At 42.2% G+C, this 249,183-nt stretch overlaps 2 protein-coding genes across 4 annotated transcripts in view; one reads left to right on the forward strand and one right to left on the reverse strand.

Annotated features, from left to right (window-relative positions):
• LOC127637999 (small VCP/p97-interacting protein-like) overlaps nucleotides 1-1,846 on the reverse strand; it is a 15,305-nt gene extending 13,459 nt beyond the window's left edge. For both annotated transcript variants that reach the window (XM_052119357.1, XM_052119358.1), the window contains exon 1: nucleotides 1,448-1,846. In XM_052119357.1, coding sequence (XP_051975317.1) covers nucleotides 1,448-1,510 — 63 coding nt within the window. In that variant the 5' untranslated portion in view covers nucleotides 1,511-1,846. The remainder of the gene's footprint in view (nucleotides 1-1,447) is intronic.
• Nucleotides 1,847-23,473: 21,627 nt separating this feature from the next.
• LOC127638653 (anoctamin-3-like) lies at nucleotides 23,474-232,275 on the forward strand. 2 transcript variants are annotated; one of them, XM_052120275.1, is made up of 26 exons: nucleotides 23,474-23,599; nucleotides 99,188-99,385; nucleotides 104,989-105,119; nucleotides 105,334-105,489; nucleotides 109,477-109,577; nucleotides 112,522-112,566; nucleotides 112,933-113,067; nucleotides 133,189-133,295; nucleotides 143,957-144,012; nucleotides 144,160-144,281; nucleotides 152,668-152,802; nucleotides 152,947-153,043; nucleotides 166,005-166,065; nucleotides 198,984-199,066; nucleotides 205,288-205,428; nucleotides 205,821-205,985; nucleotides 207,577-207,613; nucleotides 207,805-207,916; nucleotides 210,438-210,495; nucleotides 210,800-210,897; nucleotides 216,448-216,593; nucleotides 216,744-216,896; nucleotides 226,340-226,487; nucleotides 227,332-227,418; nucleotides 227,515-227,620; nucleotides 230,490-232,275. In XM_052120275.1, exons 1-26 carry the CDS (start codon nucleotides 23,503-23,505, stop codon nucleotides 230,670-230,672), a joined length of 2,958 nt encoding a protein of 985 aa, XP_051976235.1. In that variant the 5' UTR covers nucleotides 23,474-23,502; the 3' UTR covers nucleotides 230,673-232,275. The 2 variants fall into 2 exon arrangements, 1 of the variants encoding a protein (XP_051976235.1); XR_007969884.1 differs by lacking the exons at nucleotides 226,340-226,487; nucleotides 230,490-232,275 and having other exon boundaries at nucleotides 227,515-227,541.
• Nucleotides 232,276-249,183: the final 16,908 nt, after the last annotated feature.

A 249,183-nucleotide genomic window follows, 5' to 3' on the forward strand; every position in this document is an offset into this window, starting at 1 on the left:
AAATAAGTGGAACATTGGCAGGAGCACCAGTGCCTATTTGATGTTTCATCTGAACTGTACCACAACAGTACAGTACTAATGTTGGTGGAGAAAGAGAAGAGTTGGAGAGAAATTGCCAATTCTCTTGGACAGTCAGGTAAGCAAATAGATAGATTTTTCAGTAGGAGGAACAATAAAATATGTAATTAAAATCATACACATCATATTCTGAAATGCATCATGTATGATCATGCATTTGTTTTTGTATCTCATATCACTTCTCGCGTGTACTCTGTTGTGAAACGTAATTTGGAGTCATCTGGGATTCGTCAATAGTGAAATGTTTTGTTATGTGTTCACTCCTGTCGCGGATTTGTCGTGTAATTTGAAAAATGCTACAACTTCCATGACCAGACAGACAGTTGTGTAATATGAACGGTACCACGATCCGACATCTTTAAAAGTTGTGTAGTGTGTAGGAGGCATAAGAGAGCAATCAATTCACTTCTGGGGATGTTCAACATTTTCTCTATGCAAGTGTTTCTGTTACCGGATTTCTGTTCAAATTTTCAACCAGGAGTTCCTGTCTTTTTTTCGCTTTCTGCTGAAAACCGAAAATGGCATACAATGCTAAAACATTTTTTGCATTGTATGCCAATTTTGGTGCACTTAAAACTAATACTTTTTTTAATGAAAAGTTGTAAATGTTAACATTAGTTAATGCATTATGAACTAACCATGAACTGTATTTAGTGCTGTTGTTTATTCACATTAATTCAGTGTGATTAATTATATTTAAAAAATGGCACATTTAAAAAATAAAGCCAATTAATCATGTCACTGGACCATTATAAGCAGCCCCTGATACCATTATCAATGAAAACATATAAATGATTCTCGTTGCAAAACCCCCCAGCCAAATCTACGCCATTGATTATCAGGGATATTCCTTCCATCGGATCAATTCAAGCTTGAAGTACCAGCTATTTTTCACCAGAGGGCAGTAAGCGAAACTTCAGCTGTACAAAAAACAAGCCACAGTTTGCTTGACGCTAGTAACAACAGCATGAAATGAAGACACGTTTAAGTTGCTGATTTTGAGACGTTTTTTTCTGCGTTCTTCTGACACAGCGACGTAAAAACGCTGCGTTTATGACGCAATGCAACCAATGATGAGTGACATCATTATTGAGAGTGTCTGCCTCAGCCACTATGACATTATTAATGGAAATAATTCTTAAAATGTCTGTTCTATATAACCATTTTCTTCTATATACTCTAATATAAATGACAGTGTTATTAATAATTTTTGCCACAAGCGTCATGACACATAAACAAGCTCATTTGAGCTACTATGATGTCATAGTAACGATGGGACGCGTCATGTCGTGAGTTTTAACACTTAAGTGAAATAAGTAATATACTTTCATGTAAGATAAAGTCTTTTGAAATGTGATTAAATACTCACAGGGTCTGGAGTGACTACTACATCATCTTCAGCTCCACTCAAACAGGGCAAACACATCCCCATACTGATTTTCAGTGAAGCAAAGGCACAAATATAACTCTTTTCAGCCAAACCCGAGGGAAATAAGCACTTGTGAGGATTCCAGACTGTTTTAATGAGCACTAACCGACTTTATAGCGGCACTAGGAAAGCTATTGGAACTGAACTACCAATGTAAACAAAGATCTGCTGTGCTCATTTAAACAACTACCGCTACAGACCAATCACATTCACTACACTAACAGACCAATATAACCCTCAGCAAACCTCTTTCTCACGCCTCCAGGCATCTGGATTTTGATTTAGAGGAGTTGATTGAGTAGCTGTCAGAATGAGTGTATTACAGCAGCTCCGTTAGTCGAGAACTGCGAAGCTCTACAGCGCCACGCTGCGGTATGGAAGTCAAAACAACAATTATCACATGATACTCGGATTTACACTTAAATGATTACCACAACATATTAAACACACGCGACTACATGCCCTGTCCTGACATTTATGAACAATACTCTCTATTGTGTTCACTTGTTTACTCAACAGCCAAAACATGATATTGGGAGTTAGTTGAGGACAGAATTAAGAAATAAATATTCTAATTTAAGGGGTGTTTAAACATACAAAACCAGTGCTATGGAAACACTACATTTTTACAATAAAAAGTAAAAATGTAGTGTCAGTAAAAATATAAATGTTAGACTCCCAAACATTCCCATTGCAAATAAATAGAAAAGATTAGAATAGAAGAACCGAGAGCCCTGCAACAGATGTCATGGCCCCCATGACCCACCAACTGAACATCGTGTCAGTGTTTACATGAAATTGACACAGATAGAACTGTGGTGAATTCTCCACGAAGCTTGGAACATCCTATGTGCCAACAACCAAGAAAAACTGTGTCCAGGTGACCTAGGGGAATTGGGGCTGTTTTAAAGGCAAATGTGGTCACAATTAATATTGCTTTAGGTTTTTTTTTATGTTTACTGGACTTTACATGACATTAATTGTAACAAAACTATCTTTAAAATACAGTGTGCTGAAAAATGGACATTTCTTTTTTGCTGAGTTATATGTACAGGATTGGGAGGGTTACTTTTGAAATGTATTCCACTACAGATTACACAATACATGCTGTAAAATGTCATTTGTAATGTATTCTGTTAGATTAGGCTACATTAAATGAAATAAATGACAATAAAATGCAAAGTAATCTCTTCAGTAATCAAAATACTTTTTGAATGTAATTGTATTCTAATTACCAATGATTTAAATTGTAGTGGAATACAGTTACTAATATTTTGTATTTTAAATACGTAATCCCATTACATATATTCTGTTACTCCCCAACCCTGTTTTAATATATACACCAGTGATATTGACGCGTCCTTAGACAAGCTCTTATAATAAATCTCAGACTGATGAATTCAGTTGCAAAATGTATTGCTGTAAACTGTAGGCCAATTATATTTTTATGTTCAATAATATGTAAAAAAACCAATATGTTGTATTCTAAAGCAAATTATTGTATTGTCTTTTTTAATGATTTACTTGTGTACAAAAATACTGTAATGCATTTTAATTATCTGTATTATAATTTTTTTATAATACACGCACACACACACACACACACACACACACACACACACACACACACACACATATATATATATATATTTAAATGTAAATATTTGTAATTATTTAATCATTATATATTTTTACTTGAGGGGCTTTCGCAGCAAATATTTATGTATGGGATTAATAGCCCATAATGTATTGAATAATTAATTCGATAAAAAAATTTAATTGATTGACAGACCCGAAGCACCCTTAAAAACCACATATGAAAGCTATGACACACAAAGTGGGGTAACTTGGATCTCATAGCGCTCATAGCGCTTGGATCATCCTACCAGAGAAAGCATGAAAACGTCACAACCTGCAGATTGATCTTGAATGGTGAAGTGGAAGTGTTTTATTCTGAAGAGGTTCAGTCTCAAAAGCAGTTAAAAGACTTATCCTAAATAATCAATGAAGCAGGAAGTTGGAGTCAGAGACTATTGATCACACTAATGTAGGATCCAGTAGCTTCAATCTAAATGAGTCTTAAAGCTTTGAGTTCACAGTGAGCTGGTGTGGAAGGAAAAAGAAAAAAGAGAAAGAAATGGAATCGAACGGAAGGGAAAGAGAGCAGCAGTAGAAACATAGGGGCACATTTACTAAACAGTTGCAACACTTTTTCAAGATGTGCTTTATTTTAGCACACTTACCAGCCACCTTGTGGTTTATCAAGGCGCTAATGTGCTGAAATAGACTGGTGTATTTATTTTTATTTTTTAAGTGCAAAAACACCTCTTTAATTCAGTGTTTTTTGCATGGCACACTTAATGTTGTGCTAGCACACGTGGAAAGCAGCTGGTAAATGGAATTTTAGGGCATTTTTTAAGAACCCATGAAATCCAAATTTGAACATGTTTGTTAGATGAGGTAATCTAAATGCTAGTGTGCTCCTAAATGTAGACATAAACTCACTTTATTAGAACACCTGTACACCTTGTCCAGCAATTATCTAATTAGCCAATCATGTGGCAGATGCAGTGCATAAAATCATACAGATGTGGGTCAGGAGCTTCGGTTTATGTTCACATCAACCATCAGAATGGGGATGGTGGTGTCAGAATTTGGTGCCAACAGCATGAATCCATGGACCCAACCTGCCTTGTGTCAACACTCCAGCCTGGTGGCAGTGGTGAAATGGTGTGGGGAATGATTTCTTGGCACACTTTGGGTCTGTTAATACCAATCAATCATTGCTTGAATGCCACAGCCTATTTGAGTATTGTTGATGATTGTTAGGTATACCCTGTCTTGTCCCACTGTTGCCCTTTGTTTGTCATTTTTGTCACTTTTGTAGTTCCTTAGTTTTCACTTTTGTCACCCTTGTAGCTCCATAGTTTCCATGTTAGCTTTCGTTTTCTCTGTTCATTGTTTTCACCTGCCCTCATTAGTTTGCCATTGGTTTCTGTTTATTGCCCTGTTATCTTGTTTGAGTTCTGTTTGTTCATTTGCTCCCGTTTTCCCATGTCCATGTATTTTAACCCGGTTGTGTTCACTCCCCTCTGTCAATCGTCGAATGTTGTTAAGCCTGGTATGTGTTCCCTGCCCGAGTTCTCAGTGTTGTTTCATCGTGTTTAAGTTTCCTGTTTTCCCATTGTGGGTTTTTCCTTTGTGTTTATTTGTTTGTTTGTTTAAATAAAGTAAGCTGCATTTAGATCCACTCTCCTCATCTGCCTTCGCTGCCTCCATTCGTAACAGAACGATTGACCAACACACATGGATCTAGCAGCCCATTTGGCGAATTACTGGCTCCTTTGCCTCAAGCAGGGGGACCGCCCTTTGGAGGACCACGTCCGGGATTTCCTGGAGCTGGCACACATCTCTGACTTCCCCGACCACACCCTGGTGGCATTCTTCCGGGGTAACGTGGTTCGGTTTCGTGGAAGAGACCCTGCGGGTCAGCGGATCGCCGCTCACTGTGGGCGTTCTGGAGGATGACGCTCCTCCCACGAAGATACTTCCCCTGTCCGCCACGATTCGTCTCTCCACGCCCGTCCTGACCTACACGCTGCCAACCTCGTCCGCTTCAGAGCCGGTGTGCCCCGCATCTGCGATCCTCGAGCCAGCGTGCTCAACTTCGTCTGCTCGGAGGAGGAAGAGAAGACGGGCTTCCGCCTCCCGGCCCACGCCTGCCCCGGTCTGCGAGCCAGAGCCCATACCTGTCACTGTGAGCGAGCCAGCGCCCACGCCTGTCACTGTGAGCGAGCCAGCGCCCGCGCCTGTCACGGTGAGCGAGCCTGCGCCCGCGTTAGCCACGGTCAGCGAGCTTGAGCCCTCGTCAGCCACGGTCAATGAGCCTGAGCCCTCGTCAGCCCCGGTCAACCAGCCAGAGCCATTAGCCCCCGATGTCAGTGAGCCAGCGCTTGTCGCCTCAGCCGTCAGTGAGCCAGCGCCAGTCGCCACCACCACCACCAGTGAGCCAGCGCCTGTCGCCACCGCCAGCAGTGAGCCAGCGCCTGTCGTCACCGCCAGCAGTGAGCCAGCGCCTGTTGCCTCGACCATCCCCGAGCCAGCGCCTGTAGCCTCGACCGTCCCCGAGCCAGCGCCTGTAGCCTCGACCGTCCCTGAGCCAGCACCAGTGGTCTCGACTGTCCCAGTGCCAGTAGCCACGACCGTCCCCGAGCCAGCGCCTGTAGCCTCGACCGTCCCTGAGCCAGCACCAGTGGTCTCGACCGTCCCAGTGCCAGTAGCCATGACCGTCCAAGAGCCAGGGCCTGTAGCCTCGACCGTCCCTGAGCCAGCACCAGTGGTCTCGACCGTCCCAGTGCCAGTAGCCATGACCGTCCAAGAGCCAGCGCCTGTAGCCTTGACTGTCCCTGAGCCAGCACATGTGGTCTCGACCGTCCCAGTGCCAGTAGCCATGACCGTCCAAGAGCCAGCGCCTGTAGCCTCGACCGTCCCTGAGCCAGCACAAGTGGTCTTGACCGTCCCAGTGCCAGTAGCCATGACCGTCCAAGAGCCAGTGCCAGTAGCCATGACCGTCCAAGAGCCAGTGCCAGTAGCCTTGACCATCCAAGAGTCAGCACCTCTCGAGCCTCCCAGGGGCTCCTCCTCCCGAGCTTTCCAGAGCTCCGCCTTCCGAGCTTTCCAGAGCTCCGCCTTCCGAGCTTTCTAGAACTCTGCCTTCCGAGCTTCCTGAGCTTTCCAGAGCTCCGCCTCTCGAGCCTTCCAGGGCTCCGCCCCTCCAGCCTCTCGAGGTTTCCAGAGCTCTGCCTTCCGAGCTTTCCAGAGCTCCGCCTTCCGAGCTTTCCAGAGCTCCGCCTTCCGAGCTTCCTAGAACTCTGCCTTCCGAGCTTCCTGAGCTTTCCAGAGCTCCGCCTCCCGAGCCTTCCAGGGCTCCGCCTCTCAAGTCTCTCGAGCCTTCCAGGGCTCCGCCTCTCGAGCTTCCCGAGCCTCTCGAGCTTCCCGAGCCTCCCAGGGCTCCGCATCTCAAGTCTCTCGAGCCTTCCAGGGCTCCGCCCCTCAAGCCTCTCAAGCCTTCTAGGGCTCCGCCCCTCAAGCCTCTCGAGCCTTCCAGGGCTCCGCCTCCCGAGCCTCCCAGGGCTCCGCCTCTCAAGTCTCTCGAGCCTCCCAGGGCTCCGCCTCTCAAGCCTCTAGAGCCTTCCAGGGCTCCGCCCCTCAAGCCTCTCGAGCCTCCCAGGGCTCCGCCTCTCAAGCCTCTAGAGCCTTCCAGGGCTCCACCCCTCAAGCCTCTCGAGCCTTCCAGGGCTCCACCCCTCAAGCCTCTCGAGCCTTGTAGGGCTCCGCCTCTCAAGCCTCTCGAGCCTTCCAGGACTCCGCCTCTCAAGCCTCTCGAGCCTTCCAGGACTCCGCCCCTCAAGGCTCTCGAGCCTTCTAGGGCTCCGCCCCTCAAATCTCTCGAGCCTTCCTGGGCTCTGCCTCCCGAGCCTCCTACGGCTCTTCTCCCCGAGCCTCCTTTGGCTCCGCCTCGAGAGCCTCCTACGGCCCCACCTCCAGAGCCTCCTACGGCTCCACCTCCCGAGCCTCCTATGGCTCCGCCTCCAGAGCATCCTACGGCTCCGCCTCCAGAGCCTCCCGCAGCTCCGCCTCCTGAGCCTCCAGAGCTTCCCTCAGCTCCGCCTCCTGCGGCTTCTCCACCCCCCACGGCTCCAAGGCCTCCCCCGGCTACGCCTTCTATGGCTCCGTCCCCCGGACCGTTCCCTATCCTGCGGCCACCTCCCAGGTCCCCCAAGCCAACCCACATCCCGTGGTCAACTTCCTGGCCCCCAGGACTGGCCCCTGTTCTTCGACTACCTCCCAGGCCCCCCAAACCAGTCTTCGCCCATTGGCCTTCTCCCAGACCTCCTGAACTGGACCCTTTCCCTTGTCTGCCCCTCGTTGCCCCCTGGACTGCCTGTCTGCCCCTCGTTGCCCCCTGGACTGCCTGTCTGCCCTTCGTTGCCCCCCTTGGTCTGTCTGCCCACCACAAGCTCCCCCCCCCAGTCAATGGACATTGGTTCTTCTTGTTTTATGTGTTATTACTTTTGAGCGTCTGGAATCTGCTCCTTTAAGGGGGGCTCTGTTAGGTATACCTTGTCTTGTCCCACTGTTGCCCGTTGTTTGTCATTTTTGTCACTTCTGTAGTTCCTTAGTTTTCACTTTTGTCACCCTTGTAGCTCCATAGTTTCCTTGTTAGCTTTCGTGTTCTCTGTTCATTGTTTTCACCTGCCCTTGTTAGTTTGCCATTGGTTTCTGTTTATTGCCCTGTTATCTTGTTTGAGTTCTGTTTGTTCACTGGCTCCCGTTTTCCCATGTCCATGTATTTTAACCCGGTTGTGTTCACTCCCCTCTGTCAATCGTCGAATGTTGTTAAGCCTGGTATGTGTTCCCTGCCCGAGTTCTCAGTGTTGTTTCATCGTGTTTCCTGTTTTCCCATTGTGGGTTTTTCCTTTGTGTTTATTTGTTTGTTTGTTTAAATAAAGTAAGCTGCATTTAGATCCACTCTCCTCGTCTGCCTTCACTGCCTCCATTGGTAACAATGATCATGTGTATCCCTTCGTGGCCACAATTTACCCATCTTATAATGGCTACTCCCAGCATGCTAATGCACCATGTCACAAAGAAAAATTCGTCTCGAACTGGTTTCATGAAAATGTGTTCACTGTTTTTCAGACCACTTTCTAGTCACCAGATCTGAATTCAATAGAACACCTTTGGAATGTGGTAGAATGGGAGATTCGCAGCATGATGGACCAGAAACTCAAAGGAATATTTACAACATCTTGTGGAATCCTTGCCATGAAGACTTGAGGTGGTTTTGAGAACAAAGGGAGCCCCTACCCAGTTTTAGTGTTCCAAATAAAGTGCTAAGTGAGTGTATTTCACTTTTCACAGATATACAGATTTAAAATTACAGTAATTCTCTTCAGGGAAAACTTTCCAAACATATTGATGACTCATCTTGCACTACACAGATTTTTGTCCAAAGAAATACTTTCTAGAATGAGACTGTGCCTCCCCCCAACACCTGCAACCAATGGACAAGTAGAAAGTTATGTCTGCGTTCGGAATGGCATACTACCTTACTATTTCTGCATCTACAGTATAGACGGCAGAGTAGTATGAAGTTCATAGCTGTGATGTAACTACAGTCCATTGACCTTTTAAAAAAGAGAATGAACTTTGTTTCAAAGTGAGTGCCACATCTTCCCCTACAGCAGTATATCCATAGGCTATAGAAAGACAGAGAGAGAGCACTGAGCCCTGACTGATCACAGCACTGCATTCTGGGAATGATGAAGGATGCAGATGTGGGTATTTGTAGTTTGCTGTCCACTTGCAGTCCATTTCACAGGCATTGATGTGTCAGTCATCTAGTTTTAACGGTTCATCCTGCAGGGCATCATTATTATGGGGCAAAAGAGTGAAAGAAAATAATGTAATCCTTATTTTTCATCTATGCAATAAATATGGAGTGGTTGTAGTGTGCATGGAATGTGTGGCGAATTCTATCAGAAACTTATTGTCACATAAGTACTAAATTATGATGGATTAGACGAATTTGCCCATAGGACAAGTTGTGTGAATCATATTAGTATATTTATCACATCACATGGAAAGATGTATAGTTATTGCCAGGTTTGATTTATTTATTTATTTGTTTTTTACATTTAAAAATAACAATGATTTACTGAACAAATCTGTGTTTATATTCAAGTCTCCCTGCTCCCATTAAGATGCTTTATGTACTGTATTTGTACCCTTAGTTTACAAACAGTATACACTCACTGAGCACTTTATAAGCAACACCTGTGCACCTACTTAGTCCTGCAATTATCTAATCAGCCAATCGTGTGGCAGCAGTGAAATGCATAATATCATGCAGAAGTTGAATGAGCTACAACAGCAGAAGAACACATTGGGCACTTTTTTTAAGGACCATAGTGTTCCTAATACATTGCTCTGTGAGTGTATGTGGTCAAAATTGTGTTCTTATTATAAGTACTTACATATACTTTAAGAAGTGTTAAATATAATATTAATGTATATTTGTTAACATTTTACAGTAATGTTCCCTTGTTAAGGGGGTCATCAATGACTAATAATTCATTATCAAATGGACTATAAATCATTAAAATGCAGTTATAACAACATGCATAAAAAAAGATGACTTTCATGCAATACCTGTCAAATACTGAGCCATTTTACCTCACATGTTATAAATGCTTAATAACACTTATTCAATATTAATAACCGATTAACAGTACTGGGTAGATTACTCAGTTGTAATCCGGTACTGATTACAAATGACATGACTAAAACTGCAATCAGTAATGTAATCTATAGGACAATAATTTTGGGGTAATCTAATCTGATTACTTTTAGATCAATTTTGGAGTACCTCTGATCTTACTCTTGTTTATTTGATTGCACGTGCATATGAGTAGGATAATCTATATAATTTTGACATAATGTTGGTTAAATGCATTATAGAAAGCTTACTTAATGAATAAAAATGTGAAAATTAATATATGATTTTGTGTGATTCTCACTATCTGTGTTACTGAGTGAAATATGTGTCACGACATCCAAAAACACATTTTATTGATTTTTATTTTGAAAATTATTGTCTTCTAGGTTTATTTTTTATCCAGACTTCCAGAATCAATAATTAGCGAAGATCACTGGATATGATGTGTACATTGTATTTCATAGCTATACATTACAGTAAAGGCTACAGCCTATAATTCCTACCAACTGGCTATAAAAGATTAATTCTTGATCTATTTCATTATTCTGAGCTGATAAATGAGCACGCCAAAAGTATTCAAAACACATTACAATAATGGAAGCTGATCAATTAAATTAAACAAATGCCAATTCACCAAGATTTAACCTATCTAGAGGAGTTGGACAAGGCTGTCTATCTCCCCCTACTTATTCTTGCTCTCTGCTGTTGCTTTCATCCATCTTAAGTGAAAGCATTTGTAAAACAGTTAAAGGATGGGAAAGGAGGAGGCGAGAACCGGCTTGACGATATAAATCATAGTTTAATGGAAAACTTAAAAGACAACACAAACACACATGACGGACATGTCCGCTAACGATCTCTCTCTCCCGCACAGCCCTCTGCAGTTGACCTTTAAACCTCACGGAGGCATAATTAGCCTAATACGGGACCGGGTGTGTAGGATCACGACCCGGCCCCGCCCTCCGCCCTGCCACATTTTAATTCAGTGCATCTGTATAGAAGATAAATTACTTTTACTTTGATGGCACCACCTTATTTTTAAGAGATGCTTGCCAAATGCCTTTTGCTACTGACCATATGAAAATGTTTTCTAAAGCCTCAGGCCTTAATTTAAACATATATAAATGTGAACTTATGGCTATTAAAAATTGCACAACTCCTTTCATTAATAATATTCCAGTTAAATCTGAAGTTACATACTTAATCAATATAATAACTAAAAAAATCAAGATAATAGATGTACGTACACTTAATTTTAATCCTGTTATTGAGAAGGCCCAAAAAAGAGAGAGTCCTAACCTTGAGAGGTAGAACACTGCTCACTAAAGCAGAGTGCATTTCTAGATTTACTTAAGCTACTTTTTCTCTGCATGTAGACAATGCAGTGTGCAGATCAATTGATAAGATTCTCTTCAGTTTTACATAGAAAAACAAAACTCACTATGTCAAGAAGTCTGTAATAATGAATACCAATGAATAATACATAGGATAACATTTTCTCGATTTCTCGTCTTTAAATAACACTTTCAAGATCAATTGGATCAAGTAGTTCATGTGTAATCTTTTTATTAATGTGTAATTACAACATTGTTCAGCTGTGGGCCGTGCATTTGAAGTCTAGGCCTTCAGTGTGATTCATGTCATTAAGAAAACCGAGTTTCACAACGAATAAGACACCCTATGCCCATCATACATTACGTGGCAGTAAACAAATAATACCAATTGACATTTTAAAAACACGTCCACGCACGAAAGCCAGACCCAAGCAGATCTAATACCAAGAAAATGCTCTCTAATAATGTTTGTGATTTAAATTTTGCTTGCAATAAATTTAGTTTTTTTAGGATACATGATTACTTTTCAAATCTTGATCCGACACTGAATGCTCCAGCAGCCTAATTTACACTTAGAAACTCCTGATGTTGCTATAACGATGCAAAAATCACTTAACAATTTACTTGAAGTGAGTATCAGTCCTCCTTTCCTGTTTAATTAATGAATCACACGATCATGCAGAACATCTCGTGTTTTTAAATCCATAAGGATCTCTTTCTCAACGACAATACCAGCAGCGACAGCCTACTCTCCACTTTCAAATTACGTCACTAAAAGTGTGATTGCGACACTCAAGGTCAGCTAGAAGGCCTCGACTGGGATATATCCTAAAGACCACACCCACAAGAACAAATAAATCAATCTGATTGGCTGATGAATCTGATCTTTAGTTGCTCATTCATTTGCAGTGTTGAGGGATTTTGTGGAATTCTGAAGGCATCACGGGGTGCAGCTCAAACTCACGTGCTGCTTCGGCATGTGATTTGTGAAACAGTTGTCACACTTTGCTTGTAAGCATAGAGGAATAAATTCTGATTATATAATTTTTAGTTTTTTTGCTTTTCATTTAGATGAATTAGGAGTAGAAAGTAATTGAAAATACGTGAAAATAAGCAAAAAGGTGATTGAGAATGAAAGATATAAAAATATTAATTTATTTATTAGCCATGTTATGCCCCTGACATTGCCAAAGTCCCTAACAAATTATTTATATTTCATAAACAAGTTTTACTTGCATGGTCTTTAATTTTGAAACACAATTTCTCCCTTCACCAATATTTTATATGGAACATATAAAAACAACCAAAACATTTGATATAAAAATAATTATTTTTTTAACAATTGCTTTGAGAAGACTGTTTCCCAACTTCTTAATTCTGAAGGATTTATTTACAACTACTCTGAGTTTTAGTCTACATTCAATTTTCCAGTAACTCCCAAAGAATTTTCCATTGTTATGGATGCTATTTCTAGAGATGCTGTTATGCTAAATCACCAAAACCCTCACCTGTTCCTTTACATGGTTTGTAACTCTAGTTGGGAAACTATGCTTTTTGGCTGAGCAGTCGCGGGTCCAGAGGTGAGGAGCTGTGTCCGGGAGCCAGGACTGTAGAGTTTTGGGACCTTCGTAGCTCTGAGAGCGAGGTCGGTGGCAGAGCGCAGTTCCTGCAGCACGTCGGAGTCGGGACTACCCAGGTGCAGGTCTTTGAGTGCCTTGGCTTGGTCGACCTGCAGGAGAGCCATGGCATGCAGGGCGGAGGCAGCCTGTCCAGTGTCGCTGTAGGTTTTCGAGGTCAGTGATGACGTCATCCTACAGGCTCTGGAGGGGAGTACCGGGCGGGCCCGCCAGGCGGTGTTGTTCTCGGGACACATGTGGATCGCAACCGCTTTGTCCACCTGGGGTCCTCCGTGTACCCGTGGGCCACCCCACAATCCAGGGTAGTGAGAGTGGACGAGCGGAGGGGTCGGTTCCGTGCAGTAAAAGGTGCCCTCCACGACTGCGACAGCTCGTCATGCACTTCCGGGAAGAAACGCCTGCTGTGGACGTTCAACGCCTGCTGTGTATTCCTCTTTTATGAGTGAAAACTCAAACTCTTTTAGAGAAACAAACTCTTTTAGGAGGGGAAAACACTGAAAGTGCTGTCGAACACCCATGGGCGTGGACTGCACAGCGTGCAGAGAGAGAGAACGCCAGCTGGAAATGCACCGTAAGATCCAACAGCAGTGCTTCTTGCCAATAGAGGTGAGTGGAACAGTGGTGAACTCAGCTTGCTGTTGCACAACCGCTCAGCTCCGAAGAAAAGATCTGACTGACAGACGCACGCCTGCTTCTCTTTATACCTGTATGTCTGGGGGCGGGACATGCAAATTCTGTATGCCAATTTCACATTGGACTTTTCACAAGTTTAGAGGTACGCGAGGCTCCCAAGGAAGAGCCTTTGTGTCACTTCATCCGACACAACGTCGAGTGAGTGACAGAAGGGGAACAAGTATCACTGTAAACAGTTGCCATAATTTTTGTGTTCTAGGGTTTAAACAAGATATATTCACTTGAAGAAACATTGCCAAGAGGTATTACTCATGTTTTATTTATTTAGACAAATAATCATGAGAATCTTTTTTTTGATTATTTATTGATTAATTTAAATTTGAACTGAAATGTGTAAAAAAAATCGTTCTTTTTTGCCAATGTTTTACTTGTTTCATGCATAAACCTCATTTGCACAGATTTGTGGTGTTGTGGTAAAAGCCTTTGGATGTTCAACTGAGAGAATGTGCCAGTAAACAACAGACAAATTAAAATCAATACCATTATTTGTCTGAAATATTCTTCCACACATTCTCTGTATGAATTGATGATGTGATTAGCTCATAATGAACACACAGGCACTCTCAAAAGAGCTTTCTATCCACCTGATTAATATTTAATGAGTGAAAGAGATAGCTGCTTGAATGAGTGAAGGGTTTCCAACAGCTTTAAATTGAATGAAAGAGAGATTTGTTTTGGAAAGCACTGGTCACCTGTTTACCTGACATCTGAGCAACTTCAAAACTGGTGAGATATTAATTTTGTTCAATTCTAATCAAGTTTACTCTCAGTGTCTCAGATATGAACTGTAATGAAACAAGAGGGACATTTGTTGGGACACATCTGGAAGACTCAGAGAGTTAGAAGTTACACATTTCTTTTGGAATATGACAAGAGTAGTTGGACATTATTATTGCTAAATCAAAATCAACTCATACATTTCCATGTTTTATAGACTTTTTTTTTGCAATCGGTCCGGATTAACGCCACATCTGCACTAAATGTCATGAATTGTTGAGGTAGGACCCATACACAAGAGGCAAGTGAAAAAGGGCTTCATTTAAAATAATGGAGAGAAAAAAAATCTCACAAGGGAGAAAATATCACAAACAGGATAAATCAAGATAACGACAAGCACTGACCGAGGGGTACAAGAACCAGCTGAAAACATAGACTGACAAACTCATGAAAACACAAAACAATCAGGCAGAGACAGGAAAGAAGACACAATATATAGAAGGAACACACATCAGGAACAGGTGACACTAATTAACATAACAAGGACTTAAGGTGGGAGAATGATGAGGAAAGAGGAGACGGAGTCAGGGAAGCACATGGCAAGACAAACACAATGCCATGTGCAAACATATAAGACCAAACAGACAGGAGTGCACATGGCGATGAAGAATCAAACACAGCCATGCATGTAGTGAGTAATAGCATTTTAGTTTAAGTAAGTTGGAGAAAAAGGTAAGATATTATGCTTTGAATATAATGAATTAAAAGTAAAAGTTACCTAAAATGAATATACTCATATAAAGTAAGTAGAGGTACTTGAAAAATGTACCTATGAAGTAAAAATACTTTGTTACTGTCAACCAGTGGAAAACGATGAAGTTAGGAAACTAAAAACAGTTTTTTTTTTTTTTTTTACGAAAAATTATGTGGATGTGGTCTGAGATTATAAAACATTACTTTAATTTCACTCTATATGCTAATGGAAACACAAACAATCTGGCAAACCATACTCCTAATACAGAGCTGACATGAGTGCAGTTCCTTTTGTGATTCATGATCACATGTGAAAATTCATGATTTTTACTTTCACCAGTTGGTGGCAGCATAAACTTTTAGAAACTGACATGCGGCACACTGCAGCAAAGTCATTTGGCCAGCAGATCAAAAGATGGCCATAGCCATCAGCACAAACACAAATCGTGTGTGTGTGTGTGTGTGTGTGTGTGTGTGTGTGTGTGTGTGTGTGTGTGTGTGTGTGTGCGTGTTTTTGTGATTTACGAGGACAATTTTGTAAGTTACAAATTAGTAATTACAAGGGTATTATGCTATAAATTTGATTTATGAGGACATTTCTAGTGTCCCCATAATTCAAATCGCTTAAAAATCATACTAAACAATGTTTTATTGAAAATGTAAAAATGCAGAAGGTTTTCTGTGAGGGTTAGGTTTAGGGGTTGTGTTAGGTTTAGAGGATAGAATCTATAGTTTGTACAGTATAAAAGTCATTATGTCTATGGAAAGTCCTCATAATGATAGGTAGACCAACGTGTGTGTGTGTGTGTGTGTGTGTGTGTGTGTGTGTGTGTGTGTGTGTGTGTGTGTGTGTGTGTGTGTGTGTGTGTGTGTGTGTGAAAAGTGAAGTGAAAAATATAGAACCAGAATGAGGCAATGAACATGAGAAAATAACAAAACATATTTTGATATATGAATACATTTGACTGCATTAAACTGACAATGTCAATTAAACAAAAATGGTTTGTTGTGTCTCTCACATTAAGTATTGTCGCTTTTTCACATGCATGTCCAAGGGTATATTTATGTTTACGCATTATTGTTCACCTCTGTGAAGTTGAACAACCCACTACACACTCCTGTTTCCTTCATATCATAAATCACACACTGAAAAATACAGGCTGTATAAATGCAAGCAAATAATAAGCGAGACAAATGTCAGATGAGAAAATGGTCTCATTTTTAATTTTATTGCAATTGATTGCAGTTGTCTTTGCTTAATGAAACATGGAATTAATATAGTCCTCAATTAAATCTGTTTAATGTTTTCAGTTTCATATTTCAGTTTCATAACACCAACACGTGCTTCATCCTGATGTCATGAATAATCATTTACAGTAAAAAGGATTGGAAATGTAAAAAAATCAGGTCTTTAGCACCTGATTGAGCACTTTGACAGAATAGTTGCTGTATTTGTGTTTGCTGTCTCATTCAGGAATTGTTTGTCACTGTAATTCTTGACTTGCATTAATGGTGTCCTGCTACTTGCATGATAAGGGATTACGTGCTAAGACATCAAATAGTGATTTTTTTACATTTACTGAAGAAAAGTGGTTATTACATACAAAACGCTTAACCAAAGTTGTGGGTGATGCTAGAGTTTTGAAGGTGGTTGCCAGGACATTGCTATGTGGTTGCTAAAGTGTTCAGAGTGGTTATCATGTTACTATGTGGTTACTGTGTATTTTAATGTAAACAGTAGCTATGCAGTTTTAGGGTGATCTAGGTGATTGCTCTAAGGCGTTACAATATGGTTGCTATGGTGTTCAGATTGGTTGTTCGTTAGCATGGTGCCATTTGCCTTGGGCTGTTGCCATGAAGTGGCTAAGGAGTTCTGAGTGTTTTACATGTGTACAGTAGCTTTGCAGTTGGTAGGTTATTCAAAATGATTGCTAAGGGGTTCAGAGTGGTTGTTCGTTAGCATGTAGCCATGTGCTTTGGTATGTTGCCATGCTGTTGCTAAGGTGTTCTGAGTGTTTTTACATGTGTACAGTAGCTTTGCAGTTGGTAGCGTGTTAGTCAAGTCATTTTTATTTGTATAGCACCATTTACAGCATACAAAGCAGCTTTTTTCAAATCATGCATTAATAGAAAATGAAACTGTAATGTCTTAAGAGTCATCATTGTGTAGTTTGATAAAATACGATTGTGAATTGTTTAAAAATAATTAAATAGTAATTGTGTTTAGAAACGCAGTGAACAACCCAAAGGAGACTGTGGCAAGGAACACAAAACTCCATAAGATGTTGATTAATGAAGAAAAATAACCTTGGGAGAAACCAGACTCACTGTGGGGGCCAGTTCTCCTCTGACTAACATCATGAATATAATGCCAATATTACTGCTGTATAGTGCAAGTCATGGTTTAAAATGATTAAACTATGCAAGTGTTAAGGGCCGGTTTTATACAAAGATTTTGTATGAGTTGTAAGATTAATGACTAATGTCTTTGAAGTCTATCCTCGATTAACTGTAGAAGTTCACATTGATGCATTGTCCTTTATTAGTCTGCTGATGAAGGATTTTGTTGGAAATTAATTGATAGTCTATGCATTCCATTTCGAGAGTGTAGTCCATCATTTGACCGAGGTGATGCAGGCAGAGATCAGTGAGGTGCATCACAGTTCAACCGACCAGTAATTTTGGTGAAGTCTATCCTAAATCTAAGATTCAGTCAGTGGCATATGAAGTATCCCATGCCTTATGGTTGAAGTTGGCATCAGTTCATCCCCTGAAGTCCAACGTAATAGAGTGAAGTGATGTTTGGCTGACATGGCTGCATTTAGTCGTCATCAGAACACCAAGCAGGAATGGCACTGGATCCAGCTGGTTCTGGTGACCTCAGGATAGGAGTCCCAAGGCTGAGACAGGGAAGCAAGTATAATAATATTAGAGTAAATGCCATTCAATTTATTATAAATCATGATAACTTTTTCTGGTTCTGGCAGACCCAACTAAAGCAGCCTAATTGTGAGTTGATGATATATTAGGTGTATGCCTGGCAAAATAGATTAGTGTTTAGTCTAGACTTAAACTGAGTTGGTGTGTCTGAGTCCTGAACAGTGTTAGGGAGACTATTCCATAGTTTAGGAGCCATTAAAAAAGGATCTACTTCCTTTTGTGGATTTTGATATTCTAGGAACTATTAACAGGCCAGAATTTTGTGATCGTAATGAACGTGATGGAATATAGCATGACAGAAGTTCCCTTAAGTACTGCGGAGCTAGACCATTCAAAGCTTTGTATGTAGTTAACAGAATTTTAAAATTAATACGGAATTTAAAAGGTAGCCAATTTAACAATGATAAAATGGGGCTAATATGATCATATTTCTTGTGTTCTAGATGGTTGCTGTGGCATTGCAATAAGGTTGTGAAGGTGTTCAGAATGGTTGTTGGCATGTTGCTATGCAGCTGCTAAGATGCTCTAAGTAGCTCTAACAGTAGCTATACAGTTGGGAGGGTGTTCTAGACGGTTACTGTAAGGCGTTACAATAGGGTTGCTAAGGTGTTCAGTGTGGTTGTTAACAGGTAGCTGTTGCTATGCGGTTGCTAAGGTGTTCTGAGTGTTTTGTAATGTGTAGTATTTGTAGTGGCTGTCAGCATGTTGCCGTGTGGTGACCAGGGTGTTGCTATGCATTTGCTGCATGAGTTTTTATTTTTAGGTTACAAACTGGTAATTGCAAGGGTATTATGCTATAAAAGTGGTTTGAGGACATTTCAAGTGTCCCCATAATTCAAATCGCTTAAAATGAAAATGTATAAATGCAGAAAGTTTTTTTTTTTTTGTGAGAGTTACATTTTTGGGTAGGGTTACGGGATAGAATCTATAGTTCATACAGTATAAAAATCATTAACTCTATGGAGAGTCCTCGTGCGTGTGTGTGTGTGCAATTAAGGCTTTTTTGCTAATTTCAGCAGATGTCTCTGTCATTTGTCACTCATGGTTGAGGTGTCAGCACTAACCTGAGTGGATATTGATTTCTTATACTTTTTCCCAGAGCTATGTCAGTGTGGGAACCTGCATCAGGATATGTGACATTTAGTCAGAACTGTATGGATTGCATTCAAACTCAGCTGTCCAGCCATGACAAGAATTATTGATAGTAAAGTTAGTATCTCTAATGTGCCTGCCACTGCTGCCGATCATATACACTCACTGCCAGAACCAAACCAGGGTCTAAAATAACAGAACTTTTTCTGACTGGACCCATCACTGAATCAGACAATATATCTTGTATGGAAGTGTCAGACAGCAGTGTGGTTTGTGACAGCAGCAGTACGAAAAACTGAGTTTGTTTAATGACACCAGCTGTCCAGCACTGAAGTACAGCTTGGCTGATATTTAAACAAGTGTGTGAAGTCATTTGACGACAATCAGTGTAGCAAACTTATTAAAATGGATAGCTCTCGTCCTGGGTGCTAACTGGTCAATGCAGTGTTCGAGTCGTGCTAAAATATACAATATAGTAACAGCTATGACATGAAACACCTCATGCCCTCACAAAATAGTACCATCACAACCATAGTTTTCACTAAAATTACATAGGCTTGTAATAGACATTCTTATTGCAATGGGCTAACATAATATTAGCTATTACTATCATCAAAAAAGAAAGTAAACAAAGTGACAAAGATTTTGAAGCTTTTTAAACTTTCTGAAGTAGACCCCATTCATTTGTTATGATTTTACAGTCACAATGACTACAGTAGCTAACAGTTAGGTGGACATCATGGTAAATTAGCTGAGGGTGAATATCTAGCTAACTCACTTTTCAAACTGTTCGCCCCGGTTAAAATACATTGAACAAAATGAAACCATTTGTTAAAATTGAGGTAGGATTTATTTTTAAAAGAGGGCAAATGGTAAGGAATTAGTGATTTATTGCCTGGCACCAGATGGCAACAAAGTGTGGGCTAATCTGGCTTACTTTTTGCACTTCTGTTTTGGTTCTGGCATTGAAATTGGAACTGGTGTGAGTCCGATAAACGAAAAGAAACAAAGAAAAGACATTCACTTGGCTGAACATTGGCTTGAGTCTGGCACACCAAAATCGGCGGAGATCTGGGCTGATTCTGGTTTGCCAAATGAAGCAAATTTCATGCTGTCAGCTGCAATGTGGCATGAGTGCATATAAACACAAGACACGCTTTCTGCCTATTTCTGGCCGGCTTGAGTCTGTGTTTAGAAGAGACAAGATCAGCTGATCATCTGATTCAATGCCCCCAGTTGATTTCCAGCTACATGATGAAATTTATAACAAATATGCCTTTCAATAGAAATAGTGGTCCCACAATTCCTAACCCAGACATATTACTCTATCATACAGAGATGGTTCAAAAGACCCTGATTCTGGATGTACTGTGGCCGCTATTTTTATCCCACAGTTTAAAGTTAAAATCGCAAAATGGAAAGCTGATCAAAAATCAGTATTCACTTCAGAATTGCCATTTATTCTAGCACTTGAATAGGTAGAAATACAACACTGAGAACAATAATAGTACAGACTCTGCACTAAAAAGCATGCCAATCAAGACAAGGCAGGTATGAAGTACTATAGAGTCTGTTTAGAAATAGTCGTATTCTTTTTATGGGTGCCAGCTCATGTAGGAGTGGAGACAAATGAGGAGGTGGACCATATGAAACCGGCTAAACTGGGTCAGAGACATCAACAAATAGATTTTAAAGTATCCTTGAGTAAGTCAGAAGTGAAATGATTACTAAGGGTGGCTGTAATACATACATGGCAGCAGCTGAGAGGGTTAAATGTGGCAACAGAAGAAAGGACATTATTATACCTTGAATGCATTTTGGAAATACAGGCTTAAGAAATAATTTGTACATAATTGGAAAGCAAGAGTCTAGTGGTTGTCCAAAGACAGTAGAGCATGTACAATGTTGCATATGAAAGATTTCAACAAATTCAAGCACTAAGATCAATGTGAATCACTTTTCTGACTTTGACTTCCACTGTTCTATGCTGGTGAAAAGACCTTCTGAACTACCCCCCAAAAAGCTAATTCTCTTGCTATTTTCAAGAAACATCTGAAGATGCATATGTTTCATGAGCACTTGACTCAATCCTACTAATGCAAAAACTGTCTTGCTTTTACCTAAAGAAAGAAAAACAATGTCTCTCTCCTTCCACCCAACTTGTACTTCTCTGAGCAATTTGAAACTTTGTATTGCAGTACTTCTCATATTATTGCCTCCTTAGGACGAAACACTTTTGCTGTATTTCTCATTTGTTAGTCGCTTTGCATTTGGTCTCCTTGTTTACATTTATTCATTTAGCAGATGCTATTATACAATCGCTCTACAATAAACAGCATGTGATCATATATGGGGAAACTCTCAAATCAAAACAGTATTTTTGAACGTTAGCTTACAAACTTGTTAGGTTGCTTTTGTTTGTAACTGTTCAGTTTGTCATAATTATTATTTCCCCCAAATTTGATATATGATTTTTACATGTATTGCTTGTTTCAGTTTGATTGTCTTTTGCAGCTTGTTCACAACTTGTATGTTTATTGCTTTCTTTTGTAATATTAATGTATCCATTACATATTTTAATATTAATGTATCCATTACATATTTTGTTTTAGATATTGTTTTATTTCTTTAATGTTGAACAATTTTTCAATTATTGCTTTTTTTTTTATCCTTTACATATTTTAATACTTGTGTAAAGATTTGTGTTTTTTTTTTTTTGTTTTTTTGTGAAGATGTGTGTTTTTTTTTTCATGAGGGTTGCAACTGTGTTGGCAAATGTCTGACTTCTGAGTGTTTTAATTAACCAGTAAGAAATCTACACCTTTGCTTTTTTTGCCTATTATTTGATCAAATATTAAAATATGACATTACATTTGGGGCTTGGTAATACTCAGGCTGTTATCTGGCTGACATTTGAGAATTTTGGCATAACTTTGGTTCAGTTACAGCTGCTTTCTTTGGATGTAGTCTAAATTGTGGCCCAAGATTTGGTGTGGTAGCAGGGATGGGTAATATGTCAGGATGCCCTGGGCACGGATGCCTTAACGGGCCCACTCTGGAAATGAGTGGTACATCACAATGTGACCAATATCTCTTGATTTAACTCAACTGTGCTGCAGTGTTAATTCTATTGTAATCAGAGCGATCTTTATCACGTCGCATTCTTCGAGTGTAACGTACTGTTTACATGTATATCATTTGATAACAAGCATACGTGACGGGGGAACATGTACACATCACACCGTCATTTTAATGATTAGACAATATATCGGCAGCAGCTTATTTATTATCAGTATAGATTTAAAGTCTCACCAAATTGTGCAATTGTAAGACAATACCAGGGGCGTAGCACCAAATTTTGGGCCCTGGGTACAAACCATCTTGCTGGGCCCCCGTACCAAATATGTATGTATAGAAAACTGACTTCTAAGGGGCCCCCCCTGCCTCGGGACCTGGGTACTCGGTACCCTTTACCCCCCCAGTCCGACGCCCCTGGACAATACATCAAACATTAGCAACTGTGTGTCTGAGTTTTGGCCTCTTTCTGGGCTTACATTCAGTAAGTGGCTTTTGGGCTAATTTTGGACTGTAATTCCATGCAGTATGTGGGCCAAAGTTCCAGACGGAATGCAGCCAGATTCGGCGCGAAATAATTTTGCTATCTCGGTCTTTGCTCTCGTCACGCACGTATCCCGCGCGACCATGCGCGTTTTATTCCGATTCGCGTCTGAACGTGGCGTCCACACTACGTGTTTTGCGTTGAAAAAGAAGGAAAAGAACTGAGGGGACTCCAGCCGCGTTTTTGAAGTTAAACTATTTTTAAACTTGACGTAGTCTTAAAAACGAAACCCGCATGGCGCGATATGCAACGGTTTATGCCTGCAATAACAAAACAAGGCAGACGGATCGCGACGCGCAGGAACAGAACACACGCGTATCGACAGGCATTTTAAAGTTAAAGGGTAACTAAACCCTGGGGTCTGCCCACTTTTCCAGCATTTTCAAATATTTCTAGTGGGTGGAGTCAGACTCTGAGCAGGTGTTTAGTTACCCTTTAAACTAGTTTTTAACTTGACGCGATTTCTTTAAAAACGCTACTCTTGTGATGCGAGACGCGAAGCAACTGTCAAAGACGTGTGACGCATGTGTAGATCCATCCATCCATCCATCGTCAACCGCTTATCCTGTGCATGTGTAGATATTAAATAAAAATATAAAAACCATAAATAAATAAAAACAGACGGAGACCAACGTGGAGGAACCGAACGCATCCGTCTCGACACGCATTTAAAGTAAAAAAAAAATTTATTTCCACATAGCTTCTTAAAAACATTCGCGAGACGTCCGTGTGGCCCTACAATAAAAAAATAAAAGAGCACAGCCCCCGCGGCTCGTTCCATCTCCGATCCCCTGAAGTGTGTCCATCCATACATCCTCCCTCTTACAGAACGTAACCATGACAACAGTCCCGGATGTTGGAGCGCGAGGATAGACAGGTGCTGGTTTGCGCAGAGGAGAGACACCTACGCGATTGCTCCATACTTTCCCATGTATGCCTTCATCCTCTGCTGTAAACGCGGATCTCTATCGGGAGCCACCATGGTGCATCACTCTGGATCCATACAGTCCTTCAAGCAGCTGAAGGGTCAGTGAGCGCTGTTTTTGCTGATGTTTGTGCGTGATAACGAGTGTTTGGGGAGAAGTACGGCTCTGGGCAGCTGCAGTTCATGTCCCTGTTTGGAGATCATGTCTGTGATATGGTCAACTTTATGATAAATGTGTTTGGCGCATAACAGTTTTCTACTGGATGCCATTGGTTTATAATATCCTTTACCCGACTAGATCACGAGCGCTAAATCTATTCTATTCCATCGCATTTAGATTAGACGGACTGAAATGTTTATCATAGAAGTTTTGAAGGCTTTTAGAAAGCAACATCTATTATTTAATAATACCCACTGTCGAATTGTAAAATAATTCTAAAGGACTGATAATGGAATTTCTATCATAATATGGAACTAATCCTAATGGGATTAAATAAGAATACTTTTTATTTTATTTATTATACTTTTTATTTATCTTATTTAATTTAAGTAAAATAATATATAGCATATATGTTTTTTCCATAGTTGTAGTTTATGTTTTTATAATATTTTGTATATTTAAATTATTTCCAGGATTTGTATCTCTCTGACAACCACTTAAAAGGAGGGTGATTCCCATTCCAGAAAGAGACCGGTGTAGTGTTCTGATCTGTGATTTTCAATAATTTTAGGATACAATACCTCTTTGCCGATTTAAGGCATTTGAATCAGCTTTGTTTGTGCTGCAATGAATGTTCTTCTGTTTAACAGCTCAAGCTGATTTTCATGAATGTATTTTTGGTGTTCTCATTACATCATTGATACTGGCATCATGACTCCGGTTATGGGAAACACTTTCATTGATCCACCTCCATCTTGGTCCATGGGGTCGACACACTCTAAGTGGTCATTTTCTTCATTAAATTGCACTGTGTGGAAAATCGCTACTCTCAGGGTGATTCGAATAAAGTGATTATTTGATTACCGTGAGATGAAAAAGAAAAGGCAACTGTCCATGTTTTAGTAGAACACTTTGGGATGGAAGGGGAAGCTACCTTAGTGCACTGTTATATTAGTGGCATAAATTACACTTCTTTTTGATGAATGTGTTTGATTCTTATCTTGAGAAATTAAATCACAGCAACACAAACACTTATGATTACACTTCTTTTCAGGATGGGTTCAATGTAAACACAACTAGTTGAGGTCACAGAACATATATAAAAATGGAACTACTATTATAAGTAAGTAGTAGTAGTAATCAAAACAAGCAAGTATACCTCACCCCCCATTATTTATACCATGATCAATGGAAACACTGGTAAATGCTTCGGGCTGCAACTATAATAACAGTTCTTATGTGATTTGGTATGTACAGTATTCTTCTGACTTCCTTTCTTTCATGCTTACTAGTGATGGGATCTGATCATTTTACTGACTTGGATCTTTGAGTCTCGTTCAGTAAAATGAACAAATCTTTTTTCCATGTCATTTCATTCATCTTGTGACATAGGCTCTACAGGAAACAGAATTAGTTCACCTCCCGAGTCAGTCTTCGGAGTTTGAATCGGAGTCTCCAGGCTCAGCACTCATTCACAAGTAACAATTACTGGTCATTTTTCATTATGTTTTTTTTTACAGCTCACAGTCAGTGTGTTGCAGTTGTTTGTATCGTGATCAATACATGTCAGCATGGCAATAAATGATAAAATCATAAGAATTGTTATGATTAATTCTTTTCAGATATTTCATGCAGGAAGAGTTGACGTGATATTTTATCCCAAGTGTAAAATTAGTTAATAAACAATGTATGCCTGATTTGGAGCTATTCCCAACAAGAACATAAGAATAAATAAATGAATAATACAACAAGGAGATGCATCATGAAGAAAATATAAATGAGAGTTTATATTATATCCTCTCAGTTCGGTCTGCTGAGAGGATTATTGGTTGCCCCCTGCCACCCCTTCAAGAACTATACACTTCCAGAGTGAGGAAAAAGGCTGGTAAAATCACTCACCCTGCCCACTACCTTTTTGAACTGTTGCCTTCTGGCCGGCGCTTCAGAGCTCTGAACACCAGAACCGTCAGACACAGGAACAGTTTTTTCCCTCAGGCCATCCATCTAATGAACAATTAAATTGCCCCATTGAGCAATAATTATGTGCAATACACAATTTAATTTTAATTTTAATTTATATTATCCAACATATCCACTTCTGCCATTACTTACATTGCTCTGTACATAATATACAGGTTTTTGTTCTTTATATAACAGATTGTATTAGATTTGCACTACGTGTGTGTATGTGGGTATGTATGAAGGTGAGTGTATGTACGTATATGTATAATTATTTATTTTGTGTTCTTTTTTATTTTTAATTACCTATGTCTTGCTGCTGTTTTTGGTATTGTTTGTATTGTTGTTGATTGGAAGCTCCTGTCACCAAGACAAATTCCTTGTATGTGTAAGCATAGGCTACTTGGCAATAAAGCTGATTCTGATTCTGATTCTGATTTAAAATCAACTCGCTAAACGAGTAAATAATATGGGGTTTCCTTATAGCTCTATGATATTTTCTAACGAGAAGATAAATGTCATACAAAGTTTAAAACATTACTCTTTATTACCAGATTCAGTGGGATGGGAAAAAACATCATGACAGAAATATTCACAAAGTTATGAATTGCAAGAAATATAGAAGCTAAAATTAGTGACCAGAAACACTTTGTGTAACTGTAAGGGCAATAATAATGCACCTCAAACTGCGGTTGGGAGTAGTATTAAGAAGTATTAAGTAACTTAGGTGTTATGATCCCGTGTTGTCCGTCCCGTGTTCTCCGTTTTCACTTATCACGTTCTGTGTCACGATCCCTTGTTGTCTGTACCGTGTTTTCTGTTTCACCCATCACTAGTCACGTCCACGTCACACTCCCTTGTTGTCCACTCCGTGTTTTCACTGTCTCTGTGAAAAACTACACTTCCCTTCTTCCCGTCCTTTCCGGCCCGTCACAGCTTTATTGTCCGCACCTGTTCGTCATTTTGTTATCACCGTGTCTGTCCATTTAAACCCCGCTGTTTTCTCCTTCACCTGTCGATCGTTGATGTTCCATGTCTCCGCCCGTGTATGGTTCGACTCTCTTCGTGTTTCCTGCCTGCCTGCCTGCCTGCCTGCCTGTCTGTCAGCCCGCTCAAGGTTACCCTGTTGTCTGTCCGTTCGAGGTTACCCTCTCGTTCTCCGCCCTCCGTATCCCCTAGTATTTAGTTTGCCTTTTCCCATTGAGGACTTTCTTTTGTTCCTGTGTTCTGTTTATTCTGTTTTCTTATAATAAAGGCCGCACTTGGATCCACACCCCCGTCTGCATTCTCCTATTTCCACGCATCATCACATTAGGTTTACAATACAGAGACTGTGTGGCTGTCAGTGAACGACTTGTTCTACTAAAGATTTTACAAATCTTTCTCTGCGCATGCAGATCATTAAGGCACTATTTTACCTTCATAAAATTAAAAATACAAATAAAAGCTAAGAACGAGAAAAGAGAAGAAATCGAAAGGCAGTGGAGAGACTCTGAGATTTAGCAAAGATTCCTTTTGAAATCTCACATTGCCCGAAAGCACAAGGATGTCTCAAGTCAAGTCAATTTTATTTGTATAGCGCCTTTCACAACACACATAGTTTCAAAGCAGCTTTACAGAATATCAGCATTAACAGACGATAAGACTGTAATGTCTATAATGTCGATGAATCATCATTGTGTAATTGGAAAAAATATGATTGTTAATAGTGTTTAAAATAAGTAATTAAATAATAATTATATTAATAACCCCAGATGAAGGCTTTTGTTGGCAATTGTTAGTCTGTGCATTCCATTTCAAGATTGTAGTCCATCAATAGACCGAGGTGATGCAGGCAGAGATGTGAAACGCAGTTCAATCACGGTATTGTCCATCCTAAATCCAAGGTTCAGCCAATGGCATATGAAGTATCCCATGTCTTATGGTTGGAGTTGGCATCAGTTCATCCTCTGAAGTCCATCATAATAGACTGAAGTGATGTTTGGCTGGCACCGGCTGCATTTAGTCATCATCATCATTCAGCGACACGTAGCAGTGGAGTCCAATACGAAGCAGGAATGGTGCTGGATTCAGCCGGTTCTTTTGACCTCAGGATAGGAGTCCCGAGGTTGAGACAGGGAAACAAATAAAATAATATAAGCATAGATGCCATTCAATTTATTGCAGAGTTATAAATCATGATTAATGTTTCTGGTTCCGGCAGACTAAACTAAAGCAGCCTAATTGTGGGTTGGAGGATATATAAGGTGTATGCCTGGCTAAATAGATGAGTCTTTAGTCTAGACTTAAACTGAGGGAGTGTGTCTGCATCTCGAACAGTGTTTGGGAGACTATTCCATAGTTTAGGAGCCAAATATTAAAAGGATCTTCCTCCTTTTGTGGATTTTGATATTCTAGGAACTATTAACAGGACAGAATTTTGCGATCGTAATGAACGTGATGGAATATAGCGTGGTAGAAGGTCACTTAAGTACTGCGGAGCTAGACCATTCAAAGCTTAGTACGTAGTTAACAGAATTTTAAAATGAATACGGAATTTAACAGGTAGCCAATGTAACGATGATAAAGTTAGCACTCTGGCTGCTGCATTTTGAACCAACTGAAGTTTATTGATTGATTTAGCTGGACATCCTCCCAGTAATGCATTACAATAATCTAGTCTTGAGGTCATGAATGCATTAATTCGATTTTCGGCATCAGCAACAGAGAGCATGTGCCTTAATTTAGCAATATTTCTTAGGTGGAAGAATGCTGTTCTACAAACATTGGTAATTTGATTTTCAAAGGACAGATTGGTATCAAATATAACACCTAAGTTCTTCGCTGTTGATGATGATGTAAAAGTGCATCCATCCAGAGTCAAATTATATTGTAGTGTCTTATTTTTAGAGATTTTTGGTCCAATAATTATTACCTCTGTTTTGTAAGAATTGAGTAGAAGGACATTTCTGGCCATCCAATCATTTATTTCATTGATGCACTCTGCTAATTTAGAGAATTGTGAAATCTCATCAGGTTTTGAAGAAATATAAAGTTGTGTATCGTCGGCATAGCAGTGGAAACTCATTCCACGATTCCTGATAATATCTCCCAGGAGAAAATACATGGAGAAAAGAAGAGGCCCTAAATCTGATCCCTGTGGCACTCCATATTTTACTTTTTTTGGTTTCACAATTCCTCATTTACATAGACAAAGTGGTAGCGGTCTGCTAAATATGACCTAAACCATGCTAATGCAACTCCACAAATGCCAACATAATTCTCCAGCTTATTCAAGAGAATGTTTTGATCTATCGTGTCAAATGCAGCACTAAGATCTAAAAGCACTAGAAGAGAAATGCAGCTGCGATCAGATGATAAGAGCAAGTCATTTGTAACTCTGATAAGTGCAGTCTCTGTACTGTGATGAGGCCTAAATCCTGACTGAAATTCTTAGTGTATACTATTATCTGTAGAAATGAACATATTTGGGATGTTACTACCTTTTCTAGTATTTTTGACATAAACGGGAGATTTGAAATCTGTCTATAATAAGCCAGTTCTCCAGGATCAAGTTGTGGCTTCTTAATAAGCGGTTTGATAACTGCTATTTTAAAGTTTCCTGGGACATGTCCTAAGCATAGCGAGGAGTTAATAATATTAAGAAGAGGTCCTGAAATTACAGGAGATACCTCTTTTAAGAGCTTAGTTGGTATACGATCTAACAAACATGTTTTGACTGATGTTTCGATATTATATATACATGTTTTGTTAGCCCTTCATGACCTATGACAGAAGTATTGAAGTTGCTAGTGAGAAGTTATTAGACACTGTTTTCTGAGGTGCTATGACAGATGATTTGCATGATTCAAATTTTATTTATCTGATTATTTAAATCTATCTGTAAAGAAATTCATGAAGTCATTATTCTTGTGCTGCGACATAATATCTGGTTCTGTTGAGGCTTTATTCCTAACCAATTTAGCCACAGTACTGAATAAACATCTAGGATTGTTGTGGTTATTTTCTATGAGTTTACTAAAATATGCTGACCTGGCATCTTTTAGTGCCTGTCTGCATCTACAGACACTATCCTTCCATGCACCACAAAATACTTCTAATTTTGTATTTTTCCACATGCGCTCCATTTTCCGAGCTGCTCTCTTGAGAGCATGAGTGTGATCATTGAAACATGGTGCAGGGCTTATTTCTTTAATTTTCTTTAATCGAAGTGGGGCGACAATATCAATAGTGCTAGAGAAGACTGCATTTATATTTTTTGTTATTTCATCAAGTTCTTCTGGGCTTTGGGGTTTATAGAGTATATGAGATAGATCTGGAAGATTATTAGTGAAGCTATCTTTAGTGGTCGAAAGAATATTTCTACCTGAATGATAGCGTGGTGTAGATTGAGTAACATTAGCTGATTGCAGCATACAAGAGACGAGGTAATGATCTGAGATGTCATCGCTCTGCTGCAGATTTTCTGTATTATCAACATCAAATCCATATGACATAATTAAATCTAGCATATGATTATGACGATAAGATGGTCATGTTACCTTTTGTCTGACTCCAAGAGAGTTGAGAATATCGATAAATGCTAATCCCAATGTGAATGTTGAAGTCACCAACAATTAAAGCTACAAGGTCTGATAAAACATTTGTAAATTCACCAAGGAAATCAGAATAAGGCCCGGGTGATCTACACATTGTAGCAAGGAGAAAAGATGACAGAGATTTATTTATATCTGACGGTGTCACATTAAGCATTGTTAGTTCAAAAGACTTACATTTATATCCCTTTCCTCTGAGTAACAACAAAAACTTTACTGTAAATTGTAGCAACACCACCTCCTCGACCCTTCAGACGAGGCTCATGTTGGAGGAGTCAACCTGGGGGAGTAGATTCATTTAAACTAATATATTCATCTGGTTTAAGACAGGTTTCAGTCAAACAGATTGCATCCATTCTATGATCTGTAATCATTTCATTAACAATTAGTGCTTTGGTAGAAAGAGATCTAATGTTTAGTAGCCCTATTTTTATATGAGGTGTATTTTTAATTTGTTTGTTTTTTAAAGTTTGACCTTTTTAATCAAAACATTTTCTAAATGGTTTAGTGAGGGTATTGTGTTTGGTAGTTCGGGGAACAGACACGGTCACTGAGATATCTAGATGATACTGTCTCTATGTGCTGTAGTTTATGTGACCTGTGTGACGTCTCAAGGCAGCTAGCAGGCGTTCAGATTAACCAGTTTGTCTGCTTCCTGACCTGGGCCCCAGTTAGTCAAATACTATCATTATTAAGACTATGAGCCAAATTACTAGAGAGGAGAGCGGCACCTTCCCTGGAGGGATGGAGTCTGTCTCTCTTTAGCAGGTCTACCCCAAAAACTCGCACACACACAAAGTCGCACACCTCTTTAACATTATCTTTAGTGATCTCCGACTGGCGAAGCTGGACATCATTAGTGCCGACATGGATAACAATTTTAGAAAGTTTAGCATTAGCCAGCACTTGTAAATTTGATTTGATGTCAGATGATCTGGCCCCCGAAATGCAATTAAAAATAGTGGCTGGAGTCTCTATTTCCACGTTCCTTACAATAGAATCGCCAATAACAAGAGCTCTTTCAACATGATTCTCAGTGGGTGTATCACTGAGTGGGGAGAATCGATTGGAATCCCTAACAGGAACGGAAGAGCGGTGTCTCTTTGCTGAGTGAGTATGCAGCCGAGACGTCACCCAAATGCCCTGCTGCAGGGGCTCTACAGCCGGAACCAGAGTGTGTATGTTGCTCTCTGTACTACTCGCATCTGAAACAGTATCTATCGGCTTCTCTTTCTCACTGACCTCCACTGTTGTTGGTTGTTCCAGAGCGGTGAGGATTTGAGATTGATGTGAATCCCTCACAAAATTGTTTGTTGTTGTTGGTTGTTCTTGATAAGTGGTGCTTTGAGATCGATGCAATAATCTGAGTACTGCAGAGGAGAAAAAACGGGTGCGTGTTGAAAAAATGCACGCAGTTTAATGGCAATAGAAATAGAATGCGGATACAGGTGGAATATGCGCTCAGTTGAATCGTGATAAGAGAATAATACGAGGGGAACCCAATGCGTGCTTAAAAATGGCAGATGTTAAGGATTAAAGGCTGAAAACAGATATATAAGTGATGCTAAAAAAAAACTAGTAGGCTACAAACACAGACTCTAGCTAGGTGCCAGCAGCAACAGGTAAAATACACGCAGATGAAACAGTAGAAAAGCGGAAAAACCTCAAACGTGGTAAAATGACAAAGGATATAACGATGAATATAACGATGAATGTTTGAGAATAAAAAAAAAAGCAATGCTAAGCAGCCTAAGCAGGCTACAAACAAACTCTCTCGTGCAGCGTACCGTCATCAACAGGAAGTCCAGTCCAAATATGTATTTGTAAATAAATATGTAAATATATAAATTCATTTTACAATACCAGATTATTTTGTTTGTGCCGCTGCTGCAGCCTCCTTCATCTCCCTGAGTTCCTGGTTGTTGTACTCCGGTTCAAAAAAATTGGGCTGGGCCAAAAAATCAATCTCCTCTTCTCTTATATCGAAATCCTCAGACATTTATCTTTAAAAATCCTTGTTGTTGTCTTCTAATTCGTGACTGGCATTTGTTTTTACTCTATCCTTTGCGCTTCCACGTTCATCACTTCTCACTGGAGCCTACGCTATGCCTACGTCATACGCCGGACTGGTGTGGACCGCCGTTACCGGAGGCCAGTGATTAGAGTTTATAAAATTATAAATAATTATATTTTTCTTTACAAAAACGCATCGCTTCACTTCAGAAGGCCTTTATTAACCCCCTGGATCCGTATGGATTACTTTTATGATGGATGGATGCGGTTATGTGGGCTTCAAAATCTAAGGTACCATATACTCCCATTATAAAGCTTGGAAGAGCCAGGATATTTTTTTATATAACTCCAATTGTGTTTGGCTGAAAGAAGAAACTCATATACACCTAGGATGGCTTGAGGGTGAGTAAATTATGGGATATTTTTCACTTTTGGGTGAACTAACCCTTTAATCGTCATAACCAGAACTGTTTGTTTGACAATTAATCATCAGCCAAATTTCATAATCATGACAGCCATTCTGTACACAGTTAATCCAGCTATTATTAAACAAATTCCTGAAGTAAGTAATTTAATATGATTGCTTCTCTCTCAATATTTGCTGGCAGCAGAACAAGTGCTAATACTAAGGCTTGACAGTGTTAGCAACAGTAGCTGCTTAGTGGAGGGTCAGTTTCACACCACAGAGATATACCTTATCTCCAACAAGCTCTTCCTCATTTAATCTCTAAATGTACATTTTTTAATTTTATGGAGCTATATATATACAGTTGAAATCAGAAGTTTTCATACACCTTGGCCAAATATATTTAAACTCAGCCTTACACAATTCCTGACATTTAATCGTAGAAAACTTTCCCTGTCTTAGGTAAGTTAGGATCACTACTTTATTTTAAGAATGTGAAATAAAGTAGATGTCAGAATAATTGTAGATAGATCAATTTATTTCAGCTTTTATTTCTTTCATCACATTCCCAGTGGATCTGAAGTTTACATACACTTTGTTAGTATTTGGTATCATTGCCTTTAAATTGCTTAACTTAGATCAAACTTTTTGGGTAGCCTTCTACAAGCTTCCCACAATAACTTGCTGGAATTTTGGTCCATTCCTCCAGACACAACTGGTGTAAGTGAGTCAGGTTTGTAGAACTCCTTGCTCTCACATGCTTTTTCAGTACTGCCCACAAATTTTATATCGGATTGAGGTCAGGGCTTTGTAATGGCCACTCCAGTACCTTGACTTTATTTTCCTTAAGCCATTTTGCCACAACTTTGGAGGTATGCTTGGGGTCCATTTGAAAGACCCATTTGCGACCAAACTTTAACTTCCAGGCTGATGTCTTGAGATGTTGCTTCAATATATTCACATAATTTTCCTTCCTCGTGATGATCTATTTTGTGAAGTGCACCAGTCCCTCCTGCAGCAAAGCACCTCCACAGCATGATGCTGCCACCCCCATGGTTCATGGTTGTGATTGCGTTCTTTGGTTTGCAAGCCTCACCATTTTTCCTCCAAACATAACAATGGCCATTATGGCCAAACAGTTCAATGTTTGTTTCATCAGACCAGAGGACATTTCTCCAAAAAGTAAGATCTTTGTCCCCATGTGTACTTGCAAACTGTTGTCTGGCTTTTTATGGTGGTGTTGGAGCAGTGGCTTCTTCCTTTCTGTGTAGCCTATCAGGTTATGTCTATATAGGACTTGTTTTACTGTGGATATAAATACCTGTCTACCTGTATCCTCCAGCATCTTCACAAGGCTCTTTGCTATTGTTCTGGGATTGAACAATAGCAATCCCGGGCCTGAAAGCACGAGGGAGGAATGTGGCAGGGCGGAGGGCGGGGCCGGGTCGTGATTCCACACACCCGGCCCCTAATCAGGCTAATCAAGCCTCAGAGAGGGTTAAAGGCCGACTGGAAGCTGCAGTGCAAGAGAGAGAGATTTACGGACAGCTGTCCGACACCTTTGTGTGTTTGTCTTTTTGTTCTTTTTGGCCATCTAAATCCAAACACCCTTTTCATTTAAAATTGGGAGCAACAGTTTGTAGACAGTATAGGACTAATGTGTCAAGTGTATTGTCCGTGTTATGTACCAACAGCCCATATCTCACCTAGACCTCTCATGATTACTACTTTTGTTGGACGATATATTGTCCCAGAAATAATTGCGATAAACAAATCCTTTCAAAGAGCAATGAACTTAAAATTTTTAAGAATACTCAGACATTGGAATTGGATTGTGAAAAAAAATTATTATATTTCAGTTGGGAAGGCCCCTCTTCATCTCCAACTTCGGTTTTTGTTCCCAGCTCAGAAAACCAGATGGGATGGTTATGTTTCAGATGAGCATTTAGGTTAGTTGTATTGCCACTTTCCGTTGCCCCTGTTTTAAACAAAGTCGACATACCGGCTTGTTCACGTTAATGGACTCTCCTCTTTCATTTGGCTTAAAGCTTAAACGTTCCCACACAAAGTCCATTTGGACTTATTCTTCCAAACATTCTGGCTGGAATTATGCAGTCATCAGGAAAAACACCTATTAGCTTCGAGTAACATGTAATCTTCAGCTGTCGCTGTCCGCTCTGTGTGTGCGGAGGAGCTGCCTGAGACCCGCCTCAGACACAGAGAGCAGACAAGAGGACAGACACAGTATGACTGGTTAAAATGTTGGTGACATTCATTATTATGTAAACAAACACGCATGTAAACACAATGGTCAGCAAAAATTATCGATGTAATTTCCATATATTGTACGATAAGTCGATGACGTAATTATTGTGACAGGCCAAATTGCACCCAACTCATGCAAAAGGTGTGTGTTTTATATCTTCATCTGTGAAAATATATCAGCAGTTTGAGTGTGAGATTTTTCTTCGCTTAAATATGGAATGATTCTGTATTACGCGGGACAATTCTGTAAATAATGACAGCATTTCAATTTTTTGTGTGAACTAATGAACTGATCCCTTTAAACTGGACAGCAGTGTAAATGAAAACAGGATCTTGCCCAGACAGGTAAGGGAGAAAGTTTTGGCGAGAAGAAAACTTCACAGTTGGGAAGGTGAGATGTGATATGAATAGAGCGGGAGAGAGAAGGAAAACACACTCTTTGATGTTTAGGCCTCTACCAGATGACAGGATTTTAAATGCAGTTCAGATTATTTCCCCCAAAAATACAAATTCAATCATTATTTACTCACCCCTGTGTTGTTATAATCTTTTATGAATTTTTTCTTTATCTTAACACAAAGGGAGAAATTGTGAAAATGTTGTGCTCATTGATGTCCTACAATGGCAGTTTATGGTGAATACCTCTTTTTTGACTATAAACTCTTTAGACATGTTTAAGAAGTTCTGAGAAAGCGGGCTTTGTTGGCGACCCTCATCTCAACCAGATTCAGCCACAGGTATATTAATACAACATGGCGCCGCAGATGGCCGCCTCGGTGTGGAGCTCTTCAATTCTTTTGTTGTTTTTGTTAGTTTGTCCTGTGTTTAGCAATCTTTTACCAATCAGTTTTACCAGGGATGAACTGCTGAACATTCGGCAGCACATACATACCAGATCATCTTTTCCCGGTTTTTCAATATTCTGACGTTTTGCTGGACATTTTAGTTGGAGGCGCTGATGTGTTGTTTAGATGCGCTACGAGACGCAGGCGAGGGAGACGAGCTGGCGCGCTGGTTAAACTCCGTCAGCGCAGCGTTCGCACAGCGCTGCCGAGCATTCATCTCGCAAATCTCCGCTCTCTTCCCAACAAAACGGACGAACTACATCTCCTCACACATACTAATAAGGACTTTTCAAACTCTGCTGCACTGTGCTTCACTGAAACCTGGCTGAGTGAATCCATTCCGGACAGCGCATTACATCTGCCGGGCTTCCAGCTGTTCAGAGCGGATCACATCGCGGAGTTAACGGGGAAAACGAGAGGCGGTGGAACATGCTTTCACATCAACGAAAGTTGGTGTACAGATGAAACAACACTAAAGAGGATGTGCTGTCCTAATCTGGAAGCGCTCTTTATTAACTGTAAGCCGTTCTACTCGCCGCGGGAGTTTTCTTCGTTTATTCTGGTGAGTGTTTACATTCCTCCTAACGCGTCTGGGAACTTAGCACTGCAACAGCTGGCTGATCAAATCTCAGACACAGAACAACAATACCCGGACTCAGTAATTATTATTCTTGGGGACTTTAACAAAACAAATCTCACACGCAAACTGCCCAAATACAGACAGCACATTACATGCCCCACCAGAGACAGGAATATATTGGATCACTGCTATACAACATTAAAGGATGCATATCGCTCTGTCCCACGTGCAGCTTTGGGTCTCTCTGATCACTGTCTGGTTCATCTTCTCCCGACCTACAGGCAGAAATTAAAATCAACAAAGCCAGTTGTAAGGACTATAAGGAGATGGACTATTGAAGCAGAGCTGGAACTACAAGCCTGCTTTGACTGCACTGATTGGAGTGTTTTTGAAGCTGCAGCTACAGACCTGGACGAGCTCACAGATACTGTTACATCATACATCAGTTTCTGTGAGGATATGTGCATCCCTACTAGGACATTTTTGTCATTCAACAATGATAAACCATGGTTCACAGGGAAACTCAGACAGCTTCGTCATGCCAAAGAGGAGGCTTACATGGGTAGGGATAGAGTCTTGTATAATCAGGCCAGGAACACACTGAATAAGGAAATCAGAGTGGCTAAAAGAAGCTACTCTGAGAAGCTGAAAAGCAAGTTTTCAGCTAACGACCCTGCATCAGTGTGGAGTGGCCTGAAACAACTTACTAATTACAGGACTCCTACCCCCAACCCTGTGGCGGACCAACGACTGGCTGACGACCTGAATGTGTTTTACTGCAGATTTGAAAGGCCCAATTTCACACCCCACATGCACTCGGACCTTCATTTCACACAACCATTAACACCTCCTGCAACCCCCTCCTCCCCTCCTGCTACACTACCTGCACTCAAGATCTGTGAGGACGATGTGTGCCGTGTCTTTCGGAAGCAAAGGACAAGGAAGGCTCCAGGACCAGATGGCATCTCACCAGCTTGCCTTCGTTCCTGTGCTAACCAACTGGCCACCATCTTCACTCAGATCTTCAATAGATCACTGGAGCAGTGTGAAGTCCCATGCTGCTTCAAACGCTCAGTTATTATCCCCGTCCCTAAGAAACCTAAAATCACAGGACTTAATGACTACAGACCTGTCGCCCTGACATCTGTGGTCATGAAGTCATTTGAGAGACTGGTGTTGGCCCACCTGAAGGACATCACTGGACCCTTTCTGGACCCCCTTCATTTTGCTTATCGAGCAAACAGGTCTGTGGATGATGCAGTCAACATGGGTTTGCATCATATCCTGCAACATCTGGACAGACCGGGGACATATGTAAGGATCCTTTTTGTGGCCTTTAGCTCGGCTTTCAACACAATCATACCAGATATACTCCGGACTAAGTTAAACCAACTCCCTGTTCCCACCTCTACCTGTCAGTGGATTACCAGCTTTCTGACGGACAGGCAGCAGCTTGTGAGGCAGGGAAAATTCACTTCCACCACCTGTACCATCAGCACTGGTGCCCCCCAGGGATGTGTGCTCTCCCCACTTCTCTTCTCCCTGTACACCAATGACTGCACCACCAAGGACCCCTCTGTCAGGCTCCTGAAGTTTGCAGACGACACCACTGTCATCGGTCTCATCCGAGATGATGATGAGTCTGCATATAGAAAGGAGGTTGAATGGCTGGCTTTCTGGTGCAGTCAAAACAACCTGGAGCTGAACACGCTCAAAACAGTGGAGATGATTGTGGACTTTAGGAGGAACACCCCAACATTGTCCCCCCTCACCATTCTAAACAGCACTGTGGCAGCAGTGGAGTCATTCAGGTTCCTGGGCACTACCATCTCACAGGACCTGAAGTGGGAGATACACATCGACTCCATTGTGAAAAAGGCCCAGCAGAGGTTGTACTTCCTTCACCAGCTGAGGAAGTTCAACCTGCCACCAGTGCTGCTGAAACAGTTCTATTCAGCAGTCATTGAGTCTGTCCTCTGCACTTCAATAACTGTCTGGTTTGGTGCAGCTACGAAATCAGACATCAGAAGACTACAAAGGACAGTTCGGTCTGCTGAGAGGATTATTGGTTGCCCCCTGCCCCCTTCAAGAACTATACACTTCCAGAGTGAGGAAAAAGGCTGGTAAAATCACTCTGGACCCCACTCACCCTGCCCACTACCTTTTTGAACTGTTGCCTTCTGGCCGGCGCTTCAGAGCTCTGAACACCAGAACCGGTCAGACACAGGAACAGTTTTTTCCCTCAGGCCATCCATCTAATGAACAATTAAATTGCCCCATTGAGCAATAATTATGTGCAATACACAGTTTAATTTTAATTTTAATTTATATTATCCAACATATCCACTTCTGCCATTACTTACATTGCTCTGTACATAATATAATGTTTTTTGTTCTTTATATACAGATTGTATTAGATTTGCACTACGTGTGTGTATGTGGGTATGTATGAAGGTGAGTGTATGTGCGTATATGTATAATTATTTATTTTGTGTTCTTTTATTGTTTTTAATTACCTATGTCTTGCTGCTGTTTTTGCTATTGTTTGTATTGTTGTTGACTGGAAGCTCCTGTCACCTAGACAAATTCCTTGTATGTGTAAGCATACTTGGCAATAAAGCTGATTCTGATTCTGATTCTGAGGTGGTGCTCCTGGACCACCAAGGTGGACATTGCCTGCTGGAGTGCTCGCACTGTGACCTTCGTCACCAGGAGGGTGAGGTCGGTTGTTGAGCGCATCGGGATGCTGCAGCACGTCGGGATTAGGCCTCATAGAGCAAGGTAAGTGCTTTGAGGTTTCCCTCAGCCCCGAACAGGTGTGATCTTCCCTTAGTGCCCGGAGCTTAGACGCGTGGCTAACGTTTCCAACCTGTCGCAGTGGCTGGATAGAACCATCTGACACGCGATTCAGTTCGCCAGGCACCCGCCCCGGTTTGGTGCAGGGCACGAATGCCGTCACCCTGCGTGTGGAGATCACGACCCTTCTTCGCAAGGGCGCGTTAGAGCCGGTATCTCCAGCCAAGGTGGGGAAAGGGTTCTACAGCCCTTCAACGTGCCAAAGAAAGGCGGTGGGTTGAGGCTATCTTGAACCTGCGAGTTCTGAACCGGGCCTTACACAGCCTTTCAAGATGCTGGCGCAGCAAAAATAAAGATTTGACGTGCGTCCGGCATCAAGATTGCTTTGTGGCGATAGACCTGAAATGCACGTACTTTCACATCTTGGTTCTACCACGACACAAACTCTTCCTACAGTTTGCGACGGCCAGGCGTATCAGCACAAGGTCCTCCCTTTCGGCCTGTCCCCTCACGTCTTCATGAAAGTTGCAGAGGCAGCTCTTGTCCCGTTAAGGACAGTGGGTATCCACATACTTGACCACTTCGACGACTGGGTGATTCTAGCACACTGTCGAGAGTTGCTGTGTGTGCACAGGTATTTAGTCCTCAGGCACCTCAGCCGTCTAGGGCTTCAGAGCCTCACAAGTGAGCACGCGTAGTCTGTGCTGAACTGCCTGAAGTCATTCAGGCAGAGGACAACGGTTCCACTGAAACACTTTCAGAGGCTTCTACCCTTCAGGGATCATGTGGTGAGCCTGCAAGCGCTGCCCCAGGAGGAGGCAGACCAAGCCCTGTCATTGCTGTCCCCTGTGCATGCTTTGCGCACCAATTTGGATCGCATGCAGAGCTTTAGGCACTCTGAGCAGCTCTTTGTCTGCTTTGGCAGACAGCGGAAAGGGAGCGCTGTCTCCAAACAGAGGCTATCCCATTGGATCGTGGATGCCATTGCTCTCGCATACCAGTCTCAGGCCGTGCCCGCCCCTTTGGGAATATGAGCACACTCTACTAGGAGTGTGGAATCCTCGTGGGCACAGGCCAATGGCACCTTTCTAGCAGACATCTGCAGAGCAGCGGGCTGGGCTACACCCAACACATTTGCGAGATTTTACAATCTCAGAGTTGAGCCGGTTTCGTCCCGTGTTTTGTCAGGTACGAACAGGTAGAATTTGGTAATACGGAACAGCTGGCCGGGTGTATCGCTTCCCCTGCCCTGAGGTGCAAACGTGCACTTTTACTCCCAGTCAAGTTCACAAAGTCATAGACCCTGGATGTCTTTCCTCCCTAGCCCTATGGTTCGCGAACTCTGTGGAGGAGTTTGCCGCCAGCCCCACTGCGGGGTCTAATATGCCCTGTACTGTGCTCCACGGGTGCCAATTACTCCGGTAACCCCTGTGATGTATATTCCGCGGTACAGTCTCCCTGTCGGCGGACCCGCTTCTCCCTTGGGCAGAGCTCTCTCTGCCACAGTCGCTGTGTTTGTAGAGCCCCCGCCCCTTTCGTGGTGGGACCTAACACCATGCCTCTTTCATGTGCGACTGCTGAGCCTGTCATAGTGCCAAATGTTGACCTCCCTTTTTGGGCAGGATGTGGTCTCTGAGGTGTCTTTTCCCCATGAAAGAATAGGAAAGGAAAAGAACACATTCCCCGATTCATATGATAGCGTTAGATGGCCCCAGCAAATCTAATACTCAGTGGAGATAAAAATGTAGAGAGAAAAGGCCGCTGCCTGCTTCCATGCTAGTTACGTCGCCCAATCCACATATGCATATTATTAATTAGTTTTTAGTTAGAGTAATAATAATAATAATGCTTGACTTCCTCTAGCCTGGCACAGCTACATTGACTCAACCAGTAAAACAAGATTGGGGTGGGACCATCTGTTTTTGGTAATAGTGTTCTATTGGCATGCCAACTGAGGCTGAAACAAAGGACTGTCAAACTAAAATTGGGCTTCTGGAACCACCTAGAAATTGGACAGTCTGTAATTGGTGGAAAACTACTATTAACCAGTGTGAAAGCCTAAATGTAACAAATTAAGGAATGATGGATAAGCAGAAGACTTAGGTCAAACTAGAGGTTGACCAGAGGTCCAGATAAGCTATACAAGCTATGGCCTGCATCCCATATAGTTGGGATACAATTTGTCAAGATTATGAGCTCTTTGTTTTGAATTGGATCACTAGATACATCTGATCTAGTGATCCAATTCAAAACAAATTCATTTTCAAGGAAATATTTTCTTATATATTATTTCAGCTATTTTTAAACTATTCAATCTCCCATATGCAAGTGCTACAATGTAACTGCACCCTACCCACCAGAACACGCTTTTGATGTGTGTCAATTTTATATCACGTTCATCTAAGCCGTTGACTAGATGCCCAATACTCGGTGGAGCACTAAAACATTCCCAACCATTGCAATTAAAAAAAACAATAATGTGATATATGCCTCAGCAGTGGTACTTCAGATGCCTCACCACAGAAGGGAGGAAACAGAGGCAGGGCAGCAGTTAAAGAAAATAACCGCCCCATATGGCCGCCTGGCAGCATTTTGCCAAGTAATACATGTGCTTGGATTGGCATCCTTGTTTGTCCTGGAACAACATTCCCATCAAACAATCACATTTTACGGTTAGTTTTATGGCTGGGGTTGGGGCGTGAGCAACATTCGTATCAAATTACAGTATTATATCCCTCTGATTTTAGGGATTGTGAATAGTTGGGTTTAGAGTTGGGGTAAGGGATGGGGGTTAGGGATATGGTTAGGACTACGTTTGACAAGATTGTTGTTGTTGGTCTTACAAAAGATATTAATTAAGGAACACATCCTATTTGGCAACATCATTTGGTAACCTAGCAGCACAAACTCTTACTGTGGATCAGTGGTTCTCAACATGACATGGCTTTAGAAATTTACAGTAATAAAAATATTGTATTTAAAATGGAATTTGAATATAGCTGTCCATGCAAATGTTTGTACATTTATTTGTGTAATTTCTGTGTCATGAGGGCCATCAAATGGAATTGCAAAAATAAAGATGAATTTGATGAACAGTTCCCATCTGCTGTTGGTCAAACAAACAGATTAACACCATTGGTTGAGTCAACATTGCTGTATTGGGCTGGGATGCGTTTCCCTAAAGCAGCCAACCATGGTAGCAAGTTACATCATTACCAACATAGTTTAACGATTTGGTATTTCCCCAAACCATAGTTTCATTGAACATTCACAAACAGCAATGTTGTGTGCTTGCAACAAAATCTCTCCACCCAAGATTAAAAGCATAGTTTCTTGATAGTTTGCAGTGTTGATGTCAGTGACATTGCAGAAAGCGAATTACCAAATAAAACTGAACACCATTTTCCTTGTGCCTTTTAAGAGATTAAGAGAAAGCAGTTTAACACACCTACTGTAGGTTTCTGCAGGAGAACGCAGCCATGTATATGCCAATGAATATACTATGTTTTTATAGGGTTTTGAAGAGTGTGCACATGCATATGTGCTCAAGTATGCTTGGGGAAACAAGGTATCTAAGAGAAAAAAATACTATTGCAGCATAATGCTGCAAAAAAAAACACAATATAAAGTTAGGCTAGGAAAATACTGTGGAGTCGGGAGTATATTGAGCGCTGATCTGTGGAGAGTGAGGTCCGGGAAGGCTGAGCGGTTAAGGATTTACACCTGTGCTAACACCTGTTCCCCTTCTGTCTCTCACTCGACATTGTGTCGATTGTAGTGACAGAAGGGGTCTCTTCTGAGAGCCTCGCGTACCTCTGAACTTGAGAAAAGGCCAAAGTCAAGTTGGCAGACAGAATTTGCATGCCCCGCCCCCAGACATACAGGTATAAAGGGGAGCGAATGTCAGACAGATTTTTTTCTTCGGAGCCAAGCGGTTGTGCAACAGCAAAGCTGAGTTCACCACTGTTCCACTCACCTCTACTGGCGATAAGCACTGCTGTTGGATCTACGGCATTCCAGCGGCTTTCTCCTCTCTGCACGTTCATAGAAGAGCAATACACAGCAGGCATTGAAAGTACTTTTCAGGAAGCATCTTTTTCAAGATGCCCTTCCGCCTCTGTGTAGTTCCTGGATGCGGTCGATTTCTCTCCACTTCTGATGGTCATAAAAAGCTGCCTCCTGTGCCTGGGCTGCGAACACACGCAGACAGCATTTTATGAATGGTTCCTGTTCTCGGTGTGAGAACATAGCCATGGTAACATTGCGGTCGTGGCTTTCTTTTCTCACGAGAGAAAGCCACTTCAGCCGCCCCCCATGTTGTTCCTTCTTCCTACGGGATTGAGGACGACCCGGCTGGCGTTGAAGGCGTTTCGGGGATGACGATGGGCTCTGTTTTGCCCGGTAAAACCCCACGAACCACCCGCCTCCCGGCACGCTTGCTTGCTTCCATCCGAGCTCGGGATGAGTGCGGCTTGCCTCGCGGCCAGCCGGCATTCTCCTTCAAGCCCCCGGAACTGGATGATGATCTCGCCGCTGCATCGGAGAGCGTCACACCGGCGTCTGATGCTGATGACTTGTCTGGGCTGCCACCTTCAGGTCTGACGCACGGATGTCCGCTATGCTTTCCCGGGCCGCCGCGAGCGTGAGGTGGACCGAAAATCTCTGCCCCCCCTCACGGCTACTTGATCAGTTTCTTGGGCCAGGGCACCACTCATAGCCACGCCCCCACGGTACCTTTCTTCCCGGAAGTGCATGACGAGCCGACAAGGAGGTTCCAGAGCCTGTAGGACAACATTGTCACTAACTGCGAAGCCTACAGTGCCACTCGGGTGGGTGATGGCCACCCTCGTGGTCCAGGAATGCCATTGACAAGGTACACTTTCTCAATGCCCCGTCGACAACTTCGCGCAGCAGTTTTCAGCAGTGAAGAGGCAGACGGAAGCTATATATAACATCATTCCGCGCCATCACCTTAACGCAGCCCGTCTGCCCACCGAGGGCACCCCCCTGTAACTAATCCAGGCAGCTCCACTTCAAACGGGCCCAGTTCTCATCCCCAACGTCGTATGCCCCCATCTTCAGGACTCCCTCTAGGACCCATGAAGCTCCTAGATGCTTCCATGAGATGGAAGACCCGGGCAGTCAGATGTTCGCTCCGGAGCTGGTACCAAGACCTCCCCTTTATATCCCCTTTATGTATGTCCGGTGGCTGGGCATGCAAATTCTGTCTGCCAACTTTACATTGGCCTTTTCTCAAGTTCAGAGGTACGTGAGGTATGCAAGGCTCTCAGAAGAGACCCCTTGTGTCACTACAATCGACACAACGTCTCATTCCTTCCATCTGGGGAACGGAGGTTACAACAGTAACCATGACGTCTGTATTCCCAGTGAGCTGTGACATGGTGATAAAAGGGCGGTGGAGGGAAAGAGAGCTTCCAGCATGTGTGTGTGAACCAAAGAGCATTCTGCTGAAAAGAAAACCTTGAGTGTGTAGAAATACTGAAAAGTATCAAAATAAAGAGTATATTTGGAACAAGACTTCTCATCTCCCACTTCCTCATTCCAAGATCAGAAAGGGATTTTTTTATAGTGTTGCATAAACCTAAACGGAAAAAGATTGCCATCATGGAGTCCTCGCCACTGGTCGAGATCGTCCAAACCCTCACTGACATCCACCAGATGCAACAACAGGCCCTCCTGGAGCTGCAGGCGGAACAAGAACTATGGTTCCAGGCTATGATGCAAGCCCAGGCTGAGGACCGACAGGTGTTCCAGGGCTTACTGCAACAGGGTGTACTCCAACACAACCATGCCTGCTGTGCCTCAAATCAATTGGCAAAAATGGGACCACAGGACAACCCTGAAGCCTTTATGAAGCCTTTTATAACTGTTTGAACATGTCGCGGAGTGGTGGTCCCAACGTGCAGTATGCGTTCTGTCTGTTGCCATTGTTGTCGGGGGAGACTCGGCTTGCGGCACAACAGCTACCTGTCATGAGCCTGCTGGAGTACTCCGACCTGAAACAAGCCATCCTGCAACGGGTTGGTCGTAACCCCAAACAGCACCATCAGGAAAGTATAGAAACTAAAGAAAGTATTCTGGGCGGAATACTAAATACACTCTCTTAAATGTATTCAGTAATGTTTTCCGATACATCACAAAAAAGTAACCGATCCAGAATACTTTTAAAATACATATTTATTAAGGCAAGGCACAAGTGGAAGAATTTTGTGTGATATAACATTGGTGTCTTATTTGAACCACTACATCTCCACTATTAACATCTAAGTGAGACTAAATAACCAGCTAGCTATTTGTAATCAAATTTCATAAACTTATCACTACCTTGAGATGTTTCTTTTAAATTAGATGTGGAGTTGGACACTGATGTTTTTTTTAATGGAAGACAGAAGGCAGTTTGCGGTCAACTACAATATCTTGTCCACTTTCCAACAAGAAAAAATCTGCTTGTTTGTTTGTTAATATTCAGAACTTTATTTTTAATGTTCTTAACTATTTTTAGATTTTAATCTTCTTCTTAACCCATTTTTATTGGACTGATAAAGATTAATATATTTTGACACAAAAGTGGATACGAAATGCATTTAACTATATTTTCGAGATTATAAATGGATGTCACTTGCAGAAATTGCTTTCCTGTAATAATTATTTTTTGTAATAACTTCATAAAATCTAAAGTGTCACTGCTTAATTTCCCTATGCTTCTCCATCTATCTTTCTACTTGCATTGTAGAAATGTTGCAAGTTTAATGAATCTTTTTGCTATAATTATAACAGGATTGCATAATTAACATCTATAGGCCAATACCCTGTCAGCCTTCGACACATCCTTGTACTATATTAAGAGTCCCCAAGCATTTATGATCAAATGATTGTTTCATTACAACACATTACACTATGGTGGCCCAAATGTGCACAACACAACGATATTTACAAAGCAAACAAAAGTTTACAACTCAAAGAAATCAACCTATAACACAAACACATGCACAACACAACAAAATTAAGCCACAACACAACAAAACTAAACTGCAACACCAAAAAAATAAACTGCAACACAATGGAAATGCTCCCAGTGACTAGGGGGCAACGTCAACCTGGTAAATAATGTTTTGATTTTTTGTAATTGTATTGGCAGTATTGCATGCTCACATGAGGAGGATAGGGCACAATAAAACATTCCCACTAAAGTAGATTTAGGTTGTCATTATGTTATGATTTCAATTTAACTAAATACATTTTGGCAAAGACATTTGTGCATTGTGAAGCTGAGTATTGTAATTAACTCCATAATTTTGTTATGTTGCCTGGAGGTATATTGTTGCCTCCAGGCAACATAACAAAATTTGGCTTGCTGTATCAAAAAAAACTCCTGATTCATGAGTTATTTCTTAATGTATGTGTAGTAGCTTCATTCATTTGTGTTGTGACTCAATTTATTTGTGTTGTGAACTTTTGTTTGATTTGCATATTGATGTGGCTTGTGAACTTATGTTTGATTTGCATATTGATGTGGCTTGTGAACTTATGTTTGATTTTGAAACATTGCTGTATTGAGCACCTCTGAGCCACCGTATTACACATTGTATAATATTGGTTCAAATTAATGCACATATGAATAGAAATTCATATTCATAGAATGCTCTTAAATTATTGTAAAACGTGTATAAAATCAAACATTCTTCCCTTTCAGAAAATTACAATTCTTATCTGCTCATCTGAAATACCTGCCTGGCTCCTGTCCTCATCCTGTCCCTCACACTCTGTCCTATATACACATCCACACGCACACCTTCAACATCTGCACTAGCTCCACATACTATGTGACTCGTGATATATTCCATGCTTTCTAAATTCATACAGTAATTTTGTGTGAGGAACAGACTTGCAGACCGAAATTGCAAGTGTTGTCAGTCACTGACTGTCTTTTAAGACGCAGAGTTTGCTTCATTCTGGGACTGCTTGTCGGCTCAGAAAACGTATTATCAGTATTTAAATCTCAGAACATCTCATTGGAGACATTTTTAAACTGGATGGTAATTTTTAACAAAGAACTCGTAATTGCAATCACTGAATACTGAATTATTTTCAACTTTGATTAAAAATATATAAATGCATGACGCATGATTTGGGGGGGCCTTTTAATCTTCCAAAAATGGGCCCCATTGACTTCCACTAAAGTTCCTCACACTGTAATCAACATTATGAAATACCTATATATACCTATATAAAGTGCACGTGCAAACATGTGCAAAGTACGGGACAGTACAACAAATTACTGACAATGAACAGGACAATAGACACCAGTACTCGGTAGTGCAAAAAGATGACAGTTTCTAAAAACGTAAACATAACATACTATGAGATATTGTTCTATGCACATAGCAGTTATTGAGGTAGCAGACAGTTATAAAGTGACTGTAATTAAAGTGCAACTCAGGACACGTGTGTGTGTGTGTGTCAAACCAGTCTCTGAGTATTGAGGAGTCTGATGGCTTGGGGGAAGAAGCTGTTACACAGCTGTGGACCGTGAGGGCCCGAATGCTTCGGTACCTCTTGCCAGACGGCAGGAGGGTAAAGAGTTTGTGTGAGGGGTGTGTGGGGTCGTCCACAATGCTGGTTGCTTTGCGGATACAGTGTTTTTTGTAAATGTCTTTGATGGAGCTGTCCTCACTATCCTCTGCAGGGCTTTGCGGTCCGAAACGGTGCAAGTCCCAAACCAGGCAGTGATGCAGCTGCTCAGGATGCTCTCAATAGTCGCTCTATAGAATGTAATGAGGATGGGGGGTGGGAGATGTGCTTTCCTCAGCCTTCGAAGAAAGTAGAGATGCTGCTGGGCTTTCTTGGTGATAGAGCTGGTGTTGAGGGACCAGTTGAGGTTATCCACCAGGTGAACACCAAGGAATTTGGTGCTCTTGACGATCTCCACAGAGGAGCCGTTGATGTTCAGCGGAGTGTGTTCACCTTGTGCTCTCCTAAAGTCAACAACCATCTCTTTTGTTTTGTCGACATTCAGGGACAGGTTGTTGGCTCTACACCAGTTCGTCAGCCGCTGCACCTCCTCTCTGTATGCTGACTCGTCGTTCTTGCTGATGAGACCCACCACGGTCGTGTTATCGGCGAACTTGACGATGTGGTTCGAGCTGTGCATTGCCCCAGTGCTCAGTGTGGTGGTGGTGGAGATGCTGTTCCCGATCCGGACTGACTGAGGTCTCCTAGTCAGGAAGTCCAGGATCCAGTTGCAGAGGGAGGTGTCCAGGCCCAGCAGGTTCAGCTTTCCAATCAGGTGCTGGGGAATGATTGTGTTGAATGCTGAGCTGAAATCTATGAACAGCATTCGAACGTATGAGTCCTTATTGTCTAGATGGGTGAGGGCCAGATGGAGGGTTGTTGAACGGTTTGGACGATACGCAAACTGTAGTGGGTCTAGTGAGGGGGGCAGCTGGGTCTTAATGTGCCTCATGACGAGCCTCTCGAAGCACTTCATGATGATGGGTGTAAGTGCGACGGGACGGTAGTCGTTGAGGCAGGACACTGAAGACTTCTTTGGCATGGGGATGATGGTGGTGGCCTTGAAGCACGTTGGAATGATGGCGCTGCTCAGAGAGATGTTGAAGATGTCAGTAAGAACATCTGCTAGCTGGTCTGCACATCCTCTGAGCACTCTGCCAGGAATGTTGTCTGGTCCAGCAGCCTTCCGTGGGTTGACTCTACGTAGAGTTTTCCTCACATCTGCTGTGGTAAGACAGAGCACCTGGTCGTTGGGAGGAGGGGTGGTCTTCCTCGCCACCACGTTGTTCTGCACTTCAAACCGAGCGTAAAAGTCGTTCAGCGCATCTGAAAGGGAGGCATCTTTGTCACAGGCAACTGATGTTGTCCTGTAGTTGGTGATGGCCTGGATGCCCTGCCACATGCGCCGCGTGTCACCGCTGTCCTGGAAGTGACTGTGGATTCTCTGGGTGTGTGCGCGCTTTGCCTCTCTGATTGCCCGTGACAGTTTGGCCCTAGCTGTTCTTAGGGCTGCCTTATCGCCTGTTCTGAAGGCGGAGTCTCGGGACCTCAGCAGCGTGCGCACCTCCGCAGTCATCCACGGCTTCTGGTTGGAGCGTGTGGTGATGGTCTTGGAGAAAGTGACATCATCAATGCACTTGCTGATGTAGCTGGTCACTGATGCTGTGTATTCCTCCAAGTTGGTAGAATCGCCATATGTTGCAGCGTCCCTGAACATGTGCCAGTCAGTACACTGTCCTGAAGAGCAGAGATGGCTCCTGCTGGCCAGGTTTTCACCTGCTTCTGAAGCGGTTTTGTGCATCTGACGAGCGGTCTGTATTGTAAAAAGGCAGGCAAAACTGCTAAAAATACATAGATTTGCCCCTTGAAGGTCTCTGCGTTGTTCTGTCTTTTCTGAGCACTGAAGTAAAGCAATTATTGTTAATAATTTGCACTTTACAAATTCATCCCGTTATTAATTTTATCTGACTCCAATTTTATATTAATCTGACTCCAATTTTAAGTTGACCTCTGATTTAGATTAAAGCTCTAAATTCTTTCTGATTATTCTTTTATTTTAATCATTTAAGTTACTCTGAATCCTCTTCTGTTCATTTACCTTTTGATCAGTTTCTAATGAGATTCAAACTGATAGTCTTTAAGTGGCTTCCTCCTACATTAAAGCTTCAGTTATGATAGAAATGATACTTAAAATGGGATTCTCCTGCTCGGTTCCTCCAGAGCGGTTTCTCCTATTTTAAAGACCCAGTATTGATATAAATGATTTCAGAGGAATACAGAATAAATCAAAAAGTAACAATTTATTTGCCAGGTAGGATTTAAAACACAAGTTAAAGAAACAAGTCAAAGAACATACCTGGTAGTTGAGAAAAGTACATGTAATTGCAAAGCATGGGAAATCTGAATGAAGATTCCTATTATTACAGTTACACACATTGAGGTGTGGGATCATCTGACTACAGAGAACCTTGAGCTCTGGGCCAGCCTTCCTTAAATATCCAGACAGAATACACATTGTGTACCAAATGGTATTATCCTTTGTTCAATGAGAATTTGGGGGTGAAAGGGTTCTTGGCTTCCTGGTGTTAAACCTTCAAGGAGGGGGATAGGCCTCCAGAATTATTCAGTATATCATAGACCTTATAACTTTGTTGTCATTAAGTTTTATAAAGCTGGGGACAAAACACTATACCAGATGCACCGAGACATTTTAAATGATACCAAACATGTTACAAAAGTTACATTATTTGTATACATCAGATATGGTACATACAGATCTTAGGTGAGTTTGGGGTGATTCTGGGCTTAAAGGGAATGGATGAGGAGGAGGAGAGGGGAGAGGGGAGAGAATGGGACAGATGTGGAAGGGCGACAATGAGGTGTGATTTTTCAGTCTACGCTCAGTGGGGTGTGGTGCCTCAGGAAGCATTTGCTATTTGCCTTTGAATGCAAACACATTGGCACCCTGCCTTACAGTCCGCTCTCTGGCCAAGTGGGAAACTCAATAGTTTCTGCGTTGTCACTATTAGGCGTTCAAGGTGCCAAGTCCATTTTGTCGCTTTGTATGCATCTGCAGAACACCTAGTCCCACCAGATACATGTAGCAGGTGGATAATAGGGTTTGTCCCTGTGTGTCTGGTTGAGGTTAGCACATGTGTTCAGTTCATCGAATCCATCAAGGCTTTTTTTGGCTTGTTCAGTGGACATGTCATTCCATCATGGAGCTTCTGGTGGTACCTTCCCTTTGATGATGATCTGACTCTTAGAAGAACTCTGCCACCTCCATTGGTGGTCTTCTGGGCCAACCTCAATTAGGTGAAGGAGTTCTCACTGGTAATGCATAAGCACCTGAACAGCATCTTAAATGACCATATAAAGACTGTACATTTATGAGTTTAGTGTCATTAGGAGAAAAGTTTATAAGGTGTTACATGTACAAACAACATAATGGTGAGTTTCATGACTGCAAGTGCGACTGGTATATTGTTTCTCAGTACCCTTCAAGGTCATATACCCAATAATGTGATCCCATTTGATGATCTGATCATTCACTATTCCACCAATAGAGTGTACAGTAGTGGAATTTGGAAATACTTGGTCTGGATGGATTAAAGGAAAGGTGACAAAAAACCCAAGGCAACCAGTACATTCATCACCAATATTCATTATTGCCATGGATATTTGGTCTGAATAAATTACAGGAAACATACCACAGAGTCAGTATAACTAGTATCTTCTCCAGTGGTATGCGTCATTTTGCATATCGTAATAATAATTATTCTATGAGTGTAGAATCACAGGTATAGATATATAGAATAATCACAGTGCTAATTCAAAATTATCCAATGTGTTTGATTTGCTGGCTAAGTCAAAATCGATGATACATGTCTATATTCAAAGTGGGTTGTGGATTGATTGAAGTGTCTGCACAATTTCTTTATTTAATTTGATGCAGGCAGAAATGTAGAAATTTGGGTGGCAAGTTTGTTTGCAATTTGTAATTAAATCATCGATGTGTGACTGTAGCCATGCAAATGTCCCATGCATATTATAGTATTTCAAATAAGTTGTTGGGAAGTTGTAAATAGTGCCTGTTTTATGGAAACAGGTTTGTAATGTCCTATATGTGAGAGCTATGTGTATGTGAGAGGCAGGCCAGATCTTCAGTGGATTAGTACTTTCAGAATCTAGGCCATTATTTTGTTCCATGATGTGTGGTGATAAAAGTGTGTGTTCTATGTTTAGGAGATGGGTGGAGTCTGTTCTAGAACAATTTGGTGTTGCAAAATTGTGGTTCCGGGGCTAAACCGGGAGGCCATATAGCTATTTTTGTTTGTGTAGTGCTGTGAGGTGTGAAAGGCCTCTTTGAGTATTTCCACACCCATCTCCATCATGCCAAATTGTTGTCCTGTCTTGAAGCAGGGGATCAGAAACCTTTTTGCATCTGTCCCTCACGAGATTGTAACCTGAAATAGACAGAGAAAACAGTTAATGTTGAACCTTTAATTAATTTGCATTTAGACATGTGGTACTTTCTTTATTTTCCTCTGATGGTCAAAGCCAAACTGTTACGGACAGCTTTTAGTCTCATACTGCATGGTCTGTGTCATCAGGGGAAATAAGCATTTTGCTTTACAAAAACATATACCATTGTAATGTCTAATGCAAATTTAATTTCAGAGATCAAATTAGACTGAGCATCTTTGGTGATATTTTAGTGTAGTTTTGAAGTGTGTAGCACCTTAAGCTGCAGTTCATCTTTTTTGGTGATGTGTTTTCTGCTTAGCATTTTTTAAAGGATGCTATTCACAAGTTTGATCATCTATGATCTATAATCTCTGTGGTCTGTCAGGTTTGTAAGGGTTAGAATTTTGCACACACATTTTTCATTACTTGCCCAGTGAAATGGGTTCCTTGATCAGACTTCGATTTAGATGGAGCAACCCCAAGTGGAATGATTTGGTTGGCCATCACCCATGCCACAGTGTTTGCAGTGTTATTGCGGGTGATAATTGCTTCCAAACACTTAGAGAATATATCAATGATCACCAGGCAATAACGATATCCCCCTTTGGCACTGGGGATTGTACCAATGAAATCCAACTGTAAGGATTCCCAGGGTCCCTTGGATGGGTCTGACCTGCGTAGATTAGGGCTTCCGGGTTTACCCTGATTCACTGTTTCACAAACTATGCATGTACTACACCACCTGTCGACATCAGAAGTCATTCCTGACCACCAAAATGGTGTTTGTATCAATTGCTGTGTTTTAACAGCAGATATATGGGCATATTCATGGTACAGTTTGATTATGGGTTTTTTAAGAACTTTTGGAACCACATATTTCCCATCTCTGAGTATTATGTCTTCTGCGACAGTGACTAACTGATCCTGCTGTAAGTGCGGTGCAATCTCCCCCCAAGCTGACCACAAATCTTTCTGATATTGTTTCAGGTCGATGGGGGTGATTTGGGCCGCACTCACAGCAGGGGCAGGTAGTATGTCTGGTCGCCACTCATCTCCTTTCGTGGCTGTGATTTTGGCTAATTTATCAGCAGTGTTGTTGTTTTGCTCGCGTTCGTTGGGGTTCCTGTTTATGTGTGTGGCAATGATGTTGTCAACCACATAGTCAGCTACTCTGTCTGCACCCAGTAGGGGGCCGAGTGTATCTTCCACAGTTGTGTGGAAGATTGCAGGACTGTTGTGAGGGCCTTTTGGCATCCTTTCCCAAGTATACCAAGTTTGATTTACAGTAAAGGCTAATTTCCACTGGTTGTCACGCTTAACCTTGATAGACCAGAAGCCATTCTTGATGTCTAAGATTGTAAACCAAGAGGCTTTTGTTAAAATTTGTGATAATAGGGTAGAAGGATTTGCCACTATTGCAGTCGCTTTAGGCAGGACTTGATTCAGACGCTGATAGTCTATACAAAGTTGCCATTTTCCGTTTGATTTTGGTACTGGAAGACCCAGAGAGTTGGCAGATGAACTGCACTGTCGAACTACACCTCTTTTTTCAAGCTGTTGGACTCTCTCACGAACAGCAGCCTCCGGTATTGCTCTTGTGGGGGAGGTGGCTCCCCCTCAATGCATACTTCAAAATCAATGAGGCCACGGGCGTGTTCGTGATTGGCCCAAACATTGCTATATTTATCCATTAGCAGTTGCATGGGGTCCGTTCTGGAAATGGACATAATGCTTTCCTTGTCTCGTGAAAAAAATATTTTCATGGCTTTATTTGTTCGCAGTTCGATTTGTTTTTCAAGGCAGCGAACAAAAAAGCCATGTTTTTTCATGATGTCCATTCCCAACACGGTTCCCTCACTACTGTCTGGTAAATACCAAAAAGGCTCTTCTACAATTATCATGCCTAAGTCGAGTTGAACTGGTTGTTTTTTGGTCGCGATCATTAGTGTGTCGCCTATGCCTCTAATTTGTATGTTTTCATTTGTTAGAGGTAAAGGAATGTTTGTGTAGAGCATGCAGTGCCGGTATCGATAAGTATGTTGGCTAACTGGCCTCCAATGTTAGCCCTTAATTTGATACGGTTGCCGCTGTTGATAATACTCCCTATTTCATTGGAGGCCACGCATCCCTATTGTATGTTATATTTCGACAGTAATAATTCGAGTTCAGCTTGGAATTCGGTGTTTTGTTGTTTTTGTCCCTGTTGTTGTTCCTCCATTTGTCGGGGAGCACTTGTGTTGTTTTATGTACTCAAGGTATCTAAACGCTTGAGAATTTCAGTGTCGGTTTTGGAGGGTGCTCCTTTCTTTCGCACTCAGCTTTTAACTGATAACAGTCCCGTATGTTATGACCTTTTCTTCTGCAATAATCGCATCGATGTTGGGTGTAATTAAATGTTTTCGTTTTTTCAGCACCCTTGCCCTCTGTCACCCACTGGGTTGCTGCAACATGATGCGATTTAGACTGATTGTGTCTATTTTCGATTTTAGATGCCCAGTCTACCACTGCCCTGTACATGTTTTCAGCTGGGTCGGCACCACTCAAAAGAGCTTGTTGAACAGCGGGTCCTGCATTATTTTTTAGGAACTGAAGTAAAACTTCATGATCCCTATCTGCGGTTTCTAGGCCGGAGTATTCTTTGTGCGATTCCCACAAACGCTCTGCATAACTTTCGAATGGTTCTTTATTTGATTGTTTAATGTTATCAATTTTGCTCCATTCTGCATGGCTGGGTCCTCTCAGATCTAGCAGTGTTTGTTTTAGTCTTTCGTACACTTCTGTGTTGGTTTCACGATCGCGTCTATTTATAATGTGTCCCGATTTCATTTCCTCATTCAGTTTTGGTCTGAGTTCGTTCGGAATAGTTAAGAGAGCAATTTGCCATACGTCTCTGATCTCTAGATTGTAAACATTGGCCTGTAACATTAAGGTGTCCCAGTAAGGCTGGAATGGACCTCTTCTTGGCATCATGCCAATTATTTCTTTGTCTGAGCTGCATTCCTCACACGTTAAAGGACGACTGATAGTTGTGATGTCATCTTCCGCATTTGTTATTGTCTTAAGGACTGCGACTTGAACAGATTTTTTCGGAACATCGCTAGCTTTTTTCCGCGTCATAACCGGGCTGCGTTCTTTTGTCCACTGAGAGGGACTATCCCCATGGGCTCGGTTACGAGCCTCTCTTGTGTGTTTTGCGTAAGCTAATGTTACCGCATCATCGTCGTCACTATCCTGTTTTCTTTCCGCATTAAAAGGTGAATTTATGGCTGCTTCTTTTATAGCTGATATTGGGAAGCCTGCGTTATCACAACACTCTTCTAAGGCGGATGCATAATTTCGACCTGATCGAAGTTTTTGTTGGAGATCATTGATCTGTGCTTCCAACGCATCTACCCATCTTGCCCAACTTTGCTTTTTATACACAAATGTGTCGACTTGAGCTCTCAACTTTTTTAATTCTTCCGAACGCGATTTCTCTATATCTTTAATGTTTACTATAATTTGCTCCTTTTTCGCCATGGTGTCAAAGATAGACGGGAGAGCCGGTCGGCTAGGGTTTGTTTTTAGCCTAGCATGAACCCTTGCCCTCTTGCCGCGCTTCCGCTTTCTCGCACACCGCTTATGACGTCCTCTCCCCCGGCCACCGGCATCAGGCGACGCCGAGGACTGGAGGCCTGGTCTCCTCAGCAAGCCGAGTACGCGTAGCGCCTCCTGCAGGTCATCATGCAGCTTGGTTTTTGCATGAGTCTTATATTTTAGTAGTGTCTGGCGATGGTAGACATGAACACCGGTTGCTCCGATGTCCATGTGCTGCAAAAGTCGGGCTTTTTAAACAAAAATAGCACCATTGTGGATCCGGAGTGGCCGCTGCGTGCTACCGCGCCACCATCTTGGATCATTATCCATTATCCATAACTTGTTTTGAACCCGGAGTATTCCTTTAGGACTCTAATGCATAGCTCGCATTCTTATGGATACAGATCATTCTCAAGCTGGTGTTGCTATGTACCAGAATTATAGTGACAGAAAATTGAGGCAGTAAGTCAAGATGTTATTCTGTTTTCTTTCAGTATTTCTGCAGTCTAAATTCCTTAAAGTGGACCTTTTAAGGACGGTCTGCTCTTAATGAACTTTAAAGCCTTATCAAATATGTTACAAAAAACACGTGCATTTTTGTTTGTCTAATGGTACTAAAAACAGTTCAATGTCAAACAATTTGAATTTTCTAAATTCTTTCATATGTCGGGCTTTACAGAGTTAAAGTGTTTAAATTGGACTGCAAAATTAGCATATTAATTTTGACTGCTAAACAATTAAAATGTTTTATCAAATTAATTTACATAATATGCTATATAATTAATCACTATTGCATACGTCAGTATTTGCTGAAAAAGGTGACGAAATAAAGAATTCAATATAGAGCAATAAAATATTTTTATGTGATTTATAAGAAATCTATTTCAAAGACATTTAATTATTGTAGAAGATGGGTAAAGCATTGAATACAAAAAGTGGCTTTAGAAGTCAATATATTGATTGGTTCATCTTTTAAAAAATAACAATATGTTATTAAGGAGAAAGTGCAACAAAAATCCATCTTTCAAACCATGTATTTTCCCAAATACACTTTGATTAATCTATAATAATTATTTATATTTTAGAGCTGTCGGGACAGGACATCCCTGTCGCACCCCAAGGTGTACAGGGAATGGATCTGACTCCCAGCCACGTAGTTTACCCACTCACTATTATGAAGGTCCTTAATGATCATGAGCAGAGGATCAGGGACTCCGAAAGCATGAAGAACAACCCAGAGCCCAGGCCTACTGATGGTATCATAGGCCTTGAACAGGTCAATAAAGCAGAGATGTAGATATTTTTGGAATTCCCTACATCTCTGCTGTAGCAGACGGACAGAAAATATGGCATCCGTAAAGGACCGCCATTTCCTGAAAGCACATTGAGGCTCCGCAATCTTCTCCTCAGCGTGCCTAGCGAGGCGATATTGAATAATCTTTGCCAGGACCTTTCCTGGCACACTGAGGAGTGAGATGCCCCTGTAGTTGTTACAGTCTGTGCGGCCCCCCTTCTTAAAGAGGAGGACTACGAGGGCATCCTTCCAATCCTGCGGAACCCGTCCAATGGTCCAGACTGTTGTTATGATGTCATGTAAGGCAGTCTGTGTACAAACACCACCATCCCTTAGCAATTCGCCTGGGAGATCATCTCTGCCTGGTGCCTTTCCCGGTCTCAGACTCTAGATCACTTTCAGTAATCACAGTTGTGTAATCAAACACACACACGTTTGTACGCACAACTTACGTCATTACCAAACAATGTTATTCCACAAGACGCATGCAGTTCTATTTTTTTAAACCGCTGGAGGGCCAAAAGTTACATAGTTTAGCTTTAAATAACATGTCATGAGACCCCTGTATTCTGCTCTGTCCAGCTGTCAGTTTGTTGCCTGTAGAGCTGAAACTTGCACTAAGAAAGTGCACTAATACTCCTTTTTAAATGTTATACAGTATCTTCTAATTAGCTCACAGGTGGAATTTGGCCTGAAATATTTGAGAAACACTGTCCTAGATAATTTCTTATGACCACTTATTGGAAATCAGAGCAGTTAGTTAACATGGGATTCTGGCTGTGTGTTATGGTCACTCTGATTGGCCGGTCTACTGCAGTGTAGCTAAACAGATTGGGCAGACACAAGGACTTCCGGGCAACACAAGCAACTCTCCAACATTAGAAGTGGGTCAACAAAACCCTGATGGTTGAAACATCAGAGAAATGTAAGAGAATGTTTCAGTCCTGAAAGAGCAATTCAATCTTAAAATGAGTTTGCAACTCATTCTACTTCTGTAATGTAACATACTTCTCTGTGAAATGGTATATTCAACAAAAAATATGTAGGTCAGAAAAGAATTGTATCCATATGAAATTGATTGGACCATGAAATGCGGGGGAAATTTGGAGAGGGGTTGAAAAAGTCATCTGAAAAAAAACGATTTTGGAGCACAAAATGTTATATTTACAGGAACATGTATTAAAGGGATAGTTAACCCCAAAATTAACATTCAGTCATTGTTCATGATAGTGACATTGGACCGAAACAAGCAAAAACATCATTTTGTTTATCTAAAAACAGGTCCTCCACAGTGACACAACACAGTTTTAGCTTGAACACCCCAATTCCTTATGAACACACACAGGAGATCAATGGTCAGTGAACATTTCCTCTAAATAATACATTCGATTTCGGTTTGTTTCTCACTAAACCTTATCGTATGCTTTTATATCATGAGTTTCATACGATCGTATACTAGATTTCTGAATTATACTTTTGTGTTCTTTTGAAGATTAAGATTAACTAAGCTTTGTTCCAGTCTAGTCATATCCGTCATATTCATTCATTTTCACTGCAAAACAACAGTGAATTTATTTAGAAAACGGAAAGGCAACCAGCTTCCCTTCTCCCTCGTTTTCTATCAACTAGTTCCCCACGTGGAGTTTAATCCGCCATTTAGTTTCTTTGTTAAAGAATCTAGACACACACACACACACACACACACACACACACACACACATACATACATACATACATACACTAGCATATAGCTCCACTATTTAGTTAGGATTTCCATGTCATGTTTTTGTGTTATATTCATATAGTATTGCCGGTGTTCAGTGCTGTTTGATTATAATAAATCTTGTTATAGTATAATAAGAAGTACTCCTAGTTGTTTGTTTGAATATTATGTTGAAGCCAGCCTCTGCCACGTCAAGAACTCCCCTATTACTTCAGTATTGAAAATTGTTGTTGTTGGAAGCCAAATGTAACCAGATTACTGTTGGATTCGTAATTGCCAATAATTTGACTTTGATAATTTGATTATTAATCAAAATACTCAATCTTCAGAGTAGATTTATATGAGACTTGATCAGTCACTTACTATCATTTTTCTCTTGTCAAAGAGGTGTGCCCTGACGATAGAATTTGATAAATTAAATTCTATTATTTAATTTTAATTAATAATTATTAATAATTTCTGATAGTAAAATTGATCTAAACAACCAGTAGGACCCTACAGCTTGCACCTTGCGCCCTTTACCAAGCTGATCCAGTGAGCCTTCTCTCCCAGGTTAGCCAGTAAGTTCTCGCTTCCTGGATGCTCTTCCTCCCTAGCCCTCTGGCTGCAGATTCAGTGGAGAAATTCGCCGACAGACCCACCACGAATCGAGTGCTCCATGTTGGGCTTGGGCTCCACAGGCATAGTTACAGCTTCAGGCAACTCCTTGTGACGTATTTTCCACGGTACGCTCCCCCTGCTGGCAGGACCGCGTCTCCCTTGGGCAGTCCCGCTGCCCCCCGGTTGCCGTGTCTGTAGCAACTCCTAGAAGAAAAATTTTGATATTTAGATATCATATTTGATTATTCCTTTCCTATGGATTAGTTTTACTCAAATAAGTTAACTGTGATGTTCTTGAATAAGCTAGAGCTGCAAGTTACTGCAAAACACCAATAGAAGGTTGTAATGGTGTTCAATTAGGGTGACTTTGCAGAAATACAAAAATGAGAGGAGTGGGAATATGACATTGTTTGACAGACAGATATATAAAAAATGACTAATGCTGTAATCTCCTGTTATTATGTCATTAAGGGGCTTTTGCAATTTGCTGGTGAACTCCGTTAAGCTCAGGGCCTGTGCCATTTGTTACCAATGGCACACTAACTCATCCGGTTGCTTAAAGCCAGCACCACATTAGCAGACTTGGAATAACTCAATGTGGGTGAGGATGCCACACTTGGTGACTGTGGTTGCTGATCTTACCCTCCTCCTCAGTCGGTGGGCCAGTCACACTTTTCGCAGTGCTTCACTGTCATGCCCCATTTTCACAGCCAATCAACCTGAAGCTCATCGAAATAAGATATAAACATAAAATATAACCAAGAACAGAAATCAGTGTTTCGCGGCAGTGGTTGCAATTTGTGCATTAACATATGCTGTTGCACATGGAAAGAAGCAGAAGAAGTGCCGAAAGGGTCAGGTGAGACCACATTTGTGAGGTCATGGACAATATGGATTGGCATTTTGCCTCGGAAATTGGAGGTAAGGACGTGCTCATAATAGTTGATTAGTATCAAGTTTATAAATCAATATTAATTTACGATTAAGACAGACAAAATGTATAGTCAACTTGGACTGGATTATTTTGCGATAAAGACAGCTAACTAAACTTATTATACAACTACGTATAAAATAAATAGACATTAAATATTTTTGTAAAAATGTATTACAGATAAACTATTTTATACAACAATATTTGACCATAGAATTCCACGATTGACCAATCACAATCAATTAAAATTTTAAGTTCATAATAAGGACAACTATTATTATTAAGTAATTCTGATTATAATGCTATATATATTATTATAATATAAATTATCATTTTAAATGATATATATCAAATAATTATAATATAGAATATAATTAGTAATACAAACAGGCATGTTGTGCTTAGCAGGGATTCCCGATGGTCAAGGGATATGTAAATAAAGCTCTTATCTGAAAATCATCTGATAGAAGACAGAGTGTGATTGACAGCAGTTTCCAACCAGTGATCTTTCAGTTGTAGTGATGATAAAAACAATACTCAATTTAAATTTCAATACAATTTCAAATGAATATTCATGTTTTTGGCATTTGCTTTTTGATTAGAAAAATATTAGTTACCTAAATCCTGAATATTGTAATAATATAGAATTAGGGCTGTCAATCATTTACAACTTTTAATTACATGGTATGCTGATTAATTAATCAAATGAATTGCAATCAACTGCATATATAAATATTTGCAGAGAAAGCCCCTCAAATAACAATAGCTCAATATATAATGATGGAATAATTGTAAATAGTACAAAGGATGCATAAATGTACACCAGCTTCAGACAGACACTTTTAGAGTGTCTCTTTGGTTGCATTGCATCACAAACATACTGTTTTTACGCCGCTGTGTCAGGTTAAACGTACTTAGAAAAACACATCTTCAGATCCTTCGAATTTGTGCTCCCATCAAGCTGTGTTTTGAATACAAGAACACGGCCTCATGTTGTGATGTCTGCTGTCAGTGAGTGTGTTTTTTTTTTTTTTTTTGCTGTCTGTATAAGCTATGTGTTGCCTATTCAGCTGAAGTTTTGCTTACTGCCCCCTAGAGAAAAAAGGTGGTATTTCAAGCCTGAATTGCTCAGGAATCTTCCTTCTAATTGTGACGTAATGAAGCTAGGAAGCAAGTTGCAAGTTGACAATTAGTTTATTGACAGTCAAATTGAGAAGATAGGGGAAAAGTCCGGGGTGATGGTCTAGTGGCGCAGAGTCTCCAATGGTCAGATGATCGTGGTGAGAAGAGTGAAGAGAAGTGTTGAACAGACACGGCGTAATCCGGGTAACAGCAAACAGGACACGTAAACAGGGACAACGAGAGAACTGGACTGGAACTCTGAAGAGCTGAACAACACCGGACATCACAAACAACGATCTGACAAGGAGATGAGAGAGTGGTGAGAATTTAAAGGGAATGGGAATGAGTAACAGCTGGTGAGAGGAGTGATTAGTGCAGAGCGCTAATCATGGTACAAACAACACGCCCACACATTCACGCACCCACACAACACACACTAAGAACAAGGCACGAGACAAGGAAGAGACATAGGATTAAATACCGTGACAGTACCTCTTCCCCTAGGAACGCCTCCTGGCGTTCCCAGGCTCCCTTACCTGCCGATTGTAGTCATCGATAAGGGAGTGATCCAGAATGTCTCTGGCCGGTACCCAACCTCTCTCCTCCGGACCGTAACCTTCCCAGTCCACCAGGTACTGAAATCCGCGCCCCTCCGCCTTGAGTCCAGAATACGGTTGACCGAATAGTAGGTTCCCGCTCTACGAAGTCGCGGCGGGGGAACCGAACCGGCGGGTTAATGCGGGAATAAAAGACGGGTTTTATTTTGGATACATGAAATACGGGTGAATTCTCCTGTACGCTGGAGGAAGGTTGAGGCGGACTGCCACCGGACTAACGATCTTGGTGACAGCTGAACGGGCCAATAAATTTAGGTGCAAGTTTATTAGATACGGAACGTAGAGGAATGTTCTTAGTAGAAAGCCACACTTTTGACCAACGACGTATACGGGAGGCCTAGACCGGTGGCGATCAGCTTTGGCCTTGGTGCGTGACCCCACTTGGAGTAGAGTCTCCCGGCCCTAGTCCAAGTGCGGTGACACCTCTGGACTAAGGCGTGAGCGGAGGGACCGCGACTCGGATTCCAGACTAGGAAAAATAGGTGGCTGGTAACCTACACTACACTCAAACGGAGATAGGCCCGTGGATGATACTGGTAACGTGTTGTGGGCGTACTCAACAAAAGACAGTTGCTGACTCCATGAGGAAGGATTCTTGGATACCAAACATCGTAACGTTCTCTCCAGATCCTGGTTGGCTCGCTCAGATTGACCATTGCTCTGGGGATGAAACCCTGAGGACAGACTAACAGTCGCTCCCAGTAATTTACAAAATTCTCGCCAAAATTTGGACACAAATTGGGGTCCTCTGTCAGAGACCACATCTGTCGGGAGGCCATGTAGCCGAAAGACGTGGTCAATGACAATCACCGCTGTCTCCTTGGCAGAGGGTAATTTGGGCAAGGGAATGAAGTGGGCCGCTCGAGAACCGGTCCACCACGGTTAAAACTACCGTGTGTCCCTGTGAGGGTGGGAGGGCGGTGATAAAATCTAGAGCGATATGGGACCAGGGTCTCGATGGCACCGGCAGCGGTTGAAGTAACCCGCCTGGGGGTCGATTGGAACTCTTACCAGTGGCGCAGACTGAGCAAGCCAAAACAAAACTGTGAACGCCACGAACCATCAAAGGCCACCAGAATCGTTGCTTGACTAAAAACTTAGTTCGATTAACTCCTGGATGACAAGCCACATTAGAACAATGTCCCCACTGAATAACGCTGGACCGTGAATCCCTCCGGCACAAACAAACGGTTCGGTGGGCACCGAGCCGGGGCGCTACCCTTCTAAGGCCGCCTTGACCTTCGATTCGATCTCCCATGTGAGTGTAGAGATGAATAGAGTCTCTGGTAAAATGCACTCGGAGTAGACGGGCGCTCGGAGTGATCAAAAATACGTGATAAAGAATCGGGTTTGATGTTCTTGGAACCCGGGCGTACGAGAGAGTAAAATCAAAACGACCGAAAAAAGAGCCCACCGAGCCTGCCTGGAGTTTAATCTTTTAGCTGTGCGAATATATTCCAAATTCTTGTGATCGGTCCAGACGATAAAAGGTACCCCGAACCCTCCAACCAGTGGCGCCATTCCTCCAAAGCTAACTTGACTGCCAACAACTCTCTGTTACCAATGTCATAATTACGCTCGCCGAGGACAAGCGATGAGAAAAAACGCGCAAGGGTGTATCTTGTCGCCTGAAGGAGAACGCTGGGATAGCACTGCGCCTACCCCCACCTCTGACGATCGACCTCCACCACGTAACTGACGTGATGGATCAGGGGTTATCAGGATGGGGGCTGAAACAAAGCAACCTTTCAGTTTGGCAAACGCAGCTCAGCTGCGCTCTGACCACCTGAACGTTGTTCTGGGGAGGTCAGGGCGGTCAGAGGTGTGGCTAGTTGACTGAAATTGCGAATGAAACGCCGGTAGAAATTGGCTAACCCCAGGAATCTCAGTAGGGCCTTACGAGACTCTGGACTTGGCCAATCTACCACAGCCTTGATCTTCTCAGGATCCATGCGATTCCCTCAACCGACACGATGTACCCTAAGAAAGGAACAGACTGTGCATGAAAAGCGATTTCTCCGCTTTGACAAAAAGCCCATTCTCTAGCAATCTCTGAAGCACTAGCCGGACGTGCTGCACATGTTCCTGGAGAGAAGAAGAAAAATCAATATGTCATCCAGGTAAACATATATGAACTGATCAACCATGTCTCGCAGCACGCCATTGACGAAGTGCCTGGAAGACCGCTGGGGAGTTGGACAAGTCGAACGGCATGACCAAGTATTCAAAGTGACTCCTGGGGGTGTTAAAAGCGGTTTTCCATTCATCCCCTCCCTGATGCGGACCAAATGATAAGCATTACGTAAATCCAATTTCGTGAGGATGGATGCTCCTGCAACCTCTCAAAAGCTGAAGACATCAACGGTAGAGGATAAGTATTCTTTACCGTGATGTTGTTCAGCCCCGGTAATCAATGCAAGGTCGCAGAGATCCATCCTTCTTCCCCACAAAAAGAATCCCACTCGGCTGGAGAAGAGGAAGGGCGGATGAATCCATTAGCTAGAGAATCAGAAATATATTTCTCCATAGCCTCCCTCTCTGGAATCGAGAGTGAATATAACTTGCCCTTAGGCGGAGATGTACCTGGCAATAACTCTATGGCACAGTCATAGGGACGATGTGGAGGGAGAGAAGCCACCGAGACTTACTGAACACCTCCTTCAGGTCCAGGTACTCCATGGGCACGCTAGATAAATCCACCGCCTCTTCCTGAAAAACAGGGACAAAAACAGACTAACAGGCAGAAACAAGACAAGACTTATGACATTGAGTGCTCCACGCTGACACAGACTTAGACTGCCAGTCCACTTTAGGGTTGTGATGGGTGAGCCAGGGATGACCAAGGACGATGGGGGCAAGAGGAGTGTCCAGTATGTAGAAGGAGATGGTCTCGGTGTGATTGCCTGACGTGACGAGAGTGATGTCTTCAGTGGCTAGGGAAATGGTGGGAAGTTTCTGGCCATTGAGGGCGTGAACAGCGATCCGGTGAGTGAGAGACTTGAGGGGACTTGGTGGTTGAGTGCAAAAGTGTAGTCCATGAAATTTCCTTCGGCCCCAGAATCCAGAAGTGCTCGACAGTCGTGGACGGTGATTAGACCATTGAAGACTTACCGAAGGAGGGTAGATGTGGATGAGGTCTTCTCGTGGAGATCCCACCGATAGTAGCCTCATACTTGCTATCGGGCGGATCCTTTTAAAGGACAGTTGTAGGCAAAATGTCCAGCACCACCACAGTACAAACACAGTCCCTGGGATCTCCGCCTTTCCTTCTCCTCCCGGAAAGCCGGGCTCGACCCACCTGCATGGGCTCGGATCACAGACGGGCTGAACGCCGCCCCCGCCCAGAACATTGACCGCCTAATCCTCTCAAGGGGCGGTTGGTTTGTACTCGCTGTTCCATTCTGGATAACCTTAGGCCCACTCTAGCGCCAAGGCGATCAAATCGCTTAGCTTGGTGGGGAGATCCATGGCGTATATCTCCTTTTGGACGCGATCAGCCAGCCCATGCAGGAACATGTCCCACTGCGCTCCTCGCTCCATTGGCTCTCCGCCGCTAGCGTCCGAACTCGATAGAAAAGTCTGATACAGATCTCTCCCCTGACGCAAGTCGGCCAGCACTCTGGCTGCCTCTCTACCGGAGACAGCACGGTCGAAAACTCGCTTCATCTCCGCGGAGAGTGCTTGAAAAGAGGTGCAGCATTCATCTTGATTCTCCCACACCGCCGTTCCCAAAGGGCCGCTCTCCCAGAAAGTAGCGTCAGGACAAAAGCTTACCTTGGTTCTTTCATCACAGAATGTTCTGGGTTGTAAAGAAAAATGCATTGAGCATCGTGTTAGAAAAGCTCGGCAAAAATTAGGTTCACCTGAATATAGCTCTGGAACCGGTAGGCGGGCTCCGACTGGGAGGGGGCGCTGGTGGTGGTTGAGGAATCAGCGGCGCGGTGGCGCAGTGGGAGCTCGCGAGAAGTTGAATTTGCTGGGTGAGTCCGACACCTGCGCCACTAGAGCCTGGACAGCTGAGCCGTGTCATTGAGATTCTTCTCCTGGTCCTCCATACGAAGTCTGCTGTTCATCACGAATTCTTCTAGGCTGTCTGAATTGTTACTCGCTGCTTCCATCTTGTGGTCAGATCGTTCTGTGACGTAATGAAGCTAGGAAGCAAGTTGCAAGTTGACAATTAGTTTATTGACAGTCAAATTGAGAAGATAGGGAAAAGTCCGGGTGATGGTCTAGTGGCGTAGAGTCTCCAATGGTCAGATGATCGTGGTGAGAAGAGTGAAGAGAAGTGTTGAACAGACACGCTGAATCCGGTAACAGCAAACAGGACACCTAAACAGGGACAACGAGAGAACTGGACTGGAACTCTGAAGAGCTTAACAACACCGGACATCACAAACAACGATCTGACAAGGAGATGAGAGAGTGGTGAGAATTTAAAGGGAATGGGAATGAGTAACAGCTGGTGAGAGGAGTGATTGCGGCAGAGCGCTAATCATGGTACAAACAACACGCCCACACATTCACGCACCCACACAACACACACTAAGAACAAGGCACGAGACAAGGAAGAGACATAGGATTAAATACCGTGACACTAATGGTCCGGGGACATGATGGCATACATTTTTTTAACACGTTATTTTTTTATATGTTAAATTACAGAAATGTAACGTAAAAAAAAAATTGGTAACATTTTAAATTAACTGGTTTGACTCAATTAAAAAATATTATTTAACATCACTGAATAAACCTGAATAGATAAGGTTACACCAACAAAACTATTTTTAAGGGTTAGATCAGGTAGAAAAAGCAACATGTTGCTTCCGAATGTTCATGTATCCTGAAATCAACTCCATTCCACCGAATTGCTTACATTCCCAATCATAATATATATTTTTTTTATTCCAATGTGTTCACCTTTTCCAACCTCCAAGACACATGTTCTGATCCCATGAAAACTAGAGAGTAATTGTGTTCTCATATAAAAATGGTTGAAGGTTGCACTCTCTGACATAACATTTTTGCTCCAGTGACGGTTAGGTTTAGGGTTCATGTTGGAGGCTGCATGGTTAATAAAATATGAATTAACGTTGACTGTATTACATCATTTAAAAAAAAAAGTGCTTTTGGCTCCACTCGGTGGATATATCACCCTGAAACTGGAGTTCACAAATGCCCGTACGTGTCCAAAACCTCCAGCTTCTGTCACTGTGGTTCCAATTTCGGTATACAGTCCAATTTCTGCAGAAGAAATTTTTAACTTCTGTTGCAGAATTTACAGTGCAATCAGTATGAGAAAAAGCTCTTAAAGGTAACAATCGCAAGTTACCACTTTTTTCAAAGTACTGTACTGTAGTTTTCTGGGGTGGTTACTATCAAAGAAGCGCTCTAGCTGCTGTAAGTCATGAGCTTGAAATACAGTCACATCTCATCGGCAGAAAACGTCCCGTAAAGATGTGCTCTGGGAGGTGTGTAAAGTCACCATGACCTCTGTTCTATAAAAAGCATCTGTTAGTGGGGCAGGCTATGTGAAACTCTTGCGATAGATGAATAATGCAAGCATTTCAGATGGGGAAGACGGGCAACCCCACAGACCTCATTTCCTCCCTGCTTTTAACTCTTACCTTTTTCCTCAAGGAAGAAATCTCTTTATATCACAATCACAAGAATCTTTCTTTATGTTTTTGTAAATACTTCATTTATTTTGTAGCTTTTAAATAGTTTTCCTTATTTCATTGTATTTCAAATGCCTTGTTGATGAGAGAGGTCAACAGAGAATGGCCAGACTGGTTCAAACTGGCAAAGTCTACGGTAACTCCGATAACTGCTCACCACAATTGTACTGAGCAGTTATCAGTTACCTTAGACTTTGCCAGTTTGAATCAGTCTGGCCATTCTCTGACCTCTCTCATTAACAAGGCATTTCCATCCACAGAACTGCCCCTCACTGGATGTTTTTTTGCACAATTCAGAGTAAATTCAAGAGACTGATGTGTGTGAAAATCTTAGCAGATCAGCAGTTACAGAAATACTCAAACCAGCCCGTCTGTCACCAACTGTCATGCCACGGTCCAAATCACTGAGATAACATTTTGTCCCCATTCTGATGGTTGATGTGAACATTAACTGAAGCTCCTGACCCGTATCTGCATGATTTTATGCACTGCACTGCTGGCACATGATTGGCTAATGGATGATTGTTGGTGCCAGACGGGCTGGTTTGAGTATTTCTGTAACTGTTGATCTTCTGGGATTTTCACACATGTAATAACACTTATTCAGCATTAGTAACAGATGAAAAATTTCCTTTATGTAAAGTGGACATGTGAAGAACTTTTAAGGAGTTGCCAACATTAGAAACCTATGAACACAAAGTTCACTATGGTTTAATGGTCATCAGGATTTATTATATAATATATGCTATGAATTAGCAAGAAATTTCTTTTCACAGAGGACTTTAAGTTATTAGAACTAGGTAAATTGGAACTCCACTCCGAGTCTGGGTTACCCAACTAACCTAACGCTAACCCTAAAGGGAGTCAAGACCACTGACCTATAATATAGAACTGGATGGCTTATGACATCATAACATTGATGCCACTGCGCCTTCAGGTTTGTATGTCCAAACATTCCAATGTGCCTAATGACGTAATATGAAAATGTATAATTTCAAAGAGTAAACCATAGTCATTCAACCACCCAAGGGCATATATTTGGCTTGAACATTGGATGGCATTTACCCATGTTTAAATTGATCATGGTATAGATAATAGAGGGGGGTTGTACTGTCTTGTTTTGATCATCCCACCCAGAATATATACCCAGCAACCACCACTTCTTTTTAGCGAACAAGTTGAACTAGCTCACCAAATTGGACTGAATCGTTTGTAACAGTTTGCGTCTCGAGTCAGCACTGATCCACAAGTTACTCTATCTTAACCTGTCTCTCGGATGTGCCTGACACGCTGAATCGAAATTAGCAGATAACCAGTTCTATATGATCCTAGAACTGGTGATATCTGCTTTTGCCAAATCTTATTTGCAATTTACCACTCCAACTAATTCACAAATTGGACTGAATGCTTGTGACGCAACAGTTCTCGTGTCAACAGTACAATGAGTCGCTCATAACAGTTCTCAAGTCAACAGTACAATGAGTTGCTCGTAACAGTTCTCGTGTCAACAGTAGAATGAGTTTTTCGTAACAGTCCTTGAGTCAACAGTACAATGAGTTGCTCGTAACAGTCCTCGAGTCAGCAGTACAATGAGTTGCTCATAACAGTTTGAGTCAACAGTACAATGAGTTGCTCATAACAGTTCTCAATTCAACAGTACAATGAGTTGCTCATAACAGTTCTCGAATCAACAGTACAATGAGTTGCTCGTAACAGTCCTCGAGTCAACAGTACAATGAGTTGCTCGTAACAGTTCTCGAGTCAACAGTACAATGAGATTTCGTAACAGTCCTCGAATCAACAGTACAATGAGTTTTTCGTAACAGTCCTCGAGTCAACAGTACAATGAGTTTTTCGTAACAGTCCTCGAGTCAACAGTACAATGAGTTGCTCGTAACAGCTCTCGAGTCAACAGTACAATGAGTCGCTCGTAACAGTCCTCGAGTCAACAGTACAATGAGTTGCTCGTAACAGTTCTCGAGACAACAGTACAATGAGTTGCTCGTAACAGTTCTCGAGTCAACAGTACAATGAGTTGCTCGTAACAGTTCTCGAGTCAACAGTACAATGAGTTGCTCGTAACAGTTCTCGAGTCAACAGTACAATGAGTTGCTCAACAGTTCTCAAGTAAACGGTACAATGAGTTGCTTGTAACAGTTCTCGAGTCAACAGTACAATGAACTGAGAATCGCCTCTTTTGGAGGTGTCCGACATTCTGAAAACCGATGAGTGTGATTAAGGGGCGAAATTTATATTTCAGGTGTATTTTGCTAAACAACACAGAGTGTGACAAACATATTGGAAATATGTTTATGACTTGATTGTATTACTGTTTTATCTACGTATGAAGATGATCCAGTCTACAGCTCTCGAGTGAACAGTGCATTTAGTTCGCAGCAGTTTTTGAGTCAACAGTTCACTGATCCGAAGACAGCAGCTCTCGCGCCAGCAGTACATTGAGTCGTTCGCAGCAGTTCTCAAGTCAACAGTACACTGATCCGAAGACAGCAGTTCTCGAGTCATCAGTTCACTGATCCGAGGACAGCAGCTCTCGCGCCAGCAGTACATTGAGCCGTTCGCAGCAGTATGAGCGCATGCTTCTGATCTGTGTCACCAGACACACTGAAGATGTTTTGTTATTAAATTCTTGTGCATATATATGCACGTTTATTATCATATAGTTATTTCCTTTAAAAACGGCGTAAATTAAAACTCTTGTTTTAGTGCAGTGGTTGAGTGACGGGTACAATTTACCTTGTCCACCCTAGAACTCCTTGTTTTCACGAGACTCATTCTTGGGTAAGTCAAAAAATCTACATCCACTGTCATGTTAATGCAGTATTACTAAGTCCAATTTATAGTATTGTTTGTAACTTAATGTTGCCTCTCCTTCTACTGTCATGCAGATATCAGTTTGTGTTTGTGTGTATGTCTGCTTGGATTTATTTTAAATATCACACTGTATTACTGCTTGTTGTTCATTGCTCTGCAATGTGTGCAATTGACAGTAACAGTACACTGATCCGAGGACAGCAGCTCTTGAGTCAGCAGTACATTGAGTCGATCACAGCAGTTTGCGAGTCACCAGTACACTGAACTAAGAATCGCCTCTTTCTGACATAATACTGAGAAATGCTGATCAGTGAGCAGCTGATGATCATGTATGAACCGAGGACTTGAATGAGGGGGTGAAACGTTTCAGTTGAGAGATGTAAACAAATTTTACTATTGAATAATGTGCATGCAGATTACATCTGAAGTTGTGATGAGCTGGATCATGGTTTCTGTAAAAAAAGGGTGAATTTATTAAGACTAGTTTAATCTCTTTTATGCTTTAAACATGTGTAGAACATCCACATTTGTATGTCATTGTCAATATTTGGTGCTTTAGGTGCAAAACTTTAATGTAGGATGTGTTGTAAGATCACTGAATGAAACACTGATGACAATAAACACACTTATTATAACTTTAGAATTATTAGTAATGTTATAATCAGCAATATGCATATGGCTTTATTGAATGTGTTTTTGAGTGTATTCTATTACGCCGGCGTATTAGCGTTATATATAGTGACGTCATTATGTGATGATGTAAATGTACTGGTGAATCAGGTTTTTGTACCAGTTCATTGAAACAAACCATCAGAAAGAACCGGTTCACTGAAAAGATTTATTTTTAAACATTAACAGATAATTCCAAAAATTGTCTGTAATTTTGACAGATAAAAAAGACAAAAATTGAGACAACAAATGAAACCTAGGCCATCTTTTTTAAACATCTATGCATGGCATCAACGTCTCTCTGTCTATCAGTCCTGTACATGTTAATAAAGTACAATAAAAGTACAAGACCAAAAAGCCAGCAAAAACAAACAAACAAAAAAAACAGCACTATTAAGAGAAATATAGCAGATATTTCATCCTTCTTTAGTAAGAGTAGCAAGAAGAAACCAACTGACTCCTGAGGCACAGGAGAATGACATGCATGGTGAGCCAGAGAAGGTAAACCACCTATCACACATTCACTTGACTTAATAGTACATCTCTGTTAGTGTACAAACTAATTTTGCCCATTTTGGTTAAGTTCAAATGTTTACTTGGAGCTTCGTAATAAATTAATAGGACTAATTGACAGGGCTTCTCATTAAAACCCTTAAAGTAGATGAAGTCTTACTTTCTCAAGTTGATTAAAGGACTTGGATAAAAATTTGATGGAAAATAATAGTTCAACACAGTGGCTTTTGAATGAAAGCTTTTATTACATCTTACAGTATATTTTTCATACAATGAAAATGAATAGCCACAGAGGCTAAAATTCATCTCCTTTTGTAATAGGCTAATGTTACTCTTGACAAGCTCAGATTTCTGAGCTGCGCACAACAGAGACTACATTGCGGCCATCCGATTTCAACTTGAAATCACACATAAAGGCTGCCATCACACTGCACAAGTCTGTGTTTGTAGCTTGCTAGCCTGCCTGTTATGTTACCTGTTGTCTTTTGTTTTTTGTACTGTTATTGTGAAGTTTTGTTTAGTTCCTGTTTTGGTCTTTGCAGTCCTTTTGTAGTTTCTCTTATGCTGTCATGTTCTCTGTTGTCTTTTGCTTCTGTGCTTTTATGTTGAAATTTAGTTTAGTTCCTGTTTCCTGTTTGGTTTTTGTAGTCCGTTGTAGTTCTTTTTATGATTGGTTTTCCACTGATTGTTTCTCCTTCCCTGATTGTTCCCCAGGTGTCCCTCATTCCCTTGCTTGTTCCTGTCTGTATTTAAACCCTGGTTCTTTGTTCAGTCTTTGTCAATCGTTAATGTTGGCTCACGTTGAATGTCGATGTTCTGACCGTTTTGTATGTTTCTCCTGCCCGTCGTGGATGTTCCCTGCCTGTTCACTCTTATATTTGTTATCTCGTGTTTAGTTCCTTTTTCCCATCGTGGATCTTTCTTTTGTTCCCAGTTTATCTGTTTTCACGTTGTTATTAATAAAACCTGCATTTGGATCCGCACCTCCTGTCTGCATTCCTGCATTCGTTACAGAACGATTGACCAACCATGGATCCAGCAGTATTACGCGCCAGATACCACCTGCTCTGCCTGAGGCAAGAGGACCGTCCTATTGAGGCCCACGTCCGCGACTTCCTTAAACTGCCGGCTGTTGCGGACTTCTCGGACACCTCCCTGGTTGTCTTCTTCTTTAGGGAAAACCTGAGTGGCTGGCTGAAGGAGCGGCTGCCGCCGGCATCACGCGGCTGGACTCTCCGCGACTTCCTGGAGTTAACCTTGCTGTTGTGCGGCTCCCCGTTCACGCCTGCCCCGGTCTGCGAGCCAGAGCCCACGCCTGCCCCGGTCTGCGAGCCAGAGCCCACGCCTGCCCCGGTCTGCGAGCCTGAGCCTGAGCCCTCGTCAGCCACGGCCTGCGAGCCTGAGGCCACGATGACCAGGAACAGCTTTCCAGCTTCGCCAGTCGCATCAGCCCGGACGAAGAGGAGAAGGGGAAAATCTCTGCTCACCAGCCTCCATCTGCCGCAGCCCTGTGCCCTAAACCCCCCGTGGCTCTGCCTTCAGCGCCCAGCAAACCCAAGCCGGCGCCTGTTGCCTCGGCTCCGCCTCCACAGCCTTCCAGGTCTCCGCCTCTCAAGCCTCTCGAGCCTTCCAGGGCTCCGCCTCCAGAGCCTCTCGAGCCTTCCACGGCCCTTCTCCCTGAGCCTCCTACGGCTCCGCCTCCCGAGCCTCCTACGGCTACACCTCCCGGGCCTCCTATGGCTTCACCCCCCGAGCCTCCTAGGGCTATGCCTCCCGAGCACCCTGAGCCTCTAGCGCCTCCTACGGCGCCATCTCCCTCGGCTCCGCCTCTAGAGCCTCCTACGGCGCCACCTCCCTCGGCTCCGCCTCCAGAGCCTCTCGAGCCTTCCATGGCCCTTCTCCCCGAGCCTCCTACGGCTCCGCCTCCCGAGCCTCCTTCAGCTCCACCTCCGGAGCCTCCCTCAGCTCCGCCTTCTGAGCCTTCCAAGCCATCACCCCCCTCGGCTTCGCCTCTCGAGCCTCCCTTGGCTCCGCCTCAGAGGTCCCCTTTGGCTCCGCCCCACGCGGCTCCACCGGCCTCCCCAGTGGCCACTCCTCCTCCCAGGCCCCCTGAACCAGTCCTTGCCCCACGGCCACCTCCTAGGCCACCTAAACCTGTCCCTGTCCTGTGGCCACCTCCCAGACCTTCTGAACCAGTCCTTGCCTTGTGGCCACCTCCCTGGCCTCCTAAACCTGTTCCTACCTGGTGGAGTCTCCCCAGGCCACCTGACCCTGGCCCCGTCTCACACCCCCATAGACTGCCTGCCTGCCCTCTCTGCCCCCCTGGTCTACCTATCGGCCCCTTGCGCCTTCGTGGACTGCCTGTCTGCTCTCTAGGCCCCCCTGGTCTGCCTGATTGCCCCTTGTGCCCCCGTGGACTGCCTGATTGCCCCTTGTGCCCCCGTGGACTGCCTGATTGCCTCTTGTGCCCCCGTGGACTGCCTAATTGCCCCTTGTGCCTCCTTGGACTGTCCCTGTACCCCCTTTGGTCTGTCTGTTTTCCCCCTGTTCCAATCCCTCACCTCTTGGACATTTATTTGTGTTTGTTGTTCTTGCTGTTTTCTTTAGGACCGTCTGGAATCGGGTCCTTTTCAGGGGGGGTTATGTTATGTTCCCTGTTGTCTTTTGTTTTTTGTACTGTTATTGTGAAGTTTTGTTTAGTTCCTGTTTTGGTCTTTGCAGTCCTTTTGTAGTTTCTCTTATGCTGTCATGTTCTCTGTTGTCTTTTGCTTCTGTGCTTTTATGTTGAAATTTAGTTTAGTTCCTGTTTGGTTTTTGTAGTCCGTTGTAGTTCTTTTTATGATTGGTTTTCCACTGATTGTTTCTCCTTCCCTGATTGTTCCCCAGGTGTCCCTCATTCCCTTGCTTGTTCCTGTCTGTATTTAAACCCTGGTTCTTTGTTCAGTCTTTGTCAATCGTTAATGTTTGCTCACGTTGAATGTCGATGTTCTGACCGTTTTGTATGTTTCTCCTGCCTGTCGTGGATGTTTCTCCTGCCCGTCGTGGATGCTCCCTGCCTGTTCACTCTTATTTTTGTTATCTCGTGTTTAGTTCCTTTTTCCCCATCGTGGATCTTTCTTTTGTTCCCAGTTTATCTGTTTTCACGTTGTTATTAATGAAACCTGCATTTGGATCCGCACCTCCTGTCTGCATTCCTGTATTCGTTACACTGCCTAGCATTGCTTATTGTTCTTGCATTTTATTCCATTATTTGTCCACATATCCATTATTTATTCCCGCGTGCTTAACCCCCCCCCCACACACACAGTTTTGTAATGTTTCAACTGCGTGTATTTTACCACACATATTCTTTCTCTCTTTTTTCATTATTTTTTTCTCCACTTGTCTATATCTCGCGTATCGACTGTGAGGATATGTTTTCTCCACTGTGTTTTACAAGGATTATTGCATTAATCTCAAACCCTCACCACTCAAGAACAACCAAAACAACAACGAACAACTGCGGTAAATCATGGCATCTGCTCATGTTTTTTCTTCCTGCATTGCATGTCACATATTTTCTATTTCTTCTTCTGTCAGCAGTGAGGGATTTACATGTAATAAATGTAAGGAATTATTCAGGCTGGTGGAGAAGGATAATGAGTTAGAGATATGCATATGAACCCTAGTGGAGGTCTGTGAGCAAGAGAAGCCGTTTCGGATGCAGATAGAACAGCGAGCAACACACACACTTTGGTTCTAACTGTAGAGGGTGACGTCTCAGCGGCATACTCGCTCAGCAAACGACACCACTCTCCCGATCCTGTTAGGGTTTCCAATTGATTCTCCCCATTCAGTGATGCACCCACTAAGGATACATTTGGAATAGCCTTGGTCATAGGTGATTATTTTTTAAGGAATGTGGAAATAGAGACTCCAGCTACCATTGTTAAAAGCATTTCTTGGCGATCGAGCAGCTGACATCAGATCAAATTTACAAGTGCTGAGTAATGCTAAACGTAGATTTTCTAAAATTGTTATTCATGTTGGCACTAACGATGTCTGGCTTCGCCAGTCAGAGATCAATAAAGAGAATGTTAAAGAGGTGTATGAACTTGCAAAAATGATGTCAGACACTCTAATATGCTCTGGCCCCCTCCCTACCTGTCGTGGTGATGAGGCTTGTAGTAGATTAGAGTTTTTGGGGTAGACTTCCCTGCTGAAGAGAGACAGACTCCATCCCTCCAGGGAAGGTGCCGCTCTCCTCTCTAGTAATTTGGCTCATAGTCTTAATAGTTATAGTATTTGACTAACTGGGGCCCAGGTCAGAAAGCAGACAAACTGGTTAATCCGAACATCTGCTAGCTACCTTGAGACGTCACACAGGTCACATAAACTACAACACATAGATACTGAATCACCTAGATATCATAGACAGACTGTGTCTGTTCCCTGAACTACCAAACACAAACCCCTCACTAAATAATTTAGATTTTTTTTTATTAAGGTCAAACTTGAAAAAACAAACAAAAAACAAACAATAGATAGCTTTCAACCAAAGCCCTAATTGTAAATTAAATTATTACAGATCATACTTTTGATGCACTCTTTTGAATTTAATCTGGCTTAAACCAAATAAATATATTAGTTTAAATGAATCTACTCCCCAGGTTATTGTCATAAACATGAGCTTCATCTGAATGGTCAAGGAGGAGGTGTTGCTACAATTTACAGTGAAGTGGTGTTAATCAGAGAACAGGATATATGTATTTTGAACTAATAATTCTTAATGTGACAACACCAGATATAAATAAAAAATCTCTGTTGTCTTTTGCCCTTTATACAGTATATAGATCACCCGGGCCGTACTCAGATTTCCTTGGTGAATTTGCTCATTTTCTATCAAATCTTGTAGTTACTGCATTTAGAACTTAAATTGTTTGTGACACCTGACCCAGAGACCAAGACATTCGCTCCGGAGCTGGTAAGAAGACCACTCCATCCCCCGGTAGAGGGCCGGGAGGAGAATACTTTGTTGAATTTATTTCATTTGCCGCACCCCTGCGGTACCCACATTCTCAGTAAAGAGCTATTTCCTTTGTCTCTGGGTCAACTGGCCCGCAAATGCCGTTCTCACGGCACTCTGCTGCCACACCGCAACAGTACCGGCATGCTGGACGCAGACCTCTCGCCTTCAGCCCCACGATAGGCCGGTTCTGACGAGTCCAGAGGACGCCTCCACGGGACCTCCTCCTCAGACACTAACCCGCCCCCTGCTGGGTGTGCGGAGCAAGGTAAGTGCTTCAAGTCTTCTCTCAGCACCAGAGCCTCGGGATGCACCCTTGCCTACTGACGCCACATTACCTGCTCCGCTCCGCTGCAAAGCCCCGCCGAGTACGTCAAAAACAACCGTCCCCTTAGTGCCCCTAGCTCGGAGTTTGGACACGTGGCTCTCACTTCCCAATCCGTCATGCTGGCTGGCAAGGACCATTCGACTCGGTTGTGCAATTCAATTTGCCAACCCCCCTTTGAGGAGTCCACTTTACAGCAGTACACGGCGAACATGCCAAATTCCTGCACGCGGAAATCGCGACTCTCTTACTCAAAGACATGTACCCAAGAAAGGTGGGACTTGCTTGTTTTCAACCGGGCCTGGCACAAACTCTCGTTCAAAATACTCACGCAAAAACACATTTTAACTTGCGTCCGGCATCTAAATTGGTTCGCATCGGTAGATCTGAATGACACATACTTTCTCGTCTCAATATTGCAGAGGCAACCTTCGTAAACCTTCGCTTTGGGAAGCAGGCATCTGCATACTCCACTACCTCAACGACTGGCTCATCCTGGCTCACTCCCGAGAGTTACTATGTGCCCACAGGGACCAGGTGTTGATGCACCTCAGCGGTTTAGAGCAAGCTCGCCCCGGTTCAGAGCATCTCTTTTCTCGGCATGGAGTTAGATTCAGTCTCAATATCAGCGCGCCTCACCAACGAGCGTGCACAGTCAGTGCTGAAATGCCTCGCCGCCTTCAGGCCGGGCACAGTGGTCCTTTTAACCTTTTCCAGAGGCTTATGGCGTCCTCCGCGGCAGTCACGCCACTGGGGTTGATGCATATGAGACCGCTTCAGCACTGGCTCCAGATTCGAGTCCCAAGATGAGCATGGCACCATGGCACGCACCGTGTGATCATCACGCCAAACGTTCAAACCCTGGACAGACCTCTGCTTTTTGCAGCAGGTGTCCCGACGCGTCCTGGTCACTGCCGATGCCTCCAAATTGGGTTGAGGTGCCATGTGCAATGGGCACGCAGCCGCGGGCCGTTGGAAAGGGGCCCCGCTGCGCTGGCATGCCAAGAGTTGTTGGCTGTACTTTTTGCCCTGCGGAGGTTTCTCCCGCTAATTCAGGGCAAACACGTCTTGATCCGATCAGACAGCACCACCATGGTAGCGTACATAAATCTCCAAGGCGCCGTACGCTCCCGCCACATGTCACAACTCGCCCGGCATCTTCTCCTTTGTAGGACTCAAGTCGCTGCATGCCACTCACATTCTGGGGAACCTCAATGTGGTGGTGGATGAGCTATTATGACATCTGGATGGGATGCGGAAGATCTAGCTGATCTACCACCTGCCATCATAGACACGATCAACCAAGCCAGAGCTCCCTCTACCAGGCAACTTTACACCCTGAAGTGGTGCTTGTTCGAAAATTGGTGTTCTTCCCAGGAAGACCCACAGAGGTGCGCAGTTAGGTCAGTGCTCTCATTCCTGCAAGAGAGGTTGGAGGGGAAGCTGTCCCCCTCCACCTTGAAGATGTATGTAGCCGCTATCGCGGCCCACCACGACACAGTAGACGGCAAGTTTTCCAGGTTCCTAAGAGGCGCCCGGAGGTTCAATCCCTCCCGGCCAAGCCTGTTCCCCTCCTGGGATCTCTCAGTGGTCCTCTTGGGCCTACAGAGACCCCCCTTCGAGCCGCTAGAATCAGTCAGATTCAGGGCCCTCTCCCTGAAGACGGCCCTCCTGATCACGCTCTCCTCCATCAAGAGGGTCGGGGACCTGCAAGCGTTCTCTGTTAGCAACACTTGCCTGGAGTTCAGTCCGGCAGACACTCATGTGATCCTAAGACTGCGACTGCGCTACGTGCCCAAGGTTCATACCACTCCCTTCTGGGAACAGGTAGTGAACCTGCAAGCGCTGCCCCGGGTGGAGGCAGGCCCAGCCCCTTCATTGCTGTGTGCGGTACGTGCTTTGCGTATCTACTTGAACTGCACACAGAGCTTTAGACATTCTGAGCAGCTCTTTGTCTGCTTTGGCGGACAGCGGAAAGGGAACGCTGTCTCAAAACAGAGGCTTTCCCACTGGGTAGTGGACGCCATTACATTGGCCTATCACACCCAGGCCTAGCCCCCCCATTGCGGGTCCGAGCACACTCAACAAGAAGTGTTGCATCCTCATGGGCACTGGCCAGGGACACCTCCCTAGCAGACATATGCAAAGCAGCGGGTTGGGCAACACCCAATAACTTTGCGAGATTTTACAATCTCAGGGTTGAGTCGGTTTCATCCCGTGTTTTGTCAGGTCCAAGCCGGTAGAACTCGGTAACACGCTGACAAACTGACCGGGTGGATCACTTGCACCTAGCGCCCTTTCCCTCTGCTGAGGTAAAACCGTGGGCTCTTATCCCAGGAGATCCCACTAACTCGGCTTCCTGGATGACTCCTCCCTTGCCCTCTGGTCCACAAATTCAATGGAGAAATTTGCCGACCACATCGAATGCGGGTACTCAATCTACCCTGTACTGGAATAGGTGCGTCTCCCTTGGGCAGTTCCCACTGGCCCCTGGTCACTGTTTCTGTAGCAACTCCTCCCTCCCAATGAGGTAGGATCTACCACCGCGCCATTCTCCACATGTGACCTAAAATATGCCACATGTGATGTATTTCACCACTCTATACCTCCCCCAGTCTGGGCAGGTGTGGTCTCTGCAGGGTTTTTCCCCCCTGAAAGAATATGAAAACTGGGAAAGATCGCCTTCCCCGATGCGTATAATAGCGTTAAGATGGCCCCAGTCACTTTGACTCATTGAGAAACATAGAGGGAGAAAAGGCGCGGCTGGTGCGGCCTGCTCCCATGCTTGGCACGCCGCCTTGTTCCCACCGTCGGGGGTAAAGAACCAGAAGGCTTTGATGATTTTATGGGGCGTTGGGGAAGGGTACGTGCAGCCTGACACAGCCGGTCGCTTTGGCACATAAAATAACTGCCCGCTCCTGTGTCAGCAGTACACGTACACGGCTCAGCGCATGGCGTGATTTAAATTGGACCCTTAGTGTCGCTTCTTCGACACAACGTCGAAGTGAGTGACAGACAGGGAACATCTAGGTTACGGATGTAACCTCCGTTCTCTGATGGAGGTTACGAGACTTTGTGTCCTCCTGGCCATGTCGCTGAACCTAGCCACTGTTGCGGCCGAACCTCCTTGTCGGCTCCTCAGAAAAATCCTGAATGAAACAGACGCATTTCCCTCCCTTTATACCAGTATGTCCGGGGGCGGGACATGCAAATTCTGTCTGCCAATTTCTCATTGGCCTTTTCTCATAGATCAGAGATGCAAAAGGTGCTCGAGACCACTAGTGTCACTTCTTCGACACAACGTCTTGTTCCCTCCATCAGGGAATGGAGGTTACATCTGTAACCTAGATGATCCTTTTCCTATTTTGCTCCTAAACTATGGAATAGTCTCCTTAACTCTGTTCGTTAGGTCTACCAGAACCAGAAAAATTTCTCAAAAACATTCCTCATAATCTATAACTCTGCAATAAATTAAATGGCAACTACGCTACTAGTATTATATTTGTTTCCCTGTCTCAACCATATCTCCATTCCTGCTTGGTGTCAGACTCCACTGCTACAGTACGTGTCGCTGAGTGATGATGACAAACTACAACCGTCACTAACCTGACATCATTTCAGTCTTTTACGATGGATTTCAGAGGATGAATTGATGCCAACCCCAACTGTAGACATTGGATATGCCACTGCCTGAAACTTGCACTTTGGATGGATCCCACAGAACCTCACCGAAATGTCCTGCCGGTTGAAATGCGATGCACCTCAATGATCTCTGCCTTCATCACTTTGTCTATTGATGGACTACACTCTTGAAATGAAATACATATACTATCAATTAAATGCCAATAAAAGCCTTCAACAGCCAACTAACAAAGGATAATGCAACTATGTTAACTTCTGCAGCTAATACAGGATGGACTTCGGAAACAGTGATTCATCTTATAGTTCCTAAAATATCTTTGTTTAAACACTGGCCCTTAACACTTACATAGTTTACAAATTTTAAACCATGACTTGCACTAAACAAAGATATCTAATATTGGCATTATATTCATGCTGTTTTGTCAGAGGGGAACTGGCCCCCACAGTGAGTCTGGTTTCTCCAAATGTGGTTATTAACCAGCATCTCATGGAGTTTTGTGTTCCTTGCCACAGTCGCCTTCGGTTTGCTCACTGGGTTTCTAAATGCAATTATTATTTAATTATTTATTTTTATACAAAATGTACAATCATATACACAATAAGACTAAGAATTTATAAATATTACAGTTTCATTGTCTGTTAAAGCATGATTTTCTGTAAAGCTGCTTTGAAACAATGTGTGTTGTGAAAAGCGCTATACAAATAAAGATGACTTGACTATAGTTTACACTTAAGTCATATTGGCTTCAGAGTCTCATCATTGTGTTGTAATTTTATATATGTTTATTTAAAAATCACTCTGTCCCTGTGCTTGTTGGATAATGTGTCTAACAAATATTTTTCTATTATTCGGTAGAATTTGTTATTCTTTTTAGAGTAATTTTTCGTGCCATTCTGAAAAAGGTATTTGGCTTTGGGCATATCCCTAATGAAATAGTGAACCATTTACAGTACATCTGTTTTAGGATTAAACATATTTAGACTGTTGGTCTGTTTGGAGTTCATCTTCATTATTTTGACAGCATGGATTTGAAGTCAATAACCAAGCTGTCAAGGTGGGACACGTGTGCGAGCATGCAGTCATGCATGCACACACACACACATATAAAATCACACACACACACACACACACACACACACACACACACACACACACACACATAATCACAAACGCATTGGTAATGTCGCTCAGTCACAAGTCCGCTTGGTTTGTGTCCCTGGATTAATCCAGTATTGCAGTATTTTGCCCTTGGCACAGCAAGCACAATGCCGCATGGAGGGTAATGTTTTTTTTTATTATTATTATTACACTGGAGAACAGTAGCAAAACAGACTGGAGTGAATCCAACCAATAAACACAATTCTCTCTCACCTTTTTTAAATATTTCTCTACATTTCTTGTTTAGAGTGTTGAACACTGTTAACAAACGATTTGTCAAATTTTTATTTATGTTAAATTAAAGCTGAATTGCAGAGATCATCCAACTTAATCGCATGGGAAATCGGACTGTTTTCATATAAAGTAAGACCCAATGAGCTGAATTCTAGTCAAGCGTCATCATTCTAGGAATGTTCATGCCCCCAATATCACCCACGCAATGCTGTTGTTGTGCCAAAATTTGACGCCAAATTCTTACTTCCTGCTACCTGATTGGCCCTTATCCGTACACCCAACCCTAACCCAAACCGTCATTAGTCCCTATCACTAAAGCCCATTCCTACACCTACCCCTAAACATAAGAACACAGGGAGCCAACATTTGGCATGACACCTGGCTAGCAAGATACTACATTTGCAAAAAAGGCCTAGATTTACTAAAGATTTGCATGTATAAATAAGTGCCAACTTGATAGCGTTCTGAAAAAATATCCGGGCTGATCTACTAACATAGTCTTGGGTCTTTCAGATGCAAAAAATAGCACGTCTTGTAAATTTTTGCGGGTTTCCCCAACATGAATATGCAATTTACAGGCGTGGGGGTAGACGCGCGCAGCAGTGTTTACGTGTGTGAGCATTTATGCTTTAATGAATAACATTAGTTGGTGTGTGGCACTGAAAAAGTATAAAAATATGTTGGACGTTTTAGCCGCTCCCACACACCACATACCAACTAATGCTTTTCAGCAACACATAAATGCACACACACGTTAACACTGCTGTAAATCACCCGCAAAACGGCCACAACGTGCACACGCAATTTCATAGATTGCACAAGCAAATTAGCACCAGTTATTTGAGATCTTAGTAAATCGAGGCCTTAGAGTTAAGGCCCTTTCACACTAAACTAAGCTGTGAAATAGCGAGACGAAGTGCTCACCAATGGCCATCAAAAGCGTCTCAAATTCTGGACCCAAGACAAAAGTGTTTTTTTTAAAGTTGTATATTTATATGAGAACTTACAAATCACTTTACAAAATATTTGGTTTTCTAACTGTTCTTTTTTGTATTAGTTCTGATTCTTAATTTGTTGGTGTTTAATGTCAGTTGTTGATGTGTTAGCACCTTCATGTGTGCTGATATGTTTATGGCAACAGCTCTACGCACGTCACCCAAAGCTTATGAGGTTTCCATGCTGGGGGAATAAATAGGGATAGGAGTATATTAATGTAATGTCTTTGCCAAACACTCTGACTTTCTATCGTGGAGCTCTTCAGGTTGTAGTCTAAAAACCCGGAAGACAATTTGCATTTTTGAGCGATGGGTTTTTATAAAGACAGTGTTATATTCATCAGTAAAATAAGGCCTGTTGTTAAGATTACTTGAAGAGACTTAAACATTTTGTTCTACAACATAAATTAAACACAGTCATACTTCAAACGTTAAATTTGAAGCTTCTGTGTTTTTAAAAAATGCATGTTGCTTTCACAATGCTAATTACAGTCAACAACAACCATGAGCATGCAAGCTACGTGCTTTACGAAATGGATGACTGTTGTTGTTTTTATTTAACAACAGGTTAGCAACATGCATTTAAAAAAAACACAACAGCTTCAAAATCCATAACTGAGGTATGGCTGTGTCTAATTCATGTTCTAGAAGTAATTTTCACAACAGATCTGATTTTACTCATAATACGAAACTTCCTATTCTACATAGGAAATTCCTGAGGGAACACATGGTTTATTAGCCTTCCGGCTACTTATTGACACTGTGGCTGAACAGCTCTATTGGACAGCAAAACACATAGTCCCACCCCCAAACACACTCCATTGGTTGAGTCAATGTTGCTTTGTCGGACTGGGATGCTTCTCCCATTGTTAGCGAAGTATTGTCGCAAGTTCCATCGATACCAACATAGTTCAACAATTTGGTGTTTCCCGAAACCGTATGTAACCCATTCAATATAATCATTGCCAGAAAGGGTTCATTTGAAGTGAAATGGGTGTGGTTCTGTTTTCACCTGTAGAGTATGCTCTTGCGGATCTTAATCAGTGATGCCAATTTCCCAATTTTGGTGGAAGATTTAGCAACTTTTCAGACTACCCTGGCAATTTTACAAAAAGCATCTATCAACAAATTTACCTACTTTTAACATTTAATTGGAACTTTTAGCAGCTTTGGAAAAGTGACTCAAACGCTTTCTGGCAACACAAACAACATCAGCTCTATCGGGAATGATGTCTCATTTTTCTTGGTTTTCCCAGATGTAATCCGTCAAAGCAGCCTTGCATTTTCTTTATTTTCTACCATTTTTATGAGCTCTGGTGAGTTTCATATTCATCAATACAATTGCTGATTAAATTAATTGTAAACTTGTCAAAAGTTTCGCAAAATTGCTTTTAAAACCAGTCAGTGTGATCTTTAATGATGCCTATATGTGATATTTTCATGAAATGTGTGCTGCAAGTGCCATTGTGTGTTTGTGAATAGAAATGCATCATTGATTTGGTTAATTATAAGTTATCACATATTTCACATGTTAAAATACTTGATTTAATTCATTGATTTAATACAGAGTTTCATGTAACAGCAACATGTTACATGAATATCATATATATTCTCATGAATGTCAATGTGTAAAAAACCATATTCATGCTAATTGAAGGAAGATAACTGAAGAGAAATTGGTCTCTTGTTAAGATTGTTTTGAAAAGCATGTTTTATGTGGGCGTGTTTTTATGTTCACTGAACCCCAATTGCTCTCAATGGCTGGATAGCACCTTGCATGGCAGCTCTGCCATCATTGATGTGTGAGTGTGTGTGAATGGATGAATGGGACACAGTGTAGAGTGCTTTGGTAACCTCTAAGGTTAATAGAAGGTGCTATATAAGTGCAGACCATTTACCATTTATTGAGTGTTTGGTAATGATTACACAACTATGTATGTGCACATGTTTTTTGTTTTTTTTGTCACGTGGTCTCTCCTTCCACGTGGCTAATTGAACTCAACATGGCGAGCCTGTCCCAGTGATTCTAATGAAAGATTGTTCAGAGGCTGTTCGGCCTGAAGATCTACTGGTCTTCTGTGGAGAAATTGAACTCTCTTCACTAAACCAATTTAAACGGAATCAGATAAGCATGCTAAAACATACACTACCCAGGTAGTAGGATGATGATTAGGCCTACTTTCACAATAACATTTTTGTTGGGCTCGTTTTATTTGTAAATATATATTGTAAAGTTGGAGCTCATTTGTATGCTTCAATAAATTGTACATTTACATTTATGCATTTGGCAGACGCTTTTATCCAAAGCAACTTACAGTGCACTTATTACAGAGACAATCCCCCCGAAGCAACCTGGAGTTAAGTGTCTTACTCAAGGACACAACAGTGGCATCTTGGTGGTGCTGGGACTTGAACCCCCAACCTTCTGGTCAGTAACCCTGAGCCTCAACCACTGAGCCCCACTGCCCCACAGCGAAATACAAAATTGTACATTTTGTATTTCCTCTTAGAGCCTAGTTCTTTGATGTGAGTGATTCTATTGTAAATTTGAGTAGAAGCGATACACGTAGTTCCCACAAACATTAGCAAACAGCACCGCGGTTTCTCCTATTAGATGAATACTCTATGCAGCATTTAAACCTTTATGGAGCGTTTCAACATTTTCGGAATAAAATCTTGGTATGGATGTATATGTGGTCAACACTTGTTTTGTGAAATCATCACTTCAGGTCAGGAATTTCATGTTGCTCTCAGGTTTATTCTATAAATAAATACATCAGAATCACGTGTGAATCGTGTGATTCAATTAGCAGAGACCCCAAGTGGAGTCGACACTCGTTCATTCAATCTGAAATCACACCGTGTGCATTTTCAGTCATAAGGTTTAGACTTTAGAAATATTGGCTGCACAGATTCATAAATTCTGTTTTTATTTGTTTATTTAAAATGTCGTTTCTAAATATGAATCCATTATCCGTAGTCATTATTTGTGCCTTTCCGAATAAGGTTTTCGGCTTTGGGCACATCCCTAGTGTCCATGTAAATGCACATGTGCTGTACTTACAGGTTTTTGAAGACTGTACATGTGCCTTTGTGCTCAAGTGTGTCGGGGGAACCATGAAGTCTGATGTTGAGGGAAACCCATATTGCAGCGCACTGTGCACACAGCTTTCTGGTGTACATTTACATGAGCTATTATACATTTTAATCTACAGAAGTTATTACTCCACCCCCTATGTAACTTCATTAACAACAGCTGTATTGTTAAACCAACATTGTTTGAATAGTTGTTTAAACATTGTTTAACATAGTTACAACAGTTTCAGTTGTGACAGGCAAGTTCATTTCTCCATCAATGCATCGGATTATGGTGGTTAAGCAGTGAGATATGTAGTTGTATGGGAAATGCACCATTGGTCAGGATGCTCAAACAATAGAGCCACGGTGATGCACTTTTTGGGGAAGTCATCCTACAAATGGCTTACTTATACAGGAGTTGTCTCTGAATATAGGCGGGGATAGGAGAAAGAATTTTGGCACTAAAATAATTTCACACTTCATCTAAAATTTACCTGCAAGACACAGATTAAGGTTATAGCCAGCTCAGATCTAGATTAAATTAACATAACATAAGCTTTTATATATAAAAATATAAAACTACACAATGAGTTCACATGTGTCACGAATGGTGTGGAAGCAGGACAAGACAGACGAGAGGTGCGGATCCAAATGCAGTTTTATTAAATAATAAGAGGAACACAAAACACTGGAACAAAAATAAACGGTCCACGATGGGAAAAGTAACTCAAACACAAACTAACACACGGGTGAAAAGAACACTAACACTGGAACAAATTAAAGGTCCACGATGGGAAAATGAAATAAAACACACGAACACGAAACATCCACGAACGATCAAACAAGGGAACAAGAGCAGGCATAAAACATTGGAAACATGGAACATCACATACAACGACTGACAAGGGAATGGAGGAACAAACAGGGTTTAAATACACAAGGACACAATAAAGACTAAACGAGACACAGGTGAGAACAATGATGAGTGCAGGCAGTGAGGGAGGCCGGGAATTGAGGGAATTGTAGTTTTCTACAAGGACAGTGAGACTCGGGGCGGACAACAAGGAAAACATGACATGGAATGTGATCAGTGCAGGGTGAAACGGAAAACACGGGGCAGACAACATGAGTACATGCCCACCTGCTCCTACAACAGCTAGTAGGCTACTAACATTTTAGATGGAGTCTTTCTCAGTGAAATCAACCTTGACCCTATTTACTTCATTAATACACAATCTTGTCCACAGTTCATCAATGCACTTTATTACTAATACAGTAATGATAATTATTATTATTTGTCTATATTATATTTCATCAAAATGTGGTACATTTTGGCCAGTGGTTATGACAAAAACTGCAAATACCAATGACTCTGGTATGAGAAGTATATCATTCTGGTATGAATTGCCCACTTTTCCCACTCCAAGTCGTAACATACATTTTGTCTTGTTCTGTTTCATTCATAAATGTATAATGTTGGGTGTGCAATGGGTTGTGAATGCCATTTCCTGTTGACTTTAAAGCTGCATTGTGTCATTTCTGCAGCTCCACGTGGAGTTTCGAAACTTAACTGTTTTCAAACAATTGTCCTCCATTGTACAGACAAACAGATATTCCACCAAACTCCCGCCATTGGTTGAGTCAAAGGCTGACATATTGTTCCGCTCAACAAATAAAAAAGAAGCAATGTTTTAATAGTGTCACTGAGTCACAGTGCTTATCCTCATCCATGAGAGAGTATTGATGTTTAATAAATGTTTTTATGTCTAAAATATTCTCTTTTGGCACAGGACTGACCAAAACAACATCTGCTGTACTCGTCCACAGCAATCTCCAAACTGAGATAACACAGAGAAGAGAATTAGTCTGTGTTTAGTAAATGAGTTTGATGAGGGGTGCGACATGGTTTCTCGCCTGTAGGGAACTGCTGTTATTGTGGAGCGTAATAAATCCAGGCAGCAGTGCTGCATCTCCACAGACAATATGGAAATATTAAACATTTTGATGAGAAAAACAATTCAGATAAAACCACATGCAGCTGAGCTCATTTATTCGCAGCAGAATATGTGTGGAACAAAAAATCGTCTCAGGTTACGACTGTAACCCTAGTTCCCTGAGAAGGGAACGAGACGATGCGTCGATGACGCTTTGGGAACGCCTTTGCGTGAACGCCCCTGAAGCACGTATGTCAACTAGTCCAATGGAGTGAATGAACGCCACGGGCGGGTGACGTCATGACCAGGAAAGGATATAAGCACATCCGGTGCGTTACTCGCGTTAGCTTTTAGAGCCGAAGCAAAGTCGATCGCAGGGATGCAGGAAGTATGGCAGGGCGATGCATCGTCTCGTTCCCTTCTCAGGCAACTAGGGTTACAGTCGTAACCTGAGACGTTCCCTTACGAGGGAACTCGCGATGCGTCGATGACGCTTTGGGAACGATAATACCCAATACGCCATAATTACAAAATGCCAGATAATAAAAACTGTCGGCAAATCAGTAAAAAGCACCTGGGATCCTGAGGCAGCTTCCAGGTCCAGGCTATAAAACCTCACAAAAGTTAGCGGCGAGGACCAACCTGCCGCATCAGAAACCTCCTGAAGGGAAACTCCTGATACGAGGGCTTTAGAGGCCGCCATACTTCGAGTAGAGTGAGCTCTGACCACCGAAGGGCACGGCTGGCCAGAGGACTCATATGCAAGCGAAATAGCCTCAGCTATCCACTTACTGATTAGATCTTCTCCACGGGGCAGCCCTGTGGACATAAGTGTCCAGTGCTCGCACTGGACACAAGAGATTCAGTTTTTCCTGGTCCGAAGATGTAAACGGAGGAGGACAGAATGCCTGCAGTACAATAACCACAGGCCTCAGCCTCAAGGTGCCACTGAAGGAAACGAATAATCAGGGGTCTCGACCCAAAGATGTCCTACCCACAGGGGCATGGAAAGCCGCAATGGCCGCCACGTAAACCTTTAAGGTAGAAGGACATGAACCTGATGTAAAACGATACTGGAGAAACTCAAGTACTGTGTTGACTGAACAGTTAACTGGATCTCGCTGATGCTGGTGACACCAAGACGTGAAAACTTTCCACTTAAGTGTATATAATTTCCTCGTGGCTGGAGCTCTGGAGCTAAGAATGGTCTCACCGACCTCAGTCGAGAGACCACTCTCTAAAAGTTGGGCCCCCTCAGAGGCCAAACCCATAGGTTCCAAATCTCCAGTCGGGGGTGAAATGTTGTGCCCCCTGCCTGAGACAGAAGGTCTCTCCTGACGGGTACCTCGAAAAGAGGGCCGTTGAGGAGATGAATTAGGTCCGCACACCAAATTCAACTCGGCCAGCGTGGAGCTACTAATAATAGACTTACTCCGTCCTGGCGGACTCTCTCCAGAACTCCTGGGGGCAGAGCAACAGGGGGAAATGCATACAGACGTAGCCTCGGCCACGTCTGTACCATAGCGTCCAACCCCAAGGGGGCTGGTTGCGTGAGGGAGAACCAAAGTGGACAGTGCGTCGTAAGCTGAGACGCAAACAGATCCACTTCTGCTTGGCCGTAAAATTCCCAAATGAGCTCCACTGCCTCAGGGTGGAGTCTCCATTCCCCTGGCCTCAGCACCTGCCTCGACAGGGTGTCTGCTCCTATATTCTGGTACCCTGGGATATACACTGCCCTCAGGGAGATTATTTTACCCAGGGACCACAAGAGGATCTGGTGCGCCAGTTTGCAGAGTGGAAGTGAGCACAGACCCCCCTGTCGATTTAAATAAGAGACCACCGATGTGTTGTCTGTACGGACAAGCACATGATGGCCCCTCAGATCTGGGAGGAAATGACTCAACGCATTGAAGACGGCCATCATCTCCAGGCAATGTATGCGCCAAGAGAGATGATGGTTCCTCCACAGACCCTGAGCTGAGCGGCCTTCCATTACCGCTCCCCAGCCGGTGAGAGAAGCGTCTGTCGAGATAGCAACTCGATGGCAAAGAGCTCCCAGCACCGGACCCTGGGACAGGAACCAATGTTTCCTCCATATAATCAAGGCGCGGATGCACCGCCGCGTGATCTTGATCATACGAAGTGGGTTCCCCCTCGGGGAGAACCCTCTGGTCCTGAGCCACCACTGCAAAGGTCTCATGTACAGCAGGCCAAAGGGGATCACATTGTATGCTGCTGCCGTGAGGCCTAACAGTCTCTCGAACTGTTTCACAGTGCGTGACTGGCCTAGCTTCAACTCTTTTGTGGCTGTGATGATAGCAGCTACACGAACAGGCGATAGTGTGGCCCGCATCGTGACTGAATCCCATACAACACCAAGGAAAGTGGTTCTCTGTAATGGAGAAAGCACACTCTTCTTGGCATTGAGTCTCAACCCCAATTTCTTCTTATGAGCGAGAACGACATCTCGATGCCGAACCGCTGACTGCTCTGATTCTGCCAGAATCAGCCAGTCGTCGATGTAGTTCAGAATGCGTATGCCCTGCAGCCTGAGCAGGGCCAGAGCTGTATCTACGCACTTCGTGAACGTGCGGGGTGACAGAGCTAGACCGTACTAAGGGTACCAGTCTCTCGAGACTGGCCTCTGGTGTTAAAGGAACAGCCACTCCGGCGACCTGAAGCATATTGGCAGGAAACAACCGAACTGACTGTTTTTGAACCCCCCTCAGCGGGCTCACGTCCGACGCAACGTCGAGTCGACATTGCGCCGTACTTCCGCTGGATACCACTGCGCCCGAAGCACCAAGGGTGGCGGGGTTGGCAGACTGGTCCCATGAGGACCCCGAAGTGGAGCGGGGACCGTATTCTGAGGTGTACACCGCTCCACCCTGTTAAAGGAACAGCCACTTCGGCGACCTGAAGCATATTGGCAGGAAACAACTGAACTGACTGTTTTTGGACCCCCCTCAGAGGGCTCACGTCCGACGCAACGTCGAGTCGACATTGCGCCGAACTTCCGCTGGATACCACTGCGCCCCAAAGCACCAAGGGTGGCGGGGTTGGCAGACTGGTCCCATGAGGACCCCGAAGTGGAGCGGGCACCGTATTCTGAGGTGTACACCACTCCACCCTGTTAAAGGAACAGCCACTTCAGCGACCTGAAGCATATTGGCAGGAAACAACCGAACTGACTGTTTTTGAACCCCCCTCAGAGGGATCACGTCCGACGCAACGTCGAGTCGACATTGCGCCGAACTTCCGCTGGATACCACTGCGCCCCGAAGCACCAAGGGTGGCGGGTTGGCAGACTGGTCCCATGAGGACCCTGAAGTGGAGCGGGCACCGTATTCTGAGGTGTACACCGCTCCACCCTGTTAAAGGAACAGCCACTTCGGTGACCTGAAGCATATTGGCAGGAAACAACCGAACTGACTGTTTTTGGACCCCCCTCAGAGGGCTCACATCCAACACAACGTCGAGTCGACATTGCGCCAAACTTCCGCTGGATACCACTGCGCCCCGAAGCACCAAGGGTGGTGGGGTTGGCAGACTGGTCCCATGAGGACCCCGAAGTGGAGCGGGCACCGTATTCTGAGGTGTACACCGCTCCACCTCAGTTGGGGCTGTCCTCGATGGTCTGACGTACATAGCATCAGGACCCTTTTTTATTTTTTTGAGCCGAAACCTTCTTAGCCGTAAGTACAGTCCTCAGATCCGGCTTAGACTTAGCCGACTTCGGCCGAGAGTGTTGGCTCGGTCCCCAAGATTTTGGGGGAGCACGAGACGCAACACTTATTTTCTGTTGCACACGGTGCGAGGAGCTTGGCTGGGGATGCTCACGCCCAGCATCCCCAGGGGGATGGACTCGGCGAGGAAGGAATTTTTTAAAAGCCTCAGATTGTTTTTTATTTTCTAGAAATCTTCAACAACCGTATTCACCGAGTCACCGAAGAGACCAGAGGGAGACACAGGGGCATCTAAAAGAAAAGCCCGCTCTTTATCTTTAATCTCTGCAAGATTTAACCAAAGATGTCTCTCAGTAGCTACGACGGCTGCCATAGACCGCCCAATAGCACGGGCGGTCTCCTTCGTAGCTCTGAGAGAAAGATCTGTAGCCCGACGAAGTTCTCGAATTTCGTCGGGACTAACTCCCTCACTCCTATCGATATCCCCCAGCAGATCTGCTTGATAGGCTTGGAGCATTGCCATCGTGTGCAGACAGGCTCTAGCTTGACCTGCTGCCGTATAAACCTTACCCACTAAATTGCATGTGGTTTTTAGTGGTTTATTCGGCAACACGGGATCCTTCAGGGACAATGCTGACCCAGGAGACAGATAGCTAGCGAGCGTCTATTCAGCTGGGGGCATCGACCCATAACCAAAATCTTTCAGCCCCTTTATATTTGAATATGTGTGAACATGGGGGTTAAAAAGACGAATATGGTTTATTCCATGATCTACATAGCTCACTATTTAGATCCGGAAAAATGGAAGGTCCCGGTTGAGATGAAACATTAGATGTGAGAAAACGCTCGTCTAAATTGCTTTTAGGATGAGTATCTCTTTTCTGCTGGCCAGTCAACATTTAATTTATTAACAGCATGAGTTATCACCTCAATAATCTCCTCATATGCTGGGGAGAGGGAGGCGAATCCTCTCCCCCTATTGTGTTAGTGTTTGTGTCACTCTCATAAACGCTCAGTAACTCCACCTCCTCAGAGCTAGAGCACCGAAGCATCGGGCTCTCTTCCCGGGCGGAAGAAGCCGCAGCGCGGGCTTCCGACACCGGCAAGAGAGCAATGGATCCCTCGGAGAGATCCATTTGCGAACCCCCAGTGAGCCGTCTCCGAGCTGCCTCGACAGCTGCAGGTCCAGAACCCTGAGGTTCGCGAGCCTGTCCATCATCCTCAAATGCGGACAGACGGGAGCGGAGCATGCGGAGCGGCAGACGCTCACAATGGTGACAGTCAGCCCCCTCGAAAGCTGACATCGCATGCTCCACTCCCAAACAAACTACACAAAGCTCATGTGTATCTCCACCCGTGATATAACGAGGGCAAGGAGAAGCACAGGCTTTAAATAGTTGTTTCGCCATAATATCAATATAAAGAGAGACAGACAACAATAAATAATACAGACAGTTTTGACACAGAGCGCTTTGCTGAGGCACAAAAGCTAATGCGAGTAACGCACCGGATGTGCTTATATCCTTTCCTGGTCATGACGTCACCCGCCCGTGGCGTTCATTCATTCCATCGGACTAGTTGACATACGTGCTTCAGGGGCGTTCACGCAAAGGCGTTCCCAAAGCGTCATCGACGCATCGCGAGTTCCCTCGTAAGGGAACTTATTTACAGCATGTGATGGAGATGGGTGCTTTCACCAACCCATCTGATTTTAAAACCTCAGTTATGAAGTATGCAAATACATGGTAAATGTTGTCTAAAACATTTATCAGCCTTAGAAGCTGTCTGGTTTAAATTCTACATTTACATATATTAATTTGGTAGATACTTTCATCAAACCACGGTCATCATTCAGTACAGTGCATTCAAGGTATATATTTTATACATAATCTCTCTTTTTAATCTCACTATAACAATCTATGATTTTTTGCATCGTGACACAAATCATGAATAAGAGCATGATATGTTTTTGATCAATCGACAAATTAATGTTCAGTGGCAAGAAAAAGTATGTGAACCCTTCGAAATTGAGTTTTCTGCACTGGTCATAAAATGTGATCTCATCTTCATCAAAGTCACAAGTTTAGACAAACACTATGTGCATAAGATAACAACACACAAACAATTATAATCTTTCATGTCTTTATTGAACATCTTTTAACAGGTAGAATTTGGTACTGCTTCTTTAATGGCACTTTTCCACTGCATGTTACGGTTCCAAAACAATAACACAACCGCTAGCTGTTAGCTACTAGCTCATTGTGCTGCATAAAGCAGTTGTGGCATGGTGATTTTACACAAGTGTAACAGTTAAATTGGCCTGGTTGTTTTAGAAGCAAGCTTCCAGTAGCTGGTCAACTAAATAAAGTGAAGCTTTCAAGCAGAATATAGAGTTAACATAACAAAACATACCATCCTCCATCGTGGATCAACGCCAGTCCAGGGCACTCTCCCTCCCATTGCTCGCCGATTTAGATAGTGTCCATTTGGTCAAACCACTTCCACTTTTCCTTAATAGTTTTAGTCACTTTTAAGTTTTTATAACTTTTCCCTACACTGTTGGTACCCGTGTTGGGCCAACAGCTGAGACATGTCCTGAGAGACTTTTTCGTTTCGCTCATCGCTAACGAGTGGACCGTCTGCACCTCGTTTATTGACCATGGCGTGGTTTTGCACACAGCCATTTCTTTTTACAATTAGAAAGTCGCATGAACAAATCATACTTTTATTGCTGTTGCTAACTTTAAAACTAGCAGGTTGAGGTCACATGTCGGAAATCCAGTGACGCTGGTAGTGACGATTCTCCCTGAACAATCAGGGATGTGCAGGATTTTTACGTCACATTTAGTATCGGCTCGGCTCGCTTGGAACCTCAACCGAGGTGGTACTAAAAAGTATCAGGTACCAGGTACTATCCACAGTGGAAACCCCCCCCAAAAAAGCGAGCAGAGTCGAGTTGTGCCGTGCAGTGGAAAAGCCCCATAAGAGCAGCGTGATCTTTACTGTTCTACTAGTGATCGCAAGCTGTGCACACGGCATGTCTGTGGGCCACAGGAGCTTTTCACATTTATGTTACTCTTTTTTAGATATTTTGTTTATTAAGTAACACTGTTGACAATGGAGTATTTGCTAACTGCAAATTTCATGTGATGCTGCAAATAAATTTTGGCACACCTGTGGAATGCCAGCCACATTGTGAGTCTCTGTATATCTCTGCTGCAACTAATTGGGCGAGCTATCCCCATTAAAAAGTGTGTAACAATCCCTTTAAACATTCACGGTGCTGTGGAAAAATGGAGGCTCAAATTCTATTTCACAATCATTCACTTTCTCTGTTCCTCTGTAGTGGAATGAGCTTCCAACCTTCACACGATCTGATGATACCATCTCAACATTCATGAACCAGCTGAAAACACATCTGCTCTGCGAGCACTTAACCAATCCACATTACATGCACTTACTCTTGAACTTAACCTGGACTTACTGTACACACACAAAAAATAAAGAAATAAAATAAAAAAAGCCATGTTGAAAGCTTGGCAGTACAACACTGTATATGTTGTTGAACTTTGTATGACATATTGCTTGCTATGTTCCTCATTTGTAAGTCACTTTGGATAAAAGTGTCTGCTAAATGACTCAATTTAAATGCAAATTAAAAAGTCAATGAACCCTTGGAATTAATAACTGGTCAATCCTACCTTGGAAGTGATAACATCAACCAAGTGTTTCCAGTAGCTGCAGATTAGACCTACACAACGTTCAGAAGGAATTCTGGATCATTCTTCCTGACAGAACTGCTTCAGCTCAGCCATATTCTTAGGATGTCTGGTGTGAACGGCTCTCTTGAAGGCATTCCACAGCATCTCTATTGGATTAAGGTCTGGGCTCTGTCTGGGCCACTCCAAAAGTAGATTTTCTTTTTTTGAAGCCATTCTGTAGTGCAGTGTTTCCCAACCTTTTGTCTTGCACGGCATACTTTTCATGACTTAAAGAATTCTACGGCACACTACTATCCCGCATAAGCTTACCATCGTCAATATATTTCCTTTTCAAGCACTTGTTCATGTTTTCTGTCTGTCTTCGTGGCGTGTTTACTTGTAATGTTTGGAATTTGGCTTTGCAAAATTTGGCACAGTGGTTGGGAAACACTGCTGTAGTGTCCTGCTGCATCAACAAACTTCTACTGAGCTTCAGCAGGCGCACAGCCACCCTGACATTATTCTGTAGGACATCTTTATAAACTTGGGAATTAATTTTTCTCTCGATGATGTCAAGTGGTCCAGGCCCTGAATCAGCAAATCATCCCCAAATCATGATGGTCCCTCGACCGTATTTCACCATTGAATGTTTTCATGTTGGTATGCAGTGCCCTTCTTACACCATACATAGTGCTGTTTGTTCTTCTCAAACTATTCAGTTCAAAAGTTATATCAGTCCATGAAACATTATCCCAGTTGCGTTGTGGAATGTCAAGGTAGTCTTAGGAAAACTTGCAATGTTTTTGTTGGAAAGGAGTGGTTTCCTTCATGGTGTCCTGCCATGGACACCATGGCTATTTAATGTTTTCCGTATAGTAGACTCATGAAAAGAGATGTTAACCAGTTTCATTCATTCCTTCAAGTTTTTAGCTGTCACTCTAGGGTTCTTTTTTACCTCACTGAGCATTCTCCAGTGTGCCATTTGAGTCATCTTGGCTGGATGGCCACTTATAGGGAGAGTAGGCACAATACTAAATCATCTCCATTAACAGACAATTTGTCCAACTGTAGACAGATGAATATCTAAGCTCTTTGATATAACTTTGTAACCATTTCCAGCTTTTTGCGAACCAAGCATTCTTGATCGTAAGTCTTCTGAGCTCTCTTTTTTGCGAGTCCACATCAGAAGATACTCCTTGTGAATAGCAAACTCAAAATGTTTGAGTGCTTTTTATAAGTCAAAGTATCTCTAACCCACACCTCCAGTCTTGTTTCATTAACTGAATGCCAGGTTTGCCAACTCCTGACTCTTATAAGCTTTTGTTGATGTCATTATCCTAGGGGCTCAATTTCCAACCTACACTGTGAATATTTGAATGATGTATTACATATGTACAAGCACAATACAATAATTTGTGTAATAACATAATATGTTATTAAACTAAAACATGTATGCTAAAATGCTCACACTATTTGGCAAGTATTGGATAAAAGTCACCCTTTTTATGCATGTAGCTGTAACTGCATATAAATGATTTAGAATGCATTTGTAAATGACTTATTAGTCATTAATGAACCCATTTATAAACCCTTAACAAAGGGAACATTAATGCAAAGTGTTACCACTATTTCTTGAAATGATTAATTAGTTATGTGCTGTTTTTGAACTTGTGTGTGTATTTCATAGCATTGATTTTATTGCTTCTACAGTGAATTCATATATGCCAATTGCTCATTGGAGGTGTTTGCCAAAGTAACATCACTATTATTACTTATATTTAGGGTTAATGATTTGAACAACCCTCTAAACCTATGTGGAACCGGTCCTGCTTGACCCGCTCCGAGCGGATGCAAACCAGTGTCAGCTGGCATGGGGAGGTGGGCGTGCTAATGAAGAGGCTAAAGGCTACAGCCTCTATTGTCAGTTGCTAATGCACCTCTTGAGGCCAGGGGAGTGAGGTTTACACATACCGCACAGCTATCATGTACCAGCTGGCTCCCTTTACATAAAACTTCAGCACATAAATTGTCCCACAGCTGTAAGAAAATATGGTATACAGGCTGATTTGTTTTTTGTTTGAGTGTGTGTTTATGGGTTCAAAGTGAAATCAAAATTGGAGTTTTGTGGCTTTTAGTCCATGTCTGTTAGCTTTAAATGAATCTATATGCTAGTGTCCTCCTGAAAGTTGACAAAATTAATTCTAGCAGATAGAAAATATGCAGTCTTTTCCTTCAGGGAAAGTGAACCAAAAGTATTGATGACGTCAAGGAAAGAAACTTGCACTTGTCACGCCATTTCACAGAGTCTTAAAGAGCTTTATGCTGCAATGAATTTTGAGTATATGTTTATTCATCCAAAATACAGTATGAGAGAATATCTTTTAATTCAGCTCTGCAAGTGTTTGTTGTTTGAACTCTTTCTATAATTTCCTCTTTTTTTGTATGTGTTTGGGCTCAAGCGAATCATAGCTTCTTATTTCATGATAACTTCATTCATAGGTTAGTAGTGGGTTATGGTTGGGTTATTGATTCAGCAGTCCTGGGGTAGGTCACTATACGAGAGGAATTCCATCACCCAGAGGTTCATGCACAGAAAACAAGGCACTTTCTCATCTGTCGCGCACTGATTTATAAACAAGCTTAACACTGGGTGTGTGTTACCATGACCTTGACAGAGACATGTGGGAGGGTTTTTAATTAAATGGTTTTGTGGAGTCATTTATCCATGTGCTACAGCAGATAACGTATTATGCTTCTTTACCACCGGATAATGTTACTCGTGCATGAAGAGTTTTGCTTTTTTGAATGAGAGGTTTTTCATTGCACTTCATAATAGTGAATAATGTACAATATAAATAGATGATTACAAAAAGCAGCAGTAACACATTGACTTTAATCCATGTAGGAAGACGATGGTGCAGGTTGACCAATCAGAAGAAAGGGGTGTATCAGGTCCACCCATATGTGCCAATGAAATATTCAAACCATATATTAGTGAAATCAAATAATCAAAACGAAGAGTGTTCATTGGCTATTTTTCCAGTTTCCTGTTTTTAATTTTCGAAATTATGAAAAACAAGTAATTATTTGTTTTTTAATAATGGTTTAGTAAACAAATAATGAAATAATAATAAATAAATATATATATTTTTTTTTTCGATTTATAATTCCTAATTGAATATGAAATGACCAAATGATACACAGATTTACTTTCATAGTAGTAATGACTTTCGTATTACATAAAATTCTTGAAAAGTCACTTTGATTCATATTTTTCATCCGAAAGTTATCTGCTGATCTGTTAAGCTTTGGAAAGATAGTGGAAAATTGTTTTATAAACTCAAAGACATGACTTACATGACTAGCATTATAAGCGGACTTCAGGAGTAAAATATATGGCTACAAAATTGTAAAATATTACCATTTAAAAGAAAGTAACTATACAGTGTTACCAAAACACATATTCTGTAACTGCATGTGACTACTGGAAACCAATAAACTGGATTTGGCACACAAGGCTTTGAAATCCAGTTAGTGAATCCTATCCTTACCTAACCTTGTGAGTCAATAACAGCTGAGTCTGACTCTGGAGTTATTTAATTTAGTAAATGTAATACAGCGGTTATCCTTTATGAGATCATGAATCCTTTGCAGTTGATAATGCAAGTGAGTTTTACTGCTATTGCATTACAGACTATTTGGATCAGATTTGGATTAAACTCATCTCTATTTTTGTCCCTCTCTTTCTCTCTACCTGCAGGTATGCACACAAGTATCAGTGAGATTTTGAAGGAGAAGACACTGAAGTCATCTCGCCGCAGTTTGCCATGTCTGGCACAGAGTCAAACACATCCTGAGAACCTCAATCACTTCCTGTCTGTGCCTCTTAGTCCTGAAACCAAGACGTACACAAACAGCGTCAGTGCCTCTTGCACACATATCAAACCTTCCCCTACAGGTGAGCGCCACCATAGGTACAGTACACCAGCAGATATGCCACACACACCTGGGGACAGTGTCACACAAAATCTTGTAAAACTGCTGCATTGCTGTAAGTGAAAGGACAGTATAAAATAAACTAATAATATACTGTTTTAAAGTCACATGACATGTTCTAAATTTCTTTGAAGTATGAATTGAATTAGATGAGAACTTGAAGAAAGAAAATATATATATATTTTTTATTATTGCAACAGAGACATATGGCAACAAAACGGCATAAGGTATACTCAATAATTTTTTTTCTCATTAAAAGTCAAACTCCTAAAGACATGAATTGTAGTTTTTCAATATATGATGGAAATCATGAGCACTCACATTAAAATGAAGACTCCAGTCATTGTTTTATTCTACATGGAGAGGGTCCACACATGGGGTGGCCATATTATAATCTCATGACTAGCTGAATACTACTCACTTAATCTCAGTAACCATCCTGTTATTTGACACTTTCACTCACTGATTAAAGTAATCATGTCTGACTGTGAATACTACATTTCTACAATGTCATCTGAAACTGAAAACTATTGATTTTAAATGATGCTGCAAAATTTACTGAGTGCATCTTAAACTTTTTAAATATGACGTTTAATATATTTGTAATTTTGCCACATTTTATATAATTTAAGCTACATTAATAAAAGGTGAAACTAAATATATATATATATATATATATATATATATATATATATATATATATATATTTCTTCAGTTAGCTTGCTAGCTAAAAAGTTTGGCAATTAGCCTAGAACGTGCCTGGCAATTAGTTTGCATATCCCTATGCAAGTTACTACACTACGAATGTTGGGAAATTTGGGAAACAGGCTGAATTTCTTTTTAAATAATTTCTTTCTTATCTTGAACACAATTTGTAATGACTGTTAGTACAGTATTTTGAATGAAGCGTTTGAATTTAAACAAGTCTTTTTAGTCCATGTCTTTTATTTTTAAATCCAACTGTATGCCAATATACTTTTAAAGTTATCACACGAATAATTCAAGAGATACACAGTCATACACATGTAATTATATAGTTCTAGCTTTAGTTAGCTTGCTAGCTTGGAAATTAGCTTAGAATGTGCTAGCTGATAGCTTAGCATATACTCTATGCAAGCTACTACACTACTTCTGTTTAGTATTTGTAAATGCCACTGCTACAATATGATGACCGGAAATAATGTTTTGATTCTGTAGAATGAGACATTGTAGACTTTGATATATTTTTGGACAGGAATTACAAACATCTACCTCTTGGGGTCCAAGCGGTATAGGGTTCTGCAGGGGGTGAAAGGATTTTGCATGACACTGGGGACAGGGACGAAGGAGTGTTTTCAGTTAGTTTATGATTTGCAAGCTAACCTGCTTAGCCTGCTAGTGCTAAAATAAAACTTCCTATCCAAGTTAACATCATGTTATCAAACTTTCGTAGAGTTTTGTGCTTTCAGTGTTAGATAATACCCAGTAATTTTCAGTTACTATATGGCATTTTCAACTGTTCAACCCATTAAACTTCTTAATGTGACATATTTCCAGTTAAACATGATATTAATGAGAAAAAAGGGTGGAGCTTGTTTTTTTTCCATGAGGAATTGTTTGGATGGTGAAAAGTGGTCTCTATTCCTGATTGTATATGTACAGTAAATCAACCAAAAGTCTAATTGATGTGTGTTTACATCTGGACAACTTATTTTTTAGATTGTTGGTTCATCTGCAATATGTTTATAAGACGTATATGTTATTATATACAAATATTTGTAAAGATGCATTTAAAATGCAATGCTTTCGAGATGAAACACTCTTAGAAGACATCTCTAAAATGTATGTGTGCCATCTGGTATATGACAGGTGGTTGAAAAATAGTAGGGCTTGGTGTCATCAGCTGAAAAGAAAAGTCTTTTCAAAAGTGTTGTTTATAATGTTATTAATTTTCAGTAAGACCAAGAATGTGTATAAAGAATGTAAATACTGTAGCTCAATACTGCTATAGTCAATGTCCATGTACTATACTATCTGCATAGAATTTCTGTTTAATTTACTAATAAAAACAACTGTATTTCATGCTCAGCTACAACAGGCTAGCACAAGAGGCTTTTTGATCAGGCATGCAAACAGCTTCTCCAAGGGGGGCTTGGATTTGTCTTGATTCAAGCCATGGGCCTTTAAAAATCATTGTCATAAAAGAAATCGAATTTCTGCCAACACAAAATTAGTGCTTTCATCCCCAGTATGTGGCACTTTATCGCCTCATCTCTCTATGTCTCTGTGCATTGAGATAGCTGCTGACTGCTGCAGACATTAACCCTCATTAGCTCTACAGGTGTTTAGACATGCACGTTCCAAGTGCTGCTCACAGGGTTCTTAGAGAAAACGCTGTAATCATTTTCAAGTGCTGACAATGCTAGAAACCCTCCAAAGAACAGCAGTACATTCTCCCTTGAGTTCAGAACCACCCACTAATGGCCATCATTTTTAACGACCCTCCTGCCAGCAGATCTTTTAGCAAATGCATCTGACCTGATGAGGTCAACACAATGGCAGAATAGATAATTGATAATGAGGCAGTTCTGTCTAAGCTAGATAATTTTCATAGTTGACTGAAATAGACTGTTGGAATTTTTGGCTTTAGTACTCGCTCATGCAAAGTTAAGGTCTACCTGTTGCAATGACTGTACCAAGGACAATGGGACAACAGGACTGTTTACCCAGAGACAGCAAATAGTCAGGTTTCAATCCAAGTTGGGAATTTAATGTATGTCAATAATCAGAATTTTACAAAAACATTTAGCTAATAAAGCAGTATTTCCATCCCATGTGTTCAAAAGCAAAAAGGGAAAGCAACCGAGTCCGTAATTAAACCCGAATTAACATCGGCTTGGCTTTTCAGATGTGTACAACTCCGAGATCTGATAGGATTTAAAAGTGACCCAGAGATGGCTTTTTTCTTACTCAACAGGTAATCTAATTTATTTGTATGGTTTATGTACAGTTGTGTAATCACACACACACACACGTCTGTGTATATGTAGTGAATTACAAAAGCTATACTGTAATTGGTGCAGAATTTTTCACTTGCTAGCACACATGTGTATTTTTCTTCATAACGGCAAGCATTTATATAAATAAATCCTTTAGTCCTAGGTCAAGGTCATGTGAGTCTTGAAATTATGTTGACCACTGGTTGGTAACAATGGCAATCTATAAATGAGTTACTACCGTGGTCTATTTGGCCAGAATATCCTGCAGTTATAAAAACTTTACAACGTTTGACCATATCATACTCTCAACCATTGTGTCTAATGTTAACGAACGTTGCCGTCGTTTGTCATTGCCATTGTTATTTATTTGTTAATTTGCACTGATAAGATGTCCTGTATTCATGTGTACACCAGTGCCTCAAACCACATTCATCCGCGCAGAGGAGTAGAGCCGAAGCACATTTTACGTCATTACCAAAACAATGTTCTACCGCAAGACGTATGCAGTTCTATTTTTTAACCACCAGAGGGACGAAATCTACAGTACTTATTGTAGCTTTAAGTTGTAGTCACTGTGGAAGCCACTGTTACACTCTATCCTTTTTTGGTAAACTGAATATATTACTTAGTGTTTAAGTGTGCAGACAAAGAGCTCTGACGAACATCATGTTTGCTAGCGTTCAGCAGCAGATGCCTTATGTCTGGGAGCGAAGGGGTGTCATACAGTTCTGGAAGGTAAAGGTAGCCAATCTTTTTGATGACAGTCTTTAGCTCTATCATCTCAGAATGACCAGAGCAACATTTCAGCTCAAGTTTTTGTGCATTTTGCAACATTTGTGTATAGAAACCAAACAAGTGATGATTTAGATCTAAAGGGTCAAGGTTTGGCTGCTTGGCACTGTCCAGGTCCTGCTGGTATCTACGCCATTCTTTGGGGAAAAGGGTTTCCCTCTTCTTTTACAACTGTGTATTCTGACTAAATTGTTTTGCAAGCAATTTATATGCTAGATCAGGGTCAGCAAACAAATTATTTTTTTGGATTTTCCTGGTCACGATGTGGGCTTATGTTTTCTCTTTTAATCGTTTAATGAAATTCTGAGTGTGACCATGGTTTAAAGAGGGTTTAACTGTATGCTGGGTTGGATATCTCAAGGATTATTAGTGGTATCACGTGTTGTACTGAAAGCAAAAAGAAACAAATGGAACACGGAATTTAGGATGTCATCTGTGCAGCCTGAACGAAGCAAAGTGGGTGCTTTTACTCATGCGAATAACCGAAAGTGAAGCGCTGCTTGCTCGTGATGCGCCAGTTTTTTTCACGCGCTGCACGAATCTGTTGGGTATACTGCAGTCTCATCACATTTTAACTTTTTGTTTAACTTCCCATGCAGCTCATGGAAATACACTGCGTGATCTTGGGAAAGGATTACATAAAGATGTAGACTGGAATGCATGTGCGGAAGTTATATAAATAAAATAGTCTACTCCTTTATCCCTGTTGCTGGCACGCGAGTGATTACCCCTCCACTTGCCAATGCTGGCATGCGGCCATAGCTTGCCGTCCCCTGTGCTAGATTGTGATGGATTCCGTGATGTGCAAATGAATGTTCTATAAACCTTGACCTTGTACATTGCCACAATCAACTTGTACAACTAGGCATATCTCTTTTACTACCATAGAGGACAGAAGAGAACAGAGTATTTAAGTAAGAAGACCCTGAGATGGTCCTAAATGTTAGCGTCAGAACCTTGAAATTGAAATGGGTGACTAGAGGCAGCCAATGAATCAAAAACGGACCTAGCAGTCTGTGTGGTTTTTGAGCCTAGCCATAGAGTGATGTTGTGGTTCATTGATTGGTTGGCTTGAATAACAAGAAGTTCAGTCTTTGCAATGTTCAGCTTTGGATTGCATTCCTTCATTCAGTTCGAGATATCTGAAAGTCAGACAGGGTTATGAGCTGAGATTGTGGGGTCATCAGGCTTGAATGACTTGAGCTCTGTATTGTCTGTGTAGCAGTGATAAAAGAAGCAATAAGACTCTCATTTAATTACAATTAAATTAAATTGTACACATCCAGAAGTGGAAAAGGACAAAGCACTGAACCTTGAGGCACTACAGTCGAACACTGATTTGATTTAGTCACCCCTCTCCTCAACAAAGCTGGACTGGATTCAAACCAGCAAAGAGCAGTACCAGTGACACCCATTTCTGAGATGGTTGATCAGAGAAACTGATGATTTGCTGTGTCAAAGGTCAAGCAGTATGAGGATGGAAGATCTTGTTGTACTGTAGCTTTGGACAGTGGTAGAGCTTCTGTGGCAACTCCACTTGGAGCCCAACCCTTGCAAAAATTGTTTGCATAAAATGTGGCAATAATGGACCATTTGCTTCAATGGAAAACCTGGGGCATCAATGAAAAGTTTTGTACAAAGTGAATTTGCATATGAAATTTGCAGCCTGTTTGCCACAGTGGATTCAAGAACTTTAGATTTGTGTAAGGTAAGGATTTGAACTGTCAACCCACATGTAGCGAGTGTGTCTTTATCCTAAAAGGCTTTAGTGTTTCTCTTTGTCTCTCTTGAACAGACACAGGTCAGGATGTCTACATGGAAGAGAGGGAGGTGGGGGATTTTGTGCCTAAAAAGGATGAGACGCTGCTTGTCCAGCAGAAGCCCATGTCTAGAGGAAAACTAGAGGCTCGTGCAGACTCCATAAAGGTACATCTCTCTTCCTGACCACATATACCTGCTAGCATATTACCAGCCAAATTCATATGCTTTGCCCTCTGTCCTTATAGAGGCAAAAAAATGACACAAGATCCGTGCTGGATAATGAATTTATTATCAGTGGAGATATAGTCAGTCCATCGGCACTCTAAATACCTCAATTAAAAATTTGATGAAATATGTAACTAATCTCACTTGTTTTCAGGTAAACAAACTTGTAAACCCGTCACGATTAATGTTTCGAGATGGGAAGAAACGCATCGACTACATATTAGTGTACAAGAAATCCAGTACTCAGGTGGAGAAGAGATGTACGTTTGAGAGAAACCTGCGAGCAGAAGGTCTGATGTTGGAGAAAGAGGTACATAATGACCTTTTCCTTCTGACCCTAGCAAGCAGCAGTAATTTTAGAGTCTATTGTTGGGTTCGTTATTTTTTTGGTCCTAAAGGAAAGAATATTCTTTGAGTTCTCTTGACAGTTCCAGGAGGAAATTGAGATGATGTCTTTCAGTGTGATGATGATATTGTCATCACAAGAACTTGCATATCTTAAACACACACAGAGAGTATCCTAGTGTGTGTGTGTGTGTGTGTGTGTGTGTGTGTGTGTGTGTGAAGTCAGGTACATTTTATTTGTATAGTGCTTTTCACAACACACATCGTTTCTAAACAGCTTTACAGGAAATCATGCATTCCAAAAATGAAACTGTAATATCTATAAAGTCTTGTATAGACAGATTAAATATGATTGTAAATTGTTTAAAATTTTTTAATAAATAATCATTGTATTTAGAAACCCAGTGAGCAAGCTGAAGGTGACTGTGGCAAGGAACAGAAAACTCCATAAGATGTTGATTAATGGAGAAAAATAATCTTTGGAGAAACCAGACCTACTTTGGGTGCCAGTTCCCCTCTGGCTAACATCATGAATATAATACCAATATTAGTTATTTATGTGCAGTGCAAGTCATGGTTTTAAATTTGTAAACTAAGCGTTAAGGTCCATTGTTTAAAAAAATAAATAAAAATAAATAAATAAATAAATAATAATAATAATTATATATATATATTATATATTATCTTTGAAGTCCATCCTGGATTAGCTGCAGAAGTTCACATTGTCACATTGTCCTTTGTTAGTTGACTGATGAAGGCATTTGCTGGCAATTCAATTATAGTCTATATATTCCATTTTGAGAGTGTAGTCCATCAATAGTCAAGAGATTAAGGGGGTGCATCGCGGTTCAACCAGCTGGTGATTTTGTTGAGGTTCGGTGGGGTCCATCCTAAATCAAAGATTTCAGGCAGTGGCAAATGAAGTATACGATGTCTTACAGTTGAAGTTGGCATCAGTTCATCCCCTGAAGTCCATTGTAAAAGACTGAAGTGATGTTTGGCTAGTACCGGCTGGAGTCTGTCGTCATCTTTCCGCTACATGTAGCAGTGGATTCCGACACTAAGCAGGAACGGAGCTGGATCTGGCTGGCTCTGAATATGAATCCCAAGCTTGAGACATGGAAACAAAAAAATCTATATTAGCATAGATGCCATTCAATTTTATGCAGAGTTATAGATCATGATATATATTTCTGGTTCCGGCAGACCTAACTAAAACTAATTGTGGGTTGGAGGATATATTAGGTGTATGCCTGGCTAAATAGATGAGTCTTTTGTCTAGACCTAAACTGAGGGAGTGTGTCTGCATCTTGAACAGTGTTAGGGAGACTATTCCATAGTTTAGGAGCAAATATGAAAAGGATCTACCTCCTTTTGTGGATTTTGATATTCTAGGATCTATTAACAGGCCAGAATTTTGTGATCGTAATGAACGTGATGGAATATAGCGTGGTAGAAGATCACTTAAGTACTGCGGAGCTAGACCATTCAAAGCTTTGTATGTAGTTAACAGAATTAAAAAATTAATACGAAATTTAACTGGTAGCCAATGTCACGATAATAGAATGGGGCTAATATGATCATATTTCTAGGTTCTATTCAGTACTCTGGCAGCTGCATTTTGAAGATATTCATTTTGAAGTTTATTTATTGAACTTGCTGGACATCCTCCCAGTAATTGATTACAATAATCTAGTCTTGTGTGTGTGTGTGTGTGTGTGTGTGTGTGTGTGCGCGCGTGTGCGCATCTTTTCTATGGTAACTCATTATCTATAATAAGTCTGGCATCTACACTGTTGAGCCAAAACATTATGACCACCTGCCTAATACGCTGTTGGTTCCTTCGCATGCCACCAAAACAGCACTGACCTGCCGAAGCTTAGAATCTACAAGATCCCTGAAGGTTTCCTGTGGTATCTGGCACCAAGACATTAGCAGCAGATCCTTCAAATCCTGTAAAAATGTTTTGGTTTTGTTGGTCCAGCACATCCCACAAATGCTCAATTGGACTGAGATCTGGGGAATTTGGCGGACAGGGTAACACCCTGAACTCTTTATCATGCTCCTCAAACCATTCCCGAACAATGTGTACAGTGTGGCGGGGTGCATTATCCTGCTGAAATAGGCCACTGCCATCAGGAAATACCATTGCCATGAAGGGGTGTACCTGGTCTGCAACAATGTTTAGGTAGGTGGCACATTTCAAACTGATGTCCATATGAATGGATCAGAGTTTCCCAGCAGAACATTGCCCAGAGCATCACACTACCTCCACTAGATTGTCTTCTTCCCATAGTGCATCTTGGTGCCATCACTTTCCCAAGTAAATGCTGCCCATGTACATGGCCGTCCACATGATGTAAAAGAAAACAGGACTCATCGGACCAGACAACGTTCTTCCACTTCTCCAAGGTCCATTTCTGATGTTAGCATACCCATTGTAGGGGCTTTCGATGGTGGACAGGAGTCATCATGGGCACTCTGACTATGCACCCCATACGCATTAGGGTGTGATACAATGTGTATTGTGACACATTTCTCCAATAACCATCTTTAACATTTTCTGTGACTTGTGCCACAGTAAACCTTCTGTTGCTTTGGACCAGATGGGATAGCCCTTGCACATTGATGAGCCTTGGGTGCCAAACATCCTGTCTCCGTTTTGTGGTTTGGCCCTCCTCGGACCACTGTCAGTAGGTACTCACCACTGCTGAATGAGAGCACCCACAAGCCTTGCCGTTTCAGAGATGCTCTGATCCAGTCGTCTGGCCATAACGATTTGGCCCTTTTCAAGGTCGCTCAGGTCTTTACTCCAGCCAATTTCTCCTGTATTCAACACATTGACAATGAGAACTGATTGTTTGTTTACCATCTAATCTACCCAGACCTTGACATTTGACCTTTTTAGGAGATGAACAACATTATTCACTTTATTTCACTGGTCATAATCTTTTGCCTAATCAGTGTATATCAGTAGCTGAACACTAACTCCTGCAGTGGTATGCAGATCTGTCATACCACTTTTATAGTATCTTTGTCATTAGTTCTACTATTTCTGACCTCTGCATCTCTTTCGTAGGTGTACTTGTAATAAGTAGATCATAAGTGTTCCTTATCATAAGTGTTACCTTACAATGTCCAACTAAATATCATATGTGCATGATTCATGTAATATGTTTACATATTTTCACGATGTTTTCATTAAACAATACAGATACATAACTCTGTTACAGTCTGTCAAAATGTTTAATAAATGGTTACAGATTTACTCTAATCAGGGCTATCTAGTCTAATAACAAGTGTTGGTTTGTAATTACTTGTCTGTAATACTTATAATGCATAAAATGAAAACATTTCATTTTATTAATTTATTTTGATTGTTTGATGCATTATAGTAGGACAAGACATGTGAGGTGTTTGATATGTGACTGTATGTAATGTCATACTGGCTCTCTACAAAGAACATGGGTACTTTATAAAAAGTAATGGGACATAAATTTAAATCTATTCATGTCAGTCTTATGTCGGTCAAATTTTGTATGTTATACATGTAATTTACACAACAGCCACTATTAAGTAGGTGTATGCATAATTATATGGATCCACACAAATGGAAAGAAAAGAGAGAAATTATGTTTTAGGATGGTTTATTTTTAAATGAAGTAATTGCTCCGAAATGCTCGACTTTTTCAAAGGACTTTCTTGGGGGTTTTTTCTGTGGGAATATTCATATTTAAATAACACTAAAGTTGACTTTTTGCTTCTTTTGACGTGGCAGGAAGTTCTTGTTCAATGGATGTTCATATCTGAACACAGTCTGCTTATAAAGCTGTCCTCAGTCTGCAGAATGATTATAAAAGCACTGAATTGATCTCATCTTGATTGATTATATGCCCCTCTATGGCCGTGATTGCTCTGTACTGATAATGATTTTTGTCATTCATTTATACAGCCTTCATTAACCAACAGTGATATCATGTTTGTGAAGATTCATGCACCGTGGGACACGCTGTGTAAATATGCAGAGCAGATGAACATCAGAATGCCTTTCAGGTAAAGCACTGCTCACACACACACACACACACACACACAACTTACTAACACTGCTCTAAAAAACACATGCCTTTGTACTTTAATATTTATGATGTAGTCATTGTGGACTCTTGTGTAAATGCAAGACTACTTACTTGTTTTTCGACAATATTAACTATGAATTACATTATTTCTGATAGTAGGAAGGCTAGCTGACGAGCACAAGGCTCCTATCATTAAATCACACTTCAACAGCACAGGAGTGGTAGCAGTTGTTAGACAGGGAAAATGGTGACATAAAACATCAGTTTGTATGTTAACCAACTCTCTATGAGCAGATCAACACAATAGTTTAACCTCACAGGTCCATAAATATAGCACTTGAATTGCTGTGATTCACCTAGTACTCAAAATCACACAGAGCCAGAGAAGAGGTTAGATGAAACAAAAATACTACTCAAAATAGCTCAAGGCTAAACATAATGCAACCAAACAAATAAAGACAAACATCTACAAACAAAGCAGCAGCATCAGAGAATGTTGCCCCGCAGGCTTAATCAGATGAGAGGTTTCCTAAAACACCCGATTATTCTGCGGGGAATGTTTCCCCGGCGGATCAAGCAGCAAGAGGTTTCCTAAAACCCCAGTTGTTCTTCCTACAATGTAAACAAAATCATTTTTACAACATAACTATTTTAAAATACGCCTAAATAGCGAAAGTTCCACATACATTCATGTGGTAGTTCCAACTGTAGATACAAATCGCACACCTACGCAAATAACAAAAAGGCATCAATAAGCCAATAAAACTCAGCAGTGGAGGATGAATTTTGAAGGGAGAATGTTGAGGGGCGATCATTGAGGGAATGACAGCCACCAGCTGACCGCAGCTATAAACAGTCTTTACCGAAACTAATCTACAAAAATAAACAAACCGGTTACCTCAAAGCATATTAGAGTTAGCTAGTTAGCCAAACAAACATACCTCCAAAGCGGAAGGGATCAAAACCAGAATGGGCGGTCCTCAGACCAAACAGACCTGACACACAAGCAGTGCCCTACGGTTCTATTTTATAGGATCCCTAAAGGCCTATGATTGGACAACCAATGCACCCAGAGGTGTGGTACAATGATTAAAAAAAAATAACTGTGCAATGCTCACCGTTTGTCACACTGCATCAGTATCATTAGAAATAATTTTATACTATACTATACTATACTATACTATACTATACTATACATTACTGGACTAGACTATACAATCCAATTCTATAGTGTATATTCACAGTGTTGTGGAAAATGTAAGTGAACCCTTGGATTTATTAAGTGATCTATCCTCCTTTGGCAGCAATAACCTCAACCAAGCATTTCTGGTAGCTGCGGATCAGAATTGCACAACATTCAGAAGGAATCTTAGATCATTCTTCCTTACAGAACTGCTTCAACTCAGCCATATTCTTAGGATATCTGGTGTCAACGGCTCTCTTGAGGTCCTTTCACAGCATCTGTATTGGGTTAAGGTCTGGGCTCTGAATGGTCCACCCCAAAAGTTGGATTTTCTTTTTTTTTTAAGCCATTCTGTTGTGGATTTACTTCTATGTTTAGGGTCATTGTGCTGCTTCATCACCAAACTTCTTCTGAGCTTCAGCTGGTGCATTATCCTGTAGGACATCTTCATAAACTTTGGAATTAATGTTTCCCTTGGTGATTGCAAGTGGTCCAGGCCCTGATGCAGCAAAGCAGCCCCAAATCATGATGCTCCCTCTACTGTACTTTTCCGTTGGGATGATGTTTTCATGTTGGTGTGCAGTGCCCTTTTTACACCATACATAGTGCTGCGTATTCTTCAAACATAGCTTCATCAGTCCACAAAGCATTTTCCCAGTTGTGTTGTGGAGTGTCAAGGTCATCTTTGGAAAACTTCAGGGGCACAGCAATGTTTTTGTTGGAAAACAGCAGCTTCCTTTGTGGTGTCCTTCCATGGACACCGTGCCTGTTTAATGTTTTCCATATAGTATACTCATGAACCAGTTCCAATCAATCCTTCAAGTCTTTAGCTGTCTTTCTAGGGTACTTTTTACCTCCGTGAGCATTCTGTGGTGTGCCCTTAAGTCATCTTGGCTTGACGGCCACTTCTAGGGAGAATAGCCACAGTACTAAATCATCTCCATTTATAGACAAATATTAATCTGTCCACAGTTAGACAAGCTAAACTCTTCGAGGTAACTTTTTACAGCTTCATACATAGCAACAATTCTTGATCGCTGGTCTTCTGAGATCTCCTTTTTGCAAAGCATGGTCCACATCAGTAGATGCTTCTTGTGAATAGCATACTTAATTTTTTTGAGTGCTTTTTATAAGTCAAAGATTCTCTAACCCCCATCTACAGTCTCTTTTCAATAATTGGATGGCAGGTTTGCCAACTCCTGACTCGAATTAGGTTTTGTTGACATCATTAGACTAGGGGATCACATACTTTTTCCAATCTACACTGTGAATGTTTGAATGATGTATTTACTATGTAAAGAACAATACAATTATTGTGTTATTAGTTAAAAAAGATTGCGTTTGTTCATTATTGTAACTTAGATGAGTATCAAACCAGATTTGAAGACAAATTCATATATAAATGCATGTAATTTCACAGGGTTCACATACATTTTCTTGCCACTGTATGTTGTACACTGTCCTATCATATGCTGTGCTATTCTATACTATACTACACTACACTATAACATACTGTACTGTATAGTATGGTTTATTATATATAATGTACACTATCTTATTCTATGCCTCACTGTACCATACTTTACTATAGTATACTGTATTATACTACACTGGGCTCTACTTAAATATACAATATGTGTATTATATATTTTTTACTATACTGTCCTATACTGTACTGTACAGTATTATATGTAATATAATCTGTCACTATACTTTGATATGATTTATATTTTTATAGGAAAAAGTGCTACTTTACAGACTGGAAGAAAAAGACTATGGGCAGGTAGGACATCATAAAGTTCTTTCTGTTTCCACATATTTAGCTAGAGATTCATTATTTTATTAACATTTTAGATCCATTACATTTATGAACTCATTCAGTAGCTCTGTTTTGTAAATTGTCCACTATATTCATAACTCAGTATGCTGACTGGTAGGGATTAAGATTTTATAACAGTAAATAGTGTGGATATTTGTTGTGTGTCTCTTGGGACTAAATCACCTTTGAGTTAATTTAATTAGCATCAAAATGAAGTTTTGGAAGTCACCATTAGTGTGTGAAGGATAAACAGCCAAAAATAACTCTGCTCTGTCACTTTTTTTTGCATTCTCAGTTTTCACAAATGCTAATGTAAATGTATCTCCGCAGCCGATTTCAGCTGAAATGTCGTCAGCTGAAGAGCTGGCTGCCCAGGAACCCAATGAAACTGGATAAAGAGGCATTACCAGATCTAGAGGAAACCGACTGCTACACTGCCCCGTTCAGCCGGGCCAGAATGCACCAGTACTTTCCCCTCCATCACCTTGTCATTAACACATGTACAGTGGTGTGCAAAGTACCTGTAATAACACATTATGTAGTGTTATTACATAATGGTTTGTTACAGTACCCAATAATTATACTTGGGTACTTTATTGAAAAAAACTTTAAAGGGGTCATGACTATTTTTTTTACCATTTTATCATCTTCTCTGTGGTCCACTAATAATGTTAGTAATGTGTTTTCATTAAAACATTCATAATGCTTGAAACTCAATTGGAAGAAAATGAACAAGCTCCACAACATTATAAAACTATATTTTTTGGTTTACTGTACACATAATGCACATCCAACACATTGCCTCAGAATATATTAAACTGTTCACTTACTCTAAGCACAGCAGCGGTATTAACTATCAAATTGTCATTCCATTTGAAATATTCATGAATTAAACTGTTTACTCACAGTATTGTGATTGAGTCTAATAGTGTTTGTAACTGCCACATCCTTCAATAAGTTCCTTAGCAAAGCTTGAATCATATTATGACTTGTTCAAAAGCAATCTACGCTGATATAAGCTAGGGCTTGGCGATATGGCGATATATATCGTGGTGATGATATAAAGTGTCTACCGATAGAGATCTTGCTATATCGTGTGTATAGAGATATGTAAATATACATGTGCACTGTGTAGGCACATCTATCAGTGGGCAGGGCTTCACGTGAGACAAAGAGATGAAACGTGGACAGGGATTTTCCAGCATTGAAAATTGTTCTGCAATAAATACACAGACGGGAAAAAGGGAATTGACTGGACAAGAAAAGAAATCTAGACAGGAAAAATTTAGGAACCTTTTTCTGAAGCCATGTCAGTCAGGGGGCCATTGATGTGAAAGACATAGTCAATGACAGTAGTCGCTGTCTCCCTCGCTGATGGTTATTTGGGGAAGGGAATAAAATGGGCTGCCATTGCAATGTGGCAATGTGGGACCAGGGTCCCAAAGGTATTGGCAGCAATTTAAGGAGCCCCGAAGGGGGCTGACCAAAAGTTTTCCTGCAAGTGCACACTGAGCAGGCTGAGACAAACTGATGAACGTCTTGCTCTAGCGTAGGTCAACAGAACCATTTCTTAACTAACTCCAGGGTGCGAGCCGCTTCCAGGTGGCAGGCAAGGTTAGATGAGTGACCCCACTGGAGGACATTGATATGAACCACTTTGTGGATGTAAGAACGTTACGCAAGGCTGAGCAGACTTTGGAATCCACCTCTAAAGACACTGCTACCACTACCACACCCAGTGGAAGGATGTATCCGTGGAGTTGGAGGTGCTCTGGTTTTCAAATGAGTGAGATTAAGCATTGGGCTTGCCGTTCTTAGAACAAGGCCGATACGAGTTGGAAAAATCAAATTGGACCAAAAAAAGAGAGCCCCACGAGCCTGCAGATCCATACTGTCGGCCGAGAGAATGAAACCTAGGTACGAAAACGACCATGTGTGAAACTCACACTTCTCCAAATAGACAATTCTCTAGCAGCCGCTGAAGCACCTGCCTGACATACTGGACATGGTCACTGAAAGATCAAGAGAAAAATCAAGATTTTATCTAAGTATACAAAAATAGATTGGTTGACAATGTCCCAGAACACGTCATTAACGAGTGCTTGGAAAACAGCTTGTGCATAAGAAAGGCTAAACGGAATGACCAAATACTTGAAATGCCCAATAAGAGTATTAAAATCCATCTTCCATTCGTCCCCCTCCTTTATCTGAACCAGGTGGTAAGTGTTGTGTAGGTCCAACTTTGTGAAGATGGTGGCCCCCTGCAAGACTTTGAAAGCCGAGACATCAATGGTAAAAGATAGCGATTCTTCACCGTCATATCGTTCAGCCCCTGATAATCTATGCAGGGTCTTAAGGAGCCATCCTTCTTGCCAACAAAGAACCCCAGAGATGAGGTACGAATAATATCTGCTGCCAGAGAAGCATTGATATACTTCTTCATGGCCTCCCTCTCTGGAGCAGTGAGCAAATAGAGACATCTCCGAAGTGGAGAAGTTCCAGGCAACAGGTCAATCTTATAGTCGTATGGGTGGTGCGGAGGAAGAGAAGCAGCCCTGTGCTTACTGAACACCACTATTAAGTCGTGGTAGACCTTGGGCACTGCAGTAAGATCTACAGACTCCTCCTGTAACGCAGAATAAGACAACACAGGGGGAAGAGCAGAGACAAGACAATGAGACAGGCAAAACGAACTCTAAGACAAAACAGAATTCTTGGCCCAGTCATTATGAGGGTTGTGTGTTACCAGCCACGGGTGTCCCAGGACCACTGGAGCTGAGGGTGAGTGGATGATGTAAAATAACAGTTCTTCAACATGGTTGCGCGAGATGGTGAGTTTGATGGGAGCAGTGACATGGGTAACCATGGTGAGTGGAGTACCACACAGTGCCTTCTCATTCCAACCGCACGAGGCAGCGAGAGTGCGAAACTCAATCAAGTAAACAGAGACAGGCCTCTCTCCTTGATGAAGGTCTGACAACACTCACTGCTTCCTTACCAGACACTGACCAGTCAAACAATTTACAAAGATCCTCAGAGAATGTGCGGGAGGATGAGCAGCACTGGAGTTCATTGTCCCACACTGCTGTTTCAATTTCCTGAGCCTGTCCAGAGAGAAGGATGATGACGTAGGCCCCTTTTGCATTTTCCATGGGGAATGACGAAGGCTGGAGAGCAAAAAACAGACAACATTGTGACAGGAAGTATTTACGTGTTTTAGGCTCACCAGAGTAGGAAGCTGGTGGATTTAATCCAAGCTCGGGATGTCTGTTGGATGATGAGAGTGCAGAAGCGGCAGTGGGAACGGCAATGGGAGACATCTGCAACTGATGGAGCATGGTTACATCGATGGATGTAAGATCGGCTATCCTCCCTGCCATCTGCTCATTGGCATGACTGGTGGTGTTCAGCTGATCCTGTTGGCGACTGAGGAGCACCCCCTGCTGACGGATGGCTGTCCGAAGTTATGTGTCCTCCACTGGGTCAATGTTAGGCCAGATTATTTTGTCAGAGTTTGTAAGGAAGGACCCAGAGATGCAGAGATACAAAAACAAAGTTTAATAGCGATATAAAGAATGGCAGATAGATGGCAAAACTCAGTAGGGATAACAATAGTAAATCAGAGCAGCAGTAGCGTCAGCGATGATGGCTGCGATGAAGACAGCGATGACAACAGTAATAATGGCAGTGGTGACCCAGCAATGATGACAGCGATGGCCACAGTAATCATGACAGTGATGACAACGGAGATAGCAGAGACGACTGTGTGGCTTGGAAGCAGAGTCGAGAACAGCAGGGTGAGTAATCATGGTAAGTAGAGATGATAACACAGCGATAACTCAACAGACAGAAAAACAGGGAACTGACTGGTCAAGAGAAAAAAACTAGACTGGAAAAAATGAAGCAACAAGACTAGACTTGACTAGACTAACTGGAGAGGTGAGACAGCACAATCTGGCATTGAAAAAGAGAAACACAAGGGTATAAGTAGGTAGATGGAAACCAGCTGCATGTGCAGACAATTAACTGATGAATGACACGAATGAGCGTATCCCATCTAATAATCATACTCCAGAGACAGGAGAGCACAGAGCTGAATCACTCACACTACTCAATAATTTTTTACCCAGGAAAAACCAAAATGGAGAACAAAATCTCCACAGAATGGGACGACCTCCAAACAGGTCTAGAAAATGAAGAGGAGCTTACTATTAAAACAGGTGCAGCATCTGTGGTTTGCACAATGACAATCACTCGTAATACAAGCAATCTGTTTCACCCCCACAAAATGAAGCATGCAAAAAAATATTATGAATGCCAAAAGATGAACTCTGCATTAATCCAGTGTGGCAAGAAGGAGGGCGAGGCCGGCATGATGCTGCCCACCCAGCCCCTAATCAAGCTATCCAAGCCCTCGAGAGGGATAAAGGCGACCAGAGGCGGCTGTTCCAGAGAGAGAGAGTTACGGGAAGCTGTTTATGTTTGTCTTTTTGCTTAAGTTTGTAATCAAACTATTATTAATATTGTTAAGCCGGTTCTCGCCTCCTCCTTTCCGTTGAACTGTGTTTCACTGGTGCTGCAACACGGGAATGAGGAGGAATGCGCCATAGTAGAGTCCTTGCCACTACCATCCACCACAATGGAGCAGCCACGGCCATCCTCCAGGGGATGGAGGAGCCCGGATGCTGACTGTGAGAGGAGGAGGGGCTCCTAGCTGACCACTTGGAGCAGTCAGTGGTCCCTACCAGAACATGGCAGAGACGAGAGGACTGCCGACTTGTGTTTGTGTTTGTCTTTTTGTTTAAGTTTGTTATTAAACTATTATTTATATTGTTAAAGCGCTTCTCACCTCCTCCTTTCCATTGAGAAGTGTTTATTTTTGTTAGATTTTTTTTTTTTTACTTGTGTTTAATTTCTGTCGCATTTCTTTGAGAAGATCTTGAGAAGAACAAAAATTATAATTCTCTCATTAATTACTCACCTTTAAGCCATGCCAGATGTGTATGTCTTTCCTTAATCAGCAGAGCTGAAATTAAGATTTTTATAAGCACATTTCAGCTCTGTTTCTCCATATAATGAAAGCGAATGGGTACCATGAATCTGCTGGCTGTCTAAAAGTCATATTTAAGCAGCATAAATGTAATCCACAGGCCATGTCTTCTGAAGCAAATCGATAGGTTTTTGTAAAAAATAAATAGATAATTAAAACTTTATTTCACTTTAAAAAAACCGCTTCCTGCTACCAGTCGACCCATCATGGAGCTATCAAGTGATGTAAGCGCAATGTTGCATTCACGTGAGAAGTTTGAAGTGCTTGCTTTATAACAGAGGAACAAACTTCATGCAAGATTTTTTCAAACAACAATACAACGGTGGGCGGAAGCAAATATTTAAAGTTAAAAACTTTTAAATTATCGATTTTTTCCTACACAAACCTATTGATTTGCTTCAGAAGACATTAATTGATTGACTGGAGTTGTGTGGATTACTTTTATGCTGCCTAAATATGACTTTTGAACATCAAACAATCAGCAGACTGTTAGCACCCATACGCTATCATTGTATGGACCTTCAGAGCTGAAATGTGCTTATGAAAATCTTAATTTCGGTTCTGGTAAAGAAGGACAGACATACACATCTGGGATGGCTTAAAGGTGAGTAAATCATGAGAGAATTATAATTTTTGGGTGAACTAATCCTTTTATTAATCAAGTCACATTTATTTGTATAGCTCTTTTCAAACAGCTTTACAGAAAATCATGCTTTAATAGAAAATAAAATGTTAATATCTATAGTCTTCGAGTCATCATTGTATAGTTTGATTAAATATGATTGTAAATTGAGTATAAAAGTAAATAATTAAATAATAATTGTATTTAGAATCCCAGAAAAAAAGGTTTCGAAAACCGAAGGCGACTGTGGCTAGGAACACAAAACTACATAAGATGTTGATTAATGGAGAAAAATAACCCATGGAGAAACCAGACTCCCTTTGTGGGCCACTTCCCGTCTGGCTAAACAACATGAATATAATGCCAATATCATTGTCATTGCTTACAATTTGTAAACTAAGTAAGTGTTAAGGGCCAGTGTTTAAACAAAGATTTTGTAAAAACTGTAAGATTAATGTTTAATGATTTTTGAAGGCCATCCTGTATTAACTGCAGAAGTTCACATAGATGTATTGTCCTTTGTTAGTTGGCTGATGAAGGCTTTTGTTGGCAATTCATTGATAGTCTATGTATTCCATTTCAAAAGTGCAGTCCATCAATAGACAAAGGTGATGCAGGCAGAAATCAATGAGGTGCGTCGCGGTTCAACCAGCAGGTGATTTTGTTGAGGTTCGGTGGGGTCCATCCTAAGTCCAAGGTTCAGGCAGTGGCATATGAAGTATCCAGTGTCTTACATTTGGAGTTGTCATCAGTTTATCCTCTGAAGTCCATCATAAAAGGCTGAAGTTATGTTTGGCTAGTACTGGTTGTAGTTTGTCATCATCACTCAGTGACACCAAGCAGAAATGGAGATGGATCTGGCCAGCTCTAGTAACCTCGGTATATGAATCAAATAGAATAATATTAGCATATATGCCATTTCAATTTATTGCAGAGATATAGATGAAATTATTTCTGATAAATGTGTCTGGTTATGGCAGACCTAACTAAAGCAGCCTAATTGTGAGTTGATGGGTAAATTAGGTGTATCCTTGTCTAAATAGATGAGTCTTTAGTCAAGACTTAAACTGAGTGAGTGTGTCTGCAACCCAAACAGTGTTAGGGAGACTATTCCATAGTTTAGGAGCAAAATAAGAAAAGGATCTACCTCCTTGTGTGGATTTTGATATTCTAGAAACTATTAACAGGTCCGAATTTTGCGATCATAATGGAAGATCATAATTATGAACGTGATAGAATATAGTGTGAGAGAAGGCCACTTAAGTACTGTGTAGCTAGACCATTCAAAGCTTTGTACGTACTTAACAGAATTTTTAAATTAATATGAAATTTAAAAGGTAGCCAATGCAACGATGATAGAATGGGGCTAATATGATCATATTTCTTGGTTCTATTCAGCACTCCGAAAGCTGAATTTTGAACCAATTGAAGTTTATTTATTGAACTTGCAGTACATCCTCCCAGTAATGCAGGCGGCTCAGGATATTGGTCGTTCCCTCACTGGACCGAAGCAGCAGTGAAGTCCGGCAGCACCCTGAGTGACTGAGCAGCCCTATTCAGGATCGCACTGCTCACCTCCGTAGTGAGGAAAGGGTTAGAAAAGGTACCCTAAACATTGTCTGCTTCAAAACATCCTGGCCAGCCTACCGCAGCTGGCGGGATCCCATACTTGCGGTCAAAAAACAAAAAGAAAAACAAATAAAATGAAAAAGACCAAAGTGATACCACTCACTGTTGGCGCCTGGAATGTGCGCACTTTGATGGACACATCTGGATCAAAAAGACCTGAGAGACGCACTGCCCTCGTGGGCAGAGAGCTAGCAAGATACAACGTGGATGTTGCTGCCCTTAGTGAGACCCGACTGGCCGATACTGGACAAGTGACTGAAGTGGGTGCAGGTTACACATTCTTCTGGAGCGGACGAGGCCAGGAGGAGAGACGTGATGCTGGTGTTGGTTTTGCAGTAAAAAACCACCTGGTCAACCAACTGGCAAGCCAACCCAAGGGGATAAACGACCGTTTAATGACCTTACAGCTCCACCTATTGGGTAAAAAGGCGGCCACTATCATCAGTGCCTATGCCCCTACCATGACCAACTCTGACGAGATAAAAAACAAGTTTTATAATGACCTGGAAGTCATTATTGCTGCCACAGCCAGCTCGGACAAACTCCTGATACTGGGTGATTTCAACGCCAGAGTTGGAAGTGACCATCAATCATGGAATGGAGTCATAGGTGCACATGGCATTGGAAAATGTAACAGCAACGGTCTTCTACTGCTGAAAACATGCTCTGAATTTGACCTGCTCATCACCAACACGATATTCCAACTACCAAAGCGCAAGAAAACTTCATGGATGCATCCTCGTTCACACCACTGGCACTTGATTGACTATGTCATCGTGAGGAGGAGCGACCGGCACGATGTCAGGGTGACCAAGGCAATGTGTGGTGCTGAATGTTGGACTGACCATCGTCTCATCATCTCCAAACTTAACATCCGGATTAAGCCTCCCAGACACCCACAAGGAAAAAGACATGTCAAGCGTCTTAACATCACTCGCCTACAACTGGAACACACCAGACTGGCCTTTGTTGAGGCTCTAGACCATCACCTGGAGTCTCTAAGCTTCGAGCATACAGACGCTGAGGCAGACTGGACTGCTCTCAAGACCGTGCTGCATTCTACAGCCCTTGAATCACTTGGTGTTCCATTACGTACACATCAAGATTGGTTTGATGAGAACGATGCAGAAATCAGAACACTCCTTGACAAAAAACACCGCCTGCATAAAGCATATCTGAATGACAGCAGCTCAAGTTTAAAGAAAACTGCCTTCCTCAACATTCTCAGGATTGTCCAGCAGAGACTCAGAGTCATGCAAGACGCCTGGCTGTGCGCAAAAGCTGAGGAGATTCAATCCTACGCTGACAGTAACAACACCAAGTGCCTCTATTATGCACTCAAGCAGGTCTATGGTCCGCAACACTCAGGAACTTCACCTCTCCTGAATTTAGATGGAACAACACTCCTCACGGAGAAGGACAAAATACTTGCAAGGTGGGTCAAACACTACAGCGCGGTCCTCAACCGGCCATCATGCATAAATGAGGAGGCAATTGCGAGACTGCCTCAAGTTGAAATAAACCAGTCTCTGGCTGTTCTACCATCTATTGAGGAAACCAGCAAAGCCATAACACTCCTCTCATCAGGCAAAGCTCCAGGGTCCGATGCCATTCCAGCAGAAATCTACAAGGCTGGAGGGCCTCGCTTAGTCGAGAAACTGACCGACCTCTTCCAGTCTCTGTGGAAATTAGAAGCCGTTCCCAAGGAGTTCAAGGATACTATTATAATAAATCTATATAAAAGGAAAGGCAATCGGCAGGACTGTGACAACCATAGAGGCATCTCCATGCTATCAGTCGCTGGCAAAATCTTGGCAAGAATCCTTCTGAACCGCCTAATTGTCCACCTAGACCAGGGTCTGCTACCTGAGAGTCAGTGTGGTTTCAGAAAAGATCGTGGAACCACTGACATGGTATTTACTGCCCGGCAGTTACAGCAGAAATGCCAAGAACAAAATGTTGATCTATATATGGCTTTCGTTGATCTAACAAAAGCATTCGACACAGTCAGCCGGGAGGGCCTATGGAAAATCATGGCCAAGTATGGGTGTCCAGACAAGTTCATTGGCATCGTGCGCAATCTCCATGATGGCATGATGGCCAGCGTCAGAGACAAGCAAGAACTCTCTGATCCGTTCCCAGTCACAAACAGGGTGAAGCAAGGCTGCGTTTTAGCACCAACGCTCTTCAGCATGGTGTTTTCTGCCATGCTGCAAGACTCATTCCAGAATCACAACACTGGGGCATGCAGGTTTGCGGCTACAGCTTCCAACATATCCGTGCCTGCTGCTTCGTCGCTCACCCATATAGCGAGGCGTTAATAAAATTAAGAAGAGGTTCTGAGATTACAGGGAATACCTCTTTTAAGAGCTTATTTGGTATTGGATCTAACATACATGTTGTGAAATTTGATTTTTGGATAAGTTTTTTTTTGCTCTTCATGACCTATGATAGTGAAGGATTGAAGTTGCTCGTGAGGAAAATTATGAGACACTGTTTTCTGAGGTGCTGTGAAGTCATTACTATTGTGCTGCAACGGAATATCTGGATCAGTCCGGGCTTTATTCCTAACCAATTTAGCCACAGTACTGAATAAACACCTAGAATAAACTCTATGAATTTGCTAAAATATGCTGACCTGGCAGCTTTTAGTGCCTGTCTGTGCACTATCCTTCCACGCAGCTCAAAAAAACCTCTAATTTCTGGCATTTGCGCTCCATTTTCCCAGCTGTTCTATTGAGAGCTTAAGTGTGATCATTATTACATCAAGCTCTTTTAGACTTTTTGGCTTACTGAGTATGTGAGACAATTCTGGAAGATTTTTAGTGAAGCTATCTATAGTGGTCGAAAGAATAGTTAGAAAGATTAGAATAGTTCTAACGAAAGTGTTGTGTAGATTGAGTGTAGATCGCAGCAAACAAGAGACAAGGTAATGATCTGAGATGTCTTTGCTTTCTATTTCTTGAGCAATGTTTATGAGAATAATAAGTATTATAATAATAATATTGGTCAACAACATTTTAAACTGAAATGTGGTATATTGTTATATTTAGCATTTTTTGTAAGATTGATTCTTTATTTCCTTTGACATTGTTTGCTTCATTCTAAATAAAGAGGAAGTAGTTTTAATTTATAAAGTATTTAATTCACTGGCTGGAGTTCCAAAAATAGGCAATACAAAATGGTTATTTTATATATAAATCAATTTTAATAGATTTTCCGCTCACCCCTAACGTAAGCACAAAAAACAAAAACACATACATAGTCAAAGCAGGGTGAAGAGGACACACACATACTGTTCAGAACGTCACAAAAACACATTAAAGCAGTGAAAGATGTCAAACTAGTGTGTTTACATACACCAACAATTATAAATAGTGCAGATGGGCACGAGTCCAGTACTTGTTTTTGCTCAAAATAACAAGATGCAGTAGCTGAATGAAACAGGGTCTCCTTTTCAGAGTTGTGACTTCACTCCGCATCTTTTAAAAGTGGTGTGAGAAACTACACAACAACGGTCAAAGACGTCTGTGAAGTGCACGCTTATATACAAAATTATTATAAATAGTCCATAAGTATTATTTTTTAAAACATTTATAATTGAATTAAGTAGTAACATTCCAGAAAATGTACTTCTGCTTTTTCATTATACACCTCTTAAAATCACAAATTACATATACATAACAAAATGTGCCTTTTACAGTAGTATTTGCTTGCTGTGAATATGATACTGTAATTAAATAGTCATGGCCTTATTTAAATTTCATTCCTGCTTTGCTCACTTCAGCTCATGACACATACAGCATGTGTTCAGCCTCAGATGACCATTTAGTGTAGATTTTATGATGGAGGCACTTTCAGACTGTGTACTTGAACTTGATGCCACTTTACAGAGTTAATGCATTGCTTCATTCATAAAGAACTGTGCCCTGTAGTAGTTTCAGTAGTAGTGTAATTTCTGTGATATTGTAAGGGTATACAAGACAAGCAAGATGTGTTGTACGTATCATAAATACAATCATACATTTGCGGTGAAATGTAAAAAATGCGAGTAGCGTTTAGCCCATTTCATCACAACCTGAAACAAGCACATAATAGATCATGACTAGATGTTTACATTTTCCAACAGGCAAACCTCATACTGTAGGATTAAGTATTTTAAAAACAGATAGCACCATTCTCTCCTCAATAAGCTACGCAATTCAAGGTATCATTCATGTACATGGGACAAACTGTGAACACTGTAAACCCTAATTCTTAGGAAGCCCCTCAGATAACAATAATTCAATATATAATGATGAAATAATTATATTTGAATTATAAATAAATTATATATTATAAAAATAATAATACAGATAATTCAATTGCATTACATTATTTTGACACACAAGTAAAGCATTAAAAAAACAATACAAAAAGTGGCTAATATAGTAATTCATATTTCCATATTATTGAACATAAGCCAATCATTAGTCTACAGACCATAGCAATCCATTTTGTAACTGAATTCATCCATCAGTATGATATTTATTATAAGGGCTTGTCTAAGGATGCATCAATGTACTCCTGCATCAGATGGACACTTTTGGACTCTCTCAGTTGCGGTGCGTAATAAACATACCGTTTTTATCTCTGCGATCAAGCTGTGTTTGAACGTAGGAACGTGATCTCATCTTCTGTTGTCTGCTCTTGGTAAGTGTGGTTTGTTTTCTGTCTGTATAAGCTGCATGTTTTCTATACAGCGTGTTTCGCTTACTGCCCCCTGGAGAAAACCCTGAGTTCCCCTTCTATCACTCATTCGATGTTGTGTCGATGTAGTGACACTAGGGGTTGCTCTTGAGAGCCCCGAACACCTCCCATTCTTTGAGAAAAGGCAAATGAGAATTGGCAAGTGGAATTTGCATGCCACTCCTCCAGACATAAGGGTATAAAAGGAGCTGGAATGCCAACTCCATTCAGATTTACTCTTCGTAGCCGAGTGGTTGTACTATCAGCGTGCTGAATGCTACCACTGTTCCAGTCACCTCTTATGAAGTGAATGCTGTTGGATATACGGCACATTTCCAGCGGCTTTCTCTCCTTCTGCATGACAAGTGCAGATTTCGCCCCTGGGCGCTTCGACAGTGCTAAAAGAGTATATTTTCTCTATTAGAGCACACACATTGAATGTCTTTTAAAAGACGTGTCGCAGAGTAATTCCCTGCGGACCTCCCGTTCCCCAGCACGCTCGTTTGCTCCCGTCCGGTTCCGAAATGAGACCCGCCCACCTCACGGCCATCATGAAGTCTCTCGGGGCCTACGAGCAGGATGAGTCTTCGATCGCTGCATTGGAAAGCACACTGGCGATGTCGGACGCCAATGACTCAACTGAGCTGCCACCTTTGGGTCTGCCTGCTTAGTCTGAGGCTGATGCAGACCTGACCACCATGCTTGCGCGGGTTGCATCGGGTTGGTCTGGAACCCTCCCCTGAGCACTCGCAGCTTGATGATGGGTTCCTGGTTTGGGGCACCCCCCGAACAATACATCAACACAATGTTGAGGGAGTGACAGAAGGGCAACATCATGGTTACTGTCGTAACCTCCGTTCCCTGATGGAGCGAATGAGACATTGTGTCCCTCTTTCCACAACACTGTACTAGCTGCTGAAATGGCCAGACCTTGTCTCGGCTCCTCAGCACAAAACCTGAATGGAGTGGCATTTCAGCTCCTTTTATACCCGTATGTCCAGGGGATTGGCATACAAATTCCACTCGCCAATTCTCATTGGCCTTTTCTCAAAAAATGTGAGGTGTTCGGGGCTCTTGAGAGCGACCCCTAGTGTCACTACATCGACACAACGTCTCGTTCCCTCCATCAGGGAACGGCGGTTACGACAGTAACAATGACGTTTTGGATGTTAACATTACGGTGAATAGTGGAGCTTGAGCTTAGGTTGAGGACAGGGACACTTTGTGAGTTTTATATTGCTTTATTCACTGAGCAATTGCTATGCTAATCAAAGCATAGTGTTACCTATCAGCATTCATTTAGCATGTTAGTATTCACTCTAGCCTATTCTAACTAGATTTCCTCTTCTTTAAGTTTTAAGTTGAAATGACTTTTACTAATTTTAAGTTCAGGCAAAATTTAATTTAAAGCTAATTTCCATAAAAATGTATGAGTTAGCTCACTCAATATTTTATGTTAAGAGCAATTAACATGCATATGTATTACAAAATTAGTTTAGTTTGGAAGTTTATTAACTTTTAAAAAATTTAGTTCCGCTAACTTATTAGTGTTTCCAGTGCAGGATGAGTTACATGGCAAAATATTGTATGGAAGAAGAAGAATAATGTTAGGAAAATCCCTAAAATTAAAAAAATCCCTAAAATAGGAAAATTATTGTAAAGAGAATTTATGTTAGAAATATGTTTGATTGTCTTGAAAATAATGCCACAATGCAAAAAAAGTAATGCTGTTTTATTCTTCAAGCTAAATATAATTTCATATTTCTTTCTTTTGATTTTGTGATGAAATATGAGCTGGACCTGTTCTTGACAGGTTTTATAAAATGTATACAGGAAGAAAGACAGAGACAAATGTGCATTTTAAACCACACAACCTTCTTTGTGACCAGTGCTGTTGCCCTCTGACCTTTTATGTATGGGAGTCCAGCTCAAATTGAACATGTACATCCTCTCTATACGCTGTATATTCTAGTGTATTTATTAGGGCTGTCGTTTTAACATGTTAATTCAGTGCGATTAATTTTACAAAAAATAATGCATTAAAATAAATTAACGCAATTAATCGCAATGCCCCCCCGGACCATAATAGCGAGGATTCCTGAGTAATGCAAGCTTGTAGTACCACCTGTTTACTCCAGAGGGCAGTAAGTAAAACGTCTCGGGTTACATGTGTAACCCTTGTTCCCTGAAAAAGGCGGAACGAGATGTTGCGCTGCTAAGCGCTACGGGGAACAGCTCTTGCTGTGAGACAAGCTGAATAATGTGTGAAACACGTCAATGAACATTGACCGGAATTTATAGCCTCGGCTGATGCAATCATTAGATGCACCTGAGGCCAGGCTATAAATGGACACGTAACCAGGTGTCGTCAGATACTTCTTTTTGAAGAGCAGTCCTGGGACGTCCCAGTGCGGCAAAGCAGCGCAACATCTCGTTCCGCCTTTTTCAGGGAACAAGGGTTACACATGTAACCCGAGACGTTCCCTTTACTACAAAAAAGTGATGAATGTGAGCGGAGAGGACCAGCCTGCCGCATCACAAACTTGTTTAGGCATGGGCTGAGATGTCGACTCAAGGGCATAAGAGCCCAGAGTAGCAAAGCATCTAAACCATAAAATGTGATTAGTGTGTGCGGAGAGTGCCAACCTGCCGCACCACAAACTTGTTCGGTGTCAACTCAAGGGCGTAAGAGCCAAGAGTGGCAAGAACATCCAAACTATAAAAGTTTAATGAATGTGCACGGAGAGGACCAACCTGCCGCACAAAAAACTTGCTGCAGAGGGAAACCTCTAGCCAAGGCTTTAGAGGAGGAGAGCCCTCTGGAAGAGTGCGCCCTAAAACCTACTGGCGAAGCTTGACCGTGCGCCTCGTAGGCCCGGGCAGTAAGGTCCCTCACCCAAAGTGACAACCCGGTCACGGCTTCAAAGTGAAGAACTGCTGCCCTGACTTTACGCCACTAGCAAGTGCGGTGGACATAATTCTGAAGGGCACAGACTGGACAAAGTCTGAGTAGTCTTTAGCTGCTCCGGCATTTACAAATGGCAGGGAGCAGAAGGCTTAGAGAATGACTGGCCAAGGGCTGAGAAAGGCACCTTGGGCAGGTAGTCAGGGTGAGGGTGCAAAGAATGCTCTTGGTCCTACCTGGGGCAACTCAAAACAGGCCGGCAAAAGAGACAGAGCCTGTAGTTACCCAAGTCTCCTTAGAGACATAATTGCCATATGAAAAACCATCTTGAGAGTCAGAAGTCTACCAAACGCTGACTCTAGAGGTTTTAAAAAGGGGGGTCTTACCCTATGAAGAGGTCCTAGCAAGGATGCCTCTTAGAGGGCACCCCGCCCACCAAGGCGTGGCAAGCCGAAGTGGAAGCCACATAGAACCTGGCAGTGGCGAGGCAAGTGCCCGCTGGCAGTTCTTTCCACAGAAAATCCAGAACTGAAGCAAACTGGCAGTTAGCTGGTTCTGTAATTTGAACTTATTAGAAGGAAACGCATGCAGGCGCATTTGTGCCATGTATGTGCCACCACGATCAGCACCCCCGAGGGGGGGGACTGGGTGACTCGGGGAGAAGTAGAGGAGACATTGCGCTATCAACAGAGGCGAAGAGATCCTCTTCTGCCCTGTAAAATCTACCCAGATCAGTTCCAAGGGAGGGAGCCCCAGCACTTGCAATGGTCTCGATAACTTCAGGAGAAAGCCCTGTGAACCTCAGTTGGTACCCTACAGGGGCCAAGCATGAAAGGTTTCACAATTCGGGCCAGGGATGAATATGCCCCCTGAGCCTGAGAAAGAAGGTCCTACCTGATCGGAATCGCCCAAGGCGAACCGTCGAGGAGAGATATTAACTCCGAGAACCATATCCTGTTCAGCCAGCGCAGCGCCATTAATAGGAGGCAAGACCCTTGCTGGTGAACATTGCCAAGACTCCCGGGAGCAGAGAAACCGCGGAAAGAAACGCATACAGACGCATTCTGGGTCATGTATGTGTTTTAACGTCCAGACCCAAGGGGGCTGGGTGATTTCAGGGAGAAGTAGAGGAGACATTGCGCTATTCATAGAGGCGAAGAGGTCCTCTTCTGCCCTAAGATCTCACCCAAACTTGTTCCAAGTGGAAAAAGCCCGGCATTTAAAAAGGTCTCGATAACCTCAGGAGAGAGCCCTGTGTCCCTCAGTTGGTACCCTTAGGGGCCAAACATGAAAGATTCCACAATTTGGGGCAGGGATGAAATATTGCCCTGTGCCCGAGACAGAAGATCCTTCCTGTTCGGCACCGCCAAAGGCGAGCCGTTGAGGGAAGAGATTAGCTCCGAGAACCAAGCCCTGTTCGGCCAGCGCGGTGCTATCAGTAAGAGGCAAAAACCCTTGCTGGCGAACTCTGGGCAACTACTACCTTAGGGTGGAGTTCTTAACTCCCCCATTGGTATTTTCTGTCTGGACCGTAAATCTGCTCCCATATACGGGCATCCAGGGATATAACTGACCTGAGTGACAGGAGCTTGCCCTGGGCCCTAAGGAGAACCCAACGTGTCAGAAATACAGCTGACAAGAATGTGGGTCTCCTTGATTATTTATGTAAGAGGCTACCGCTGCATTGTCCACCCGCACCAAGACATGGCAGCCTCAGGAGGAGGTATTTCAGGGCCAGAAATACAGCCATCAACCCGAGACAGTGACTGTGACAACCGAGCTGACGACCCTTCTATCCCCTTAAGCTGGACGACCACTTAAGGCCGCTACCCCGCCCATCAGGGAGGCGTCTGTCGTTAGCAGCCTGCGACAACAAGACGCACCTAGAATGGGACCCAAGGCAGAGAACCGGGGTCTGAACCACATAGAAAGGGAACGAAGCCTGAGGCGCGTAACCCTATTTAGCCTAGGGGTTTTGGCCCTTGGAAGATATCCCCTGGCTTTTGGCCACAACAAAAATGGTCTCATGAGCAGAAGGTCCAGAGGGATCACTGTGGACGCCTTCGCCCTGAGACCTGGAAATCATTGATACTGATAACAGTGCAACCTTGACCTAGCCTGACTTTGCTCAGGGTGATCTAAATGGACTCAATACTAGCGGGAGACAGTTGTGCCCGCATTGAGATTGAACTCCATGCAACGCCCCGATAGACAGTGTTCTGAGTGGGAGAGAGGACGCTTTTCTTGGCGTTGAGCCTCAACCCCAGAGAAACAGATGAGCTGAGACGATGTCTCTGTGCTGAACTGCCAGTCATTGGAACTGCGCTAGGATCAGCCAGTCGTCTACATAATTCAGAATGCAGATGCCCCGGAGTCGCAAGGAGCCAGCACTACATCATGCATTGTGAATGTGCGGGTAAAAAGGGCTAGGCTGAGAGAAAGAACCTGACCCTGGAAGACTTTGCCCCCGGAAGTGAACCTCAGGAACTTTCCATGTTGTGGCAGAACTTCTAAATGAAGTATAGAAGTGCGTCATAAGATCGATGGTGACCAGCCAAACGAGTTGTAGGGCTTGAGACACGACCGTCTTGACAGGCATCATCTTGGACTTGAACACCCACGGGTAGTTCAAGCTTTAAGATCTAAGCCAGACGCCACCCCTCACCCTCCATGGGAAATGGGAAGTATTTAGTGTAATAACCTAACTCTCTCTCTGGAAGGGGAACACATACCATGGCCCCTTTAACCAGGAGATTGAGTTTTTTTTTTTACATAAAAAGAAATTCGGTTTACGGTAGTGAGAACACGCCGTTGATACACGGAAAAGCGGCGAGTGAATTAAATCCTGACGCCCTTATACGACCCACAGAAAAGAATATATCCGGCAGAAGTTTCCACGCTGCCAGGATCTCTGAGATGGGTATTATATTTTAACACTTCCTGTTGAGGGGTTGTCGGGTGAATAACATACAGGAACAGCGAAAACACCCAATTTTGATGGAAGCGTCTGCAACCCGAAACACCAAGAGGTTGCGGGAATGGAGGGGCTTCGAGGGCGGCGAGACTGTCTCCAATCGCTGGGAGGAGCAGCATAGCGTGCAGAGCAGCATATTGTGCAGAGCAGCACCAGTCTGACCTGCTGCTTAATAAGCCCTTCCCACTAAAGTGGAGGTTGTCCTACAAGGCTTTGAGGGGAGAGAGGGCTTCTTAAGTGACGATGCCGAGCCCGGCGAGAGATAGCCCGCAAGCGTCTTTTCGACCGGCGGCATCACTGAATACTGCCGTGCCTCAGCACCCACGATAGTCGAATATAATGACGTCGAGGGTATGTGAACACGGGAAGAAAATATAAATATACTTTTTTTTTTTTTAGGGGTTCTCCACGAAAAAAGCTCTTCATGGAGGTTGTCAAGAAAGGAAGGAACCCATGAGGCGTTCCCTTTCTTAGACTGGAAGATAAAATCTATCCCCTAATTTGGAGCGTTTGGGGGTCTCTTTTTCGCGTGGCCAGACCAATCTGGCAACCGCATGAGTAACAACATCGAGCAATTCCTCCGTATATTTTTTATCGCAGACGGAAAGCTCGTAGGCAGGAAGAAAATCACGATCCACCTCATGATCCGAAGAAGCGTCGAGATCATGTGAAGGAACAGCTGGGTTTGAGGAGAGAGTGAGAGAAAGGGATCAACCCGTCTCTTGCTCCTCAACCAAATCCATTCGAGAGTGCTGACTCCCGGAAGCAAGCGAGGCGAGCACGACGCACTCTGCCTGTTAAAGCAAATCGCAGTGCTCGCACCCACCCTGCTGCAACACGAGAGCAGCGTGCTCTTACCCCCAAACAAACAGCAAAAACTGACGTGTGTCGTCTTCAGCTATAAAGCGAGAAGAGGGGGACACGCACCGTTTGCTTTCAGTCATTCTCTCTTTTTTAGAAATATATATATATAATATTTTCTAAACAGAAGAGAAAAAGAACAACGTTCACTGCACACTGTCTAACCGATTCTATCTCCTAACAGAGGAAAGAAAGTTTTGACAGGGTTTGTGAGACACACAGAAACAGAATTGCTCTGAAAAAAGAGTTTCTGACGACACCTGGTGACGTGTCCATTTATAGCCTGGCCTCAGGTGCATCTAATGATTGCATCAGCCGAGGCTATAAATTCCGGTCAATGTTCATTGACGTGTTTCACACATTATTCAGCTTGTCTCACAGCAAGAGCTGTTCCCCGTAGCGCTTAGCAGCGCAACATCGTAGTGAAGCCTTTTGTAAAGGGAACTTCAGCTGTAATAGCAACGTGCAGTTTATACAGTGAAGAAAACACTTCAGTAGGCAGAACAACACGTTCTTGCGTTCAAAACACTTGAAATGTGATCTAAGGGATCTCAAGATGTGTTTAAAGATTGAGTATTAAACTATATTTAACTTGAAACGGTGACCTAAACATTTTATGTTTATGATGCAACGCACACGAGACACTACACAAGCATGTCTGACGCTGGATTGAGATGGTGCAAAATTTGGAAGTTACCCATAAATATTTAATCACAAATAAATCAAAGAAATTTCTAGTACTACCTCACTAATTATTTTCTTGTAGAGAGATTTAATTGTGATGTCGATATATTCTGTACATTTTGTGGTCTGCAGGAGGAAACCTATTTTTGAGTTGTCCCTACTCGACTTTTTTTTGCTCTGATTTCTGCAACATTAGAGATCATATTAGCTTTCAACTTTGTTTTGAAAATGTTTTATTCTTTTTTTTTTAGCTATGACATGCCGCTTCATAAGGAATATTATTTGATTAATTTTCTGCTTTTGTTTGCAAAGTTTAGTATTCATAAATGTAAGTATGGTGGTTATAAACCATTAGTTTTCATTTTTAATTCAGATGTTCAGCAATACCTAAAAACAATTTCCAATTTTAGTAACAAGAAAGCTGTAAAGTGTATTGAAATATGTAAACAATTTGATATTTTTATTATATGTGTTGTTGTTTGTTTTAATATACCTCTTGGCTCTAAATGTAAAAGTTTTGTAAGCATTAATAAAAAAAAAAAGACTGACGCAGGTGTAGATTGACGGGTTCATAAACAAGCCCTCATAATAAATCTCCAACTGATTAACAAATACACTTGTGTAATGGATTGCTGTGAACTGTATGCCAATTATTGACTTATGATCAATAATATGGTAGTAAACAATACATTGTATTCTAAAGCCGCTTTTTGTAACTCTTCTGCTACAGGAATGTAATGCATTTTAATTATTACAAATCTGAATATTTTATATATATATATATATATATATATATATATATATATATATATATATATATATATATATATATATATATATATATATATCATTTTTAAATATTTAAAGATAACTATGTATTATTATTTATTGATATAAATATGTATAATCTTTATATATTGAATTATTGTTATATGAGGGGATTTCTCAGCAAATATTTGTATATGCGATTAATTAATTGGGACACCATGTAATTAATTAGATTAACATTTGTAATCGATTGACAGCCCTAGTATTTATAGTTATTATATCCAGATTATTAAGTTAATAAATGCAACCCTCAAGAAATGATCAAGCTGGGTATAAAATCTGTTATGTACTTTGTTCTCTTGCAGTTTCACCATCAACAATAGAGAGACGTTTTTCTCGAACTCGACCAGGAGCAGAATAGTACATCATGTACTACAGCGGACCAAGTACGAGGATGGCAAGTCCAAGATGGGTGAGACAGCGGCCAAACATAAAACAAACCTCTTCATCAAACACGTCAGGCACACCCTGTTCTCTTTCTGCAGTGTCTCTGTATATCACATTCATTCATATATACAGTATCCTCTCCCCATTCATTGCTCTATAGAAATTAATGTTCAGTAAGAGTTATTAAAAAGATTGAAATCTAAATTTGATATAAGTACAGTATTGTCACACGTGTTAAATGTTTCTTCCAAAATATCTTTAGAGAAATACAAATAGACAATGTAGGACTACAATATAACATTTCAAACCAACTAAAATCACGCAGGTACACAAAAATTAGAAGCAAAATGAAGAAGTTGTTTCCATTTGCTCTCTATTTAATCTCATCGATGTCTAGGAGAAACAATTATGATATCAATGAGATCTCATTTTTAATTTCCTTTCCAGTGGGATTTTATGAATCTCAGTTTGTTAAACATTGTTGTTTCTGTACTTTGGAGAGTGATTTATCTCCCTAGCTGTATTTGCAACGTCCTGCTGTGTCCCTTTGACCTTTTGAACGACTTTTTCCTAATCGACTTTTAGTCCTCTTATTGTTTATGTCACGCTTGTGGCCTTATTTGGCACTCTTATCTGTATGCTCTTGCGTTTCTCTGCTGATTAAAGCTGTTCTTGCAAGTGGGATTTTAATGTTATTAGATTAATACCAGTGACCCCCCACACACATACACACCACCACCTCCCCGCAACCCCACTCACTCAGACTACATCAAATTCTGAGAAGAACTCCAAATCCTACATAAATCCCTGCAACACAAGGCAGTGTCCCGCCAGAGAATCCAAAACAGCTGCCGGAAACGAGATATACTTTAGTTAATAAATTTGTTTTTTTTCCCTTTTTTTCCTAAACTAGGAAATGTTTGGATAGGTATTTAGCCAACAAGTACATTTTTCAGCCTGATCTCATAAGTGTTATGTGACCATGACAAAAGTTTTGCAAACCAAAATGATGTGCCTCATTACACGTTTCGCTGCAGTTTCCTGTAGTGAAATGTCCAGTGGAGGTTTGTTTTTAGATGGATGTTTAAATAAAGCATAGCTCCTTAACCAAAGACTTGAAGCTAAACCTGTACCAGTAGTGTGTTAAAAGATAAATGACAGGTGAACAAAATAGACATCCTTACCCTAAACCAACACCTAAACCTAACCAATTAAATCAAATAAAAATAAATCTAATTTGACATGAAAAGCACATTTTCTAAAGCAACCACATCATTTCGTGTCACTTCTCTGACACTTTCAAATCACTTCACTTTCACATGTTTTGAGTGTTCTTGGCTGGGCTCTAGGCTGGGACTCCGAGTCCAACGTTCAGCACTCTTCAAAAATGAGCTACCACGCAAGCTAATCATGTTGGAATAAGTGTGTAAATGTAGGTGGGTCTGTAATACAAGCCTTAAAATGTCTAGTTTTTCAAACGATGTGTTACAGTAATAGTTTTTTGATATAATAAGATAGCAGTGTGTGAATAATAGAGTGAAAAATAAGTGTTTATGAAGTTACAAACAGCCATAGTACCTGTGAAGTGATTATAACGCACAGTTATTGTAGCACATCTAGTGTTAACTTCGCCAGGAAACTACAGTGAAACGTAGAAAGCGTCACATAAAAGACACTATGGACAGAGAGGCGCGGCAACCTTGGTGTGCGCACATATTAAGACTCCTGTGTGTTGCGGTTGTACAGAGACAGTTCCACCTCTAAAAACGAAATTGTGCCCAAGACAAAAAAATGACCAAAGAGGCAGTTGCGAATGGGGTGGCCAGGCTTTAGTCCATGGTGGCCACGGCCACCCCTGGCCATGCCCTAGCTCTGCCACTGTCTATATATCTTCTTGTTGTTTGTTTAGATTTATGGCTGTTTAGTTTATGGCTTGTACAAAAAGATACAACTTTTATTGCCATAGAGACCAACCAATCAACAAACAGATTTTCAAATCGATTAAATAGAGGCATCAAATTTTAGCTTGCCTCCCATCTAACAATTTTATGATATGGAAACATCTGTGAAAAAAATGGATTGCTCATTCCATATTAATTTATGCAATGCAAATGGATGATGTATATCATTAAACTGTAATAGGCTACGCCTCCCTTTTTTTTACTGTTTTGATAAATACTACCTGAGTACCTTTTTCTGATATTTCAAGTGCTCATATTTGACATATTTAATTCAATATCTTCCCAACATCTACCACTGTTGATCCTGGTATTGTAAGTCAGTGGATAAATGCATGGATCTGCAAAGAGTAACATGCATGATTGATTGGTTTAGTGGTAAAATGTTCCCATCAAGTAGGGTTTCCCGGGTTCTTGTCTAATTGAAAATAAAAAAATGAGGGCTGTCAATCAAACTAGTTTTTAATCAAACTAATTACATGATATGCTGATTAATTGATCAAATCGTATACATAAATGCTGAGAAAGCCCCTCAAATAACAATAATTCAATATATAATGATTAAAGAATTACAAATAAAATATCTAAAATAATAATACATAAAATTAAAAAGCAATCCATTTAGCAACTGAATTCATCAATCTGAGATTTATTATGAGGGCTTGAATAAGGATGCATCAATGTACACCTGCATCAGATGGACGCTTTTGGAGCATTTCGTTGCATCATAAACATACAGTTTTTAAGTTGCTGTGTCAAGTTAAATGTTTAAAAAAGGTTTAAAACTTAAGGCGGGTGCACACTGTACGATTTATAATAGTCCATTACGATTGTTGCTTGTCAGACTGTACGATATGAATGCATTGATATCGCCATGGCACACTGTGCAACATTATGTCAGACTGCATGATATACATCGTAGCCAACTGTGGTCCCAAACCTCCCGATCAGTGAACGTGACTCACGATACGGGAGTGTTGCGGAATAGAAGCGAAATGGCGAAATTTGCCCACCACAGAGGAGCATTTTCTCTCTCTCTCTGAAAGTCGGGACATCAGAAATTTTCATTGTTCCAATCCCACTCCATCACGAGCATATGATAACATTTACAAGAAAGATGGATTTTGTCAAATAAGCCATGTTGAGAATGAACGTGAGTGCGGGAGGTAGCCTACAGTAATAGCACAAGCAAATATTCATTGTGGAAATAAAGACTTGTGGCCCAAAAAATGACAAACTTCTCCGTTCAATTGGAGAAAACCAAAAAGGTGGGTTATAGAACATCTTTCTCCTCTTTTAGGTTTTTAGGCCATGCAAAATTTAGAAAATTCATATAGGCTGATAATATATCACGCTTGCAAATTCCCTATGGATGATGCACAAACATGACATAGATTTTTATAATTGTATCAACTGTATTTGCTGATTTGGATTAAACATCCAAAAAAATACTTAACAGTATAAACTATTCAATCTATTTTATTTTATTTATTTATAAATAAAATTGTAGTGGTGTGAATCTTAACTTAAGTTTACAGATGTTTAAAGTAAATTTAGTAATTTAGTTATTAAATAGTAATTAAAATAACATTGTAATGAAAATGCATGATAAATGTGAAGAAAAAAACCCCAAGAAAATATGTTATCATTTTGTAGCCTAAGCTCTGTATTTATTTAATTCGGAGAATACATCTTTCATATTCCTGACATGTTACACTTATCTCCAAGTATTTTCTGTTATTTATTTATTAAAACTTTTTATATAAAATGAAAAGAAGAAACAACATTGAAAGTGCATGAGTGGAGTGATAACTGGGCAGAAATGTTGCGATGGTGCAAACGCGGGGCAGGTTTCTTTCGGGTGCGTGAGAAGAGCGGAATATCTCATCTGTCCATCGTAATAGCAGTCACACTATACGGCTACGATGCTAAATTTCCGATACTGCCCAAACTTCGTCGGAGGCTGAAGATCATCGCAAAGAATATTAATCAGCCGTTTGTGAACATGTCAAACTGAACGTTGTAAGATTGCTGATTTTGCCCTGCGATGAGAGAAATCCTTTAGGATTCCTGAAATTTGTCTCAGAAGGCAGAATTGTGGCCAAAATCTCACAGTGTGCACCCGCCTTTAGATAAACACGTCTTGAGATCCTTGCTTTCGGATTTGCACTCCATCAAGCTGTGTTTGAATGCAAGAACATGTTCTCATCATATGTCTGCTCTCAGTAAGTGTGGTTTGTTCTCTGTGTAAGCTGTGCATTGCCTATACAGCGAGTTTCACTTATGGGCCTTTTCCACAGCATGGTACAACTCGACTCAACTCGATTCTGCTTAATTTTTTGGAGTTTTCCACTGTGGATAGTACCTGGTACCTGATACTTTTTTAGTACCACCTCGGTCGAGGTTCCAAGCGAGCTGAGGCAATAATAAATGTGATGTCAAAATCAAGATCACTGATTGTTCAGGGAGAATCATCACTACCACCGTCACTGGGTTTCCGACACGCGACATCAACCTGCTAGTTTTAAAGTTAGCAACAGCGATAACAGTATCATTTGTTCACGCGACTTTCGAATTGTGAAAAAAGAAAGCGCAAAACAACGCCATGGTCAATAAACGAGGTGCAGACGATCCACTCTTTAGCGATGAGTGAAACGAAAAAGTTTTTCAGGACATGTCTCAGCTGTTGGCCGCACACGGCTACCACTGGACTTACCAACAGTGTAGGGAAAAGTAAAAAAAACTTAGAAGTGACTACAGAACCATCAAGGAAAAGTGGAAGTTGTTCAACCAAATGGACACTATCTAGACCGGCAAGCACTGGGAGGGAAAGTGCCTTGAACTCAGCCATGGCTGTAGTCCACGATGGAGGATTGTACTTCAACTCTATATTCTGCTTGAAAGCTTCACTTTATTTAGTTGACCAGCTACTGGAAGCTTGCTTCTAAACAACCAGGCCAATATAACTGTTACACTTGTGTAAAATCGCCATGCAACAACTGCTTTATGCAGCAGAATTAGCTAGTAGCTAACAGCTAGTGGTCGTGTTATTGTTTTGGTCAGTTTGTGTCTTGTTTAATATAATGTTATGGCAGTAGAGGCGGCGCAACTATGACGATCAGCCTATAATGCCACCCAGGTTGAGATGGCACTAAACTGCAGTGGAAATGCAAGCTCAGAAAAGTAAAGCGAGTCGAGTTGAGGTGAGTCGAGTCGAACCGTAACGTGCTGTGGAAAAGTGCCATTTCTGCCTCCTGGAGAAAACAGGTGCTACTTCATGCTTGAATTGCTTACATGGAAGGAATATTCGTTATCACAGCCATGATTAATTGTGTAAATTGCATTGATTAATTGCATTGAATTAATGTGTTATATCGACAGCACTAAATATATATATATTTATTTTATTTACCAAGATTGCACATGCATTTCTGTGAATCATGACAAGGAACACATTTGTTAGCAGTTTTGTTTTGGGATTTCATTGGATCCCTTAGCAAGCTGCGGAAGAGAGGAACGAGTTGAATGCGCATCATTCAACGCCAATGATAGCAGCCACAATGACATGTCGTAATAGCAAATTCCAGATCACCACTCATTACAACACACATGAACAAAAGTAAAACTTCTGCTGAAGAATTACAGACAAAAAAAAAAAAAAAACTGCTCAAGAACTGAAGATGTTTCCTCTGCAACAGACATCCCTGACACAAGCTATTTAAAAAAGTGGTGGGGACATGACATCCCCACCGCAAATGACGCCTATATGAGCAAATTGTGTCAAATAAATGTTGAAACTTGATTTATTTATTTTAATTCCACCATCGGTTGAAAGGAAATAGCTTTGAGTGGTTTTGCTGGGTGTGATGTGAACTATAGGTACCATACCATTTCATGAAGTCTTGAACATAATGAAGTGGACATATACCAGTATGAGAACTAAACATTCATGTTAACGGAAAGGGCATAGTTTTTCTCCAGTTGTTGTGATGAAATCTCACAATTTAATGAATGAAGCACCAGCAGCATAAAACAAAGCACTCAACATTCAGTGTACAGTTACATAAAGGTGGAGAACGTCCACGTCAATATGAGTGAAACAACACTGGAAGGCATTAAAGAACATGTCACCTATGTTCCTGAACAGGTCTACAAAGACAAACGGACATTCATGCTTTCATCCATTCATTTGTACAGTACTAGAAGGTTTGTTTACCCTCTAGTATTTAAACTCATCAAGCCTTAAAACTGCGCTCATTAGGATCAGCACTAAGCGTATTATAACATGACCGAAGCGTAACAGCCCATCAGTCATCGTCCCTCATGTGTGAGTGTGTCTTTGCGTGTCTCTGCAAGTCACATGCTGTCCATCTCTCTGCAGCTCTGTCCTGTTGTCTGTATCTGCTTAATTATTATGGCCATCAAGAGCGCCTCCTCATGGGCCAGTCTGACAGTTCATGAGAAGGTGCGTACAGTGAGCTACAGTCTCTTTAGGGACATTGAAGGCCCAAAAAGCATAATATCCCTATATGATACCAAAATATACACCAATGCATCAGCAAATTAAAAGATTTGCCCTCTGTTTGGCACAAAGAGGAACTGTTACTTAGCTCTGCGACATTTTTCATTGTTTTTGGGGGAATCTCCCAAAAGTCAAAAGAAAACAAAATGAGAAATTATATTTTGCATAAAGAAAGTTAAGTATGGAAAATGTATCCTGCCATGCAATAAAAAAATAAATGACTTGTTATATCACAATTGTGAGTGTTTTTTTTCCCACAATTGCTAGATATAAATTTGCTTATGCAACTTTATTTTTCTACATATTAAGTTACAATTGCATGCTAAAAACCCACGACTGCATGATAAAATCTCTCAATTTTGACTCCCTCAATTTCTACTTTATTTATTGTAGTTGCGAGATGCACTGCCCTCATCACAGCCATCTTTCCGCATCTCCCTCACCTATTCTCCATTCCCTCATTAGCACCTTTTTGTAGAAATACCCTCTAGTTTTGTTCCATGATAGTCAGTCCTTGGTTGCTGTTGCATGGTTAATTTTACCACAAGCGACTGTGTAGTTTTGTTACCTTCATCGTCATCTTCTATGGATTCTCGTCTTCTTTTGATTGTGGATTAAAGGATTGCTGCATTCAGATCCTGCTCTCTCTAGCCTCATCACTACAAAACATGACAATTTTAGTGATTTAGTTTTTTCTAAAATCATTAGAAACACTGAAATAATCTCACATGTAGCAGTCAGTCTATCCACTGGAACTTACTACAATCTATGCTATGTGAAAATATAGTTTCAGTAAATTTAAGCTTTTTTTTTTTTTCCGTCAGTACTGTATATGTATACTGTAACTGTATCCATATAATGAAACATTGGGAAAAATGACATGTAGTTTGTCATGCATCACATGGAACAACCTTTGGAATGTGAAAGTGGCATTAATGAAATTGAGCAATTATTTTTTATTTTCTTTGGTCCCTAAAATAATAGATAACTATACATATAATTGCACATATTGGGAAAAATATGGCATGTAGTAAGTCAGACTATCCACTGCTTACTACAACCTTCAGGCTATATATATGTTTTTAGTGCAGTGGGTGGAATTTTAAGACGGTCCCTTGCGTAAGCCTGTCAATGAAAACGCATCCGAGCGTTTGCAGTCTTTATTCTGTAGCTACAGCAAACGTTGACTGTTTTAAGTCAAATGTTTTATGCCCGTATAGTATGGTTATATACTCTTTAACTTAATGATATATTTGTAAGATTGTCGTATCAAGAGAACCTGACACAATGATGAGAAATGCCACTGCACATGCAAATATAAAGTCACAATTGCAACTTTATATCTTGCAAATGCGAGTTGTAATGTCGAAATTGAACGAAATAAAGTCACAATTGCAAAAAATGTTCACTCAATTGCGAGTTATAAAATCTATATTACAACATATAAAGTCACAATTCAGGGTTTTTATCAAACAGTATTGAGTTTATATCTTGCAATAGCAAAAAATTACAATTAAGATATAAAAAGTCAGAATTACTAATTTAGTTTTTTATCACATGGCGGGATCCATCTTCCATAGTGAAGCCTGTTTTCTGCAGTGTCACATTATTTCTTGTACAATGAAGCATATTTTCCCCCTAAATTATCATTACTGTAATGTGTCAGGACATTTTATTTTTGAGTTTGTCTGTAATTCTCAATATTCTCAAAGGTGATTCTTATTACTGTAATTCAGTCATTTATACTTTATTACAGTTAAAAATAACTGTAATAGAATCAGTGTTGGGTGTTATCTGATTACAGAGCAATTAATTACTGTAATCGAATAATATTATGTCAAAAATTATTGTAATCAGATTACATTTGAAATTAAACTTACAATTAAGTTTATTACTTTTCAGTACATTACAGGTTAAACACATTTCTTTAATAATGTTATTTATGTAGAATACATTTAAAACATTAATTATGTGTTTCTGTGACCGTTGAAGAGACAATGAAAATAAACAAGACACTTTAGGCAATGTAACAAGATTCATGCTTGAGTCCAAATTGATGTCTTGTTGCAGGAAATTACTACCCGCTACAAGTCATATGCGAGAGTGCCTTGAGTGGTGGGTCATTTACCTCTAATTTGTCTGGCAAGGGTGTTGGGTGACCTGAAAAACCGCTCGGATTGGAAATGCTGTTGCTTAGTAGCTTGAGTAACACGTGATTATATTTTGTAGAACAGATAAAAGAAAAGCTGTCTAGGTCTGTTTCAGATTGCTATGATACTGTATGCCCACTATTGGCACATGTTGTTACTAAACGTAAAGGTGTGTTCAATGAACTACATTTTTATTCCTGGGCATTAATGGTGGAAATGTTTACTAGGCTTTTTGTAGACTTTAAGGCGTTTGTCTATAAAGGTATTGATGTTCAAAAATAAACCTACCTTGAAAAGAAGTAAACAAAAGTGTAACAACACCAGTCTCCCTTATGTTACCATCAGAGTTATGCACTGATGAGCCAAAATATTATGACCATTCACAGGTGATGGGAAAAACGTTGATCATCTCTTAATAAGGCCACATGCCTGAACCTTGGAGTAGTGGATGAAGATCGCCTTGTCCGATGAGTCCTATTTTCTTTTATATTACATGGACGGTCATGTACATGTGTGCCATTTACCTGGGGAAGTGATGGCACCAGGATTCACTGTGGGAAGACGACAAGACAGTGGAGGGAGTGTGATGCTCTGGGCAATGTTCTGCTGGGAAACCCTGGCCATAAATTTGACACATTCCACCTACCTTAACATTGTTGCAGACCAGGTATACCCCTTTATGGCAATGGTATTCCTTGAATGCATTGGCCTCTTTCAGCATAATAATGTCCATTGCCACACTGCACACAATGTTCAGGAATGGTTTAGGAACATGATGATGAGTTCAAGGTGTTGCCGTGGCCTCCAAATTCCCCAGATTTCAATCTGATTGAGCATCTGTGGGATATGCTGCAACAAGTCCGATCCATGGCGGCTCCACCTCACAACTTACAGGACTTGAAGAATCTGCTGCTAATGTCTTGGTGCCAGATACCACAGGACACCTTCAGGGGTCTTGTAGAGTCAATGCCACTGGGGGTCAAAACTGTTTTGGTGGCACACGGAGAACCAGCAGTATATTAGGCAGGTGGTCATAATGTTTTGGATCATCAGTGTATACATGCTTGTGTATGAAAAATCTAAGTGGTTGGTAAAAAAATCTAAGTAGCTGGTAAAATTGGGCATTCATTTGCCCAAGAACCAGGGCAAATAACTGAAGTGTGAATGGAAAGTGGACTGAGACCCTAAAGTGGACTATAAAGAGATCGAGTACACATTTAAGTCCAAGAAATCTAAAACTATGCTCTCTTTCATTCTGTCCCAAGTTTTTTTTTGTTTTTTAGAAATATAGTTCAGTCATGATATTTATGGTGTTATAATGGATATGACAATATAGTAAATCAGTCGCACAATTAGACACACAGTACATACAATCCCATTGAAGCAGATGTAGACAGTGGTGCTGTGGAGGTGGAGGGTTTCAGAGAGAAAAACTCTTGTAGTATGTTGCAGTGAAACTGACTTACCTGCAAACAACTGAAGCAATTTCAATGTAAGTTGATTATATGTCAAAGGATTTATCAGTTGCACCATGCAAAGCTTCATTACTGAACTTAGGATTGATTTGTTATTTCATATATTTGAAAAAAAAAAAGAAAAAAAGGGCATTCACCATTCACTGTGTTTGTTTGGCAAAAATGGTTTTGAAGAGAAATTCCCACCCTGACCATAAGTGGCCCAGAAGTTATGAGATTTTACAATCCAAAACGACTAGTGTTGTCTCTTTATTTTCTCTTTGTTGTTGTGTCTTTATGTTCTTGTGTCTCTTTTGGTATTTCTTTCTATTTTTTGGTGACTGTGTTGTTGCCGAATGTTTTCTGTGAAGTTATATGTGGAATTACGCACTTGATGTCAAATCCTAGTCCTGAAGCAAACCTGTTGAAATCCACTGATCTCAACTATAAGAAGTGTTTGATACTCATGTCATCGTGCTCTAATCTCAGAACAGCATCGTTAACCTGTAACATACATATTACATAAACACTGAAATTTATGTGCCAGTATGTGTTAAATAGATGCCAAGAGTGAAGTAAAATAAATTCATTTCTTTCGGCAGGTATCAATCGGTTACTTGGCAACAGCACATATGAAGCAGCGTTTCCTCCACATGAGGTAAGATGAGTGAAATCAACACAGTAGTCATCAATTACTATTCAAGAGTCAGTGCTTTATCTCAGCACTCTTCCTGTTGAAGTGTTCATAGAGTTTTTATGCATTAGAAATATGAAATATGAAATAGAAACTATGTTGTGTTTGTAGGGGAGTTACAAAAGCAGACACCCGATAAAGACCCATGGTGCTCAAAACCACAGACACCTTCTATATGAAAGATGGGCGCGCTGGGGAATCTGGTACAAATATCAGCCATTAGACCTCATACGGTGAGCAACACACACACACACACACACACACACATGCATGCACGCACGCATGCACAGTATTATCTGGGATATAAAAATATCAGTCACAAAACTTCCCTTAAAACATTCATGGCATATGTGGGTGACATGTCCAGGTCATGCAAATATAGATAGTATATACACTGATGAGCCAAAACATTATGACAACCTGTCTTAAATGCTGTTGGTCCTCCACGTGCCACCAAAACAGCACCGACCAGCTGAGGTTTGGACTCTACAAAGACCCCTGAAGCTGTCCTGTGGTATCTGGCACCAAGACATTAGCAACAGATTCTTCATGTCCTCTTGCAAGGTGAAGCGCTGTGGATCAAACTTGCTGTGATGCTCATTTGGATTGAGATCTGGGGAACTTGGAGGCCAGGGCACCACTTGAACTCTTCATCATGTTCCTCAAACCATTCCCGAACAATGTGTGCAGTGTGACATGTTGCATTATCCTGCTGAAAGAGGCCACTGCCATCAGGTAATACCATTGTCATGAAGGGGTGTACCTGGTCGGCAGTGATGTTTAGGTAGGTTGTATGAGTCAAACTGACATCCACATGAATGTCTGGACACAGGGTTTCCCAGCAGAACATTGTCCGGAGCATCACACTCCCTCCACCGGCTTGTCGTCTTCCCACAGTGTATTCTTTTGCGATCACTTCCCCAGGTAAACGGCGCACACGTACACGGCCGTCCACGTGATGTAAAAGAAAATGGGACTCATTGGACCAGGTGACATTCTACCACTGCTCTGAGGTCCTCACAGTGACAGCTTAAACCAAATCAGTTTGAATTCATTCAGATTCATGTTTTCACGACAGCTTACAGTCTGTATGTTTGAGGCTTCTTTCAAAACTCTTTGTTTCTGAAAGGCTTAGCAGCTCTTGGAAGCTCAAGTCAAATCCTAAAAATAAACATTTGTTGTGTGAGAGCAGATTTAATCACACTAACTCATGCATATCTGCAGGATTACACTACTTCTACCAATTGGCTGATAAATTTTTAGCTAAATATAGTTCAATTTATAGTTGTGGGTGACTCTCTGGGGTAAATCAAAGCTGTACTCAAATACATGAGAAGAAATGCTGTCTCAGGTTAACAACAAATGTTTATTAAAGCTGAATTAGATCAATTGACTTTTAAAGTGGAGACTGAAAAGCAATGGAAATGGTAAGCTGGTCCACAGCAACTTCATCCATCTAAGTGTTATATTATATAAGGTCACCCTATATTTATAGAATAATGTAACTGACCTTTATATTTTCAAGTTAATTACAGAAGCTGTTTATTCACCTCAATTATTTGTGCCTACAAATCCACACTGTAAAATGTGGTAACCTGCAATAATTAGCTTATGGAGCTATTTCTTGCTGGCCTAACCATTAAAGGAATATTCTGGGTTCAAAACAAGTTAAACTCAATCGACAGCATCTGAGGCATAATATTGATTACCACAAAAATAATTGTGACTCATCCTTTTCTTTAAAACAAGTAAAAATCTGGGTTACAGTGAGGCCCTTACAATGGAAGTGAATGGAGCTAATCCGTAAACATTAAAATACTCACTGTATCAAAATGTAGTTACAAGATATAAACAATATGTGTATTAACTTGAGATGCACCAATACCTGGACCTGTATTGGCTCAGATACTGATGTTTTTAATGGGATCGGGTATCGGTCCAATGGACCCCATTCAAATCCGATACTGTGTGTTAAACTGTGGTTGTTACCATCAAACTCTAAAAATGGCATAAAAGAACATTAAAAGCACCATTAAAGTAGTCCATATGACTCATGCATGTTATTTAAAGTTTCTTGAAGACATAAGCTTTTTTGAATCTGCATTTAATTAAAAAAGTCTGCATGCACAGCATCACACACACACACACATAGCAAACTGGCTGATGACGCACTGCTGTTTTTAGCTCTCAGAGCGGCACGCAATATGTGAACACTCCATATGAACAACTACTCAGGTGTAGATGCTCGATAATTTGGTTTGCTTATATCATGCATTGATATCGTAACCGGAGGAGCAATTCTCCAGATCTTGAGTGAAAAGTGTTTTTAACAATTGTGAACTATAGTTATAGCTCACAAACAGACACTCTATAGTCACTGTCTTCCTGGAATTTTCTGTCAAAATAAAAGCACCAGGGTTTCAAAGTTAAGAAATTACTACTGAAAAACATTAATATTGTATAATACATGTATAATATTTATAATAAAAATAATGATTATTATTATTTTATTATTATTAAATTACAATAATATTTAAGTTCCAAAAAAATAACTGTGTTTTTGAAAAGTGGACTGATATCTATTACAACTAAAGTGATACAAAAAAAAAGAGTTCTGAAATCCAGATACAATTGAAAAAAATTTAAAAAGAAAACTGGCTTATTTTCTACTATAGACTTTTACAATGTAATGTTGTAAACCCTAAAACCCCTAAAACAACCATAAAACGACAATTAATCATCTTTACTGCTCAAATGATAATTGAGTTTTAACAGAAGATTTAATGTAAATGCTTTTATAAAATTATAATCTTTACCTCTCTGCCTTCCCCAAAAACTGGTCTTGTCATATCCATTCCTGTGCCCCAATGTGACATTGATTGTTTTTTTTTTTATTGGTATATTTATTTTTGAGAAAATTAGGGAGTATTCTAAATTAGTTTTGTGACAATAAACATGCCTTTATACCTTAACTTGTATTAAACCCAGAATATATTTTTTTTTCTTGTAAACTAATGTAATAATTTAGATGTAACCATATGCAGCACATTTTTCTAGATTAGCATTTGTTAAAATGTATCTACAGTATGTCCAGGACCTGGAACAATGACATTGTACCCTTTTTTTTTCTTTGTCTGAATCGATTCATTTATTCCAAAACATATTTGTATTTCTATAACATTTTGTTTGTCTTAATCTTTTATTATTATTTCTTACAATTTTTATAGATAATTAGTGAAGTTCTTTCGGTTCAAATGTGAAAATATTATAATACATTTTCTGCAAAAGTCAATGTGATGTAACCAACATTTATATATATATATATATAAAAGGCACAAAACAGGAAGTTACATCACAGAGTCGACCCCACTAGACCCCACCACTGTGTGTTAAAGGTGTCATGAATTGTTCCTTTAGGTCCACTTATAATGTTAGTGTGATTTTTTTTTTTTTTTTTTTTTGTGTGTGTGTGTTCTTGAAGACTTCAGAGTAAACACCCACTGTTGTGATTTGGTAACATCTTTGCATGTGTTGTTTTGAAAACATCGGATGGTTAAAAGAATGACAACTGGATGAATTCATCCATTCATGCTGACCAGAGTCTGATCCCGAATTAACCCCCTTCACAATCACCATGGATACTGCAGTCTGTGACAGCATGTTAAGTGATCACTGTAATTTACTTGTCTATTTGTGTAATAGGTATTACTTTTATTTTTGTTTAAACCAAGACGTGACACAACAGTGTTTATCTTGTTACATAGTCGGGGCATTTTCCAACGGTGAAACATTTCTTTGTTTTACAAATGCTGAGTAATGCATGACAGTGCCAAATAAAGTGTAAATACATGGTGCTATCATGTTTATAACTGTGAAAGGATACACTTACTGTGCAACATGTAAACGTATACAGGATACATTCACCGGTGTTTATCACACTGTCGTTCATCATATAATCATCTTTCATCATATATTCAGTGTAGTGACATACATCTAGGTTACTGTTGTAACCTCTATTCCTTGATGGAGGCAATGAGACGTTGTGTCGAGTGAAGCGACACTAGGGGACTTTCTTCAAGGCCTCGGTTACAACTGAACTTGAGAAAAGGCCAATGAGAATTTGGCAGACAGGAACATAGACGTTCCCCATCTGTCACTCACTTCAACGTTGTGTCGAGTGACACTAGGGGTCCCTATTCAATCACATCATTGTGGGAAGAACACCAATTTGCAAACTTTAGGGCCACTTTAGGGTGTAAAGTTGCCTGGTAGAGGGAGCTCTGGCTTGGTTGATCGTGTCTACGACAGCAGGTGGTAGGCCACTTAGATCTTCCGCATCCCATCCCATCCAGGAGCCAGAGGTGGATGTTCCAGTGCCCCGTCCCTGAGAAAGAAGGTCCTTCCTCAGGGGAATTCATCAGGGAGGGGCTGTCGCGAGGAGCGTGAGATCCGAAAACCAAGTCCGTGTGGGTCAGCCACCAGAGTGACTTGTTCCTCGTTCTCCGTGACCTTGCACAGCACCCGTGCAAGTAGGCTCATTGTGGGAAATGCATTTTTCGCAGCCCCTGGGGCCAGCTGTGTGCCAGTGCCTCCATCCCGAGGGGAGCCTCCGCTATAGAGTACCAGAGCTGGCAGTGGGAGGTCTCTTGTGATGCAAACAGGTCTGTGCTTTGCTGAACTGCTCCCAAATCAGCTGCACCGCCTGGGGGTGCCTTGTCGCGACAGCACGTCTGCTGCCATGTTGAGGTTGCCCGGGATGTGAGTGGCGTGCTATGACCTTAGTTGCTGCTGGCTCTAAAGGAGGAAATGGTGGGCAAGTTGTGACATATAACGAGAGCGCACACCACCTTGGCTAGTCTACCACCTAGTCTCGCACACCACCTATGCTATCGTAGTGGTGCTGTCTGAGTGAATCAATATGTGCTTACCCATATTAGTGGGAGAAACATCCGCAGGGCAAGGATTACTGCCAGCAACTCTAGGCAGTTGATGTGCCAACCCAACTGGGACCCCATCCAGGAGCTGGCGGCTGCATGCCCTTTGCACACGGTGTCCCAACCCTGTTTAGAGGCATCTGTGGTAACCACAATGTGTCGGGACACCTGCTGTAGGGGAACTCATGTCCGCAGAAAACAGGTCTGTCCAGGGGTTGAAAGTCTGGCGGCAGGCGGGGGTGATGATCAAACGGTACATGCCGTGGTGCCATGCCCATCTCGGGACATGAGCCAGTGGCGCGAACACCGCAGAGGATGCCATATGCAACAGGAGCCTCTGGAATTGTTTTAGAAGAGCATTTATGAGGCATTTCAGCACCAACTGCACACGCTCATTGGTGAGGTGCGCTGTCATTGAGACTGAGTCTAACTCCATGCCGATGCTCTGAACCGGGCGAGCTTGCTCTTTTCTCAGTTGACCTGAAGCCCTGGACAAATGAGGTACCTGAGCACCTGGTCCCTGTGGGTGCACAGGGACTCTTGAGAGTGGGCTAGGATGAGCCAGTCATCAAGGTAATTAAGTATGCGGATGCCCACTTCCCTTAGCGGGGCAAAGGCTGCCTCTGCGACCTTCGTGAAGACGCAAGGGGACAGGGACATGAAGTAAGGAACGATGAAGTAAGGGCTGTAGAAACCCTTCTTCATCTCAGCTGGAGGGACAGGCTCTATTTCGTCTTTGAGTAAAAGGGTCACGATCTCCGAATGTAGGGTGTTTTCATCTTTGGCGTGCACCGAGATAAAACGGACATCGCCGAAAGGGGGCGGGGGCCTGGCAAACTGAATCATGTAGACGAGTCGGATGATCCTGGCCAGCCAGCGCGATGGGTTCCAAAGTGAGAGCCAGGCGGCCAAGCTCCGTGCGAGGGGCACTAAGGGGACGATCGTTTTTGATGTACCTTCGCAGAGGGATGGAGTAGGTAGTGTGGCATCGGGAGGCAAAATTGTATCCCGAGGCTTTGGTGCTGAGAGAAGACTCGAAGCACTAATTTGCTCCGCTCACCCGGCAGGGGGTGGGTTAGTGACTGAGGAGGAGGTCCTGTATAGGCATCCTCTCAACTCGTCAGAACCGGCCAGCTGGGGGGCAGCAGTCGTGGGTCCGGAGGCGAGGGGTCCACATCCGGGGTGCCGGGACTGCTGGAGTTTGGCACTGGGCTGCTGTGAGAACGACATTTGTGGACCAGATGACCCAGGAAATGAGGAAATTGCTCTTTTATTGAGAATGTTGGTACTGCAGCCCGAAGGGTGTGCGGCAAAGGAAATCATTTAAATGAAGGATTCTCCTTCCGGCCCTCCACCGGGGGATGAAGTGGTCTGCTTACCAGCTCTGGAGCAAACGTCTCTCTCTATGGGTCATCCGTCTCAGGAACACTTGGGAGCCTACCGGGTCCTCAAGGACATTCAGGAGATGGGGGTGTGCGTTTCCTGTGGGCGCTCGAAGTAGGGGCTGAGTGCTGGGCCCAGGTTGAAGTGGAGCTGCCTGGCATTTGGAAGCCGCAGGAGGACGCCCTCAGCGAGAAGACGGAGCACATGCCGCACTGGAATGGCGGCGGGGCATGATGTGGGAAATGGCTTCCGTCTGTTTCTTCACTGCCGAGAACTGCTGGGCGAAGTCGTCGATGGTGTCGCTGATTAGACCGAGCTGGGAGATGGGGGTGTTGTGAAAGTGAGCTTTGTCTACCTCCCGCATCTCGACCAGGTTCAGCCATAGGTGACAGCCTGGACCCAAGGAACCAATTGTCTAGCTGTGAAGGCTGCGGGGAGGATAGAGGGTTCCAGTCCAACCCTACACTGATGGCAGCCCGGGCAAGCATATCAGCTATCTGGGCGTCAGCCACAGACTGGGCGTGCTGACCCGAAGGCGGCAGTCCAGTCGACTCTTCACCGTCAAACACTGGAACGCTCTCCGATGCAGCACCAAATTCATCATCCAGCTCCAGGAGCGATACGAGGGATGGCTGGAGTGGCGTTCCTCTTTAAGGAGGAAAGCCGCGACCACAATGTTGCCATGGTTAAGTTCTCGCAGTGAGAACATGAACCATCCACAAACGCTGCCTCAGTGTAATCGCGGCCCAGATAATCGAGGCAGCATCTATGACTGTCAGGAGCAGAGAGAAATCGACTGCATCCAGAAACTACACAGGGGCGGAAGGGCATCTTTACAAAGATGCGTCCTGAAAAGGAAGTTCAACACCAGCTGAATTGTTCTTTTAGAGAAAATAAACTCTTTTATGAATACACTTTTAGCAGCCCTGTTGAAGTGCCCAGGGGCAAAGCTGCACTGCCATGCAGAGAAGGAGAAAGCCAATGATATGCGCCGTAGATCCAACAGCATATGCTCTGCAGAGGTGAGTGGAACAGTAAGTGATCTCAGCTCACTGACCGCACAACCGCTCGGCTACGAAGAAGAAATCTGAATGAACAGATGCATGACTCTCTCCCTTTATACCCATATATCCGACATGCAAATTCTGTCTGCCAAATTCTCATTGGCCTTTTCTCAAATTCAGAGGTAACCGAGGCCTTCAAGAAAGCCCCTAGTGTCGCTTCACTTAACACATCGTCGAAGTGAGCGACAGACAGGGAACACATACGTTGTTCATTATAATGAGTCATGTTTTCATTAAAAAGGAAAGAGATTGTCAATCAATATCAATACTCTTTAGGTGCATCTGTGTCAATTGTGCCATTATGCCAACAGAACAAGAAAATGTATGCTGCTTTGAGATCCCTGTGCATTTAAACTAATACACAAGTGTCTAAAATTACTAGGATCAAATAAAATACTCTTTAACATTTTAACTGTCTGTAACATACAAAGCAAAACAATTAACATGGATTCACATACTTGTTTGATGCAACATCACTGTTGAGACCAATATAGTTGGCACTGCATCAACTTTAAATTTAAGTCTCTCTGCAAAGCCTGCTTAGAAGTCTTTCTTAATGGTGGGATCCTTTTGGAGCAATTCCAACAACCTGGCACTGCACAACGTCTTGACATCTTCGTGGCCATCGTGACACCTCCTGTTGCGCCAAAAATAATCTCACTTCTCTACTCTAACCACAAGACTGGTGGATGGGCCAAAACAGTGTCGACAATAAAGTAGTCATTGATCTGTTTATGCTGAGGCTGGCCTGTGCTGATGTAATACCTCACTATGATGTTTTAGTTAGGAGGAATTAGAGAACAAGTCATTTTTGCACCTTGGTTTCAAAAAAGTATTTTTTTGGACTAACGAAGAAGTTTTCGGTTCTGAAATTAACAATGTTTTTATAGTGCTATGAACTCTTATATGTCAAGATATCAGGGTAAGTTTGATTTTCCAATTCATGACCCCTTTAAGGTCAGAACGCCTCTCATTGGAGCTTTTTATGAAAAGATTAGCCAAGGCTTTCAATGTCAAATGGTATGATCCCAATAAAACATCATAAAATTAATGATTCAAAAATGTTCTTTTAATATTTTATCTTATACTTTTTACTTGATGGTTACACCACTTGACATTGAGTCATTAAGTAAAAAAATTTCAAACTTTATTTTAAGAACTTCTAACTATACGATTATACGATTTAATTTTTTTGTCATCATCTTGGACATTGATCCATCTATCTGTTTGTCTGGTAGGCGGTACTTTGGTGAGAAGATCGGCCTGTATTTCGCATGGTTGGGCTGGTACACTGGAATGCTCATCCCTGCTGCACTAGTCGGACTCTTCGTCTTCCTCTATGGGCTTTTCACCATGGATTCCAGTCAAGTCAGGTCAGTCCTTGCTGGTATGTGAGACCAAGATCAGTTATCTCAACCCAGAGCCATTCATTTGCATAAAAAACTGTTATGAAATTTGCACTCACCTGTATTACAGTAATGGATTCAGGCAATGTTTGTTTTTCTTTTGTGTTTCAGTAAGGAAATCTGTGAGGCCAACACCACTATTATGTGCCCTATGTGTGAAGGCAACTGCAGTTCTTGGACTCTGAGTGACAGCTGTGTCTATGCAAAGGTACCGTTCATCCAACTTATACTGTCTCCTCAGATAACTGTAGACCATGTGTCTTGAAGTTTATTTGGTGATGGTGTGGTGTTGTTTAAATGCATAACTCGGATCTTTGGTGGCCCAGGACCTCATCCATTTACTTCATAAATTTTTTTTTTATTATGCCCCCACCTCTTTAACATTCCTCAACCTTTCTCTCTTGAATAGTATAACAATAAAATAAAAATAATAATAATAAAAAATAAATAAATAATAATACTAATATATATATATATATATATATATATATATATATATATATATATATATATTGTAATTGTTTATTTACCAAAAGTGTTTATCTTCATTATTGACCTGAGGAATGTAATAGTGTTGCAATATATGTGTTCTTTATGCTTACGTAAATGTTTTTTTATTCATATCTACAGTATAGTATATACAATGATGAGCCAAAACATTATGACCCCCTGCCTAATATGCCATTGGTCCTCTGCGTGCCACCAAAATAGCACCAATCTGCCAAGGCATGGACTCTAAAAGACCCCTGAAGGTGTCCTGTGGTATCTGGCACAGATATTAGCAGCAGATACTTCAAGTCCTGTAAATTGCAAGGTGGAGCCAGCGTGGATCGAACTTGTTGGTCCAGCATATCCCACAGATGCTCAATCGGATTGAGATCTGGGTAAATTGGAGGCCAGGGCAACACCTTGAACTCTTCATCATTTTCCTCAAGCCATTCCCGAACAATGTGTGCAGTGTGCCAGGGTACATTATCCTGCTGAAAGAGGCCACTGCCATCAAGGAATACTATTGTCACAAAGGGGTGTAACTGGTGTCATGGAATATCGCGATGAATCTCTCTAAGTTGTAAGAAAACTCTCGGAGTCTTGAGTTCCAGATGCCAAAATTGTAGTTTATTGAACACCAACAAACATGAGACCGGCCAGCTGTCCGTTCTGGCTGTCCGTTCTGAAATGACCGGCCAGCTGTCCGTCATTTCTGTGCCCCTTTGTTATTTTTGTAACCAATGGATACTATTTGCCACCATTATCTCACAGAGCCTTTTGATATCTTTTTACTGGTAGAAACTTGGCTTTAGTCTATCTTCAAGGTCCTTAGTCTCATTATTTTGTTACAGCTGGGTGCTCTTTGTGGCCTCTGCAGCATCAACACTTTTAGTAACCTCATATGCTCTCTCCTGGGTCACACAAAGGCCAGGAAACTCATATGTATTTTGATATATAAGAAACATACTAGAATATTGAAAAATATACTAATATATTCCCACCTCTGAGACTTTAAAAAGTCTCACACTCTATTTCCCTCAAACCAGAGTGCAGTCACACAAGCTAGCCTGTCCCATTTCATCATGTAGCCAAAGTAGGCCACTCAGTCCACTATCCAATGCCATTTTTATGGGGCTGCAGTCTGCAGAACTTGGGACCAAACCTCTCCATCCACACTTAACTAGGAAGGAGTAAAAGATCCCAGTCCTCTAGCTAGCGCTGTGCCTGGGGGTGGGTGACAAAAATCAACTAATTTGTAATAAGCATGTGCATGCAAATGTGAAGCCTTGCGTGATGTAGAGTACAATTGATTATCCATTGAGTAGAAGATATATATATATATATATATATATATGCTTTAACAAAACACTATTAAAAGTAAAATAGTAATATTTATCCTTCGTTGCCAGAGGAACTCACAGACAATTCCGGTAGCCTGGAGCGCTATCTGGTGGTGTGTTGGAGCAGACAGCGAGTTTTTAAACCACCAGTTGAGTCTATTTGCTCTTGCAGCCAAGCACTGAGGTGCTCGTCGCTCCTGTCTTCAAATATAGCTCTTATATGTCTTCTCTTGGCAATAACTTCACATATACATTATATGGAACCATAATTATCAAAAATGGTACTTCTATTTGGTTAGACACAGTGTACTAAAGATATACTTCACCAATAAGTAATAAGTAATTGGTTACATTGATAATATGTCAAAAATAACAAACAAAACACCCTCTAACTCCTTTCTTGAGATGCTACCTATTTTGTTATGTAAAATGAAAGTACAATAGTCTTGCTGTCTCCCTTACTATCAAAAACATGAGAAAAGTGTTCAAAAATAAAATTCCCCTTACATTGTTATTTTCTTGATTGCTTCTCAGTAAATCTCATCAAGTTCATCCAATCCTGCCCCAATGGTATATTGTCTGGTTGCTACACTTGTTTGCGTTGTCATCATTGATACGGCTACCATTTGCTTAGCCTCCGTTCTAGTCATAATTGATCTCAGAATGGGTATAATACAACATAACAATTATGCAAATAGGGTCAGTCCCATAGCTACTATTATACCTATTTTCATTAGCCCCAACTTCCATGAACCAAAAAGATCAAACCATTGCCCAAACCGCTGATCTCTCCCTACATTAGATTTAACTTCCTTTCTCAGGTCATGCAGTTTCCTCATCGCCTGGGTAAAAGTTCCTTCTGGGGATGTATTATTTGGTATGTATGTATATACAGCAATCTAAATCTAAACCTAATCACATTATTATTAAAAAAAAACATTTCATCATCTAAATGCCATATTACTGCACAATTGCCCTTAAATTGTCCTACATTCGTTTTTCCTTTAGTTTTGTTAAAGCATTCATACACCAGTTGACAATTTATTTTATATGATAATGGGCTTTCTTTTTTCTCATTATCCACACATACGTCTAATTTTTTGCATTCATCTCCCCACCCTATCATCTTATAATATTTATCATATTCCGGATGACCCAAGAATGCCAAACATTCTGCTGGGCAGTACACTGTTCTCCCTGTTTTACCACAATTTTTTGTCATAATACTCAGCGCAATGCTTATAATCATACTGATTTGGGACTACTACAAATTTTTTCAATGGAGTGGGTGAGCACATTACACAGTTTGTCATTTTTGCTTGCTTAGCTGTATATCTGGCCCATTTATACCAGTCATTTTGATTTTCATATTGTAATAGTTCCTCTGTTCCTGCTGACTCTATGGGTTCCATATCATTTTCTAAATTTATTGGCTTTTTCAGTCTTTGGGTGATTATTTTGACAGGTGTCTTTTGAGGCGGATTCTTCGGTTTGTTCTGCTTAGCCAAATTGCTTATCCAGATTCTTTGCTTTTCGGGTTCACCTTTGTTTAGTGATCCAGGCGTTCGCTACTTTCTGATTTCTCGTGCTATGTTATCTAGTCTCTGCTCATTCGGGGGAATAATATTGAAGGTCTGAGATGTCAATTGTAGGAAATTCATCATACCATGGTCGTTGTGATGGTCCCTCGCCTGGGGAGTCTGGGCCTTCCTGGATTTCCTCTCCGGTAGGCCCTGTATGGGAGGCAATACCTGTCCCAAATATGTTAGTAAGATCATTATCCACACTAGTACCTCCTTGAGCTTCCATTCTTTTCTCCATGTCCCACAACGCTTCATTGAATGACTGCAATTGTTGGCCTGCTTCATGTCCTTCAGTTGTTTCTGTATCTGTTTCAGCAGGACGATCACTTTCTTCTTGTCTTTCTCCTTCTTCACCTTCCTGGTCCTGTTCCTCTGTGACATGTACTTCCGTCTCACTTTCTATGCTTTCCTGCTCTACTGCGGCACTTACTTCAATCCCTCTTTCTGCCACAGCGTGCTCTTCCCCTACTTTCGCTTGTCCCTCTTCTACTTCCTCTTCTCTTTCCTCAGATTCTGTAGCCGGTTCCTGCTGATCTTCTTCTTCCTCGGGTTCTTGTTTTTGTGCTTGCTGCTCTTCTTTGTCTGAATCTTGCCTCGTATTCATCTTTGGGAAGTCCATATTCATAGTTTCTTCAATACAGTCCGTCAAGTGCTCTGTACTTTCTGAATTCACTTTCTGGATTATTTAGTTTCAGGTTAGCTTCATTGGAAAGGCCATCCAAGATCCCCAATGCTGATTGTAGGGAACCCACTCTGCAGTATGCTTTCATTGAATTGTTCATCTGGTGATCCTGGTCCTTCTTGGGACGTTTCTCTGGTAGGCCCCATCATTGGGGGCAACACTTGTCCCAAGTATGTCAGTAATAACATCCATATTAATATGTCTTTCTTATTCATTGGTATTGTAGGCCGCAATTGTTTTCCACCTTCTCTCCTTCAGCGGGTCATCCTGTCCTAACTTGCTTCAATGATGGCAACAGCATGACTATTTCATTTTATATGCATAAAGAACACTGTAATCACCTCATATGGTTACATGTTTTATATTAACTAACAATCATTACTTTCTGCATTCATCTGATTAATATATTAAATGATTTCCCTTATTACAGTCATTTGCTACACACACATTTGTTGCATCTCATTTCTAGCACTAAATAACACATGGGTCCTCTGCCTCCTCCAGGCAGGAGCCAGGCATAGCCTGACTTTGTTCCAATTAAAAACATTAGATCATCCCATATCTATACACAACATTTTTCATGGTCATTCACAGAAAGGGCCATTCACAAAAAGGCTATAATTCTCCACAGAGGAGGTAAACTACCACAGGTGTTCCTTATCTTAAAACTCCCTACTCATTCACTTATCACATACATTTCATTTCCTCCTGTTTCCCAAGGACTCTCAATGTCTGTATCACATTAATTAATTTTCCCTGAAAGCTAAGCTTTTTTTCATAGTTTCAGACTATATCAGAGTAATTCAGAGTATTAAATCAATAAAAGAATTATCAAATATATAACATATCATTGGAGGAATCAATTTCCTCCCAGTTTGGTCTTTCTGTTGCATTGGGCCATTTACATTGATCAGTACTTCATCTGGTTTTTATTTAATCAATGGTAACACACAATATTATATTATTCCCTCTCACAAATTGTTGTTTCAATTATTATACCAATTGTAGCCAACCCTTCACCCTATTTCTTAATTAATTCCATTTATATTGTTACAAACAAACAAGACAAGCAATCTTAATCTTTAGTCACCACCATGTATCTTTTCCATTCTTCATTACTTTTACAATGTACATGAGTTCAATTAAAGCATAAGTAAAAGTAATAAATCATCTTCCAGTCTAAATTCATTATCATACAAACATTCCCATGTTTGTTTAATACTTCTATATAAAGTCAAGCACTCCTTTGTCTGCAACGGTTCTCAAAACTTTACCCCCAAAACAATCTATAAATAATCCTCTACACAGGGTATGATCCCCTGACAACACAGTGACAGAATGCTTAGTATTTAACACTGTGATAAGTTATTTTAGTAAAGTGGTTATTAAAATGCAGTCGGGTTCAGTGGAACTTTTAAATTTTTGAGCAGGTCTCTTCTAGACCTCCCTTTTGATGCTTCTGATCTAAGAGCATTCATCCACTTCCTTAAACCACTTTCAAACCTTCTTAGTCAGGTCTCCAGGGCGGTGACGCCCCTGCTTTGGTTGCTTAACCTTTTATGCCATTGTCAAGTCTTACCCGTCATTGGGTCGTCACCTCTTGCCACTGGTCTTGATGCTGCTCAGTCCTCGATCCTTAATAATTTGGTATCAGTAAACAGATATTTTCTTTTTCAGGGAGCATCACCAGAGAACCGACACAGCCAATGGAACATCTACAAATGCTTAAATATGGAGACAATTCAAAACATGTTTAAATTCAAAAAAGCATTATTAAAAATTCATCAGTCTATTAAAATTGTCCAAAGTAAAAGTAAAATATGCTAAAATTGAACTCATTTATAGATAATTAATTTCCATTCAGGTTTTATTTCTGCTACTTTAGCAAATGTTACACAAAACTATGTATCATGGTGAGGACTAACATCAGAACAAAGCCTCTCAAGCTTCTAGGAAGCTTAATTAAAAACATCACCTCAATTCAATAATAGTCTCTAGATAGTTTTTGAACCTACATTTATTCTTTCAGATGAATTTTCAACTTAATCTGTTTTCTTTAGTATAAACCCTTAACTTTAGATTGCCCTCTTAATATATAAAATCTTTAATCATTGATGAGGAGCTGTTTGAACTCCTTCATATCACTCTATCTAACATTAGTGTCAAGGCACATCATTTTACATATAAAAATAAAATCAAACCAAAATAAAATGAAATAAAACACTTATGAATATTTCTTCAAATTCTGCTCTTGTGTTTCTGTTTCAAGCAAACACTTATCAATTTTATTACACTGTTTCACAATAATACATTTAATTTATTCTTCAACAGTAAAAATAGTGATATTTATAATAACTGATTATATTAACTGCTTTCAAACTTTCTCATCTCACACCATTTAAAAACAAAAACTACTCTCATCAAAAACTACTCTCATCTTACTTTCTTCTGTCCATTCAAACAACATACAAATAACCTTTCTAATCTTTAATAAAACAGAACACAATGTCTTTTTCGACATTCTCTATATAATCAATACAACTTATGTTTAGCCTTCTGTTCATGCAGAGCTTTACATTTACAACACCTATCTTATTATTAATATATTATAATCCCTTTTTTATTATTAAGTAATAATTTATTATTACTATCTCCATTTCTTACACTTTCTCAGGTGAAGGAACTTCCATTCTATCTAATAAAATAATATAAATCAAGTTTTTAAACTAACAGAAAAGTAAAAGATTAAACAGAATAAAGTCTTAAAGACAAACATATCTAAAAACATATCTCTTTTCTTGTGTTTTGAAATAATTGCTCGGTAAGATACACTACTTACTTTTAATTTCTCATGACTCATTACATTATTTATTTATTTTTATTTTTATTTTTTTTATCCAAATGTTTCATCATCTTTTAACAGTTATCACTATTATACCTCTAAAATTACACTTTCATGTATTAACTATGGCAAACTAAAATAGTAGTAATAGAAATAGACACTCAATCAGCACTTTATAGCACACACTAAGCTCCTTTTTTTTTATTTTTTTATTATTTTTTTTTTTTATTATGAGGGTACTCTCTGGAAAATTTGGGGGAGTAACCCATCCAATAGGTAACTCTATAACTTTGCCACATGTTTGTAATATTTACTCTTCAAATCAATAAATCAGTGGTTAGCTGCTGGATTTAAATTTAGACCCTCAGAACAATTTAGACACGGGCATTAAACCCAATTGATGGCATTCTGGAAAATCATAAAGTGATCGTATAAGATTGAAATCAACTTTTCCAGAGAAATTTTAATCCATATTATAAATGGCAAATCAATAATGATTACCAGCAGTAATGAGCGCAGGAGGATATATCAGATCAGTCACATCATTTTCAGTCTTCTTTGTGTCCAGATTTCCTCCTGCAGCATTAGTAACTTCTATAAAATCATCTTTCTCAGCCGTCTGCAATGGTGAGAAACTAGTTCCAGAATGAGTTAGTGAAACAACACACATAATAATAACAAATGAAACACAGAATAGACACATGAATATGAACTTATTAACATTCATATATGAGGAAGTTATGATGGTCAATTTAATCTTAACCTTTCTCTATGGGCTTCACCTGCCCCAAAGACTAATTTTTAAATGATCCAAATCATTCTTAAATTTATTTTCCTTTAATTTTAGTCTCAAATGCAGCTTCTCAGTGTATCCACGATCAACCAAGACCTATTCTGTGTATACCAAACAAAAAATAAATAAAATAAAAATAAAATAGCTATCTATCTGCTTCCTATCTTTTTCTAAAGTCAGGGCCCCTTTCTGTCTGTCTGAAGACATCAAGAGAGGCCTGTTTCCCCTCAAAGCCATCCTCAATGCCCTCATCAGACAGTCCCTAACAAAAATAAAAAATCTCTGCCTATCTTTTGTTGGTTGATCAAGTTTACACCGATAACGCTGCACTCACATTTAAATTGTTCTCCAGACATTTTTTAAATCATAGAAAATTCAAAAACAACTTTCTTGTGTTTAATGTAATAATGTTAAAATATTATTCTCTCATAAACTGGACCAGACAGAACATAAAATGGACACATGAATGTGAAGTTTTCACATTTAAGGTTTAACTGCATAAGATACAAAATATAATTTTCTTATTTTATCATATCTTTGGTCCTCTTTTGCCATTTGCTTGAATATAACAACACTTATCTTAAATACAACCTTGGTTTAAAATACAATTACTTATTTGACTTTAGTTTAGCGCAATACACTCGACTCAAAGCTTTATTGTTTGTCCAGATAATGTGATTTCCCAAATGCAATTCAATCACTTTAAAGTTATCACTTTTTTATAATCTAAATATTCTTACTCATCACTTTGATATAAAAGGAGTTATGATCTGACACGTCCATTCAACAGCTGCTCCCTTTCAGTTTAGTTAATCTTACATCAGGCTTCATTCATGACATGAAAAGAACAGCCCAAGAATAAACATTGTCCAGTCCGCTAAGGGTTAACTTTTTGATTTCATGCACATTTTTGTTTTAAAGCTATTTGTTTGTTTATACTGTACTATATTTATCCTTATACATACATACATACATACATACATATACATACACACATTTACACAGACATACAAATATAATTTTTATCATTGGTTTTAATTCTACAATCATAATATTTATTAAGTGCCCTCTTTGTTTTTAATCATCAGATCTCTTCTGCCTCTTATATTGATGAAAATAGTCTAAATATATTTTCTTTTATGTAAATTGCATACATACTCCTCATTAGTTATGCAGCAAAGGATCAACCTCTCTATCTGGATGGATATTTATAGGGCTCATATAACATACACTTCCATACGCTAATCACACTTCAGTCATACTTCCCATACTTTAAAACACAGATTCTCTCACAAACACAGAACCTTTCACACTTTTTACAAACACAAGGCCTTTATAAACACAGAGCTCTCAAAAAATATTATACTAAAACAAACCTATTACTTCTGCCCCTCCTTTTGCTCTCCTCTTTTTATCCCTCTCCTTTATTTCCATTAAAATACACTCATTATTTACAGTGGTTGATTGCTATATCTGTTACTTCTTTTTATATTAAAACTCATGTACTTCCACCCACAGAGGTCACATCCATTTTGGGTCTCTGTTCAAGACAATTTCTACATTGGTGCTAATTCTCCTTTACTCTCCCTATTAAAAATCACCTTAACATTTTTGACTGTATTTAATTTGTTCATAACTCCAGAAATGATCACTAATTCCCTGTGTTTCTATTATTAATCTTTTTAATTCAATTTCTTTTCTCCTCTCAGTTAGTCTCCTCTCAAATTCAGTAACATCTTATTTCCACATTATGATTTCTGCTTCAGGAGGAAAACTGAGACAAGGAAAAAAAAAGTATTGTTCTGTTTCTCTGTGCGTGCTCAAAGCCCTCCCTTTACAGCTCCCTATTCTCACTCTAGCAGCCCCTCCCTTCTCTCTTTCCCAGCACTCAGTCTCCAGTGTACTGTAAGAGAGAGAGAATGAAAAAATCAACAACTGTACTTCTGGATAACATCCAACTAAATAAACTAAATATTTATTACTACTAATACTTATTTATATATTTATTATACTTATTTTTATTTCTTATCTCTTCCCCTTATATTTATTTATTATCTTTTATTTCTTTCTTTTTACTCTTTTTGTTATCCTCTTTATTTTCTTAACTTATATTTTCTCTTATTCTTTTATTTTATTATTTGCTTATGTTCCTTCTTTTATTGCTTATATGGTTTCACTTTATTTCTTCTCAAAACCAACTATTTGTTTATTCATGCTTTATGTTTGTTAGTATAATCTTATTTTGTGAATTACAAAACTTTCCTGAAAACATGGTTATACCTCACATACTACTTATACATACATCTTAGGTACAAAGTCTAAACTGGATAACATGATTATACATTACTTATTTCTTATACATACAGCATGGTCACAAGTGTTTAAACTAATGCATTCATTTTTCTAATTATTTGCTTTATCATGCATTATACTTTCATTTTTGATTACATATTTATTTCAACATGAGCAATACATTGCTTTCACATAAGTAATGCATCATTATCTATGTCTATATTAGCAATACACACTTAAGTTTTGTATTCTGCTTTATGTCATGCATATCTATGTTTCCCTATCCAAGTCTGCCCTCTTAAAACAACGTTTCCCAATAATGTGCCACTTCAGATTTCAAGTAAGGAATATTCGCCTCCTTGACTGACACTTTCAAATGTCCCCTGTATATATCTATCTCATCTCTATGGCCTGTTTTACAGAGTGTAGTTATGTGATCCACAAATAATTTAGGATCTATGTTCCTAACCGCAACATCCAACCAGTTAAAAAATGGCCACTCCTGTTCTATTTCTCCTAAATTCACCACTTCAGTTAAGGTTATCATTAACTCCTTCTTTTTTGCAGTTAATTTTCTCTTCTGCCCTGCGTAATCTATGTACTCTGATTCTTTCCAAAAATGATCGCTGATTCCCTTTAACTCTATCAGCGCTCTTTCCAATTCTCTCTCCCACTCTTCAGATCTGCATTGATCTCCAACTTTACAAAACTCGCATGTCTCTGCATTTTTCTCTAGTCTTGTTCACTGTAATGGAAAACTTTTTGCCTTTTCTTTATCTTTTTCCCAATTATTCTATTTTTTGTCTTCTGAATCTCCCTTCCCTCACTCACAGAGCTGTCCGTTCAGCTGACCAGTGAGTGAGAGCAAGGCAGGGAGATATCAGAGAAGCCGGTGCCATTTTGCGTCTTTATACTTTTTCAACAATAGTTTTATTCAATTCACTGTTTCAATTAGTTTTCCACTTTTGCTCTCATTTAGCATTTCCTGCTTAGTGCACCTGATTCTCTGTATTATTCTGCCTTTGCACACAATACATCATCAACATTGCAACCATGCATTTGAATAAACACAAGAACGGCGCAATTAAAGCACACATGCACCAACAACATAGTTAGTCATGCACATTATTCATTATCTCAAACATGCACACATAGTTCAACAATTCCCCGTTTTCTGCACAGTCCGGGTTCCGTCAAACACTGCAATAAATAACTTAATCTAACACCTGGAGGAATTTTGCGCGAATTTTCACTTCTCCACCCGTGTTAGGATTTTCACCTGTACAGGATTTTCAGCCACTCTTCTGGCAAAACCTTGAATAAATGCACCTAACCGAGAATTTTCACGCGTCGCTCCTCGACTCACCCCAGGCTTTTTCTACCTTCTTCAAATAAACTTTCTTAAACTCTCTTAAACAATCCCACCCCCTATTTTTGAAATCTGGAACTCGCCTCTATTTTAGCCAATTAGTTCAAATTATTCTATGTCCGGACTGGCAAAAGTCTTAGGGAAGCCACTTACGGGACTCGCTACCACAGATCACACAAAAACACCTTAAGCAAAGATGCTTACCTCAGTTTCTGGCGCCGGTGTTTCTGTGCGATTCGTGCAAGCCGTCCCACCAGCGACCTCTGCCCCCTTGACCTCAATGCCAGCCCCACGAGTTGGGCGCCAAAGATATGTCGTGGAATATCGCGATGAATCTCTCTAAGTTGTAAGAAAACTCTCTGAGTCTTGAGTTCCAGATGCCAAAATTGTAGTTTATTGAACACCAACAAACATGAGACCGGCCAGCTGTCCGTTCTGACTGTCTTAGTCCAAAACCTCCTCTTCTATACAGTTTGTTATCTGGCATTACCTCATTTCTGTGCCCCTTTGTTATTTTTGTAACCAATGGATACTATTTGCCACCATTATCTCACAGAGCCTTTTGATATCTTTTTACTGGTAGAAACTTGGCTTTAGTCTATCTTCAAGGTCCTTAGTCTCATTATTTTGTTACAGCTGGGTGCTCTTTGTGGCCTCTGCAGCATCAACACTTTTAGTAACCTCATATGCTCTCTCCTGGGTCACACAAAGGCCAGGAAACTCCTATAAGTATTTTGATATATAAGAAACATACTAGAATATTGAAAAATATACTATACTGGTCTGCGATAATGTTTAGGTAGGTGACACGTGTCAAACTGAAGTCAACATGATTGGCCGGACCCAGGGTTTCCCTACAGAACATTGCCCAGAGCATCACACTCCCTCCACCGGCTTGTCGTCTTCCCACAGTGCATCTTGGTGCCATCACTTTCCCAGGTAAACAACACACGTACATGGCCATCCACGTGATGTAAATGAAAATGGGACTTATCGGAACAGGTGACCTTCTTCCACTGCTCCAAGGTCCAGTACCAACCCTTGCATGCCCATTGTAGGTGCTTTCAATGGTGGACAGTGGCACTCTGACTGGTCTGCAGCTACCCACAGTAAACCTTCTGTTGGGTCTGACCAGACGGGATAGCCTTCATTGCCCTCATGCATCGATTAGCTTTGGGTGACCAACACAATGTCGCCGGTTTGTGTTTTGTTCTTTCTCTGACCACTGTCAGTTGGTATTCACTACTGCTGACCGGAGCACCTCACCAGCCTTGCCGTTTCAGAGATACTATGACCCAGTCATCAAGTCGCTCATGTCTTTACACCTGCACATTTCTCCTACTTTCAACATGTTGACTACAAGAACTGATTGTTCACTTACCATCTAATCTACCCAGACATGTGGCCTTGTTAGGAGATGATCAACATTACTCGCTTCACCTTTGAGTGCTCATAATGTTTTGGCTCATCAGTGTATGTGGAGTTTATATGTAGCTTAAATGTTATGTGTAGCTCAATAGACAGTTACGTCTCGTAAAATGTCAGTCTTTTCTAATAAAGTACTCCTATCCCCAGTTACTGACAGATTGCCATTTCCTGTTGATTGTCGCCCACAGTGACTACTTGTGATTGTTTTTTATTGAATAGAGTGTCAACATAAACTCACTACAGGCAAAAAGTGCACAAAAGCATGTAACGGTTTAGCTTGTTTTGTTTTCTTTATATCCCTTTATATATACTTTTTTTTCTTAAACACATTGTGTTTGTTCTGCCCACCAGGTGACTCATCTCTTTGATAATGGAGGCACAGTCTTCTTTGCTATCTTCATGGCAATATGGGGTGAGCTTAAATCTTTTAAATTAATCAGAGCTCTTTCATTCAGCACAGAGAAACACAGGTCAGCATTTGTTTTGAAGTACAAATGAAATCATTATAGAAGACTTTCCTTCAGCATACGCATGCAGAATAAGAATCTATAGCTGTCTGCTGCTTCTATAATAGGATTGAGTAAAAAGCCCAAGAGAAGCAGCTGTAATCAATCGTGGCTTTGTCCTACATTACAACAAGCCATCCAGTCAGGTCATTACAGACCTCATTTACAGCTTAAACATTTAAAAATGTCAGTGTTTAAACTTTAGATAACTGTCATGTACATTTGAAGAGCAAATGGGCAGCCACATATAAACAGCTAATTGTCGAATTGTCCCTGGCAGTGATCAGAGGTGAGTTAGTGCTGGCTGATTGTGTACACAGTATAGTGTTATCGACTGGCTAAAGCTAATAAAATAAGTCCCAGGAGAAAGAAGACAAAATAGGCGAATTCAAGCAATTAGAGAAAAAGGGATAGAATCCGATAAAGCAGCAGGACTGCTAGTCAGAATAGAATGGAATAGAATAGAACATAATAGAATAGACCTGATGAGCAAACAACAGAATGGAACATAGTCAAATAGAATAGAACAGAACTGATCAGCATACAACTGAATAGAAGAGATCATTATAGAACAGAATAGGATAGAAATGAACAGCATATAACAGTTTAGAATAGAACAGAAAATAATTTATCAGTATACAACAGAAAATAAGAAAGCAGAATAGAATAGAACTGATTAGCATATAATAGTATAGAAATAACCAGCATACAAAAGCATCAGAATAGAAGACAATAGAAAAGAACAGAACAGATTTTAATCAGCATACAATAGAACAGAACATATTCAAATAGACCTGATGATCAAACAACAGAATGGAACATACTAGATTAGAACTAATCAGCATACAAAAGCATAGATTTGAATTGAATAGAATAGAGCTGATCAGAATAGAATAGAATAGAATATGGCCATTTGACCCTCAACGTCAGCATTTAGAAATGAAACTCCCCTAAATTCATCTATTTAGCTAGTGTGGCAGGGCGGAGGGCAGGGCCGAGTCGTGATCATACACACCCGGTCCCTTATCAGGCTAATCAAGCCTCCGAGAGGGATAAAGGCTGACTGCAGAGGATTGTGCAGGAGAGAGAGATAGTTTACGGACATGTCCGTCATGTGTGTGTTTGTCTGTTAAGTTTATCATTAAAGAGCAACATGCAGGTTGGACACCCCTATATAGCATAGTGTATGTTGATGGTAAAACAACTAGATTTTCTGAACTGGAGTAATATATATTTAGCCATTAACGATATTTTGAGATAAATTGTGATAAAATAACTTCCGCGTCTATAAAGCACTAATCGGAAGTGACGATGGGCGAGGGAGTCTGGTCAAGTTCAAGCTCAGGTTACAATGAATGCGAATGAAGAAACCGAGTTCTCCGGTGTGGACGAACATGCCTATGATGGCCCACAGGCCTATAATTATGAGCAAATTAAGAGTTAAAATAATTAAATGTAAGACTTACTCTGCTAAGTCCTCGTTTTCGTTGCACAGAATGTCTGCTAACGTTAGCACTTTGTCCTCCAGTCCAGCCCGCGCCAAAATCCGGTGTACACTTTGACGGTGGACTTGATTCCATCGAGTGCACTGAGGGAACAGCATCAGTAATCAGCCTCACATGGTCCTTACTCCGAAATCCCATCCGAGACTCCAACAAATCTCCAGGTCGATAATTCTCCGGAGTGAAATGTGCGCCACAAACGACCGAGTGTGTGGTAACAGACGCGGCAGTGAAGTCTGCTCTCTTCACCTGCACAAAACGCACTCAAGACCGAAAAGCCTTGTTTTTTCTAGAAGGAAAATGATGGAAACAATGTCCTGACAGGCTGGAATTCGTGCAACCAGCACAAACACAATAATTTACCATTATGGCTTCTCTAAAACATTCTGTACTGCTCTAACTACATCAACACCCACAATGAGAGCTGACCGCGAGCTCTTTTGTTTGCCTCGCCCTACGTCATATGACGCGTTGATAGCGGGAAAGGCGTATTCCAGAGCCTAGCACATTTTCATCAAAATCTCTACATCAAATGAGATTTCATTAGTAATTTCTACATATGTGTTTTTAAAAGACCTCTGCAGAAAATATAAAGTATTAATTCAGTTATAAATTCAACCTGCATGTTGCTCTTTAAAACTATTATTTATATTGTCAAGCCGGTTGTCACCTCCTCCTTTCCATTGACTGCTTTACACTGGTACCGAAATCCGGGAAGGAGGAGGGACACGCCGTAGTAGAATTCTCGCCACTATCGTCCACCCCAACGGAGCAGCCACGGCCATCTGCCGGGGGACGAGGAGCCCAGCCACCTGGAAGCGGACGACGGCCGCCGACCGCGAGGGGAGAAGGGGCTCCTAACCGACCGCCTGGAGCAGTCAGGGCCGCTGCCAGGGGCGGAGAAGTCCCCTACCAGCCGTTGAAACGTGGTGGGGTCTGAGACCGCCGACCGTGAGCGGGGAGAACTGCCTGGAGCAGGAGAACCGCTGCCAGGGGCGGGGGAGATCCCTTCTGTTCCCCAGGAACTCGGCGGGGCGTTCCGTCCGGCAGGGGCTGGAGGTCTGCCTCCGATCCGCCGGAGAGGCGCGGCTGTCGTCCGTTAGAGGGTGGAGGAGTGGCCGAGGAACAAGCTATGGCGTATCGGAGAACTGGCGAGTTAGTTGTTTTTTAAATCTCTCTCTCCTCTCTCTCTCACTGCCGCTCCGCGTTGGCCTTTTCCCTCTCATTTAAATTTTACAGTGTTTTTTTGGGGGGTACTACACTGTTACAGGAAGTACCCCCCCATTTAATTATTTCTGTTTCCCTTCCCTTGTCCCCTCCCTCGTCCAGGTAGATGGGGATGACCTGCCGGCAGACGGGGCAAGAGGCACGCCCCTCCCCAGGGAAAGGGGGGGGGGTGTACGTCATGCCGGGGGCTCCCCTGCCTGAGAGAACGAGGGAGGAACGTAGCAGGGCGGAGGGCGGGGCCGGGTCGTGATCATACACACCCGGTCCCTTGTCAGGCTAATCAAGCCTCCGAGAGGGATGCCTCAAAGGACATGTATGTCATGTGTATGTTTGTCTGTTAAGTTTATCATTAAAATATTATTTATATTGTCAAGCCGGTTCTCGCATCTTCCTTTCCAATGACTGCTTTACAGCTAGTTATAAACATGTTGACAGTAGAGCGGTCAAAATTAAAGTGTTAACGTGTAATTAATTTAAATTGTTTAACGTGTAAATTTTTCTTAATTGAGATTAACTGATTTAACATTTTCACATTAGATTCTGACATTTTATTCACTTTTGTGTGAGGTCTACACACTGGTTGGAATAGGGCAGAACCTTTGCGATGAGTCTGGTAGGGAAATTAAACTGATGTATACACAGGGTTGGGTAGTAACGGAATAAATGTAACGGGATTATGTATTTTAAAAAAAAATATATAAGTAACTGTATTTTACTACAGTTACAATTTAAATAATTGGTATTTACAATACAGTTACATTTAAAAAGATTACTTTGCATTTTATTGTCATTGGATATTGTCATATCCATATAAATTATGTGATCCAAAGTGCATTTGAACAGCGGTGAAACACTTTCTTATGATGTGTTACTGTTACGTTCCCGTGTTGTCTGCCCCGTGTTTTCTGTTTCACGTCACTTATCCCGTTCCATGTCACGTTTTCCTTGTTGTCCGCTCCGTGTTTCACTTGTCTTTGTCTAAAAAAACTACAATTCCCACAATTCCCGGCCTCCCTCACTGCCTGCACTCATCATTGTTCTCACCTGTGTCTCGTTTAGTCTTCATTGTGTCTGTGTATTTAAACCCTGTTGTTTTCCTTTTCCTTTGTCGTTCATTGTATGGTTTTCATGTTGTGCTTATGCCCCTGTTTCCTGCCCTTCGTTTATGTTCTTCCAGCTGTTTGTTCTTATGTGTTAGAGTTAGTTATTTTTTCCCATCGTGGCCTTTTCTTTGTGTTTATTTATTTGTTATTTATAATAAAATCCGCATTTGGATCCAAACCACCCATCTGCCTTCTCCTGCTTCCCACATACATTACAGTTACATTCATGCGAGCAGACAGAGAAGTAAGATTGAAGTAAGTTTCGAGCAGAAGAAATAGAAATAAACCTTGTGTAAATTGTCAGCATTACGCTAAGCTAAAATGCTTTTTCTAGCCATTTTACATGCGCATGTTACCAAACACAATCATATTTATTATCAAGAAAATTCATGTTAGATCATAATTTCTTTGATATTAGAGCAAAAATCGTATTCTTGATAATAATTTTTTTATTGTTTTCCTGTAAAAATATCTAAAAATCCTTAAAACATGATCAGTTTGATTGAGCTTGTTTTAGAAACAACACTGCATATTTTTAAGGTCAAAACAAGTGAAATCTTACCCATCTACCAGTGCTGAAGAAGTAATCCAAAGTATTTAGAATATGTTACTGACCTTGAGTAATCTAACTGAATATGTTACAAATTAAATTTTACAGCATGTATTCTGTAATCTGTAGTGGAATACATTTCAAAAGTAACCCTCCCAACCATGATTATACACCAGAAACACACAACAGTTATTCTGTGAAAATTATAAAGTGATTGAAAAAGGACATGTTACAAAACAAACTCTGAAGGGACTTCATGTCCTTTGTTAGTTAAAATTTTTACCAAAGAAGCACATCAAATCTTAACTATCAACTACAAGCCAAACACGATACATAGCACTGATTAGCTGAATAGTTCTCCCATTGAAGGTCTGTCAGCACTCCACTTAATGCTCATAGAATTTCAGCTTTAAACCCGTTGTCGCTGAGCTTTTGATGCATCACCTGATTACCTGACAATTCGGATGAGGTATCATTATGAGGGCAGTGCCAGACCTAAAAGCAAAACAAGGCATTGGTCCATAGTACTCTTACTATTTCTGTCATACATCGATATGGCAGAAGCAGTAAGAGTAGTATGGGTAGTATGCCATTCCGGACACGGCCATTGTCTGCAGCGTTCTTCATATGGACAAATATTAAATACGTTAACCCTTGTGTATTATTCAATATAAGAAGAGTGAAAACAACAATATTGATATAAGAAAAGATGATTAACAATACAAAAGTTTTTCTCTCTTAATAAATACAAATTTTAACTTTGCTTAGGGAGTCCAGTTAGTGATAAGTACAATGATTTCATGCTTTCTGGAATGATCCTACCAATGAAAATGTCATGTGAGCAGTATTCCATTGTTTCACTGAAAATAAGTACACTTGCCAGTGAATCTGACTGTGAGATGCGAGGGTATAGGCAACTATCACTGGGAATGATGCACTTTAAAAATCTGATATTAATCACGATTAACTATGAAATATTATGAAAATAATCATATAAAAATTGTCAATTGACAGCTGTAGTTGACAGTTTAACTTACTTTAATGAACTTGCTCAGCAATATTCTGTTCCCTTTACAAGCGCTACGGGGGAACAACTCTAGCTGTGAACCGAGCTGAATAATGTGTGTAACACGTCAATGAACATTGACCAGAATTTATAGCCTCGGCTGATGTAATCATTAGATGCACCTGCGGCCAGGCTATAAATGGATACGTCACCAGGTGTTGTCAGAAACTCTTTTTTCAGAGCGATTCTGTTTCTGTGTGTTTCACAAACCATCAAAACTTTCTTTCCTCTGTTAGAAGTTAGAATCAGTTAGGCAGTGTGCAGTGAACGTTGTTCTCTTTTCTCTTCTGTTTAGAAAATATTATATATATATATATTTCTAAAAAAGAAAGAAAAAAAGAAAGAATGACTGAAAGCCGTAAACGGTGCGTGTACCTCTCTTCTCGCTCTATAGCTGAAGACGACACACATCAGTTTTTGCTGTTTGCTTGGGGGTAAGAGCACGCTGCTCTCGCGTTGCAGCAGGGCGGGTGCGAGCACTGCCATTTGCTTTAACAGGCAGAGTGCGTCGTGCTCGCCTCGCTTTCTTCCGGGAGTCAGCACTCACGAAAAAAAAAAAAGATCGTTCGTGGGGCTCTTGCATGGATTTGGCTGAGGAGCAAGAGACGGGTTGTTCCCTTTCTCTCACTTTCTCCCCAAACCCAGCTGGTCCTTCACATGATCTCGAAGTGCGTTCCGGCGCTTCTTCGGATCATGAGGTGGATCGCGATTCTCTTCCCGCCTCCGAGCTTTCCATCCGCGATAGAAAATCTACGGAGGAATTGCTCGATGTTGTTACTCGTGCGGTTGCCAGATTGGACTGGCCACGTGAAAAAGAGACCCCCAAACGCTCCAAATTAGGGGATAGATTTTATCTTCCAGTCGAAGAAAGGGAACGCCTCATGGGTCCCTTCCCTTCTTTGATAACCTCCATGAAGAGCTTTATCGCTCATGGAGAACCCCTAAAAAAAAAATAATAAAAAAAAAATATATATATATATTTTCTTCCCGTGTGCACATACCCTCGACGTCATTATATTCGACTATCGTGTGTGCTGCGGCACAGGGTATTCAGTGATGCCGCCGGTCGAAGAGACGCTTGCGGGCTATCTCTCGCCCGGCTCGGCATCGTCACTTAAGAAGCCCTCTCTTCCCTCAAAGCCTTGTAGGACAACCTCCACTTTAGTGGGAAGGGCTTATCAAGCAGCAGGTCAGGCTGGTGCTGCTCTGCACACTATGCTGTTTTACAGGCGTACCAGGCTGACGTCCTGGACGACCTGAGTGTGGGTTCTGTGCTTGACGAGCAAGCCTCAGACCCGCCTTGGTCCTGACTGAAGGGAGGCTCAAAAGCAAAGCGTAGCGAGTCGTGCTCCTCCTCCCAGGGATTGGGGACAGTCTCGCCGCCCTCGCCAGCCCCCGAAGCAAGACCCAAGAGAAAACCCTGACGGTCTTGCGCCTAGATTAGGGGGTAGCTCCCCTCGGGACGGGGCGCGTGCTTCACTTCACCCCTCCCGGTAACCCCTCGAAGCCCCTCCATTCCCGCCACCTCTTGGTGTTTCGGGTTGCAGAGGCTTCCATCAAAATTGGGTGTTTTCGCTGTTCCTGCATTTTTTCAGGACGCGAAACACCCGACAACCCCTCAACAGGAAGTGTTAAAATATAATACCCATCTCAGAGATCCTGGCAGCGTGGAAACTTCTGCCGGATATATTCTTTTCTGTGGGTCTTATAAGGGCGTCAGGATTTAATTCACTCACCGCTTTTCTGTGTTTCAACGGCGTGTTCTCACTACCGTAAACCGGATTTCTTTTTTTTGTAAAAACAAAAAACTCAATCTCCTGGTTAAAGGGGCCATGGTATGTGTTCCCCTTCCAGAGAGAGAGTTAGGTTATTACACTAAATACTTCCCGTTTCCCATGGAGGGTGAGGGGTGGCGTCTGGCTTAGATCTTAAAGCTTGAACTACCCGTGGGTGTTCAAGTCCAAGATGATGCCTGTCAAGACGGTCGTGTCTCAAGCCCTACAACTTGTTTGGCTGGTCACCATCGATCTTATGATGCACTTCTATACTTCATTTAGAAGTTCTGCCACAACATGGAAAGTTCCTGAGGTTCACTTCCGGGGGGGCGAAGTCTTCCAGGGTCAGGTTCTTTCACTCAGCCTAGCCCTTTTTACCCGCACATTCACAATGCATGATGTAGCGCTGGCTCCTTGCGACTCCGGGGCATCTGCATTCTGAATTATGTAGATGACTGGCTGATCCTAGCGCAGTTCCAGGAACTGGCAGTTCAGCACAGGGACATCGTCTTAGCTCATCTGTTTCTCTGGGGTTGAGGCTCAACGCCAAGAAAAGCATCCTCTCTCCCACTCAGAATACTGTCTATCGGGGCATCGTATGGAGTTCAATCACAATGCGGGCACAACTGTCTCCCGCTAGTATTGAGTCCATTCAGATCACCCTGAGCAAAGTCAGGCTAGGTCAAGGTTGCACTGTTATCAGTATCAACGATTTCCAGGTATCAGGGCGAACGCGTCCACTGTGATCCCTCTGGACCTTCTGCTCATGAGACCGTTTTTGTTGTGGCCAAAAGCCAGGGGATTTCTTCCAAGGGCCAAAACTCCTAGGCTAAATAGGGTTACGCGCCTCAGGCTTCGTTCCCTTTCTATGTGGTTCAGACCCCGTTTTTCTGCCTTGGGTCCCACTCTAGGTGCGTCTTGTTGTCGCAGGCTGCTAACGACAGACACCTCCCTGATGGGAGGGGGAGCGGCCTTAAGTGGTCGTCCAGCTTAAGGGGATAGGAGGGTCATCAGCTCGGTTGTCACAGTCACTGTCTCGGGTTGATGGCTGTATTTCTGGCCCTGAAATACCTCCTCCTGAGGCTGCCATGTCTTGGTGCGGGTGGACAATACAGCGGTAGCCTCTTACATAAATCATCAAGGAGACCCACGTTCTTGTCAGCTGTATTTCTGACACGTTGGGTTCTCCTTAGGGCCCAGGGCAAGCTCCTGTCACTCAGGTCAGTTATATCCCTGGATGCCCGTATATGGGAGCAGATTTACGGTCCAGACAGAAAATACCAACGGGGGAGTTAAGAACTCCACCCTAAGGTAGTAGTTGCCCAGACTTCGCCAGCAAGGGTTTTTACCTCTTAATGATAGCACCAGCTGGCCGAACAGGGCTTGGTTCTCGGAGCTAATCTCTTCCCTCGTGCTCGCCTTGGGTGATTCGAACAGGAAGGATCTTCTATCTCAGGCACAGGGCAATATTTCATCCCTGCCCCAAATTGTGGAATCTTTCATGTTTGGCCCCTAAGGGTACCAACTGAGGGACACAGGGCTCTCTCCTGAGGTTATCGAGACCTTTTTAAATGCCGGGCTTTTTCCACTTGGAACAAGTTTGGGTGAGATCTTAGGGCAGAAGAGGACCTCTTCGCCTCTATGAATAGCGCAATGTCTCCTCTACTTCTCCCTGAGTCACCCAGCCCCCCCTTGGGTCTGGAAGTTAAGTCACATACATGACCCACAGCGCGTCTGTATGCGTTTCTTTCCCCGGTTTCTCTGCTCCCAGGAGTCTTGGCCAATGTTCACCAGCAAGGGTCTTGCCTCCTACTTATGGCGCTCCGCTGGCCGAACAGGATATGGTTCTCGGAGTTAATATCTCTCCTCTATGGTTCGCCTTGGTCGATTCCGAACAGGGAGGACAATCTTTCTCAGGCTCAGGGGACATATTCATCCCCGGCCCGAATTGTGAAACCTTTCATGCTTGGCCCCTGTAGGGTACCAACTGAGGTTTGCAGGGCTTTCTCCTGAGGTTATCGAGAACATTTCAAGTGCTAGGGCTCCCTCCACTTGGAACTGATCTGGGTAGATTTTACAGGGCAGAAGAGGACCTCTTCGCCTATGTTGTAAGCGCAATGTCTCCTCCACTTCTCCCTGAGTCAATAACCCCCCCCACCCCCGGGGGGGCTGATCGTGGTGGCGTATACATGGCACTAATATGCCTGCATGCGTTTCCTTCTAATAAGTTCATATTACAGAACCAGCTAACTGCCAGTTTGCTTCAGTTTTGGAGTCTCTGTAGAAAGAACTGTCAGTGGGCACTTGCCTCACCACTGCCAGGTTCTATGTGGCCTCCACTTCGGTTTGCCACGCCTCGGTGGGCGGATGGGCATCCTTGCTAGGACCTCTTCATAGGGTAAGATCCCCCTTTTTAAACCTCTAGAGTCAGCGTTTGGTAGACTTCTGACCCTCAAGATGGTTTTTCATATGGCAATTACGTCTCTAAGGAGACTTGGGTACCTACAGGCGCTGTCTCTTTTGCCGGCCTGTTTTGAGTTGCCCCAGGTAGGACCAAAAGCATTCTTTGCACCCTCACCCTGACTACCTGCCCAAGGTGCCTTTCATGACCCTTGGCCAGTCATTCTCTAAGCCCTCTGCTCCCTGCCGTTTGTAATGCCGGAGCAGCTAAAGACTACTCAGACTTTGTCCAGTCTGTGCCCTTCAGAATTACGTCCACCGAATTTGCTAGTGGTGTAAAGTCAGGGCAACCTTACTGCCCGGGCCTACGAGGCGCACGGTAAAGCTTCGCCAGTAGGTTTTAGGGCGCACTCTACCAGAGGGCTCTCCTCCTCTAAAGCCTTGGCTAGAGGTCTCCCTCTGCAGCAAGTTTGTGGTGCGGCAGGTTGGTCCTCTCCACGCACATTCATTAAACTTTTATAGGTTGGATGTTCATGCCACTCTGGGCTCTTACGCCCTTGAGTTGACACCGAACAAGTTTGTGGTGCGGCAGGTTGGTCCTCTCTGCACACATTAATCAAATTTTATGGTTTAGATGTTTATGCTACTCTGGGCTCTTATGCCCTTGAGTCGACATCTCAAGCTCATGTCTGAGACCTCTCGCGTTCTTGTGAGCACACCACAACCGTAGGGGTCTGGACAGCCCCAGTGCGGCGGCGTGGGAATTGCGTTCCCCGTAGCGCTTAGCAAAAGTGCAGCATCAAAGTGAAGCTTTTTGTAAAGGGAACGTCTCGGTTTACATGTGTAACCCTTGTTCCCTGAAAAAAGCGGAACGAGATGCTGCGCTTCTTAGCTGCACTGGGACGTCCCAGGACTGCTCTTCAAAAAGAAGTATCTGACGACACCTGGTGACGTATCCATTTATAGCCTGGCCGCAGGTGCATCTAATGATTACATCAGCCGAGGCTATAAATTCTGGTCAATGTTCATTGACGTGTTACACACACTATTCAGCTCGGATCACAGCTAGAGTTGTTCCCCCGTAGCGCTTAGCAAAAGCTCAGCATCTCGTTCCGCTTTTTTCAGGGGACAAGGGTTACACATGTTACCCGAGACGATACTGTCTGGCACAGAAATCTGACTTTAGAAGAAAAATACTATTCTAATGTTCAATTTAATTATTAGTTGCATTCTGACACATTTCGTGCTTCTGTACCACTCATCAACGAAGAGTATTTTTTAGGTGCAAAATTGTAGGTGATATGGGAGTCCTAAGCAAAGCAACATTTTAGTCACTGTCATATTTTTGCGGGCTTCTGAGAACACATTTGAGTGATTAATTAAATTCCTTAAATGTTTTTTAATTCATGCAAATTAACTGTTCAGGTGTACATTTACCAAAAGCATCATTAGCAAACTATGGTTGCAAGTTCCACCATTAGGATAAACAAGGTTTCATTTGAGCTCTACGATAAGGGCAATTTTGATGTTCAATACCCTTTTCAGAAGGGTAAACTATGCTTTGTGATTGAGCCCTTCCATAAGGGAAAATATTATTTGTGCAAAATCCTTGCCAAAGAAGAACAACAGTGTTTTTGAGCCCTACGATAAGAGGGACGTTGTTGTGCAGTACCCTTCTTTTAAAGATAATTAACATTTGCTTATGAGCCCTTCAATAAGGGTGAACATAATTTATGTAATATCCTGGCCAAAGGATGAACAGTGTAAGTTTGAGCCCTACCATTAGGGCGGCATGTTTGTGCAATACCCTTTGCCATAAGTTAAATCAAATTGGCCTATGAGCCCTCTAATGAGGAAAGCCATTGTTTGTGCAATGTCTTTGCCAAATGATAAACAATGTTGCATTTGAGTTCTACGATAAGGGCAATGTTGATGTGCAGAAGGGTAAACAATGCTTTGTGATTGATCCCTTCAATAAGGGTGAATGATATTTGTGCAAAATCCTTGCCAAAGGATGAACAACTATGTGTTTGAGCCCTACGATAAGGGATATGTTGTTGTGCAGTACCCTTTGCTGAAATTTAAACAATGTTCACGTTTGAGCCCTTTAAAAAGTTTGAATGTTATTCATCCAATATCCTTGCTAAAGTAAGAACAGTGTTGGTTTAAGCCCCATGATAAAGGTGACATTGCTGTGCAATACCCTTTGCCTTAAGATAAAGTTTGCTTATGAGCCCTACAATGAGGGTGGCCGTTGTTTGTGGAATGTCTTTGCCAAAGGATAAACAATGTTGTGTTTGAGCTCTGTGATAACGTCAACATTGATGCTCAATACCCTTGCCATAAGATAAACAACATTCTGTGCTTGAGTCATACAATAAGGGTGAGCATTGTTTTTGCAATGTTCCTGAAAAGTTAAAGATTTTGCCACGTGAAGGGAAATGAATTGCTTAATTTAAAAACCGTACTTGCAGTGTCATTGGACGCTCTTAGAAGAAGGATTGGCTGCTAGCAGGAGCTCCATGATTGCAGTGTTGCAAGTATTTGACACACTGCAGAAGGAGAGCTATAGCAGTGAGTGCTGGGGTTGAGTGAATGTTCTGCAGGAGAAGAGGACTTGCAGTTGCAATGTCAAGTCTCCTTCAGCTGTGAAGAAGCATAGACATCAACTACTAATGAAAGTTTAGGAATGGAAAATGCCTAAATTTTTATCTTAATATTGAAATCTTAGATGACTTAAAGGTAAGTGAACTGGCAAATGCCACGAGATGATAAGGGCAAATATGTAAATGCGAATAATGATGACATTTTTGGTGCTAAAGCTTCTGTTGAAGCCTATATCAAACCAGTAACACGTATGCACGATCCGTGATGTGTGAAGCTTGAGTCAACTGAATATTCAGGATCTGCTTGAAAGAAGTGCTAATCCAGCACATTATTATCCCAATAAAGTTAATACAAATACCTTACTTACCTGATACTAAATGTTTCTGCCCCCAGCACATATAAAGTGAACAGAGCAAAATGACCGAAATGCCTTGTAGTTGTTAAATTAACATAGCGAGCAGTAATGTCCTATAACTAATAAAATAATGATATTTTACTGTAACAAATAATTATAAAAATCTCTACACTGTATAGATACTAGAATTACTTTATTACAATCAAACATGTAACTGTGCTATAGGAATTGGTATACCCCCTTAGATTGATTTGATTGTTTCTTGTATAAAATGAGCTGTTAGGTATAATGAACAATACCTACCAAAAGATGATAAGGAGAATGCGGATGTAGACATATGGAGGTGATAAGACACTTAGTGATTTAGCGTCTTATAGGAGCGACCAAAAAACTTCAGAGCATCATCATAACTTGATGGATATAATCAGACCACTTACGCAGAGTTCTTATGCAAGATGATGTGCAGGAATGTTGAATCTTGATTCCCCGATGGGAAGTACACTCAGGCAAACAACACTGTGATAAATAGATCAACATTTGTGAACTTAAACTCAGCTTTCAGAACGCACAATCACCTAACTTTGTCAGTGAAAACGGAGTACTCTAGTAAAAAGACATATTCCCGCTTGAAGCGATATTGATGCAGTATGAGGGATATGCTGATCAGAGAATTTAGAACATTGTTGGCTGAAAGCCTAGACCCCAACATTACCAGCTATATGCTTTGAGGATTGTTGCCCTAATAGAAGAATAGCACATAGCATATTTTCCTGATAGAAAAGGAAAAGTGAGGTATAGCATGTGACATGATTGTGTGCTTCACTCACATGCGCATGACTGAAAACAATGTAAGTATGAGAACAATGAGAAACAGCTGTGTAGGCTTATAAAGTGGAGGCTGTATTGTGATTAGATAAGATGCCTGATAGAATGAATCCCGAGAACTTCCTGCTAGAAATGGAAGCGGAGCGCAGTTCTAGCGGATGACCAGCAGGTGCACATCATCACATCATTAGCTGGGTAACTCCTAGCCAATCGGATGTAAGCCAATGCTTCATAAGTCCACTCACAATCTATCACATTGCTGTTTCAGCGTGCTAACTCTGCAACCTCCACCTCCCCACCACCACCAGTTGAGCCCTGTCCCGCAGGGGGGTAGGCTCCTCGCCCCTGCCTCCTATCTCCGGTAGGACATGACGGTTCCGGGTACAACTACCTCGGACTGCCGGACGGGGCCTACGCCAAAGAGAGAGACATCACCTCCCGTCTTACATCTGTCAATTAAATGGCATCTCAAACTTCACTCAAGCCTGCGTGTCTTCCCGATAGAACTACACTTACACTTTCATTTAAATACACACTTGTGTAGTTTTTAATAAAAATGTGGTTGTCACAACCTGAATGTGTTTGTTACTCTTTACCTAAATGACTGTGTGTAGGCTACAAATTGGGGATATGTCTGTTTTTGTGCAGAGATCCAAACCTAATCTTGACAAACTATACATCAATTACATGCAGTATATCAATGCAGTTAACTACTGTTGAATTTGAAACTGGACCAGTTAAAGATCAGGAAGAGATGTTGTGCAGTTAAATAAAGCAGTGTTGGGCAGTACTAATGCTTCTTAAAGTGAATAATTCAACTATACTCTATTACTCAAAGCTCTTAAATATACTGTATATGTGCTCCATAATTACATCAGAAAGTTATTTGGCTAATGCTAAGTGCACTTTTATTACATAATACCTGTAGATAATCCCAATGTTAAACAACCCTGCTGAAAAAAGTAAATGTAAAATGACATTAGAAATCCTAAATTTCTAATAGTTTTAATGCATATAATGGTAATTGTATTAGTTGTAATGGCAACTATAATGGTCTCTTCTGCTAATGTGCCTTTGGTAGAATGTTATGTATAGTGGATACAATTAGGGATCAAACATATATGAAATAGAAACCAACCAATTCAAACCATTAAATCCTAATGGAAAATATTCACTACAAAAAGCATTTGGTAATGCTTTTAATAACTTGCAGCTGTTGACTTGTAGTGGAAACCATTAGAATTTCTATAGTTTTTTTCCAGCAGTGAATGTACACTTGATTGGTGTGCGACACTGCATTGCAAACAAACATCAAATATACTTTAAAATATTTACGTTTGTGTTCTTCAGATGACAAAAAGTAATACGAGTTTGAGATGACACAAGGGTCAGTAATTGATATGAGAATGATAATTTTTGGATGAACTATTCCTGTTAAGGATTTTCACAGTATCCTTAGACCTGATTTAAGAACTGAAGAATAATGAATATATAAATAAATCTAAGTAATTTAGACGTATTCTATTTTCATGTTACATTTAACAGAAGAAAAAAAAGAAGAAAAAAACACCTGGGTTTCTACCAAAGGACTTTATGGCCCACTTTATTAAAGAAGAGAGACAGAGAGAGAGAGAGAGAGAGAGAGAGAGAGAGAGAGAGAGAGAGAGAGAGAGAGAGAGCAGCAGAAGAGACATTGTTTAGTTTTTAAAGTATAGTCTGAATGCTGTCTACACAATCAAGCTCTCAGGATTTAGATTTGAGTCTGCCTGTCAGGCACAGTACGTTGTCTGACCCAGTCACTACTCTAATTAACCACACTGACTTCACAGTGTTAGCGAGCAGTGAGAGCGTCAAAAAAATGGAAATTACAGAATTTAATGCAAACAAGAGGCGAAAAATGGTTGGTCAATCGCTGTAAGATGAAGACAGTTAGTGTATTTACATGAACAGCAATACAAAGATAACTATAAAAATCAGCTTATTCCAAAAATCTGACAAAGAAAACTCATGTTTTTGAATAACCTAGCTGACTAAATTCTGCAAACTACATTGAATCTAAATGACTATCAATTAAAACAATGAATTACAAAAACATTTAAAAATAGCACTGAAAGAAAAATTGAACCCATGCTGCTTTAAATTCCTCCTGAAAAGTTTGTACAATGTACCTGTTTTGCTATTTTGCATTTATTTCCCTCTTTTTCACAGTGACAATACATTTTTTAAACAAGAATACAACAAAATAAAGAGCAAAGCCATGCATTGGGTGTGTAATTGATGTGTTATCTATCTGTTTTATTGTTCTTGTACCACCATATATAATGATGGGAAATATCATCACTGTTGTAACCTCCATTCCCTGAGGGAGGGAACGAGACGTTGTGTCGAATGAAGTGACACAAGGGGTCTTCCTTGGGAGCCTTGCGTACCTCTGAACTTGAGAAAAGGCCAATGAGAAATTGTCAGACAGAATTTGCATGTCCGGCCCCCGGACATACGGGTATAAAGGGAAACGGGCATGTGTCTGTCAGTCAGATTTTTGCACTGAGCAGCCGAGAATAAGGTATGGCCGTTTACAGTTGTAGGTCTAGTGGGGCACAACGTCTCCTTCCCTCCCTCAGGGAACGGATGTTACAACAGTAACCATGACGTTCCCCTTCTGTTACTCACTCGACGTTGTGTCGAATGAAGTGACATAAGGGGTCCTATTCGAAAGTGCCACTAGCCCGTGTTACGTGAACTACTGCCACAGGTGCAAGCAGGCTGCTGCATGCTAGAAGCAACTGTATTGGCCACACGTAACCCTCCCTAACGCCCCAGAAATGGTGTCATATACAGACCTTAGATTCCTAGCACCCCTGAGGGGGGAACAGGTGCTACATGACCAACATGGGAGCAAGCCCGGCAGCCATGACCTTTTCTCTCTCTATGTCTCTCGCATAGGGTGTGAATCTTAACGCTATGAAATGTATCAGGGAAGGTGGTCTTTCACAATCCTATTCTTTCAGGGGAAAAATACCCTGCAGAGGCCACATCTTGCCCAGACTAGGGGGAGGTGATTTGTGGCTAATACACCACATGGGTTGTCAAGCCTGATGAGGGAGGAGCTTTACAAACATGGCAACCAGGGGCAGTGGGACTGCCCAAGGGAGACGCGGGTCCGCCGACCGGGGGACCGTACTGCAGAAAATACATCACAGGGTGTTGCCTGAAGAGGAAATTAGGCCTGTGGAGCTCTACCCCAGAATGGAACACTTGTGGCTCGTAGTGGGTCTGGTCACAGATTGCCCTGCTCAATTCGCAGGCCAGAAAGTTAGGGAGGTAAAAGATCCAGGAAGCAATGTTTGTGGCTAACCTGGCAGAGAAAGCGCACTTTACAAACTTGGTGAAGGGCGCTGAGTGCAAGCGGAACACCTGGTCAGCTGTTCCGCAATACCGAGTTCTACCGTGTTTACACAAGGACTTGCTGTCCACTGTGTCGTGGTGGGCCGCGATGGCGGCTACATACACCTTCAAGGTGAGAGACCTCCAACCTCTCTTGCAGGAATGAGAGCACTGACCAAACTGCGCATCTCTGTGGGTCTTCGGTTCGGGAAGAACACCAATTCGTGAACAAGCGCCACTTCAGGGCATAAAGTTGCCTGGTAGAGGGAGCTCTGGCTTGGTTGATCGTGTCTACGACTGCAAGTGGTAGGTCACTTAGATCTTCCGTCCAGAGGCCAGACATGGAGGTTCCAGAGGTCTGGGCGCAGATGCCAGAGGGTGCACCGTCCCTGAGAAAGAAGGTCCTTCCTCAGGGAAATTTGCCAGTGAGGTGCTGTCGCAAGGAGTGTGAGATCCGAGAACCATAACCGGGTGGGCCAATGAGGAGCCACCAAGGTGACTTGTTCCTCGTCCTCCCTGATCTTGCACAGCACCAGTGCAAGAAGGCTCACTGGATGAATTGTGCACCCCCGGGGCCAGCTGTGTGCCAATGTGTCTGTCCCGAGAGGGGCATCTGTCAGTGAGTACCAGAGCGGGCAGTGAGTATTGTCCTGGGAGGCAAAGAGATCTACCTGTGCCATGTCGAATCATCCCCAAATCAGCTGGACCACCTGGGGGTGGAGCCTCCATTCTCCGCTGGGTGAAACCTGTCACGACAGCGCATCCGCGTTACCAGGGATATGAGTTGCGAACAGCAACTTGAGTCGCTGCTGACTCCAAAAGATGGTGGGCGAGTTGTGACATATGACGAGAACGCACGCTGCCTTAGCAGTTTATGTAAGCTACCATCGCGAGCTGTCTGAACGGATCAAGACGTGCTTGCCCTGGATCAGCAGGAGAAACCTCTGCAGGGCAAGGAATACAGCTAGCAACTCTAGGCAGTTGATGTGCCAATGCAGACGGGGCCCTGTCCAGGAGCCAACGGTAGCATGGTCGTTGCACACAATGCCCCAACCCCTGTCGTGTCCAAGGGTTGAAAGTCTGACGGCATGATTGGGTGATTACCACACGGTATGTGCCGTGGTGCCATGCCCATCTCGGGACTCGAGCCTGAAGCCAGTGCTGAAGCGGTCTTGTATGCGGCTGAGGATGCCATATGCCCCAGGAGCCTCTGGAATTTAGAGGAACCGCTGTGCCGGGCTCGAAGAGAGCGAGGCACCTGAGGACTGACTGCGCTCACTCGTTGCCGAGAAAAGAGATGCTCTGAATCAGGATGAGCTTGCTCTTTTCCCAGTTGACCTGAACGCAGGTTAGAATCTGTCTCTGCATGAGCATTTTGAACGGGAGTTTGTACAAAGCCCAGTTGAGAACTCGCAAGTCCAAGATTGGTCACAACCACCACCTTTCTTGGGTACGATGAAGTAAGGGCTCTAGAAACCCTTCTTCATCTCGGCTGGGGATGGGGTCTATCGCATCCTTGAGAAGCAGAGTTGTGATCTCTGCCCGTAAAGTGTTGGCTTTTTCAACATGTATGGAAGTGGAGCGAATACCGCTTAAAAAGGCGGAAGCCGGGCAAAATTAATCTTGTAGCCAAGTCGGATGGTCCTGGGAGCTTTGGGAGCGGCACCCTGACCCGATGTACCAATCGGCAGCCCAGGCAAACATGTGGGCCATTTGCGCGTCAGCCTCAGACTGGGCGAGCTGGCGCGAAGGCGGCAGCACAGTCAAGTCCTCTGTGTCAGATGCCTGGACGCCGATGTCCTCATCCAATTACGGAACTCTGCCATGGTCATGTTCTCGCAGTGAGTACACGAGCCATCCACAAATGCCACCTCAGTGTAATCGCTGCCCAGGCACACGAGGCAGCATCTGTGGCCGTCGGTCTTGGAGAGATATCGACCTCATCCAGGAACTACACAGAGGTGGAAGGGCATCTTTAAAAAGACGCGTCCTGAAAATGACGTGCAACGCCTGCTTGTGTATTCTTTTATGAGTGAAAACAAACTCTTTTAGAGAAATCAAACTCTTTTAGGAGGAAAACACTCTTTTAGACAGAGAAAAGCGCTGTCGAAGTGCCCAGGGGCGTGGACTGCACAGCGTGCAGAGAGAGAGGGAATGCCGCTGGAAATGCGCAACAGGATCCAACAGCAGTGCTTCTTGCCAACAGAGGTGAAACTCAGCTTGCTGCTGCACAGCTGCTCGGCTCCGAAGAAAAAAATCTGACTGACAGACACATGCCTGCTTCCCTTTATCTGTATGCCCGGGGGTGGGACATGAAAAATCTTTCTGCCAATTTCTCATTTTCTCAAGTTCAGAGGTACGCGAGGCTCCCAAGGAAGACCCATTGTGTCACTTCATTCGACACAACATCGAGTGAGTGACAGAAGGGGAACATTTTGTTACCCATGCCAGTCACCCCATATACCAAATAAATGAGTCTTATTTTATAGAATACTTTATTCCTTTTCTTTATTAACAGCACAAAAAATGCATACAAACTAAACTCTATAGTCAAGTAAACTAAAATCAAACTGAATTATTACCAATACAAATTTGCATTCACCATGATTCTTTAAATTACATTCCCCAACATGGAAAATTAATTGGATGCACCTGTAGCAGGGCTATAAATAGATGCACCACAGGTGCATCGTCAGATCTTTTGTCTTCAGATCACTCTGTGTGTGTTGTGCTTCTTGTCTGTCAGAAATTTTTCTCTGTTAGAATAGGAGCTAGAATTGTTAGGCAGTGCGCAGAAAGCTTTCTCTTTCTCTTTAAAAAAAAAAAAAGAATGACTGATAAACAAAGAAAGCAGTTTTTGTGTGTTTGGGGGAAGAGCATGCTGCTCTTGCGTTGGGGCGGGTGCGAGCATTGCGATCTGTTTACAGTCAAAATGCTTTGCACTTGTCTCGCTTACTTCCAAGAGCCAGCGCCCACTCTTTAATTGTGGGGCTCTCGCATAGATCTGGCTGAGGAGTGAGAGATGGGTCCTTCCCTATCGCTCACTCTCTCCTCCGAATCCAGCTGATCATTCTCATAAGTCTGAAGTGCACTTCGGCGCCTCTTCGTTTCACAAGGTGGAAGCCGAACCTCTGAACATTCCACGCACAATAATAAAGCGGCTGAGGAATTACTCGAGGTGTTTACTCAGGCTGTGGCCAGACTACAGTTAGACTGTCCACGCGAACATGAGACCCCCAAATGCTCCAAACTAGAAGACAGATTTCTGTCTGGTGGCCAAAAAAAACAAAAAAGGAACGCTATATCAGTCCCTTTCTTTCTTTGATGACCTCCATGACGAGCTCTCTCATTCATGGAGAAAACCTTATACTTCCCGTGTCTTTGTGCCCTCGACGTCAACATATTCGACTATCATGGGTGCCGAGGCACGGGGGTATTCAGTGATGCCACCGGTAGAAGAGACACTTGCGGGTTATCTCTCGACTGGCTCGGCATCATCACTAAAGGACCCACTCTCCCCACAAAGCTGTGCTGCCACGGATCTGTCTCTCCACGCATGTCAGCATGGAGAGAGCCGTCGGCCAACCAGCACCGCCCCGGTCCTTCTAGAAGGCAGGCTCAAAAACAAAGCATGGCAAGTCGTGCTCCCCCTCGTAGAGACTGGGGGCCGGCTCGTCGCCCTCAGCAGCCCCCAAAGCAAGACCTCAGGGCAGTCATTTCAAGGAAGAAAAAACCCTGACTGTCTTGTGCCCAGCCTTGTGGGGGTAGCCCCCCTCGGGTCGGGGCGTGTGAAGCATTCACCTCTACCTTCCCGATACCCCCACGAAACCTCTCCATTCCCGCCCCTCTGATGTTTCGGGAGTTAGAGGTTTCGAGCAAAATGTTGGGTGTTCCATTGCTTCCTGCCTTAGTCCAGGATGCGGAATGCTCGACATCCCCTCAACAGGAATTGTCAAAATTGATACCCATCTCAGAGAACCTATCAGCGTGGAAGCTACCGCCAGGTGTTTCTATGTGGGATCTAAGAACAGTAGAAAAAGGCTACAGAATTCAATTTGATTACCGTCCTCCGTGTTTAAACGGCGTGGTCTCCTCTACTGTGAAACCGGAACAAGCATGTCTACTGTGGAAAGAACTGCAAAATCTCTTAGTCAAATGGGCCATAGAACATGTTCCCCTTCCAGAGAAAGAGGCAGGTTACTACAGTAGATATTTCCTGGTTCCCAAGAAGGGTGGGGGTTTGCATCCGATTTTAGACCTTCGAGTCTTGAATCGCTCAATCAGGATGTTCAAGTTCAAGATGCTAACTAACTAATGCTGACAGTTGTGTCTCAAATCCAACATCACGATTGGTTGGTCACGATGGATCTCATGGATGCATATTTTCATATAGAAATTCTGCCACAACACAGGAAGTTCCTGAGGTTCACTTTCGGGGGCGATGCTTTCCAATATCGGGTTCTTCCATTCGGCCTAGCCCTATCAACCCGCACATTCACGAAATGCATGGATGCAGCACTGGCTCCTTTGCGACTCCGGGGCATCCGCATTTTGAATTATATAGACGACTGGCTGATACTAGCACAGTCACAAGAACTGGCAGTTCAGCACAGGGATAATGGTCTTAGATCATCTGGCTCAAAGCCAGTGGATTTAATCCAAGGGCCGGTCCCCTAAGGCAGATAAGGGTTACGCACTGCACGCTTTGTACCCTTTCTATGTGGTTCAGACCCCGGTTCCTCACTTTGGGTCCCAATCTAGGTGCATCTTGCCGTCGCAAATTGCTAACGACAGACACCTCCCTGACGGACTGGGGTGCGGTCTTAAGTGGTCGTCCAGAATCAAGGGGAATGGGAGGGTCATCAGCTCGATTGGTACATCAACTGCCTCAAGTTGATGGTGGTATTTCTGGCTCTGAAATACTTCCAGTTTTTGAGAGGCTGCCATGTCCTGGTGCGGGTGGACAACACAGCATGAGTCTCTTACATAAACCATCAAGTAGGTCTATGTTCACACCAGCTCAACTGACTGGCATTGCAGATTCTCCTTTGGGCCCAGGGAAAGCTCCTGTCAATCAGAGCAGTTTATGTTCCTGGATGCCTGAATGTGGGAACAGATTTACTGTCCAGACAGAAAATAACGGGGGAGTGGAAACTCCACCCTGAGGTAGTGGAACAAATCTGGGTGAGATTTTACAGAGCAGAAGTGGACCTCTTCGCCTACCAACAGACAGCACAATGTCCCCTCTACTTCTCTCTGAGTCACCCAGCCTCCCTGCACATATATGGCCCAGAATGCGCCTGTATGCGTTTCCTCCAGTTTCTCTGCTCCTGGGAGTCTTGGCCAGAGTTTGCCAGCAAGGGTCTTGCCTCTTACTGATAGCGCCAAGTTGGGGTATGGTTCTCGGAGATGTCTTTCCTCAACTGCTCGCCTTGGGCAATTCCGGAGAGGATGGACCTTCTGTCCCAGGTGACAATATTTAATCCCCGGCCCAAGCTGTGGAACCTTCATGTTTGGCCCCTGAAGGGTACCAACTGAGGGACACAGGGATTTCACCTGAAGTTATTGAGACCATTCTAAGTGCAAGGGCTCCCTCTACTAGAAGAAGATACGCCAATAAATGGCATGGTGCAGTGCACATAATGCGGATCCAGTTAACTGCCAGATTACTTCAGTTCTGGACTTTCTGCAGGAAGAATTATCAGCAGGCACATTCTCCGCCACTCTCAGGGTTTACGTGGCCGCTCTATTGGCTTGCCACGCCCTGATTGATGGGATGCCATTGGGGAGACATCCTCTGCTCGCTCGCTTCGTTCGTGGAGCAATGCGGTTGAGACCTCCTGCTAGGACCAGGATCCCTTCATGGGACTTAGCAATTGTTACGATACAGATGAAGGCAGACGTGGAGTGATGTTCTAAATGCAGTGTTACTTTATTTGGAATGGTGAAAACTAAACAGACAAAACCAAAACAAAGAAAATACTCGCAATGGGGACATAAACCAAAAACACTGAAAACATACGAGGAGTTTAACAAGTAGGAGAAACATACAAAGACCACGGAGAAAACAGGCATCCACAAACCTCAACAATCGACAGGGGAATGGAGAAACAGCAGGGTTTAAATGCACAAACACAATAATGACTAAACGAGGCACAGGTGAGAACAATGATGGGTGCAGGCAGTGAGGGAGGCCGGGAATTGTGGGAATTGTAGTGCATGACAAATTAACAAGTGAAACACGGGGCAGACAACAGGGAATCGTGACATAACCCCCCCTCAAAGGAGCGGCTTCCAGACGCTCCTCAAAAACAAAAAGGGAATACCCAAAAAAAAAAAGATTGTCCAAGGAGTGGAGGGGTGCAGGCTGTGGCAGCGGGGGCGTGGTCAAGCGCCCGTCCGGGAGAGAGAAGCGGTAAGGGCGCTCACACCTGGGCCAAATTATGACTAACACCTGTCTCTAATTGCAGTAGAGTGAGGAGAGCGGTGAAAAAGCCAGCGGCCGCAGAGCAGAGGGAGCCGACCAGAGCAAGCCAACCCAGTGCGCTTGTGTTATTGTGTGTTGGTTTTTCTATAATTGTTTGTGAGACAGACAACCATTAAAAACCTTACCTTTTCCCTGGAACCTTCGCTTCCTGTCCTCCTTCCCGTGAGGGTTCTACACTGGTGCCGAAACCCGGAAAACCATAATAATGGAACAGAGTCAGCCCCATAGAGTCCTCCCAGCTGGCTGAAGTCCTCCAGTCCCTCAGCGACACTCCACCAGAGCCACCAACAATCCCTGCTTGAGCTCCGCAAGACCAGGATCGCCGCTTTTTTGAAATCATGCGGCTCAAGCAGAGGACCGGCACGCCATCCAGAGCCTCCTCAGCCAGGAGGCCGCTCCAGCCGCAGCCGCGACCCCGACACCCACGCCACATTGCCCCCACCGCGCTACAGAAGATGGGGCCGGCGGATCTACCCAGAGGCCTTCATCGACCTCTTCGAGAGGACGGCGGAGATTTGGGGTGGCCCCAAGACCAGTGGGCAGCCCGGTTAGTCCCTCTCCTGTCCGGGAAGCACAACTCGCGCCCAACAACTGCCGGCAACAAGCCTCCTGGCTTACAACGCACCCGCTAAAAGCCATCCTGCAACGGGTTGGTCGGTCCCCAGAAGAAAGTCGCCAACTCTTCCGGCCTTAAAACTTGAGAAACCGACCGCCCGCTTATGCTCAGCCCAACGGCCCGCGGATGCGCGTCGGAGGTGGCTGCTTGCGCTGGACCGCGGCGCCGAGGAGCTCGTCGACCAGGTGGTACTGGAGCAGTTTGTCCAGCGCTTGCCCCGAAGACGGCCGAAGTGGGTCCAGTGCCACCGCCCGGCGCCGCTGGAGGAAGCCGTCCGCTCGCTGGAGGACCACATGGCGGCGATTCCTAGGGCGGACGAGCCCTCTTTGTCTGTCTCCCCTTCCTCTGTGTCTTCCCCTGTTTTTTTCCCTCCCTCTTCCCTCTCGCCTGCTCTCTCCCCAGGGTCCGCTCCTGCCCCCCGCAGGCGTGGAGCTGCTCAGCGCTCAGCTCCCCGGTCTTGGGAACACCCACCAAGCCCTTCTCCATCCTTCAGCCGCCTCCTCCTCAGGTGGGGGCTCGCCAGCACGCGGTGCGGCCGCAGCGCCTGGGCCGGTCTGCTGGAGGTGCGGAGACCCGACCACTTCCGGATCAGTGTCCGCTGATGGAAATAGGGGCGGTGGTACGGGTCTCCGATGTTCCACAGACTGCCCCCGATCGAAGCTGGAGCCGTATCGGATTCGTAAGAATCTAGGGTACATACCAAGCTTTGTTGGATACCGGCTGTAACCAGACCACCATCCACCAACGCTTGGTTCAACCCGGGCTTTGGGCTCAGCTAAATTGGTGAGGGTAGGTGTGTGCACGGGATATTCACAAATATCCCGTGGTGACTTTGGCGATCAAATTCAGGGAGAAAAGCATAGTGTAGAGGCAGCTGTTAGTCCCCGCCTCACCCATCCGCTAATTCTGGGTACAGATTGGCCAAACTTTAGGAAATTATTGGAGGGAGTTTGCGCGATGGGTCCTGCGTGAAAGTGAAGGGGTGTGTGTTGTGCGAGGCTTTGGCGGGGAGGCGGAGCCAGGGCCGCCCTCTGCTGCTCCGAAAGTGACGGGGAAGGGGCGAGGTGGACGTCCTCCCGGAGTTCCCGGAGGGGACTTCCCTGGAGCAGTCGCGGATGAAACCCTTAAGCACGCTTTTGACCAAGTGAGAGTAATCGATGGTCAACAACTCCGCCGGGTGTCGCCGTCTCATATCCGTGATTTTCGCTGATCAATGATCGCTATACAGGGTGACGAGGACGCTTCAGACAAAGGAAAAAGTAACTCAATTGTTGATTCCACGGAGCCGCCGGAAATGGTTTTCCAGGCGCTCACTATAATCCTATGGCCGGTCACCTAGGGGAACGTAAAAACACTTCTCCGCCTAATAGCCCGCTTCTATTGGCCGGGCATTGGCGTGACGCCCGCAGGTGGTGTGCGGCGCGTCGTGAATGTCAGCTGGTAAACCCACCGCCACCCCAAAAGCGCCATTGCGCCTCTACCATTAATCGAGGTCCCCTTCGAAGAATTGGGATGGACCTCGCCGGGCCATTAGAACGGTCAGCACGCCGGACATCGCCGTGTTAGTCCTAGTGGATTACGCGACGCTGTATCCGGAAGCAGTGCCTCTGAGCAACATCTCCGCGACGCAGTGTTGCAGGGCACTCTTCAAGATAATCTCCCGGTGGGGATCCCGAAAGAGATCCTCACCCACCAGGGCACAACGCTTATGTCACGAAGCACTTCGCTAACTTTACGAGCTCTTGGGCATCAAATCGATTCAAGACTAGCTGCTTACCATCCTCAGACAGATGGCCTAGTGGAACGGTTTAATAAAACGCCAAGAACATGATTCAGTAAATTGCATACCGATGACGCTTAGAAATTGGGATAAGTGGCTAGACCCCTGTTATTTGCAGTACGAGAGGTCCCAGCAAGCCTCCACCGGTTCTCCCCGCTTGAGTTGTTGTACGGACGACGCTCACGCTGGGTCCTCGATGTCATCCGTGAAAATTGGGAGGAGGGACCTTCTAATGCCAAAAATGAAATTCAATACGTTCTTGATCTTCGAAGCAAAGCTCCACACACTGGGGCAATTAACACAAGAGCATTTGCTCCAGGCTCAAGAACGCCAACGCCGGCTGTATGACAGGGGTGCTCAGCTACGGAATTTGCACCGGAGATAAAGTGCTTGTATTACTCCCAACATCGAAGCTCAAAATTACTCGCCAAGTGGCAAGGACCGCTTGAGGTCACACGACCAGTAGGGGATCTCGATTATGAAGTCAAACGCATCGATAGAGGGGCGCTGCCAAATATATCACCTCAACCTCCTGAAATTGTGGAGGGAGGAGGCGCCTCTGTGACGCTGGCCACGGTAGTTCCGAGAGGGCGGAGCTCGGACCGGAGGTAAACAAAAACTACAATCTTAACACTCCGGTCACTTGTGGGGACCAGCTCTCACCGCTGCAGCTCACAGAGGTTTCCGAAGTTACAAAAAGAGTTTGCGGACGTGTTTTCCTCTCCCGGCCGCACTGAACCTCATACAGCACCACATCGAGACCGAGCCGGGCGCTGTGGTGCGCTGTCGCCTTATCGCTAACCCAACATAAAAAGAAAGTCGCTCGGAAGAATTAGATGCAATGCTCGATATGGGCGTAATAGAGGAATCCCACAGTGATTGGTCCAGCCCGGTTGTTCTTGTTCCCAAGAGTGATGGGTCGGTTCGGTTCTGTGTGGATTACAGGAAAGTCAACGCGGTGTCTAAATTTGACGCTGCACTCAATGCCCCGTGTTGATGAACTGCTCGATCGGTTAGGTACTGCTCGATTTTACTCAACCCTGGATTTAACAAAGGGCTATTGGCAGATCCCCTTGACACCAATGTCCCGCGAGAAAACAGCCTTCACCACGCCGCTTGGATTACACCAATTTGTGACGCTTCCTTTCGGTTTGTTCGGGGCCCCAGCCACGCTCCAGCCACTCATGGATCGGATCCTCAGACCGCGATACGCTGCGACGCCGCTGCCTATTTGGATGACATTATCATCTATAGCAATGATTGGCAGCGGCACATGCATCATCTGAGGGCCGCCCTGAGATCGCTGCGACGGGCGGGCTCACGGCAAACCCTAAGAAGTGTGCGGTTGGGCGGTGGAGGTACGGTATCTGGGGTTCCACTTGGGTCATGGCCAGGTGCGCCCCCAAATTGAAAAGACTGCGGCGACATGCGACTTGCCCTAGACCTAAGACCAAAAAGGGGGTGAGACAGTTCCTGGGGCTGGCTGGCTATTACAGAAGATTTGTGCCTAATTATTCGGACGCCACCAGCCCGCTGACTGATCTCACTAAAAGGGGGCTCCAGATCCGTCCAATGGTCGGAGCAGTGTCAACAGGCGCTTACGCAGATTAAAGCTGCACTTTGTGGGGGCCGCTTTACATGCACCTGATTTTTCTCTCCTTTTATTTTGCAGACGGACGCTTCAGACAGAGGGCTGGGGGCCGTACTCGCAGCTGGTGGAGGGGAGGAGCCCGGTGCTGTACATTAGTCGGAAGCTCTCCTTAAGGGAGACTAAGTACAGCACCGCGGAAAAGGAGTGTTTGGCCATCAAGTGGGCGGTCCTCACCCTCCGCTACTACCTGCTGGGGCGGGCCTTCACCCTCTGTTCGGATCATGCCCCACTCCAGTGGCTCCACCGCATGAAGGATACTAACGCCCGGATCACCCGCTGGTATCTCGCCTCCAGCCTTTTAAATTCAAGGTGATCCACAGACCGGGGTGCAGATGGCTGCCGCCGACTTCCTCTCCAGAAATGGGGAGTGGTAGGCAGGTCGGATGACGCCCGCCTGAGTCGGGCGGTGGGGGTATGTGGCAGCGGGGCGTGGTCAAGCGCCCGTCCGGGAGAGAGAAGCGGTAAGGGCGCTCACACCTGGGCCAAATTATGACTAACACCTGTCTCTAATTGCAGTAGAGTGAGGAGAGCGGTGAAAAAGCCAGCGGCCGCAGAGCAGAGGGAGCCGACCAGAGCAAGCCAACCCAGTGCGCTTGTGTTATTGTGTGTTGGTTTTTCTATAATTGTTTGTGAGACAGACAACCATTAAAAACCTTACCTTTTTCCCTGGAACCTTCGTTTCCTGTCCTCCTTCCCGTGAGGGTTCTACACAGGCCAAAGAGGGGACAAGGGGCAAACAGACAGACCAAGGGAGCACAAGGGGCAAACAGACAGACCAAGGGAGCACAAGGGGGCAAACAGACAGTCCAAAGGGGCACAAGACAGGCAGTCCAAGGGGGCACAGAGAGCAGACAGGCAGCCCAAGGAGGCAATGGGGGCAGACAGGCAGTCCAAGGAGGCACAGGGGGAAGACAGGCAGTCCAAGGAGGCACAGGGAGCAAGAAGGCGGTCCAAGGGGGAACAGGGAGCAGACAGGCAGTCCAAGGAGGCACAGGGGGAAGACAGGCAGTCCAAGGTGGCCACAAGAGGACTGGATCAGGTGGCCTGGGAGTTGGCCACAGAGCAAAGACAGGTTCAGGAGGCCTGGGAGGTGGCCTCAGGACCACAGCCATGGGGAACTCCGAGGGCGGAGCCGAGGTGGGCGGAGCAGTGGACTGCTCAGGAGACCACGTAGTAGAAGGCTCCAGAGGCGGAGCTGAGGGAGCCACTGGAGGCGGAGCCGAGGGAGGGTCAGGAGGTGGAACTGAAGAAGGTTCTGGAGGCTCAGGAGGCGGAGGTGAGGGAGGTTCTGGAGGCTCAGGAGGTGGAGCTGAGGGAGGCCCTGGAGGCTCAGGAGGCGGAGCTGTAGGAGGCCCAGGAGACGGAGCCGAGGAAGGCCTAGGAGGCGGAGCTGAGGGAGACTCAGGAGGCGGAGCCATGGAAAGCCCTGGGGGCTCAGGAGGCAGGAGCCGAGGGAGGCTCTGGAGGCTGGGCCGAGGAAGGCGGTGCCGTAGGAGACTTTAGAGGTGGAGACCTGGAAGGCTCTGGAGGCGGAGCCGAGGGAGGCAGATCCATAGGAGACTCGGGAGGCGGAGCCATAGGAGACTCTGGAGGCGGAGGCATAGGAGACTTGGGAGGCGGAGCCGTAGGAGGCTCGGGAGGCGGAGCCCTGGAGGCTCAATAGGCGGAGCCCTGGAAGGCTCGAGAGGTGGAGCACTGGAAGGCTCGAGAGGCTGGAGAGGCGGAGCCCTGGGAGGCTCGAGAGGAGGAGCCCTGGGAGGCTCGAGAGACTCGGGAGGTGGAGCCCTGGAAGGCTCGAGAGACTTGAGAGGCAGAGCCCTGGGAGGCTCGAGAGGAGGAGCCCTGGAAGACTCGGGAGGCGGAGCCCTGGAAAGCTCGAGAGGCTCTAGAGGCGGAGCCCTGGGAGGCTCGAGAGATGGAGCCCAGGGAGGCTCGAGAGACCAGGGAGGCGGAGCCCTGGAAGGCTTGAGAGGCTCGAGAGGTGGAGCCCTGGGAGGCTCGAGAGACTTGAGAGGCGGAGCCCTGGGAGGCTCGAGAGGAGGAGCCCTGGGAGGCTCGAGAGACTTGAGAGGCGGAGTCCTGGAAGAATCGGGATGCGGAGCCCTGGAAGGCTCGAGAGACTCAAGAGGCGGAGCCCTGGGAGGCTCGAGAGACTCGAGAGGCAAAGCCCTGGGAGGCTCGAGAAACTAGAGAGGCGGAGCCCTGGAAGACTCGGGAGGCGGCACCCTAGAAGGCTCGGGAGGCAGAGCCCTGGAAGGCTCGAGATGCGCTGGCTCTTGGACGGTCATGGCTACAGGTGCTGGCTCTGGGACGGTCGAGGCAACAGGTGCTGGCTCTGGGACGGTCGAGGCTACCGGCACTGGCTCTGGGACGGTTGAGGCTACAGGTGCTGGCTCACTGACGTTCGAGGCTACAGGCACTGGCTCACTGACGTTCGAGGCTACAGGCAATGGCTCACTGACGTTCGAGGCTACAGGTGCTGGCTCACTGACGTTCGAGGCTACAGGTGCTGGCTCACTGACGTTCGGGGCTGCAGGCATTGGCTGGTTGGCCGTGGTTGGCGGAGGCTGGAGAGCAGAGGCCTTTCTTCTCCTCCTCCTCTGGGCGGACGAAGTTGGCAGCGCTGGCTCATTGCTTAAGGCAGGCGTGGGTGTTGGCTTGCTGGCAGGTGGAGCAGGCGAAACAGGACCAGCCATGGACGACTGGAGGGTCACCACTGTGGAGGGAGAGGCAGGATCCTCCTCCACTACACCCACAGTGTCAGCAGCGTCTCCTCCACAAAATCGCGAAGCGTCCAGCCGCGCGTCGCCGGTGGCAACTGCTCCTTGAGCGAACCGGCCAGGCCGGCCCGGAAGAACACCACCAGGGAGGAGTCAGGGAAGTCGGTGGCACTCGCTATGTCCAGGAAGTCCCTAACGTGACCCTCCACTGGGCGGCTTCCTTGCCTCAAATCTAGGAGGCGGCAGCTTGCCCGAAGAACTGCTAGATCCATTGTGGTCGATTGTTCTGTTACGATACAGATGAAGGCAGACGTGGAGTGAGGATCTAAATGCAGTGTTACTTTATTTGGAACGGTGAAAACTAAACAGACAAAACCAAAACAAAGGAAATACCCGCAATGGGGAAATAAACCAAAAACACGGAAAACATACGAGGAGTTTAACAAGTAGGAGAAACATACAAAGACCACGGAAACAGGCGTCCACAAACATCAACAATCGACAGGGGAATGGAGAAACAGCAGGGTTTAAATGCACAAACACAATAATGACTAAACGAGACACAGGTGAGAACAATGATGGGTGCAGGCAGTGAGGGAGGCCGGGAATTGTGGGAATTGTAGTGCATGACAAATTAACAAGTGAAACACAGGGCAGACAACAGGGAATCGTGACAGCAATAGTCCTTGAGGGTCTGGTTGAGACCTCCTTTGGACCTCTAGAGTCAGTGTCTGATAAACTTCTGACTCTCAAGATGGTTTTTCTTATGGCAATTACTTGGGGATCTACAGGCTCTGTCTGTCTTGCCAGCCTGCTTAGATTTTGCCCCAGGAATAGCTAAAGCAATTTTGCACCCTCATCCTGAGTACCTGCCTAAGGTTCCTTTCTCGACCGTACATCAGGTCACTCTCGAAGCCTTCTGCTCCCCGCCGTTTACAACGCCGGAGCATGAAAGACTTCACGGACTGTGTCCAGTCCGTGCCCTTCAGACTTTTGTCCACTGCACTAGCGTAGTGGTTTAAGTCAGGGCAACTATCTGTTTGCCATGGGGCTGCAAAAAATGGCCGGTCGCCACCAATGAAACTATGTCGCATTGGGTGACGGATGCTATTGCCCTGGCCTACGAAGTGCGTGGTCAAGCTTTGCCAATAGGTATCAGGGCTCACTCTACCAGAGGGGTTGCCTCCTCTAAAGCTTTGGCGAGAGGTGTCCCTCTGCAACATGTTTGCTGGTTCTCTCCGCATACATTCATAAGATTCTATAGTTTGGATGTTCATGCCACTCCGGGCTCTCAAGTCCTTGAGTCAACATCCCAAGCTCATGTCTGAGGCCTATCGTGCTCTTGTGAGCACAACTACACAACCGTAAGGGGTCCGGACACCCACAGTGCGGCGGCATGGGTATTCTTGTTCCCAAAGCTCTAAATCAGCGCAGCATCAAAGTGTAGCTTTTTGATAGGGAACGTCTCTGGTTACTTAAATGTAACCCCTGTTCCCTGATAAAAGCGGAACGAGATGCTGCACTTCATTGCCGCACTGAGGATGCCCCAGGACTGCTCTTCAGACAAAATACCTGACGATGATGTCACCAGCAGAGGCTATAAATTCTAGTCAATTTCATTGACGTGTTGCACACATATTCACAGCTGGTCACTCCTAAAGATGTTCCCAAAGTGCTAAATCAGCGCAGCATCTCGTTCCCCTTTTATCAGGGAACAGGGGTTACATTTAAGTAACCCGAGAAGTTTCGGGTGATCCGATCACATGTGGTCAGCCTTAAATACACTCTACAGGTCTAAACAGGGTCTAAAAAGTTTTGTGATCGGATCACAGAAACCACAAATGATTGTTTTCAAAAACTCATGTGACCAGATCACATTTGAAGTGTAAACGCTAATCCATCCTGTATGCATCCTAGCAGTAGTGAAGTACCACCCCTCACCTGTCAATCAACTGCTGCGCTAAAACAAGAGTTTAAACTGCCGCTTACAAGCGACTTTAAATGGAAATAACCATCCAATTGTAAAAAAAAGTGGGAGCTTCATTGCTTTTATCAACACAGATGAAAAGCTTGAACACCTGAAGCTCATTTAATACAGGTAATCCACTAAAATAAAGGATAATTCTGCTTGACATGTTGCGTTTGTGCTTAGATAAAATTTCAACCACATCTGGGAGAAACAGTTTGTTGTGCTTTATTTGTGTTTACTGACTATGTTGCACTTTATTATCATGCAGTAACACACTGACATAGTGATTGATGTATGTCATCATGAAACAGAGACCCTCCCCTCTAAATCCAAACACAAGTGGTTCCGGGAGATGCATTTACGTGACCAGGTGTAAACCCCTGATCACATGTGATCAAGCTGCCGGAGATGTATGTATTGGGCCTACAAAACTCCTTCCTTAGTTAGACCAAATGCGAGTTTGCATCCGTCTGTTCTGTATTTTAATCGTTTTTATTTGTAAACATGCATCTTTGACTGTCGCGCTGCATTTTGCTTTTTTCAACGCCTGATGCAGGAGTGCCACATTTTTAAGAAGGCTTATCAAATTGAAAGAAAATTTATAAATAAAAACATAAAAATAATTAAATAAATAATTTCTTGAGAAAATTGCATACTGTTGCATTGTTATTTTAGTGTAAAAACACTGAAGGTCTGAGTGGTCCCTTAGTCACCTTACTGATCTCACAGCAAATTATGCCCTTAAAATGAAACCTCTGAAAAGTTTGTTGTGTTCATTTATTATCATTTACACCTCTGTTGTCACAGCCACGGTGTTCCTGGAGTTCTGGAAGAGGAGGAGGGCAGAGTTAACGTATGACTGGGATTTGATTGACTGGGAGGAGGAGGAGGTGAGCTTCCTGTTTCACCTGAAATGGTGATGTTCAATGTAATTGTTTCTTATAAACACAATCAGAAATATCATAATCTTTTGAGACATGGGTCATTCCTACTATATGGTCCCTTTTTGGCTTTGAAACGTTATAAAAATGAAACATTTTATAACTGTTTTTATGTTTCATCATTAAAGGGATGTTAAAGTTTTCATAGGTTTTCATAAGGGATTGCATACATTTTTCATGCAAGTCAAGCTTAACCAGTTAGGTTGGCTGGGTAGACAATAACAGGGTGGACATTCAGTGGGTAAAATTAAGAACTACTTAGTTTGTGAACCATATCTAGCTAACATATTTGTAAATGTATGCTGATCATGTTAACATAAATAATTTTTTTAGCATTGTGGATTTCTAGATCGCACCACAGTGTCATTTTCAGCACATCTCAAATTCTTTATTTTGTTTAGTAGAATTCTGTGCTGGAAATGAACCAGACAGAAATTACATTTGTAACGTTTTTGAAATAAAATGGCCTATTACTTTGTCTTGCTAAGGCTGTATCCTAAATACATACAATCACATAATATTTTCACTCAATTTGACAAAATTACTCAGAAATTAAGCCTAATAAAATTCAACCCTTGCAACTAACGATGATTAATCATTAGCTCTTAACCGACTATTCAGGTTGTGCCCGACTTAAAAGGTTGTAATAACCATGCTTGCTAACAACAAAGAGGACAGAATCGTCTAAATGACATTCAGTGAATTAAAGGGGAAAAATACTTTTTATTAAGTTTAATTCAGTAAAGAAATTCACTGTAAAAAATCCTCTTGTTATCAAGTGTTTTTGTCTTTTTTTCCATTTAAAATTGCCTAAAATCCTTAAACAAGAAAAATTGAAGAAGATATTTAGGCTCATTTTAAGAGGATGTATCTTAAATATACAGTAAGTGTATTTTGTTTATAAATGTATTTTTTCACTTGGTTATACTTCTGCGAGTGCAGTAAAGACAAAATATACTTCAGGATCTGTTCTATAAAAGCAAGTGTAAATATCGTATATGCTGCTTCTCGGGTGAGTGTATCTTATATTCGATATTTTAATATATAAGTATTTTTAATATTATATTCAACATTCTCAGATAATAAATAAGTAAATGTAAATTTTGAGTTTTAGATATTTACACTCACCTAAAGGATTATTAGGAACACCTGTTCAATTTCTCATTAATGCAATTATCTAATCAACCAATCACATGGCAGTTGCTTCAATGCATTTAAGGGTGTGGTCCTGGTCAAGACAATCTCCTGAACTCCAAACTGAAGGTCAGAATGGGAAAGAAAGGTGATTTAAGCAATTTTGAGCGTGGCATGGTTGTTGGTGCCAGACGGGCCGGTCTGAGTATTTCACAATCTGCTCAGTTACTGGGATTTTCACGCACAACCATTTCTAGGGTTTACAAAGAATGGTGTGAAAAGGGAAAAACATCCAGTATGCGGCAGTACTGTGGGCGAAAATGCCTTGTTGATGCTAGAGGTCAGAGGAGAATGGGCCGACTGATTCAAGCTGATAGAAGAGCAACTTTGCCTGAAATAACCACTCGTTACAACCGAGGTATGCAGCAAAGCATTTGTGAAGCCACAACACGCACAACCTTGAGGCGGATGGGCTACAACAGCAGAAGACCCCACCGGGTACCACTCATCTCCACTACAAATAGGAAAAAGAGGCTACAATTTGCAAGAGCTCACCAAAATTGGACAGTTGAAGACTGGAAAAATGTTTCCTGGTCTGATGAGTCTCGATCTCTGTTGAGACATTCAGATGGTAGAGTCAGAATTTGGCATAAATAGAATGAGAACATGGATCCATCATGCCTTGTTACCACTGTGCAGGCTGGTGGTTGTGGTGTAATGGTGTGGGGGATGTTTTCTTGGCACACTTTAGGCCTCTTAGTGCCAATTGGGCATCGTTTAAATGCCACGGCCTACCTAAGCATTGTTTCTGACCATGTCCATCCCTTTATGGCCACCATGTACTCATCCTCTGATGGCTACTTCCAGCAGGATAATGCACCATGTCACAAAGCTCGAATCATTTCAAATTGGTTTCTTGAACATGACAATGAGTTCACTGTACTAAAATGGCCCCCACAGTCACCAGATCTCAACCCAATAGAGCATCTTTGGGATGTGGTGGAACGGGAGCTTCGTGCCCTGGATGTGCATCCCACAAATCTCCATCAACTGCAAGATGCTATCCTATCAATATGGGCCAACATTTCTAAAGAATGCTTTCAGCACCTTGTTGAATCAATGCCACGTAGAATTAAGGCAGTTCTGAAGGCGAAAGGGGGTCAAACACAGTATTAGTATGGTGTTCCTAATAATCCTTTAGGTGAGTGTATATTGGAATACAAGCCAAAATAAATCTCTCCCCTTTAGATCAGGACATTCACACAACTCATAGAAGAGGCGCTGACCACACAGTGAAATGCCAGTTTCGGGGTATGTAGTTATTTACATGACCTTCTTATTTGAACTTTAATAAAGCTATAATGCATTAAATATAACTTCATTTAAGATAATGTCGGGGTGTTTCCTTTAAAGATGCTCGACATCAAGTTTTGCACATATTCCACAATTAGAGTGCTTCTGTATCTACTTACTTTGTATTTTTGCATTATAATTCCCTTTTACTTTGTGATGTACATCATCTGAAGCTGTTTGGAAAGTTTAGAGTGCATCTGGACTGGGAGCTGTTTTCTTCCTCTCCTCAGTCATGTGTGAGCTGCAGTGCTGCTCATGTGACGTTAAATGAGATCAAACAACTATTCAACAACTAAAATATTTTTTTTTTATTGTCGACATTGTCTATAATGTCGGCTAATCGTTTCAGCCCTACATGGGACATGTAAATGTCAGAAGTTGAAGAAACACCATTTAAATGTTAAAATGACAAAAAATTTTAACAAGAAGTTACACACAAAAAACCACCAGTATGGAACATGTAAACAGTTTGTATTCATTTTAACAGGCCTATAAAAATTGTAACCAGTTGAAATGAAACATCATAATAAATTCCATAACTTATGCCGAATACCAAAGTGTAGGAATGACCCACTTGTTAAAATGAGCATTTTGTTTGTGAATAATGAAAGTGGTGTGTGGCCAATCTATGTGCTGTTTGTTGTATTTCCTATAGTGTAAATCCAGTGTCATGATGTGTTCTGTGAGTGTGCCTCTTATCATATCATGTTGTGTTGTGCATGCTGCACTCTCCATGTGAATATAATTCATGAATCGTGACATCTCAGCATGTACAGAGTATTTGTGAATTAATTGGATGTCTTCAGAATGGTTTGTGTGAGTGTGTGTGTGTGATGCATATGTAGGGAACATCCCCAAATCCTCCAGAAATCAAAGTTTTCAGAAATGGCTGATATGTCGCTGTACGTCTGGTGTTTGCATTCTTCGCCATGTACAATTCTGCTGTTGCTGGTTTCTGTATAACAGTGCTTCTCAAACTGGGGCACACGAAGTGCCCCGGATATACGACACATCTCACGTGACTCAAAATTGTCATATTCTTTTCTTTTTTCTTTTTTCAAATTTCTAATCAGTTTACAATGTTAAATAGATACCCTCAAAATGTTATTTTTGTCATCATTTGCTTACCCCCATGGTGTTCCAAATCCAAATGTCTTTCAGTAAAAGAACAGAAAAGTTAAAAAAGGGACAGTTCACCCAAAAATGAAAATTCGTTTTTTACTCTATTCACACGATCATTTACAAGTGTTTACAAGCTTTATTATGTTAATTCCTGCAAACATCACTGGTGTGATAATACCAGAAGTTCTCACACTGGCTTCAAATGTGCTGTGATGGTTAATTGTGGGAAGATCGTGGCACATCTCAAAGTTCGTAATATAAATGTTCCCTATCAAAAAGCTACACTTTGATGCTGTGCTGATTTAACGCTTTGGGAACAACTTTTGGAGTGACCAGCTGTGAATATGTGTGCAACACATCAATGAAATTGATTACAATTTACAGCCTCTGCTGGTGATATCATCAGGATGCACCTGTAGCAGGGCTACAAATAGATGCGTCACAGGTGCATCGTCAGGTCTTTTGTCTTCAGACCAATCTGTGTGTGTGTGTTGTGCTTCTCAAGCTGTCAGAACGTTCTTTTCCTCTGTTAGGAGTTAGAATTTGTTAGGCAGTGCGCAGAAAACCTTTTCTCCTTTCCAAGAATGAGTGTGAAGCAAAGCAAGCAGTGTGTGTTCCCGTGTTTATGCTCTATGGCTATAACGGACACACACCAATTTTGTTTTGTGTGTTTGGGGGAAGAGCATGCTACTCTTGCATTGGGGCGGGTGCGAGCATTGCGATCTGTTTACAGTCAAAATGCTTTGCACTCGTCTCGCTTACTTCCAAGAGCTCTTTCATCGTGGGGCTCTCACATGGATCTGTCTGAGGAGCGAGAGATGTGTCCGTCCCTATCGCTCGCTCTCTCCCCAGATCCAGCTTGTCCTTCTCATGAGTCTGAAGCACGATTTGGTGCCTCTTCGGTTCACAAGGGGGACGCTGAATCTCTTGAGTCTGCAGACTTTGAGCTACCCACCTCTAAACATGCCATGCATAATAATAAAGTGGCTGAGGAATTACTTGAGGTGGTTACTCGGGCTGGGGCCAGGCTACAGTTAGACTGTAACATCACAAGCTCAAGACATTTCGCGTTCTTGTGACCACAACTACACAACCGTTACTTAACTGTAACCCCTGTTTCCTGATAAAAGTGAGATGCTGCACTTCATTGCTGCACTGAGGATGCCCCAGGACTGCTCTTCAGACAAAATACCTGACGATGCACCTGTGATGCATCTAATTATAGCCCTGCTACAGGTGCATCCTGTTGATGTCACCAGCAGTGGATATAAATTCTAGTCAATTTCATTGACGTGTTGCACACATATTCCCAGCTGGTCACTCCTAAAGAAGTTCCCAAAGTGCTAAATGAGCACAGCATCTCGTTCCGCTTTTATCAGGGAACAGGGGTTACATTTAAGTAACCCAAGACTTTCTACGTCCTCCTGTCTTTCTGAGTTCGTTCTTTTAAGGTGGCTTGGCAAGACTGGTCTTCATAAGACTGCAAGTGGGTTCTCTGCATTCTTTGCATTGAGAAACAGCCTATGTTTTCAGAAGCAATATGGCAGGTATGGGTGAGAAACAGATCAATATTTAAGCCCTTTTTTACTATAAATCTCCACTTTCACATTCTTCTGTTTTTGGCGTGTAACAGGTAAGGATAGGCAAGGAGGAGGCGGGAACCAGTGAAACAATTCAAAGATGGCAAAGGTGGAAGCTGGGACCGGCTCAACAAACACATAGACATTTAATAAACACTTTTCAGTGTGAACAAAAAAATTAAAAATACGCACTACTTTTCATCCAGCTACGTATGAACATAAAGACACACTCCCACAAACAGGCTTCGTACATCTCTCACTCTCTCTCTGCTGCTGTCTCCTTTCCTTAAATACTCCTGCCGCCCCTCACTGGAAAGCGAGAAACAGTGTGGCAGACACGTGGAACTCATTCACCTCTTATTCGGTCCAGCCCTGCTCGCCACATGGCGATTCACATTTTTCATGCATATCGCCACCTACTGGGAATGGAGACGTTATAGTTAAAAAGAACTTAAATATTGATCTGTTTCTCACCCACACCTATCATTTAGTTTCTGAAGGCATGTATTTAACAACTGGAGCCGTATGGAATAATTTTATGCTGTCTTCATGTGCTTTCTGAACCTTCAAATTTCTGTCCTTCTGTCCTAAAAATGATCCTTTTAATATAACTTTGTGTATCTAATTATTAGATTTATGTGTAGCCCATGATTGTCCGATTTAATCAGCCACAATACTCTGTAAAGTTTGAGAACTGCTGTTGTATACAATCCTACTACTGTAGTTGACTGTCATATTGCTGAATGTACCTTAAACAAATGCTTATATGCATAGTCAATAGATGTGTATCATGTTGAGGCAACTGAAGTGGCCACTGAAGTGATTATGTGATCAACCTCTAGAGTGACATCATCACTGGTCTTCATGCCGAGCCACAGCAGATGATGGTGCTGAACATCTGTGTGTGATGAGATACATTTTTGAAAATGTGAAAAGATCTTAAAAGCAAATATATATAAAGTAATTATGTGTTTTTTAAAGGAGGAACTACGGCCACAGTTTGAAGCCAAATATTCCCGTAAGGAGCGAGTGAACCCCGTCTCAGGAAAAGCAGAGCCCTTCCAACCCTTCACAGATAAACTCAGCCGACTCATGGTGTCTGTTTCTGGTATCTTCTTCATGGTATGTGTCGCACCATAATAGAACACCATAACAAATTTCATAAAAGTAGTCCATACAACTAGTGCTCATTTTCTGAAGACATACAATAGCTTTGTATTAAGAACAGCGCAAAGCCCACTCCATCACCCTCGTATATCCGGCCCTGGTTTGCTTACTTTGACAAAACTGAACTATCATTGGCAGTAAAACTGTCTCCCTCTGGTGGACTTTTTGTACAAGAGCCGTGCTTTTGCTCTCTTTTCATGTTCTCAAAGGCTATTATAATAATTTGCTAAGTTCTGTAGAGGAAAATTCCTGAACATTACAAAATAATAGCAATCATAACAAATATTTCCATAAGTTTGACCTTATTTTCCTGTTATTCCTAGCATCTCTTGTTGTCTTTGTTCCAGATCTCTCTAGTTCTTACCGCTGTGTTTGCTGTAGTGGTTTTCCGGCTCATCGCAATGGAAAGGTTTGCCTCATTTCAGTGGGAGTTTGTGAAGAAAAACTGGCAGTTTGCCACCTCAGGCACTGGAGTCTGCATCAACTTTATGATCATCATGTCTCTCAATGTGGTTAGTGACTTTTCTCCAGTCCCAAAAGCCTCTTCACACTAAAAGCAATATGATAAATAATTGTCCCCCATTAAAAATCGTAAAACATTTTTTGCACCAAAATACACAGAGAGTGAAAACAAATGTCCAGGCTCTGTGAAAAATATGTGTATGAAAATTGTAAATATCATGCATCATATATATACTGTATATACACTGATGAGCCAAAACATTATTACAACCTGCCTAATATGGTGTTGGTGCCACCAAAATAGTTCCGACCCTCTGAGGCATGGACTGTTCAAGACCCCTGAAGGTGTCCTGTGGTATCTGGCACCAAAACATTAGCAGCAGATCCTTTAAGTCCTGTAGGTTGTGAGGTGAGGCCACTGTGGATCAGACTTGTTGGTCCAGCACATCCCACAAATGCTCAGACAGATTGAGATCTGGGGAATTTAGAAGCCAAGGCAACACCTTGAAGTCTTCATCATGTCCTCAAACCATTCCCGAACATTGTGTGCAGTGTGGCAGGGCAAATTATCCTGCTGAACGAGGCCACTGCCATCAGGGAATAACATTGCCATGAAGGGGTGTAAATGGTCTAAATGACATTTATGTAGGTGGCACATTTCCCAGAGCATCACAATCCCTCCTCCGGCTTGTCGTCTTCCCACAGTGCATCCTGGTGCCATCCACGGCCTTCCACGTGATATAAAAGAAAACGGGACTCATCGGACCAGATGACTTTCTTCCATTGCTCCAAGGTCCAGTGTGCCCATTGTAGGTGCTTTCGATGATGGACAGGGGTCATCATGGGAATTCTGACCACTCTATGGCTACATAGCCCCATACGTAGCAGAGTGCGATACACTGTGTGTTGTGACACATTCCTCCCGTAACCATCATTACAATTTTCTGTGAATTGTGCCACAGTAGAACTTCTTTCTGATTAGACCTTTGTTGCCCTTGTGCATCCATGAGCCTTGGGCACTCAACACCCCGTCATCAGTTTGTCCCTCCTCAGACCACTGTCGGTAGGTACTCACCACTGCTGACCGAGAGCACCCCACAAGCCTTGCTGTGTCATCTGGCCATAACAATTTGGCCCATGTCAAAGTCACTCAGGTCTATACTCCTGCGCATTCAACATGTTGACATTGAGAACTGATTGTCTGCTTACCATCTAACCTACCCAGACCTTGACATGTGGCTTTGTTAGGAGATGATCCACGTTATTCACTTCACCTGTGAGTGGTCATAATGTTTTGGTTCATCAATGTATATACTGTATATAAAGGGTTGACAAGATACCAAAAATTCTGAATTCATTACTCTGTATCAATGCCAATGAAATTTCATGACTTACAAAAATATCCACTAATCTTTGGATATATATATACTATATAAGAAATGCTTATGGAAACAGCATACTCGCAAATAGCCTAGCTAAAAGTACAGCAAATAATGAATGTGTAGTTATAGGTTCATTTTCAGAGCACCTGTTGTTCATGGCAATGGAACATATTTTTGTGGTGTAGTCTATAAAACTTGATGTTTCAGTTTCTCAGATTCTTCTGTAGTGGCACTCAGTGAATTTTCTTTTCCCCAACAGGTCTATGAGAAAGTGGCCTACTTACTTACAAATCTGGGTGAGTATAGATCCAGTCAACAGACAACTGATTAAGGATGAAAAATTCTAGTCTTCTAGCTGTGAGAAACTTTTCACATTCCTGAATGACAGTTAGACTCAGAGTTAGAGACCATAGAAGAGCCTGCAGTGCTGTAAACTCTATCGTTCTGGTATGGCTGAAGTTTGAAAGTTTTCTCTCTTGTGGTTTAGAACACCCACGGACAGAGTCCGAGTGGGAAAACAGCTTTGCACTTAAGATGTTCCTCTTCCAGTTTGTCAATCTCAACAGCTCTACCTTCTACATAGCGTTCTTCTTAGGGAGGTGAGTGCTCAGAGCAACTCTCAGATCTCTGAATGAGTGGGTTTACAGTACGTTTCAAAAGTTAAAGGGTTGAATTCACAAAACAGTTGTGCAACTTTTAGGCATGGTACTTCCGTGCAAAAAAACCTGCATCTTATTTACTAACCAACTGCAGTGTAGTTTAAAGGGGTCTTGAAATTTTTTTAAATAATTGAATTATCTTCCCTGAGGTCCACTTATGATGGTGGTAAATAAATTATTATATAATGGTAGTAGTAAATTTAGTCATATATAATAATTTTCCACCCTGTCTCTGCCCCTCTGTCTGAAATGCTGGGTTTTAAGCTGTCTGGCCCTTTAAGACTTCACAGTAAATGCCCACTGTTGTGATTGGCTAACATCATGCAGTCCCTTCCAATAAAGAAAAATTTGAAACTTAATCCGAAACATACAGTACACCCAATGCATTTCATCTGAATGTATCAAATGGTTCACTCAAGCACAGCATAAACTATCAAACAGTCATGTGCATTTAATAAAAATGTGTTAATGGAAATGGTTACTTAAGGTGTTTCATCCAATAGTCCAAACTGAACTGCCCCATCTTTCAATAACAGTTCCTTTACAAAGCTTGAATCTTATACTGACTGGTTCACAAACAATCCATGCTGACATCTTCTGGATACGTAATTAAATCTGCGGTAATGTTGGGTGCTTCAACTAGCTTCAACAGGCCAAAACAGAGACAGTGGTCTTCACTAGAGTGACATCTCATATTTTCAAGGTTTATTTACACACAGAATGGCATGTGTTTCTCCTAGTCAGTGGCAGCAGCAGAATGAGATGCATTTTTAAAAGTTGCACTTGTACCACTATTAAAACATTGCACACATTTCATGTAGTGCATGTTTTAAAAAAGATCAACAATTAAAAAAAGCACAGATGGGTGCAAAAACTGCAAGTATGCCTTCAAAACAGCACAACAGCAAGACAGCACACAGCAAGATGAAAAAGAATAGGTGTGTCCTTTTTAGAGTTAGAACTTGACATTGCATTTTATTTTAAGTGGCGCGAGATGTATGATAACGGTCAAAGCTGTGCACGTTTTTGTAGAAAACATTTCAATCCAGACATTAAATCCTGTGTGAGTCCACTTTGGATGAATCTCCCATGACACGCCCATCACTCTCCTCTTCACCTGTGTGACTGACTGAGCACTAGTGGGCGGTGCTAAGGGTGCAATGATATAAATAGACGTTGATGTCAAGGCAGTCATATGCAGATTTATTTAGTCCTTGTGACATCACAAACTCCACAAATTCCAAATGAGTTTTGTTTTGTTGCTTGGTTTAAATACATTTTCTTTTTCTATTAAGGAGGATTTTTTCAGTTCTGGAACTTACAATATGTTTTTATAATTCAATGATAAAGCCATATCTTGTTAAAGCTCTTATTGAAGCCATTAGTCTGCCTTATTTCGACTTCATTGTTTTAAAATCTTGTTTAATAGTGTAATTCCTGGTGAAGAACTACAGTACCCATGATTGTGAAAAGAAATATCCACCAATTAGAGAATTGCAGCAAACAAAGCATGCCTAAAGAACTCTCCACTCCCTTGATGCAATCACGTCTCTCATTACACTATGAAACTACTTATATATATAAAATTAAAATAGACTGTTTCTGCACATTTCAACAAATATAAATCACTATTGTAAAAATTTTCCATTGTTTTTAATTTGATTATGTAATTCACAATGGTTCATGGGATTGTAGGACATTCATGACTGACGTTATGTAGCGTTGTCTTTTTATCCAATTTTCAAATGCTTTTTTGCTCAAAATCAAAGTTTGTAATGTTGTGATACCAATTATTAACTCCCTGTCTACCCCAGGAGTATCCGTTGATGCAACGGCATGACGGCTTGAGACTGTCTACACTGGACATTCTAAACCATTATTTGCGTTGTTGGCAGTAGTAGTGTCAGCATGTATAGTGCAAAATGGAACGGGACTGTCAGCGCAATGAACGCACTGCAACAGACGCTTTCAGTGTAGACTGCATCATTGATTATAATGGGGTTCTATTGCCTTGGATGTGACACAACACTCCGCTTGTGTCCGGTGTAGACAGGGTGCAAGAGATTCTCTAATCCATGTTAATTTTTCAGTGCAACATTTCAATCAAATTGTTATATTAATGAATATAATTTGCAATGGAAAAGCATACAATTTAAAAAATGTAGCATTTGCACATGCAAACTTTTGAACCCCACTGTACAGTTGCTGTTTGTTTTTCAACTAGATCAATTCCATTTTCAATAGTCTGTTGACTAGCTTTTGCTGCCTGACTATTCCACTTGAGATCTGTTATTTTTCCTTATTTGCCTAACACATAGAGGAGCTTGATTTTTCCACTGTTAGCGGTAAAGCACAAACAAGCACAGACACCCTCCCCCATGGTAGCATGTCTAATTGAATTTCAAAGGTAATATCGTATGTGTTATTGTGATGTGTGTGTATTGTGTTTGTGTGTTCACAGGTTTGCTGGCAGGCCGGGTGACTATAATAAGCTGTTTAACCGATGGAGAATGGAAGAGGTGGGTTAGATGATATGAGGCTGTAATAACTCCTCTCGCACTCGGTTATTATTGCATTTTGGCTTGATCGATGCGCCCATATCAAAGCTCTACCTCTGTTATGGAACTACCTTGAGATTTCAATAAAATGGTCATTATTCAGTGCAGATTCCCTCATAATTGCATCATCAACAACTGTGATTGCTCATAACACTTGTGTACTGTTTTTTTGTTTATTTATTCTGCATGGGTGTCTCTGGGAATGATAGAGAATATGCCATAATAATTACCAGCAGAATTATTTATGCTGATTTCTCTTTCTCAGTGTCATCCCAGTGGTTGTCTAATTGATTTGTGCCTACAAATGGGAGTGATCATGGTGTTGAAACAGATCTGGAATAACTTCATGGAGCTGGGTTACCCGTAAGTATCAGATCCTTGGAGAAACTGTAGTACTGTTCCAACTCTTTAAGCAGTCTCCTGAAACCTTCACAGAGAGTGTGTAGTGGGCAAACAAACCCGCCTGGGCAAACCTTTAGGAAAACTACTAACCGACCACTTAACACCTTCTTACTGTCATTGGTCTATGTCATCAGTAGGTGTGACCTGGATGCCTATCATAATTTTTTTTTTTGTCTTTTGAGGTGTTAAAACAGCTTCTTTTACTGATCTCATTAGAATTCTACTCATAGAATGAGGCATAAAGTCATTTCTAGCGGGAAGACACACAGGCTTGAGTGAAGTTTAAGATGCCATTTATTTGATAAATATAAAACAAGGAAGTAATGTCTCTCTATCTTTGGTGTAGGCCCCGTCCGGCGGCCGGAGATAGGAGGCAGGGGCAAGGAGCCTACCCCCGTGCGGGACAGGGCTCAACTGGTGGTGGTGGGGTGGTGGAGGTTGCCGTGTTAGCACACCGAAACAGCAATGTGATAGATTGTGAGCGGACTTATAAAGCAATGGCTTACATGCGATTGGCTAGGAATTACCCAGCTAATGATGTGTTGATGTACAGTCTTCCCACTAGAACTACACTGCGCTTCCATTGATAACACATTTTAATGTCACATTAGTTAAGGGGTCTACATGTAGCATCCTCATATAAATGCTCCTCTAAACACCTCCCACAGTGGTGTGACCGGTGTCTGAATGTTCTCAAACAGTATACCATTGCTCAGATGTTTAGAACTTCTTTGAAAGTACTGTGAACGAAGAATGAATAAGAAATTCTCCGGAAGTATATCGAGTCATTAAGTCAACTTTAAAAGGCTATGTCACTCTCACATAGTATATGGTAGATACTGCTTCAGATGCTATATTTTCTTGTGTTAAAAAAAAAAAAACTTTATTAATTTATATACTAAGTTAGGGATAATGTACAGTCAGCTGGCTGAGGAGTCTTGTATCAACCTGAAGGGGTCTATTGTGCTATAACAACTGTCTGAGTGTACATTATCCCATTTATTACACAGTTACTAACCAAATAAATAAATGGACATAAAATATAGATTTTAATTGAAATTATGTAATTATGTGAGAAGAAAACAATTGCTGAACAGACGAATTTCACCTCCGGTTTCATCGAAATTCTGTTGATGTTTATTTTTTGAAATGACCATCTGACTCCTCATTTTCCAGCTTATTGCAAATTAATAAATAAATGGACATGAAACATTGATTTTAATAAAAATATTTTATCAGCTTACTTCTAGAGCTCGCTCTTGGATGGTAGTGATCTGAGAAGTAGATGACTTGCAATACCTGGGTAACTCAGAAATATCAGACTGCTAGATGGCGCCATTGACCAATCAAAATGTACCAGTACCTGTCTATAAATTGATGATAGATTATTCGCAGATAGGTCCAATCTGGTCGAATAAGAAGCACTAAATAGGAAAAGGTAATAATTGTTTTATTTTTAATGGCATTGTTGTGCTAGTTGTTATCGCTTATGGGCAATGGCATAACTACTGGCAGTGCAGGGTGTGCAGCCGTACTGGGACCCAGAGTGAAAAGGGAGCCTGCAACTGCTGTCCAAAAGTGAACTATGGAAACAAACATGGGCCCCAGAGCGGCTGTGTTGCTATTTTAATAGATGCGCCCAAAGCATTAGATTCTAATTCAAAGTGTCACTTTAAAATTAGTAATGCAGGCTTGGGCTGTTTCTGGCAAGTTATTGAAGTATCAAGGATGTGTGTGTGTGGGTATGTGTGTCTGAGAGAGAGAGAGATGGAGGGAGAAAGAGAGAGCAAATGAGTGTGTGATTACCTGTGTCTGTTGTGACTCAAAAGCAGTGATTAAACAGTAATTCTGAAGCTGTTAATTTAACTCTATTCCTCAGCTGTAGTATGATAGAAATCTACTCCAAGCGCTCATGGAATGATGCTGCCTAGTTGAACGTGCTTTCGGAAAGATCCTACGGGTATTTCACTCACATTCAAGTGTTTTGCTATCTGAGAGAAAACATGAAGGACACCAGTTTTATTTTTGAATAGTTCTTGGGGAACTCTTATTTTGACACTGACACAGAAACCGTATCCTCTTTCATCATGTTGAAAATGTACTTTTCCTCCCAACTCGGAATTGAGGCAGGTAGGCAACCTGATCATGTTAACTCCATCTTTTGCGACTCTCAGCTGTGATTGGCAGTAAAGTTGTTAGTGTTGGAATCTAGCTCATTATTGGTTAAAAGCGGGAATTATGATCTAACAAAATTTATATTTAACATTCAATTAACTTATTCATCCAGCAATAGGTTGAAATTAGTGTCTTTATCAATGCTGGAATTAATATTACTTCGTACCCAACAAAATCATATCATAAATTTAGTGTAAACACTTTTTTATAAAAAAGTAACAGGGTCAAGGTGTTAGCTGCAATGGCACACAGGAACAGAGTTTGAGTTTGTCCTCAGTTCCTGTTCACTGCACTCATGGCTGAGTGATTTTGCCAACCCTGCAGTACAGAGAAAATTGTATACATCATTAGAAAGAATCATGGCTACTGAGTGTGCTTTAAAGAAAACATGATGAGGGACATTAGTTTAGATTATCATCAATGTACTTTTTCAGTCATTAGTATAACATGGCTGCACATTGGCAGATTATTTATTGATTACAAGTATGATTATTACAGTGTTTGCAAGGCAGAACTGTATATTCCCCTGGTTGGGGTTTGTTCTAACATCTAAATCCATTTATTAAAGGTGCAGTCAATGATTTTTTTTCCTCATTAAAAAATGTGTACTCCTTTAGAAATGAATAGTAATTTTAAACATATATATCAAATAATGAACACTTAAGTGAGATCAAGACTCCAATCATAGCCTGTCTGTAACCTTTTAAAAACAGTTTTATTCTACATGGAGAGGGTCTCCTCATGGGGGATGCCATGTTAGAATCACATGACATGTCAAATACTAATTTTAATCTCTGTAACCATCCTGTTATTCAACACTTTCACTATTGGATATAATATATCTAATATGTTGTATAATAATAGCTGACTGTTTATAGTACATTTCTACAATGTCATTGGAAACTGAAAACTTTTGCATTTGAATGATGCTTCATCCACGCCCCTAGGTGTCAGTGTAAGTGTAAAAATGTATGAGTACACCTTTAAACTTCGGCAATTAATTAAATCCAAACTGCTTAATTTACAGACTTAAAATTGTTTTTTGTAAATCATTTCAGTTTTATGTTGGGATTTTGTAAATTGTATTATTTTAAGAAATATGGGCTTTATTTTATTTCAAAATGTAACATTTCATTGACTGTTAACAAACAATAATGACATCATTGTAATATTGTACATATTTAATTAGTAAACTGAATTTTCCTTATAATCTATTTTATTTATTGATTTTATTGTTATTTTGATATAATTTTTTCCCCTAAGGCTGTAATTTCATGACAAGTGGTTGATTTAAACTTTTTCTATTTGTTATATGAAGGTCTCATTAAAACTGAATAGGAAAATTTTTACCAGAACTTCATCGCTTAATTTTTGGTACTTTTCAAATGCCTAGACCCAGATTTTCAATATTAAATACTGAAAATCCATTATGTAAATTCTAATTATTACATGTTTAAAACTATAAGAATCTAAACAAAGTGTGAAATAAACAAACCATTTCAATATTTATTGTGTGACAATTACGTTTTCCCAAACGTTTGCCTCTCCCACAGTTATTTCCACCTCACCAAACAATTATGCACCAATTTTCTTTTTCTTTTTTTCAAAAGTTAGTGCACTTTTTATCCAAGTTGACAAATTACTGTCAGTAAACGGCATGCTTGAGATGAAATATGATATGAGTGACATTTGAAGAAAACAGAAAAATTAAGGATATTATCACTTTGGCTCACGAGAGTGTTGGTTTGGTTTAGAAGGTGATAGGGACATGTTGCAAGGTGGATATGTCATATCTGGTAATACAGGCAAAATGACATTATTTCCTCATAAAACAAGTCTTATTTCATATTTCTTTGCCCCACCATACTAAATATTAACCCGTTTTCTTTTTCTTTTTTTCTAAAGAGAATTAAAAGTTTATAACTGATACTAGGACTGCATGATTTGGAGAAAAAATTTGATAATCGGAAATGTGGAAAAACAATATGCAATGTGATAAACCTAAGATTAATGTGTCAAAATCAAATTTGATTGTTTTCAAGTAGATCTACATTGAGAACAAATGATATCCAGGGGACATGAAGTGACATTATGTCAAATGTATTATCCAGCATTAAACAAGTGGGAGTGTGAGAGCAATGACACCAAATTTAACACACCTGCTCCCCATTCACACCTGAGACCTTGTAACTCTAACGAGTCACATGACATCGGGGAGGGAAAATGGCTAATTGGGCCAATTTGGACATTTTCACTCAACGGTGTACTCACTTTTGTTGCCAGTGGTTTAGACATTAATGGCTGTGTGTTGAGTTATTTTGAGGGGACAGAAAATTTACACTGTTATACAAACTGTACACTCACTACTTTACATTGTAGAAAAGTGTTGTCACATGAAAAGATATAATCAAATATTTACAAAAATGTGAGGGGTGTGCTCACTTTTGTGAGATACTGCATATATATATATATATGTTGAATGTTTTTTTCTACTTTTGCAACAAAATCAAAATTTTCTCTCTTTGTACAGTCAAACAAGTGATAGCCAGTGCTGAAACATTTTACCAATCAGATACATGTGATGCATTGTCCAATCACTGCCAACCATATTAAAATTAAATAATCCCTTATAAATGGTGAATCTGTGTACTGATTATCATTGTCTTATGTGTGTCAAACATGTTGAGTGATCCAAACATCATCTAGAGCCTGAAACTCAACTTTTGATCAGATTTTATGAGTGAATGCAGTTAACTGCATAGAGAGCTATAGGATGCTCCCTTGCTCCCTATTTAGTGAATAACTTAACCTCCAGTGTACTGTCTGTCCCAATAAAAATGGTTTTATTGGGCTTCATTTTCAGTCAACTTTGACAGTTTACACAAAAAGTGTGAAAATATGATTTTATTGTGTTCATTTTGGATAAAATCTGTGTTAGCTAATTAACCTTCTTATCTTATATCCACCAGCATCATTTCCACCACAAAATTCTATTAAACACAATTCGGAATCTGAGATGTGTTGGAAACGACACTGTAGTGGGATATTTCAGGACTTTCAGAAGAAAATTACAAAAACTGAATAAATCTCCCATGATGCATGTACATAGACTGTTGGACATTGTTAGTGGACAAATAATTGTATTTTTTTGTATTATGTTTTAACAAGACTCTAAAAATCCACATTGCTGTTGAAGATCCTCCCATATATGATTTTTTGAATATGAAACATAAAGTATTGTGCATACTATTATACTAAATGTTTGCAAAGAAATGGAAGGCTTTTGCTTTTCTTCGACAACTTTAGTCAAATTCTATATGTGTTTCTTCACCCAAGACTGCTACAAAACTGGTGGTCTCGGCGTAAGATGAAGCGTGCAGGAGAGCAGAACAACAGTAATGAAGAGCTGCCGCAGTGGGACAGAGACTGGAACCTGCAGCCCATGAACGCACACGGCCTGGTGGATGAGTACCTGGAGATGGGTGAGTTCTCCATATTATTTCTTATGTGAGATATAAATGTGCTGACAACGAAGCTATCTACTCTGCATGTACACATTTTGTTAATTAAAATGGAAGCTTTCTAGTTTGCTTCAGCGTAAACATGTTGATGTGTGTATTCTTTCTGTAAAGTTCTCCAGTTTGGTTTCACCACAATCTTCGTGGCTGCGTTTCCTTTGGCTCCTCTACTCGCTCTCCTCAACAACATCATTGAGATCCGACTGGATGCCTACAAGTTTGTCACGCAGTGGAGAAGACCTATGCCTGCACGCGCTACTGACATTGGTCAGTGCTTCAGGCCTCGTGACCTGTTGATTTATCTCAAACTAAAAACATTTCAAAACACAAAAGCATTTAATCTGGTAATTTGTTGTGTCAATTACAGTAATTACATTGATTAACATTATCTGTCCTGGTATACATTTCCCCCCCAAAAAAGTATTTGTAAACTTAAGCCACACTTAAGATTTTCACAATGCAGTTCTAAAGGTCATTAAAACCCCTGAATTATTTGATTGGAGAGGTATCTGACACTTGAATAAATAAAGGCTACCAGAGTTCCAAATGCTGTAACATCTGATTCCTTTGTACTGTCAGCACAAAATTTTACCAAGGTACTGTTGACATGTTGGGGAACAACTCAAATGTAGTTTTTTTGGATCTTGGTTATTTGGATCCTGAGATACACTGATGAGCTAAAACATTATGACCACTCATAGGTGAAGCAAATAACGTTGATCATCTCCTAACAAGGCCACATGTCAAGGTCTGGGTAGGTTAGATGGTAAGCAAACCATCAGTTCTCATAGTCAATGTGTTGAATGGCAAGATTAAAGACCTGAGTGACTGTACTCCATATTGTTATTTCCAGACGACTGGGTCAGAGCATCTCTGAAACAGCAAGGCTTGTGGTCTGCTCCCTGTCAGCAGTGGTGAGTACCTACAGACAGTGGTCTGAGGAGAGACCAACCACAATCCGGCAACAGGGTGTTCGGAGCCCAAGGCTCATCGATGTGCTAAAGGGCAACGAAGGTTATCCCATTTGGTATGAACTAACAGAAGGTCTACTGTGGTAAATTGTAATGATGGTTAGGTATGTCACAACACACAGTGCATTGCACCCCCCTATGGGGCTGAGTAGCCGCAGACTGGTCAGAGTGCCCATGATGAACCCTGTCCAAGTCGAAAGCGCCTAAATGGGCATGCAAAGTGTCAGAACTAGACCTTAGAGCAGTGGAAGAAGGTTGACTTTTCTGATGAGTCCCGTTTTCTTTTACATCACGTGGATGGCCGTGGATGTGTGTGCCGTTTACCTGGGGAAGTGATGGCACCACGATTCACTGTGGGAAGACAACAAGCCGGTGGAGGGAGTGTGATGTTCTGGGCAATGTTCTGCTGGGAAATCCTGTGTCTGGCCATTCATGTGAACGTCAATTTTACACGTGCCACCAACATAAACATCATTGCAGACCAGGTACACTCCTTCATGGCAATGGTATTCCCTGATGATAGTGGCCTCTTTCAGCAGGATAATGCGCACTGCCACACTGCACACATTGTTTGGGAATGGTTTGATGAACATGATGAAGAGTTCAAGGTGTTGCCGTGGCCTCCAAATTCCCCAGATCTCAATCCGATTGAGCATCTGTGGGATGTGCTGGACCAACATGTCTGATCCACGGCGGCTCCACCTCGCAACTTACAGGACTTGAATAATCTACTGCTAATGTCTTGGTGCCAGATACCACAGGACACCTTCAGGGGTCTTGTAGAGTCCATGCCTCGGAAGGTGGGCACTGTTTTGGTGGCAAATGGAGGACCAATGGTATATTAGGCATGTGGTCATAATGTTTTGGCTCATCAGTGTATATTCTGTAAAAAAAAAAAAACTGCAGCAGTAGAAGCAGATCTCTGCCAAGACCAAACCTGCTAACTGTGATATCCATTAATTTACTTTAAAACTAATTCTGTGAGTTGTCATGACTAAACCCGTCTGTCGCTCTCTCCACGTTGTGTCAGAGAAGCGACACTAGGGGTCTCTCTTCAGCACCGAATATACTTCTGACCCATTGAAAAAAGGCCAATGAGAAGTTGGCAGTCAGTATTTGCATACCCCGCCCCCGGACATACGGGTACAAAGGCGAGGCAAATACTAGAGTTCATTCAGAAATTTTCTTCGGAGCCGATGGTTGTGCATGCTGTTCGCGTGAGATCACACCAGTTCCAGTATTCCACTGACGCTCTGCATGCTGTTGGATTGAGGGCGCATTACGGCGGCGATATCTCCTTCTTGCATGGCAGTGCAATTGCCCCTGGGCGCTTCGACAGTGCAGAAACCCAAACTCTAAGAGAGTTGTTTAAGAGAGTGATTTTCTCTAAAAGGGCAATACACAGCGGCGTTGAACGTCCTTTTCAGGACGCGTCTTTTTAAAGACGTGTTTCCGCCTCTGTGTAGTTTCTGGATGCGGTCGATTTCTCCCCACCTCCTATGGTCATAAAAGCTGCCTGGCGTACCTGGGTTGCGATTACACGCAAGCAGCGTTTTTATGAATGGTCTATGTTTTCAGGGCGAGAACATAGCCATGACAGCATTGCGGTCGTAGGCTTTCTTTTGTCATGAGAGAAAGCCACTTCAGCTGCCCCCCGCGCCTCGCCTCTTTCCTACGGGATTGGGGCAGGCGCCGCGGGCGATGAAGGCGATTTGGGTATAAAGACGGGCTGTGTTCGCCGGGTAAATCATTGCGAGCCTCCCGCCTCCCCGGTATGCTTGCTGGCTTCCGTCCGAGCTCGGGATGAGCATTTTCTCTCCAATAAGGTTATGTTCTCAGTGCGAGAACATAGCTGTGGCAGCATTGCGGTCGGGGCTTTCTTTTGTCATGAGAGAAAGCCACTTCAGCCCCCCGCGCCTCGCCTCTTTCCCACGGGATTGGGGCAGGCGCCGCGGGCAATGAAGCCGATTTGGGGATAAAGATGGGGTGGCCTTACCACCCGCCTCCCCAGCACGCTTGCTTGCTCCCATCTGCTCGGGATGAGTGCGGCCCGCTTCGCGGCCGGCCTGCCAGTCCCTTGAGCTCCCGGGATTGGATGACGATAATCACCGCTGCATCGGAGAGCGTTACAGCGGCATCTGATGTTGGTGACTCGTCTGCGCCGCCACCTTCGGGTGGTTGGCCCCCTTGTGGTCCGGAAACTCAACACATGGACTGGACCTGGTCGCAGTAGAGGATGTAGGCAAAGCACGCTTTCTCAAACGCTCCCATCTCCCAGCTACGTCCATTCGGCGACACCACCTGACGAAGAACCTCAGTGGTGAAGAAACAGACGGAGGCTATTTCACACATCTTGCCCTGCCGCAAACGTGCCGCCAGGGGCCATGCCCTGTCTGCTCGCCGAGGGCGTCCTCCTGCGGCTTTCAAGAAAGAAAGAAAAGCGGTGCTCCGCCTCAACAAACAGCTCCTGAGATGACCCACCCAGAGACTGAGATGGGGGGCCAGGAGGAGAATCTTTTGTTGAATTAATTTCATTTGCCACACCCCCTAACGGGGGCTGCGGTACTCACATTCTCAATAATAGAGCTATTTCCTTTTTTGTCTCTGGGTCACCTGGCCCGCAAATGCCGTTCTCACGGAACTCTGCCGCCAGGCCTCAACAGTCCCGGCATGCTGAACGCGGCCCCAGATCCGCATTCAGCCCCACGACTGTTCCCCGGCCAGCTGGTTCTGACGAGTCCAGAGGACGCCACTACAGGACCTCCTCCTCAGTCATCAACCTGTCCCCTGCCGGATGTGCGGAGCAAGGTAAGTGCTTTGAGTCTTTTCTCAGCACCAGAGCCTCGGGGCGCGTCCGTGCCTCCCGACGGCGTACTACCTGCTCCACCCCGCTGCGAAGCCCCGCCGGGTACGTCAAAAATAACCGTCCCCTTGGTGCCTCTAGCACGGAGATTGGATGCGTGGCTTTCACTTCCCAACCTGTCTCGCTGGCTGGCCCGGACCATCCGACTCGTTTACGCAATTCAGTTTGCCAGGCCCCCGCCCCCCTTCACGGGCGTCCGCTTTACCGCAGTGCACAGCCAACATGCCAAACTCCTACGCGCGCAGATCACTACTCTTCTACTCAAAGACGCGATAGAGCCTGTCCCTCCAACCAAAATGAAGAAGGGTTTCTACAGCCCTTCATTGTATCCAAGAAAGGCGGCGGCTTACGACCAATCTTGGACCTGCGAGTTTTCAATCGAGCGCTGCTCAAACTCCCGTTCAAAATGCTCATGCACAAGTGTATCTTGACAAGCATCCAGCATCTAGATTGGTTCGCAGCGGTAGACCTGAAGGACGTGTACTTCCACGTCTCAATTTTGCCGTGACATCGACCCTTTCTACGGTTCGCGTTCGACGGCCAGGCGTTTCAGTACAAAGTCCTCCCCTTCGGCAGGTCTCTGTCCCCTTGCGTCTTCACAAAAGTCGCAGAGGCAGCTCTTGCCCCGCTCCGAGAAGCCGGCATCCGCATACTCAATTACCTCGACGACTGGCTCATACTAGCCCACTCCCGAGAGTTACTATGCGTTCACAGAGACCAGGCGCTCAGGCACCTCAGCCGCTTGGGGCTTCAGGTCAACCAAGAAAAGAGCAAGCTCACCCCGGTCCAGAGCATCTCCTTTCTCGGCATGGAGTTAGACTCAGTCTCAATGTCCGCATGTCTCACCTGCGAGTGTGTGCAGTCGGTGCTGAAATGCCTCACCAAATTCAGGCCAGGCACTACGGTCCCTCTAAAACTCTTCCAGAGGCTCCTGGGGCATATAGCATCCTCCACCGCGACCACGCCGCTGGGGTTGATGCATATGAGACCGATTCAGCACTGGCTTCAGACTTGAGTCCCGAGACGAGCATGGCGCCACGGCACGCACCGTGTGACAATCACCCCTGCCTGCCGAAAAATACTAAAACCCTGGACAGACCTCTGCTTTCTACGGGCAGGAGTGCCCCTGCAGCAGGTGTCCCGACGCGTCCTGGTCACTAACGACGCCTCCAGATTGGGTTGGGGCGCCGTGTGCAAAGGGCACGCAGCCGCGGGCCGTTGGAGAGGTGCCCCGCTGCACTGGCATATCAATTGCCTAGAGTTGTTGACTGTCTTCTTTGCCCTGTGGCGGTTTCTCCCATTAATTCGAGACAAACACGTCCTAATCAGGTCAGACAGCACCACTGCGGTAGCGTACATAAATCGCCAAGGCGGCCTATGCTCTCGCCACATGTCACGACTCGCCCATCGACTCAGGTCGCTGCGTGCCACTCACATTCCCGGCAAGCTCAATGTGGTAGCGGACGCACTGTCATGACAAAGCTTACCCAGCGGAGAGTGGAGGCTCCACCCCCAGTCGGTCCAGCTGATTTGGGAACGGTTTGGAAGAGCCCAGGTAGACCTGCTTGCCTCCCGAGAGACCTCCCACTGCCTGCTCTGGTACAGCCGAACAGAGGCTCCCCTTGGGACAGATGCGCTGGCGCACAGCTGGCCCACAGGGCTACGCAAGTATGCATTTCCCCCAGTGAGCCTTCTTGCACAGGTGCTGTGCAAGTTCAGGGAGGACGAGGAGCAAGTCATATTAGTGGCTCCCTACTGGCCAACCGGGCCTGGTTCTTGGACCTTGTGCTCCTCGCAACAGCCCCTCCCTGGCGAATCCCCCTGAGGAAGGACCTTCTTTCTCAGGGGCAGGGCACACTCTGGCATCTGCATCCAGACCTTTGGAAACTCCACGTCTGGTCCCTGGACGGGATGCGGAAATCTAGCTGGTCTACCACCTACCGTCGTAGACACGATCAACCAAGCCAGAGCCCCTTCTACCAGGCAGCTTTACGCCCAGAAGTGGCGCTTGTTCGCAGATTGGTGTTCTTCCAGGGCGGAAGACCCACAGAGGTGCGCAGTTAGGTCAGTGCTCTTATTCCTGCAAGAGAGGCTGGAGGGTAGGCTGTCCCCTTCCACCCTAAAGATGTATGTCGCTGCTATCGCAGCTCACCACAACGCAGTAGACGGCAAGTCCCTTGGTAAGCGCGACTTAATCATCAGGTTCCTAAGAGGTGCCCGGAGGTTAAATCCCTCCCGGCCAAGCCTGTTCCCCTCCTGGGACCTCTCGGTAGCCCTCGCGGGCCTCCAGAGACCTCCCTTCGAGCCGCTAGAATCAGTTGGACTCAGGGCCCTCTCTCTTAAGACTGCCCTACTGATCGCGCTCGCCTCCATCAAGAGGGTCGGGGACCTGCAAGCGTTCTCTGTCAGCGACACTTGCCTGGAGTTTGGTCCGGCAGACACTCATGTTATCCTAAGACCGCGACCAGGCTATGTGCCCAAGGTTCCTACCACGCCCTTCAGAGACCAGGTAGTGAACCTGCAAGCGCTGCCCCGGGAGGAGGCAGACCCAGCCCCTTCGTTGCTGTGTCCGGTATGTGCTTTGCGTACCTACCTGGACCGCACGCAGAGCTTTAGACGCTCTGAGCAGCTCTTTGTATGCTTTGGGGGACAGCGGAAAGGAAACGCTGTCTCCAAACAGAGGCTTTCCCACTGGGTTGTAGTTGCCTTTTCGTTGGCTTATCACACCCAGGCCGTGCCCCCCCCCCCCTTGCGGGTCCGAGCTCACTTGACAAGGAGTGTTGCGTCCTCGTGGGCACTGGCCAAGGATACCTCCCTGGCAGACATTTGTAGAGCAGCGGGTTGGGCGACACCCAACACCTTTACGAGAGACTACAATCTCAGGGTTGAGTCAGTTTCATCCTGTGTTTTCTCAGGTCCGAGCCAGTAGAACTCGGTAACACGCTGATGGGCTGGCCGGGTGAATCGCTTGCATATACGCCCTTTCCCTTGCTTGAGGTAAAACAGTGCGTCTTTTTTCCCAGGAGACTTGGGACTTCCTCCCTAGCCCTCATGGGTCCGCAGTTCGGCGGAGGAACTTGCCAACCCAATCCACTGCGGGTACTCAGATCTACCCTGTACTGGAATAGGTGCTCCACAGAGTAGGGACTCCTACGCGGACTCCCCCTCTGTGTATTTTCTGCGATACGGTCCCCTTACGAGCAGACCCGCGTTTTTCATGGGTAAGTTTCGGCTGCCCCCCGGTCGCCGTGTGTAGCAACTCCACCGTCACTGAGGCTGGATCTGCCACCGCGCCACTTCCACGTGTCGCCTAAAAACACATGTGATGTATTCACCACCGTACCTCCCCAGTTGGGCAGGGGTGGTCTCCGCAGGGTCTTTTCCCCCCTGGAAGAATTGGGTAAGACCCCCTTCCCTCAGTGCGTGTAAGGGCCCCAGCTGTCTATTGCTCTATGCGAGAAACATAGAGAGAAAAGAAAATCCTGAATGAACTCTAATATTTGCCTCGCCTTTGTACCCGTATGTCCGGGGGCGGGGTATGCAAATACTGACTGCCAACTTCTCATTGGCCTTTTTTCAATGGATCAGAGGTATATTTGGTGCTCAAGAGAGACCCCTAGTGTCGCTTCTCCGACACAACGTCTCGTTCCCTCCATCAGGGAACGGAGGTTACATCCATATCCTAGACGATTTGGTTACACTGCTAGGACACCTGTGTGAACTTGATGGTCACTAACTTCATCTACTACAAATCACCTGAACATAGGTTGGTTAAGTTATACAAAAATGGCTCAGAAAAGTGTAGTTAGTTTTGAGAAAAGCTCTAGCATCATTTGTTTGTGGAGAACATTTGCTTTAATTTAATTGTATTTTTTTTTGTGATCAACCGATATGGGGTTTTGATGGCCGATGCCGATATCCAGAGAATAGGCCGATCCAATGTTGATAAATCACATAAATTAATATATATAAATAACATAAACATAAAATTGATAAAAATGTATACACTTTTTAGCATATTATTTACTCAATTTCAGTAAAAAAGAATCTTGAAAAATAGTATTGTATTTGAAATAGAAGTTAGCAGTTTCTTCAGATTTCTGATTAGTCATCACATTTTAGTAATATATTTGCACATGAAGAAATGGGAATAAAAGTATACACATTAGTCTCGAACCCTAAGATGGCATGTGCGTATTGTTAATCATATTTTCATCAAAACAATAGTACATACTATACAGTGCATAGAGAATAAGACATTTACTCACAGCACACGTGAAGCACTTTTAGCTTGAAGTTGCACTCAAGCACTTGTGCGGCTCCAGCATGAGCTGAAATCTCAGATTGTCTGCTTGGATAGTAACGGACCGAACGTCATGATTTATAAATCAGAGGAACTTATGATCCTGATGCTTTAATTCTGGATGATGGAATACACGCTTCAGGGGAAGATATTAGATGAGCTCTCGGCGGGAAGAAAACACTGGATTTTTGTGAGGTTCGTGAACAGGGTTGGGGAGTAACTGGATTACATGTTTAAAAAACAAAATATTAGTAACTATAATCCACTACAGTTTGTTTAAATAGTTGGTAATTAGAATACAGTTATATTCCAAAAGTATTTTGTTTACTGAAAAGATTACTTTGCATTTTATTGGTATTTGTTTAATTTAGTATTTAGTCTATTCAGTTGGAAAACATTTATCCATATAAATGATGCGATTAAAAGAAGATGTGGCTGTGTACACACTGGAGGGTTTTGAATTAAGTTTGGTGCAGCAGAAATAGTAAACCTTGTGTAAACTGACATGTGAATATTTACCTTTATGTTAAGGTACTTTTACATGCACCTTTTCCCAGGCATGATTATATATATAATTTTTATTTTAATCAAGAAAGTCCATGTTAGATCATAACTTTTTTCTCTGTAGTAAGACATTTGATACTGTATTAGGGCAATGAAGTACAACACAAACCTTATTCTTGATGAGAATTCTTTATTATTTTCCTGTAAAAATATTGAAAAATCCTTAAAACAAGATACATTTGCTTTATTTTGTTTTAGAAGCATAAGATATTTTGGACTTCTTTCGAGAATATATTTTAATGAGTTTTACTATAATGGCAGATTTTTCTCTTTTTACTTGTTATTAACTTATTTATAGCCAAAACAAGTAAATAAATCTGCCAGTGCTGATGAAGTAATCAAAAGTATTTAGATTACGTTACTGACCTTGAGTAATCTAACGTAATACATAACAAATTATATTTTTCAGCAGGTAATCTGTAATCTGTAGTGAAATGCATTTTAAATGTAACCTTCCCAACCCTGTTCGTAAACAGACATCTGTTTAAATAAGACATCAGCATATTTGCAGACGGTATATGATAGAAATGTGATATTTGTCTTTTTATCATTAGACAAAATACAGGGAAATGTTGAAGAGAGAATGAAACAAGTCAGCACTTTCACATTATGAGCTCAATCACGTCTATCGCAGCTCTGATATATGGACCGTTTAAATGACACTGTGTTGCACACTGTTCTATTATTGTAGTAACACGATGGCACGTAACAAGAAAATGAATCGTGACTGGTCGTTTAGATGTTTTAGACACTTCACATGCACACAGGCAATTATCTGCACCCTCGTGGCCTTAAGAAGCAAATCAACCAAACTGGAAAATATTTCTGCTGATGCTGATATTTATAAAGTTCAGTTTATCATCCTCAGCGATATATCGGCCGGCCGCTAAATTGCGTAATGCAATGACATTCTGAAAATTTGAAGTGTGGCTTAAGTGTCCAAACAGTTTTGGGGCTGCTATTTAATTGATAGAATATTAATTTTGATGGCTTGTTTTGGCTGAATTAGGTATATGGCATGGTATCCTGGAGGGAATTGGAGTTGTGGCTGTCATAACAAATGCCTTCGTCATCGCTATCACTTCAGACTACATTCCTCGCTTTGTCTTTGCTTTCAAATATGGCCCCTGTGTGGACCGTGGTTACCGGCATGAGAAGTAAGACCTTAAAAAAGTTGCAAGTAGTAATTACAGGGCCAAGAACATTAATGGCTTGCACATTGAAAGGTTAAATAGATTTATTGTGTTAGCATCCCTGGTAGGGATTTTAGGAGAAGTGGCTGCCTAGATACAGCCTTGCTTCCAGTTTCAGGGTTCCCACCCCTTTTGACCAATGAATTTCCAAGAAATTTCAATGACATTTCCTGTCTTTTTGATTTCTGGAAACTGATTAAAAAAATATTTTGATTCATACTGAATTAGAGACAGATTTGTGGATCACTTTGACCAATTACCTGAAATGAACAGACTCAAGAAGTTTTCGCTCACAAATCGTACATCACCATGTCTTGCACAAATTCTAAGCAAGAGCAACTTTTAGGTATGAAATATTTTAGAGCAAAGCATAACTAGAAAAATGTATAGTCGCTTTAGAAATGTCCATGACTTGTGTTACTATCCATGACTTTTGGAGTCATACTTTGGGGTCTTGTGTGAGGTCTACAACATATTTAGGTGGCCGTGTGAATATCGCTTTACATCCACCTTCAATGAAAGTCTGTGTAAGTGCACTAGTCCAAGCTCTTGAACTTGCAGTAGTGTAATAGCAAGTAACACAACAATCCACAGGAGTTGATGTATCATAACTGTTCATAGCACTAATGTTTTGGGATGTGCCAAAGTTTAATTCTTGGGGTCAGATGTTTTTTTATAATCCCCAAGAATGAGCTTAGCTGTAAAAGTGAGGTTTGCTTTAGAAAGCACCACTAAATCTAATTGCTCTATCCACATGAATCCACATTTTGCCATTAAATACTGTTGTGTTTTTTGCATCTTTACACAGATGTCTGAGAGGATACTTGAACAACAGCTTGTCTGTTTTTGATATGAGTGAACTAAAAAATGGAAGTTATCAGGCAAGATACTGCAGGTATGGTCAAACTCAGGTCAAACAGGTATGTGATAGTTTTATATGCCAGTGGTTGGTTGTTGACTATATCTGGAGTTTTCTCATTCCCCTCTGTAGGTATCGGGATTACAGAGCGCCTCCGTGGAGTCCTGAACCTTACGAGTTCACTCTGCAGTTCTGGCACGTTCTGGCTGCCAGACTCGCCTTCATCATCGTCTTTGAGGCTAGTGTTTCTTTGATATTTACAATCTGATCTGATTAATTTAAACAGAACCGTTCTTAAAATTTTTATTAATTTAGTCCAAAATAAGTGGAGGAAAGAAGCTGACTGCATTAACGTGCAATTTTTAATGTTTTATTAAAGTTTTTTTTGCAGAAAGCGGCTTTCTTATACACCATAAAAACATGAACACTGTTTTCATTACACCATTAAAGGGATTAAGAGAAAGTGTTTTAACACACCTTACTTTCTGCCAGAGTATGCAGCTTATATGGCCATGTAAATGCAATAGTGGATTTCTTTCCAGAGTATGACATGAGAGGGAAACCCCACTATTGCAGCGCAATGTCACGGCAGATCACAACGGAAGGGAAACAAACACAAAAGCAACTGTGAGACGTTTGAAAATAAAGTGAAGCAACAGAGAGCAAAAACAGCATCATGGGAAAATTACATTGCTGTGGGGAAAGCATGTGTACACGGGTAAAGAGTATGCCTGTTACACTGTACAACTTTTGTGACTTAAGCAGCTTTCTTGCAATAAACAGCTTTCTGGTGTCCATGTAAAAAAAAATCAGTGATTAAGAATTCTGTGGGAGGTTACTTTGAAAGGTACTGTAAAACCTTAGCCTGTAAAGCTACAAACTATTCACAATTTCAAGTAGTAAAGTTACATTAAACTAGCCTTCTATAAAGTAGTTAAATACACCACAAGCTATTATAACACTGTTGCATTGTGAACACTTTACCAGACTGAACCATATTCGTCACAGTAATGTACAAATATCTTTGCACCAACATAACTTTGTGATTCCCCTATTCGTTGTGGCAACATTCCAATGGCCAAACACTGTTACATTGTAAAGCTGGAACCAGACCGTACCATGATCTTCACTGCGACATATTTAAATAACTTTGCGCTGACATAACTTTGTGATTCCCATATTTGTCATGGCAACATTATTATTTTTCTATGTTGGTAAGTGGCGAGTATGTTCCAACAACCAAAATTTATTTTTGTATCAGCAACATCACTAGTATGTTTGTCATTTCATTCTAGTTATTGTTTGTAGTCATGTGTTTTAAGTACAACCATACCTGCAGATAACCAGGGTTGACCTTAGATTATTGATTTTTTATTTAATTTCCCATTTTATCCTTTTGCTCCTAAAATCTATTAATTGACTAAATCAATAAATGTAGTGATCAGTAGCAGTGAGGCCGGCAGGCATGTATCCATCATGTCTTCCTGATTACCCCAAATTTACACTGATGAGTCAAACTATTATGACCACATGCCTAGAATACTGCCAAAACAGCTGGCATGGCTGGCATGGACTCTACAAGACCCCTGAAGATGTCCTGTGAAATCTGGCACCAAGACTTTAGCATCAGATCCCTCAAGTCCAGTAAGGTGCGAGGTGGAGTCACCGTGCATCATACTTGTTGGTCCAGCTCATCCCACAGATGCTCAATCGAATTAAGATATGGGAAATTTGGAGGCCAAGGCAACACCTTGAACTCTTCATCATGTTCCTCAAACCAGACCCAAACAATGTGTGCAGCATGGCAGTGCGCATTATCCTGCTGAAAGATGCCACTGCCATCAGAGTATACCATTGCCATTAAGGGGTATACCTGGTCTGCAATGATGTTTAGGAAGGTGAAACATGTCAAACTGACATCCACATGAATGGCCATACCAGGGTTTCCCAGCAGAACATTGCCCAGAGCATCACACTCCCTCTACCGGCTTGTCGTCTTTCCACAGTGCATCCTGGTGCCATCACTTCCCCAGGTAAAAGGTCTGCACGTCACAGCTGTCCACATGATGTAAAAGAAAATGTGACTCATCAGACCAGGTGACCTTCTTCCACTGCTCCAAGTTCAGATGCTCGTGTACCCATTGATGGCACTTTCGATGGTGAACAGGGGTCATCATGGGCACCCTGAATGGTCTGTGACTACACAGCCCCATGCGCAGCAGGGTGCGATGCACTGTGTGTTGTCTTGGGCCACAGTAGACCTTCTGTCAGTTCGGACCAGACGGGATAGCCTTAGTTGCCTTTGCACATAGATGAGCCTTGGGCGCCCAACACCCTGTTGCCGGTTCTTCCTTCCTCGGACCATTGTCTGCAGTTTCTCATCACTGCTTGCTATTTAAAAGATGCTCTGACCCAGCCTTCTGGCCATAAAAATGTGCCCTTTGTCAAAGTCACTCAGGTATTTACTCCTGCTCATTTCTCCTGCATTCAACATGTTGACTATGAGAACTGATTGTTTGGTTAGTATCTAATCTACCCAGACCTTGAAATATGGCTTTGTTAGGAGATTATCAACATTATTTGCCTCACCTGTGGGTGGTCATAATGTTTTGGCTCATCTGTGTATATGAACTGGCTACATCATTGTATTCTCTTCGCCACCAATTGCTGGTGTGTGGTGGACGTTCAAGCACACTATTTTTGCCGCCACATCATCCAGGAAGCTGCATACTGGTGGAGGTTGTGTAGATTCCCCCGCAACTATGTAAAGTGCTCTGAGTATTTAATTATTATAATTATATAAATGCACCAAAATAGTTAAAAAAATTCTAGAGTATCTAGAGGTACAAAAAGGTCCACTTGAGTGGACTTCTGAGTGGTTTCTGAGAGTGTAGGGTTTCTGTTAGACTCCAAATAAACAGCGTATGAAATGTCTCACAAGACTTTTTGCCATCAGAAAGTGAGGGTTAACATCTAGCCAGAACCCTGAATTATATTGAAATTATATTGAATTATATGCTCTAGTTGTAATTAGCTCCTCTCCAGCATTCATACGTTTATGTCAGGTTTATGGCTGAATTTCTTTCTTTTGTGTTCTCCATTTTTAGCACCTGGTGTTTGGCATTAAGACCTTCATAGCTCACATGATTCCAGACATGCCAAAAGACCTGTGTGACCGCATGCGCAGAGAGAAATATCTAATGCAGGAGATGATGTATGAGACAGAACTTGAGCACCTGCAGAAACAACGGAAAAAGAATGGCAAACGTTATCACCACGAGTGGCCTTAGTCCTGCCTGTTCATTGTTACAAACCCACTGGAGACCTATGTACACCACCCACGAAAACACCCCAAGACTCGAGAGTGGCAAACGAACGATGCAACTTCCCCTGCAGCATGAGAAAAACACAAAGGCTCATGATCAACCATTCTGCGGCCTTTGATCGCTAGCTTAATTGACTCATGCATGGGCTCCCCACTTCAGATTTTCATTGCTGTGCTAAAACATGGTGGAGAAGTCAAAACCTGATCTTTGGGCCTTTAGGGTCTGGAGTCGGCAGCTGTGCTGTGAACCAAAGAGGTCACATGACGCCTGCTTGAGATCTCCATTAATCCATATTTCATCCTGCTGAGGGCATTTACACACTACTCTCACAGAGCACTTCATGGATAGGAATTCGTAAGATCTGGTTTCAAATTATGGAAAGAGAAATGTTTGAAATCAAGTGGGAATACAGTAAAAAGGATTTACGAAAGCACAACTGGACCTGCCTCTCTAAAATGCTCATTAGTCAAGGGATCCGAGTGTGTTTTTCTGAAAAGTTAAAGACCCTGTAAAATTGTTTGACTAGCATTTTCTGTGTTGACGTATTTCCTAAGAAACAGTAAATTGGGATGGGACATATCATATTAGAGTTCTCAACTGTCCCATATTAGTAGGGATGTTCCATGTTTTGGCTGAAATTATGGTGTCCCACATATTAGCAGCAAAACGCTCACCTCCGGTTGGATGCCAATACCTCCCGTACTGAATGCATTACATAATTTGCGGCCCCCATTCCATATTGAAGCACTCAAAATAGCACTCACACAAGTGTTTGTGTGGTTAAAATTTGGCAACCCTATATCGGAGAGCTTGCTAGTCACTTACAGGTGGTAATCTGGACATCCTCATTCTCAAGCGCATCTAATTGGAAAAAAATTGGTGTTGTGTGAGATGAGTCATCATCTTTTCGAAAGGTTTGGAATATGTGCAATCTTTCGCTGAACACATGTCCTTCCCAGAATTGCCTGCAGAGGCACTGCTCTCTCCTGTCATAATTTTAAATGGGAATGGAGAGCTAGTTGGATTGTGAACAATGCAGATGAAGGGCGTTGAAGTTTCTGTTTTCTGCTTGTAAACTTGAAAATGAAACAAAAATGTGAAAATTTTTACCTTACCAACATATTTACAGATACTAACTGATGCCCTCTGTCTTCGCTTGCCAGCATCTCGCATTATGATTCTTGTTACAAAAGTGGTTTCTAATTATGGTTACCAAATAAAAATCAGTAGACTTTGTTTATGCAAATTACATTTTTATGTAATATATCGCCATGAAAAGATATTCAGATTTACAAATGTTTCAATACAATGCATAATTTTTCAAGGCAAATGAAAAAAATGAATAACAAGTTTTGGCAAAATAACATGCATGTTGTTTCTTTCAAATAGCATGTTCTTTCTTTGTTTTTCATCTTTTTAATTAACTTGTTTTTGTAAAAGACTATGTCTTTGTCCAGATGCCTGGTTTTGTAATGAATGTGAGCTTTGTAATGAGTGTAGCTTCCTCCTAATGCTGCCGTTTGTGCTCACTCACCTGAGCACAAAACAACTATGTTCGGAATTCAGCACTACCATACTACCAGTACTACTTCTTCAGTATAATTATAATTTATATGTTAATTACACATTGTAATAAATGTAGTATGCAGAGTTGAGTGTAATGCATTACTAATTAATTACTGTAATTAAATTACTTTAATTTAATAAGGGATTATTCTTCATTTTTTAGAAATTACTCCTGATGTAATCGCATGAAATACTGTATAGACTATAGAATAATTCTTTATAAAACAATAGTGATTTTAAGATAGAAATGTATCTCCTGATGTTAAAATGTATGTTTTTATCATTTAACAAGCCCCCTTAAATACTTTGGCAAGTTCAAGAATAATTTATGTGATTTTATATAATTTATTTGAAAGAATTGAAAGAACAGTTTCATGTCTATCCTTGTATTGTTCATCTGGTCGAGGTCGATATGGGTTTTTATTCATTAGTAATATGTAACTAAATTACTTTTCAGACAGAGTAATTAGTACAGTAATCTAATTACACTGTAGAAGTAATTTGTAGTTAGTAAAACATTTTTTACAGCAGTATACACTCACTTAGAACTTCATTAGGAACACGATGATTCTAATAAAGTGCCCGACATGGTCTTCTGCCGTTGTAGCCAATCCGCCTCAAGGTTCGATGTGTTGTGCATTCTGGATTTTCTACTCACGATAATTGTACAGAGTGGTTATCCAAGTTACCATAGCCTTCCTGTCAGCTCGAACCAGTCTGGCTATTCTCTTTTTACCTCTCATCTCATGGCGCTTATTGGATGTTTTATTGGAACACCTCTATTCTTTTGAGAAAAGGCCAATGAGAATTGGTGAGCAATTTGCATGCCACTCCCCCGGACATACAGGTGTATAAGGAGAAGGAATGGCCACTTTCATTCAGGTTTTGTGCTGAGGAGCTGAGACAAGGTCCGGCCATTTCAGCGGCTAGTACAGTGTTGTGGCAAGAGGGACACAATGTCTCATTCCCTCCATCAGGGAACAGAGGATACGACAGTAACCAAGATGTTACCCATCTGTCACTCACTTGACATTGAGTCGATGTAGTGACACAAGGGGTTCCTATAGATATACGAAATCCTCAGCTGAATTTGCGAGCCACAGGTCTAGGGAGGAAGGACATCCAGGGTCCACGACTTCGTGAACTCAACTGGGAGGGGAGGGGAAGGGTGCTATATGCAAGTGATACACCCGGCCAGTTGTTCCGTATTACCAAACTCTATTTGTTTATACCTGACAAAACCAGATCAACCTGGAGATTGTAAAATCTTGCAAAGGTTTTGGGTGTAACCCAGCCCACTGCTCTGCAGATGTCTGCTAGAGAGGTGCCATGGGCCAGTGTCCATGAGGATGCCTCACTCCTAGTAGCGTGTGCTCGTATTCCCAAAGGGGCGGGCACGGCCTGGAACTGGTATGCCAGAGCGATGGCATCCAATATCCAGTGGGCAAGCCTCTGTTTGGAGACAGCACTCCCTTTCCACTATTTGACAAAGAGCTGCTCAGAGTGTCTAAAGCTCTGCATGCAATCCAAGTAGGTGCGCAAAGCATGCACCGGACACAGCAATGACAGGGTTGGGTCTGCCTCCTCACAGGGAAGCGCTTGCAGGCTCATCACCTGATCCCTGAAGGGGGTCGTGGGAACCATGGGCACATAGCCCGGCTGGGGTCTCAGGATCATGTGAGAATCTGTCGGACCAAACTCCAGGCAAGTGTCACTGACAGAAAATGCTTGCAGGTCCCCAGCCCTCTTGATGGAGGTGAGCGCAATAAAGAGGGCCATCTTCAAGGAGAGGGCTATCAGCTCGAATTAATCTAGCGGCTCAAAGTGGGCTCCCCGAAGGCCCAGGAGGTCTGAGGAGATATCCCATGAGGGAAAGAGGCGTGGCCTGGGAGGATTCAGTCTCAGAGGAACCTGATGACCAGCCCATGCTTCCCTAGTGACTAACTGTCCACTGCATCATGGTGAGCTGCTATAGTGGCTACATATACCTTCAACTTGGAGGGGGACAGCAGACCCTCCAGCCTCTCCTGCATGAAGGAAAGCACTGACCCGACTGCACATCTCTGGGGGTCTTCAGCTCAAGAAGAACACCAGTTTGCGAACAAGCGCCACATCAGGGCATAAAGTTGCCTGGTAGAGGGAGCTCTGGCCTGAGTGTTTGTGTCTTCCACTGCTGATGGTAGGCCACTTAGGTCTTCCACATCCTGTCCAAGAGGTCTGGGCGTGGGTGCCAGATGGTGCCCCAGCCCTGAGAAAGAAGGTCCTTCCACAAGGGAATCTGCCAGGTAGGTGATGTCACGAGGAGCATGAGGTCTGAGAACCATGTCTGGGTGGGCCAATATGGGGCCACAAGGGTGACTTGTTCCCTGTCCTCCCTGACCTTGCACAGGGTTTGTGCAAGTAGGCTCACTAGGGAGGATTGCATATTTCCGCAGCCCCTGGGACCAGCTGTGTGCCAGCGCGTCTATCCTGAGGGGGGCTCCCATCAGGGAATTCCAGAGCGTACAGTGGGAGGATTCCCGGGAAGTGAACAGGTCTACCTGTGTGTGGAGCGGAGGGGGGCGGGGCCGGTCGGAATATCGCGCGCCCGGTCCCCAATCAGCCTGATGAGGCGCGCGAGGGATAAAGGTGGCCGGTGACGATTGTTCGAGAGAGAGAGAATTACGGACATGTCCGTCATGTGTGTTTGTTTATGTGTTTTTGAGTTTCTCATTAAAATATAATTTATGTTGACAAGCCGGTTCTCGCCTCCTCCTTGCCCATCCTTCAACTGTGTTACACTGTGCTTTGCCGAATCGACTCCAGATTGGCTGGTCCAGCTGTGTTTGGAGTCTCCACTCTTCACTGAGCATTGCCTGCCATGACAGCGCATCCTATGTAGAGTTGAGGCTGCCTGGGATGTGAGAGGCTGCCAGTTGAGACATGTGAAGAGAGCGTGCGCTGTCTTGGCGATTTATGTTTGCTATGTCGCTGTGTTGTCTGACCGGACCAACACATGCTTGACCAGGATCAATGGCAATAGCCTCCGCAGGGTGAGCAGTATAGCCAGCAACTCTAGGCAGTTGATGTGCCAACCCAGTCGCGGTCCTGTACAGGAACCAGCAGCTGCATACCTGTTGCACACGGTGTCCCAGCCCAACTTGGAAGTGTCTGTGGTGACCACGACACGTCTGGACACCTGTTGTAGGGGAACTCCTGCCCGCAAAAACATGAGGTCTGTCCATGGGCTGAATAAGTGGCAGCAGAGCGACCCACTGTGTGCCGCGGCGCCATGCCTATCTCAGGACTCCAGTCTGAAGCCAGTGTTGAAGCGGTCTCAGATGTCTCATGACCAGGAAGGCTGAGGAAGACATATGCCCCAGGAGCCACTGAAAGTGTTGAACCGCTGTCCTCTGTCTGAATGACTTCAGGCAGTTCAGCACTGACTGCACATGCTCACTTGTGAGGCATGCTATCATTGAGACAGAGTCTAACTCCATACAGAGAAAGAGATGCTCTGAACTGTGGAGAGCTTGCTCTTTTCCCAGTTGACCCGAAGCCCTAGACGGCTGAGGTGCCTGAGCACCAGGTCCCAGAGCACGCACAGCAACTCTCAAGAGTGTTCTAGAATCAGCCTTTCATGGAGGTAGTTGAGTATGCAGACACCCACTTCCCTTAATGGGGCAAGAGCTGCCTGTGCAACTTTGGTGAAGATGCCAGCGGACAGGGAGTGGCTGAAGGGGAGGACCTTGTACTGATATGCCCGGCCGTCGAAAGCAAATTGTAGGAAAGGTCTATGTCTAGATAAATCTGATAATTGAAAGTACGCATCCTTCAGGTCTACGGCCGCAAACCAATCTTGATGCCGGATGCATGTCAAAATGTGTTTTTGCATAGCATCTTGAACGGGAGTCTGTGTACGGCCCGGTTCAGAATTCACAGGTCCTTGATTGGCCGCAACCTAACGCCATTCTTTGGTATGATGAAGTAAGGGCTGTAGAACCCTGGCTGGATGAACAGGCTCTATCGCGCCCTTGTAAAGAAGGGTAGCATTCTCTGCTCGGAGGGTGGCGGCTTTCTCACCCTTCACTGAAGTGAAGCGGATGTCGCTGAACCGGGGCAGGTGCCTGGAGAACTGAATTGCATAGCTGAGTCAGATGGTCCTGGCCTGCCACTGGATGGGTTGGAAAGCTCTAGCCATGCTAAATGGATGATCGCGTCTGACATACCTGGAGGTGGGGCCTCGTGGTGGGGAGGAACAGGTGATGCCACGTTGAGGAGCGTTGCTTCGTCCCGAGGTGGCTGTGCTGAGGGGAACCTCAAAGCACTTACCTTTCTCTGCGTATCTGGCATAGGACAGGTTAGTGACTGAGAAGGACCTCTCGAGTGGGGGGGGGGCTAGAGTGGCTTTCCCGTTTTGGAAGAAGGAAAGCCACGACCGAAACGTTGCTATGGTCATATTCTTGCAATGAGAACATGAACCATCCACAAATGCTGCCTCAGTGTGATTGCTGCCCAGAGACGTATGGCAGCGCCTAGGTGGAGAAATAACATCCACATCCAGGAATCACACAAAGACGGAAAGGCATCTTTATAAAGACGCATCTTTAATAAGACATTCAACATCAATGTGTGTGCTCTAATAGAGAAAATATACTCTTTAGCTGGAATATATACTCTTTTAGCACTGTCGAAGCACCCATGGGCGAAATCTGCACTCGTCGTGCAGAAGGAGAGAAAGCCTCTGGAAATGCGCCGTATATCCAACTGCATACGCTTCTTAAGAGGTGAAGGGAACAGCAGTAGTATTCAGCACGCTGATAGTACAACCACTCGGCTCTGAAGAAAAACTCTGAATGAGAGTGGGCATTCCTTCTCCTTTTATACTCGTATGTCCGGGGGAGTGGCATGCAAATTCCACTCGCCAATTCTCATTGGCCTTTTCTCAAAAGAATAGAGGTGTTCGGGGCTGTCAAGATCCCTAGAGTCACTATATTGACACAACGTCGAGAGAGTGACAGAAGGGGAACAGTCCGTTATGCCACATTTGAAATCACTGAGATCACATTTTTCCCCATTCTGATGGTTGATGTGAGCATTAACTGAAGCTGCTGACCTGTATCCACATGATTTTATGCAATGCACTGCTGCCACATGATTGACTGATTAGATAATTGCATGAATTAGTAGGCTTACAGATGTTCCTAATAAAGTGCTCAGTGAGTGAACAGTATACAGGTGAAACTCGAAAAATTAGAATATCGTGCAAAAGTTCATTAATTTCAGTAATTCAACTTAAAAGGTGAAACTAATATATTATATAGACTCATTACAAGCAAAGTAAGATATTTCAAGCCTTGATTTGATATAATTTTGATGATTATGGCTTACAGCTTATGAAAACCCCAAATTCAGAATCTCAGAAAATTAGAATATTGTGAAAAGGTTCAGTATTGTAGGCTCAAAGTGTCACATTCTAATCAGCTAAACACCTGCAAAGGGTTCCTGAGCCTTTAAATGGTCTCTCAGTCTGGTTCAGTTGAATTCACAATCATGGGGAAGACTGCTGACCTGACAGTTGTGCAGAAAACCATCATTGACACCCTCCACAAGGAGGGAAAGCCTCAAAAGGTAATTGCAAAAGAAGTTGGATGTTCTCAAAGTGCTGTATCAAAGCACATTAATAGAAAGTTAAGTGGAAGGGAAAAGTGTGGAAGAAAAAGGTACACAAGCAGCAGGGATGACCGTAGCCTGGAGAGGATTGTCAGGAAAAGGCCATTCAAATGTGTGGGGAGCTTTACAAGGAGTGGACTGAGGCTGGAGTTACTGCATCAAGAGCCACCACACACAGACGGGTCCTGGACATGGGCTTCAAATGTCAAACGTCTTACCTGGGCTAAAGAAAAAAGAACTGGTCTGTTGCTCAGTGGTCCAAAGTCCTCTTTTCTGATGAGAGCAAATTTTGCATCTCATTTGGAAACCAAGGTCCCAGAGTCTGAAGGAAGAATGGAGAGGCACACAATCCAAGATGCTTGAAGTCCAGTGTGAAGTTTCCACAGTCTGTGTTGGTTTGGGGAGCCATGTCATCGGCTGGTGTTGGTCCACTGTGCTTTATTAAGTCCAGAGTCAACGCAGCCGTCTACCGGGACATTTTAGAGCACTTCATGCTTCCTTCAGCAGACAAGCTTTATGGAGATGCTGACTTCATTTTCCAGCAGGACTTGGCACCTGCCCACACTGCCAAAAGTACCAAAACCTGGTTCAATGACCATGGTATTACTGTGCTTGATTGGCCAGCAAACTCGCCTGACCTGAACCCCATAGAGAATCTATGGGGCATTGCCAAGAGAAAGATGAGAGACATGAGACCAAACAATGCAGAAGAGCTGAAGGCCGCTATTGAAGCATCTTGGTCTTCCATAACACCTCAGCAGTGCCACAGGCTGATAGCATCCATGCCACGCCGCATTGAGGCAGTAATTAATGAAAAAAGGGGCCCAAACCAAGTACAGAGTACATATGCATGATTATACTTTTCAGAGGGCAGACATTTCTGTATTTAAAATCCTTTTTTTTTATTGATTTCATGTAATATTCTAATTTTCTGAGATTCTGAATTTGGGGTTTTCATAAGCTATAAGTCATAATCATCAAAATTATATCAAATAAAGGCTTGAAATATCTTACTTTGCTTGTAATGAGTCTATATAATATATTAGTTTCACCTTTTAAGTTGAATTACTGAAATTAATGAACTTTTGCACGATATTCTAATTTTTCGAGTTTCACCTGTATATTGTGCTGTATGCATTACACTAGTATTCCGAACATAGCTAAATAGAAGATTAAACATCACAGGCCATATTAATCAAACTAAGATCGCCCATACAGTTAAAGCATAGGGCATGGGTGTGATGATAGAATTATCTTATTAGTTTTACTTTGTTGAAGTTTCTATGTTGAAGTTTCATTTTCTTTGGGCATGTGTACACATTTAGATATGTACATTTACAATTGTGTTTTTGCGTGTATGTTTGTGTGTGTTTGTTTTGTATACCTGATGAAATTAGTGCTTCCTGCAGGTATCTCATTTTCAAAGTCTTTAAAAACCCAAGGCAATGGCAATATTCATAATTGCATACTACCATACGTGACCCATAATATTTCCAGAATGTGCAGTATGCAACCAGATCACACTGTGTGGAAAGTGTAGACATTTTACATCAAATTGGATTAAAAATGCAAAATGATCATATGCAAGATTATAACCGGATGCCAATCACTGAATTACACATGCAACATAATGAAGTCATGTGACAGCAATGTGGCATACTTTTTTAAAGGTTTATTGTTGTGTAATGTATACTTTATTTTTAAATTGTATGCAGTATATGCTGAGTGTATACTGTGCAGTATGCTGTAAGAAGTTAGGAAGTCCATGGTCCATACCAAACCCAGCCAATGCAGCTGTCCTCCTCAGGCCCCTGTGAGCATTTGCAGAAGAGAACTTTGTATCATATTTTCTTAGCTTGAATCAAGTATTGCTTTTGTAAGTATGTATTTTTGTACTTTCCATTTGAATGTATGCAGACCCTGTATAAGTATAAATGGGTATACACTTAGAAAACTCACACTCATCACATACACACACACAAAAAATTTAAAAAACGTTCCAAAACACAACACAATTGCAAATCAAGCTATGAAAGCACTTTAGGAGTGTAATTTAGACCCTGTTTCCATCTGGTATTAAGATGCGTTTCAGGTGATCCAATCTCATGTGGTCAGCGTGAAATACAGGTCTACACTGTGTCTAAAACCTTTTGAAATCGGATCACAAATACCATGTACTAATGTGTTCAAAAATGCATGATACCACATCACATTTTAAGTGTACCGGTAAATGCTAATCCGTCCTGTATGCATCCTGGCAGCAGTGAATCGTCACCCCTCACCTGTCAATCAACCACAGCACTTAAACAAAAGTTTAAAGTTTGCAGGTTACAAGCCGCTTTAAATGGATATAACTGTCCGATTGGAAATTTTTAATAAGCGGATACACACACAATCACAAGGATTTTCACAGATTTTCTTTATTGTGTCTGATATCAAAACAGATGAATAGCACAAATGCCTGAAGCTCATTTAATACAGGTAATCCACTAAAATAACAGATAATTCTGCTTGACATGTTGCGTTTGTGCTTAGATTAAATTTCAACCACATCTGGGAGAAACAGCGCATAATTTTTCTTTGTGTTTTCTGACTTTGTTGCGCTTTATTATCATGCAGTAACACACTGACATAGTGATTGATGTATGTCATCATGAAACAGAGACCCTCCCCTCCAAATCCAAACACAAGTTGTTACAGAAGATGCATTTAAGGGACCAGGTGTAAACACCTGACCACATGTTATCAAATCACCCGAGATGCATCGTTATACCAGTTGTTACCTCTATTTAGGTGTCACATTTGTCTTTTTTTTCCATTATAATTTTTTATGCACTGTATAGTTTGTTAGAACTTATGGGGGTCACATGTTGTGGAAAGCAGGAAAATAAATATGTGTAATGCATAAATGAACATGCAAATATGTATATAATCATGCATAGTTAGGATAGCAAGATAAATTGTTTTGTCAACGATTAAAAGGATGTGGAAAATACTCTATTGTTGATGTCAAAAGCCATTTCTCCAATAATAGTCTATGGTATTTGCCACAAATTAATTTATTACTAGGAAGAAGCTAGCCATGGACAGGTTGAGTGACATATCCTCATCCCCAAAAAAAAATCAGTCAAAGAAAATATGACGCAAAGTACATTAAATATGCGTAAACTTGCAGCAAGAGTATTTAAATGAGTTTTGTGTTTTGAATTATTGACTTTTGAAACAAGAAACCATTCAAATTTAAGCGACATAGAGAAAGTAACTCAGTAATTTAGCATATTGTTGGGCATGCAGTTCATGGTGATAATGATGAAGTTCAAAGTATGAAAAACTATATAGAAAAAACTTTTGGTACTGTGTTGGGTTGCCAGTGCATGTAACATGACCAATGTAAAATATGAGTCCTGAAGCAAAACGAGTTGAGAACCACTAATTTAAAACATAAAGTTGCATTAATGCTTTATTTGTATATTATGGATGCTAAGCACGGCCAGACGTTTGTCAGTAGAATGTAAATGTGTTGCTGAACTGAAACATAGTATTGTACTATGACACACCAATGGTGTACTGTAACCTATGCATGACCTCTTCATGAGCCCGGCCCATCTAGGGCTCTATACAAAGCTGTGTGTATTTGTGCACTTTTGACTGTGAAGTGTGCATGGCCTATATCTGCTTAAACCAGAGAAGACTGACGTAATATCAGTACATGTTGTAGTGGTTCATCATCATGAATGATCAGTTGTAAATGCCCTTGTGTTTTCATTAATGATTTTGCAGGAAACCCATTGGTCAAACAAATGTTATTCAGGTTTTAGCAAATACACTTGGCTGTGTTTAAAATGACTTATTTGGAAATGCCTGTTAAAAAGCACACTAAACAATAAAGATAATGTTTGGAAGTGATGAGCAACAGCATCTATTGTACAGTGATATTTAATGCTCAACTTATCTGAGCATCTTATGCAAACTGAATAATTGCATTCGATTCTAATGATGATTTAGGAACCAATTTAAAAGACGGAATTCCTTAATTGTCAGTAATTAGATATGTTTTCTTTGAAAAGCAATAGTTTCTTATAGTGATGAGATAAAAGCTCACATTTATATCCATTGCTGTAAAATGTTCACCGCTAACAAATCCCAACAATTTGGGGTTCTGTGTTTTCAAAATGTACATAACACATATGCATAATATGCATATATCAGTGACTCAGATATCACAGTGTATAAGCAATATATGCTATTACTTACCATGCCTTTGCAAAGTAGGGCATGCACCTGAATCAACATCCTTGTTGGTCATGTAACAACATTCCCAAAAACTGATTTTATGTTTAGGTTTTTTAACCATGAGGGTTATCGCTGGCAACATTCGTGGCTTACTTTCACAGACTCTAAACTAGGTTTTGGGGTTGGCATTTTGGATTGGGGAAAGAGGTCAGAAGATAAGATCTTTAACATTAAATGACAATGGGCTGGGGCAAGAATTTAGGCTTGTACATTAGGGGCTGCTGACAGGAGTAAGAATTAGGACCAGTGGTTTGGATCAGGGAAAAGTGAGGGGATAGGGGCTGATTTGTAAATAAAGTTTGGAATTAGGTTTTAGGGATAGAGAGTTGGGGTTTGGGAGTTTGCATGTTCTCCCTATGTTGGCGTGGGTTTCCTCCGGGTGCTCCAGATTCCCTGAATTGGAAAGTAAATTGGTTGTACATTTGAGTGAAAGTGTGAATGTGGTTGTCTGTCTATACATTGATCAGCCACAACATTAAAGCCACCTGCCTAATACCGTGTAGGTCCAACCCGGATCTCAGTATAGCATTCTGAGATGATATTCTTCTTACAACAAATGTACAGAGCGGTTATCGGAGTTACCGTAAACTTTGTCAGTTCAAACCAGTCTAACCATTCTCTGTTGACCTGTCTTTTGAAAAAGGCATTTCCATCTGCAGAACTGCCGCTCACTGGATGTTTTATGTTTTTGGCACTATTCAGAGTATATTCTAGAGAATGTTGTGTGTGAAAACAGAAAAAGGAGATGAGCAGTTACAGAAATACTCAAACCAGCTCATCTGGCACCAACAATCATGCCACGGTCCAATTCACTGATATCAAATTTTTTTCCCCCATTCTGATGGTTGATGTGAACATTAGCTGAAGCTCCTGACCTGTATCTAGTGCAGGTTAGTGTTTGGAATAGAAATAGTGTTAGGGTTAGGTAAGGTTAGGGTTTGATTGGGTAGAGTTGGGGTTATGGCTCTGTTTGACAGGAATGTTGATCCAGGATCAACAAAAGATGTTTATGCAGGGAACACATCCTAATTGGCAAATCGTGGATGCCTAAATATCATTCAGTGAAACCTTGAATGACACTACATTATGTAAGCTTATCTTTTATGTAATTGAAAGGGTATTAATAAGACACCTTCTTCATAGTTGTTTACATGTAAATCAGGACTACAAGAATTGTACAAAACATCTCTGTAACAGATTTAAATTCATCTTTTCTGTAATGAAGCATTGATTGTATCTTTTAAATTAAATAATTTACATACATTGAACTTGACTCGTTTCATTATGGTCAAAGGCAACATTTGTGTAACGACTTTCTTGCAGAATATCACTTCTGCATTTGACCGTCTCCTCCATTTTTATGGCCCCTTCTTTGTCTGGATGTTTCTCCCATGCCGTGCCAAAGTCTCCCAAATCCTAACAGAAGTAGAGAAAGGTTCGGTTTGTACTCAAATTACTCAGATGTGATCAGATCATTCTACAAATAGCTCTTTTCCTCTTTGTCCTGACTGAGGTCAATATGCACGTATCTTTCAGAGCAGAAGCAGAAGACATCCCTAATAGATCGAGTCAGTCCTGGCATTGCCTCCGGGGCATGTGACTGCCCTGCAGACAGCAGGTCATTGGAAAGATGCAAAAATAAACGATTTAGTCTTCGGTGGAAATAAAATATTCTTACTCATCACTTCGCTTAAAATACTTTTTTAAAAGGGAATCCGAAAATCTTCTTTTGCTCTTTTGAAATCCCATCATTTGACACTAAAGGCTGGAATACACTGCACGACTTTGACATTTGGAGTCAGGCCAGGTCGGCACTAGTCAGCTCCAGTCTGCAGACATTCCGCATACAAGACCACACCAAAATGCGTTTGGAACCTGTCTTTCATGACTCGTAAAACAGAGTAGCAGTAACAACTAGATTAAAAAGTTTGAGTACAAACTTTAAGTTGGCTTGTGAAAGTTTGGAACAGAAAGTTTGAAGAAGTTTAAAGTAGTTTGAAGTTTAAATTAGTTTAAATTAGTTTATAGTTTAAATTAGTTTATAGTTTAAAGTAGTTTGAAGTTTAAAGTAGTTTGTAGTTTAAAGTTTAACTTAGTTGCTAGATAGATAGATAGATAGATAGATAGATAGATAGATAGATAGATAGATAGATAGATAGATAGATAGATAGATAGATAGATAGATAGATAGATGGACATACAGACAGATAGACAGATAGATAGATATTGACCCTCAGATAGATATATAGAGAGATACAGAGATAGATAGATAGATAGATAGACCCTCAGATAGATAGATAGATAGATAGATAGATAGATAGATAGATAGATAGATAGATAGATAGATAGATAGAGAGATAGATAGATAGATAGATCATTGACCCTCAGATAGATAGATAGACAACAGACAGATAGATAGATAGATAGATAGATAGATAGATAGATAGATAGATAGATAGATAGATAGATAGATAGATAGATAGATAGATAGATAGATATTGACCCTCAGATAGATAGATAGATAGATAGATAGATTGATTGATCCTTGCTACCCTGAGTCCCATGAACAAAGCCAGAAGTCTTTATGTTGTTCTGTTGCAGAGATATGTGATTTGTTACTCGGTTGCTAGGGTAACCCCATCTGGTTGCTAGGCAGTTACCATAGTGATACTTATCAAGTCTTCTTGCCATCCTGTTTGAAATAAATCAACCCAGAAGTCTCTACGATTTTCTGTTGCAGAGATATGTGATTTGTTACTCAGTTGCTAGGGTAACCCCATCTGGTTGTTAGGCACTCACCATAGTGATACTTATCAAGTCTTCTTGCCATCCTGATTGAAATAAACAACCCAGAAGTCTCTACGATTTTCTGGTGCAGATATATTTGATTTGTTACTCGGTTGCTAGGGTAACCCAATGTGGTTGCTAGGCAGTTACCATAGTGATACTTATCAACTCTCCTTGCCATCCTGATTGAAATAAATCAACCTAGAAGTCTCTACAATTTTCTGTTGCAGATATATGTGATTTGTTACTCGGTTGCTAAGATAACCCCATCTGGTTGTTAGGCAGTCACCATGGTGATACTTATCAAGTCTTCTTGCCATCCTGATTGAAATAAACCAACCCAGAAGTCTCTACGATTTTCTGGTGCAGAGATATGTGATTTGTTACTCGGTTGTTAGGGCAACCCCATCTGGTTGCTAGGCAGATACCATAGTGATACTTATCAACTCTCCTTGGCATCCTGATTGAAATAAATCAACCTAGAAGTCTCTATGATTTTCTGTTGCAGATATATGTGATTTGTTACTCGGTTGCTAGGGTAACCCCATCTGGTTTCTAGGCAGTTACCATAGTGATACTTATCAACTTTCCTTGCCATCCTGATTGAAATAAATCAACCTAGAAGTCTCTACAATTTTCTGTTGCAGAGATATGTGATTTGTTACTCGGTTGCTAGGGTAACCCCATCTGGTTGTTAGGCAGATACCATAGTGATACTTATCAAGTGTTCTTGCCATCCTGATTGAAATCAACCCAGAAGTCCCTACGATTTTCTGGTGCAGAGATATGTGATTTGTTACTCGGTTGCTAGGGTAACCCAATGTGGTTGCTAGGCAGTTACCATAGTGATACTAATCAAGTCTCCTTTACATCCTAATTGAAATAAATCAACCCAGAAGTCTCTACGATTTTCTGGTGCAGAGATATGTGATTTGTTACTCGGTTGCTAGGGTAACCCCATCTGGTTGCTAGGTAGTTACCATAGTGATACTTATCAACTCTCCTTGCCATCCTGATTGAAATAAATCAACCTAGAAATCTCTACGATGTTCTGTTGCAGAGATATGTGATTTGTTACTCGGTTGCTAGGGTAACCCCATCTGGTTGTTAGGCAGATACCATAGTGATACTTATCAAGTGTTCTTGCCATCCTGATTGAAATAAACCAACCCAGAAGTCTCTACAATTTTCTGGTGCAGAGATATGTGATTTGTTACTCGGTTGCTAGGGTAACCCAATGTGGTTGCTAGGCAGTTACCATAGTGATACTAATCAAGTCTCCTTTACATCCTGATTGAAATAAATCAACCCAGAAGTCTCTACGATTTTCTGGTGCAGAGATATGTGATTTGTTACTCGGTTGCTAGGGTAACCCCATCTGGTTGCTAGGCAGTTACCATAGTGATACTTATCAAGTCTCCTTGCCATCCTGATTGAAATAAATCAACCCAGAAGTCTCTACGATTTTCTGGTACAGAGAGATTTGATTTGTTACTCGGTTGCTAGGGTAACCCCATCTGGTTGCTAGGCAGTTACTATAGTAATACTTATCAACTCTTCTTGCCATCCTGATTGAAATAATTTAACCTAGAAGTCTCTACGATTTTGTGTTGCAGAGATATGTGATTTGTTACTCGGTTGCTAGGTTAACCTCATGTGGTTGCTAGGCAGTTACCAAGGTGATACTTAATGAGGCTCCTTGCTATCCTAAGTGAAATAAGTCAACCCGGAAGTCTCTATGACATTCTGATCCTGAGATACCCATCTTAGTGATTTTGAATGGAAGTCAAAGGGATTTGGTTGCTAGGGTCATCTTAATGGTTGCTAGGACGTGGCTTAGTAGTTTCCATGATGATACTTAAAGACTGACTGCTCAACCAATTCAAGCAAGCCAACTCTCATGTCTGTAGGACATTCCGATCAGGTGATATCCATCTAAGCAATTTCGAATGACACTCAATGGGTTCTGGTTGCTAGGTTTGGTTGCTAGGTTGCACTAAATGACAGACAGACAGACAGACAGACATACAGATAGACAGATATGACAGAGAGAGGGAGGAAAAAGGATGAATAGAAAGAAAGAGATAGAGAGAGATATATAAACATTGTATTGACAGCAATAATGTAAAAACATTTTTTTAAATAAAGTTTATTGAATTTTGACAGTTGGTGTTGGCTCATCTGAACATTCCATCAATGTAAGTGAATGGGATTTTTCCAGAGTTTGATCATCATTTTTAGGAAAACCGTAAGTCCGATCAGTTAGAAAAAATATAGCAACTCGAGTCAGAACAGTTTGAGTGTCTGAGCCGAGTTTGGAATATGTGGCGTTAAAGCTCTAGCAGGAGTTAGATATAGAAATTTCACCGCTAAGAAGAATAATAATAACTAGAATGTACATTTCCTGAAGAAAATGTGAGTGGTGCTTGCCGTGGCAAAACTCGTCAAATAGCATTTTATAACTGCTGAGATATGTTTTTGTTTACTCGGTTGCTAGGGTACCCCCATCTGGTTGCTAGGCAGTTACCATAGTGATATTTATCAAGTCTCCTTGCTATCCTGAGTAAAATCAGTCAACCAGGAAGTCTCTACGATGTTCTGATCCAGAGATATGTGATTTGTTATTTGGTTGCTAGGGTAACCCCTCATTGTTGCAAGGCAGTTACCATAGTGATTCTAATCAAGTGTCTTTGCCATCCTGATTGAAATAAACCAACCCAGAAGTCTGTACGATTTTCTGGTGCAGAAATATGTGATTTGTTACTCGGTTGCTAGGGTAACCCCATCTGGTTGCTAGGCAGTTAACATAGTGATAGTAATCAAGTCTCCTTGCCATCCTGAGTGAAATAAGTCAACCTTGAAGTCTCTACTGTTTTCTGGTGCAAAGATATGTGATTTGTTACTTGGTTGCTAGGGTAACCCCATCTGGTTGCTAGGCAGTTACCATAGTGATACTAATGAAGTCTCCTTGCCATCCTGATTGAAATAAATCAACCCGGAAGTCTGTACTATTTTCTGGTGCAGAGATATGTGATTTGTTACTCGGTTGCTAGGGTAACCCCATCTAGTTACTAGGCAGTTACCATATTGATAGTAATCAAGTGTCCTTGCCATCCTGAGTGAAATAAATCAACCCAGAAGTCTGTACTATTTTCTGGTGCAGAGATATGTGATTTGTTACTCGGTTGCTAGGGTAACCCCATATGGTTGCTAGGCAGTTACCATAGTGATACTAATCAAGTCTCCTTGCCATCCTGATTGAAATAAGTCAACCCGGAAGTCTCTACGTTTTTGTGATGCAGAGAAATGTGATTTGTTACTTGGTTGCTAGGGTAACACCATCTGGTTGCTAGACAGTTACCATAGTGATACTAATCAAGTCTCCTTGCCATCCTGATTGAAATAAGTCAACCCGGAAGTGTCTACGTTTTTCTGATGCAGAGATATGTGATTTGTTACTCGGTTGCTAGGGTAACCCCATCTGGTTGCTAGGCAGTTACCATAGTGATACTAATGAAGTGTCCTTGCCATCCTGATTGAAATAAGTCAACCCGGAAGTCTCTACATTTTTCTGATGCAGAGATATGTGATTTGTTACTCTGTTGCTAGGGTAACCCCATGTGGTTGCTAGGCAGTTACTATAGTGATACTTATCAAGTCTCCTTGCCATCCTAATTGAAATAAATCAACCCAGAAGTCTCTCTGATTTTCTGGTGCAGAGATATAGTTATTGCTAAACGGTTGCTAGGGTACTCTGTTTAGTTGCTAGGGAGTGGCTTGGCAGCTGCCAATCATGAAACTCCAAAGGCTGCTTGTCAGTATGAATGATATAAACCAACTCCCATGCCTCTGTGACATTCAGAATGGAAGATATCCCTCTATGGATTTTGGTTGCTAAGGTGCTCGACAATGGTTGCTAGGGAGGGGCTAGGAAGTGTTGAGGTGATTCATGATTGGCTGTTTGTTGTCCCGAGTCAAACGAGACCACCCTTGTGTTTCTATGACACTTCTATCCGGAGATATCCCTTTGATGTCTTTCATTAGAAGCCTATAGGACTTGTTGCTAATGTGCCTTAAATTGTTGCTAGGGCGTGGCTTGATAGCTTCACAATGATCCCGAGAGACTGATTGGTCGTCTGAGTGAAATGAGCCCGCCCCCTTGTCTCTATGACACTGT

The sequence above is a fragment of the Xyrauchen texanus genome, chromosome 46 (genome assembly GCF_025860055.1).
Source record: "Xyrauchen texanus isolate HMW12.3.18 chromosome 46, RBS_HiC_50CHRs, whole genome shotgun sequence".
In the NCBI taxonomy this organism is placed as follows: domain Eukaryota; kingdom Metazoa; phylum Chordata; class Actinopteri; order Cypriniformes; family Catostomidae; genus Xyrauchen; species Xyrauchen texanus.

Excerpts from the sequence above, each read along its gene's own strand:
- LOC127638653 (XM_052120275.1), top strand. The coding sequence starts at position 23,503 with ATGTATGCCTTCATCCTCTGCTGTAAACGCGGATCTCTATCGGGAGCC. Across the intron at positions 23,600-99,187 it reads GTCCTTCAAGCAGCTGAAGG|GTATGCACACAAGTATCAGT; the intron begins GTCAGTGAGCGC and ends CTCTACCTGCAG. Across the intron at positions 207,614-207,804 it reads CTACTTACTTACAAATCTGG|AACACCCACGGACAGAGTCC; the intron begins GTGAGTATAGAT and ends CTTGTGGTTTAG.